This window comes from Lithobates pipiens, unplaced genomic scaffold (assembly GCF_037356315.1).
Source record: "Lithobates pipiens isolate NorthernLeopardFrog02 unplaced genomic scaffold, aLitPip1_a1.2 Scaffold_25, whole genome shotgun sequence".
In the NCBI taxonomy this organism is placed as follows: domain Eukaryota; kingdom Metazoa; phylum Chordata; class Amphibia; order Anura; family Ranidae; genus Lithobates; species Lithobates pipiens.
This window is the reverse complement of record NW_027507787.1, coordinates 169,251,517-169,539,874: the sequence shown is the minus strand read 5'-3', so window position 1 is coordinate 169,539,874 and position 288,358 is coordinate 169,251,517. Positions and strand designations below refer to the sequence as shown.

The following is a 288,358-nucleotide window of genomic DNA, read 5'->3' as shown; positions in this document are numbered from 1 at the left end:
AACCAGTTAAAGAGGAAGAGTAGTGCCCCATCATTGGTCCCAGTGGGAGGAATAGTGTCCCATCATTGGTGTCAGTGGGAGGAATAGTGCCCAACCCATCATTGGAGCACAAGTGTGTCAGGAGGAAGGTGTCACTGAAGCTGCTGCAGGTGATCTGTGTGAGAGGGGAGTGGTGGCGAAATCTCTCCCAACCCTCGTGGCCCCTTTCTGGGGAAGCCATGGAGGCCACCGGGGCCTCTCCTGCTGGAAGCTTGCAGCCATCTCCTGGGCCATCAGGTGACATGCCTGCCCCTGTACAAGCCATGGCTTGTAATCTCTCTCCCCCTGGTGAGGATGAGGGCTCAGAGGCCATTCGGGAGTGAGTGGTGGCCAGGATTAAGGTCCTGAATAGGGAGAAAGACAAGCTGTACAAGCTCAGAGCAGAGCTGAAGCGTTTGCGAAGGCATCGTGAGGGCTTCCACAGCAGGAACCTTGGATCGATGGATTCAGCGATGAAACTGGCTAAAGTCCGGGTGGAACATCAGGAGACCATTGTAGCCATAATGGAAGAAAGAGATGTGACCTTCAAGGAAAATTTTTACAATGATGAAAGGTTTGGAAGGATGGCAAAAGTGGAGGCGGAGGAGGAGACCCCCAGTTCTGACCCCCTGCCCCCTCAGGGAGAGGTAAGCAGCCCCATGCCTTCCCAGGACTCAGAGGAGGCATGCTGAGGGCCATCCAGGCAATGGAGTCTCCTATGTGGGGGGATCAGTTGGCGTTTGGTGGTGAGGACATAAAATATGTTGTGCCTGATAACGTCAAGCCCCAAGCAGGGGATACAACTATTTTTGTGCCATCTAACACCATGAGCAATGTTGAAAGTGTGCCCAGTGACAGTCAAGTTGCTAATGTTATGTGTAGAAATGCTGTACCTGCTAATGCTTTAGGACAGCAAGAGTTGCATTTAAAAAAATGACATTCCTGGAAAGGAACTACAAGTCTCAGCCCAGCCTGTTAACCCTCCTTTAGCTGAGTCTAAAGCTGTTTGCTCCACAGCTGCTGAAGACTCTACAGCGCAGCTTCAGGAGACAGCTGGTATTGCAGCAGAAACTGTGACTATTACTGATGGGAAATTGAATGTGTGTGTGACTGATAGCAATTGTGCAAGTGTGATGGACAATCATCCCAGCTCAGTCCAAGCAATTAATAATGTACAGACTACTGTGACATCAGTTTGGGGCCTTGGTCCTGATAAGCCTATGTTTGCTCAGGTGGTACGTTGTGCTCCTGGTAACTCCACTTCCAAGCTGGTCTTCCCACTACAAACTACCACTTTGAGCACCCCAAGATCTGGTCTTGAGTCTCTGGCTTCTGCTGGGGTCTGAGAAAAAATGTAGTAATTCTTAAATTGGAAGGTGGTGCAATCCCTCCAGCATGGCGTGCGGTGGTGGATATGATTTTGGAGATGGGGTTTTGGGGCGAGTGACCTCTATGCCCTAATACATGTAGCTGGGACAAGGGAATATATTATTAGCTTCACCAGGCCAGAGTGTCTTGACCTGTTCTGGGAGCAATATGAGGCTTGGTGCAGGTCAAGACCTGAATGGGAAGGTCTAGTCCCAGTTGCAGTTTCGGAGAGGTTAACAGTGAAAAAGATCACAATTATTCTCACTAATGAGAGCGCCCCTGCTCTAGAGGTCTGGTTAAAAAATTATGGTGAGGTTTTGACTAAGCCCAATAAAATTCTTGATGAGCGTAACAGCTGGACTGGGGGTTGGTCAGTAAGGGTCAAGGATGGTAATGTTGTCCATCACCTGCCCTCCTCAGCTTTTATAGGGAGGGATAGGATGACTATTTTCTACCCTGGTCAGTCGAAGCTATGTCACCACTGTAGAGAAAAGGGGCTCCTCCCGTTCAGACTTGATATGTTCATTGTGTCGAGGTCAGGGTCATATGGCCAAGGACTGCACCCAGATGCAACCTGTGCCTGCGCCTTGGCCACCCCTACAGCAGATGTCCTGAAGCCTGGCACAATATGGAGAAGGAGGTAATAGATGACTTGTCAAGGGTGGACAGGTTGGAGGCCCCTGGTATACAATCCTCCTCTGCAGTGACCAACTCCCCTGGTCCTGTTCAGGATCCCTCTCCAGTTCCTGTGGCCACACCTCCTGTGTCTGTAAGTATTCCTTCTGTATCTGTCTCTGTGCCCCCCCAGCCTACTGTACCCTCTCCTCTTGTGTCAGAACCTTCCAAGTCTGTGCCCCCCAAGTCAGTTACCCCCAGGAGTCTACCCCTCCTAAGTCTGACTTAAAGAAAGCCCCACCCTCCAGGAATGCTAGAGAGTATCAAAAGGGGTGCTGCTTCTTCCTCTGTAAAGAAGCCTTCTCTGAAAACTTCAAAGAAAAGAGCAAGAGATGAGGGCATCTCTGAAGCTGACCTTCGGTACCTGGAGGAGAGAAGGAAGGTTGGGAGGCGGAAGAAGCAGGCTGTGAGGACAGAACTGGGTCAGGAAGCTACAGTGCCTGTCTCCAACCGGCATAGGTCCTCTAAGTGGGATATTTCCTCGTCTGGGGCTTCTTCAGAGCAAAGTTATGATTCTGAAATGGAGTTTGAGGCGGTCTCAAGAAAGAAAGAGGCTTCTGATGTTGAGCAGCAGAGGGGAACTAAGAAGCAATCCACCCAATAACCCAAATCGTAGTTCCCCTTCCATTAAAAGTGGTGACAAAAATATGTTGACAGCATTAAGTCAGTAAGAGCTTGTTCTATGGCCTTCTTTTTGTTCAGCCAATTAGATGCTAAAATTTTATTGACAGATATTCATATAGCCAAGAGAGAGTGAAGGTATGGTCCATCTTACTGGTCTCTTGTGGCCGAGCCTTACGGCTGTGTGGAGGTGTTGTTTAAAACATAGCAACTGTTCGGTGGGTTATTGAGGTGGAGATTGGGAGATGTATGGTCTTAGCCCTTGTACAAACGGTCGGAGATTCCGACAACCAAATGCGTTGGATTTTGTCCGACGGATCTTGTCCGAAACTGTTGCATACACACGGTCGGACAAAGTTGTCGGAAAATCCGATCTTTCAGAACGTGATGACGTAATTTCGTTACGATGTGACTACGTTCAGGCTAGTAGCCAATAGCTTTGATGTAGGAATTTGATCTGAGCATGCGTGGCACTTTGTCCGATCGGAATTCTCTACACATGATCGGAGAATGTCCAATCGGAGCATTTTGTCGGAAAATATTTCCGGCAAGTTGGAAAATTTGGTCCGACGGATATTCCGACGGAAACAGTCCGATGCATACCACACACAGTCGGAATATCTGACAAAACACTCCGATCGGACACATTCTGTCGGAATCTCCGATCGTGTGTACAAGGGCTAAGACTGAGATGCCATTACAGTTCATGTGCGTGTTATGGCAGGCGTCCCAATACATTTGGTATTGTAGTGTATGTGGCAGTATGGAATGAGACCGTCCCCTGTGCTGCCACATATATGCGTATTGTTGGCGGGAAGTGGTTAAAGTATATGTAAAACCAGCCACTACAATATATAAGCTTTATCATATTAACCACTTCCCGACGTGTACGTCGACAGAATGGCACGGGCAGGCATATTGGCGTACATGTACGTCCCTGCCTTCCCGCGGGTCGGGGGCCCGATCGGGCCCCCGCCCGGTGCCCGCGGCGGTCGGTATTCGTTCGGGAGCGATCCCGGACGAGGGGACGGCCATTCATTCATGGCCACCCCCTCGCGATCGCTCCCGACGAATGAAAATGCTCCGTGACATAACTTCCTCTCCTGTAATGTAAACACAGGAGAGGAAGTGATGTAATCTCTCCCCCGTGTCGGTATTTTTCGTTCCGACACCGAGGAGAGAGGATCGGTGAGTTGCACCAACACGACACTACACAGTAGAACATGCCAGGCACACTCACACCCCCCCGATCACCCCCCCAATTACCCCTGCCCCCCAGTCACAGTGACACCAATGTCATTTTTTATTTTTTTTGCATTGGTGTCATTTGTGACTGTAATAACTGTTAGGGCAGTTAGGGTTAGCCCCCTTTAGTTCTAATGTACCCCCCTAACCCCCCCAATAAAGGTTTAACCCCGTGATCACCCCCCGTCGTCAGTGTCACTAAGGCTGGGTTCACATTGCAGCGGTTTATGAGAACGAATGTGATTCGCACCGCACTGCAGTGCAAATCACATCCGATCTCTGTGCGATTCGAGTTCAGCCATTCACCGCACCCACACTCCCAGCAGTTCGCATAGGGCAGTGTGAACTGCCGCCGGGAGGCATGCGATGCGGGAACCCGCCGCGGATTCGTGGCGTTCCCGCATCACTCCAGTGTGAACCCAGCCTAATAAGCGATCGTTTTTCTGATCGCTGTATTAGTGTCACAGGTGACGCTAGTTAGGCAGGTAGGTATTTAGGTTCGCCGCAGCTTTTTATAGCGCCAGGGACCCCCATATACTACCGCATAAAGCCCCCTGATTGCCCCCTAGTTAACCCTTTCACCAGTGATCACCATATAACTGTTACAGGTGACGCTGGTTGGTTAGTTATTTTTTTTATAGTTTCAGGGCACCCGCCATTTATTACCTAATAAAGGTTTAACCCCCTGATCACCCGACGGGTGTCATTTGTGACTGTAATAACTGTTAGGGCAGTTAGGGTTAGCCCCCTTTAGTTCTAAGGTACCCTCCTAACCCCCCCAATAAAGGTTTAACCCCGTGATCACCCCCTGTCGCCAGTGTCACTAAGGCTGGGTTCACATTGCAGCGGTTTATGAGAACGGATGTGATTCGCACCGCACTGCAGTGCAAATCACATCCGATCTCTGTGCGATTTGAGTTCAGCCATACAGATAGTATGGCTGAATTTGTGTCGCACCCGCCGCAAACTCGCACGGGACCCTTTTTTTGGTCCGCAGCAGAATCGGATCGCATGGGTGTTCACACCATGCGATCCGAGTTTGCAGATCGCACTGCGATATGCGAACTGATCTGGGGGTGTCATTAACATTTCACTGACCCTCCCAGCAGTTCGCATAGGGCAGTGTGAACTGCCGCCGGGAGGCATGCGATGCGGGAACCCGCCGCGCATTCGTGGCGTTCCCACATCGCTCTAGTGTGAACCCAGCCTAATAAGCGATCATTTTTCTGATCGCTGTATTAGTGTCACAGGTGACGCTAGTTAGGCAGGTAGGTATTTAGGTTCGCCGCAGCTTTTTATAGCGCCAGGGACCCCCATATACTACCGCATAAAGCCCCCTGATTGCCCCCTAGTTAACCCTTTCACCAGTGATCACCATATAACTGTTACAGGTGACGCTGGTTGGTTAGTTATTTTTTTATAGTTTCAGGGCACCCGCCATTTATTACCTAGTCTCACTAGTGTACCCCTAAATTTAGGGGTGTCTACTTTCCAAAATGGGGTCATTTGGGGGGGGGTTTGTGCCATCTTGGCATTTTATGGCCTTCAAAACTGTAACGCCCTTAGAAAGCCTGAAGGCGGTGCTTGGTTTTCGGGGCCCCGTACGCGGCTAGGCTCCCAAAAAGTCCCACATATGTGGTATCCCCGTACTCAGGAGAAGCAGCAGAATTTATTTTGGGGTGTCATTTCACATATGCCCATGGCATGCGTGAGCAATATATCATTTAGTGACAACTTTGTGAAAAAAAAAAAAAAAAAAAAAAGTTTGTAATTTTCCCGCAACTTGTGGCAAAATATAAAATATTCCATGGACTCAACATGCCTCTCAGCACATAGCTTGGGGTGTCTACTTTCTAAAATGGGGTCATTTGTGGGGGTTTTGTGCCATCTTGGCATTTTATGGCCTTCAAAACTGTAATAGGTAGTGAGGAGTGAAGTCAAATATTTACGCCCTTAGAAAACCTGAAGGCGGTTCTTGGTTTTCGGGGGCCCCGTACGCGGCTAGGCTCCCAAAAAATCCCACACATGTGGTATCCCCGTACTCAGGAGAAGCAGCAGAATTTATTTTGGGGTGTCATTTCACATATGCCCATAGCATGTGTGAGCAATATATCATTTAGTGACAACTTTGTGAAAAAAAAAAAAATAATAATTAAAGTTTGTAATTTTTCCGCAACTTGTGGCAAAATATAAAATATTCCATGGACTCAACATGCCTCTCAGCAAATAGCTTGGGGTGTCTACTTTCTAAAATGGGGTCATTTGTGGGGGTTTTGTGCCATCTTGGCATTTTATGGCCTTCAAAACTGTAATAGGTAGTGAGAAGTGAAATCAAAAATTTACGCCCTTAGAAAGCCTGAAGGCGGTGCTTGGTTTTCGGGGCCCCGTACGCAGCTAGGCTCCCAGGGGGTCTACTTTCCAAAATGGGGTCATTTGAGGGGGTTTTGTACTGCCCTGCCATTTTAGCACCTCAAGAAATGAGATTAACCCTTTCACCAGTGATCACCATATAACTGTTACAGGTGACGCTGGTTGGTTAGTTATTTTTTTATAGTTTCAGGGCACCCGCCATTTATTACCTAGTCTCACTAGTGTACCCCTAAATTTAGGGGTGTCTACTTTCCAAAATGGGGTCATTTGGGGGGGGTTTGTGCCATCTTGGCATTTTATGGCCTTCAAAACTGTAACGCCCTTAGAAAGCCTGAAGGCGGTGCTTGGATTTCGGGGCCCCGTACGCGGCTAGGCTCCCAAAAAGTCCCACATATGTGGTATCCCCGTACTCAGGAGAAGCAGCAGAATTTATTTTGGGGTGTCATTTCACATATGCCCATGGCATGCGTGAGCAATATATCATTTAGTGACAACTTTGTGAAAAAAAAAAAAAAAAAAAAAAAGTTTGTAATTTTCCCGCAACTTGTGGCAAAATATAAAATATTCCATGGACTCAACATGCCTCTCAGCACATAGCTTGGGGTGTCTACTTTCTAAAATGGGGTCATTTGTGGGGGTTTTGTGCCATCTTGGCATTTTATGGCCTTCAAAACTGTAATAGGTAGTGAGGAGTGAAGTCAAATATTTACGCCCTTAGAAAACCTGAAGGCGGTTCTTGGTTTTCGGGGGCCCCGTACGTGGCTAGGCTCCCAAAAAATCCCACACATGTGGTATCCCCGTACTCAGGAGAAGCAGCAGAATTTATTTTGGGGTGTCATTTCACATATGCCCATAGCATGTGTGAGCAATATATCATTTAGTGACAACTTTGTGAAAAAAAAAAAAAAAAAAATTAAAGTTTGTAATTTTTCCACAACTTGTGGCAAAATATAAAATATTTCATGGACTCAACATGCCTCTCAGCAAATAGCTTGGGGTGTCTACTTTCTAAAATGGGGTCATTTGTGGGGGTTTTGTGCCATCTTGGCATTTTATGGCCTTCAAAACTGTAATAGGTAGTGAGAAGTGAAATCAAAAATTTACGCCCTTAGAAAGCCTGAAGGCGGTGCTTGGTTTTCGGGGCCCCGTACGCAGCTAGGCTCCCAGGGGGTCTACTTTCCAAAATGGGGTCATTTGGGGGGGTTTTGTACTGCCCTGCCATTTTAGCACCTCAAGAAATGAGATAGGCAGTCGTAAACTAAAAGCTGCGTAAATTCCAGAAAACGTACCTTAGTTTGTAGATGTGACAACTTTTGCGCAAACCAATAAATATACAATTATTGACTTTTTTTTTACCAAAGACATGTGGCTGAATACATTTTGGCCTAAATGTATGACTAAAATTGAGTTTATTGGATTTTTCTAATAACAAAAAGTAGAAAATATCATTTTTTTTCAAAAGTTTATATCGCAAAAAATAAAAATCGCAGAGGCAATCAAATACCATCAAAAGAAAGCTCTATTTGTGGGAAGAAAAGGACGCAAATTTTGTTTGGGTACAACATTGCATGACCGCGCAATTACCAGTTAAAGCAGCGCAGTGCCAAATTGTAAAAAGACCTCTGGTCATTTACCAGCAAAATGGTCCGGTCTGAAAGTGGTTAAGGTTGTTTCAGAATTATTTTCTGGAGTTTTAAATCTGCAGCTTTTTTACTAAAATAGTACCTGATAATCCTGCAACAAAAGCCCTTGTTGAGGCACGTCTTGTGATAGGGTGACAACACTGTGTCCCTATCTCCCAAATGTGCTCCTGCGTCGTCACCCGGTCAGTGGAAATTTACAAGTTGCTGTTTCAACAAACATTAACCAGGCATGTTCCACAAATGCCCTAAGAAATGCCACACAGCCATCAGAAGTGTCAGCAAAGAGGCTGCAGGAGATCAACAGCAGCAAGTTATATAACAAAGTATGGAAAATAAGGAATACCAGCTTTTTTAATAATTTAAAAAAGTGCCAGTTGGTGATGATCCATAGTGCTTTACCAAAGTAAATATATCAATTAGGGTTTAAATCTACTTTATTGCCATTGCAGGCCGCGGTGAGTTTTTATCAGATGACAGACAATTGTTTTTCCTGTAACAATAGAAGTGAAGTGTGCAAAATATTATTGGTCACCCAATTATAATAGAATGGAGGGATGGTGAGGAGGGCAGGAGCAGAAGGATATATATTGGACCGCAGGGAGTGACATTAGCAGATCCGGCCAGGAAGATAGACGGAAGGAGAGCGAAGGACGTGGTGGAGAATAATGGGAAAGTCAATGAGAGTGAGGGTGTCCGGTCTGCTGGAGCACTACCTACCTGCTCTGTGCCTCTTCTACCTGTCTGCACTCCCCAGATTGTTATCCACCCAGCCAACAATGTAAGTGAATACCGGCCCGATTCCACTTCTAGGATATGTAGGAGAGATATGCTTTATGAGTTAAATGGAGTACGGGGATCAACTTTCTTGATATGGGGGGCTTCAAGTGTGGCCCCTGACATCACCAAAGGGCTGCACATAAAATTCTGTGAATATTCGGTGTCAAACTGTTGTATACACACGATCGGACGAAGTTGTCTGAAAATCCGACGTGATGACGTTATTTCGTTACGACGGGACTACGTTCAGGCTAGTAGCCAATAGCTTTGATGTAGGAATTTGATCTGAGCATGCGTGGCACTTTGTCCGATCGGAATTCTCTACACATGATCGGAGTATGTCCGATCGGAGCAGTTTGTTGGAAAATATTTCCAGCAAGATGGAAAATTTGGTCCGATGGATATTCCGACGGAAACAGTCCGATGCATACCACACACAGTCGGAATATCCGACAAAACACTCCGATCGGACACATTCCGTTGGAATCTCCGATCGTGTGTACAAGGGCTAAGACTGAGATGCCATTACAGTTCATGTGCGTGTTATGGCAGGCGTCCCAATACATTTGGTATTATAGTGTATGTGGCAGTATGGAATGAGACCGTCCCCTGTGCTGCTACATATATGCGTATTGTTGGCGGGAAGTGGTTAAAGTATATGTAAAACCAGTCACTACAATATATAAGCTTTATCATATTAATGTAGTTTCAGAATTATTTTCTGGAGTTTTAAATCTGCAGCTTTTTACTAAAATAGTACCTGATAATCCTGCAACAAAAGCCCTTGTTGAGGCACGTCTTGTGATAGGGTGACAACACTGTGTCCCTATCTCCCAAATGTGCTCCTGCGTCGTCACCCGGTCAGTGGAAATTTACAAGTTGCTGTTTCAACAAACATTAACCAGGCATGTTCCACAAATGCCCTAAGAAATGCCACACAGCCATCACAAGTGTCTGCAAAGAGGCTGCAGGAGATCATCAGCAGCAAGTTATATAACAAAGTATGGAAAATAAGGAATACCAGCTTTTTTAATAATTTAAAAAAGTGTCAGTTGGTGATGATCCATAGTGCTTTACCAAAGTAAATATATCAATTAGGGTTTAAATCTATTTTATTGCCACTGCAGGCAGCGGTGAGTTTTGATCAGATGACAGACAATTGTTTTTCCTGTAACAATAGAAGTGAAGTGTGCAAAATATTATTGGTCACCCAATTATAATAGAATGGAGGGATGGTGAGGAGGGCAGGGGCAGAAGGATATATATTGGACCGCAGGGAGTGACATTAGCAGATCCGGCCAGGAAGATAGACAGAAGGAGAGCGAAGGACGTGGTGGAGAATAATGGGAAAGTCAATGAGAGTGAGGGTGTCCGGTCTGCTGGAGCACTACCTACCTGCTCTGTGCCTCTTCTACCTGTCTGCACTCCCCAGATTGTCATCCACACAGCCAACAATGTAAGTGAATACCGGCCCGATTCCACTTCTAGGATATGTAGGAGAGATATGCTTTATGAGTTAAATGAAGTATGGGGATCAACTTTCTTGATATGGGGGGCTTCAAGTGTGGCCCCTGACATCACCAAAGGGCTGCACATAAAATTCTGTGAATATTTGGTGTCAAACTGTTGTATACACACGGTCGGACGAAGTTGTCTGAAAATCCGACGTGATGACGTTATTTCGTTACGATGGGACTACGTTCAGGCTAGTAGCCAATAGCTTTGGTGTAGGAATTTGATCTGAACATGCGTGGCACTTTGTCCGATCGGAATTCTCTATACATGATCGGAGTATGTCCGATCGGAGCAGTTTGTTGGAAAATATTTCCAGCAAGTTGGAAAATTTGGTCCGACGGATATTCAGACGGAAACAGTCCGATGCATACCACACACAGGCGGATTATCCGACAAAACGGTCCGATAGGAAACATTCTGACGGAATCTCCGACCGTGTGTACAAGGGCTTAGATGTCCTTGTGGAAGGGCAAGACCTGCGCCTAATTAATGTTTATGGGCCGCACACAAAGTGAGACAGGAAATGCCTTTTTACAAGGATCAAGCCATTTCTTTTTACATCCCAGCAAGTGGTCTTTGGAGGTGACTTTGATACAGTAACTAGGCCCAAGGACAGGAAGGACTTCAAGGACAGGCTGGGATATGATAGCTTTTTTAAAAATAGTATGGTTAGGGATGCTGGTCTTGGGGATGTGCACATTAAGCACCTCCCGGATGACACTTTTCAGAGTAGGCTAAATATTTTTTTTTAAAAGACCTCTGCTTTCTCGCCCCCAGTGGTGCAGGCAGTAGAGTTCTTTGAACACTGTATTCTATCTGTGGTCCCGAATGCTTCAGACGCCCCCCAGAGGGGCAAGGGAATCCAGAGATTGAATTTGACTCTACTCAAGGAAGCACATGTTATCCAATCCTTTGAGGAATTCTTTCAGGCACAGGTGACCATCCTGGACTTTTTTGTAGCAGTAAGTCTTAATTCAGGTGTCATTCATTGTCAGGTCTGCACTCGGCATAAAATCCTACCTTGTTGAGGTATTGGTGTAACATTTTGCATGAGGTGGGGAAGATTCCGGAGCTTGAGAGAGACAAGTGGGGTCAGGGGGCTTGGTTGAAGGCGTGAAGAAAAAAAAATGCGTGGGGGTCCCCCTAAATTATATACCAGGGCCTTCAGGTCTGGTATGGATATCAAGCGGGAACCCCGCTTCAAAATTTAAAAATAAAATGGTGTGGGGTCCCCCCAAAAATCCATACCAGACGCTTATCCGAGCATGCAACCGAGCAGGCCGCAGGAAAAGAGGGGGACGAGAGAGCACCCTCCCTCTTGAACCATACCAGGCCACATGCCCTCAATATTGGGAGGGTACTTTGGGGTAGAGGCCAATAAGGGGGCCCCTAGATCCCTCCCATGTGAATTGGTTATGGGGTACCCCTACCATTTCACAAAAAACTATCAAAAGGGTTAAAAAACACAAGGGATGGAAGTCACCTGGACCGGATGGCTTGACCGCTGAGTTTTACAAAGCCTTTAAATCTATTCTGGCCCCCCATTTGGTAGAAGTTTTTAACAGTTGCCTTGCTGAGGGGGTGCTTTCCCCTTCCATGAGGCACTCAACTGTGATTCTTCTTTCAAAAGGTAAATATCCTTCAATAATTGAGAATTGGTGCCCCATCAGCCTTCTCAATGTCAATAGAAATTGAGAAAAATTGCTGGAAAATATAGTCTTTGCTTTCTCACCATCAGCACTGTTCTCACCATCAGCACTGTTCGATCCAGGGTAGGAACACCTTCACAGCGGTTTTAGCTGTCTGGAAAGCCTTGGAGAGGTGCAGGGATGCAGGCTGGGGAAAGTCTTTGCTGACATTGGATCAGGCAAAGGCTTTTGATCGTGTTAACCATGAGTACATGTGGTTGCTCCTTAGTAAGTATGGTCTGCCGGGGGGTTTTGTCGATTGGTTGAAAGTCTTGTATAAGGGGGCCAAAAGCTTTCCTCTTGTTAATGGCTGGGTTGGGCAGTTCTTTGAGGTTGGCTTTGGAGTGCCTTTGGAGGTTGTCCCCTGAGTCCCCTGCTCTATGTGTTTGCAATCGACCCCTTCATCAGGAGGCTAGAGAGCGGCATGTTGTGTGAGGTACCAGTGGGGCTCCCGGATGAGCCTCCATTGAGGGTTGTTGCCTATGTGGACGATGTGTCAGTGATTGTCACTGGGACCGATGAAGCAGAGGAGGTGGTTTCTCTGACATCACTTTACTCTGAAGCATCAGGCTCCAAGATCAATCAGGAAAAGAGTGACATTTTATGGATGGAAAAGGAAGGTGAGGGGTTTGATCTCCTGGACACCTTTCCAATGCCCCAGGAAAAAATTAAGATACTAGGCATTGAATTTGGACCAGGCGATTATGGCCTAAAAAAACTGGGAAGGCAGACTGGAAATTGCCAATACTAAGGTGGTCAGCTGGAAGAGATGGAAGTTATCTCTGAGGGAAATGGTTCATCTGATTAAGACTTACCTGATTCCGATCTTCTTGTATGTCAGCTTTGTCTGCATCTTGCCAGTGTCTCTCTATGCTAGGGTCAGTAGTGTGTTCTTCCAGATGCTGTAGGGGATAGGGATGAGCCGAACACCCCCCGGTTCGGTTAGCACCAGAACTTTCGAACGGACCCCCAAATTCGTACGAACTTTAGAACCCCATTGAAGTCTATGGGACTCGAACGTTCGAAATTAAAAGTGCTAATTTTAACGGCTAGCTAATATACAAGATACTGTCCTAAAAAGGGTTTGGGGACCTGGCTCCTGCCCCAGGGGACATGGGTCAATGCCTAAAATGTTTTTAAAAATGGCCGTTTTGGCGGGAGCACTGATTTTAATGACGATTAAAGTGAAAAAAAAAGGGAAATATTTCTTTAAATATCGTGCCTCGGGGGTGTCTGTGGTATGCCTGTGAAGTGCCACGTGTTTCCCGTGTTTAGAACAGTCCCTGCACAAAATGACATTAAACGGAAATAACATCATTTAAAACTGCTTGCGGTTTTAATGTTATATCTGGTTCCTGCAATATGGTTGAAAATCATTGAGAAAAATGGCATGGGTAGCCCTCCCTGCCCATTACCAGCCCCTTTGGGTCTTGTACGCATATTAAGGGGAACCCCATACCCATATTAAAAAAAGGAAATGCGTGTGGCCCCCAGGCCCTATATACTCAGAACAGCAGTATACAGGCGGTGCAAACAAGACAGGGACTGTGTAGGTTTGTTGTGTTAAGTTGAATCTGTTTGTAATTTTCAACTGGTACATTTTTAAAGTGTAGCTCCAGTCAAAAAAACGATTTTTAAGCTTTTTGGAAAACATAGAGAAGGGTTATCACCCCTGTATAATTTGTTTTGTCGTCCATCTTTTTTCATCTCACTTGCTGTTGTCTCCTTCCGTTTGCAAGTAGGAGATGTTTGTAAGTTGGATGTTTGAAAGTACATGACACAGGAGATGGTCAGGGACTGCAGACATGATAAAAGAGATGGATAGAGATTGAAGACATGATACCAGAGATGGTCAGAGACGGCAGACATGATACTATAGATGCAGCTGGATGCAGCATTGTCCCCCTGCTGGCTCTAACACTGAGAACAGAGCAATCAAACATCGCTGATTGCTCGGCTCTCAGAGCTTCCTGAGCAGAGAGCTGGTGACTGTCAGTCAGCACCTCTCTGCTCTACTGCGCTCACTGGACCATATGATTGCAAGCCTAAATTGGCTTGGTGACTTCAGCCAACAGCAAGCATCTATGGGCAGAGGGCAGAACAAACTCCACTCCTGTGATCCACCAATGAGCTTTGGCTGTCTCCTCTGGGGGCATGTTGGACCTCTGTAGAGAGACTACTGCTTCCACACAGCAAGCAAGGGTTCTTCTCTGCAGCATGATGAAAGGGGATGGACTTTTCTTCTCTGGATGTGGATGTTTTCTCATGCCGCGTACACACGACTGGACTTTCCGGCAGACTAGGTCCGACGGTCTTCCCGACTGATTTTTGGCGGAGTTCTGTCAGACTTTCCGAATGAACGGACTTGGCCACACATGAACGGACTAAGTCCGTTAGTTTTGAATGTGATGACATAAACGGGACTAAACAAGAAAGTTCAATAGCCAGTAGCCAATAGCTTCCCTTGCGTCGTATTTGGTTCATCGGACCAGCAATTGAGTCCGTCGTATAGATTTGAAACATGTTTTATTTCTAGGTCCGGCGGATTTCTTTTTAGAAAAAAGATCGGGCTAGCCCACACATGATCGCATTGTCCGACGGACTAATCCCTTTGGACCTAGTCTGCCGGAAAGTCCGGTCGTGTGTATGCGGCATAAGAAAAACTGTAGACCTTTTTTTTTTTGCAACTATTTTGCTGTTATAGAGCTCATTTGGGTTATAAGGAATTGTTTTATATATGTCACAAGTCCAGCTTGCTTTGATGTGTTTTTCATATTAGCCTATTTATAAAAATAGCCTATTTATAAAAATGTAAGATTAATGATCTGGATTCCTGCCTAAGCCCAGCTGTAACAGGTGATCTTCAAGGTGGAAGAACATGGATAGTGATGAAACGGCTCATCGTACGGTTACGATTCTGCGGAACAAAATCTTTACAAACATTACAACCACAACCCCTGGTGAACGTACAGATAACACTTACGTAAAACACTGTACTTCATTTATGTTGTCAATAGATAACTGTTTCGACATGGCCCTCATTAGATAATTAGAAAACTTTAATAACTACTACTTTTTATTAATTTACAGTTATAATAGTAATAGTTTGGGAGTGATTGAAACTGGAGTGAACAGAATATATATATATATTTTGGGGGGGGGGGAATCATCGATCCTTCAATTTATTTTCCTGCTCTACTGTGAATTTCCTGAAATACAGTCCAAAATGAAACCAACTACAGTATCTTGAAGAAGTATTCTTACATTTTGTCATGGTACGAAAAACATAAATATATTTTGTTTGGATTTTATATTATAGATCAACACAAAGTGGCACATAATTGTGAAGTGGAACTTTGGTTTTCAAAGTTTTTTTACAAATATCTGAAAAGTGTGGTATGCATTTGTATTCAGCCCCCTTTACTCTGATATTCTTAACTAAAATCTAGTGGAACCAATGGCATTCAGAAGTCACGTAATTAGTAAATTGAGTCCACCTGTGTGTAATTTATTCTCAGTATAAATACAATTTTTCTGTGAGGCCGGGTTCACACTATACTACACAACAGTAGTACGACTTTCATCCTACTTTGCTCTGCGACATCAGTCCTACATTGGTCTTACATTGGTCCTACATCCATCCAACTTTCATGAACAGGATACTACTTTGATCCAACTTTTCAGATAGTATGACTTGTCCTCTGACCAATCAAAACTAACACAAAATGGGAGGGGTTACAGCAGGGGGCAGGAAATAACACAATGTCGGATGCCAAAGTCGGATGGTTAGGACAAGGATCCGACTTTGATCCTGCTTCAATGATAGTCAATGGGCTGAAGTAAGATCGAAGTCGGAACAAAGTAGTACAGGGAGCATTTTCAAACTCGGACTGACTTGTGTCAGACCAGTTAAGATGGCTCCCATAGGGAAACATTGATTTTCACACGTCATGCGACATGAGCTCCCAATGTCGGGGCATTTGTCATACCAGTGTGAACCCCTCAGAGGTTTGTTAGAGAACCTTGGTGAACGAACTGCATCATGAAGACCAAGGAACACACCAGACAGGTCAGACAGGTCAGGGATAAAGTTGTGGAGAAGTTTAAAGCAGGGTTAGGTTATAAAAAAGTATGTCAAGCTTTGAACATCATCCAAAAATGGAAAGAGAATGGCACAACTGAAAACCTACCAAGACATGGCCATCCACCTAAATTGACAGGCCGGGCAAGGAGAGCATTAATCAGAGAAGCAGCCAAGAGGCCCATGGTAATTCTGGAGGAGCTACAGAGAGCCACAGCTCGGGTGGGAGAATCTGTCCACAAGACGACTATTAGTTCTGCACTCCACAAATCTGGCCTTTGTGGAAGAGTGGCAAGAAGAAAGCCATTGTTGCAAGAAAGGCCTAAAATGTCCAGTTTGCAGTCTGCGAGAAGCCATGTGGGGGACACAGCAAACATGTGGAGGAAGGTGCTCTGGTCAGATGAGACCAAAATTGAACTTTTTGGCCTAAAAGGGAAGAGCTATGTGTGGCGGAAAACGAACACTGCACATCACCCGTGAAACATGGTGGTGGCAGCATCATGTTGTGGGGATGCTTTTCTTCAGCAAGGACAAAGAAGTTGGTCAGAGTTGATGGGAAGATGGATGGAGCCAAATACAGGGCAATCTTAGAATAAAACTTTTTAGCGCTTGTACACACGGTCGGAGATTCCGACAACCAAATCCGTTGGATTTTGTCCATCGGATTTTGTCCGTCGGATTTTGTCCAACGGATTTTGTCCGAAACTGTTGCATACACACGGTCGGACAAAGTTGTTGGAAAATCCGATCGTTCAGAACGTGATGACGTTATTCATCGGAATTCTCTACACATGATTGGAGTATGTCCGATCGAAGCATTTTGTCAGAAAATGTTACCAGCAAGTTGGAAAACTTGGTCCGTCGGAAACTCAGATGGAAACAGTTCGATGGAGACCACACACAGTCGGAATATCCGACAAAACGGTCCGATCGGACACATTCCGTCAGAATCTCCTACCGTGTGTACAAGGGCTTAGACTGCAAAAGACTTGAGACTGGGGCGGAGGTGCACCTTCCAGGAGGACAATGACCCTAAACATACAACCAGAGCTACAATGGAATGGTTTATATTCATGGGTTAGAATGAAACAGTCCAAGCCCAGACCTAAATCCAATGGAGAATCTGTGGCAAGACTTGAAAATTGCTGTTCAATCCTGTTCAATCCTACTTTTGGATGTCTGTGCAATGATCATTTTTATTTCTCCATACACACAAGTGGTTGCTGGAGCTGATCGTGTATGTTTAAGTGATTTGATCATTGAGAGAGGAATAGGCTTAACTGCTAGCTGAGTGGATCAATTGGTGCAGAGGGATTGCTGTGGAAGCTGTGATGACTGAGCCCCGTGCTGGGTCCTTCCTCTCCGCAGATAAGGAAGTTTCTTTCAGCAGCATGTGCAGTAGCTGGTCCTATGATGTGGGCTCACACTGGTGTTGCTGATCTCACTGTCTTCCTGCATGTTCCCCCCCAGTCAAATGCAACCACACTGTGCCCACCACATGTAACCCCACTGTGCCCACCAAATGCAGCCACACTGTGCCCACCAAATGTAACCTCGCTGTGCCCACCAAATGTAACCTCGCTGTGCCCACCAAATGTAACCTCACTGTGCCCACCAAATGCAGCCACATTATGCCCACCAAATGTAACCTCACTGTGCCCACCAAATGCAGCCACACTGTGCCCACCAAATGTAACCTCGCTGTGCCCACCAATTGCAGCCACACTGTGCCCACCAAATGCAGCCACACTGTGTCCACCAAATGTAACCTCGCTGTGCCCACCAAATGTAACCTCACTGTGCCCACCAAATGCAGCCACACTGTGCCCCACTGTGCCCACCAAATGTAACCTCACTGTGCCCACCAAATGCAGCCACACTGTGCCCACCAATTGCAACCACACTGTGCCCACCAAATGTAACCTCACTGTGCCCACCAAATGCAGCCACACTGTGCCCACCAAATGCAACCTCACTGTGCCCACCAAATGCAGCCACACTGTGCCCACCAAATGTAACCTCACTGTGCCCACCAATTGCAGCCTCACTGTGCCCACCAATTGCAGCCTCACTGTGCCCACCAAATGCAGCCACACTGTGTCCACCAAATGTAACCTCACTGTGCCCACCAAATGAAACCTCACTGTGCCCACCAAATGCAGCCACACTGTGCCCACCAAATGTAACCTCACTATGCCCACCAAATGCAGCCACACTGTGCCCACCAAATGTAACCTCACTGTGCCCACCAAATGTAACCTCACTGTGCCCACCAAATGCAGCCACACTGTCCCCACCAAATGTAACCTCACTGTGCCCACCAAATGCAGCCACACTGTGCCCACCAAATGTAACCTCGCTGTGCTCACCAAATGCAGCCACACTGTGCCCACCGAATGTAACCTCACTGTGCCCACCAAATGTAACCTCACTGTGCCCACCAAATGCAGCCACACTGTGCCCACCAAATGTAACCTCACTGTGCCCACCAAATGCAGCCACACTGTGCCCACCAAATGTAACCTCACTGTGCCCACCAAATGTAACCTCACTGTGCCCACCAAATGCAGACACACTGTGCCCACCAAATGCAGCTTTATTGTGCCCATCAAATGCAGCCACACTGTGCCCACCAAATGCAGCCACACTGTGCCCACCAAATGCAACCTCCCTGTGCCCACCAAATGCAGCCACACTGTGCCCACCAAATGTAACCTCACTATGCCCACCAAATGCAGCCACACTGTGCCCACCAAATGTAACCTCACTGTGCCCACCAAATGTAACCTCACTGTGCCCACCAAATGCAGCCACACTGTGCCCACCAAATGTAACCTCACTGTGCCCACCAAATGCAGCCACACTGTGCCCACCAAATGTAACCTCACTGTGCTCACCAAATGCAGCCACACTGTGCCCATCAAATGTAACCTCACTGTGCCCACCAAATGTAACCTCACTGTGCCCACCAAATGCAGCCACACTGTGCCCACCAAATGCAGCCACACTGTGCCCACCAAATGTAACCTCACTGTGCCCACAAAATGTAACCTCACTGTGCCCACCAAATGCAGACACACTGTGCCCACCAAATGCAGCTTCATTGTGCCCACCAAATGCAGCCACACTGTGCCCACCAAATGCAGCCACACTGTGCCCACCAAATGCCACCTCCCTGTGCCCACCAAATGCAGCCACACTGTGCCCACCAAATGTAACCTCACTGTGCCCACCAAATGCAGCCACACTGTGTCCACCAAATGTAACCTCACTGTGCCCACCAAATGTAACCTCGCTGTGCCCACCAAATGCAGCCTCACTGTGCCCACCAATTGCAGCCTCACTGTGCCCACCAAATGCAGCCTCACTGTGCCCACCAAATGCAGCCACACTGTGCCCACCAAATGTAACCTCACTGTGCCCACCAAATGCAGCCACACTGTGCCCACCAAATGCAACCTCCCTGTGCCCACCAAATGCAGCCACGCTGTGCCCACCAAATGCAGCCTCACTGTGCCCACCAAATGTAGCCACACTGTGTCCACCAAATGTAACCTCACTGTTCCCACCAAATGTAACCTCACTGTGCCCACCAAATGAAGCCACACTGTGCCCACCAAATGTAACCTCACTGTGCCCACCAACTGCAGCCTCACTGTGCCCACTAAATGCAGCCTCACTGTGCCCACCAAATGCAGCCACACTGTGTCCACCAAATGTAACCTCACTGTGCCCACCAAATGTAACCTTACTGTGCCCACCAAATGCAGCCACACTGTGCCTACCAAATGCAGCCACACTGTGCCCACCAAATGTAACCTCACTGTGCCCACCAAATGCAGCCACACTGTGCCCACCAACTGTAACCTCACTGTGCCCACCAAATGTAACCTCACTGTGCCCACCAAATGCAGACACACTGTGCCCACCAAATGCAGCCTTATTGTGCCCACCAAATGCAGCCACACTGTGCCCACCAAATGCAGCCACACTGTGCCCACCAAATGCAACCTCCCTGTGCCCACCAAATGCAGCCACACTGTGCCCACCAAATGTAACCTCACTGTGCCCACCAAATGCAGCCACACTGTGCCCACCAAATGTAACCTCACTGTGCCCACCAAATGTAACCTCACTGTGCCCACCAAATGTAACCTCACTGTGCCCACCAAATGCAGCCACACTTTGCCCACCAAATGTAACCTCACTGTGCCCACCAAATGCAGCCTCACTGTGCCCATCAAATGAAGCCTCACTGTGCCCATCAAATGTAACCTCACTGTGCCCACCAAATGTAACCTCACTGTGCCCACCAAATGCAACTGCACTGTGCCCACCAATGTAACCTCAATGTGCCCACCAAATGTAACCTCACTGTGCCCACCAAATGCAACTGCACTGTGCCCACCAATGTAAGCCTATGGCTCTAATCAGGTGCAGGGAAATGTGGAGTAGGATCTCTCTCTCGCTGTGCAGGGAAATGTGGAGCGGTTTCTCTGTGTGGCATAGCTTTACTCACAAAGTGACCCTGCTGGCCAAGATGTGTTTGTTCCACTGCTCGCCTCTATCGTCTGCAGTGGTTGCTAGGATTGCCTGGCATCTAGCAACCAGTGATGCGATGATGAGATGAGACCGAGACCTTCAATGGGTAATGTAGACCAAAAGAAAGTGGCCTTTTATTGGAGTTCCATTCCGGTGTACTTTCTTTTTGTCTACATTACCCATTGAAGGTCTCTGTCTCATCTGCACTGTGCTATACGCCACCTGCCCTCTTCCTTTTCACCTTCGTATGGGCTTTGAACACTTGCAAATTGAATCCTGCATATGAGGTCACCTACTGCCTTTTGCTTTTGTTTTTATTAAACAATATTTCTGGGATACCATTACCCCGCCACAAGTCTTGTGAGTACTATTTGTAATTTTCCTTTTCAATGCCTTATCCTTGTTATTGTACCTGTCTGATTACTCCCTGAATTTAACATCTTATCCCCTGTTATTTAATAGATTTCCATGTAAATGTTGTACCTACACACCCCTCAAGAAGGATATGCTTTATTAAGCTCCGAAACGCGTAGGGTGACTATACCTACATGGACCACACTATAAAGTCAAGTGGTGCACATTGCTATTAACAATGTTTGTATACTTGTACCCAGAGCTATAACTTTTTATGTATATTGTACATTATTGCTTTGATTGTTTTGTATAATAAAATATTTTTGTACTTTTTTCTAATTGAGTTGTACGTGCCTTTAAAATCCACCCCTTCTTATTTTTATAAACAATTTTTCTGGATGTGGCACAACCAATTTACGCAGCCCTGCTGTACCCCCTATCTGGTTAGAACCATAGAGTTTTGGCTGACTCAGATACAGGCCCACATTGAAGAGTGAACTGCAAACGAGCAGATTCTCTCCAGTTTCCCCATGCTCCTTCGAGGCATCACTTATATCGCAGATGCATTCGTGGAATTAGTATGGATGGCAGCCAGCTCCTCTGGCTTATCCAACTCTGCAAGAAGAGCCCTGTGGCTAAAGACATGGCAAGGGGACAGCACGTCTAAAGCCAAACTTTGCGGGATCCCATTTACAGGAGACTTGCTGTTTGGACCAGGGCTGGAGAAAGTGCTGGATTGCATGGCGGACAAGAAAAACGCATTTCTGCTGAAGCATAAACCAGCCTGGGGATGGCCACAGCAAAATAAAAAGAGGCAAAGGGGGGACACACGATCCCACGTTAGAGCACCCAAGGCCGAAAACCAAAAAAGACCTTGGGTACAGAGAGGAGCAATTTTTCGTCCTCCTGAACAAGCCCGCAACAAGCAATTTCAAACCAGTCACAGTGGGGGGAAGACTGGGGGGCTTCCTCTCGCAATGGAAAAATATATCCTCCAATCAGTTCATATTGAGAACGATAGGAAACGGGTATCACTTAAGCCCCGTACACACGAGCGGACTTTTCAACATCCAAAGTCCGACGGACTGAGTCCGTCAGACTATTCGATCGTGTGTGGACTGCAACGGACTTTTGACTCGCCAAAGTCCGAAGGACTTTAGAATATGGAACATGCTTCAAATTTTTCCGAAGGAACTCCGCCGGACCCGGTCCCTTCGAAAAATTCGCTCGTGTGTATGCTATTCCGACGGACTAAAACCGACGCTAGGGCAGCTATTGGCTACTGGCAATGAACTTCCATATTCGAATCCAGTCGTACGTCATCACGTTCGAATCCGTCGGAGTTTAGTGTGATTGTGTGTGGCCAAGTCCGCTCAGCTGAAAAGTCCGTCAGAACTCCAACGGAACTCCTTCGGAAGTCTGTCAGACATAAGTCCTCTCGTGTGTACGGGGCTTTAGAGTTCTTAAGATCACCCCAAACATCATCATCATCACCAAACTACCAAAAAACTAAAAAGGCCATGGGATTAATGGAAGCCATAAAAGAACTCAGAAAACAGAAAGTCATTACCAAAGTACCAATAGAGAAAAGAGGTCAGGGCTTCTCCCACATAATTGGGGTACAGAAATCCTCGGTAAAGGTCAGCACAATAGTCAACCTCTAAATCTATCTATAATCTACAAAAGTTTCAGGATGCACTCCATATATTTACTCAGTAAAGGGCTATATTATTTTCCTGGATCTAAAGGATACATACTTACACATCCCAATAGCTCAGAATTACCAAAAATTTCTAAGATTAGCAATAAGAACAAAGAAGGAAACAATGCACCTTCAATTTCAAACTCTACCCTTCGGCCTTTCCTCTTCACCCTGAATTTTTACAAACATTTTGATGGAGGGGGCGCATGCGCGGCGCGGTGAGGAGAGGACGCATGGAGTGAGAGCTCCGTGAGCCGGTGAGACTACGATCACTCCCCTGGGGGACTTCAGACCGCAAATCCGATCCTCTTCAGCCCGAACCCCTAGGGGACTCTGAGGTGCATGCCGACACACAAAGCCCGCCGTGGGAAAGCTACACAGAAGTCCCTAACAACTTACCTCCTCCGAGCGAGAGAGCAGAGCGGGATGTCGCAAAATGGCGCCCAACCTCAGCACGCTCAGGCAACTACACCAGGCCCGAGTACCCCTCCGAAGGGCCCAGCAAACAACAATGAGTATGCTGTTCACCTCACCAAAGCAGAACTGGATGCCAGCCTTTCTGCTATGTACGAGAAACTTGCCAATAAGTTTCAGGTGGAACTTCACAAGTCCACTAACACGCTGACCCAGGAACTTGCAGTGCTGGGGGGAGAACAGACTTATTGGAGGCTAAACATGACGAACTCCAGCTAGCATACTCAGACTTGCGGAGGGATTATGACTCCATCACAGACACAGTTACTCAGTTACAATCCAATCTCAAAGATTTGGACAATCGTAACAGACGCAATAACCTGAGGGTGAGAGGGATCCCGGAGCAAACCACAGATTTGCTTCCAGCCATTAAGAGACTATTTATGTCCCTATTACCGGATTCCCATGAGAGTGCGTTTGCATGTGATAGGATACACAGAGCGTTGCGGCCCAAACCCCTGGATGACAAACCACCCAGAGACATTGTGCTGTGTCTTAAGGACTTTCTTATTAAAGAAGAGATCCTGCGAGCATCCTGCAATACACCTAACATACAGCTCGATGGAGTAAGAGTTCAAATCTATCCAGACCTATCCCTAGCAACCTTGGAAAAGCGTAGGAACTTGAAGGAAGTCACCTCCGCTCTACAAGCGGCGAGAATTAGATATCGTTGGGGATTCCCCTTTAAGCTGCAGGTCCCACATAACAGGACGACCTACACGGTTACCACGCTACAAAACGGCAAAGAATTGCTTATCAAGCTGGGGCTTTTGGCGCCCGAAAATCCGCCGAGACTGCCCTCCACTCCTCGCCCCTCGCCTATTTGGGCCACCCCATCTCCTCAGAGGGATCGCAGGCGCCATTGCCAGGAGCTCCGTGAGCTGCAGCTGTGATCGACCGTTCGGATCAAGACAGGTGGCGAGTATTCTAAACCCAGGATCTCAGTTGACTTTCCCCACTATACAGAAAAGTTTTTTATTATTTCTACAATGTTGGTGATATAAGTGCTATGGCCGGTCTCACTGTGCCCGCTTAAGTGACCCCCTGCTCTACTTTAACTGCGACTGGGCACACCAGTTCATAACATTTTCAGGGCTCGGATTTAAGACTTTAGGCCCTGAGATCTAGGTCTGCCTGGTTATTTTTGTGGCAGAGCCCAAGTTATAGAGCATTGGACTTTAAAGTCCGTTTGACTGATGACTTTTTATTTTTCCATCGGGGGAACCAACATGTTGGGTTTTGGTTTTAGTATACCCCCGAAGCCATATTATCTCATTACTTTTTTTGTTCTTTCATTATTAGGTTTACCTATCTGTTCACATTTCTCATTACTTTTTTTGTTCTTTCATTATTAGGTTTACCTATCTGTTCACATCTACCACAAGTATGTTTTTGGTTTTATTTTTTTTGGGTGCCCTACTGCTCTGGTAAGTTTTGCTCTATATGCCTAGCAGACCCTGTACCACATACGAGGAGAACAGAGTGCATAGTTAGTGGTAGGAGTTGGACCCCCTGGGTTCTATCTCCACATAGGAGCTTGATCCAGACACAGTTCTATCCCTATTGGCACAGCTGCTTTACCCCCAAGCTACCTTTGGACACCATATGAATATGGGGCTTAGAATTGTGTCACATAATGTAGAAGGTTTTAATACCCCCCATAAGCGGAGGAAGGCATTTAGAACATATAGACACATGGGGGGGATATCTTGTTCCTCCAAGAAACTCATTTCTCGGAATCTAACCACCCGAGATATTTTGACCGCCAATATAAGCAGCATTACTTTACCACATTTAGCTCCAAATCCAGAGGGGTTGCTATTTTCATTAAAAACTCAGTGTTATTGGATGTGAGGCATATGTATAAAGACCCCTCTAGTAGGTTTCTCATCCTACAGGGATTACTGAATGGCAAGGAGATTACATTGGCTAATGTTTATGCACCGAATGCCTCACAAGCTTCCTTTTTTGCTTCTTTCTTCCAGGTTCTGGACAGGTACCTTTCTCCCCACTTATTGATTTGTGGTGATTTCAACCTTGTGGCACATTCCAGACTTGACAGAAGCTGAGTTGTGAGTAATGCTAATGCCTTTCCGAAGACCCTTGTCCACTTGCTCAGCTCCCATCAACTGATTGATACCTGGCGGGCCCATAATGTGGGAGCCAGAGACTATACGTTTTACTCCCACCCCCATGACAGCTACTCCAGGCTCGATTATATATTTAGTACCCCAGTGTTATTAGCGAACTCTACAGCAGCCAATATCCACCCATGTTCATGGTCGGACCACCAGGTGGTGATGTTCACAGTCTCGCATAGAGGTATCTCACCGGTCAATGCCTCTTGGCGTCTTAATGATTCCCTTCTCTCTGACCCAGACCTAGTTGATAAGATCAATGACCACATTGACGACTACTTTAAATTAAACAACACAGAAGACATTTCCCCCACCACGCTGTGGGCCGCCCACAAAGTGGTTATCCGGGGACATTTGATATCTTTAGCGGCAGCACGGAAAAGACAGAGACTTCAGGACATTTCCAGAATCTCTAATGAACTGGCGAAACTTTATCATGCTCATGGCCAATCACACTCCCCAGATACATATACACTGTTATTGACAAAACGGGCCGAACTAGACACAATTCTCTCTGAGCAAGCGGAGAAGGCATTGAGATGGTCGAAGGCCAAATTTTTGTTGCACAGCAACTCGGCTTCAGCGATGTTTGCTAGAAAGTTGAACTCTACTATACAACCACCACATACCTATAAACTTAGAAATAACAGGGGAGAATTGGTTACCCATCCCACAGAAGTCTTAGGACTATTTTCCAAATTTTATTGTGATCTGTTGGCAGCCCCATCCTCCCTGCCTGGTCCCTCTGCAAAGGAATGGCTAGATAGCTTGCCCCTTCCCTCGCTCACAGTAGAACAAACTAATTCATTAAATGCCCCTTGCAGTTCTGAAGAACTTAAGGTAATTATTGCCTCACTGAGCCAGAGCTCCTGGACCGAACGGATTCACTTCCATGTATTACAAAAAATTTTCATCCCAGCTAATTCCCTATTTAGTGAAAATGTTTAACTATGTGTTAGAAGGTCATACTTTCCCTGAAGACATGTTACTTGCGAACATGTCTCTGATACCCAAACCGAATAAGGACCACTCCCTCCCTCAAAATTATAGACCGATTTCGGTAATTAATAATGATTTGAAACTCTTCAGCCGCCTGCTAGCAAATAGACTCTCCAATATTATCCCCACCCTGATATCTCCCGATCAAACGGGCTTTATTCCCTCTCGGCAAATTACAGATAACATTCGCTTGGCCTCCAATATTATTCAAGATGCCAATTTATACACCAAAAAAGTTCTACTGTTAAGCCTAGATATACATAAGGCTTTTGATAGTGTTACTTGGCCCTATTTAGAATCCGTCCTGTCCAAATTTGGGTTTGGGGGAGCATTTGTGTTTGGCTTCAGGGCTCTGTACCATCACCCCCGCACCCGTATTAAACTTTCGGGGTGTTCCTCAGAATATTTCCCGCTGGGTAGGGGGACCGGGCAGGGATGCCCTCTTTCTCCCCTGCTTTTTGCCCTGGCGGTCGAACCGTTGGCCAGGGCGATTTGTCTGAACCCCAAAATCAAGGGATATATGAAGGGAGAACGGGTCTATAAGTTAAGTATGTACGCTGATGATGTGCTTTTATTGTTATCTGACCCGGTTGTCTCATTGCCAAACCTGATCCCGCTGCTGAACACTTTCCACAGTTTGTCAGGCCTTGGGGTTAATCTCGCAAAGTGTGCTGGACTTCCAATTAATATTCCAGAACATACCCTAAGGGGTATTCAATCAAGCTTTGAATTCACGCTATGTATGGACACGCTACCCTATCTAGGCATTAAGTTGGCTACGTCCCTCCCAAAACTATACTTTGTAAATTACCCCAAGGTCTTTGCGTATGTTAAGCAATTATTGCATTCTTGGGATAGATATCATATATCATTTATGGGTAGAATACAGGCTATCAAAATGTCTATTCTTCCTAAACTCTTGTTCTAATTTAGATCTTTGCCTATATATGTCTCTCGGCATACGATAGACGGTATCCAGAAAGAGATTAATAAGTTTGTCTGGCGGAACAAAAAACCTAGACTGCATAAAAAGCTTCTCTGTAGACCAGCTGACCTAGGGGGCCTGGGGCTCCCACATCTGTGGTTATACTATGTCTCAGCCAGGTTGGTGCAGATGGCTCAGTGGCACTATCCCCCGGATACAGTTCCGTGGCTTCAATTCGAGAGATCCTCGGTGAAGCCATATTACCTCTCGGGTCTTTTATGGATAGAGGGGGTCCGCCCCAAACACTTAGCCACATTAAATGGGTTGGTGGCACAATCCCTTCAACTATGGTTTCTATATAAAAAAACAATATGCCCTGAGTCCACCCTGCTCTAGCCTGGCCTCATTCCTAGGTGATCCCAGGTTCCCAGCAGCGTTCCTATCGCCCGATAGCTTCGAGAGCTGGTCACTAAAGAACCTAACTACCCTTGAGGCTTTCTCCCATGAGCCCCCTTTTAGCTCATTTGCACATTTGCAAGAACAGTTCGGTCTACCTAGGGGGGATTTTTATAAATACTTGCAGGTCCGTCATTTTTACGCCTCTCATTATCAGGTAAAGGGGCTGCCTTCACTTAATGCTTTTGAAAGAGTTTGTCGATCCTCCTCTAGGGACAAAGGTACTATCTCTATGTTGTATCAATCTCTCAATGAATTGAAGCTTCCTGCTAAGTCTCAAGCCATGCTAGGTTGGGAAAAGGAGGTTGGTATTGAACTAACCCCAGAGGTGTGGATAGATATGATAACCAATATGAGAAAATGCACTAAATCTCTGGCAGTCAGAGAAACAGTAGTAAAATTACACACAAGGTGGTATTATACCCTCTCGAGGTTACACAAGTTTAATCCTCTGGTCCCGGGGGGTTGCTTCCGCGGGTGTCCGGAGGTCGGCACCCTCCTCCACACTTTTTGGAGCTGTAGGGTTCTCCAGCCCATATGGCAAAAGGTAGTCGATAAATTGTTCCAGTCCACAGGAACGCAGGTAGGGATCACTTACCAGATGGGCCTCTTATATGCAGACATCCCGAAACTGGCCCCTCCGGCCCAGAAACTAGCCCACACACTTGTTAGCGCAGTTCATTGGACAATAGCTTTGCACTGGAGATCACCATCGGTCCCTTGGGAACAGGTTCTTAGACGCATGGAAGCGATCAAACTTATGGAACGCTTACATCACACATTGATGGATTCCATGCCCATCTTTGACAAAAAGTGGGCCTCGTGGTCGTCTTTTTAATTAGTAGGCCTTATGGTCTTAGGCAGTAGAATGGCACCCGGTCCACTGGTAGGAGAGATAAAACTTACCTGATTGCGCTCGCTTGTGGTTGTGTTTATGTTTTTTTTCTTTTCCTTTTAAAATGTTTTCCCTCCCCTGCTTTTCTTCTCTTTTTCTTTTCTTTCATGGAGTACATTTCAACGATACACTATTCTATATTGTACTGTTGGGTTTAGCACTCTAGTCAGAGTACGTATTGTATGTACATTGATTTTTACTTATATGCTATTCTCAATGTGGATTACTGTACACGTTGCATCTTTTCATGTACTTGTCTTTATTCCTTTAACCACTTAACGACCGCTGCATGCCATTGTACGCCATCACAATGGCATGTACAGGCACAAGCACGTACATGTACGTGCTTGCCTTCCATCGATCGGACCCCCTCCCGCTGGATGCGGCGGTCCGTTTCGCTTCAGGAGCGATCCGGGATGAGGGGATGGCCGTTGGTTTCTGGCCATCCCCTCTCGATCGCTCCTGGCGAATGAGAAGCTTCCTCCCACTGTGTATTGTATACACAGGCAGGGAGGAAGTGATGTCATTCTCCTCGGGGCGGTCTTTTTGACCGGACTACAAGGAGAAGACTAAAAGTAAGTGTGTACCAACTCTACACTGACATGTAGGCACACATAGGCACACAAACCCCCCCCCCCCCCCCCAGTCACAGTGTCACTGATTGCAGTGATCATTTATTTACATTCAGTGTCAGTTGTAAAAGTAAAAAGTGTCAGGGCAGTTAGTGTTAGGTCCAGGGTAGCCCCCTACCACCCCCCAATAAAGGTTTAACCCCCTGGTTGCCCTTAGAGTTAACCCTTTCACCCCCTTTTGCCAGTGTCACTAAGCGATCGTTTTTCTGATCGCTGCATTAGTGTCACTGGTGCCGCTAAGTAGCTAGTTATTTTATTAGGTTCACCGCTAGGTTTTTATAGCGCTAGGTACCCCTATATCCTACCCAATAATGGTTTTAACCCCCTGATTGCCCCTAATTAACCCTTTCACCCCCTTTTGCCAGTGTCACTAAGCGATAATTTTTCTGATCGCTGCATTAGTGTCACTAGTGTTGCTAGGTAGCTAGTTATTTTTTTAGGTTCACCGTCAGGTTTTTATAGCGCTAGGTACCCCGATATACTACCCAATAATGGTTTTAACCCCCTGATTGCCCCTAATTAACCCTTTCACCCCCTTTTGCCAGTGTCACTAAGCGATAATTTTTCTGATCGCTGCATTAGTGTCACTAGTGTTGCTAGGTAGCTAGTTATTTTTTTAGGTTCACCGCCAGGTTTTTATAGCGCTAGGTACCCCCATATACTACCCAATAATGGTTTTAACCCCCTGATTGCCCCTAGTTAACCCTTTCACCAGCGATCACCGTATAAGTGTCACTGGTGACGCTGGTTAGCCAGTTAGTTATTTAGGTTCCCCGTCAGGTTTTTATATAGCGCCAGGGACCCCCATATACTACCTAATAAAACTTTTAACCCCCTGATTGCCCCTAGTTAACCCTTTCACCAGTGATCACCGTATAAGTGTTACGGGTTACTCTGGTTAGTTAGTTTGCTTTTTATAGCATCAGGGCACCCACCATTTATTACCCAATAAAGGTTTAACCCCCTGATCACCCGGCGGGTGATATCAATTAGGTTTTAGGGTCAGGGTCTGCCTCGTCCCATGCAGCGCTAGGTTAGTGCCAGTACCGCTAACACCCACGCGCAAAGCATACACCTCCCGTAGTGGTATAGAATCTGAACAGATCAATATCTGATCTGATCAGATCTATACTATCGTCCCCAGCAGTTTTTAGGTTCCAAAAAAACGCATTGTTAGCGGGATCAGCCCAGATACCTGCTAGCACCTGCGTTTTTCCGCTCCGCCCAGCCCACCCAAATGCAGTATCGATCGATCACTGTCACTTACAAAACACTAAACACATAACTACAGCGATCGCAGAGTCAGGCCTGATCCCTGCGATCGCTAACAGTTTTTTTTTGGTAGCGTTTTATGTTTAAATCCGGAAGGCAGTGCTTGGTTTTCGGGGTCCCGTACATGGCTAGGCTTCCAAAAAGTCCCCCACATGTGGTATCCTCGTACTCAGGAGAAGCAGCAGAATTTATTTTGGGGTGTAATTTGACTTATGCCCATAGCATGTGTGAGCAATATATCATTTAGTTACAACTTTGTGCAAAAAAAAAATTGTAATATTCCTGCAACTTGTGGCAAAATATAAAATATTTCATGAACTCAACATGCCTCTCAGTAAATAGCTTGGGGTGTCTACTTTCCAAAATGGGTCATTTGGGGGGGTTTTGTGCTATTTTGGCATTTTATGGCCTTCGAAACTGTGATAGGTAGTGAGGAGTGAAATCAAAAATTTGCACCCTTAGAAACCCTGAAGGCAGTGATTGGTTTTCGGGGTGCCGTACGCAGCTAGACTCCCAAAAAGTCCCACATATGTGGTATCCCCGTACTCAGAAGAAGCAGCAGTATATGTTTTGGGGTACAATTCCACATATAACTATGGCATGTGTGAGCAATATATCATTTAGTGACAACTTTTTGAAAACTTTTTTTTTTGTGTCATTTTTCAATCACTTGGGACAAAAAAAAACAAATATTCAATGGGCTCAACATGCCCCTCAGTAATTTCCTTGGGGTGTCTACTTTCCAAAATGGGGTCATTTGGGGGGGTTTTGTGTTATTTTGGCATTTTATGGCCTTCGAAACTGTGATAGGTAGTGAGGAGTGAAATCAAAAATTTGCAACCTTTAGAAATCCTGAAGGCAGTGATTGGATTTCGGGGTGCCGTATGCGGCTAGACTCCCAAAAAGTCCCACATATGTGGTATCCCAGTACTCAGGAGAAGCAGCAGAATATATTTTGGGGTGCAATTCCACATATAACTATGGCATGTGTGAGCAATATATCATTTAGTGACAACTTTTTGTAAACTTTTTTTTTGTTGTCATTATTCAATCACTTGGGACAAAAAAAAAAAAAAAATTCAATGGGCTCAATATGCCCCTCAGCAATTTCCTTGGGGTGTCTACTTTCCAAAATGGGGTCATTTGTGGGGGGTTTGTATTGCCCTGCCATTTTAGCACCTCAAGAAATGAGATAGGCAGTCATAAATTAAAAGCTGTGTAAATTCCAGAAAATGTACTCTAGTTTGTAGACGCTATAACTTTTGCGCAAACCAATAAATATATGCTTATTGACATTTTTTTTACTAAAGACATGTGGCTTAATAAATTTTGCCCTAAATGTATGACTAAAATTGAGTTTATTTGATTTTTCGTATAACAAAAAGTAGAAAATATATTTTTTTCTCAAAATTTTCGGTCTTTTTCCATTTATATCGCAAAAAATAAAAATCGCAGAGGCAATCAAATACCATCAAAAGAAAGCTCTATTTGTGGGAAGAAAAGGACGCAAATTTTGTTTGGGTACAACATTGCATGACCGCGCAATTACCAGTTAAAGCAGTGCAGTGCGAAATTGTAAAAAGACCTCTGGTCCTTAGGCTGAAAATTGGTCCGGGGCTAAAGTGGTTAATAAAAACGTTTGTAAACAAAATAAATAAATAAATTGATGGAAGCCCTGGCCACACTTCAAGTCAACGGCATATGCATCATGGCCTATCTAGACGATCTTCTTCTCTTTGCAAACTCTCCCGTGAAATTACTAAAGAACCTGAAGTACACACAGGCATTCCTAGAAAATCTAGGTTGGTTGGTGAACATAGAAAAATCCAAACCCCACTCATCAAATAATATACTTGGGGTAAGTACTAGACTCAGCTCAACAAAAGGTGATTCTGCCTAGGGAGAAAATATAAAAAATTCAAGAGGCGATGAAAGCGTTGGAGGCCAATCAACCATGCTCAATAAGACGAATAATGTCAACATTAGGATTACTAACCTCGGCAATCCTGGCAACACAATGGGCGGGTTTACATTTTTGGCCCCTACAGATGTTCTTCTTAAAAGTATGGGATCACAAACAAGACTCCTTAAACACACAGGTTCTGATACCAACACGAGTAAAAAGATCCCTGTGGTGGTGGAAGAGATCAGCAAATTTAAACAGAGGACGGATGTGGGTCCTACCAACCTACCCGAATAATAACAGATGCAAGCAGTGGGTGGGGAGCACATCTAGACTCCCGGGTAATACAGGGAACTTGGAAAAAAGAAGAGATGACAAGATCATCCAATTAGAAGGAGTTGAAGGCAGTACTTTTAGCACCTCGATCCTTCCAGAAAGAACTGAGCGGTCATCACTTACAGGTCCGGTCCAACAATTCATAAATAATCACCTACTTCAACAAGCAGGGGGAAAAAGGAGCGGAACCCTGTGGACCTTAGCAGAGAAAATCCTAAACTGGGAAGAGGAAAACGTTCATAGTTCATAGTTAGTTAGGTTGAATAAAGACACCAGTCCATCAAGTTCAACCTGAGTGTCTACAATTGTCCCTATCCCTGTTCATTGCACACTCACATCGGTCCCTACCCTTAAGGAGCCCACAATCGAAGGTCCCCATTCATATACTATGGCCAATTTTTTTGACGTACTCTCCTTGTCTGCAGTACACTTAAATGGGGAACTAAACAAAGTGGCAGATTTTCTCAGCAGAAAGAAATTGAAAGAAATTGAAAGAAGGCGACAGTATGAAATCAGAAAGTGTTCAAATGGATCACACAAAAATGGGATAACATCCCAGGTGGACTTATTTGCCTCAAAAGAAAGCAGAAGGTTTCAGACTTTCTTCTCCCTGAAAAGGGAAGATGGAGTGCTTGGGGTAGACGTGCTAGCACAGAAGTGGGCTTTCAACAAATGCTATGCCTTTCCCCACCATTGCTTCTACCAGCAGTGCTAAGGAAATTCCGTACAGAGAACACGTCACTGATTCTCATCGCACCACATTGGCCCAGGAGGCCGTGGTTCTCTATGCTCAAAGAACTTGCTGTAGAACCCCCTTGGCTACTACCAATCCAGGAGGATCTCCTCTCCCAAGGCCCAGTATGTTGTCCCTAAGTGGAAAGGGAAATCTGGTTGCTTGGTTTCTGAGGAGCAGCTGCTGAAAGTGAAAGGATTCTCGAAACCGCTTAATTGCTACACTGCTGAAAAGCAGGAAAATGGAGACTCACACCATTTACCAGAGGGTTTGGAAATGTTTTAACAAATGGTGTACAGAGAACTCCTTTAAAACACAAAGTTTAGTGGCGATCTTAGCGTTCCTGCAGAATGGAGCAGATAAAGGTCTAAGCCTCGGCACATTAAAACTTCAGCTTTCAGTGGTGTCTGTATATCAGTAAAGAAAACTAGCGTCCAATCCATTGATACAAGATCTGGCCTTCCCAAAATGGGACCTGTCATTAGTGCTACAAACTATGACAGCAGACCCCTTTGAACCATAGGAAAATTGCAGTTTGAAGATGCTGACACTTAAAGCATTCTTCTTAATAGCAGTTACTAAAGCCAGAAGGGTCTGTGAGATAGAGGCCCTATCAATCAGACTCCCCTTTTTTCTGATTTTCCCGGATCGCATAGTTTTTAAGATGGATCCAGTTTTTTTTGCCTGAAGTGGCCTCAAAATTTCACAGAGGCCAAGATATTGTTTTACTTTCATTTATTACAAATCCTTCAGGGGAACAAGAAATTAAGCTCCATATGTTAGACGTCAGGAGATGCTCTCCTACATTATTTAGTTGAAACAAAATCCCTTAGACAGATTCCTTATTTATTTTAATTTCAGGGGCCAGGAAAACGCACCATAGCCAGGTGGCTAAGAGAGGCTATTGGCCAGGCTTATATGTTAGGAGGCATGCAGATCCTAGAGGGTATCAGGGCACACTCCACAAGATCAGTGGCAGCGCCGCAGGCAGAGAGAGCTGGAGTAAAGCCGGAACAGATTTGTAAAGTGGCAACATGGTCCAGCTTTGCCACTTTTATAAGACACTATAGGGGGGACCTTTGGTCTGCTAAGGATCAGACCTTTGAACGCAAGGTCTTACAAGCCATAATTCTGCCCTAAGGGTAAGTTCTAGATTATCCTCTCAGGTGGCTGTCCTGAAAGACGATTAGGGGAAAAAAAAAGTTACTTACTGGTAACGTTCTTTCCTGGAGTCTTTCAGGACAGCACAGGTACCCACCCAAATGTATAATATACTTAAGATTTCATTACAAGAAATTTGATATTGTTTGACTATGTGTATCATATGTTCCTGTGTCTCCCTAGCGGTGGAGGTGCTCTTTAAAAAACTGAGGAGCCAGCAGGGGAGGAGGGAATTTAAAGATGGCTGGCTTGGTGTGTCTTACCTACAGAGGGGAGGAGCCAAGGTCTCTCAGGTGGCTGTCCTGAAAGACTTTCGGGAAAGAACGTTACCAGTAAGTATCTTTGTGTTTGTTATCATAGAGAAGATTTGACCTGAAATCTAAAAGTAGCTGGTGGGTGATTTAACTTTGCCCGATCTATGGAACACTGAAATATCCTAATTCAGATGGATTCTTTACTCTGTAACGTCATCTTTGATTGTATTCTTTGTGCAACTGTACTATATATTCACTGTCATTTTTAAGTATAATTGAATGCCTCATTATATCATACTGTTTCTAAAAACGTAATTTCCTCACTTCTTCCTCATCCTTTTTTTTTTTTTGTCACGTCTGAACAACTTTTCAATCAGTGTTTTTTTGCCCTCACTTTCCTCATTAAGCTTTACTTTTTTTTTATATATATATTTATATATTATTATTATTATTATTATTATTATATATTTTAGTATTCCATGACATATAAAACAGATACACAACATCCCTACATCTCTATATTCCTGCATATGGACATGACATAAGGTTGTACTTCAAAAAATTATCCTAATTAAAGCGGACATTCACTTAAAAGAGAAAATACCACTAATCCGCCTCTCCCCTGCCCCCAACATATTTTTGTGGGAGGGGAGAGGCGGATTAGTGGTAATCCATTTTTTTTTTTTTAAATGTATGCATTTTTTGATCATTTTCTTTTTTTTTTTCATTTGGGAGTGGGTACTTATAATAATGCGATAATTACATAAGTTTGGTCCGTCTCAACCTCCTGAGACATGTCACATGCCCCAGAAGACCAATTTGTACACCAAGCGCACCTCCAGGTTGCCATATTGAATTGAATTTTACGCTGGTTGGCTTGCTTCCGGGGGGCGTGGCTTAGCGAATGGCGGCGTGACCTAAACGGTGATTCTTCCCCTCCAGTGTCCCGCTCGAGAAGCCGATGGCAGCCGGTTTGTGAACCCTTGTTCCGTTGAAGTTGTGGCCACCGCTGTGTTCCCGCTGTGCTCCCGCTGTGTTCCCGCTGGACGGTCCCGCTGTGTTCCCGCTGGACAGTCCCACTGTGTTCCCGCTGGACGGTCCCGCTGTGTTCCCGCTGTGCTCCCACTGTGTTCCCGCTGTGTACCCGCTGTGCTCCCGCTGTGTACCCGCTGTGCTCCCGCTGTGTTCCCGCTGGACGGTCCCGCTGTGTTCCCGCTGTGTTCCTGCTGTGCTCCGGCTGTGTTCCCGCTGGACGGTCCCGCTGTGAGTCTATGTTGTTGGCATCTGTGCTGCACTGTGCCGTGTTGTGCTGTCTTCCTGCTGGGAATTGATCCATGAATTGATCCATTTGGAGCAGAAGTCGGTTCGGCGGTGAGGCGGAGGGGGGAGTAGAGGAGACGAGGGAGACGGAGGAGCAGCTGTGAGAGAGAGTGGAGGCAGAGGTGGACATAAGTGTTAATACAAGAAGCTAGCCCTGGGAGCAACAGGACTAGTAGTGCAGCTACTGTGTCACCTCTCTGCCTAGATCCATCCATCCCTCCCCACTCATCCTGCCCACTGTAAAGACCGGAGCCCTGGGAGAATTCTGAGAATTCTGAGAAGTCAAGTAGACGGACAGAATCTACAGGTTTTTTGTAAAGGATACATGAAAGTACATGGTGAGGTGAGCCTATGTTAAATTGTCGGAGAAGTGTTGAATCCACACTATTTTATATACTGAATTAAGACTGAGTGAAGCCTATGGTTAGCCTCTGTTAAAGAAACAGTTGGAGAGTGAGAGTGTTTTTTTTTTCTTCTTTCTTTCACTCTCCTTATTATTGATTTCTAAAATCTGGAATTTGCCTCCTCATTTGGGATGCACAGTATTAGGAAAAGGAGAGAGGAAAAAACTGTGCAAAAGGAGTCAGTCCAACAGGAGATTAAAGGCTTCTTTCCACACACACGAGCAGCTACAGCCCGGGCGTCCACTTTAGAGACTAGGGAGACAGTTGGTATTGAGATCCCAATGGCAGCACCTCGGATGAGTCTCCCACTATCTCCGGACGCAGCGATGGATATAAATCAGGCGCAGGCAGGGCCTGAATCTGGGCTAGAGGTGGGATGTCGGGAAATACTGGAGGAACCTATAGGTGATATGGATTTAAGATCAGTAATGCAAGCCCTTCCAACTCACCAAGAAATAGAGGCCCTGAGAACAATCATGCAGGCTCTCCTGCGCCAAGAAATGGAGGCCCTGGTGTCCCGACTGGAGGAGGGACACAGAAAAGAGATGCAGTCAATACGGTTAGAGGTACATGCTTTAACAAAAGGATAAATGTGGAAACATCAGCTTTCAATAGTATAGAGGAGAGGGTCTCCAAATTAGAAAGAGAGCAGATAGCTCAGACATCCAGTGTACAATTAAAATTTGAAGCAGCAGAAGATCGAAGTAGGAGAAACAATCTTAGATTTATCCTGGAAAGTATTGAGGAAGAGCATCTACACAGGACTGTGGTTTCTATATGTCATAACCTGGGGGTTAATATGGCCCCAGGAGAAATTGAATTTGACAGACTCCACAGAGCTCCAGGTCCACGCGCAACAGATTTGTCCAGACCGAGGGATGTAATTGGGTGTTTACACAGATATGCTCATAGGGAGATAATCAGTCGGAAAGCATGGGATGTAGGCCCGATAGTTTATGAAGGTGCCAAGATCAGTATTTTACCGGACTTATCGAAAGCTACTTTACAGCGGAGGGCTCAATTGCGGCCAATTCTGGAGAAAATAAAGTCTTCGGGGGGTACCTATCAATGGGGGTATCCAATTTCCCTGACGGTTAAAAGGGGATCAGCATCTTTTGTGATCTCATCTCCACAGGATCTACCGGCTTTATTTTCTTTTTTGTAATCCGATTGGTGTGAGGTGCAAGATTGGCTTCAAACTATAAAGAAAAGACGTTTAAAAGAGGGGGCTTTAAAAACTGGTGGCGAAAAAGTTTTGATGGGTAGTAAAGAAGCAACTGTACAGCAAATAGCTGATGCAGACTCCTTACCCTAGATCAACGTGTTATAAGAGAATAAGGGTCACGTATATATACTGGGTGATACCTCTTCTAATGTTAAGGGCCAGGGTTCAGTATGGACCCTGGATAATTTAATTTACTTTGCATAATATATATATAGGATGATATAAAATAATATGTACATGATTGATATGTTATCCTCCCCCTTCCTCTATTATTAGATAGACACAAATATTAGTTAACAAAATAAATTTTGGGTGTTTTCGAATCACTTAATAAAATATGGAGATTTGATATTATGGATTTAGGGTTCACATGGACTTGGTTCGTTATAGGATTGGGGGGTAATGAGGCGGGGGGGTGGGGATTTAGGAGGGTAGGTGGGTGGATGGAGGGTTGATACAAAGGTTGTAATTATCACCACTGTTTTAGGGTTCATATGGACCTGGTCTGCTATAGGACTTGGGGGTAAAATGGTAGGGGTATGAGGGGAGGGGTGGGGATTTAGGAGGGCAGGTGGGTGGAAGGGGGGGTGAAATAAAGATTGTAACTATAATATACACCATAAAGTATACACTAAAAATATACACTTATTTTGGGTTAAGGTTTTTTTTTTTTGGGTTGGGGAGAGGAAAGGGGGTTTAGTCCCTATATAGTAGGGTATGATTCGAGGTCTGGCTCGGGGGACTATAGATGGACCTGAATTGGAATACATGGTAAGGGTATGGGAGAATTATATATATTGTGTGTTGTATAATATTGAATAGAGGGAGAGGGAACTGATGAGGAAAAATTAGGATTAAATTATTGTAGTTGCTGGAATGGATGTGAATATAAAGGGAATTTCTGGAGGGGGAGTAGCGTTGTATGTGCTCTGTATTTGCTAGCTACCCGCTCATACCTTACACCTACGGGAAACTGAGAACCCATAGGTAGGTGTGGGGGAAAATATTCCCCATAGGGGGTCCTCTTCCTCATTTGGTGTGGTTTTTCTTTTCTTTTTTTTTTCTTTTTCTTCTTCCTTTCCCTTTAGCCCAGACAAGATGGAGGGATTACGTGTAACATCACTTAATACCAGAGGACTTAACGTTCCTGAAAAAAGTAAAATGTTATTAAATGATTTAAAACGCTCCAAAACTGATATTGGCATGGTACAAGAAACACATCTGAAGGAGGGAAAATTTCCCTACCTCCAAAATAGAAATTTTTCAAACGTCTATCATGCCATAAATCAAGAGGCTAAAACCAAGGGAGTGGCTATTTTAATTTCTAATCGAATATCTTGGTCCCTGTTGGATAAATGTCAAATACCAAGGGGAAGATATCTATTCCTTAAGGGGCTTATAGGAAATGTTAAAGTAACTCTTGCTACAGTTTACGCCTCAAACACACATCAAGATGGATTCTTGAATAAAGCCCTATCAAAATTAATGGAATTTAAGGAAGGGATTCTCATTATTCGGGGGGACTTTAATGTCCCTCTAGATCCCAAATTAGATACTTTGAATGGGACATCGTCTGTTTCTGAAAAAATTAGGAAACATATCCTTCGCAAATTAAACGAATTTCAATTGGTTGACGTATGGAGGGCTTTCCATGCAGATGAAAGGGATTATACATTCTTTTCAAATCCCCACCAACGGTATTCACGCATCGATTTCTTTTTACTATCTCAGCGAACACTATCATTAGTACAGGACATACGTATACGAAATATAACATGGTCTGACCATGCTCCAGTTATGATTAATATCTTTCTGAAGGAAGCTACACATAAGACGGACTGGAACTGGAAATTGAATGAAAGCCTTTTACAACGTCCTGAAATTCGAGAAGAGATGGTTAAAGAAATCGATTTGTATTTTAAAATTTATGATAATGGAGAGACTGAAATATTCACAAAGATACTTGCATCTCGCCTACAGCTGTTTATGACGCAGCTGGTTCATTTGGACCAAGTGGGGTTTGTCCCCACACATGAAGCTAGGGATAGCACAATTAAGGTCTTGAATTTAAGTCAATATGTAAATCATAGGAAGTTGCCGAGTATCTTTGTCAATACAGATGCAGAAAAGGCCTTCGATAGGGTCAATTGGCCCTTTATGCTAGGAGTCTTAAAACAAATGGGCCTTGGGTATCGAATGTTGGACTGGATAGCAGGAATATACTCAAAGCCACAAGCATTGGTGAAGGTTAATGGGATAAACTCTGAAATCTTCCCAATATCTAATGGGATGCGTCAGGGATGTCCCCTGTCGCCTCTTTTATTTGCGTTGTCACTAGAACCTTTGTTAAATAGAATTAGACATAACCCCAATATTAAAGGTATTTCCTTAGCGGATCAGGAATATAAACTTTCAGCATATGCAGATGATTTATTATTTTCACTTTCTAGCCCACAAATATCATTACCCAATTTATTTGGGGAAATTGAGCGTTACGGAGCTCTGTCTAGTTTTAAAATAAACTACAGTAAGTCAGAGGCGATGGGGATATCACTGGAGGGTTCCATTCAAAAAAATCTAGAGGACAACTTCAAGTTTAAATGGACAGCTACAGCGTTGAACTATCTAGGGATACAGATTCCATCTAATTTAATAGATGCATATGCATTGAATTTCCCACCCTTATTAAGGGAAATCAGTACATAGTTGAATGAATGGAGTAAATCTTCACACTCCTGGTTTGGAAGAAGTAATATCTTGAAAATGAACATAGTCCCTAAGTTTCTTTATCTGTTTCAGGCGCTACCAATCCGGATTCCACTGGCCTTTTTTAGTAAAATTCTGACAATTTTTACAAAGTTTATATGGGCAAGTAAGCGTCCTAGGATTAATAGAAAGCTACTAACTATGCCTAAAGAGGCGGGTGGAATTGCAGCACTGGATTTATACAAATACTACCAGGCTACTCAGCTTGGTAGAATCGTGGACTGGTGCCGTCATACAGACAGTAAAAGGTGGGTCGCTATGGAACAACAAGTAAGCCCCATTTCTTTAGATAGAGCCATGTGGTGCGGCACGGCTATACCTCCCATATTAAGAGCTCATCCTTTAATAGGACCCACGCTCAAGATGGGAGCTAGAGCCGTGCGGATCCCCAGAATCTCAACAGAAAAATCTCCTTTATTTCCCATTCTAGGGAATCCACAATTCCTGCCCGGCTTGGAACCAGGAATATTTAGAAATTTAAGAGAGAAGGGATGTTTTCAGGCATTACATTTCTTGAGATCTAAAAAATCGCCATCAATAGAAATGTTAATGCAATCAGGAGGACAATATAAACTACCCCTTTGGCAGGCGTTACAGGTTAAACATTTCTTGGACACTTTGGGAACGACTGAGGATTTTGATCGGCCACTTACTAAGTTTGAAAAGTACTGCGAGAAGGAGTCCCTCTCCCATATTATTTCTAAAATATATGAATTATTAATTTCTCCTTTGGAGGATAATGACATAGTGAGTTTGGATAAATGGGAGAGAGATCTCGGGCAAACCTTTACCTTGACCCAACGTCAGAAAATAATACATTTGACTTTGAAATCATCTAGATGTGTCAAGATACAGGAATTCAATTATAAAGTATTAATGCGTTGGTATTATACTCCATCACGAATGCATACTTTCTTTCCAGAGTCATCGGATAGATGTTGGAGGTGCGGTAAGGAGAGAGGCACTATTATCCATATTTTTTGGTATTGCCCAGTGATTAGACAGTTTTGGGAAGAGGTTCGGAAAATCTCTCAATTGTTTACTGAATATTATCTTGAGGAAGATCCGGCCTTTTTTCTACTACAATGTACACATATCCCACTAGAGAGATATAAGAATTCAATGTTATGGCATCTGGTGAATGCAGCTAAAAGCTGCATCACCATTTGTTAGAAGGAAACGGGGGCACCTCAAATTTCGCAATGGTTAAACAAAGTAAGGAAAATTGGGATCATGGAGAATTTGATCCCTATGCCTCCTGAGGAAAGGGAAGCTATAGTGCAAATCTGGGCCCGGTGGGAATTTTTTTTACAGTCAGAGGAGGGGAAGAGGTTGATTGGAGAGGAAACTGAGGATTAGATGAACTGGTTGAGTGATGTAAACCTTACCCTCTGTTGGGTGAGGCCGGTTTCCTCCCCTTTTCTCTCTCTTCCCTACCCTCTCTCTGTTCCCTCCCTCCCCCCCCCCCCTTTTTTTTTTTTTTTTTTTTTTTTTTGAGTAGGAAGAGGACCGCTACGGGGAATGGATATTGTATTGATATTGTTTTGTTTATAAAAATGGCAGGAATATATTATGTTGTATTTTTTTTTTTTATTGATGATGTTTAATGGAACATTTGGTTACCAGAAAGTGTTTCTTATATGTAATTATTATTAACAACCTATGTTTTGTATTTTTGCAAAGAAATAAAGAATAAAAAAAAAAAGAATTTTACAGAAAATTACAGAGATGCATATTTGAAAAGAATCGTCATTTTTTAATAAACATTCAATTATAATATGACTTGTATAGCAATTAAATATACTGTATTATTACTATTTTTTTATTTATTTTTTGAAATGATTTTATTATGAAAGTGGAGTTACCCTTTAGGTCTTTTCAATTTAGCATTGCAACTGTACTTTATGAGCGTCCCTGTCCCTGAGCACCTTACTTTTACATTTCACTGAAGTAAAATGTACACTATATTGCCGAAAGTATTGGGACGCCCGCCTTTACACGCACATGAACTTTGATGCCATCCCAGTCTTAGTCCGTAGGGTCCAATATTGAGTTGGCCCACCCTTTGCAGCTATAAGAGCTTCAACTCTTCTGGAAAGGCTGTCCACAAGGTTTAGGAGCCTGTCTATGGGAATGTTTGACTATTCCTCCAGAATCAATTCTAATTTATCCCAAAGGTGTTCTATAGGATTGATGTCAGGCCTCTGAGCAGGCCAGTCAATTTCCTCCACCCCAAACTTGCTCGTCCATGTGTTTATGGACCTTGCTTTGTGCACTGGTGCGCAGTCATGTTGGAAGAGGAAGGGGCCATCCCCAAATTGTTCCCACAAAGCTGGGAGCATGAAATTGTCCAAAATGTCTTGGTATGCTGACGCCTTAAGAGTTCCCTTCACTGGGACTTAGGGGTCAAGCCCAACCCCTGGAAAACAACCCCACACCATAATCCCTCCTCCACCAAATGCTTTGGGCCAGTGCACAAAGCAAGGTCTATAAAGACACGGATGAGCGCATTTGGGGTGGAGGAACTTGACTGGCCTGCATGGAGTCCTAACTCCAACCCCAATGAATACTTTTGGGATGAATCAGAGTGGAGACTGCGAGCCAGGCCTTCTCATCCAACATCAGTGCCTGACCTCACAAATTCGCTTCTGAAAGAATGGTCAAACATTCCCATAGACACACCCCTAAACCTTGTGGACAGCCTTCCCAGAAGAGTTAAAGCTGTTATAGCTGCAGCGGGGGGGACCAACCCAATATTGAACCCTACGGACTAAGACTGGGATGGCATTAAAATCCATGTACATGTAAAGGCAGGTGTCTCAATACTTTTGGTAATATAGTGCATATTGGGTATGCAACTGAGAGTATATTTCTTCCTAGCGTCCTGCTTTAATACCAGATCTAAACAATAACAAGAAAGCTGCAGACATCTGAATATTTGACAGATTATATAATTTGCTCTTATTTGTACATTCATGTCTTTCAGTAACCACATGGTCCTTCTCCCGGCCCATTTGCACTACCCATCCATAGAAACGGCTTGCCTCGTGCTAGATGGTGCTGTTGGCAATCCCAGATATTCTATAACTGTGACCTTGGAGACTTCAGGAGAATCTGTCGTCTTATATCCTAAAGTTGGGTGTTCCCAGCTGCCCATTTCTTGCTGCACATTTAAGGTGAGTGCGTTGTTTCATTGTGGGGGTGGGGGGTGTCCAAACTATAGCCCGTGGGCCACATCTGGCCCCCAGTTAGGGTCAGTGGCATATCTTCAATGTACACTGATTGAGCATTAAGGTCAGCAGAGGCTGCCTATGGTCTCCACTTCTCATAGGCACTGTATTGTAAGGGAGGACTGTGATGGGGACCCTGATTTAAAGGGTGACTCTGTTCAGATTCAAGTACGAGACGGTCTGGCAAAACTACCATTTGTAATGGACATAGCACATTTGTTGCGCTGAAATTTTTTAAATAGTTTAATGCAGCGCATTCTCTTCTTCTTTAGAATGCTACGTAGAAGAATGAAGTTGGTTTGCTGCTCATATTCAGAGAGTTCTCAGAAACTTCTTTCTTTATTATTTCTGGTGATCTCATGAATACTCTTTTTTGTTTTTTAAAGCCAGATCTCCATAATAATGTTTGGATTTTTTTTTTTTTTTTGCCACCTCAGTGATTCCTTTTGGGAGACTTTTACGTTCATCTTAGTCTCAACCCGATTCAACATCATCGTAGCAAAAATATATCTCTTGAGTGTGGTATTTTCTCACTTTTTTTTTTTTGCCCCTTGGGCAGCAGAATAAATATTTAACTGGATTTTTTTTTAATTTTTTATCAAGAACTCTTTTTTTTTTTAATATTTTTAAATTATTTACTAGTCATCTCCATAATTTTTTTTTTGGTGTGTCAAGTTTACACAGCAACAGTATTATCTTGTATTTTTAAAGCTCAAGGAGGTTGGTTGGTATCCCTTGTTAATTTGACATTGTATTTTTGAAATGTACCTGTCTACTCACAAATTGTCCTATTTTCAGAAAAAAAAAATCTCCATTTATTCTGGCTGATAACAAAATAAAGAAGGCAATGCTGGAGAAACTTCTGGAATTTGTGAAGCCTTTCTACCCCAGGGCAGACATCAACTATTTGGAAAATAAAATTGGTAGCTTGAGAAGTCCATATAATGGGGAGCACAAACTGGTCCAGGACTCCCAGAGATCATGACCAGCAGCAGATGACATATATGTCCCCAGGCTGTGGTACTACAACAGCCTGCATCTTCTGTCAGACCAGACTGAACCCAGGCCATCACTTTGTCTTCCCTGCAGCCTTCCCTCTATGCTTCCCTGCAGCCTTCCTTGCAGCCTTCCTCGGAGGATGTGGCTCTGGAGGTGGACTTGTGGCAGGAAGAAGAGGAGGATGGGCGAGCACACATAAGTGCATGTTATCACTTATTTGGCCACTCAACCCTTTCTGAATGGCCTAAAAAAAAAATGTCTCATACCAGAGGCGTTGGCCCTTCTCCATTTGCTGCAATTTAGCGGCTACATAGCAGCCATAGGCCTATTCAGTGTGGGGGGGGGGGGGGCTTTTCAGCACGTCCTTAATGAGGCCCAGTGCTGCCTCCTCATGTTACTCCACTTCCTGGCCATTTTTGTTGTAAGGCACCTGGGACTGGGTGAGGCTGCAGGGCTCCGCCACCTCCTGGCTGCCACTTACCCCCGCCTCCTCCTGTCTGCCACATTCCAGAGCCTCGTCCTGGCTGAGGTCTTCCTGTGTCTGAAAAAGGGATATCATTTTATTTTTTGGTTCATCAATCACACCCAAATTTCAGCTCATGACTGTTGCAAATTGAATGTTGATAAATAGAAAAGACTATCATTCTGACCCCAGCATATTTCATTCTTGTCACACTCATTTTTGGCCCCCACTGTCTATTGATATATCAAACACTTTTTGTTAAGTCATTAATTTATTATCAATAATAACATCTAGTTAACAACAATCATTTTCGGACAATAAATATTGTAAAAAATACTATACCTGGCGCTTGGGCACCTCAAATTCTTCCAGGATGGAAAGCCCAGGTTGGTACTCGGAAGCCTCAGATGGGGTTGAGGGAAGGGTGGATGGAAGTGTAGAAAGGGATTCCCTGGCTTCCATCTGATCTTCCAGAAATCTCATCCTGTTGTAGTACCACAGACTGGATACATACACATCCTCTGCTACTGCTCCTGATCTCATGGAAGCCTTGACCTTATTATGCTCCTTCCTATATGTGCTTCTCAAGCTACCACTTTTCCTCTCCACAAACTCGATGTCTGTGTCAGGGACCTGTGTCTTCACAAATTGCAGCATTTTCTCTAGCGATGCCTTCCTAGCTGGTTTATTTCGATATATATGGGGTTTTTAACCTCCCACAAATTTTGCATATCCCTGTATTTATCTATGGAGTGGCCTATGAATTCAGGGTCTTTGAATTGTTTTGTATTTGCTGCAAGACAAAACACAAGACAAAAACACGAATATCAGGCTAAACTCTTCTAATCTTATCCCAATATATGCCTCAATCTATAATCAGTATAGGCCACTGACGTACCAAAATTAAGATGTTACCTTTGTTCAAACGTTCGTCCTCCTTCCTCAGCACACCAAACGTATGTATGACACACGCCTGTTAACTTTATATACACTGAGCATGCGTGAAACTCGGTGCCCGCCCCTGACGTTCTTTCTGGAATATTCCCGGGACCATCTCTTTCGTTGCAGTGGGAGAGGAACATGGGGGAGACATAGCAGTTTTATTACTACTAGTAGTAACGAGGAGGAGGAAAGCCCGGAGACTGAAACGTCCCAATCAAGGAGGAGGTTTAAGGCCTCCAATATGTCCTTTGGTGAGATGGTGAAGATGGTCGACATTTTGAAGAGGGTCGACTATGATGGGAAGCATGGACCGTACCTAAACCCCAATATAAGAAAGGCCAAAATCATGACAAAAGTTGTAAAGAGTCTGCGCCGGAATTTTGGGATACGACGATCCAAGGAGCAATTGAGGAAACTCTGCTGGTCAGACCTCAAATTAAGGGAGCAGGATCAGTACAGAAGGATCAAGAAGGTCTAAAAAGTAAGTACTTGTCGTGTGTTCCTATTATGATTATTAACTTGCATGCTGTTCCATGTGCTTTTCTTTACTGTTGTACAGTTTAAAATGGCTACTTTTCATGTTCGTGGGCACAGTAATCGTTCGTAGGAAACATTGTTCATTTGCCAACTAAATACAATGTTTTTAGCAGATACAGGGTTATCTACATTTGGTCATGCTAATTTGTATTAAAAGAAGTTTAGGACATTGTTGTCTAGAAACTAGAATGAATTTCAAACTTGATTCAATGTAATGTAAGGAGAGGACAGTCATCAGCTGTTTACACATCTGGACTCAGGAGCACTAGTGTGGGATACCATAGCACATTTTTTAGGGTGACCCACACAAGTGCTCCAGTGGATACTTGGGGTGTCTCCATGTATGAAAATTGTCCAAAAAAGTATTCCAGCTTGGTTAAGAGAATTAATCATGTCTTCAACTTGGAACTCTACCCAAACAGACAATTGTACCCCACTTCCAAGCAATGCTTCACATTCATATTTCTGTCCACAAATATCTGTGTGCTAATTATAACTCTTGTTCCATTCCCACAGGGGAGAAAAGACTTGGGACGTCAGAGGACAACAGGAACCCCCCACCTCCACAAGAAGGGGAACAGACGACACCACAATCTGAGGATGTGGAGTAAGGAGAGGTGGAAGAAGTGACAAAAAATGTCCCCACAACAGGTCAGTATCTGACACCACAGATTCAGGTAATAGATGTATGCCTGCATATTTATAATACATGGTGTGTATTTTTATTTTAGGTGATATGCAGGTTGTGGAAGAACAATCTACTAATTTCACCAGTGACAGTGCACAACGGCTTATCCACGGCATAATGGTGTGTAGTCGGAATTTAGAAAAAAACAAGGAGATTGAACAAAGACTGAAGAACATGATTGATGTACTAGGGAGAATCTAAATCCAAAAGAGATTACACTTTTTTTTATTTTTTATAGAAAATGTATCTAAAGTTTTAATACAGTTTAAAAGCCAAATTTGGAAGATGCACACAGTGTGTCAACATGTGCTATCTGCCATCAGGGGATTTCAATGTACCTGTTTGTGGGTGCAACCCCTTCCTCCCAACACTAGTAGGTGAGAGGAAGTGTTTGCACCCCCAAAACACGTCCATTGATCCTCCATGATGGGAGATAGCACAAGTTGACATTAGGTATGGGATCAGAAAAAGAAATCCCCATTTTGACTCACAATTTGTGTGCATCTTCTAAATTTGGCTTTTACAGGGGTGACTTCACCTCATTTTATGAAGGCAAGATCAAGACCTTTTTCCACACTATAATGTCTGATATTGCCTTCATTTTTGCAATGTTGTACTTTGTAAGTTCCAGAGTTGTGTATGCCTGTTTCTTTACTTTTTAAAAAATTTCAAGGTAAAACTTTTACAAATAAAAATTGTTTTTTTTTTACCACCGAATGTTTTAGAACGCACATGTTAAAGTGGTTGTAAACCCTTACAAACCACTTTGACCTACAGGTAAGCCTAGATTAAGGCTTATCTGTAGGTCCAAGAAATATCTCCTAAACCTACACCGTTTAGGAGATATTTGCCAAAAAGACAGGCACCGCTGTCTACGGCACATGCACCGTAGACAGAGGCACGCAGGCGCACTGAGCGCGCTGCTGTTAACGGCGATATGCCACGAGTGGCGGCTCCCGTGCGCATGCGCGGGAGTGACGTCATCGTGGCTCTGTCGAATGAGCAGCGAGACCCACCAAGAAGATGGAGGCTCCGTACACAAGGGGACAGCGATGATGTCGCTGGCTCCTGTGTCAGGTAAGTGTCACATAATGGACTACTATGCGAAGCATAGTAGTCCATTATGCTTTACCTTTGCAGGGAATCAAAGAGGAGGTAAACCCATCAGGGTTTACGTCCTCTTTAATGTGCACGGAGTAAAAGGATTTCTACTCAACAATGTGTGGCTTCTTCTTTCAAGGCTCAATAAACATTTTTGTATTAAGTTTGTGTTTACAGTGACAATTAGTGTTATTTAACTAAATGGAAAAAACACTTGGCACTACAAGTGCACTAAGAGAACCTAGGAGACAGATAAAAGAAACACAAGCAGTAAATCCAAATCAAGATTTTATCATATCAATTTTTTGTTTATTTCAAAAATATTTAAACATTTTGCTGGCATAGCAATGCCTCCCCTACCCGAAGAATATTCCACATATTTTTCAAGCACTTCACGGGCGCTTTGGGGGGGCAAGCCAGGACTGACAGCTTCTAGGACCATCAGTGTTGGTTCACGAAGTCCAGCCTCAGGCCCAAATGGCAAGTGGAGTGTCACACAGCTGCAGCGGAATAGAGTGCTTTGACACAAAGGCAGCATCAATGAACAGGCCTGCAGCCCCAGAGTCGATTAAAGCCTGTATCTCCACGGATGACTCAGCCCACGAAAGGGTGACCGAAACCAGGGGCTTATCCTTCTGAATAACTAGGGATGGAACCACGCCATCTAAGGTCTGTCCGTGACAGGACCTCAAGGTTTGGGCTTTCCCTGGATGGGTAGGACAAGACTTCAAAAAGTCACCTGCCTGGCCACAATAAAGGCATAATCTCTCCCTCCTCCTAAAGGCTTTCTCATCCGCAGAGAGATGCGTGAAACCGACTGCAAAGCTCGGAGACTACAGGAGGGTTCTGCAAACGCTCCTTAATGCCGCGTACACACGACCAGACTTTCCGGCAGACTAGGTCTGACGGGATCAGTTCGTCAGACAATCCAATCGTGTGTGGGCTAATCCGATTGTTTTTTGTTATAAAAATCCAATGGACCTAGAAATAGAACATGTTTCAAATCTGTCTGACGAACTCAATTCCTATTGGGAAAACTGTTAGCCTGTATGCTGGTCTGACGCAAATACGATGCAAGGGAAGCTATTGGCTACTGGCTATTGAACTTCCTTTTTTAGTCGCGTCTTACGTCATCACGTTCAAAATGAACGGACTTTCGAACAGATAGAACTGATAGAAGTCACAAGACTGCTATATACTGCTGATGAGAAAAGACCCTTGTGGATAATATTGAGCCTTAAGATCTATGTGGAAGCTATTTGAGGTGCAAAATACCAGCCGTGGGGGCCAGTACTTACCTGCCAGGAATAAGGTTACAACCCCTGGATTTTGCCGTTTGCTTGCTCTGCTGTTTACCTTACAGCAGTAAGGTAAGGGGCCACTCTACCTGGTGTGCCGTGAACACTGGAGATATAAGAGTTAAAGACACGGTTTTTGGCACCTTATTCTGAGAAGCACTGAATAAGCCACTGGTCACTTTATTCATCTCAGCTCACATAAAGACTTTATCATTTTGTTTTACTTTGAGAAGCACTGAAAAAAGCCACTGGTGACTTTATTCATCTAAGCTCACATAAAGACTTTATCATCTTGTTTTCTTTACTTAAGCATGCACTGTGTGTTGCATGTTTTATTATAAGAAGAATTTTATGAGTTTATTATTTTGGAGATATCTACTTGAATATTTAAAGCACATGACACTTTATTATTTGGTTATCTGTGTTACTTAAATACTGGACACTCTATTTTATTATTTTTTGATTATTCACGATTTAATCTGCTGGAGGCACTTTATATATTTGGATTAGTTTTATATACACTGTGTGTAATAAATAATTGTCTAGTTTAGGGCGATTCTACCACACTACCTAACAGGAGGAGACATCACTTAATAGGAGGAGACATCACTCTTGGTAGTGTGTTACTTAGCAATATTGGTAATATATATTTAAGCACAAGGCACCTTATTTTAGTTTAGTTTAGTATAGTCTAGTTTAACCTTTTCAGGTAGCGCAACACCCTTTATTTGATTTTTAAGAGGACTTTCGAACAGACTTAGTCCGTTCATTTGGAAGTCTGACGAAACGCAGCTGAAAAGTCAGTCGGGAAAGACCTAGTCTGCTGGAAAGTCCGGTCGTGTGTACACGGCATAAAAGAGAGTCTTTCTCTGAGTCTGGAGTCAATGAGGATGGCAAACGTGATCAACTTCTCCAGCTCAGTGGCTTTATTTCAGGCTGCTATATCATCTTTGATGGTATCCGAGAGACCATGAGAAAAAGCAGCCACGAGGGCCTCATTGTTCCACACAACACTCTGCATTGGACTGGATCACCCCCAAATTGCTGGGGAAGAGGAACCAGACATACCTCTTATATAGGTTATACTTAAGGCAGGTGCCTGCACAGAGACTGGATCAGCAGCAGGGTCAGCCTGCAACATAGGTTGTACCGGCGAGGCCACAGTGGAAGATTCCAGGTGGGAGACTCAGGAGCGTTTGTAACACCATGGCAAACTCACACTTAAGAATATAAAAAATTGCATGCATATCCATCAAAACTGCAAGTCATTTTTTGCAAAAGGGGCAAAATCAAATGTTCTCCGGATATATTGACTGTGAATAGAATGTTATAAGATATTGGATTATGACCATTAAATGAGGTTGAGGAGCATACTTATTTCTTATGATACTCATCACCATCTTGTAGCCATAATGTTGTTTTTTCCCCATTCATGCAGTATTTTTTAATGAATAATTAACGGTTCAATGAAGGGTGGAAATATAAGGTCAATAAGGAGCCTTGATGCATTTCGCACACAGGTTGCCTAAATGTAGGGGTCAATAAGAAAACTTGATGCATTTCACACACAGGATGCCCAATCGTAGGTATAAATAAGGAGCCTTGATACATTTTGCACACAGGATGCCCAATGGTATGGGGTCAAAAAGGAACCTTGACGCATTTCATACACAGGATGCCCAGTCATAGAAGTCAGTAAGGAACCTTGCAGCATTTCACACACAGGATGCCTAATCAAAGGGGTCAATAAGGAGCCTTGACACATTTCCAACACAGGATACCTAATTGTGACAACACTGAAGAAATTACACTTTGCTACAATGTAAAGTAGTGAGTGCACAGCTTGTATAACAGTGTAAATTTGCTGTCCCTTCAAAATAACTCAACACACAGCCATTAATGTCTAAACCGCTGGCAACAAAAGTGAGTACACCCCTAAGTCAAAATGTCCAAATTGGGCCCAGTGTGTCAATATTTTGTGTGGTCACCAGTGGCAGCGTGTGCACTGTGGGCACACAGGCACCGCCCCCCCCATCCATGAGCCCAGCCCCATTCAGGACGCCGGAGGCATGCATTCCTATGGTAGGGGTGGGAGGGGGTAGTAAATTTTGAAGCACCTGATTAGCGCCTGAGGCTCTAATAGGCTTCAAAATAGGGTGGACTTGGAGCACAGAGAGTGGGCATTTGATGGGCACAGGTGGCTGCATTTGATGGACAAGTGGCTGCATTTTATGGGCACATTGGCTGCGTTTGATGGGCACAATTGACTGTATTTGATGGGCACAGGTGGCTGCATTTGATGGGCAAGTGGCTGCATTTGATGGGCACAAGTAGCGGCATTTGATTGGCACAAGTAGCGGCATTTGATGGGCACAAGTGGCTGCATTTGATGGGCACAAGTGGCTGCATTTGATGGGGAAGTGGCTGCATTTGATGGGCACAGGTGGCTGCATTTGATGGGCAAGTGGCTGCATTTGATGGGCACAAGTAGCGGCATTTGATGGGCACAAGTAGCGGCATTTGAATGGCACAGGTGCCTGCATTTGATGGGCATAGGTGGTTGCATATGATGGGCACAAGTGGCTGAATTTGATGGGCACAATGGCTGAAGTTGTTGGGCACAGTGGCTGTGTTTGATGGGCACAAGTGGCTGCATTTGATGGGCAAGTAGCTGCATATGATAGGCACAAGTAGCTGCATTTGATGGACAAGTGGCTGCATTTGATGGGCACAAGTGGCTACATTTAATGGGCAAGTGACTGCATATGATGGGCACAGTGGCTGCATTTAATGAGCGCAAGTGGTCACATATGATGGGCAAGTGGCCGCATATGATGGGCACAGGTGGCCGCATTTGATGGGCACAAGTGGCTGCGCTTGGGCACAAGTGACAGCGTTTGATGTGCACAATGGCTGCATTTGATGGCCACACTGAGGCTGCAATTGATGGGGCGGGGGATTTCAGTATTTTTCAGTTTGTTTGTGCCCCCTCAATAATTTTCTAGCACTGCCTTAACCCTCTTGGGCATGGAGTTCACCAAGCTGCCACTGGAGCCCTGTTCCACTCCTCCATGACAACATGGAATTGGTAAATGTTAGAGACTTTGCCCTCCTCCATCTTCCATTTGAGGATGCCTCACAGATGTTCAATAGGGTTTAGGTCTGGAGACATGTTTGGCCAGTCCATCACCTTTACCCTCAGCCTCTTTAGCAAAGCAGTGGTCGTTTTGGAGGTGTGTTTGGGGTCATTATCATGTTGGAATACTGCCCCGCATTCCAGTCTCCAAAGGAAGGGGATCATGCTCTGTTTCAGTATGTCACAGTACATGTTGGCATTCAGGGTTCCCTCAATGAACTGTAGCTTCCCAGTGCCAGCAGCACTCATGCAGCCCAAAACCATGACACTCCCACCACAATGCTTTACTGCAGGCAAGGTGCACTTGTCTTTGTACTCCTCACCTGCTTTCCACCACACACGCGTGACACCATCTGAACCAAATAACTTTATCTTGGTCTCATCAGACCACAGGACATGGTTCCAGTAATCCATATCCTAATGCCGCGTACACAGGACCGGTTTTCCCGTTAGAATAAACTTTGAAGGTTTTTCCAACGGAGTTCTGCTGAAACTGCCGTGCGTACACACGATCACACAAAAGTCTGATTGTCAAGAACGCAGTGACATACAGCATGTACGACGGGGTCAGAAAAAGGAAGTTCAATAGCCAGTAGCCAATAGCTTCTGTCTCGTACTTGCTTCAGAGCATGCGTCGTTTTTGGTCTGTTGGAACAGCATACAGATGAGCGGTTTTCCGATAGGAATTGGTTCCGCCGGAAATATTTAAAACATGTTCTATTTCTAGGTCCGTCAGAATTTTCATTAAAAAAAGTCAGATGAGGCATACACATGATCAGAATATACGATGAAAAACTTCCGTCTGACTTTTTCTGTCCGACATTCCGCTCCTGTGTACGCAGCATTAGTCTGCTTGTCTTCAGCAAACTGTTTGCAGGCTTTCTTGTGCATCATCTTTAGAAGAAGCTTCCTTCTGGGACAACAGCCATGCAGACCAATTTGATGCAATGTGCGGCATATGGTCTGAGCACTGACAGGCTGACTCCCCATCCCTTCAACCTCTGCAGCAATGCTGGCAGCACTCACATGTCTATTTCCCAAAGACAACCTCTGGATATGATGCTGAGCACGTGTACTCAACTTCTTTGGTCGAACAAACTGAAAAATTCTGAAAAATACTGAAATAACATCAATTACAGCCACTGTGCCATCAAATGCAGCCACTGTGCCCATCATATGCAGCCATTGTGCCCATCATATGCAGCCACCTGTGCCCAGCAAATTCAGCCACTGTGCCCATCATATGCAGCCACCTGTTCCCATCATATGCAGCCATCTGTTCCCATCATATGCAGCCACTGTGCCCATCATATGCAGCCACTGTGGCCATCAAATGCAACCGACTGTGCCCATCATATGCAGCCACTTGTTTGCCTGTCCGCCCGCTCTCTGCCCGGCACTTACCCCATCGTGGTGGTGTGTCAGGCAGCGGATGATGGTGTCGAACTGTGGGATGGGTAGCGTGGGTCAGGTGATAGCTCCTTTGTACTCCCGGGGTCTCTTATTCCTGTTCTGCTAGGCGGCCAATTCACCTCTGCCTCCAGCCAATCAAGTGACCGGTATTAGATTTGTGCTTCCTGATTGGCGGAAAGACGGTTCAGTGTTAGAAAAGCAAATATTAATTTGTTTTGCTAACACACCTATGGCTCTAATCAGGTGCTGGAGATGCTACACTAGTCAGACACTGGTCGGTGCAGGAACACCCAGTGGTCATTATATTGCTACTTGCTCCCTGTTCAGACCTGTGGATTTTGTGTCTCTCAGATGTCATGTGACCAAATGCCACAAAGGAAACAGATATTGAAAGATATAAAAAGGTGTGTCACAAAAATGCAAGCCCTTTAAGAACGTCCACCTTTCACCATGCCCACCAATCCTTGTGGTACCATAATGCACTTTCCTTAGTCCACATAAATCTGACCCTGCCATGAAAAGATCACTGTGTTGTAGCTGCTCCCCAGGCCAAAAATTCTCAGTCCTCACCTGGGAGGAGGCCACATGCTCCCCATACCAGTAAATGTAGGGCATTTCTTAGGGCTCCAACAGAGGAACAGAGCAGCATGGTGGCATTACAAAGGTAGTATCATTGGGTGGGAGGGTGCCCTAAGATGTCCTAATGGCAAAAGTGACATATTCTGTCTAAGAAAGGTCCATCAAATACCTGGGCAATTTCATTAAGAGCATATGGGGTAATGTATTCCCCCGCCCATAGGGTCCAAGTATATGTCTTGAGGGTTCACTGAGATCGATTGTAGATGCAAAAAATGAGACTTTCTATAACCGAGTTTAATGGGGTCTTGCATATGTCTGAATAGGTCTAGCTTTCATATAACAAATTAAGTATATAACACATATGTAAACCATTAAATGGGTAGTTATGGAAACTTTTACTTAAAGTCTTTCTTTCCTCCTACCCAGGTTCCACCTCCCAGCCAGGACACCTCCGAAGTGGCAACAGTCAAAGTTGTGGCGAAGGGAGACATCTCTTTTACAGAAACAAAACATGTCTTCATCCAGGCAATATCAGATGGAATTGTGGTCCAAACAGACAAACCTCAATACAAGCCTAGAGACATGGGTGAGGTTTGGAATGGGATTGGGGGATAGTAGACAAGACAGAACAAGATATAAGCTGTCAAGGCTTACATTTTTTTCCCCAGATGGCGTTGTTGTCTTAATTTTCAATATTTATTATTTAATAAATCCATGAAGGGACCAATGATAAGCAAAATGGAAGACTGTAAAACAGCCAATCAGACCTGAATCAAATGGGTTTAGGGTTGCAGGGATTCAAAAGGTTTTTTCTTTTTAATTAATTTATTTTTGTCTTTTGGGTAAACTTAAAAATGTCACGTGTTTTTTTTTTTAACCTGACTATGTAACTACACTAAGTGGCTAAAGGCTTTTGGACACTTGACCATTAAACGTATCTGTTCTAACAGCCAGCTCCATGAAGACATGGTTTGATGAGTTTGGTTAGAAGGAACTTGAGGGGCCTGCACAGAGCCCTGACTTCAAACCTACAGAACAGCTTTGTGATTAGCTGAAAGGTCAATTATAGACATGATAATGTACACAAAGCAATTACCATATTTATCGGCGTATAACACGCGCCGGCGTATAACACGCGCCGGCGTATAACACGCACCCCAAGTTTAGGAGGGAAATTTAAGGAAAAAAAATTACATTTAAATGCCCATCAATGCAGCTTTATCAGTGTAATTTGCAGCCTTGTCATGCAGCCTGTCCATCATTGCAGCCTTGTCATGCAGCCTGTCCATCATTGCAGCCTTGTAATGCAGCCTTGTACATCATTGTCCCATTGTCAGTGTTCATTTCAGATTTTAAAAATGGCGCCGCCGAGATGTCCTGTGTATTTCAGAGGTGCCCGGTAGTTCTCGGCTGCCTTCGGCCCTTCTCGCGGTTTTTGTCCACCTTCGGCCGTTCTCTGCGGCTTTCCGCCTCCTTCAGCCGTTCTCAGCGGCTTTTGTCCTTCGTTCTCGTCAGCTTTCAGCCGCTCTCGGACTTTCTCGCGGTTTTCGGCCGCCGAGAAGGGCCGAAGGTGGCCGAAATCTGGCGAGAATGGCCGAAGGTGGCCGAAAGCCGCCGAGAACGGCCGAAGGAGGCCGAAAGCTGCAAGAATTGCCGAAGGCGGCTGAAAGCCGCCCAGAGCTCAAAAATCACGGAGGATCGGCGTATAACACGCACCCACAATTTCCCCCTGATTTTAAGCGGAAAAAAGTGCGTGTTATGCGCCGATAAATACGGTATAGTGAAAACGACTATGGTACACAAAGCCAACTCCATAAATACATGGTTTAATGACGTTTGGTGTGAGGGAACTGGAAAGGCCTTCACAGAAGCCCTGACTATATTGAGCAAGATAATGTACACAAAGCCAGCTCCATAAACACATGGTTCAACCAATTTGGTGTGGGATGATCTGAAATTTTTCTATTCCAACATTAGTACCTGATCCCACAACTGTTTTTTTTGGCAGAATGGTTGCAAATTCCTATAGACACCCTCCAAAATCATGTGGAAATCTTTTTCTAGATGAGCTTAGGCTTTAAAATCTAAGCTCTGTTTTTATTTGAGTCATTACTTCTGTCACATTTTTTAATTGCTGCCCATAACCCCATTATACAGATTCCACCTCACCTTCAGTCCTTATTTATTCTGGTGACCGCTGACACAAGTGAGTGAGAATCATACTTTAAGTGTTATAAACAGAACAGTTATGGGAACACTTGTTCCAGAGAAAAGACGGGATTGCCTTAATTTTCAAGAGATTTCTTTTTACTTCCTGTTGTGTTTATGAAGAGTAAGTAAAGGGAAATCTCTCCAATGTCCTCCCAAGGAGATTCCCTTTCACTTCCTGTCCCAGAGGGCTAAAAAAACGACTTTGCCTTCCCTTTTATTTTTATATTTTGTGTTTTTATTTTATTCCTATTTTATATCTTATTGTATTATACTTGATCATACTCTAAAATAATCTAAATTACTCAGTTGGAATGGGTCTTTGACAAGGAATCTAGAATTGTTAAAATGTTAAACTGTAAAATAGTCCAACTGTTCATCCATGCTTAACTATAACTATTACGTTAAGAGTACAAAATTATTATCAAATGAACCGCACATACTGTATTTACCATTCTTCCAATATAAGCGTTATTTGACACATTCTGTGTGATAACCTCTTGTTTGTACAAATTATCCAGAAAATAAAAATTATGGGAACCCCCCCCCCCCCCCCCCCAAAGAAAAACCCAGTTTTGGCTTTTGTATGTACATAAATGCTGAAGTCTCTTTGGGTACTTTGGGTCCATGAATATCACTGCTCTTTACCTTTCATTACCAATATATGTCATAAAATATTAGAACAAACATATTGTACACAGGCATGTAATCTTATCTTTTTGTCTTTTTTTGCAGTTAGCTTTCGCATTGTGACGTTAGATGAGAACTTTCTGTGCAAAAAGCCGATGGTAATGTATTTATATTTAAAAGCACACAGCAGTCTTTAACATTTAAGCCCTGAAATCCATACAGTGAGCACAGCCTAGCTGCTCAGTACTTCAGTTTCTCATCTAGACTGCGCCATAGGGTACCAGCCCACGCCACTTCTTATTTGGATAGCCCAACTCCAGTCAAAATGCATCCATTTGTTTTGAACATGGCAGGAAAGGGCTAGAATGTCAGGTTTTGCTATCTATGTCCTTACTGGGGCAATTATCTCTCACTTCCTGTTGGAACAGGGGAAAAAAAACAATGAGGACACAAATAAGAACTAAAAACACATGTTTAGTAGAAGTGTAGAGTAGTAGAGAGGAAGGGTTAAAACAAGGGTTAGCAACCCTTTCTTTACTAAGGGGTCTATTCATAAAACATTAATTGCACAAATGTCAGAAGCATCTCTGCATCGGGGCAATGTCTCACTGCCTGTAATTAGCGCAGCACCGCGCCGACTTCCTGGCGGGCTCTGCACGTGGAGCATGCAAACACGCCTGAGCTCATCCTTACTCCTCATCCTTTTTTGATGACCAGCTTTGTTTGATTTTTAAACTAGTGATTACCGCTTGATTTTGTTGTGCGACAACTGCGGCAGAATCACGAATAATGGCACCCAAATATGCATGTGTTTTGCCACGATTTGAAATTACGTGCAGAATCACAGCATTTCTGCCCACATTTCCAAATCGCCTAATGTGTACAGGGCCTTAACTAATAACCTGTACGATAGGCTTTTAAAGTGTCCACAATTTTTAACTATTTCAGGGGCACATGCAATTTTCAGTCTTGACATGTTTGCTATTTGTTTTCTCAACACAACCCCAACTTTTATGTGCCACCAAAAATTGGGTATTATATTGTATTTCTGTGCACTAAAATTCATTATAGTGTATTTTTTTCACTGAACATTCATGTTTGATAGACAGTTGCACAAAGATTGTGACCACCACCATTTTATTCTCCAGGGCCTATGCTTTCACAAAATATATGATATTTGGGATTTCCTAGCAAAAATTTTTTGTTTTTAACACGTGTGTGAAAATGTAAAAACTGCCCTGACATGAAGTGGTTAGGGTTAGACCCTTTTTACACTGGGGCCTCTTGTTTTAGTGGCGATTTAATGCTGTTTAAGCGGCGTTTTTTGGTCACTAGCGGGGTGCTTTTAACCCAAAATAAGGGGTTAAAAGCACCTGTGTTGTGGCGATTCCGAAGCAGGGCAGGGTGTTTTGGGAGTGCTAAATACATCGCTCCTACACCACAAAAATTCTGCTTTCAGAACTTTTTCTAACATCTTACAAGTGCACCGCTCCAGTGTGAAAAGACACAATGAAATTTATGGGAAATTTATGGGAGACAGTTTTCAGGCACCATTTAGAGGCTATTTCTAGTGCTAAAATGCCTGAAAACTGCCTCAGTGTGAAAGGGGTCTTAGCCCTTGTACACACGGTCGGACATTCCGACAACCAAATCCGCTGATTTTTTCAGACGGTTTTTGTCCGAAACTGTTGCATACACACAGTCGGACAAAGTTGTCAGAAAATCCGATTGTACTTAACGTTATGACGTTATTTCGTTAGGACGGGACTACGTTCAGGCTGGTAGCCAATAGCTTTGGTCTAGGAATTTGATCTGAGCATGCATGGCACTTTGTCCGATTGGAATTCTCTACACATGATCGAACAAAGTCCGATCAGATCATATTGTCAGAAAATTTTATAGCCCAGCTGGAAAACTTGCTCCGTCGGATACTCCGATGGAAACAGTCCGATGGAGCCCACACATTGTCGGATTATCCGACAACACGGTCCTATCGGACATTGTCCATCAGAATGTCCGACCGTGTGTACAAGGGCTTAGGGTAAGTCCATGTTAAATGCATTGGATGCAGGTACTATGTACATTCTAATTAGAGATTAGCAAATCAGCCTGAGTGTTGATTCATTCCAGACCAGGCAGATTCATGGACACCTGGGTAATGGACAATCCTGCCAGGTCTGAGAACAGATTTGATGTGACTTGGAAATGTGTTTGAAAACCTTCTTCATTCACTTCTGCAGAAAATGTTCTTTTCCACCCCCAGGAGCGTGGGCACAGTGGTCTCTTTTACAGATACAGTGAATAAGCCAATATGAAATCTCCATGTGAGAGACCTACACATTATATGTTCTCTTAGATATAATTCTGATTTATTATATACAGTTGATTGCACAGCGGTATTCCTGCGCTGTACTCCGCGTTCTTTACATAAGAGTTGAGATATGTAATTTGACTGATTGTTTCCTCTAATTTAATGTTCTCTTTTCTTGCAGTATTCCATAGTGGAGCTGACGGTAAGTGCTGGTTCTTGGGCTCTGGTAATTTTTTAAAAGTGACCTGAACAGACGTTAGACACAATGGAATTAGATCAGAATTTCATATTTAACCACTTGCCTTTTGGGCACTTTTACTCCCTTCCTGCCCAGGCCAATTTTCAGCTTTCAGCGCTGTCACACTTTGAATGACAATTGTGCGGTCTTGCAACACTGTTCCTATATGAAATTTATATAATTTTTTTCACACAAATACAGCTTTCGTTTGGTGGTATTTAATCACTGCTGGGTTTTTTATCTTTTGCTAAATAAACAAAAAAACCTGCAAACAAGTAATTTTTATCCTTCACTGATGTGTGCTGATGAGGCGGCACTGATGGGCACTGATAGGCGGCACTGATGGGTGGCATGGATGAGGCTGTACCGATGAGCACAGATGAGGCTGCTTTGATAAGTGGCACTGATGGGCTCTGATGGGTGGCACTGATAGGCAGCACTGATGGGCACTATTAGACACTGATGGGCAGCACTGATAAGTGACACTGATGATGAGGCACTGATTGGCATCTCTGATGGGCACTGATTGGCAGCTGTAGGCACTGATTGGCAGCTCCAGGCACTGATTGGCAGCTCTGATGGGGACTGGTGGGCACTGATTAGCAGCACTGGTGGGCACTGTTGGGACCAATGTACCTTTAACAGAAGCCAATTATCGTCTTTCTTCTTCTCCCCTCACGCTGTCAGCGTGAGGAAAGGAAAGCCGATAACCAGCTTCTGTTTACATCTTGGGATCAGCTGTCATTGGCTGACAGCTGATCACGTAGTAAAGGGCTGCTGTGATTGGCCCTTTACCCTGATCTGTGGTCAGCTGAGTCCGAAGGGGGCACACGGGCAGCCCGATCACGGGAGGACAAGCATTGTAAGCCCAAGTTGTAGTTGTCTTTATGCTATAGTGAGGGCAGGAAGCAGTTAAAGTGGTTGTTTTCGTATCCCTTAAAGTTGGCATGTCACCATGTACAACACCAGTTCCAAAAATAAACAAAAAAACTGGGACTTTTTGTAAAATCTATATAAAAATAGAATGCATAATTTGCAAATCTCATAAATGTTATTCACAATAGAAAATAGAAAACATATCAAATGTTTAAACTGAGAAAATGTATTATTTAAAAACGAATGTAGCACCAACCCCTGAAGGTGCTGGTTATTTTTGGGCTTACCGTTACCTTCCGTTTTCCTTGTTGCACGTCTAGGGGATGTCCCGTGGTAGATGGCCCAGTAACTTGAGACTGACAATAAATCCACTTGATTGGATTTTATTTACAAAACTCAAACCATTGAAGTCTTACAACTTGGGATCAGAGGGTTGGAAAAGGAAGTTCAGGTACTCTTAGGCCGCGTACACACGCGCGGACTGTTCGCCCAACTTTGTCCGCTGAACAGTGTTTGGGCGGACAGTCCGCTCGTGTGTGGGCTTTCAGCGGACAGTTTCAGCGGACAGTTTGACGAACAAGGTTTTACGGAATTTCCGAAAAACTGTCCGCTGAAACCTTGTTTCAGCGAACAGTCCGCCCGTGTGTAGGCTTGTTCGTCAAACTAAGTTCCGCGCATGCTCAGAAAGGATTTACACGCCGAAAGTTATAATGCAGTGTATAGGACGTCGTATTTTTCGTCCCGTCGTACGTGCCGTTCACGTCATCGCGCACGGTTTCAGCAAACTGTTCGTTCGTCGTGTGTGGCCATGTCCGTCCATGCTAATTTTGAGCGGACTGTTTGCCGAAACTGTTGGACGGACAAAGTTGGGCGTACAGTCCGCGCGTGTGTACGCGGCCTCAATGTCAAAGTCCAATAATCGTTAAAGAACTTGCTCACTTTGACTGCATCCAGAGAATAGCCATTCACAGCGGGATGATCACTCAGGTTGGACAGTCCTTCCCTCACAAGGCCTAGCAGCCAACAAGGTGCTTACTCAGGAACAAAGTCTTTGTCACAGACGTTGTTGCAGAACATGTAGGGAAACTAAGCATTAGAACACTTGTAGGCTATTTGGATCTTTCAGCCTGCTTGGCGATATCCACAAGACCGGATTCTCTCGGTTACTTCAGCCCTTCCAGGCTCTTGTTAAGAAAACCAACCCGTACTTGGTGTTCTTCTAAAGAGTCCTCCACTGGAATGCTTGAAGTACACTGGGTCTCTCCCGAACCGGAGACGGCACCCAACCACCTCAAAATCCTCCTTTAGTTTCCTTGCCTCGGGCTAACCAGCCCCGAGACATTAAAGTCGGGTGGATCCGCACCCCAGGCCATAGCCTTCCTGGGGGCTGGTCAGGAGGACCAGGGCCATGTAATCAGCACATCATACTGGACCGGAACCCGAACCACGTGACGTCTGCATCTTAAATACCCTCTCCCAGAGGGCACAGCGGGAGGGCCACACTGACCTGGCTCCAAAAGAGAGTAACTTAAGCACCTAACCAGACCATATTTCCACGCCTGCCACAAGAGACAGTGCCCCCTGTGGCCAGGCTGAACATATCACAGTCCAGTCAGACTGATGCAGAGGTCCAATTTAGACAAATATACCCAAACCAAACTGCAGTTTAGGTAAAGTTTAACTTTGAAAAATGCATAGCACGTGCTCTTCAGGAGCCGCCGCTACACTAAAAAAAGAAAAGGTTTTGAATCTGATGGCCGAGGCTTGGGTTCATCCTCAGTCAGCAGTCAGTGCCGGGCCAGTGAGCTGTGGATGAGAGATTCCTCACCCCAAACGTATATAAAGGAGCAGGGATGATTGTGCTACAGGTTCTAATAAGGAGTACCCTACCATGCCAGCCCTTTCTGCCCATCATTCATAGAAGCCAGTACTACAGCTTCTATAAATTAGAAGTGATCTATAAATGGAAGGAGCAAATCAATCCACATCCACCCATCCTCCATTCATAGATTGATTCAGTGACCTGTCTGCAGGTGAGTGGATCCAGTATGGATCACTAAACATCAGTATGGATAGTGTTGTGTTATGCAGAGTATTGAAAAAATGCGCTGGAAGATTTTTGTTTGCAGCAATAGCTTTGCTTTTATGGAGGATTAGCAATGTATGTCTTAACAGCATGCGGAACATGAAACAGGAACTAACCCCAAACAATTGCACTGAATTTAGATATACGGTACATCCTGTCATATCATAGAATACACATTATAACACTATACTATAATACTACAGTGCCACCTGCTGCATAGATAAGTATAATGCATACAGTATATAGTTCACAGTACTTTACGTCACATGCTGTTGCTCTTCCAACACCCCTTCTCAACAGCACATGCTTTGTCACATTACAGTCAGCTTCTTCTGGATATAACTATGACGTTCCTTCAACAAAGGCTTGATGAGTGCATAAGCAGTCATTTCCCGCTGACAATGCAATGTTGAATGTTAATAACACCTTGCTTCTCAGAAGGTGATACTTGACTTTAATGTGTTTGGTCCTAAGAGTGACCCTTTCTGATTGTGTACGCTTTATACATCCCTTATTGTCTTCAAAAATGGGAATTGGTTTTGACATGCCTATCCCAATGGAAAGGAAAAGTGAGATTGCGCTATGGATAAATTATGAAGTAAGCCAAAATGCAATGGGTAAGAGCTGCCTCTACCTTGTATTTCCAACCAAATAGGGTGGACTAGGCTGTGTAAAAGAAAAGGAAAGCAGACTTGGCGCTATACCCTCAAAACATAAATACATTTTTTTTTTCAATATGTGAATAATGATGTGCTCCTCATTTGTGCCGTAATATATACCCTTCCTACTGAATTTGGGAATGAACTGTTGGGTAATAATTGTAGTTAAATATCTCAGAGTTTTAAACCCCCTGGAGTGTTTCTAGGTCTCTCCCAACAAACTGGTAAGAAAATATTTAAATTTGAAAAACATCTTCAGATTATGATTAAATCTTGTGCAATATTTGCTAAAATAGGTAGTGATAACTAATATATCAAAAAATATTTATATGAAAAACTTGTGAGTGATAGTGGTACCGATAAACCTGGTGGGGAAATGCAATTATGCAAAATAAGCAAAGTGGTAAAAAAAACAGAAAAAAGTATATTTACAACCAATATATGACGTGCATATGCTTAATATATGGTAAAAAGTCTATAATATTTACAACCAATACACGTGCATATAATATTAATTATCAATTACCACTATCACTCACAAGTTTTTCATAAAATTATTTTTTGATATATTAGTTATCACCACCTATTTTAGCAAATATTGCACAAGATTTAATCATAATCTGAAGATGTTTTTCAAATTTAAATATTTTCTTACCAGTTCGTTGGGAGAGACCTAGAAACACTCCAGGGAGTTTAACACTCTGAGATATTTAATTACAATTATTACCCAACAGTTCACTCCCAAATTCAGTAGGAAGGGTATATATTACGGTACAAATGAGGAGCACATCATTGTTCACATATTGAAAAAAAAAAAATATTTATGTTTTGAGGGTATAGCGTCAAGTCTAATTTCCTTTTCTTTTACACATGTCTATCCCAATATCCACAAAAAAATGATGACACGCGTATGCTGCTGCAATGTACTCTGCTTCAGTTGAAGATAGAGTGACAGTTGCTTGATTTTGACTAGAAGAACTTATGGTTCCTTCCCCAAACTGGAAGATGAATCCACTTGTGGATTTGTGGTCTGTATAGTCCCCGACCCAATCAGCATCCACATATCCGAGCAGTTTTGAATTGGATGTTGCTGGTAACCGTAACTTCATCTGAATTGTTCCTTTGAGGTACTGCATCGCTCATTTTACTGCATTCCAGTCACGCTGACAGGGAGCTGAAACATTCCTGCATAGTATGCCCACTGCTGTGGTTATGTCTGGTCTTGTCACAGTGGCAACATATAGCAGCTTACCGATTGCTCTACGATACATATCATTGTTGGGTAGCAAGTTTTCTGCTTTATTGCTCTTTATATGGCCTGGTTACATAATAGTTTATACTTCCTTTGCATCTTGTATATGGAATTGTTCCAAGATTTCAGAGATTTTCTGAGATTGTTTGAGAAGATAACTTCCATCTTCTCTCTCTATTTGGATTCACAGATACCCTGTTTCCCCTAAAATAAGACCTAGCATGAGTGTCGGTGATGGCTGCAATATAAGCCCTACCCCCCAAATAAACCCCACCCTCTTTCCCCAAAAATAAGCCCTACCCTGAGAATAAGACATAGAAGGACTTTAACTAGGGCTTATTTGGGGGGTAGGGCTTATATTGCAGCCATCGTTGACAATCACGCTAGGTCTTATTTTAGGGGAAACAGGGTAGTAACTAATGTTCGCTAGTTCTTTGATTTCAAAATTACTTTCAGCTTGTAAACTCTCTGATTGTAATCCTAGTCCTGGGTTTGTAGTATCCTCTCCTATGCCTGGGTGCCTGGTGCCCATACTCGTGGTGTGCAGCGTATTGAAATAATGCACTGGAAGCTTCTTGTTTGCAGCAATATCTTTGCTTTTATGGAGAATTGGCAATGCATGTCTTTACAGCATGAGAAACATGAAACAGGAACTAACCACAAACAAGTGCACTGAACTTAGATAGACTGTACATCCTGTCATATCATAGAATACACATTATAACACTATACTACTATAGCACCACCTGCTGCATAGATAAGTGTAATGCATACACTATATAGTTCACAGTACTTTACATTACATCATGTACCTGTTAGAAGAGTCTGACACGATAACGAAGGCCTCTCTTACACCTCTGACTTGGGGCCCCTATTAGAACAGACAGGAGGCGCAGGAGTACAGAGTAACACGAGTGCCTGTTGGTCTTGCTAGCAGTAGGGCTTGATAGACTCTCTTGATCAACGGGGGAAGACTGTCAGTAGACCACAGCAGAGCAGGAGTGCCAAATGGACACCAGTAAGCAGGAGACAAGAGCAGGCTGACACTAGTAACAGCAGATTTCAGGAGACAGGTACAGGCTGGAAGCAGGCAGGTGGTGAAAAGGTGCCAGAGGAATATAGGCAGAGGCTCGCAGTAAGCATTCCAGCAGTGATGGGAACAGAGACAAAGCCAGACGAACCGGGTCATACACAGGCAGACAAATCTGGTGCAGATGTGTAGGCAGGAGTGAAGTCAGTATACAGACTGAGTCGGTAACAGATCTGTGGAGCAGCAGCAAGAGGCACAGGTAGAAGCAAGGTCAGATGCAAGCCGGGGTCTGTGCAGGTGGAGTTCAGAAGTAGTCAAGACAAACCAGGTCGGTAACGGTAGCCAGGTTCAAAGTAACTGGTTGCATGTATGCACAGGAACGCAGTAGACAAGACAGCACTGAAGCATAGCGCAGAGTTTAAATAGCCTGATAGGCATCAATGCGAGTAACAGATGCAGGTGTGTGAGCAACAGATGAGTGCACATTTCCTACGTGCACGTAAAGGACATAAATTAGCCAGTGCCTATGCACAGGATGCTGTCCTTCCTGACAGATAGACTATAAAGTGAGGATTGGAGATTTTGGGCATTGAGAGCTTGCTCTAATTTCCAATTACAGTTTCTGGTTAACAACGCTTTAAGTTAATTTTGTCACTTTGTCCCACAAGTTCTACTAGTCAAGCATGGTGATGTAATTGGATGTTTCTTGGCTTTCTTACCTTTATTGTTCAGGATCCCCAAAATAACCGAATCGCTCAATGGCTTCAAGTCACCACCAGAATGTGCATCGCAGACCTAAGCTTCAACCTGACATCTGACCCTATTATGGGCACCTACACCATCCGTGTGGAGAATACCCCAGTACAGACCTTCATTGTTGATGAGAAGGGTGAGTGTCTGTGCTTCAAACTGCCTGCAACTAAATGAATAATTCATTACTTCTAACTGAGTAGTAGTGATTATGTAGGAAGTTAAAGTACACCTCAAACAAAACTGAAATGTAAAGCTTTGAGGTGCATACATAAGACATAGACTTTCAATTAAGGGAATATGATGGGGAAGGGGGATGGGGGTGGTATATTGGACATGGGTGGCATAGCCTTTCCACTACCAAGTGGACACAGGGGTACATAGCCTTTCCATTGAGTGGATATGGGGGGCTTACACTTTCCATCAAATAAATACAGGGGCATAACATTTCAATTGATAAGATATGTGGATATAGCCTTTCTGTGAAGTGGATAGGGTAGGCATAACCTTTCAATTAGGTAGATATGAAGGGCATAGCCTTTATACTGAATGCATATTTAGTGCATATCGTAACATACAGTGGGTGGTATAGAATAAACAAAGTAAAAAGTCCTGCGCAAATGGTGCCACTAAAAAATAAATGTATAAAGAAATATAAATGTATAAAAAAAAAATATATATATATATAATATATAAAGTCAATAAATCAAGGTGAACACACCGATGTGTGAAAACAGTGAAAAATAGGAGAAAAGGCGGGACCAGCTGTTCCAAAATAAATAAATCCAGGCTCTCAGAACTCTCACCTCAAAGATGGAATAATCAGGCAAAGTAACATAACCCCAGAGGATTCTCCTTAATATTTCTCTATGTAATAACCAAGGAATTATAGATGAAGCCTGTAGTATATCCTTCTGCCACTAGAGGGCCATTTCCAATATTTGAATACAACACTGCAGCTTGTAATTCCGTGGTATAGAGCTTGAAAAAAACACAGAGGAGAGGGGAGAGGGAGAAAGAGAGGGGACTCCAATAGTGTAGTAGTTGAATGAATGGACAAATTTATTAAAGCATAAAAAATGGACTCTCACATAAGCAAAAAAAAGGGTAACACAGAGCAGATAAAAATGAAGACCTGGCGTTTTCAGCCAGTCTTACGCTGTTTCCGGTTGTCCTACGGCCACTCCCTTGGGTAGATTGAGTGGGTGGTATAGCCTTTCCATTGAGTGGATACAGGGGGGCATAGCTTTTCCATTGAGTTTATATGGGGCACATAGCATTTCTATTGAGCTGATACGGGAAGGCATAGCCTTTCCATTGAGAGTATATGGGTGGTATAGAAAAAAAGAAAAAAGAAAAAAGCATGCTGTATTGGAAATAACAAAAAATAGTAGCTAGCACAACAAAGGATCAATCTGTATGTGGGTGAACAAAATATATGTGGTATAGTGCGGTGCTGGAATGGTGATTATGAAAGAAAACCTCCACTACACAGACCTATGCTGATAGCAGAAAAGTCACTTAAGTGCATAAACCATGAAATAAGTGATAATGAATAAACACAATATAAAACTTATATAAAGTGAACACTGATACATTTACACAAAACAAAAGTGTATAGTCCATATAAGTGATTCCAATGAATGAAATGACTTTCCAAAGTGAATCGTTTTAAACCAATTTTGACTGTAGGTAATCTGCCACCAGTAGAAAAAAAGGCTTACCAGACACGTTGAACCCAAATAGGCATACGCCTAATGAGTCAACAGAGCTTGTGGTGTATCACACCTAAGGGAGACGTATGTCAGCATACACGGCTTCCAATATAGGCTTATGAAGTGGAGGTCCATCACAATGTTAACGCCAATGGATTGCAACCAAGGGTATAGTGATCAAAGATCCAAAAAATATTTTCTCCAAATGATACGTTTATAAAGAGAAGAGAAAATAGGCCACATATCGTGATTCCATTAAAACAAAAAACATTTATTAAGTAAAAATAGACACTCACATTTGAGAAGGTTTGAGAAGGATATCTGATTAGTTAAAAACGCGTTGTCAGGGCTCTGCTGATGCCACTGTGTAATTTTATTTTATCCAAACGCTTTTTAAACCTTCTCAAAGTTTTATACTGTGTTTACTCATTATCACTTATTTCATGGTTTATGCACTTAAGTGACATTTCTGCTATCAGAATAGGTCTGTGTAGCGGAGGTTTTCTTTCATAATCACCATTCCAGTGCTGCACTATACCACATATATTTTATTCACCCATATATGGGTGGTATAGCCTCTCTGTTGAGTAGATACGGGGGCATAGCTTTTCCATTGAGTGGATATGGGAAACATAGCTTTTCTATTGAGTAGATACAGGAGGCATAGCTTTTATATATATAGGTGGTATAGCCTTTCTGTTGAGTAAATAAGGGGCATAGTCTTTTCATTGAGTGGATACATGGGTGTTGCCTAATAGGTGCATACAAGGGGGACAAAGCCTTTCCATTGTGTAGATATGGGTAACATAGCCTTTTTATTAAGTAAATACTGGGGCATAGACTTTAGATAGATATTTCAGTCAGAATCTTTTTTAAAAAAAAAAGTCAGATGAAGCCCACACACGATCGGAATATCTGATGAAATCATTCCGTCTGACCTTTTCTACCGAAAAGTTCGGTCATGTGTACGCGGCATTAGAGTTTATCTGGGTGGGCTACATCACTGCCCCCCACATATGATAGTGTTCAGGCCTGGTAATCAGCTGATCAGCTGATGAGGCCTGAACATTGTTACACAAAGGAGGTAATATGCTCCCCCTATCTGGAAACCCAACTCCTCTCTGATGAGGTGGTGATAAAGTGGGCCTGCCAGAAGACACAGTCGGTTTGCCGTGAATCCTCTCCAGTCCCTTTTGTTTTGTAACCAGGTGATTCTGGAAAACACCCACTGGGGATGATGGAACAACCATCTTGTTTCCTTTAGGAAACATATAGACGATAGCCTAATGTAACAAATGGCAAAACTTCCAAAAAGTTTCTCAAAGCCACCCATTGAAATCAAACCTGCCTTAGAGGTTTGAATGGAATTGGTGATGCAGGTAATTGGGGGAAAAAAATTACAGAGCAGAGGTTTACGGCGTACACTCTTAGTGCCCACCTACTTACCCTATAGAACGTTATGTGATTATTCTACCTAGGATTCAGAATTAGTCACTTGCTGAATTACTTTGTTCCTATATCGCCCTTTAAGCGGTTGCTGACTATCAGCCATAACCCAGGTACCATTTTTTGCAGCCGACAGTAGGCTTTCTCATAAAAGCGATCCAAGCAGCTCATGAGACGTCCCCTCTCACTGTTCGCTGGTGTTTCTTGGGCTAAGCCTTCTACCGGTTCACCCAAGAAACGATCTGATGGTGCGACGGGTTCTGCTCCAATAGGTGATCAAAGAGTAGATATTCTATGTCCTTGGAGGTCTGAATGGACGTCATGACGTCACTTCAGATCCAGGCTTGAAGTACATTTTTTTTTTTCAAAGCAAAAGATCCAATTTTTTTTTGCTTTTGCTTTTAAAGGTAAAGAAGAGATTTGATCCCAGATCTCTCCATAAAGAGGGCCTGTGATCAGTGGTGGCTGGTGCTTAATATTTTGGGGGGAGGGCATGGCAACCCACAGGAGATAGATGGGGAAGGCGTCCTAAGACTCTCTGGCCAGTCGGATTTTAAAGACCCGCTTCCTGATTGTCCCGGGAGGAGAATTAGGAAGACAATAGCGAATGCTAATTTTCATGCATATGCATACGCATATGTAAATGGTGCTCGCACCACATGTGAGGTACCGCTGCGAGTGTTAGAGAGAGAACAATAATTCTAGCATTAGACCTCCCCTGTAGCTCTAAAAAGGTAACCTGTAAAGGCGTTTAAAACATCGCCTATGGAGATTTTTAAGTACCGTAGTTTGTCGCCATTTCACAAGCGCGTGCAATTTTAACATGCTAGGTATCTATTTACTCAGTGTAACATCATCTTTCACATTTTACCAAGCAATTGGGATATATATTGTGTTTTTTTTTTTTTTAATTCATTAATTGCATTTGAAAAAATTGCTGTGCAAATACTGTTGACATAAAAAAAATTGCAATGATTGCCATTTCATTTTCTAGGGTCTCTGCTAAAAAAATGGATAATGTTTGCGGGGTCTAAGAAATTTTCTATCAAAATATAATGATTTAAACTTCTAAACAAAAAGTGCCAAAAAAGCCTGTTTGGCAAGTGTTACTGTAAACCCGGAACATTAGATGAAGTTGAAGATCATAGCAATCACACATATTAGACACATTACTGGGATTATTCACAATGGTTTTGCTGAGACAGCCACACAGATTATAAATAAGCCCTAATGTCTGAATAGGCCCTTACTGAGGTTCTCTGAGCATGTTACATTAGATTTATCAGCAACCCAAAAGCTGTCAATGCTCTGCAGGAATTTGGGGAACTCTGCTGGTCAGAGAGTGAAGATTCTAGCCGTTAAAATGCTCACCAGGCTGAACTTCAATAGCTGAATAGCCAGAGCCCATTATGAGTATTGCCTTACCGCTAATAAGTTTGTCTTTCTTTCAGTTCTTCCCCGTTTTGATGTTACGATAGAAGCTCCTTCCAAAATATATATTTCAGATAACAATTTTCCAGTTAAAGTGTGCGCCAGGTGAGTTTGACTGATGGGAGCCTTTGCTGTGGATAGACCTGAATTGTAAAAGATAAGATTATACACACAGCTGAATGACTTAGGAGAGCAGCATCACCTCCTCCTTTTGTTCTAGAGAGATTCTTTTGTTTATTAACTGTCTATACATAGTGACCGAGCAGGACAGTCATCATTCTAATGCTGCATACACACGATCGGACTATCCAGCGGACAAGCCGGACTTTGCAGCGGAGGTCCGCCGGACTTTCCGAATGAGTGGGCTTGCCCATACATACCCACACACGACCGGACTTTGCTGGTGGACTAGGTCCGGCGGACAATCTGCCGGACTATGGCGGGGGTCCACCGGACTTTTGAAATGAACGAACTTGCCCACACAAGGAGTAAAGTCCGTTCATTTTGAACGTGGCTCCAGGTAGACAGAACTAGCGAAGGAAGTCAATGTCGCCGCCTCCATCGGGGAGATTGACACCTCGCTAGCCCCGTCACCTGGTATGGATTTAAAGGGGAACCCCTAAAGTACATACCAGACTCTTATCCAAGCACGCAGCCCGGCTGGTCAGGAAAGGGGGTGGGGACAAGCGAGGCCCCCCCAAGCTGTGCCCTCAACATGGGGGGGTGCTTTGGGGAAGGGGCAGCCCCCCCACCCCAAAGAGCCTCTTCCTGACAACCCTAGCCGTTGGTTGTCGGGGTCTGCGGGCGGGGGACTTATCGGAATCCGGGAGCCCCCTTTAATAAGGGAGCCCCCAGATCCCAGCCCCCCACCCTATGTGAATGAGTATGGGGTACGATAAACCCCTACCCATTAACCTGGGGGAAAAAGTGTAAATAAAAAACACACAACACAGGTTTTTAGTAAAAGAGCTGTAAGAAGAAAGCGGAGGCCCGGCAAGAAGAAGCAAAGAGCGGAACAAGACCCCCGAAGTCGGAAGAAGACTCCTGAAGTCGGAAGAAGACCCCCAGACGACGGCGGCGATGAAGGAGAAAGCCGGGCTCCTCCGCTAGTAAAAGAGCTAGTAAAAGAGCAGAAGATAGCGGAGGAGCCTGGTGAGAAGACCCCCGAAGACGGAAGAAGACCCCCCTGGAGCTGACTAATAAAGTACTTTAACCACTTTCAGACCGGACCAATTTGCTGGTCAAAGACCAGACCACTTTTTGTGATTCGGCACTGCGTCTCTTTAACTAACAATTGCGCGGTCGTGCGACGTGGCTCCCAAACAAAATTGACGTTCTTTTTTTCCCACAAATAGAGCTTTCTTTTGGTGGTATTTGATCACCCCTGCGGTTTTTATTTTTTGCGCTATAAACAAAAATAGAGCGACAATTTTGAAAAAAACGCATTATTTTTTACCTTTTGTTATAATAAATATCCCCCAAAAATATATAAAAAAACATTTTTTTCCCTCAGTTTAGGCCGATACGTATTCTTCTACATATTTTTGGTAAAAAAAATCGCAATAAGCGATTATTGATTGGTTTGCGCAAAAGTTATAGCGTTTACAAAATAGGGATAGTTTTATAGCATTTTTATTAATAATTTTTTATTATTTTTTTTTTTTACTAGTAATGGCGGCGATCAGTTATTTTTATTGTGACTGCGACATTGTGGGGGACCCATCGGACATTTTTGACACATTTTTGGGACCATTGTCATTTATACAGTAATCACTGCTATATAAATGCAGTGATTCCTGTGTAAATGACACTGGCAGTGAAGGGGTTAACCAGTGGATGGCAGTGTAGGGGTTAAGTGTTCCTAGGGGTGTGTTACTAACTGTGGGGGGGTTGGGCTTTCATTCAGTGAACACTGATCTCTGCTCCAATCACATGGAGCAGAGATCAGCGTCACTAGTTGCTAAGCAGAATGGAGAAATGCTGTTTACTCTGCATTTCCTCCATTCGGCCGCTCCGTGAGACGATCGCGGGGATGCCCGCGGCGATCGAGTCCGCGGGTCCCACGACCGGACTCGCGGGGTCCCGACCAGCGCGGGAGCGCGCCGCCGGCGGCGCGCTCCCGATGGCAGGGCGGCATTGAATATTGGACGTACCTGTACGCCAATATGCCTGCCCGTGCCATTCTGTCGACGTACATCGTCGTGCGCTGGTCGGGAAGTGGTTAAAAACCTGTGTTGTGTGTTTTTTATTTACACTTTTTCCCCCAGGTGAATGGGTAGGGGTCCATCGTACCCCATACTCATTCACATAGGGTGAGGGGCCGGGATCTGGGGGCCCCCTTACCCAAAGCACCCCCCATGTTGAGGGCACGCGGCCTGGTACGGCTCGGGGGGGGGCGCTTGCTTGTCCCCACCCCCTTTCCTGACTGGCCGGGCTGCGTGCTCGGATAGGGGTCTGGTGTGGACTTTGGGGGGACCCCCACGCTGTTTTTTCAGCGTAGGGGTTCCCCTTTAAATCCATACGAGGCGACGGGACTGGCGAGGTGTCAGTCTCACCGATGGAGGCGGCGACATTAACTTCCTTCGCTAGTCCCGTCTACCTGGAGCCACGTTAAAAATGAACGGACTTTTCTCCATGTGTGGGCAAGTCCATTAATTTCAAAAGTCCCGCGGACTAGCGCACAGACGGGTGGATGTCGGGCGGACAATTTTGAGTCAAGACTTCTTTCTAAGTCCGCCGGACTTTTGGGAACAAAAAGTCTGCCAGAGCCCACACACGGGCGAATTGTCCGCTGGATAGTCTGATCGTATGTACGTGGCATTAGAGGATGTAGCCATACATCTTTCAGCTCTAGGTGGAAACTGATTGCTTATACAGTCATCATGACTGTTGTGTTGGAAAAAAAAAACATCACCTCCCCAGAATAGTACAGAGACAATATGGTGACGCTGCATTGCTCTGGTGGTGATATTTAAAAAAAAATGTAAAATTGTTTTTTTTTTTTTTACATACTGTCACCAGAGCAATAGCATTGTACTGTGATGGCGGTGATCATGTACAATGGCTGGCTGCTCTGATATCACTGTATGTAAGTGCCGCCAGCCATTGTCTGTGATCACACCAGTGCTGCCAGTGTCCCCATGTTGCCACACCACTCACCAGCGGTTGATTTACTAAAGGCAAATAGACTGTGCACTTTACAAGGTGCAGTTGCAATCTACAAGAGCAGTTGCTCCAGAACTTAGTAAATGAGCAGAAGCTCTGCTGACTTCCATCATTCAATTACTGTATGTGCAAGCAAAAATGCTGTTTTTTTAATTTCCCTTGGACGTGATTGGGTATTCTTTGCAAAGTGAAGCTTTACCTCATGCCCTGGAGTAACTTTGCAAAGTGCACAGTCTGTTTAGCTTTAGTAAATCAAACCAAACATGTCAATATGAGGTTGATTTACTAAAGGCAAACAGACTGTGCACTTTGGAAAGTGCAGTTGCTCCAGAGCTTAGTAAATGAGTTAAAGTTTAAATTTGCAAAAAGTACCCATTCAAGTGCAAGGAAAAAAAAATGCATTTTACTTGATTGATGATTCGATGATGGAAGTCTGCAGAGCTTTTGCTAATTTTCTAAGCTCTGGAACAACTGCTCTTGCAGAGTGCAAAGTGCACCTTTTATTTGCCTTTAGTAAATCAACCCCTGTAAGTCACCATTGGGGCTTGTTCACACGTGCGATTTTCTCTGAATAGCCACCCATGTTCGGTTTCCTCTTCAAAGAGCTGTAGCACCCTTGTTACCAAAGCACAAAGCAGGGCTACAGGTACATTTAGTTATGCTGGGTGGTAGCCAGCCTGGCTAATTTTTAGTGTTTAGTGGTCACATGGCTTCTCTCCTAATCCTGTTTAGCTGTGGTTTCTCCCTTTTGTCAGTAGGTGGGGCTGTTGCCTTTGACATCAGAGTGATGAGCTACAGTGAGTTGAGGTTGAATAAACCATAATAACCATGAATAAACATACTTTTCTCAGCCAATTAGATTTGCTGCTATGAATGCTGGGAGAAGCTTTCAGGTGATCTTCTCCACCCAGGGCTGCGGTCTCGGTGGATGTGTGTTAAACAGCCCCCTGCTGCTAGGCCTGAAGCTTATCCAGGTGTTATGCTGGCTGCTAGGGCTATCTAGGTGTTCAAGGTTCACAGAGAAAAGCCTGATCAATATCCGGAAACAATTCTGAGAGGGATGGCGTTCTAAGGGAAGTGCCAGAGGTTGCTCTTCATGGACTGGGATCCATGAGGTGTCTGGGAGAGCTTCAAGGGGGACTCATCCAAAAGAAGTTAATATGATGCAGAGCGTTAAGTTCAGTTACTATAGGAGCCTAGCCTACAAAGTACAGATGTGGTGGTTCAGCTTAAAGTCTAATTTCCTGTACTGCTGTCTGCCTTATCTCACCTTTTGTCTAAGGAGTCTGCCTGTCTGATTGTTACTATTTATTACTAAGTGTGTTCTATGCCCTATCCCTTCTCTCCCATATTTTTCCTCTTGTGAGAAATAAACTTCTCTTTGTTCAAGCATAAAAGTGTCTGGATTCCAATTTCTATCTTGTTCATCACCCACCATGCCTAGTAACCTGCACCCTGATGAAGTATGTTGGTCCTCCCCGCCTCTGGGGGTGACCATCAGGGTCCCGGAAAGTTGGGGTAGACGCTACAGAGCAGTTGACAGGCATTGAGGAGGTATTGTATCACCTCCTAACCACCTCCTTTAATCCCTTGGTTGCAACACAAACACCCACATTTACTTGAACAGGTCATGATTATCGGGAGTACAGAGTATAATTGCTGCCACTGTTGCAAAGCATTGCAGCTGTGGCATGTGTACCCCCCCCCCCCCCCCCCAGCCACTGCCTCTGCAGCTTAAAGGGGGCAGCGAGGGGCAGTAAAACCTTCGCTCAGCCATGCGGTTTTACCGTTACCCCAACGTCACTCATGAAGCAGCCAGTCGCTGTTTTCTCAGATCACTATGGCACCAGTCACAATGTAAGCCTAGTGTAGCTAGAGTCAGTGTTCCTGATTGCCACCACACCAGACCAGTGCATCAAGCAACAGTTTTCTTATCACCGCCACACCAGTCCCAGTGTCACTAGACCAGTGTTTGCCAACAACGGTGTTCCTTATCACCGCCACATCAGTTGCAGTGTCACCAGACCAGTGTAAGCTAGCACCTGATTCTCACACCAGTCGCAGTCTCACAAGACAGGTTTGAGTCTGCAACAGTGTTCCTAATTGCGGCTACACTAGTCCCACTGTCACTAGACCAGTGCAGCCATCAACAGTCTGATCATTGCCACACCAGTTCAGTTCGGTGTTGTCTCTGCCTTCCGCCTGTACTGACCCTAACCCCTGTTTATTGACCATGTTTCGGCCTGCTGCCTGGACCAATTCTTTGCCTGTTTGCTGACCATATCTCTGCCTGCTGTCTCAAGTGACCCATCTGTAGCTCTGACTGACTATGTTCCTGAGAGACCCCAGTCCCTGCGATCCCCTGTGGACAGGTGCACTTCTGGAACCACAAGAACTCTTTTTTGTTTATCCTTTCTTCATCTAGTACTACTTGGTCAGCTAACATGGCATTCCTGGGGGCAGCCGCATACCTTTAGGCTAGGCTTACTTGGCTTATAGGAATAGGTACTGCTATAGGTGACGCTACACTAAGCTATATTCTCTTGCCGCTCGTATAGAGGTGACCATTACAATACATTGGTTTTGATACAATTTGTTGATTTATGTGATACACAAGATACGATGTCCAATACACAATCAGTCCAGACAGTAAAATTCTCACACAAGTGGCATCAACATAATCCGCAAGAGGAGCAGAATGAATGTGCTTTGGGTTATAATTCTAAGTATGCCCATGCTTTGTGTGAAAACTATAATATAAAATTGACCACTTTCTGTAAGAAAAAAAATCATTTAAATTTCTTTCTGCATTTTCCAAAAATATGTGGTAAAAAAATAAGTCTTCAAAAGACTCACCATGTCTAAAAAAAAAAAAAAAAAAAAATATTGATACCTTGGAGTGTTTACTCTCCAAAATATGATCTTTTTGTGGGTGTTTCTGCTGTCCTGGTGCTCCAAAAGAGTGATAGGTAGTCAGAAAATTGGATGTGTAATTTATGCCCCTAGAAAGCCTGAAGGCGCTCCTTGGATTTTGGGCCTCTCTATGCGGCTAGACTGTGAAAGTCTCAAATGTGGTGTGGCCATACTCGAGAGGAGTAGTAGAATGTGTTTTGGGGTGTAACTCTAAGTTCGCCTATGCTGTGTGTTAGAAATATCTTATTAGTTGACAACTTTTAATTTTCTTTCCTACGTTTTCCATAAACTTGTGTCAAAATTGATTTTTTTTAAAGGACTCATAATGCATTTCACAAAATACCTTGGGGTGTTTGCTTTTTAAAACGTGGTCATCTTGTGGGTGTTTCCACTGTCCTGGTGCTCCGAGGCATCAAGAAATGTGATAGGTAGTCAGGAAAATAGATGTGTAACTTATGCCCCTTGAAAGTCCAAAGGTCCTCCTTGAATTCTGGGCCCCTCTATGCATCTAGGTTTGAAAAAGTTTCACAGATATGGTATCCCCTTGGCAGGTGTAGAAAGTGTTCTGGGGTGTAACTGTCATTGCAGGACACCAGTTCTAGACATAAGTATCCTGCTTTGGAGAGTCTTTTGTCCCTGTGTATTGTGTTCTTCTGCAAAACTTTTTTTTGTGCTCCTGTAGTCATCTATAGTTCTTTGTTTCCGTAACGGTAGCAGACCTCCTGAACTTTTTCTTGATTGTAGTATATATTCTAAAGAGACTGGGAAGGCTTGTACCCCAAATGGACAGCATCCCTTGAGGAAGCTTAGGATGTGGGCGAAACATGTTGGGAACTCCATCTAAAGTGCTGTATCCATAAAAATTGTGTTCTATGTATTTGCCATAATTGTTTTTTAAACAATTTTTTATTTGTGCTTAAAAGAAAATATTTTTATATTACTCTTTGAGATCACTGTACCTTGCGTGCGCATTACAAATTCCACAAATCTCCTTGTATATACTGTATGCCTATACCCTGTGTGAGAAATAACTCAAAATGACAAGTTTGTGCAAAAACTAATGCAGCCACCATATCCAAGGACAGTAAGCTGCAATATATTACATATTTTTTTCTTAATCTTCTTTAGATAAACTTTAAACCTGCAAAGGCAGCCTGCAGGAGTGCAGACAGTGCTGGGCTTCGAAAGCCCTATATTCTTTCCAAATTGAGTGTCATGGAGGTAATCTGAAATAAAAATGTATTCATAAAAATACATGGTAAAGGAATAATGAATTTAAATAATAATATAAACCCTCACTTTATAAATGTGTAAACGTAATTAAACTTAATACACACCCCTTTCACATGCGTTTTTCAGGCGCTTTAGCGTTAAAAAAAATTGCCTGTAAAGCGCTTGAAAGAAGTTGCAACTGCAATCCCAATGTAAAAGCCCGAGTGCTTTCACACTGAGATCCCTTTCACACTGGAGCGTTTTTCAGGTGCTTTAGCTTTAAAAAAAGCGCCTGTAAAACGCCTGAAAGAAGCTGCAACTGCAATCCCAATGTAAAAGCCTGAGTGCTTTCACACTGAGGCGCTGCGCTGGCAGGGCGTCAAAAAAAGTCCTGCAAGTAGCTTCTTTGCAGCGTTTTTGGAGCGATGAATACAACGCTCCTAAAGCTCCCCTTCCCATTGAAATCAATGGGAAGTGCCTGAAAAGCGCCTGAAAAGCGCCTGAAAAGCGCTATTGGCAGCAGCATTTTGTGGGCGCTTTTAACCCTTTATTTGGCCACTAGCAGGGGTTAAAAGCGCCCCAATAACGCTAAAAAAACACTGGTAAAGTGCTGCTAGTTTAAGCGGCGCTTTACGAGCGTTTTTCGGGCTCTGACATTGTGAAAGGGCCCTTAAAGCACTTGGGCTTTCACATTGGGACTGCAGATGAGGCTTCTTTCAAGCGCTTTACATGCGCTTTTTTAACGCTAAAGCGCCTGAAAAACGCCCCAGTGTGAAAGGGGTCTTATTATACGTTCCCTTTAAAGCAGAGAAGTAGTCGGTTATAAAGTAATTTCTACCATCATCAGTGGCAGACAGATAGGAAAGCTTCTGTGCAACAAACTGCTACTTATCTCCTCCGATAATAGATTACCATTGAGATAACATGTAGAAAATAGTTGTTATCTGGCCAGTCAGGTGGCTCTGGTGGAGTCTTAGTTGTTTTTTAATGTGACTTAAATTACAACACAATTGTGATCCAACACACATCACACAATACAAACCACAATCTAACGTTGTATGTTGGCACATCAATCACAAGGCCATTACAATGAATACATCAAATATAATAAATATTAATGATAAAAATGCATATAATAAAAATAAAATGTACATATACAATAAAATAATACCATAAAATATAATACATTTACAGAGTTCGGGGTCACGCCGTGTCCTAACAACACGGCGTGGCCACCACGCTGCACACGAGAGCGGCCGTTCTGGAACGTCGTCCCAAAATGAGAGCCGCACCGCCCCACTGTGATTTGACGGTGGGTGGGTGGCAACTAGTTAACCACTTGCTGACCAGCCACTGTATATATATGGAGGCAGGTCGGCTCGACTGCGCAAACCGGCGGTCTGTGACACTGCGACTGGGACCGACTGCAAGCTGCGGGAGCTAGCCCACGGTTCCCATGGACTTGATGTCCGCGTTGAACCGCGATCGCGGTACACAGAGGCAGAATGGGGATCTTCCTATGTAAATAAGGCAGATCTCAGTTCTGACATGAGACAACATGGAGATCTGTTGTTCCAAGTGATCGGGAACAGTGATATCTGTGATTTTCCAGTAAGCCCATCCCCTACACAGTTAGAACAAACCCCCCTTGATCACCCCTTAGTGTTAACTCCTTCTCTGCCAGTGTCATTTATACATTGCATTTTTTTTTAGCACGGATCAATGTAATAATGTCACTGGTCCCCCAAAAGTGTCACAGTTCCGCTGAAAATCACAAATCGCCGCCATTACCAGTAAAAACATTAAAAAAATTTAAAAGTCCCTAAATCTATCCCATAGTTTTTAGACGCAAAAACTTTTGCGCAAACCAATCAATATACGGTTATTGTGATTTTTCTTTTTTTTTTTTTTTTACCAAGAATATGTAGCAGAATAAATATTGGCCTAAAACTGATGAATATTTCTTTTTTTTTATATTTGTTTTGGATATTTTATAGCAGAAAGCAAAAAATAGTTTTTTTTTTTTAAATTGGCTGTATTTTTTTAAAAATTGCAGAGGTGATCAAATAGCATCAAAAGAAAGCTCTATTTGTGGGGGGAAAAAAAGGACATCAATTTTGTTTGGGAACAACGTTGCACGACCATGCAATTTTCTGTTAAAGCGACGCAGTGCCATATCACAAAAAAATGGCCTGGTCATTAAGGGGGGACATCTTCTGGTCCTTAAGTGGTTAAGGGGGTAAATCCTTCCGATGCTAAAGTGGTTAAATATAGTGCCTGGGGGTCCCAGTCTGCCTGTAAAGTGGTGTATCTGTAGCAGGTTTACCCACTTAAGCACCGGACTATTTTGCAGGCCAAACACCAGAGCACTTTTTGCGATTTGGCACTGCGTCGTTTTAACTGACAATTGCCCGGTCATGCGACGTGGCTCCCAAACAAAATCAATGTCCTCTTTTTCCCACAAATAGAGCTTTCTTTTGGTGGCATTTGATCACCCCTGCAGTTTTTATTTTTTGCACTATAAACAAAAAAAGAGCAACAATTTTGAAAATTATTATTAGTATTCGTTTTTACATTTTGCTATAATAAATATCCCCAAAAATATATAAAAAAAATTTTTTTCCCTCAGTTTAGGCCGATACGTATTCTTCTACATGTTTTTGGTAAAAAAAAAATCGCAATAAGTGATTATTTATTGGTTTGTGCAAAAGTTATAGCCTTTACAAAATAGGGGATAGTTTTATTAAAATGTTTTATTTTTACTAGTAATGGTGGCGATAAGCTATTTTTTATGACTGCAACTTTATGGCAGACACATCGGACATTTTTGACACATTTTTGGGACCATTGTCATTTATACAGCAATCAGTGCTAAACAAATGCACTGATTCCTATGTAAATGACACTGGCAGTGAAGGGGTTAACCACTAGGTGGCAGTGTAGCGGTTAAGTGAGCCTTGGGGAGTGGTTGTAACTGTTGGGGGGCGTGGCTGTGTACGTGACTGATCTCTGCTCCAATCACAGAGATCAGTGACACTGTCACTAGGCAGAATGGGGAGATGCTTGTTTACATTAGCATCTCCCTGTTCTTCCTCCCCGTGAGACGATTGCGGGTATCCCTACGGCGACCGCAATCGGACTCACGGAGGTCCCGACCGGCGTGCACATGCACCTCCAGCGGCACGCACGTGATGGCACGGTGGCAAATTTAAAGGGACGTACCTGTATGCCAATTTGCCTGTCCGTGCCATTCTGCCGACGTATATTGGCGTGCGCTGGTTGGCAAGTGTTTAAAACATGCTGCATCAAAAATTACATTTCTAAAAAAAAAAAAATTGTCAAATCACAATTAAATTTACTCGCAGTTACAATTGCTGGCACCCGGCTATTTAAAAAAAAAAAATAATTATGGCTGGGAAGTGGTTTCATTATCTTGACTGGGCATCATATGACATCCAGCAGAATAAGCCATGATCGTATGCCCGTGGGGACACGCAGCATGGCGATCGGTGGTGTGATGTGTCAGTCTGATCGTATCTCCGATCGAGGTAAAGAGCCTCTGACAGAGGCTCTTTACCACGTAATCAGCTGTGACCAATCACAGCTTATCACAGTGTAAACAGAAAAAGCCATGCATCGCATTTTCCTCTACTCGCACTGACAGACGCGAGTAGAGGAGAGCTGATCGGCTGCTCTCCTGAGAGGGAGGGTCTGCACTGATTAATTATCAATGCAGCCCCCCAGAGGATGGCCTCCAGTGTCAACTATTAGTGCCCATCAGTGCCACCTATCAGTGGTGCATGTAAGTGGAACTTCATCAGTGCCAATCAGTACTGCCTCATCAGTGCCAATCAGTACTGCCTCATCAGTGAAGAAGAAAACATACCTTTTTACAAAGTTTTGTAACAGAAACAAAGAAAAACTATTGTAGGTAAAAAAATACAAATTTTGCTTTGGTACAGTGTTGCACGACCGTTCTGGGCAGGAAGGTGTATAAGTGCCCTGTATTTAAGTGGTTAAAACCATCTATTCTTTCGACCGATCCAAATTCTAATCGAAAAGTTGGAAAATTCGAAAATTAATAAATTAAACAAATTTGAATAAAATTACATTTAACAAAAACAAAACAAAACAAATTCCATAACAAAACGAAATTAGTAACATAACAAACCTATTTAGTTGCGATTGCAGTTTGTAGTGTCGTGGTTGACGATTCCCCTATATATACATATCCATGTATTCATTCACCTAGCTTGTCCCTATTCGCAGGGAACAGGCAACTTCTTGTTCTGGGTCACGCAGCATCTAGTCGGTGCCTCACAATTTCCTCTGTGTTTTATCACAAATGTGGAAGTGCTAATGTGATGAAAACACATCTTTCTTTTGTTGCTCTACCTGCTTGTGTCTGTCTAATTACTGTTTAGCTCTCACCTGCAGAGCACTAGACTAGAAACCCAGGAATTTTAGTATTTAAAGTTTCTTCACAGGAAATGTCAGTTCTCAGACTACAGACAGAAGTCATGCATTAACAAGTGCAGCCCCATGCTGCATTTCTCATGTTTGAACACAAAAAGAAACTTGTGACATCAAAATGTGAAGATTAAAGCTCCGTTCACACATATGCAAATTGGATGTGGGGCAACAAATGGCACCATGAAACTACATGATCCATACCTCCCTAACCTTTAATGATGATCCATTCCTAATTTTTAAAACGGGAACAAGGGACACCTATTAGCAAAATTAGGTAGGCATAGGACACACTCTTTGCCACACTTCCTTAACCACTACAGATCCGCGCTATTGCCAAATGACGGCATCAGCGCGGACCTACATTTCCGGGACGACGTCTATTGACGTCGTCCCGGATACGAGCGGCCTGCGCGCCCCCTGAGGGGCGCGCGCGGCGCGCTCTGTGATCGGCGAGTCCGTGAGACTCGCCTGATCACCGATCCGTGCAAGGGGTCGATCCCGACCCCTTATCACGTGATCAGCTGTCAGCCAATGACAGCTGATCATGTGATAGAACGGAGCCGGTAATCGGCTATGATTCCTCCTCGCGCTGACAGCGCGAGGAGAGAAAAAAAAAGCCGATCACCGGCGGCCGTGATCGGGACATCAGTCCCGATCACGGCCAGCAATACAGCTGACCACCTGCCCCCTGCCAGTGCCCACCTGCCCACCGCCGTGCCATCCTGAATAAAAGTAAGTGCCCCCCATCAGTGCCCCCCATCAGTGCCCATAGTGCCCACAGTGCCACCTACAGTGCCACCCACAATGCCACCCACAGTGCCATCCAGCAGTGCCACCAACAGTGCCACCCACAGTGCCCACAATCTGCCTCAAAGGTGCTGCGACCCAGTGCCGCCCATCAGTGCCCAGCAGTGCCGCCCATCAGTGCCCAGCAGTGCCGCCCATCAGTGCCCAGCAGTGCCACCTATCAGAGCCACCTATCAGTGCCACCTATCAGTGCCCATCAGTCCCATCTATCAGTGGTACCTATCAGTGCCCATCCGTGCCACCCATCCGTGCCACTTATCCGTGCCACCCATCCATGCCATCTTATCTGTGCCCATCTTTGCCCATCAGTGCCGCCTTATCTGTGCCCATCGGTGCCGCCTTATCTGTGCCTATTAGTGCCGCCTTAACTATGCCTATCAGTGCCCACCAGTGCAGCCCATCAGTGCCCACCAATGCAGCCCATCAGTGCCCACCAATGCAGCCCATCAGTGCCCACCAATGCAGCCATCAGTGCCGCCTAATCAGCGCACTTCAATGAAGGAGAAAAATGACCCGTTTGCAAAATTTTATAACAAACTATTAAAACATGATTTAATTTTTTTTATTTTTTTGCATCTTTTTTTGTTTGTTTAGCAAAAAATAAAACTCCGAGCTGTAACTAAATACCACCAAAAGAAAGCTCTATTTGTGGGAAAAAAATGATAAAAATTTCATTTGGGTACAGTGTTGTATGCCCGCGCAATTGTCATTCAAAGTGCATCAGCGCTGAAAGCTGAAAATTGGTCTGGGACTGAGGGGGGTTTAAGTGCCCAGTAAGCAAGTGGTTAAAGGAGAAAGATACAAAAAAATGATTAGTTAAACCCACAAGTCCTTTTTTTTACCACTATTATTCCTTTATATTGGCTTTTGAAATTTACAAATGCAGAAATTTAGAAATTAGATGAAAGGTTTAGCACTGGGAGACACTTTTTGAAAGATATATAGTGCATTTTATATACAACTATATAGATCAGACCAAAATGAGGGACAAATGAGAAGGAAAGAGGGACAGAGGGACTTTGTTCCCAATCAGTGACATTCCCTCGAAATCAGTGACAGTTGGGAGCATGATCCATGGACATCTTATGCAGGTGAAAAGCACAGGGTGCAGGTAGGAAGATGTGTAATGCCTTTTAGTCCACAACGATATCACCTACTATTACAAACATTTCTATACCTGCTTATTCGTGCAATTTTCTTCCAATCATAAAACCATGCAGATACAGGAGCATCACTAAGACCTGCCTTGCATTAATGCAGTGACAACAGCTTAGCTCATTTCTGGTATAGTTGTCACAGGGACAAGTCAGAAAAAATCTCCCCCTCAGTGAAATCATAGACAAAAAAAACATTACTGCATTGGATGAAAGCACTGTATTGTTTGTGTATAATAGACTTTTCTGTCCATTACCTTTTACAGATTTACTTATGGGAAAGGAGTCATTGGAAATATCAAAGTAGAACTTTGTCGTATGGGTTCCATCTGTATCTCGGCGAGTGGAGAGGTAAGCTCGATATTAAAGGGGCTTTCCCTTTTCCTGTAGACATTTTTCATAGCATATTACATATTATTATATATACTATATTGTCAAAAGTATTGGGACCCCTGCCTTTAGACACACATGAACTTTAATGGCATCCTAGTCTTGGTCCGTAGGGTTCAATATTGAGTTGGTCCACCCTTTGCAGCTATAACAGCTTCATCTCTTCTGGGAAAGCTGTCCACAAGGTTTAGGAGTGTGTCTATGGGAATGTTTGACCATTCTTCCAGAAGTGCATTTGTGAAGTCAAAAATGCTGGATGAGAAGGCCTGGCTTGCAATCTCCTCTCCAATTCATCCAAAAGGTGTTCTATCGGGTTGAGGTCAGGATTTTGTGCAGGCCAGTCAGGTACCTCCATCCCAAACTCGCTCATCCATGTCTTTATGGACTTTGCTTTGTGCCTTGCTTTGTGCACTGGTGCGCAGTCATGTTGGAACAGGAAGGGGCCATCCCCAAACTGTTTCAACAAAGTTGGGAGCATGATATTGTCCACAATGTCTTGGTATGGTGATGCCTTAAGAGTTCCCTTTACTGGAACTAAGGGGCCAAGCCCAACCCCTGAAAAACCCCCATTCCCCAAATGATTTGAACCAGTGCACAAAGCAAGGTCCATAAAGACATGGATGAGCACATGAGTCCTGACTAGGGATGAGCCGAACACTAGACATGTGCGTTTCGTTTCTGAAAATTCGTACATTTGGAAGCATCCGAAATATGAATTTCTATGCTTCCGAATTGTATACGAGATAAGAAATTTTGTTGACAAATTTCAGATCCAAATTCCATTACAACTGAAACGTGACTGGTGTTTTGTTGACCAATCAGAGGTATTCTTCTGCTGCTGAGTGAGGGTTGGGAAAATTACCCTTTTTAATATGGAAGTGGGAGACTGGAACTGGTAGTCAATGGGAGATTCAGAATCGGACAAAATAAGAACGTTCATCAATATTGTTTTATTATTGTCATAATAATTACGATTATTCGTTTTGATGAAGTTAAAAACCAAGGAAGTCAGCACAGCACAGGGATGTTGGGAGCCCCTCATAATGAGCACAGCAGGGGTACAGCCCCAGGAGGAAGTCAGCACAGCACAGGGATGGTGGGAGCCCCTCATAATGAGCATAATGAGTCGACGACTGCCATATTGAGAAAGGTATTTTTTGCTTTTTAAATTCATCATAACGAACGATCGTAATTGTTATGAAAAGTTAACGTACCTATCGAAAATTCTAATTAATGGCTAATATGAAGTGGAACGGAACAAAACAAAACTAATTTATTGATGTCGTACATGTCTACTGAACACTCCCCGGTTCGGTTTGCCGCAGAACATGCGAACAGACCAAAAAATCGTGCAAACACGCGAACCCCGTTAAAGTCTATGGGACTCGAACGTGAAAAATCAAAAGTGCTAATTTTAAAAGCTAATATGCAAGTTATTGTTATAAAAAGTGTTTGAGGACCTGGGTCCTGCCCCAGGGGACATGAATCAATGCAAAAAAAGTTTTAAAAATGAACCTTTTGGGGGATTTTTTATAATAATATAATGATGATATAATGATTTTAATAATGCTTAAAGTGAAACAATAAAAGTGAAATATTCCTTTAAATATCGTGCCTGGGGGGGTGTCTATTGTATGCCTGTAAAGTGGCACATTTTTCTCGTGTTTAGAACAGTCCCTGCACAAAATTACATTTCTAAAGGAATAAAAGTAATTTAAAACTGCTTGTGGCTGTAATATAATGCTGAGGACTGAAGAATTGTCTGAAGGCATCGGTCAGCTGGTCACCTTCTCAACCGCTCTTTCTGTGACTGCACGAAGCCTCAGCAACACGTTGTCGAGCACCAGGAAATTGTAACCTCCCAGGCTCTGGAAACGCATTGCACAAACCTTTCTGCAAGGCCTCCAGAAGATGTTTTATCCTCTGCTCCCTTTGCGAAGGCTGGATAAGTTCTGCAACCTTACCCTTGTAACGTGGATCAAGAATGGTTGCCAGCCAGTACTGTTCCCTCTCCTTGATACCACTAATCCTATGGGCCTTTCGTAGGCTTTGCAGGATCAGGGAGGCCATGCAGCGTAGGTTTGCAGAGGTATTCAATCCTGAGTCCTCTGGGTCACTAAAGATCACTTGATCCTCAACCACCTCCTCACAGCTACATACAACTCCATGGGTTTCTGGGGACTGAAAACTATCCTTTGAAGACTGCTGCTGATGCTTAGTGTAATCCTCCACCTCCATGCTGACACAATCCTCCTCCTCCTCTTCTTCTTCCTGTGTGATGGGCGGGCCTGCAGGAATACTAGTATCTGGATAAAGGGGGCCTTGAGAGGTAAAGAAGTCCTCTTCTTCCTCCCGCTGTCTTGCCTCAAGTGCCCTGTCCATTATTCCACGAAGCGTGTGCTCCAACAGGAAGACAAGAGGGACAGTATCACTGATGCATGCACTCTCACTGCTCACCATCCTTGTGGCCTCCTCAAATAGTGACAGGACAGTTCATGCATCCTTGTTCAGTAACCACTTGCGTGGCATAAAAAAACAAGCTCCCTTGACCCTGTCCTGGTGCTATACTCACACAAGTACTCATTGATGGCCCACTGCTGCATATGCAGCTGCTGCAGCATTGCCAATGTTGAGTTCCACCTGGTGGGCATGTCACAAATTAGGCGGTTCTTGGGCAGGTAGCATTCTCTTTGAATGTCAGCCAGCCAAACACTGGCATCATATGACCAGCAGAAATTACCACAGACTTTCCTGGCCTGCCTCAGGAGATCCTGTAAGCCCAGGTACCTGCTCAAGAACCGCTGTACCACCAAATTCAGGACGTGAGCCAAACAGGCAACATGGATCAAGTGTCCCTGCCGGAGGGCGGAGAGGAGGTTGGTGACATTGTCGCATACAATCATTCCTGGCTGAAGCTGGCGTGGTGTCAACCACCTCTGAGCCTGCCTCTGGAGAGCTGACAGAATCTCTTCCCCAGTGTGGCTCCTGTCCCCTAAGCAGACCAACTCAAGCACCGCATGGCATCTTTTCTTTCAAAGTATTTTATTTTTAATGAAATACAAACACTGGAAGATTGAATTGAAATTACAATGCATACACTTGTTCTTACGATACAGCATTAGACATATGCGGAGTGTGTTTATGAGGTGTATAAAGATATAGGCTAGAGTCCCTAACAGGACCCGCTAAGAAAACCTTGTGGGGCTCCTGTTTATGGATGATCCACTGAGGGGAGCAAGAGGACATCCCGGGCACCCCTGTGTGAGATCATGCTGTGCCCAGAAACTATCTCCCAAACTCCTCCCCAGAAGGGCCTGGATAGAGATATCCGGCTCCAAGGCTGCTGGGAATTCAAATTTGGCGCAGAGGCCCATAGTCTATTCTAGATGGGGGGTTATTAAAGAGTCTGCTCAGAGACGCTTGTAACAGAAGAGCCCCCCATGTGAGGAGAAGATGTCAAGTGTATGATGAGGGAGAAGAGGAATAGCAGAAAGCTTGCGAAGAAAGAGAGAGAAAAAGCAAGAGAAAAAGAAAAGAAGGGGGGAAGTGAAGCAGGGCAAAGAGGAAGGCAGCCACACAGCGGGGTGGGAGTGATATTACTAGTTTGTTAGACTTGTATCCCAGCTATAAGAGATATGCCCATATATTTGGCACAGGGTTCCCAGATTGCTTCAAACTCCTTGGTTTTGTCTAAGAGGATGCTTGTGAGTTTTTCTTGGGACATAATCCATGAGATTTTTCTTTTGGTGCCAGGTGTGTTTACCTTTAGTTGTTTCCAGGCCTTAGCTATTGTCAGCTTCGCACCTAGTAAGATGAAGTGTATACGTTTGTGTGTGGCTTTAGACGTCTTGGGAAGAGTAGCGTTCAGAAGAGCAACTTCTGGGATTTTTGGAATTTGGTGATTTGTAACCCTTTGGATCAATGCAAACACCCTAGTCCAGTAAGACCTTATTCTGGGGCATTCCCACCATGTGTGAACCATAGGACCTGTAAGTTGGCACCCTCTGAAGCAAAGAGGGCTGGTTGAAGGGTATATGTAGGCCAACTTAGCCGGTGTGAGGTACCATCTGGTCATCACCTTTAAATTGCATTCAATCAGGGATATATTTTGTATCCCTTTAAATGCTCTAGAAAAGGATGTCTGCCATTGCTTCAATGACCAGTTTATTTGCAAGTCATTCTCCCAAGACATCATATACGGGGTTTTGACGGGCGTTTGGGCCATCGACTGATAGACAATGGAGATTCCACCCCTCTGTTCTGTGGACTGTCCACACCAACTTTCATAAGGTGTGAAACTAGGGGGAACCGGTTTAGATTTCCAGATTTTATGAAGGAAGTGTTTTATTTGCTGGTATCTGAAATGTTCAGAGGGTGGAATTTCTAGCTGTTGCCTGCAGAATTTCAAGGTGATCGGTCCTGTAGCAGTGAAAAAGTGTCCGATCCGGTACAGTCCCTTACACAACCACCATTTAAAAGCTTTAATGTCTAGGCCTTGGGTAAAGTTTGGGTTATTAAAAATAAAGGAAAGGGGTTGGTATTCTGAGAACAAGGAGGGATTTGTTCTCATCTTGTCCCATAGAGAAAGACATTGGGAGAGAATGGGAGAGAGAATTGGGGGTCTTACCCTGGGTGAGATCCCTAAGAGGAAATCAAGTGTGTACAAGGGGGCCGCCTGTCTTTCTATCTGAATCCAGTCTGGCTTTTCGGTTTTGGGTTGCACAGTTGATAGTTGGGAGATTCTGGCAGCCTGGTAATACCAAAGCAGTCTGGGCAGGCACAGACCTCCCCTAGTCCTGAGTCTATATAGGGTATTTTGTGGCAGTCTGTGGCCTGATCCACCCCAAATAAATTTGTTTGCTTTTTGTTGCAAGGATTTCAGATGGTCATTTCTTATTTTAATCGAGAAGGCTCTGAAGAGGTACAGCAGCCTGGGAAGGAGATTCATCTTTATGGCATGTATTCTCCCAAGCCAGGAGAGTTCCCCCTTGGCCCAGTTTTTCATGTCGGACTCAAGCTTCCTGTATGCCGGAATAAAATTAGTAGAATATAATTGTTCAATTTTTGCTGTGAGGGAGATCCCCAAGTATTCTATAGAAGAGTTGCTCCATTTAAACTCAAAGGCGCTTTGTAGTGAAGAGACTAATTCTGGCTTCAGGGATATATTGAGGGCGTGGGATTTGGCATAGTTAACCTTAAGATCGCTGAGAAGTCAGCTAGTAGTTTGCATAGATTGGGGAGGGAAGTGATCGGGGATGTGATAAATATTAACATGTCGTCGGTGAATAGGCCGCATTTATGTGATTGTGGTCCACAGGAAACTCCTTGAATATTGGGATTAGAGCATATTGCAATTGCTAGAGTTTCAATGGCGATGCTGGTAGAGAGTGGGAATGGCCTTCCGTGAAAACAAATGGCGTTTGGGAACCTGCCACTGAGGTACCGCACATTCCACAAATTCAGGAAAGGGGGCAGAGTCTATCAGCTGAAAAGGCAGCAGTTGCAGTGCTAGCAATTTGGCCAAACTAGCATTCAGACGCTGAGCATGTGGATGGCTGGGACTGAATTTCTTTTGCGGGTTAGCAACTGGGGTAGGGAAATTTGTCTGCTAAAATCCAATGTTGGTGTACCACTAGCAGATTGGCCGCAAGTACTGGGGACACCTATTTCTATATCTTCATTCCTCTCAGTGCAGGTATCTCAGCGGACTGGAGGTATAGTGGGGTTGGAGATCCCAGCTGATGAGTAACAAGGAGAGGTCCGCCTTGTTCTTTGATGTGGTTTTTTTAAGTGCTGTTGCCAACGGACTGCATGGGAGGTCATCATATGTCTGGTCAAGCATGTGGTACCCAAGCAGCCGCTGTTTTGGCCATGCTTGATATGCTTCAGACATATGTTGCAAAAAGCAATGGTGCGATCTGCTGCACACGCGTCAAAAAAGGCCCATTCCAAAGAACTTTTCAAAATATGTGGGGAGTCAGCAGCGCCCTGCACCTGCTTAGCTTTGTGGTGTGATGCAATAGGGTGGCTGCCTTTAAGCTGCCCCCTGGAGGGCATCCTGCCTCGTTAGAGATGTGCCTCCTCCTCCTCCTGTTTTCTATCAGGCACCAAAGTAGAGTCAGTGACCTCATCATCCCCTCCCTCCTCGTCACTGGAGCAAACTTTGACAGTATGCTGCAGCTGGGGGAATATGACTGCCAGTTTCTTGACCCTCTTGGGCACCTCCTCTATCTAGGCTCACGTTACTCCCTTCCTCAACCTGGATACCATCACCAGAGCCTTCAAATCACTGCACATCCTCCTGCAGCATGTACCCGACACTGTGATCGAATAGTTCGGGGGACTCCGATGGTGGTGGGGATAGGGAAGGAGTGACTGTTGACATGGAGCCGATGGAATAAGCCACTTTGGCAGCTGCATTGGCAGACAAACTATTCTGAGCCTGGGTGACAGAGGATGAGGAGGATGAGGAGGGCTTTGTTATCCATTCCACCAACTCTTCTGCATGTTGTGGCTCAATAACACGGCCAGCTGCAGAAAAAAAGTACAAGCGTGCCCCACGGCCACGTGCTGAGGATGCACCGTGTCCACGACCAGCACTGTTGACTGTAGACACAGAGCCTGCTTGCCCTCTTTTAGCGGCCTGTGAGCGTCTGCCTCTCCTTGGGGGCCTTCTGGACATGCTGTAAATTTGTTTAGCAAAACCACACTACACTGTATTGTGTACTGTTTACACCACCAGGAAAGTAGTAGCAATTGCACTAGGGGTGCACGGTACTGTGTGCACCAACAAAAGTGTAATAACAGCTATGGGTACACCACCAGGAAAGCAGTAGCAACTGCACTAGGGGTGCACGGTATACCAGACTAAACATTTTTTTTATATTCCTGTCGGAAATCTCGTGAGCTCATAACTTCCTGTGCTGCAGTCTTGTCAGTCACATTTTTTTCCAGCTATTGCTGAGGACTACAGAACCCCACCACTGTGTTGATAGAGAAAATAGAAGCGTGTTTGTAGTCTTGGTGACAATGCTGCTTCTTCATGTATACAGTGCAGTGAGTGAACGTTGTCACCCCAGGACAGGAAGAGCAGTACTGACAGGATCAGCAGGAGAGAATAAAGAGGGAAAAAATAAAATGAAAGCAGCCGCCGTATCTAAAGGCTGGTGGGCTGATATGCTGCAATAGATCACATTTTTTGTTCTTGGGTTTAGCTACACTTTAAAGCCCAATTCTGGGCCCCTCCCTGCAGTGGGTGCCCCCCCCCCATGCTGCAAGGGTTAAATGCTTGTTATTCCTGCCCCAATAAGAAGGCATAATTCCCTCATTGTGGGCTCCAGCAGGCTCCCTCCTGGGTCACTGCAGGTAGTGCGTTCCTGTGTGATTCCTGTGAAACTCATTCGTTTGAATGAACTCGCACTAGATCGCACCAAAAATATTGCAAAAAATGCACTGCAACTGAATCACATGGTGTTGCGGTACCATGTGATCCAGTGCAGGCAATTTGGGTGTGGGGGGGGGGGGGGAGGTTGTTAGGATTGCATTGACACCTGCAGCAAATCACAAACAAATGGGCTGAAACCACCAAAAATATTGCAAAAATGCACTGCAACCAGATCGTGTGGTATTGCGGTATCATGTGATCTGGTGCAGACAAATGCACTGCACTTGGGGGGTTGTTAGCATTGTATTGACACCTGCAGAAGATAGAGGGAATATGCATGGAAGGTGGGTTACCCGCACTTTGTTTCCGTATAAACGAGCCATATAGAAATAAAAAAATGCCCCACTACCTGTCCTACCCACCCCCATCCCTAAACACTTACCTGGCTCCTGTCACCGCTTTAGCATGGTCTCGGCTCCAGCATCGCTCCTGGTCTTACAGGAGACATTGGCCATAGGTTCCCCCTGCTGTCAGTCAAACTCTTTCTGTAAGTTCAGTGTTTATTTTTTTCTATCTATCCAGACAGACATCTCCGGCTGCTTCACCACCACGGTCAACACCAAAGATGCGGTAGACCCTTCTAATGGCGGTTACACTATTGCAATGTATGCAGTCTTTACAGAACAAGACACAGGTAGGAAGATGGCGTCACATGAGGCACAGGATCGGGGGTCTAAGGTCGATTGTTTTCATTTTTCCTGGCTGATTGAGCACAGAAAACCAGGAGAAAGATCTGTTATAATAATTGGAAATGTCAAGATAAAATAATAATATATTAAAAATACATCAAGAATTATATGATTATGATTGTTAATATTAATAATAATAATAATAACATATTAAAAATACATTCTGATTATTATTATCATTATTATTACTTTGTTGTGAATATTAATAATAATAATAATAATAATAATATATAAAAAAATTATGTTATTGTAAAAATAATAATAATAAAAAAATATATCCACTTCTGGATTGCCCACTGTATATATACATCATTAATTTGACATTATATACCATGGTTATGGCAGCAGCTATAAAAATGTACAACAAAGTGTAAAATCTTATCTTAGTGCAAAATTCACCACTCTGTCAGTAGCGTTGTGATAAACGTAATCAACATCAAGTGTACATACAGTTCATGAAAAAATGTATATAAATTAAAGTGGTTTTCCTAAGTCGTTGACCATTTGGTTACTTTACCATTGGAGGCATTTCTTTCTTTTATATAGGACACTTTGAAAAAAATCCAATTGAAATCTATGCGTTGGGCATCGTGCATGTAGATTAGGGGCTGGGCACATGGATTTGGGATGGTGGCGCCCCTGTGCCACTATAAGATGGGCCGCCACTGCTTTGATATATCCACCCCCACGGAGGAACTCCGGGAGATTTGCTCAAGCCGTCAACCGATTCAATGTTCTTTTGAGCTTAAAGGGGAGGGCCACCCTGAAAAACAAAAAAATGTTAAAAATTACAAAAAATCTAAAAAAAAAAAAATGAAAAAAAATTTTTTTTTTACTTACCAGAAATGCCTGTTGCTAGGCACTTTCTCCTAATCTTCCTCTTCCTCCTCCGCGGAGATCTTCTGTCTTCGTCGCGGCGTCTTCTGGGTAATGAGTCGCGCTGTGTTCTGGGAACTGTGTGTTCCAGAACACAGCGCGTCCCATTCAGAAAGCGCTGCGGGACTCGCGCATGCGCAGTAGCTGCGGGACTCGCGCATGCGCAGTAGGAAACGGGCAGCGAAGCCATAAGGCTCCGCTGCCTGTTTCCCTTACAAGGGATGGCGGCGCCGGGACCCGAGAGCCGAGGGACGGGTCGGCCTCGGGCGGCCGACATCGCGGGCGCCCTGGACAGGTGAGTGTGTTTATTAAGTCAGCAGCTGCAGTGTTTGTAGCTGCTGACTTTTTTTTTTTTTTTATAACCGGCCCTCCACTTTAACCATGAGAATGGAAGGCATATGTTTCTGGTGAGTTCCCGTCTATTGGGAGAGGAATCACATTTGTGCACAGAAGGTATTTTCTTTGGAAAGAACACAAAGTGGAATATTGATCAATACTGTGGACTTTTTTCAGCACATTGCACTGGGTAGAATAATTTTTTATTGTTTTCTTTTAAAAACATTTGTTTTGTTTTACTTTGGACTGTATGATTTCATTTATTTTATTTTTTTCATGAACTGTGTGTACACTTGATGTTGATTACTTTTATCACAACGCTACTGACAGTGTGGTGAATTTTGCACTGAGATAAGATTTTACACTTTGTTGTATATTTTTATTCAGCAGATTATGTCAATATTTTTGTGATGGTTTTGCATATGAAAAGAACTAACAGTCGTAAGCTTTTCTTATGTTTTCTCCATTTCGCATGATGGGTTTGATTTAAAATGTTCTCTTTGTATCCTGTGTTTTAGGTGCCCAGGCTACTGCAAATAAGGATGTCCCCGTTGCATTGTTTTCAGAGACTATCACATTCAAAGAGATTGGCACATATTATAGAACAGGATATCCCTTCTTGGTGAAGGTGAGTTGGACATTTACTGATTACAGATTGCTTTGTTTGTATTTGGATTGCAGTAGTCATGTGATGTGTTTCTAATCTGTTAGAGTAGGTCAGGTTCCTATCTGGTTGACCAGGTCATGTTACCAATTTTCTATCTGGTTGAGCAAGTCATGTGCTGTGTTTCTCATTTCACAGAGTAGAATATGTGATATGTTTATTATCTGGCAGAGCACAATTGTGACACGTTTCCTATCCAGCAAAGCAGGTCATGAGATGTGTTTCCCGGGGGGTTGGTAGCACAAGTCATGTGATGTGTTTCTTGTCTGGTAAAGCAGGTCATATGATGGGCTTCCTATCCAATAGAGCAGATCATATGATGTGTTTCCTATCTAGTAGAACAGGTCATGTGATGTGTTCCCTATCCAGTAGAACAGGTCATATACATAATTACATAGTAGGCGAGGTTGAAAAAAGACACAAGCCCATCAAGTCCAACCTATGTGTGTGATTTCATGTCAGAATTACATTGTATATTCCTGTATGTTGTGATCGTTCGGGTGCTTATTTAATCGTTTTTTGAAATGATTGATGCTCCCGCTGAAACCACTGCCCGTGGAAAATAATTCCATATCCTAACCGCTCTTACAGTAATGAACCCTCTTCGCAGTTTAAGTTAAACCGCTTTTCTTCTAATTTTGGTTAATGGCTGCGTGTCTTGTTAAATTCCCTTTCGTGGAAAAGCTTTATCTCTATTGTGGGGTCACCAGTACGGTATCTGTACATTGAAATCATATCCACTCTCAAGCGTCTCTTCTCTAGACTAAATAAGTTCATTGCCCCTAACCTTTCCTCATAACTAAGGTCTTGCAGTCCCTTTATTAGTTTTGTTGTCCTTCTCTGGACTCTCTCCAGTTCCAGCAAATCCTTCCTGAGGACTGGTGAATTTTTTTTATCTCTAGAGTTGATCCCCTTTTTAATGCATGCCAATATTCTGTTTGCTTTGCATGCAGCGGCTTGGCATTGCATGCCATTGCTGAGCCTATCCTCTACCAGGACCCCCAGGTCCTTTTCCATCCTAGATTTCCCCAGAGGATCTCCCCCTAGTGAGTAGATTGCATTCATATTTTTGCAACCCAAATGCATTATTTTATATTTTTTTTCTACATTAAACCTCATTTGTCACATAGTTGCCCACCCCAGTAATTTGTTCAGATCTTCTTTCAAAGTTTCCACATCCTGCGGAGAAGTTATTGCCCTGCTTAGCTTAGTATCATCTGCAAATACAGAGATTGAACTGTTTACCCCATCCTCCAGGTCGTTTATGAATAAATTAAATAGGATTGGTCCCAGGACAGAACCCCGGGGGATCCAACTTTCCACCCCAAACCATTCCAAGTACTCCCCATTTTGTCACTACCCTCTGAACTCGCCCCTGTAGCCAGTTTTCAATCCATATACTCGCTCTACGGTCCATGCCAACAGACCATACTTTGTACAGTAAACATTTATGAGGAACTGTATCAAATGCCTTTGCAAAATCCAGATATACCACGTCTATAGGCCTTCCCTGTCACGTGTCCCAGATGACTGACAGGAGGGAGTGGGCAGAGCTGAGCCCTTCCTGCACCGAGGGGAAGTGATGTCAGGTGCCCGGGCACTGAAGGAGGCAGACTATGAGGGACCCCCTAGCAATAGGCATTTAGAGGTGAGTTAATTTTTTTTTTCCAAATGTTTTTTTTTATTTATTTTTTATGAATTTTAAGCATTTTTTTTTTTTTTTATGGTGTGTTGAACACCACTTTAAGAACCCTCGGGTGCCAGCCATCTGGTTCCGGCGACTTATTAATATTACGTTTTTTCAAGTCTATTTCTAATTCTGTCCACTGTTAGCCATGAGGGTGCTTCCTGTAACATGTCATGAGGATAAACATTGCCATTTTGGCTACTGAACCCCCCCCCCAATTCCCTCGTGAAGAGTGAGGAGGTGAAGAATAAATTCAATACCTTTGCCATCTCTCCATCCTTAGTAACCAGATTCCCTTCATCATTCTTTTTGGGACAAATATGATCTGACCTCCCTTTCTTACTATTTATGTACTTAAAGAATTTAGTGGGATCTTTCTTACTCTCCTCCACAATGTGCCTTTCGTGTTCTATCTTAGCCGCCCTGATTGCACCCTTACATTTCTTGTTGCATTGTTTGTAAAGTTGGAATGCTGATGATGAATCCTCAGCCTTTTATTTTTTGAAGGCATTTTCCCTTGCTTTTATATGCATTTTCATGTTGGAGTTAAGCCACCCAGGACTTCTATTATCTCTTTTAAATGTATTTTCTATTGGGATACACTGGCTAATGCCCTTATTTAATATGCTCTTAAAGCATACCCATTTTTCCTCCGTGTTCTTTGTTCCTAAGATTTTATCCCAATTATTATCTTCTAGCAAGGATCGTAGTTTAGGGAAGTTGGCTCTGTTGAAATTCAGTGTCTTTGTATTCCCCTTATGTTTCGTATTTGTGTGATTTATACTAAAACGAATTGACCTGCGATCACTGTTTCCTAAATTGCCCTGTATTTCCACATCTGTGATCAGGTCTGTAGTGTTAGTAATCAGTAGGTCTAGTAACGCTTTGTTTCTAGTTGGTGCATTTACCATCTGATCCATGAACTTGGCTGAACTGGCAAGTCTTAGATGAATGTGCTGTTCCTTCCACCCAGTCTGCCTGGATAATTAAAATCCCCCATTATGACTCTTCCCATTATTCCCGCTAATCCAAATTGTGATAGGAGGTCCGCCTTCTCCTTCTGGTTAAGGAACCTATAGAATACTCCCAATATTACTTCCCCCTTAGTTTTCTCCCTTTGTATCTCTACCCATAAGGATTCCACCACCTCCCTTGCTCCCTTTCTTACTATTTATGTACTTAAAGAATTTAGTGGGATCTTTCTTACTCTCCTCCACAATGTGCCTTCCGTGTTCTATCTTAGCCTCCTTGATTGCACCCTTACATTTCTTGTTGCATTCTTTGTAAAGTTGGAATGCTGATGATGATTCCTCAGCCTTTTATTTTTTGAAGGCATTTTCCTTTGCTTTTATATGCATTTTCATGTTGGAGTTAAGCAACCCAGGACTTTTATTATCTCTTTTAAATGTATTTTCTATTGGGATACACTGGCTAATGCCCTTATTTAATATGCTCTTAAAGCATACCCATTTTTCCTCCGTGTTCTTTGTTCCTAAGATTTTATCCCAATTATTATCTTCTAGCAAGGATCGTAGTTTAGGGAAGTTGGCTCTGTTGAAATTCAGTGTCTTTGTATTCCCCTTATGTTTCGTATTTGTGTGATTTATACTAAAACGAATTGACCTGCGATCACTGTTTCCTAAATTGCCCTGTATTTCCACATCCGTGATCAGGTCTGTAGTGTTAGTAATCAGTAGGTCTAGTAACGCTTTGTTTCTAGTTGGCGCATTTACCATCTGATCCATGAACTTGGCTGAACTAGCGAGTCTTAGATGAATGCGCTGTTCCTTCCACCCAGTCTGCCTGGATAATTAAAATCCCCCATTATGACACTTCCCATTATTCCCGCTAATCCAAATTGTGATAGGAGGTCTGCCTTCTCCTTCTGGTTAAGGAACCTATAGCATACTCCCAATATTACTTCCCCCTTAGTTTTCTCCCTTTGTATCTCTACCCATAAGGATTCCACCACCTCCCTTGCTCCCTTAGTGATGTCATCTCTCACATTCACTTGTACATCATTTTTGATTTACAGGCATACCCCTCCCCCTTTTGTACCCTCTCTATCCCTGCAATATAGGGAATACCCTTGAATGGTTGCCAGCCAATCATGAGAGCTGTCGAACCAAGTCTCTGTAATTCCTACAAAATCGAAATCCTCCTCGTACAACAGTAGCTCTAGTTCACCCATCTTGTCCACCAGACTCCTGGCATTTATGAACATGCCACGTAGCTTAGACTGGTCGCATACTATCTCCTTATTGGGTGCTCTGGAGTTGCAAATAGGCCTTGTTACTATACTTACCTTGGGTTTAGGTGTTTTAGTCAACCTTCCACTAATGTGCCAAATACTACTCTCTGGAATATGTTCTGCACTGACCATCTCTACCTCTGGACCCTCCCCCCTGTTGCCTAGTTTAAAAGCCCCTCTAACTTTTTGGCCATCTTCACTCCCAGCAGATCAGTACCTTCCCCGTCTAGGTACAGTCTGTCCATTCTTTAGAGCTGGTAACCGAATGAGAAGTCACCCCAGTTCTCATGGAAGCCTAACCTCTCCTTTCTACACCAGCTCCTCAGCCACTTGTTTACTTCCCTAATCTCCCTCTGCCTTTCTGGTGTGACTTGAGGTACCAGTAGTATTTCTCAGAATTGTACCTTGGAGGTCCTTTTCCTGGATTTAGCTCCTAAGCACCTGAGATCGTTTTTTAAGACAATCCATCTTCCTCTGACTTTGACATTGGTGCCAATGTGCACCATGACAGCCGGATCTTCCCCAGCCCCTCCCAGTAATCTGTCCACCAGATCCATGATGTGCGGAATTTGAGCCCCCGATAGACAACATACAGTACGGCGCTTCAGGTCTTTGTGACAGATTGCCCTCTCTGTCCTTCTAAGAATTGAGTCCCCTACCACCAGAATCTGTCTATCCTTTCCCTTGGCTTTACTCCCACCCTCACTGGAGGAGTCATTCCTCTGGCAGCTAGGGGAGTCACTCAGCTCCAGCAGTGCTGGTCCCTGACTGGTTTCACCAATGTCAGTCAATGGGGCGTACTTATTGGGATGTTCCATCCCAGGACCGGCCTCCCTGACCCTTTCCTCTCTATCCTTCCTGACTGTCAACCATCTACTCTGCTTTGGTGCCTGCCCCTCTTTATCTCCACCCGCCTCTGTGCTGGCCCCTGCCAGCACCTGCCTGATACAAAGTACTTTTCACGTGAACTCGCAACACACGTGCACTCGCAACTCACGTGCACTCACAGCACTCTTGCACTCACAGTCCACGTGCACTCACAGCACTCGTGCACTCACAGTCCACGTGCATTCATATAATGTGTTTCCTGTGCAGTAGAACAGGTCATGGGATGTGTTTCCTATCCAGTAGAGCAGGTCATGTGATGTGTTTCCGAGCCAGTAGAGCAGGCCATGTGATGTGTTTCCTATCCAGTAGAACATATCATATGATGTATTTCCTATCCAGTAGTGCAAGTCATGTGATGTGTTTCCTTTGGGGTAGCACCTTGGGGAAGCTTTTCCTATCTGGTAGAGTAGGTCAGAGTAGGTCATGTTCCTATTTGGTTGACCAGAACATGTGACCGATTTTCTGTCTGGTAGAGGAAGTCAGGTTCCTATTTGGTTGTTCAGGTCATGTGAAGGATTTTCTATCTGGTAGAGCAAGTCATGTGTTTCCTATCTGGCAGAGTAGGGCATATGATGTGTTTCCTATCTGATAAAACAGGTCATGTGATATGTCATATTTGGTAAAGCAGGTCATGTGATATTTCCTATGTGTTAGAGCAGAGCATGGGATGTGTTTTTTATATGGTAGAGTAGATCAGGTTTCCTATCTGGTTGAGCAAGTCATGTGATAGATTTTATATCAGGTAGAGCAGGTTATGTGGTGTGTTTCCTACTCGTGGAGTAGGTCACATGTTACGTGTCCTATGTGGTGGATGAGGTAATGTCATGATTGTAAAATCTGGTATAAAATATTATGTTATAGGTGTCCTACCTGGTAGTGAAGGCCATATAATATATGAAGCAAGGTCCCAGGCCTCCTTTTATCTAATGAGAACCTCCGGGGCCAGGGATAGCTGACATCCTTCTGTATGTAGTGGGTTGTGAGGCATGGCGGGTGCAAAGTAGTTAAAGTTATTGGGCGCCAGACACTTCTTGGATGCAAAAGAAAGTTTATTTCTCTTAACAAACCTTTTTTTTGGGGGGAGAGAGGTTTAGGGCCAGGACACCCTTAGGTAGTTGCAAGATTAAATGGCAGACTCCGAGACTTCAATAGGAGGACAGCCATGCAGGGAAAGGCATCCAGCAAGACTCCATATCTACATGTGCAGGAATGCTGTCTCTATCTCCTATGGTAACAGTCCTTAACAGTTCCTAACACAAAGCTTAATGCCACATACACACGACCAGTTTTTCTGTCAGAATAAGCTCTGACGTTTTTTCTGACAGAGTTTCGCTGAAACGGTCTTGCCTACACACGATCACACCAAAGTCTGATTGTCTAGAACGCGGTGACGTACAACACGTACGACGGGACTAGAAAAAGGAAGTTCAATAGCCAGTAGCCTATAGCTGCCCATGCATTGTTTTTGGTCCAACGGAACAACATACAGACGAACGGTTTTCCCGATTTAAAACATATTCTATTTCTAGGTCCATCAGAATTTTTGAAAAAAAAAGTCAGATGAGGCCCACACACGATCGGAATATCCAATGAAAAGATTCCGTCTGACTTTTTCTGCCAGAAAATCCGACCATGTGTACATGGCATTACAGTTCCTTCACTTTCACTACAATCATTCCTTGCAGTTCTTCAGCACACTGAGCTCCCGGTGATAATAATGGGGGATTTTAACTACCCAGAAATTGACTGGAGTAATGGCACTGCTGGCACAGTAAAGGGCAAAAATATATAAACCTATTACAGGATAATTTTACGGTCTAGTTTATTGAGGCCCCAACTAGGAATGATGCTCTGTTGGACCTGGTTATCTCAAACCATGCAGAGCATATTACTAATGTTCAGATAAAGGAACACCTGGGTAGCAGTGACCATAACATGATTTCATTTTATGTTAGCTGTAAGCAAAAATCACGTACGGGAAAGATATAAACACTTAATTTCAAGAGAACAAATTTTCCAGGGGTGAGGGCTGCTCTCCAGGACTTAGACTGGGAGAGAATATTGGCATCAATGGGCACAGAACAGAAATGGGTATTCTTCAAAAAGACTGTTTGGGACCTCACTGCAAAGTATATTCCCATGGGCAATAAGTTTAAAAGGCTAAAAATAAAACCTATGCGGCTCACGGCCAAAGTTAAAAAAGCTATAAACTATAAGAAAAGAGCTTTTAAAAAATATAAAAATGAAGGAACACTAGTGTAATTTAAATGTTACAAAGAATATAACAGAATATGTAAAAAGGAAATCAAAGATGCAAAAATTCAAAACGAACAACAGATTGCAATAGATAGTATGACAAACCCCAAAAATTCTTCAAATATATTAATAGTAAAAAGGTCAAGTCTGAGCATGTAGGCCCTTTACAAAATAATCTACAGTGGGTAACTGGGGACAAAGAGAAGGCTAATTTATTAAATACTTTCATCAGCTCTGTGTATACAAAGGAGCATGGGGGAGCTAATGTCCATAATGGGGGTGGTAGTGACACACCCCCAAATTCACAATGGCTTAAAAGCGATATGGTCCAGAAATATTTGGACAGAATAAAGGTGGATAAAGCACCTGAGCCTGATGGCATCCACCCACGGATCCTAAAAGAATTGAGCTCTGTAATTTCAAAGCCATTGCATCTAATTTTTAGGGACTCATTAATGACAGGAATAGTACCACTGGATTGGCACAGGGCGAATGTGGTGCCTGTATTTAAAAAGGGAACAAAGTCTTTACCAAGTAACTGTAGACCTGTTAGTTTAACTTCTATAGTTGGGAAGAAACTGGAGAGATTAATAAAAGACCACATAGACGAGTTTTTGCAGGAAAAAAATATGTTAAGCAACAGACAGCATGGATTCATGAAAGACAGAAGTTGTCAGACAAACAGATTTAATTTTATGAGGAGGTAAGTAAAACCTTGGACAGAGGGGTGGCGGTGGATGGGGTATACTTGGATTTTGCAAAAGCGTTCGATACAGTTCCCCACACACGGCTCATGTGTAAGGTAAAGTCTACAGGTTTGGAAATATCAGTTTGTAAATGAATAGAAAACTGGCTAAAAGACAGAATTCAGAGATTAGTGGTTGATTCTTACTCTGAATGGTCTAAGGTTATCAGTGGTGTACCCCAAGGTTCAGTGCTGGAACCCTTACTTTTTAATATCTTTATAAATGATATTGGGTCTGGGATCAAAAGTAACATTTCCATTTTTGCAGATGACACCAAGCTATGCAGTGGAATAACTTCCTTACAGGAGGTCTCCAATTTACAAGCCGACCTCAATTCTCTGTCTAATTGGGCGACTATGTGGCAAATGAGGTTTAATGTTGATAAATGTAAAGTTATGCACATGGGGCCTAAGAATATGCATACATCATACATACTAGGGGGAGTACAACTGGGGAATCCATAGCGGAGAAGTATCTGGGGGTTTTGGTAGATCATAAGCTCAATAATAGCATGTAATGCCAAGCTGCGGTTTCCAAATCGAGCAAAATCCTTTCTTGTATTAAGAGAGGTATGTACTCCAGAGAGAGAGAGATAATTTTGCCCCTGTTCAAATCATTAGTAAGACCTCATCTGGAATATGCAGTTCAGTTTTGGGCACCAGTTCTCAAAAAGGATATCGGGGAACTGGAGAAAGTGCAGAGAAGGGCAACCAAACTGATTAGAGGCATGGAGGAGCTCAGCTATGAGGAAAGATTAGAGGAACTGAATTTATTCACTCTTGAGAAGAGGAGTTTAAGGGAGGATATGATCAACATGTACAAATATATAAGGGGTCCATATAGTGAACTTGGTGTTGACTTATTCACTTTACAGTCAAAAAAGAGGACACGGGGGCACTCTTTACGTCTAGAGGAAAAGAGATTTCATCTCCAAATACGGAAAGGATTCTTCATATTAAGAGCTGTGAAAATGTGGAATAGACTCCCTGCAGAGGTGGTTCTGGCCAGCTCAGTAGATTACTTTAAGAAAGGCCTGTATTATTTCCTAAATGTACATAATATAACTGGGTACTAACATTTATAGGTAAAGTTGATCCAGGGAAAATCCGATTGCCTCTCTGGGATCAGGAAGGAATTTTTTCCCCCGCTTTAGCAAATTGGATCATGCTCTGCCTTCCTCTGGATCAACTGTGGGTATAGAATTGGGTATATGGAATTGTATGATATTATTATTATTATTATTTTTTTTTTGTGGTTGAACTGGATGGACTTGTGTCTTTTTTCAACCTGACTAACTATGTATGTAACTATGCACGACACACATCCACCCAGACAGCCATCCAGGTGGCACAGAACCTAAACCACCTGACTCCACCCAAATATATAGGCTCTCCCACTAGGCAAAGAGATCCAAGAAAACCCCTGCCCATTGGCTGAGATACCCCATATACCCATAACCTGACCTTGTGTTGCCCTTCTCATATCTAGTATCACCAAGCACCCGGCCACCTAGTGGTAGAAGAGAAAAGTGCAACAAGGCCAAACCTAGGAAGAAATCAATAGATCTCTAGCAATCGACCAGCATAACTACTCCTGGCTAGTAAATATTTTAGAAGCAACCCTACCTAAACTCCCGGGTGCTACATATACTGTATATCTCTCCTAGTAGAGCAGATCATGAAATGGATTCCCTATGTAGTAATAAGGGTAATGCAAAATGTGTTATATCTGGTGGAGCAGGTCATGTGATGTGTATGTAGATCTGGTGGAGCAGGTCATGTGATGTGTGTGTAGATCTGGTAGAGCAGGTCATGTAACCAATATCATGTCTATCATAGCTGGCAGTTACGGACCAGAATGGCTCGCCAGTGCCAACTAGAGTAATCCAACTGGAAGTCACAGATGGAAACACAATGTTTATAGATGGAATCACAGACCAAAAAGGAGAAGTGACATTCAACCTGCAAACATCATCATGGGCTGGCCAAGTCTTTATAAGGGTAAGTTGTCATCATACATATACTCTTAGTATTCAATTTTATAGATGAAATGTGATCATCATCATTTTTTTAGCCTCCGTGCGCCTCAGATATTTCTCACACTTGGACTCCAGGTAGATATAAAAGACACACATCAATGCAGCTCTGTAAACACTAATACCACGTACACACGATCAGACATTCTGACAACAAATTCCTGAGATTTATTTCCGATGGATGTTAGCTCTAACTTGTCTTGCATACACATGGTCTCACAAATGTTATCGAAAATTCAAACAAAAAAATGTCCGATGGAGCCTACACACAGTCGTAATTTCCTACAACAAGCTACTATCGAACATTTGTTGTCGGAAGTTCCGATTGTGTGTACATGGCATAACACATTCTTAAACATATTTTACTTACAAGCAGCACAAAGAGCCAATTGGTGGTGTTGTAGTGCAAGGAGCTTGCTGATGAGAGGAGAGATCAAAATGACAGGGTTGAGGAGGGACAGAGCTATGTGATTTTCAGAACTGGATGGACAGAAATACAAATCCTTATAAATTTATATATACTGTAAGCTTTCTTGAATGTATTTTAATTCTGGACAATATACACAGACTATATATGTCCTGCAAAAAGACAGCTTTGATCCCACCACCGGTTTATTGAGCACGGTTGGGTTGGAAACTTCTTACTCTAAAAACTATAAAGCCTCATGGACACAGGATGTCAAAAATGTCACCTTTGTAGATGTTTGACCTTTTTTTAGCCTCAACTCCTCTCTAGGAGGAAAAAAAGTCCCGTGTGCATGAGGCCTATTTGTTTTGTTTAGTTTCGATTTAATATTTACTTTTCGTTTACTTCGTTTTCGAAATTCATTTTGTTTATTCAAATTCGAATCGATTCAAATTTTCTGCAAATTCTATGTGAATTCCATTCCAAATTCATTCAAATCTTATTCCATTTGAAATCAAATTCATTCTATTTGAAATTCAAATTTTGGAATATGGTTATATTCTTTCTATTCCATTCTATTCTATTGTTTTTTCTATTTTATTCTATTTTCTGTTCTATTCTTTTATTTTATATTCTATTCTTATCTATTCTATTCAAATTAATTCTATTCTATTTTTTTTTATTTTCTATTCTACTCAAATTCTAATTTATTCTATCCTATTTTTATTCTATTCTATTATTTTCTATCCGATTTGAATTTGAATTTATTCTATTCAAAATTCAAATTTCGGCAGAAGGTTTTAGTCTATTTTATTCTATTCTTTTCTTTTCTATTCACTTTCAAATATATTCGATTTGAAAATCAAATTTCAGAAGATGGTTAGATTCTTCCTATTTTATTCTATTTTTTATTCTATTAGATTCAATTCCTTTATTTTGTATTAGGTTTAGGTTTTGTTCTGTTTTACTCTATTCTTTCATTTTCTATTCTATCCTTTTATTTTCATTTCTTTTCTATTTTATTATATTCTTTCCTACTCTATCCCTTTAATTTTCTATTTTATTCTGTTCTTTTCTATTATATTCCTTTATTTTCTATGCTATTTTATTATTATTTATTGAATTTGATTTGAAAACAATTGGAATTAGAAAACGATTCAAATTTCGTCCAAAATGTTGTTTCTTTATTTTGGATTCATTTAAATTCTTTGCTATTGTAATTTCAAAATACAGATACATCCAAATTTCCAAATAAGGAAAAATTGGTCTGAATTTCAATATGGAAAGAAATGAACCGCATTAGGCTCATGTATGGAGCACTCGTGCTGTTTTTTCTTATACTGACTATTACAATTCTATTTTATTTTTAGCCATTTTTAGGGGGAAAGAATAACGGAATGACGGACAATGGCTATCAAACGGTTTTGCCTTTTTACACCACAGCTAAGTCCTTCTTACATCTGCAGCCAATCAATGAAGTTATCAAATGTGGCAATAGAGAGACGATCCAGGCTCAGTATGTCATAAACCCCCAAGACCTGGAAACGGGCACCAGAAGCGTGAACTTCTATTATATAGTAAGACTTTCCACTCGTGTCTTTTCTTTCTGCTGGATTCTATCACAGGCCTCTATGGGTAGCTTAGGCTTGGTTTACACCTATGCAGTTTGCTTTTGATCCATTTCTGCAGAGCTTTTTATGGTACATTTTTTCACACACATTTTTCATGCTTTTTTGATGCGTTTTGCATCTTTTCTGCTTTTTTTTTTTTTTGCCAATTTGTTGTTGGACAGAGGACCGCCCACTGTATATATACGTAATTATTTTGACATTCCACACTGGGGTTATGGCAGCATCTTTTTATACAGTGGGCGAACCTCTTTCAGTTAAAAGTGGTCCTGGCGGCGGTTTCGCCATAGAATCTGTTTTATGGGTGGTGGGAGAGGTCCCCCTACCGCCGCTTCCCGGTTGTTTTTCCCGTTTACAGGAGACCTCCATAGCAGAAAAAAATTATCTGATCTTCTGGACTGAAAGGCAGGAAGTCGAGTGAGGTCAAGATGGCTCCCATTCGGCTCTATGTCCTTGGAGGACTGGAGCGACCTCAAACATCACCTCCACCCTCTGGCCTTAAAGGGCCCATTATTATTTTTTTTAATTTTAGCTCTTAAGTGTGAATGTGTGATTGTGAGTTTTTTTTGATCCCAGACCTTACAATAAAGAGGTTCTGTCCTGCTTATTTCTATTACAAGGGATCTTTACATTCCTTATAATAGAAATAACAGTGATCAAAAATTTTTTTTTTTAAGGGACAGTCTAAAAATAAAAAGTTAAATAAATTAGGGCTGGGAAAATTAAAGATTAATTCCTTGATGAATCATACATTTTTTTGATCGATCAAAATTCTTTTGATTGGTAATCACCTCTCCGCCGGCTTCTGGGTCTTCAGGGAGTTCCGTCTGAGATCCGGTGACGCCAGGGACATCGACGTTACCGGACTCCTCTCCCCCTCCCCAAGTGCCTCCGTCTGCTAACTAAGGGAAGGGGGGAGGAGTCCGGTGATGTCACCGGACAGCCTGGACAGTGATGGTAAATATGGATGTGGCTAACTGGGATCATTCAGTGAGCTAAGTGTAGGCAAATTTGATAACCTCAGTTTTTAACATTGTTGTAAAAAAACAAAAACAAAAAAACAAGATGTAAACACTCTGGTATGTCTGCGTGACTGGCTAAAGTGATGCCTAAATATTTTCTACTCCACTGGCCACAGTCCGCCCCCCTAAAGCCTGAAGGGAAGTAAACTGGCCCTTTTGCTTAGAAGGTTTGGAGACCCCTGCTATAGGACCTCTGCTTTCAGAAAAATATATCATGTTTGGTGGCTTAAAATTATTTTAAAACGCGTGTAGAAAAATGCTAAAAACAGGTCTGGCAATGAAAGGGACAAAGATAGTGACGTGTGCTTTTACCTGATTTTTTTTTCTTTTTTATTATATTTTTTAGGTTGTTGGCAAAGGAGGGATTATGGTAAACGGAACTGAAATAATTAAATTGAATGACTTCTGTAAGTACAATCACTGGACCTAATACAACCCAAACTTGGGTCAACCATGTGGGGATTTCATGAGCTCCGTTATGTGCCCGACACAGATCTGTTGTGTGTAGCGTAAAACAATTGTACCATTGGCCTTGGGCTCCTTTTTAGTTCATGGGGGCCAACTCAATATTGAGCTCTACGGACTAAGACTGGGATCCCATTAACCACATAAGGACTGTCCCAGGTACATATACTGCAGCAGGGCGACCTTTAGCGCAAAATCATGTACCTGTACAGGATTGTTTTCTTTGGCTCTGGGGAGCACACGTGCGCTGCTGGAGCCCCGGTGCCGCTGTGTTTGGACACAGCATGAGCCAAACGGCTTTTTTTCTCCCGTAATGTCAAAGTCCCGCTAAAAACCACTGATTGTCGGCATTACTAGTAAAAGAAATAAAAAAAATTTAAAAAGTCAAATGTATCCCATAGTTTGTAGACGCTATAACTTTTGTGAAGCCAATTAGTATACACTTATTGGGATTTTTTTTTCTAACCAAAAATATGTAGCAGAATACATATTGGCCTAAATTGAGAGACATTTGTTTTTTTTCTACATTTGTTTTTATTGGATATTTTTTTGGTTTATTGCGCAAAAAATTAAAACCACAGAGGTGCTCAAATACCACCAAAAGAAAGCTTTATTTGTGGGGGGAAAAAAAAGGACATACATTTTATTTGGGTACAGCGTTGCACGACTGCACAATTATCAGTTAATGCAACGCAGTGCCATATCACAAAAAATGGCCTGGTTATGAAGGGGGTGAAACCTTCATGAGTGGTTAAAGTTTACGTGCGTGTAAATACAGGCCTGCCAATACTTTTGACAATATAGAAAATAGTATTAGGAGCAGCTGCAGTATGCTAACTTGCCACTAGATGGCAGTGTTGTCCAGAATTACAGACAGCAAATGATTTTTGTCAAGAGACCTGCAAAGGGAAAAAAAAGCATCACTGAGAGTGAATATTAAAGAGGAAGTAAACCCTTCCAAACAACTTGGACCTATAGGTAAGCCTAGATTAAGGCTGGTTATGAAGGGGGTGAAACCTTCATGAGTGGTTAAAGTTTACGTGCATGTAAATACAGGCCTGCCAATACTTTTGACAATATAGAAAATAGTATTAGGAGCAGCTGCAGTATGCTAACTTGCCACTAGATGGCAGTGTTGTCCAGAATTACAGACAGCAAATGATTTTTGTCAAGAGACCTGCAAAGGGAAAAAAAAGCATCACTGAGAGTGAATATTAAAGAGGAAGTAAACCCTTCCAAACAACTTGGACCTATAGGTAAGCCTAGATTAAGGCTTACCTGTAGGTCCAAGCAATATCTCCTAAACCTATATGGTTTAGGAGATATTTGCCCGAAAATGGGCACCGCTGTCTACGGCGCATGCACCGTAGACAGCGGCGCGCATGCGCACTAAATGCGGCAAATCCAAGAATGGATTTGCCAAATTTGTCGACTCCCGTGCGCATGCGCGGGAGTGACGTCATCGCGGCTTCGCCGTATGACAGCGGCGGAGCTGCGAGGCGCGACTCCCGTGCGCATGCCATCAGGGTTTACTTCCTCTTTAAGCCTCATACACACTATCAGTTTTTCTGCTGAGTTTTTCCTTCAGACTTACCATAACTATGTAGTAGAAGGGCCTGCCTGATTGCATACAAACTGAAACTCCTAAGGTTTGACCTCATATTATATGGTTTTGGTAAATCTGAAGGAAAAACTCAGCAGAAAAACTGGTAGTGTGTATGGGGCTTTAGAATTGCTTTAGGCCGAGTTCACATCTAAAACGGATGCGGCTCACAGCAGGGGTCCAGTGCGTCCCTGTTCTCTGTTTCAGGATCAAATCAGGGCCAAATTTTTGCCTGAATTCGGCCCTGAAACGGAGCCAAAGACGCAAAGGACTCCTGTGCAGTTTGCTCTGCAGCCGCCCCGGAGATGTGTGAACCGGCTTCATAGAGAGCCAGTCACAGTCTCCTGTCATTCGAATTGGATGCAGAGAAATCCACATCCAATTTGCAGTTTAGTGTGAACCCAGGCTTAAAGAGGAAGTTTACCCTGAACAAAATAAAAAATAAAAAGAAACCCTGCAAGGCAAAGGCATAATGATCTAGTATGCATAGCATACTAGCTCATTATGAATAATTTACCTGAGATCGAAGCCCCCGAATCGGTCCTCGTTCTTTGTCTCCACTGCTGCCATGTATCCCGGAGTGACTTCCAGGTCTCACAGCTCCTTGACGGCATGTTAACATTCACTTGCGGCCCGCCCAGTGTGCCTGCGCTGTTGTCTACAGTGGATCAACAATCACCATTCAAAGGTTTCTTTATTGTAGAGAGACACATCACAGAAAAAAGTGCAACGTTTCGGAGCTGTGCAGGACCCCTTCATCGGGCCTGTGATCACAAGCCTGATGAAGGGGTCCTGCGTGGATTCAAAACTTTCCACTTTTCTCTGAGATGTGATCTCTCTACAATAAAAAAACCTTTGAATGGTGATTGTTGATCAATTGTGTGCTGGTGAGTATGTACGCTTCCAACACCAGCAGATGACATGGCTCCCAAAATCATCATCGCCTCCACGCCACGCCGAATTGATGCAGCAATTCATGCAAAAGCAGCCCCAACCAAGTATTGAGTGCATACTATACTGTACATGGACTTACTTTTCAGTAAGCCAACATTACTGTATTAAAAATCCTTTTTTTTTATTGGTCTTATGTAATATGCAAATTTTCTGACATACTGAAATTTGGGTTTTCACTAGCTGTAAGCTACAATCCTCAAAATTAAAAGAAAGACATGCTTGGAATATGTGTGTAACGTATTTATAAAAAAATATGAGTTTCACTTTTTAAATTAAATTACAGAAATAAATTAACTTTTTGATATTCTAATTTTATGAGACGAACCTGTATGTGCGACTTAAAGTTGCAGCGACTTCAAAGAAGTTAATGCATTACTTTGGTCCAACTTTCATGCAACTTGAGGGCCATAGACTTCAATGTTAACCCTCAAAAGTTTCATGAAAGTTGTACCTGAATATTATACAATGCAACAGTTGTCCATTATCAATCGACAAAGTGAATGGAGCTTGGTTTAATACTGCTTAATACAAATATTTGATTACTATAGTTTTAGTAACTACATTTTTTTTCTTTCTGATGAGTAGAAATAGAAGTCATTCCTTGGATCTTTTCATTTTCTAATAGCTCTGAACAGCATTTGCAAAATCGGGATTTCCTTCACACACAAGTTTGGGCCGAACCCCAAAATGATCGGTTTCCTTTTACTGAATAATCAAATGGTGGTTGCAGATAGAATCTTTTTCAACCTGGAAATGTGTTTTCCCAACATGGTAAGGCATGATTCCTATATGCATTGCATCTAACGAAAGAACTGTCTGTGTTTACCCCATCGACCAATGGCATTTCCATTTGCTGTAAAGTTTTTAGGATAGTGTGCAAGGTTTGGGTTCAATCAGTGCCGTATTAAACTCCCAGGCTGTCCCCGTACACCGCTTCAGCCAGCGTCATCGCTCCTGGAGTTACTTCCAGGTATCAAGGGCTTTGGCGCTGTGTTTGGCCGGAGCTGCAATGGCATCACTCCCACGCATGCACGCGGGAGCCGCCAGTAACGACACACTAATTGAAGCAACGGCACGAGTGTGCCGTTGCTTCAGTGCGCATGTGCCGATGACATCGGAACATACAGGCATAGGGGATATCTCCTAAACTGTGCAGGTTTGGGAGATATCCAAGGTAGCTAAAGGTAAACATCATTATAGGCTTACTTTTAGTAAAAAGTGGATTGTAAGGGTTAACAACCACTTTAACAGGCCTTACTCCTAAAGAGGTTGTAAATCTCTGGGAAAAAAAAAAAACTTGCAAGACAAAGGCATAATGTGCTAGTATGCATGGCATACTGGCTCATTATGAAATACTTACCTTAGAACGATGCCCTGCAGTGCCGACATCTTTCACCGGAGTTACTTATGGGTTTGCGGGCTCCTGTGCTGTGATTAGCCGCGATATATTAGGAGATATTCAGTATATGCACTGCTGCCGATTTCATCAATGCATGCGCACTGAAGAAATGGCCCAGCTCTTGCCGTTTCTTCAGTGCCCATGCCATGACTAGTGGCACCCGCGCGCATGTGTTGGAATGACGTCATCGCAGCTCTGGGTAAAATCACAGCGCAGGAGCCCGCAAATCCAGAAGTAACTCCAGTGAAAGATGTTGGCACTGCAGGGCATCATTCTAAGGTAAGTTTTTCACAATGAGCTAGTATGCGATGCATACTAGCTCATTATGCCCTTGTCTTGTAGGTTTTTTTTTTCCCCGGAGGTTTACAACCTCTTTAGGAGCAAGGCCCATTAAAGTGGTTGTTAACCCTTATAATCCACTTTTTACTACAGGTAAGCCTATAATAAAGCTTACCTGTAGCTACCCCGGATATCTTCTAAACCTGCAAAGTTTAGGAGATATCCCCTGTATCTGCATGTGCCGACATCATCGGCACATGCGCACTGAAGCAACGGCACATCCATGCCGTGGCTTCAGTTAGTGTGTCGCTACCGACGGCTCCTGCGCGCATTCGCGGAAGTGACGTAATTGCGCTCTGGCCAATCACAGCGCCAGAGCCTGCGATACCCAGAAGTAACTCCGGGAGCGATGTAGCCGTTTAATTAGTGCGGTTTTCGTGCGAAAACTATTGTAAGAGCAAGACTACACATGGTCAGAAACAAAAGAATACATACAAAACAATTTAACACATTACATCACTTCTGAAGTTGAATTCTGTCATACAAGAATTTTTGTATGGTGAGTAACCTCTTCACTTTCGATATAAGACTAGCATGCAACAAAAACTGGATGAACAGTCGTCCGAAAAATGTGATCCGAGTACAAGGCTTTAGGCCCCTTTCACACATGCGGACAGTATGTTCGTATTTCATCCATTCGTTTGCGGATGAAATACGGACATACATGCATCCCTATGGGATAGCGGTGTCTGCGGATGAACATCAGCAGACACCCGCTATTGTCCGCCTCCGCAACTGTCCGATTCTGCAGACGGAGGAAAATCCTATTTTTCTATCCGTCTGCAGAGCGGATCGGATGAACACGGACAGACAGTCCGTGCTCATCCGATCCCCATAGAGGAGAGCGGAGAGCTGACAGGGCGGTCCCTGCACAGTGTGTGGAAACCACCCTCTCTGCCGCCGGCTCAGTGTGGACAACGGAGCGATCCTCGCTGAGCAAGCGGATCATCACGGGGCGGATCATTACTGATCCGCCCCGGGTGAAAGGGGCCTTAGACTTTTTCCTTTTAGATTTACCAAAACCATATAATATGAGGTCAAACCTAAACACTTCAATTTGTGTGCAGTCAGGTAGGCCCTTGCACTACATAGTTGAAGGTAAATCTAAAGGAAATCTAACAACAAAAGTTGTATAGTGTGTATCCAGCTTTATTCAGACATGCAACCTAATATTCCAACCAGACCCTAAAGCCTTGTAAACATTGTTCAATTGTTGGACAACCAAGCGTCTGATTTTTGTGAAAAGGGCGTGTGCCAGGATCTTGTCTTGCATACTAACGGTACACAATTGTCGTGCCACAAACACGAATGTAGTGACGTACTACGAGGAATTTCAGCTCCTGAGCACCACCCTTTGGGCCTCTTCTGCTAATTTCATATTTGGTGAGCATTGATTCCTAGCATGCGTGATTGTACTTTTGACTTTTGTGTGACGGATGACAGATTAGTAAATTTTTGTCAAACGACAGCTCTTAGTACACAAATCCAACATTTGTTGTTGGAAAATTGGACAACAATTGTCAAAAGGAGCGTACTAACGGTAATATTTTTGGACAACAGTCCAGTGACCTTCCAACAATCGTACCGTGTATACGAGGCTTTAGACCCCATACACACTATACAACTTTTGTTGTCTGATTTCCTTTAGATTTACCAAAATCATGTAGTGCGAGGGCCTGCCTGATTGCATACAAATTGAGACTCTTAAGCCCCGTACACACGAGAGCACTTATGTCCGACAGACTTCCAAAGGAGTTCCGCCGGAGTTCCGACGGAGTTCTGGCGGAGTTCTGGCGGACTTTTCGACCGAATGGACTTGGACACACACCATCACACCAAACTCCGACGGAGTCGAACGTGATGACGTACGACTGGATTCGAATAAGGAAGTTCATAGCCAGTAGCCAATAGCTGCCCTAGCGTCGGTTTTAGTCCGTCGGAGTAGCATACACACGAGCGGATTTTTCGAAGGGGACCGGGTCCGGCGGAGTTCCGTCGGGAAAATTTGAAGCATGTTCCATATTCTAAAGTCCGTCAGACTTTGGTGAATCAAAAGTCCGTTGCAGCCCACACACGATCGAATAGTCTGACGGACTCGGTCTGACGGACTTTGGATGTTGAAAAGTCCGCTCGTGTGTACGCGGCTTTAAGGTTTAACCTCATATTATATGGTTTTGGTAAATCTGAAGGAAAAAATCTACAGAAAATTGTATAGTGTGTATCCAGCTTTGTCTAGGCGTGCAATCTAAAGCTTCGTACACACTATATGAAAATCAGATCAGGGAAATTACTCTGCGGATTTTCTGCAGCCAAATTCACTTTTTCGTCAAATAAAAGCTGGATGTGCAGGCTATAAAGTTTTTGACGGATGTGAACTCAACGTCTGATTTTCAGATGGTCAGTACAGCAATGGTCACACAAAAGTCAAAAGTGCAAACGCGCATGATCGGAATCAAGGAACGACTGGGAAGCGTTCGGTCTTGTAAACTAGCATTCGTAATCTAGAATTAACATTGACATTAACATTAACATTAACACAAAATGCAGAACACATTCTTATCTTCTTTAAAGGCATAATAATGAAGCTGCTGTGCTGGTCATACTGATGTTTTTGTGCCAAACGTATTTTAAAAGGCATTTGTTTTGTAGTGATAGAAAAAGTATTAATATTATGGTTGTTTGTTTTTTGTTTGTTTTTTTGGGGGAAGTTAACACAACACCAAGATGAAAGATACAACTATGTTGGTGTCCCTTGTCAATTTTCCATTTTTTTGTTTTTAATGTAACTGCCTACTCCCAAACTGTCATTTGAAGAAAAACACATAGCCAAGTATTATTCTACAAAAAATGTTTTATTGTGTAGAAAAACAAAAAAACAGAAATTAAATTAGAGACGCTATCTGCCATCCAAATAAAAATAACTTGACAAGGAAAAGTGCACATCAACGCTCACCAAACTTCATCACTACGTTTGTGTTTGTTGAATGACAATTTGCGGATAGTTAGTATGCTAGACAAAATCCTGCACAGGAGATTTTGCCAATCGCTCGGCCGTACAACAATCGGACCGCGTGTACGAGGCTTAACATTCCAACCAGATCTTTATCCAGATATGCACCGTAATATTCTAATTAGGCCCTTATCCAGGAATACAACCTAATATTCTAGCCAGACTAGGGTGACCAGACATACCCGATTTCCGGGGACAGTCCCCGGATTGAGGACACTGTCCCCGGGCCAAGTCTGTCCCCAGGTTTGTCCCCGGATTGGATTTGAACAGGGGTTGGGGCAATTTTAAAGACAGGCAGTGCAGAATAAAAAATAAATAAATCTGAATTACACACCCCTGCTCCACCGCTCCTACTAGCTTGGGAAGGTGTATTTTTTTCCATTATCTGTGCCCCTCTCTGACGATCAGGGCCGTCTTTAAGGCAGGGCAAAAGAGGCAGTTGCCCTGGGTCTTGTCATTGTTGTGGGGCCCAAAGCAGCTGCCTCATACTTGCCAACTATGCCAGTTTAAATTCCCTTGTCCTTTGAAGTTGTAGTCCTGTGCTGTGTCCTGATATCTCAGTGTGAAGTGCTGCTACTAACGCTGCTCAGCTCTGCCCTATTGTTGTGTACAGATGACTCACCTGCAGACCCTGTGTTTACATGTAAATAACCTTCATTCATATGTAAATATCGGCAGCATTCATATGTAAATAGCTGAGGCCAGTGGCATTGATATGTAAAGAAAGGTGACATTCATATGTATATCATTCCCCCCTGCAGTGAGGAGATGATGTGCTGTTACCTCTAGCAACCAATCAGTGAGCAGTATTACGGTACAATAATCTCTAGCAACCAATTAACAAGCAGAAATCATGTGCTGTAACCTCTAGCAACTAATCAGTGAGCCGTAATGTGTGCTGTAACCTCTAGCAACCAGTCAGTAAGCAGTAATGATATGCTGTAACCTCTGGCAACCAATCGCAATCGCTGCCTGATCTGATACAGTAAAATGATTTTAAGTCTAGCTGCTAATTATTGTATGTCTCAGAGAAGGTGGAGAGCGAAATTGTATGGGGGAGGGGGGCCCCAAGAAAATTTTTGCCCCGGGTCCAATCAATATTAAAGACGGCCCTGCTGATGATCATGTGCTGGTTGGAGTGGAGGGAATATTTCTTCAGTTTCGGTTGCATGCCCATTCAGCTCCGCTCGCCTGCTCTTCCGCCTTGGCTCAAGTTCCGGCCAGCCGCCTGCCTGCTTATCTTCTTGCCTTCCCTGGCGGAGTGATCTTCCTCCCCACCCAGTAGTAGCCGGGGCCCAGAAAGTACGACTTGACAGGCTGAGGCTGGTGGCGGTGGACAGAGAGCCACTGATTGCTGCCATTACTAGTAAAAAGAAAAAAAATGTCCCGGATTTCATTTAAAAAGTCTGGTCACCTTAAACCAGACCCTTATCCAGGCATGGAACCTAATATTTTAACCAGATCCTTATTTGGAAATGCAACCTAATATTCCAACCAGACTCTTATCCAGGCATGCAACCTAATATTCTAACCAGACCCTTATCCAGGCATGCAACCTAGAATTCAAACCAGACCCTTATCCAGGCATGCAACCTAGAATTCAAACCAGACACTTATCCAGGTATACAACTTAATATTCTAACCAGATCCTTATTTAGACATGCAACCTAATATTCCAACCAGACTCTCATCCAGGCATGCAACCTAATATTCTAACCAGACCCTTATCCAGGCATGCAACCTAATATTCTAACCAGACCCTTATCCAGGCATGCAACCTAGAATTCCAACCAGATCCTTATCCAGGTATGCCACCTAATATTCCAACCAGATCCTTTTTCCAGGCGTGCAACCTAATATTTAAATGAGACTCCTATCCAAGCTTGCAGCCTGGGTGGCCAGAAAAGGGGATACAGCAAGCGGGCATTTTCCCTACATCCAATGCCCCACAAGAATGTAGGAGTTTGTTGGGAGAGGACTTTTTATAATAAGGGGGCTCCCAGATATCCCCCTTCCCATGAGTACAGAGGTGCATTAGTATCCCATACCCATTCCCACAAAAAATAAATCCACTGCAAATCATGTTGTCCAGTGATGTAGAACCATTGGACCCACTGAAGGAAAAAAATTCCCTGCCATCTACCATCACCAAGAAAGATTCTGCAGCACCAACATGCAAACAACAGTCCCTGGGATTCCTGATTGATATTATTGACAGATATGGTCTTGACCATATTTGGTCAAGGATGGTGCCTGGGATCCCTGGCTCGCTGCTTTTACAATATAGCAGCCGATGATTCGGGTGGGCAAACTGTCCAAATATTGCGAGTGTGTCGTCGATTTTTTGAACCGCAAACAGGCTAGGTATGGGTCAAGCTCATGAGTGACACGATCCCGAATCATATCCCTAGTTAGCATCACTTGTTTATGAAACATCTTGTTTCTGTTTTTGTTCATAGCGTTAATAATCTATTGCTCCCCTTGCAGGCAACGTTGAAGTTTTCAAGCTCGGAGTCCATCCCAAAAGGTAAAGTCAACCTCCGTATTGTATCCTCTGCCAAGTCTTTGTGTGCACTACGTGCCGTAGATAAAAGCGTCCAGATCGGTTTTGAAGATAAGGAATTAACCAATGAAATGGTAAGGAAAAATATCACTTTGGGGTTTAGAAAAGGACTTATACAGAGGGCAGTAACTGTATGTATACTATATAGGAAATACTGAGTTAATAGCCTATAAGAAAAGCTGCTAGAACTGCAATTGACATACTATATATAAAAGCAAAATAGTAAACAAATGCTATGCTGAGAGTGATACAAAAATCAAGTATCAAAGTGCTATTGTGTACCAAATAAAGTGCTAATAATGCAAATCAATTGAAAAAAACAAATCTAAAAATGTATAATAATAAAAAATATCAATGATCAACGTTGGGAGAAATCAATGTACAGTGCCTTGCGAAAGTATTCGGCCCCTTTGAACTTTTCAACCTTTTGCCACATTTCAGGCTTCAAACATAAAGATATAACATTTTAATTTTTTGTGAAGAATCACCAACAAGTGGGACACAATTGTGAAGTGGAACGAAATCTATTGGATATTTTAAACTTTTTTAGCAAATAAAAAACTGAAAAGTGGTGCGTGCAAAATTATTCGGCCCCTTTACTTTCAGTGCAGCAAACTCACTCCAGAAGTTCAGCGAGGATCTCTGAATGATCCAATGTTGTCCTAAATGACTGATGGTGATAAATAGAATCCACCTGTGTGTAATCAAGTCTCTGTATAAATGTACCTGCTCTGTGATAGTCTCAGGGTTCTGTTGAAAGCGCAGAGAGCATCATGAAGACCAAGGAACACACCAGGCAGGTCCGTAATACTGTTGTGGAGAAGTTTAAAGCCGGATTTGGATACAAAAAGATTTCCCAAGCTTTAAACATCCCAAGGAGCACTGTGCAAGTGATCATTTTGAAATGGAAGGAGTATCAGACCACTGCAAATCTACCAAGACCTGGCGATCCCTCTAAACTTTCAGCTCAGACAAGGAGAAGACTGATCAGAGATGCAGCCAAGAGGCCCATAATCACTCTGGATGAACTGCAGAGAACTACAGCTGAGGTGGGAAGAGTCTGTCCATAGGACAACAATCAGTCGTACACTGCACAAATCTGGCCTTTATGGAAGAGTGGCAAGAAGAAAGCCATTTCTCAAAGATATCCATAAAAAGTCTTGTCTAAAGTTTGCCACAAGCCACCTGGGAGACACACCAAACATGTGGAAGAAGGTGCTCTGGTCAGATAAAACCAAAATCGAACTTTTTTGTCCACAATGCAAAACGATATGTTTGGCGTAAAAGCAACACAGCTCATCACCCTCAACACACCATCCCCACTGTCAAACATGGTGGTGGCAGCATCATGGTTTGGGCCTGCTTTTCTTAAGCAGGGACAGGGAAGATGGTTAAAATTGAGGGGAAGATGGATGCAGCCAAATACAGGACCATTCTGGATGAAAACCTGTTGGAGTCTGCAAAAGACCTGAAACTGGGACGGAGATTTATCTTCCAACAAGACAATGATCCCAAACATACAGCAAAATCTACAAAGGAATGGTTCACAAATAAACGTATCCAGGTGTTAGAATGGCCAAGTCAAAGAATTTCAGTCTCTCGATGTGCAAAACTGATAGAGACATACCCCAAGCGACTTGCAGCTGTAATCGCAGCAAAAGGTGGCTCTACAAAGTATTAACGCAAGGGGGCTGAATAATTTTGCACGCCCCACTTTTCATTTTTTTATTAGTTAAAAAAATTTCAAAAATACAATAGATTTTGTTCCACTTCACAATTGTGTCCCACTTGTTGGTGATTCTTCACAAAAAATAAAAATGTTATATCTTTATGTTTGAAGCCTGAAATGTGGCAAAAGGTTGAAAAGTTCAAAGGGGCCGAATACTTTTGCAAGGCACTGTATATGAAACAATAAAATGACAAGGTGCACCATACAATGCAATAAAGTGCCAATGTGCAAAGCAAAATAAATAATAATAAAGTCCAAACAATGGATGGATGTGAGTGCTATCCGGGTCACCATGATAATTATGTGGATTAATATGGATAATCACCAAGAGCGTCTATGTGTTCCCTGGATTAAATCAAAGTGCAGAGATCCACCACCAGAAAAATTGAACACACTTACCAAAAAAACGTGGATTTGAATACCATACGGTACTGAATCACATGAGATGGTAGATCACTGACGGTATATATCATCTGTACAGTAGCAAAGAGCAACATCAGATCTTTAAAAGGGGCTCAATAGGAAGGGACACTAAATCCAATCTTCCATTTCGTGAGTACATGTGAAGACACATCAAGAATCCCCACATAGTGTAAAACCGTAATATAAAAATGTATTGATATGCTTAGAACCCCTGGCAGAGATCCCACCCTGTCATCAATGGGGTCCCCATGCAGCAAAGGGAATATAAAATATCCTTATTTGCGGACGATGCCCTCCTCACCCTGACAAAACCTCATATTTCCCTCCCTTCCTTCCATGCCCTACTCTCTCAATTTAGTTCCCTATCGGGCTATAAGGTCAACACTGCAAAAACAGAAGCCCTCCCCCTCCATATACCCTTGGATGAACTCCTGAAACTGAAAAGTACATTCTCCTACCGATGGTGCACATCATCCCTCAAATACCTTGGGGTTCAGCTAACAACATCTTACTCTTCCCTCTATTCAACCAATTATCTCCCACTGTTCAGGTCTATCAATAATATGTTATCCTGATGGACTTCCCTCCCATTGTCATGGATAGGCAGAATTAATGTGCTAAAAATGTCAATCATGCCAAAATTGTTATATTATTTTGAAACTCTACCAGTCCCCATCCCAATGACACTGATAAAGATACGTAAGCCGTGGTTCCTTAAAGTCATTTGGAATGGCAGGGCCCATAGAGTGGCCAGTTCAGTTATTTTTCCCCCCAAGGATCAAGGGGTCATGGGAGCTCCAGACGTCTACAAATATTATCTGGCCTCTCATCTGCGAACGGTGGTGTCTTGGTCCTGTCTCAGACCTCCAAAGTGGTGTCTTGGTCCTGTCTCAGACCTCCAAATCGCTGGACAGAGATATAGATGGGCTCCCTCTTTCCGACTCATCCATGCTTCTTAGTGTGGTCCCTTGGGACAATGGTGGACCCCACCATTGGCTTCTGGGCCTTTGCCTGGGTCCCATGTTGTTCACACTCAGGCTGTGGTGTTCCTGCCTTTCCAAATTCGCATTATCGTCCCCCTGCCCCCCCCCCCCCTTTCTAATGTGCTCTTCAAACCCTTAATTCCTGACAGTCTCTCGCATGTTTGTATGTTTCCCTGGGCAAGAGAGGGACTGTTCCAACTCTGCCATTTCGTTCACCCGGTCACGTGTAAAATCAAAACCTTTCCGGCCCTTAAATCCAAAAGCCAAATACCAGAACACTTGAGGTATTCGTACCTCCAGATAACCCATTATTTTTCGACACTCTGCCCCTCTCTCTCCCTCACCAAAGTGACGCCCTTTGAGCTGCTCTGCTCCCAAGGCCCCTACCAAGCACAGCTCATTTCTAGTATATACCACATACTCCAGGAGAAGTCATCTCTCGCTGCTCATTCCCATTCCTATATGTACAAATGGTCGCAGATCACACAACAACAAATAACAATCCAACTTGGTCCTCGACCTCTAAAATTTCAAGATGCGTGGCACAGAGAGAGACAGCATATAAAGTTTTAATGTTCTGGTACAGGACACCTTATTCATCGACATGACTCCTCTCTCTCTCCCATGTGCTGGAGATATGGGAAAACTAAAGGATCACATTATCATATCTTCTGGCAATGTGCTTTGATCATTCCTTTCTGGTCCATGGTAACACAAATACTCCAACAGATTTTCGCCACCTCCATCCCATTGGATCCTATCCACCTTCTCCTAGGCCTTCCCATCCCGGAGTTGGGAAAGGCAGCAAACAAACTAGCCTCATATGTTCTGCTTGCAGCTAAAAGAGCTACACCCTCTAACTGGTTATCTACTCAGCCCCCAACCCAAGGTCAGCTGATACAAAGCATCAAGGACATAAGTAGAATGGAACATATGATGGCTATGGTGGAGGATAGGATTGACCGGTTTGGCGAGATTCGGGCCCCCTGGGATGCCTCAGCCTATGAGCTACCTCCTTCAACCTCAATGCCCCTCGCCACCCGGTCATCAACTTACCCCTAGTATTCCCTGGGATTCCTAGTCCCCAATGTTCCCTACTTTGTTGGTAGTCCATGCTCTCTTACTGGCCTGGCAGATATTCAAAGCACACCCTCTCTCTTGAGAAAAACAAGGCGCTTTGGGGTGGGGGGCACAGGGCCCCCCTTCCCCAAAGCACCCCCCCATGTTGAGGGCACCCGGCCTGGTACAGCTCAGGAGGGGGTGGGGCGCTCGCTCATCCCCACCCCCTTTCCTGACCGGATGGGCTGCGTGCTCGGATAAGGGTCTGATATGGACTGGGGGGGGGACCCCATGCCATTTTTTTGGCGTAGGGCTTCCCCTTTAAGTCCGTACCAGGTGACGGGGCTAGCGAGGTGTCAATCTCGCCGATGGAGGCGGTGACATTGACTTCCTTCGCTAGTCTTGTCTACCTGGAGCCGCGTTCAAAACTTTCTTCAGTGTGTGGGCAAGTCCCTTCATTTCAAAAGTCCGGCCATAGTCCGGCAGTTTGTCCGCCGCACCTAGTCCGCCGGAAAAGTCCGGTCGTTTGTGGGCAGGTCCGCTCGTTCGGAAAGTCCGGCGGACCTCCGCTTCAAAGTCCGGAGGTTTGTCTGCCAGACTAAGTCCACCGGATAGTCCGATTGTGTGTACGCGACATTACACAAACCACAAGAATAAAGCACTGTTCAATTAATCCAACACAGATATGATCACAAGAGATAAGAAAGTAGCACACAATGGCCTTGATGGGAACTTGGACTGACGTAATTTTGTCAAATATGACGTCATCTGAGTTAGGAAATAGAAAAGATGTTCAATGATAATTCACGTGGGAATAAGTTAAAAACTAAAACTACCATAAATCTGTGAGTAATGATGATGTACATGCTGCAGTGATGGCCACCCAGTAGGAAATCTCTCCTTAAAAAAATTGGAGCTATTGTTGTATTGATATAAAACAAAATTGAAGAACAAAATATATACAAAATTTTACAGTGGGCAGTAACTGTATGTACTTGCAGAGATGCACCTTGGTACTTGTTGCACTGATGTCCATTCATGCATGAATGACAGCCCCCTTTAAAATTAGCACAGTACCAGTTTGCCTGTGAAGGTTCTTATTTATGTAGGTCATGCTAGAGCTAGTAGTAATTAGTCAAATTCATCTGGTCTTGTTCTGTAATGTTGAAGTTGTTTCGTAGCTCAAAGTTTCTCGACCAGGGTGCAGAGAATTTTGAACACAGTTTCTGACACCTGTGACGGCTTCAGAACATGTAGAAAGCCCCCAGTCTAGGTCATCCTCCCTCTCTCCCTGGGAGTTCTCCATGATGTCCATAATCTGGGGAGGGACATATGGAAAGTTCAGACCCTACTCCAGGGCTACCCTCCTCTGCAATTCATGCTGGAAATGGGAGAATCTTGGCAGCTCCCTGGGATTTCCCCTTCCCTGAAGAACATAGGCGTCCTGGGCCCTCATGACCCACTGACGGTAGGTAGGTGCTCTGATCTGGGTGGTGGAAGGCCTGTTCAAAAAGGGCTGCCTGTTACTAATCAGGGTTCCTGCGGCTATCAGATCTCACTGCTGGCTCTGGCCCATCTCCACTTTCAAGGACTTGGGAATCCCTGGTCCCCCACTACATTTTAGAACTGTCAACTGTCCCTCCGCCAACCTTTCTAAAGACCCAAACTCGTCCTGCACTCTGGAGGAACCCCAATCAATGACCCTGTCCTCGCCTTCCCTGTCCAGCTCACTTGAAGGCGCACCTTCCCTTGGCAAAGGTTCCCTGCAGACTGGGATGGTAAGGGACTTCACAGGTTGCAGCAGTCTCTTCTCTGCTGATGTCCTCTTCCTTCACAGAGGAGTTGCCAGGCCACAACTCTTCTCTGCTTTTAGGGGGTGAATCTAGGCTCTCTCCGGCCTCTCGGTACCTCTGCGGCTGCAGACTACAAAGTCCTGATAGCAGGATACGGTGTAGTATTGCAGCTCCTGCTGGATGGGCCCCAGTCGGGTAAGTGGCTCCCCACAATGGCTGCACCGGGCCCAGGCAGCAGCCACCGTGGTCGGAACCCGATACTCTAGATGGAGCAGGCACAGTCGCTCCGCTCCATCGATCACCCCAAGGGCGAATCTCCATGAGGCTCCAGTTGGACACCGGTGTCCACTCCTGCATATCAGGCAACCACGTGAAGGTGGGTAGTAGCTGGCTACCTTCCACCATCTTCCTCTGCCTCATGGTGTCTGCTGCTAGCAAAGAAACTTTTGTCTCCCCCAGGGCATGGGGGAGACAGCTTGATTCCAGATGAGCTAACTCCTCTGGAACTAATAGGCAGACTCCTCAACAGGCACACTGCTGTAACCCCTTGTTAGACTAACTGAAGTTTGCAGGCATGCTAATGCTAGCAGGACTTGTCCAGGCATGTTGCCCAGCGCCAACTGTGCCCGAGCAACTGAAGACAGATGACTGTTGACTTTCTGCGTGGTTGCCGGTGGCAACAATAAAGATTTTAGCCAATGTCCTACTGAAGGGCACCATTTCAGCACAGTTCTGCCTGCAGACACCGGACGGTTTACCCCGATCACCCCGGGCAAGAGTAGGCACTTCCAGGCACAATTTACTGAATGTTGCAGGAGTTTGGAGCAAAATTTCAAGATGCCAAGCATTTGCAGAGTGATGGGCATATTAGAAATCCAGTGAGAAATGTCCAGGGTGTGCAGAACGCTGGACATATTTGTAATCCATGGGCGCGATCGCCTGCCGTGGAGGCTACGGGTGACAGCACATAGTGAAAAGTTACTGAATTGCAGGATTTAGTATAAATGTCTGCCCCAGCACAGGTTGAGGCCCCTGGGTAGCAATAATTCCCACTGTTTTCTATGGGCAACGGCACTTATCACAGTTCTGAATAGGAGGCAGAGTACACAAGCCCTTCCCCAGGGTTCAATTACTCAATACTGGTAGAACAAACACAGTTCCTCAGCTCGCTTCCTCAGTTACTAGGGGTAATGGCTGGCAGGTCACATGTGAACAAGCCCCCAAATGTAGCGGTACCCCAGTAGGGGATGCTGAAAGTTGTGGTCCATCTGTCACCCCGCCCAGCCTGGCATTCACTTCCCAATTATCTTGGAGACAATGAACAGTCCATGTATTTGTTTTTGTATTTTTTGAGGGATTTGAACTTGCATAGGGATGGGAATATATGGGATGCCCAGTAGAATTTCAGAACAGTCAGTTTGGGACAGAACTATGTACACTTTTTGTACAAGACACTTTTCCAAACTCCTCCTTCACAACACTTGCTTCCAGGTACAGCTAGCTGCACATGGTTAGGCCCAACTCTGACCCAGCCAGGCCTTATACATTTCCATTTGTAGGCAGGGACCGCGGGTCCTTTTTGGTGTAGCAAAAATAGAATAGAAAGTCTTTAGTGCTAGCTGTCCTATAGTGAATTACTGCTCCCAGTAATTCCTCTTCAGGCCCTGCCAGTCCTCCTGGCTGCAGCTGACTCGACTTTGCGAGACATCACAGTCCGTTTTCAGCAGAGAGCAGTCTGAAGTCCACTCTCTGCTGACATCACTGGAATCAGTCTGTGTCATCACGTCAATAAAGTCTGGATCAGACAGGTGCCTGGACTAATACCTGTCTCAGCCTCTCAGCGAGCCGCTGAGAGCCTGAGACAGCCCCTCCCTGCCCCTCCACAGCTTAGTGCTCCAATGAGCGTGGAGGAGCAGAGAGGAGAGCTGCTGACTGACAGCCAGTAGCTCTCCGCTCGCGGATCTGTGAGAACTGAGCCATCAGCGGTTTTCGATGGCTCAGTTCTTAGTACAGAGGCGGTGGGGGACAGACGCAGCATCTGACCAATGCTGCATCCACCTAGGTAACTATAAAACGGGGAAAAAAATAGCATACTTCTCTTTTAATTAGCACTACTGACATCGCTCCGACTTTTGAAAACGTTTCTGTACTACATGCTATCCGACTTCTATCTGACTTCTCTTCTATTCTATACTTCTAGCAAAGTAGTATTAAAGTCGACAGGAAGACGCCCGGAAAAATTGCACCACAATTTGCCAAACTTTCAGGTCGCAGCAGTGTGAACCGCAAGCCTCAGTGTGCAATAGAAACTAGCATAATTCTGCACCTGATTAACAGAGGGAGTATGGCAGTTTTCCCATATAGGGAATTGCCACAGATCCTCGCCAGGTGCAACCTTGTCGGTTTACATCCCTCTCGCTGCCTGTGTAGTGAACGCATTACATAAGCAGAGACTGCACTGGATTAACATCTCTCCTTCTCTCTCTACTCTGCATGCGGGGAGGAGGGGGGGGGGTTTGGCGGGGGGGTGGACAGGCAGTGAGAGAGCTGCTCTCTTTTCTTTGTGCTGTATGCCGTGCCTGCCACAGCCATTGAACAGAGAACGGATTGCTCCTAAAGAAAATGGCTTGCACCCCTTTTATTAGATAGATAGGAGCAGCATCTGCTCCATGTTCCAAATTGTGCAAGCAACTCTTTGTTAATTTCCCCAATTGTTTTTTTTTTTATCAGTGCCTGCTTACACTGCTGGTTTACATTACATTGCAGTCTATTGGAAAAACAAGTCCTAAGAGGCTCAATTCACAAAGCTAAGACACCTGGATAATCATACTAAAAAAAAAAAAAAAAAAAAAAAAGGACAGTTATTTTCAATGGGATTTGAAAATTAGTCAAATGGTTAAGTTAAAGCTCCTCTTCTATCCTTTTTTAAAAACTTTGTGCATTAGGCCTAAAGACTGGTATTTTATAACTGCTCAAGTCCAGTATAATGACCACTACCGAGAAGAAACTCTTGCACATGTACCCTGCAAAAGAGACAGCACATTTTATAACCCAATTTCTTTTCAGGTCTTCGGTTTGTTTCCGAACTCAGTCAGAGGAGGATATCCTGAGAGTGTTAATGAGGACCAGGACTCTGGTTGTTGGTGGTATCGACCCAAGTCTCTTAACCTTGTGGATGTATTCGACTTATTTCAGGTGTGCCAAAAATAATTAAAAAACCCAGAGATCTGCAGGAAATCAGACGTTAAAGTTTGATTGTCAATATGTGTATAGTTTGTATAAAGCGCAAAGCGCGCTATATAAATCCTGTATAATAATATCGTTTGCAAATAATTGTTACATACCGTAATGCTGAACTCAGGGCCAAACACATAAAGAGGAACATCAGTCACTGTAATGCAGACTCCACCCCCATGTTTGAAAATCTGACAATGTGTGGACGAACTGAAGGGCTTTGCAAGGACTTTGGAGCCTGGCAGAGAGCTGCGGTGCTGTCCTGAGGTTCCCCCTGCTTGTGCGGGACAACCTGTGATCCATGACCCCTATAACTGTAGTGTCTTTGGCACATCTGCGCACACACAGGGGGTTCATCTGCACATGTGCAAAGGTCTCAACCGAGTCTCAAAGTGTGGGCAGAGCCCTTTGGCACATCTGTGCACATGTGGAATCTGTGTTGTGAGGCACCAGGAGTGCAAAGTCATTCTCACCTAGGCAAGAAATATGGAAGCACAAAAATATCAAAAACTCCTAAAAATAAATTCTAATTGTGGGAGGAGGGGGTGAAAATAACTTGTTTGGTCCACTTTAACATCAACCTACCCTAAACCTCAACCTTAACCTTTAAGTGTATCTAAACACAGAGACAAACATTTTATATATTGTAGCTCACCAAGCCTTAGATGTGGTGGACACATTTGTTTTCATTGGATGAAAACATCAGCAAATACCTGTTGCTCCTGCTAGAAATTAAATGTCCTTTTCACTTCCTGTGAGATTAAAGTGGTTGTAAAGCCTCAAGGTTTTCCACCTTAATGCAGTCTATGCATTAAGGTGAAAAACCTTCTGTGCTGCAACTCCCCCCAGACCCCCCCCCTTTTTATTACCTGAGCCCATCCGATCCAGTGATGTGCATAAGTGCAGCGGCTCCAGCTGCTGTCAATCAAATCCAGTGACATAGGAGCGGAGTCCTGCTGTCTGTGTCAATGGACTCAGAAGAGAGCCCGCATGGGTCCCCCATAGAAAGGGGCTTTCCGTGGGGGCACCCAATGAAGAGGAGGGGCCTGGAGCGCTAGTGGGGCACCCCAGAAGATGAAGATCAGGGCTGTTCTGTGCAAAATGATCCCAATAAAATACCTTTACTTTTTGGTTGTAACATGACAAAATGTGGAAAATGTCAAGGGGTATGAATTTTTTTTTCAAGGCACTGTAGATTCTGGAGCTCAAGTTACGTTAACCACTTGCCGCTCGCCATATAGCACAATGACGTCGGCAAAGTGGTTTCAATAACCTAACTGGACATCATATGATGTCCTCAGGATATTAACCCGGGGGCGCGCATCTCGGCGATCGATGGTGTAGTGTGTCAGTCTGACACACCGCAACTCTGATCTCAGTAAAGAGTCTCCGACGTAGACTCTTTACCACGTGATCAGCCGTGTCCAATCACGGCTGATCACATTGTAAATAGGAAGAGCCGGTGATCGTCTTTTCCTCACTCGTGTCTGTCAGACGCAAGTAGAGGAGAGCCGATCGGCTACACCTCTGACAGGGGGGGTCTGTGCTGATTGATTATCGGCGCAGCCCCCCATAGGATGCCCACACTGGACCACCAGGGATGCCACCAGACCACCAGGGTTGCCCAGCACCAGGTATGCCACCCTAGACCACCAGGGATGCCAGTCAGTGCACACAATGGATGCCAATCAGTGGCCACAATGGGCATCACTGATTGGCATGCATTATTGTTTGGCATTGATTGCCATCCATCAGTACAATACTTTACACTACAATGCCACCTATCAGTGCCCATCCGTGCCGCCTATCAGTGCCCATCCGTGCCGCCTATCAGTGCCCATTCGTGCTGCCTATCCGTGCTCATCCGTGCCACCTATCCATGCTCATCCGTTCCGCCTATCCATACCCATCTGTGCCACCTATCCATGCCCATCTGTGCTGCCTGTCCATGCAAATCTGTGCCACCTATCCGTGCCTATTTGTGCCATCTATCAGTGCCCATCAGTGCCGCATATCAGTGCCCATCAATGCCAACTCATCATTGCCACTTCATTGGTGCCACCTCATCGGTGCCCATCAGTGTCGCCTTATCAGTGCCCGTAAGTGCAGCCACATCAGTGCCCATCAGTGAAGGAGAAAACTTACTTATTTACAAAGTTTTGTAATTGAAACAAAAAAAAACATTATTTTTTCAAAATTTTCAGTCTTTTTCTATTTGTTTAGCAGAAAATAAAAATCCCAGAGGCGATAAAATACCACCAAAAGAAAGCTCTATTTGTGGGAACAAAATGATAAAAAAAATTGTTTGGGTACAGTGTTGTATGATCGCGCAATTATCATTCAAAATGCGACAGCACTGAAAGCTGAAAATTGGCCTGGGCAGGAAGGTGTATAAGTGCCCTGTATTGAAGTGGTTAAAGTGAACCTCCCCTTGAGGGCACACACTCTCACTAACACTGGTACCGGGTAAAAATGTTTGCATCTAATTACAGCACACCAAAAAAAATCTTCACCAAATACTTTTGATTCGATTTGACTTTTTTATATTTGTGGACTTTTTAATTAATCCTGATCATTTTGTAGTTCCTTCTCACATGCTTGTCTTTGTACCCTCAACAGGATGTTGGTTTGAAGGTCCTGACAAATTTGCAAATCAAGAAGCCTCTTCCAACTTGCCATCCACCACCTGATTTAGAATTTGGACCGTTTTTCTCAGGTGTTTTTTCAGGTGTGTCGTAAAGATTGTTATATTGTGTGTTGAGATTGTTTTAAAAGGCAATGTTTTGTAGCAGTGCCAAGAATAGGTCAGTTGTACCCAACAGAGATGGACAACACAGACTATGAAGATATAAAAACAGCTGCTTGTGCCATAAGAGATTTTTCACACTGCATCACATAGTTACATAGTAGGTGAGGTTGAAAAAAGACACAAGTCCATCAAGTCCAACCTATGTGTATGATTTTATGTCAGTATTACATTTTATATATCTGTATGTTGCGATCGTTCAGGTGCTTATCTAATAGTTTTTTGAAACTATCAATGCTCCCCTTTGAGACTACCACTTGTAGTCTTGTAGTTTACATCCTTGCAGCTCTTACAGTAAAGAACCCTCTATATAGTTTAAGGTTAAACCTCTTTTCTTCTAATTTCAATGAGTGGCCACGTGTCTTGTTAACCACTTGCTTACTGGGCACTTAAACCCCCCTCAGTCCCAGACCAATTTTCAGCTTTCAGCGCTGATGCACTTTGAATGACAATTGCGCGGGCATACAATACTGTACCCAAATTAAATTTTTATAATTTTTTTCCCGCAAATAGAGCTTTCTTTTGGTGGTATTTAATTACAGCTCAGAGTTTTATTTTTTGCTAAACAAACAAAAAAAGATTAAAAAAAAAAAATCATGTTTTAATAGTTTGTTATAAAATTTAGCAAACGGGTCATTTTTCTCCTTCATTGAAGTGCGCTGATTAGGCGGCACTGATAGGCTGCACTGGTGGGCACTGATGGGCTGCATTGGTGGGCACTGATAGGCTGCACTGGTGGGCACTGATAGGCATAGTTAAGGCGGCACTAATAGGCACAGATAAGGCGGCACCGATGGGCACAGATAAGGCGGCACTGATGGGCAAAGATGGGCACAGATAAGATGGCACGGATGGGTGGCAAGGATGGGTGGCACGGATGGGTGGCACGGATGGGCACTGATAGGTACCACTGATAGATGGGACTGATGGGCACTGATAGGTGGCTCTGATAGGTGGCACTGCTGGGCACTGATGGGCGGCACTGCTGGGCACTGATGGGCGGCACTGCTGGGCACTGATGGGCGGCACTGGGGTGCAGCACCTTTGAGGCAGATTGTGGGCACTGCTGGGTGGCACTGTGGGTGGCACTGCTGGGTGGCACTGTGGGCAGTGCTGGGTGGCACTGTGGGCACTGCTGGGTGGCACTATGGGCACTGCTGGGTGGCACTGACGGGGGGCACTTACTTTTAATAAGTGGGGCACTGCAGGGGGCAGGTGGGCACTGGCAGGGGGCAGGTGGTCGCTAGCAGGGCTGGCCGTGATCAGCTTTTTTTTTTTTCTCCTCGCGCTGTCAGCGCGAGGAGGAATAATAGCCGATTACCGGCTCTGTTATATCACATGATCAGCTGTCATTGGCTGACAGCTGATCACGTGATAAGGGGTCGGGATCGACCCCTTGCACGGATCGGTGATCAGGCGAGTCTCATGGACTCGCCGATCACAGAGCGCGCCGCGCGCGCCCCTCAGGGGGCGCGCAGGCCGCTCGTACACGGGACTACGTCAATAGACGTAGTCCCGGAAAAGGAGATCCGCGCTGTAGCCATCAATTGACTATAGCGCGGATCTCAAGTGGGTAAACTCCCTTTGGCGAAAAAGTTTTATCCCTATTGTGGGGTCATCAATATGGTAATTATAAATTTAAATCATATCCCCTCTCGAGCATCTCTTCTCCAGAGAGAATAAGTCCAGTGCTCGCAACCTTTCCTCATAACTAATATCCTCCAGACCCTTTATTAGTTTTGTTGCCCTTCTTTGTACTCACTCCATTTCCAGTACATCCTTCCTGAGGACTGGTGCCCAGAACTGGACAGCATACTCCAGGTGCAGCCGGACCAGAGTCTTGTAGAGTGGGAGAATTATATTATCTCTGGAGTTGATTCCCTTTTTAATGCATGCCAATATTCTGCAGCTAACCATTGAATGCCATTGATGAGCCTATCATCTACTAGAACCCTCAGGTCCTTTTCCATCCTAGATTCCCCCAGAGGTTCTCCCACCAGTGTATAGATTACATTCATATTTTTGCCACCCAAATGCATTATTTTACATTTTTCTACATTAAACCTCATTTGCCATGTAGTTGCCCACTCTATTAATTTGTTCAGATCTTTTTGCAAGGATTCCACATACTGCGGAGAAGTTATTGCCCTCCTTAGCTTAGTAGTGTCCGCAAATACAAAGATTGAACTGTTTACCCCATCCTCCAGGTCTTTATGAACAAAATAAATAGAATTGGTCCCAGCACAGAACCCCAGAGGACCCCACTACCCACCTCTGAACATTCCGAGTAATCCCCATTTACCACCACCCTTGTAGCCAGTTTTTAATCCATGTACTCACCATATGGTCCATGCCAACGGACCTTATTTTGTACAGTAAACTTTTATGGGGAACTGTGTCAAATGCTTTTGCAAAATCCAGTTACACCACATCTATGGGCCTTCCTTTATCTAGATGGTAGCTCACCTCCTCATAGAAGGTTAATAGATTGGTTTGGCAAGAACGATGCTTCATGAATCCATGCTGATTACTGTGCTATTGATACCGTTATTGTTACTAAAATCTTGTATATAGTCCCTTATCATTCCCTACAAGAGCTTACATTAGGGGTGCTGAAATTAATCGTTGCATCAATGCATCACGATTCGGGTGTCCCTGATGTGGCATCGATGAATGAGGACCGGAAAATCAATTGACATCACCCCACTTGCCCCGCCCTTCCCGGGAAACCACTCCGAGCGTATTTTTAAAACAACTTCCTTTTAATAAATGCCATGTTACAATGGCCCCGCTGTATGTGCCTTTTAAAAATATATATCACCTCATACCGAATTTCACAGTAGTACAACAATACATCCCGATCATGTGACTGCCGGCCTCTCCTCTCACATTTTCACATCTCACGTCAGCGGGGAATTCTCAGCCCTGCCCGCTGACTATAGCTATCATATCAGAAGAGAGGCGGGCAGGGCTGAGAATTCCCCGCTGACATCAAGACTCAGAGAGACGTGAAACGTGAGAGGAGAGCGGAGAGAGAAGAGGCAGGACGGGCCGGGAGTCACATGATCAGGATTGTATTGTTGTACTACTGTGAAATTCGGTATGAAGTGATATATTTTTTTAAAAGGCACATACAGGGGGGCCATTGTAACATGGCATTTATTAAAAGGAAGTACAACAGTAAGTAGAGTAAATGTGTTTGTACTCTTACACCTCAAGCTCCATGCTGACAGGTCCCTGGGCTTCCTGTTGCATGTTCCACTGTTAACTCCTAGTGTGCTGCAAGGTGCCATCAAGAATGCCAAGGAACTGTCAGCACCAGTGACTGGCAGCCCGTGCATTGTGGGGGGGATAGTGAAGTGATGGCTGCATTTAACGGGCACAGGTGGCTGTGTTTGATGAGCACAAGTGGCTGCATTTGACAGGCACAGTGGCTGCATTTAACGGGCACAGGTGGCTGCATTTAACAGGCACAGGTGGCTGCATTTAACAGGCACAGGTGGCTGCGTTTAACAGGCACAGGTGGCTGCGTTTAACAGGCACAGGTGGCTGCGTTTAACAGGCACAGCTGGCTGTGTTTGACAGGCACAGTGGCTGCATTTAACGGGCAAAGGTAGCTGCGTTTGATGGGCACAGGTGGCTGTATTTGACGGGCACAGATGGCTGCGTTTGACGGGCACAGGTGGCTGCGTTTGATGGGCACAGTGGCAGCGTTTGATGGGGGAGGTTCAGTATTTTGTTTGCACCCCCCCAAAAATTTTGAGCACCAGCTGCAACTGGTCAGCACAGAACAGGGGACTTCACAGGGCTGTTTGTCAGCTGTGGATTGTAATCCCTCCTGACTAGGGATGAGCCTAACACCCCCCGGTTCGGTTCACACCAGAACTTTCGAACGGACCAAAAATTCGTACGAACTTTAGAACCCCATTGAAGTCTATAGGACTCGAACGTTCAAAATAAAAAGTGCTAATTTTAATGGCTAATATGCAAGATATTGTCCTAAAAAGCGCTTGGGGACCTGGCTCCTGCCCCAGGGGACATGGGTCAATGCCTAAAATGTTTTGAAAAACTGCAGTTTTTTCGGGAGCACTGATTTTAATGACGATTAAAGTGAAAAAAAAAGTGAAATATTCCTTTAAATATCGTGCTTGGGGGGTGTCTATAGTATGCCTGTGAAGTGCCATGTGTTTCCCATGTTTAGAACAGTCCCTGCACAAAATGACATTTAACGGAAAAAAAGTCATTTAAAATTGCTTGCGGTTTTAATGTAATATCTGGTTCCGGTAATATGGATGAAAATCATTGAGAAAAATGGCATGGGTAGCCCCCCCTGCCCATTACCAGCCCCTTTGGGTCTTGTATGGATATTAAGGGGAACCCCGTACCCATATTAAAAAAAGGAAAGACGTGGGGCATCCAGGCCCTATATACTCAGAACAGCAGTATACAGGACAGACAGGGACTGTGTAGGTTTGTTGTCTTAAGTAGAATCTGTTTGTAATTTTGAACTGGTACATTTTTAAAGTGTAGCTCCAGTCAAAAAAATCTATTTTTAAGCTTTTTGGAAAACATAGGGAAGGGTTATCATCCCTGTATAATTTGTTTTGCTGTCCGTCTTTTTTCATCTCACTTCCTGTTGTCTCCTTCCGTTTGCAAGTAGGAGACGTTTGTAAGTTGGATGTTTGACAGTAGGAGCCTGCCCTATATGCTCTGCAGAAATGGCAGAACAAGGTGTTGGTGTTGCCACAACATTGTAAGCCCTCAAAGTGACTCTTGGTAGGCGCTGGAGCTCCCTGCTGTGAACGATTATATCAAGAATTGTAACTACATGCCATTGTTGAACAGTGGTAGAAAAATTGGGCCTTTGGTGGTTGTGGTGCTGGTCCTGGTGCCACAACACTATAAGTCCTCACAGTTACTCTCGGTGGGCACAGGAACGGGCCCTGCTGTGAAATATTATATCAAAAATTTTAATTAAACACCCCTGTTAAACAGGGGCAGAAAAGTTGGGCCTTAGGCACTGGTGCCACGACACTGCAACCTCTCCCATATACTCTAGTTGTGGTGCAGGAATGAGCCCTGCTGCAAAGCATTGCATCAAAAATTGTAATTAAACGCCCCTGTTAAACAGGGGCAGAAAAATTGGGCCTTAGGCACTGGTGCTGGTGCCACGGCACTGCAACCTCTCCCATATACTCTAGTTGTGTTGCAGGAATGAGCCATGCTGCAAAGCATTGCATCAAAAATTGTAATTAAAGGCCCCTGTTAAACAGGGGGCTGAAAAATTGGGCTTTAGGCACTGGTGCTGGTGCCACGACACTGCAACCTCTCCCATATACTCTAGTTGTGGTGCAGGAATGAGCCATGCTGCAAAGCATTGCTTCAAAAATTGTAATTAAACGCCCCTGTTAAACAGGGGCAGAAAAATTGGGCTGGTGGCATCACCCAGAACCAAAAATGTTCTTCCAACATATCAGCGGAGGAGGAAGAGGATAGACAATCAACATAACAGGACAGTCACTCAGCATCAGCATAGGCAGTCTTGAAGGGATGTGATATTTAAAAAAAAAAATATTCGGTTACATCAGCTTCAGGTGCTTGGTAGCTGTGGGTGATCCAAGACTGATTCATCTTTATGAAGGTCAGTTGATCACCCGAGTCGGTTGACAGGCGCACCCTGTGATCGGTAACAAAGCCACCAGCAGCACTGAATGTGCGTTCCGAAAAAACGCTGGATCCAGTCCAGTAGCTCAATTGCATACTGTGCAAGCTCTGGCCAGTGATCCATCCTCAAGACCCAGTAAGCCAGAGGATTTTTGGTGGGAAAGGTGTCCAAGTCTGACCTTGCCCCTAGGTATTCCTGCACCATGTAAATGAGACGCTGGCGATGGTTGCTGGAACTGATCATACCTTGGGGCTGCGGACTAAAAAATTGTTTGAACGCATTGGTCAGATGGCCACCTTCTCCACCGCTCCTTCTGACCGATGCCTCACCAACACGTTGTCCAGGACCAGGAGTTTGTATCCTCCCAGTCTCTGGGAACGTGTTGCATAGACCTTTCTGCAAGGCCTCCCGGAGATGTCTCATCCTCTGCTCCCTCTGCAACGGCAAGATAACATCGGCAACCTTACCCTTGTACCGTGGATCAAGCAGAGTGGCGAGCCATTAATGGTCCCTCTCCTTGATCCGAAGAATACGAGGATCCTTTCGCAGGCTTTGCAGGATCAAGGAGGCCATGCAGCGGGTCCGGAGTCCTCTGGGTCACTAAGGACGACATGATCCGCAGCTACCTCCTCCCAGCCACGTACAAGTCCACGGGTTTCTTGGGACTGTAAATCATACCTACAACACTGCTGCTGCTGCTGATGCTGAGTGCCAGCCTCCACCTCCATGTTGACACAATCATCCTCCTCCTCCTCCTCCTCCTCCTCCTCCTCGTCCTCGTCCTGTGTGATGGGTGGGACAGCAGGAACACTGTCTGGATAAAGGGGGCCTTGAGAGGCAAGGAAGTCCTCCTCTTCCTGCCTCTGTTCTGCCTCAAGTGCCCTGTCCATTATTCCACGCAGCGTATGCTTCAACAGGTGGACAAGAGGTACAGTGTCACTGATGCATGCACTGTCACTGCTCACCATCCTTGTGGCCTCCTCAAATGGTGACAGGACAGTGCATGCATCCCTGATCATGCCCCACTGGTGTGGTGAGAAAAAACCGAGCTCCCCTGACCCTGTCCTGGTGCCGTAGTCGCAGAGGTACTGTCAGGGAACTCACCGTACGTATGCCTGTCCCCGTATAGCAGCAGTTCCCCTTCGTTCCAGGCGCCATGCGCGGTGTCCCCGTGAGAGGCGTACGAGTTCCGGGACGAACGGACGTATGCTAATCCGAACACGTGGACGTACGCCAATCCGAACACGCGGAGGCACCCGCGCAAACTGAACGTATGTACGTATTCACGCACGGACGGCCACCTCCACCAATCCTGGCTCACTTCCCTCTATATAAACAGGATCCTGGCCTGACACCAGTGCTGGATCGTCTTCAGCTACTCCTGAAAGATCTGATCATTGCTCCTGTGACCTTGTTCCTGTGATCCTTGTTCCTGTGACCTTGCTCCTGTGATCCTTGTTCCTGTGACCTTGTTCCTGATACCCATTCCTTGGATACCCCTTGTTACGATCTCCTGGACTACCTCTGACCTCGGCTTCGACTTTCGACTTTGGCTTGATTCCTGATTCTGCACCTCATTTGCTAGCACGTTACCAGACCCTTGCTCGTCCTTGACTACGCACCTGCCTCTTGTTCTTGTACCGCATTGCCCGCCAGTTGCCGGCCTTGCCTGTTACAGATACGCAGTGCTTCCTGCACACCTGCTGAACTTCCGCTGCCTACCTCTGTGACCAGTCTACACCTCTTCTACCGGGAGGACCCAGCTTCTCCAAGGTCTTCAACTTCCACCTGCAGGCACCTGCACCCTTTCGTTGTCCTCACGCTCCCTGTTCCCATCTCCAGGGGCGTGGAGACCGGAACCGTGCGAGAGGCCACCCTCAGCAGTCTGACTCCGCTGTAAGGTACGTGACAGTACGATCCAGCCAAAACATGGAGTCAGACAGGGGGGCCTCACCTTTGGAAGCTTTGTGCCAACAGATCTCTGCCCTTACCCAAGCAGTTCAGGGCCTGCAAGATGGTTACCATCAACTTGAGCAGAGAGTGGAGTCATTAACACCAAACACTACTGCTTCCCAAGGGGCTACAGCATCCCGGTCCACCAGTCCGGCAACTTCAGCATCTATGCCTGCAATAGTGGTGCCATCCCCTGAGCCTCGAGTCCCTACTCCAGAGCGGTTTTTCGGAGATCGCAGCAAATTTCGTGCCTTTCGTAATGCATGCCAATTATACTTTCTGCTACAGCCTCGCACCTTCTCCTTGGAAAGCACAAAAGTGGGGTTCATCGTCTCCTTGCTTCAGGGGGAACCTCAGACCTGGGCCCATCGCCTATTGGAACAGGCCAGCCCTCTACTTGACACAATGGACTCTTTTCTGAACGAGATGGCTAAATTATATGACGATCCTCAGCGTGCCACAACTGCTGAGGCCAGTCTCCATGCTCTGCAACAGGGTCGCAGACCTGTAGAGGATTATGTGACGGAGTTTAGGCGGTGGAGTTCTGATACTCAATGGAACGACGCCGCCCTACGTTACCAATTCCGCATTGGACTGTCCGAACCATTAAAAGACGAGTTGGCCCGTATCGGAGTTCCCAGTTCTTTAGAGGACCTCATACAGGTATCAATCCAAATCGACCGCCGTCTCAGGGAACGGAGATCTGAAAGAATTGGCCAGATTCGCCCCACCTGGATGTTACCCAAGGTTCCGAATCATCCTCCCATTTCCACACCTGCTCCCATCTCCGAAGCTCCAGAGCCAATGCAATTAGGATTACTTCGCTCACCATTGTCTTCAGAGGAAAAGCTACGCTGACGCCAGAACAATCTTTGCCTTTATTGTGGGGAAGCTGGTCATTATGCGAATACATGTCCAAATAAGATTCGTAAGTTCAAGAACTCATCTCTTGTATCCAATGCATTACCTCTGACAAGATCAATTCATATTGCTGTTCCCCTTTCCTTACAGCTTCCAGAAGGAACACTCCAGGTTCAAGCTATAATTGACTCTGGCGCCTGTAGCTGCTTCATTGACCATGCTCTCGTTCTGCAACACAACATTCCATTGACACTCAAGCAACGCCAACTTTCCATACGGTTAGCAGATGGATCCAACATCAGATCAGGTCCCATTACCCATGAGACTCAACCATTGTTCGCCAACATCCTATCCGATCACCAAGAACTACTCCGCCTGGATTTCATTTCTTCACCACTATTTCCAATCATTTTGGGAATGCCCTGGTTACAAGCTCATAATCCCCAAATAAACTGGATAACCGGTGAGGTAGTGTTTCGGTCCACTTACTGCCTCCAAAATTGTATCAAAATCTCAAACCACCTGGTCCCGGTCATTGCCTGTTCAGGCCCTACATCTGAGCTCCAGAGACTGGTCCCAACCACATACCATAATTTCCTAGACGTGTTTGACAAACGAAAGGCGGACACGCTCCCTCCTCATCGGGTCTACGATTGCCCAATCGAGTTATTGCCTGGAGCCGAAATCCCGTTCGGGAGGATATTTCCCCTATCGGAACCTGAACTTCTGGTCCTCAAAGAATACATCGATGAGAACCTCAAGAAAGGATTTATCCGACATTCCTCTTCTCCAGCCGGTGCTGGAATATTCTTCGTTGAAAAGAAGGACCATTCGCTCCGCCCATGTGTCGATTACAGGGATTTGAATAAAGTGACGATTAAGAATCGCTATCCCCTTCCATTGATTCCAGAATTATTCCAGAGACTTCGATCAGCCAAAATATTTACAAAGCTGGATTTACGAGGGGCCTATAACCTAATCAGAATCCGTAAGGGGGATGAATGGAAAACGGCTTTTCGGACACGTTTTGGCCACTTTGAGTATCTGGTCATGCCATTCGGACTCTGCAACGCACCAGCTACTTTTCAACATTTTGTTAATGATATTTTCAGGGACTTTTTGGATTTGTTTGTAATTGTTTATTTGGATGACATTTTGGTATTTTCAAACTCTCTAGAAACCCATCGTGACCATGTAAAACAAGTTCTTCTGAGACTAAGGCAAAATGGGCTCTACGCCAAAGCCGAGAAGTGCGAGTTTGAACGTCAGACCATTCACTTCCTTGGTCTGGTGATATCAACAGAGGGAATAGAGATGGATCCTCAAAAGGTTTCAGCCATTTTATCCTGGCCACCTCCAACTGACAAAAAAGGGGTACAGCGCTTCATTGGATTCTCCAATTTTTACAGGAAGTTTATCAAAAACTTTTCCAGTGTTATTGCCCCCATCACGCAACTCACCAGCAAACAAAACCGTTTTCAATGGTCCATCGAGGCTCAAGCTGCGTTCGATAAACTAAAAGGACTATTCACATCGGCCCCAATACTCAAACACCCTGACCCTGCTCTACCTTACACTCTGGAAGTGGACGCTTCAGAGAATGCTGTAGGCGCCATTCTGTCCCAACGCCAAGGGCTTAAATTATTAATGCATCCTGTAGCGTTCTTTTCCAAAAAACTAAATACGTCGGAAAGGAACTACGATGTGGGAGATCGGGAACTTCTGGCAATCAAATTGGCTTTAGAAGAATGGCGGTATCTTCTGGAGGGGGCAACACATCCAATATTGATCTTTACAGATCATAAAAATTTGGAATACCTCAGAACAGCCAAGCTTCTCAGGCCCCGGCAAGCAAGATGGGCTCTTTTCTTCTCCCGTTTTAATTTTCATATAACCTACAGACCAGGATCCAAGAACAGTAAACCTGACGCATTATCCCGTATGTTCTCTGAAACTGAAGCCTCATCCCCTCCAGACACTATTTTGCAAGCTGGGAACTTTTTATTAACGCAAACCAGTTTTCTATCACAGGTTCGGCAGTCATCTCGAGGTGCATCAGTCCCTCCAGATATTAACCTCCAAGAAAAAGATGGTCTCCTCTGGCGAGGGAGTAAACTATTCATCCCTCAAAACCTTCGCACCTCCGTTCTACAGGCTTGTCATGACTATCCCCTGGCAGGTCACTTTGGGGGTCACAAGACTATAAATTTAGTTCAAAGACATTTCTGGTGGCCAAACCTTGCAAAAGATTGCAGAAACTATGTTAGCTCTTGTTCAACCTGTCTCCGGAATAAAAATAGCAAAAATAAAGCCTGGGGATTGTTGAGGCCATTACCTATCCCTGAAAGACCATGGGATAAGATCGCAATGGACTTTATTGTTGAGCTTCCTCCCTCTGAAGGATTCTCCTCTATCTTCGTGGTGGTGGATCGCTTTTCCAAAATGGCACACTTCATCCCCATGAAGGGAACTCCATCTGCAACCGAGACAGCCAGAGTATTCATTAGAGAAATTGTTAGACTCCATGGAATTCCCGGTGATATTGTCTCTGATCGTGGAGTCCAGTTTACGTCAAAATTTTGGAAGTCATTGTGTGAAGCTCTGGGTATCAAATAAAATTTCTCTTCAGCCTACCATCCCCAAACAAACGGGCAGACCGAACGCACTAATCAAACGTTGGAACAATATTTACGTTGTTTTACTGCTTTTTCTCAGGAGGATTGGGCCTCATTACTACCCTTGGCAGAATTTGCATTCAATAACTCTACTCACTCTGCCACAAACCAGTCACCATTCTATTCTAACTATGGTTTTCATCCCTCCTTCCTGCCAACATCCCTACTGGATTCTCCTGTACCAGCCGTCCAGGATAGGCTGAATTTCTTTGTTACCAACAATCAGGTACTTAAAGAAACCCTCTTCAAGGCACAGGAGGACGATAAAAAATTTTTGGACAGGAAGAGAAGGGGAGAATTGGATTTAAAAGTCGGTGATCGTGTATGGCTTTCAACCGCAAACCTGAAACTGGCGTGTCCCTCTAAAAAATTGGGACCCAGATATTTGGGACCTTTTCCAATTAAGAAGAAAATTAATTCAGTAGCCTATGAACTTGAACTTCCCGGCTCATTCAAAATCCATCCTGTATTCCATACTTCTCTACTTAAACCTGATGTACCTAATTCCTTTCCAGATCGGGAGTTAGGCTCTCCAGAAGCTATATTGATAGATGGGGAGGAGGAATTCAAGATCGAAGCCATTCTGGACTACAGGAAGCGTCAAGGACAAAACCAATACTTGATTAAGTGAAAAGGCTTTGGTCCTGAAGAAAATTCCTGGGAACCCGAAGCAAATCTTCATGCCCAGAGGCTTATACGGGCTTTTCATCACTCTCAAAGGTCGGTTCAAAGGGGCACCCGGAGGCTGCCCTTAAGGGGGGGCACTGTCAGGGAACTCACCGTACGTATGCCCGTCCCCGTATAGCAGCAGTTCCCCTTCGTTCCAGGCGCCATGTGCGGTGTCCCCGTCAGAGGCGTACGAGTTCCGGGACGAACGGACGTATGCTAATCCGAACACGTGGACGTACGCCAATCCGAACACGCGGAGGCACCCACGCAAACTGAACGTATGTACGTATTCACGCACGGACGGCCACCTCCACCAATCCTGGCTCACTTCCCTCTATATAAACAGGATCCTGGCCTGACACCAGTGCTGGATCGTCTTCAGCTACTCCTGAAAGATCTGATCATTGCTCCTGTGACCTTGTTCCTGTGATCCTTGTTCCTGTGACCTTGCTCCTGTGATCCTTGTTCCTGTGACCTTGTTCCTGATACCCATTCCTTGGATACCCCTTGTTACGATCTCCTGGACTACCTCTGACCTCGGCTTGGACTTTCGACTTTGGCTTGATTCCTGATTCTGCACCTCATTTGCTAGCACATTACCAGACCCTTGCTCGTCCTTGACTACGCACCTGCCTCTTGTTCTTGTCCCGCATTGCCCGCCAGTTGCCGACCTTGCCTGTTACAGATACGTAGTGCTTCCTGCACACCTGCTGAACTTCCGCTGCCTACCTCCGTGACCAGTCTACACCTCTTCTACCGTGAGGACCCAGCGTCTCCAAGGTCTTCAACTTCCACCTGCCGGCACCTGCACCCTTTCGTTGTCCTCACGCTCCCTGTTCCCAGCTCCAGGGGCGTGGAGACCGGAACCGTGCGAGAGGCCACCCTCAGCAGTCTGACTCCGCTGTAAGGTACGTGACAGGTACTCATTGATGGCCCTCTGCTGCATGTGCAGCCACTGCAGCATGGCCAACGTTGAGTTCCACCTGGTGGGCATGTCACATATAAGGCGGTTCTTGGGCAGGTTCAACTCCTTTTGGAGCTCAGCCAGCCGAGCACAGGCATTAAATGATGAATGAAATGCACACAGACTTTCCTGGCCTGCTTCAGGACATCCTGTAAGCCCGGGTACCTGCCCAAGAACCGCTGCACCACCAGGTTAAGGACCTGAGCCACACAGGGCACATGGGTCAGTTGTCCCTGTCGGAAGGGCGGAGAGGAGGTTTGTGCCATTGTCGCAAACCACCAATCCTAGCTTAAGCTGGCTTGGCGTCAACCACTTCTCGGCCTGCCCCTGCAGAGCTGACAAAATATGTGCCTCAGTGTGTCTCCTGTCCCCCAAACAAACCAGCGCAAGCACGGCACGGCATTGTTTGCATTAAGAATAGAATGCATTAAGGTGAAAAAACATTTACCTTTACAACCCCTTTAAAGCAACGCAGTGCCAAATTGTAAAAAGTGCTCTGGTCAGGAAGGGGGTAAAATGTTCCGGGGCTGAAGTGGTTAAAGGAGCAGGATTCAATTTTTTTTTTGTTGGGATAACAAACGCTTTTATAAATCCCCTCCCCTAAGTTATTTTTCTTGTATGCACCTCCCCCTTCTAGCTCCTCTTTGTTCTACAGGCCTTTTTATACCCTGATTGGGTTTGGGAAAACCCCAGTTGTAATTGCTCTGACCCGGAGGTGGTCCAGCATATTGACCCACTCCATTTTGATTATTATTCAATCTGTTGGAATTATTTTGGTACGTCTCTGGTTGTTTTCTAAAGTTAGCATTGGGCCACCATTAGGAGGAGCATCCCTATCCTGTATAGGGTAAAAACGATTTTGAACAGGAACATTATATTCCTGATCCATGTTCATTCCCCCTCCATAATATGGTGCAGGGTAGTAATTACCACCCTGTCCCTGTATATTCCTCCCTTCTCCATCAAAGGGCATGACAACCTGGTTGCTACCACGTCCCTGCATGGGGGGTCCAGGTCTAAATTGATTTCTTTGGGCTATTACAAGAGTTACCATTGCCTTGTACTCTGTATGGGGATTTTTAACCCTTTCATGACTAAGCCTATTTTTGACATTTGGTGTTTACAAGTTAAAATCCATATTTTTTGCAAGAAAATTACTTGGAACCCCCAAACATTATATATATATATATATATATATATATATATATATATATATATATATATATATATATATATATATATATTTTAGCAGAGACTCTAGATAATAAACGGCGATTGTTGCAATATTTTATGTCACACAGTATTTGCGCAGCGGTGTTTTAAAACACAACTTTTTGGGAAAAGGGACACTTTCATGAATTAAAAAAAAACGAAACAATAAAATTAGCCCAATTTTTTTGCATAATGTGAAAGATAATGTTACGCCGAGTAAATAGATACCAAACATTTCACACTTTATAACTGCACTCACTCTTGGGATGAGACAAACTACAGTACCTAAAAATCTCAATAGGCGACACTTTAAAAAAAAAATTCCGGTTACCAGGTTAGAGTTACAGAGGAAGTCTAGTGCTAGAATTATTGCTCTCACTCTGACGATCGCGGCGATACCTCACATGTGTGATTTGAACACCGTTTACATATGCAGAGCGCGACTTCCGTATGCGTTTTCTTTGCTGTGCGAGCTCGCGGCGACGGGGGGGCGCTTTCAATTTTTAAAACCTTTTTCTTATTTATTTTATAATTAATAAATTGTTTAAAAAAAAAAAAAAATTTGATCACTTTTATTGCTGTCACAAGGAATATAAACATCCAGTAATAGGTGGTGACTAGGGATGAGCCGAACACCCCCCTGTTCGGTTCGCACCAGAACCTGCGAACAGACCTAAACTTCGTGTGAACTTTAGAACCCTATTAAAGTCTATGGGACTCGAACGTTCACAATCTAAAGTGCTAATTTTAAAGGGTAATATGCAGGTTACTGTCCTAAAAAGGTTTCCGTTACATCAGAGGGGGCGGGGTCACCCACACGTCACTGGGGAACCCCTGGCTCCCTTCACCAGCGTCAGAGGGGGCGGGGTCAGGTGACGGGTGGCCCCGCCCTCCTAATATAAGAAACGTCAGCGCTGGGCTCTCTGCAGTGTCTCCGCAGTGGAGACAGAAGAAGGATGTATGGACAGCGCTGGACTGAGAGATCCCCCGTCGCTGGATATGATCATCCATCGCTGGACCCCGGAGATCCGTCGCTGGATAGCAAGAGTGGATTAGCAACGCTGGAATCTTTTTTTTATTTTTTTTATTTTTAATAAAGGAATTTTTCAAAAGTGTGTTTGTCTTATTTAACCATTTTGACACTTTCTTTGTGAAATGGTAGGGGTACTTTTGTACCCCCTTACCATTTCAAACAGGGGGGGGCCGGGATCTGGGGGTCCCCTTGTTAAAGGGGGCTTCCAGATTCTGATAAGCCCCCCGCCCGCAGACCCTCACAACCAACGGCCAGGGTTGTGAGGATGAGGCCCTTGTCTTCATCAACATGGGGACAAGGTGCTTTGAGGGGGTCACAGACCCCCAAAGCATCCTCCCAATGTTGAGGGTATGTGGCCTGGTACGGTTCAGGAGGGAGGGGGGGCCGCTCTCTCGTCCCCCCCTCTTTTCCTGCGGCCTGCCAGGTTGCGTGCTCGGATAAAGGGTCTGATATGGATTTTTAGGGGGACCCCCACGTCAATTTTTTTTTAATTTGATGCGGGGTTCCCCTTAATATCCATATCAGACCTGAAGGGTCTGGTTATGGATATTTAGGGGGACCCCCACGTCAATTTTTTTTTTAAATTTGACACGGGGTTCCCCTTAATATCCATGTCAGACCTGAAGGGCCTGGTAATTGAATTTAGGGGAACCCCCACGCTTTTTTTTTTTTTTTATCAATGAATGAATGAATTGTCGGCTAATGCAGAGAACACTCATTGAGTGTTCTCTGTATTACGGGACCCGACAATAGCCGCAAGTGATTTTAAAAGACTTTTTTTCCTGCACAAATGACACTTTGTGCAGGGACAGTTCTAAGCAGCAGAAACATGCGCCCCTTCACAGGCATACTATAGATACCCCCCAGCTACGAAATTTAAAGGAATATTACACTTTTATTGTTTCACTTTAATCATTATTAAAATCACTGCTCCTGAAAAAACGCCCGTTTTTAAAACTTTTTTTTGCATTGATCCATGTCCCCTGGGGCAGGACCCGGGTCCCCAAACACTTTTTAGGACAGTAACCTGCATATTACCCTTTAAAATGAGCACTTTAGATTTCTCCCATAGACTTGTATAGGATGTTCCGGCTTTTCGAATTTGCTGCGAACAGCCCAAATTGTTCACTGTTCGCTGAACAGGCGAACAGGCAATGTTCGAGTAGAACATGAGTTCGACTCGAACTCGAAGCTCATCCCTAGTGGTGACAGGTACTCTTTATGGTCTAAAAGACCCCCCGATCCCTTCTTTACACTTCAAAGTATACCAATTGCCGTTTTCGGTGATTCTGAATACTGCATATATTTTTAAATACGGCGCCATTGGCAGCCGAGTAAACGGGAAGTCATAGGGACACATTTTTCTTTCTTCCCTGATAATGCCTGTCCTTTTAAGTTCAGCCAGTTGTTCTCTTAAGTCCTCCAGATCCCCCGGTGGGATTCTCCCGACTCTGTCCCAAAAGGGCTTGTCTTCTTCCAACCTAATTTTATGTTCAGAACTCTTTGCAAGTCCCACATCAAACTCACTCTTCGAGAAGACTGACCTCTATCTCAGGAATTGGGCTTTAGCTCTCTCCATCCATGCCGGAGTAAGAGGTATGTTTTTCAGGCAGAATTCTTCCAGGGGAATCTCTCCTGCTAAATCACATGCAGAGATGGGGACGGCTGGGCTGGCCGGTCCTAACAGTGTCCTGGCTGGTACCCTCACTGGCACAGCTGCTGTGTTGTGGACGCTGACTGAGATCATGCCTCTGTTCCTCTTTAATGCTCTAGGTGGCAGTACTTTGGGAATAAGTTCCAGTCCTCTATGTTCTTCCTGACTTGGAGTCTCGAGGACAATGAATGGGCCCGGATTTTCCCAGCTCAACTTGATGGAGGCCCTCAGACAGAGTACTTCACCTGGCTGGACCAGTCTCTCTTTCTTATCCAGAAGCTAGATCTTTCCCACTCCCTCTTTAGGGGCCTTCTCTTCTTGTTTAAGATCTCGATACACCTGGGCAAGCATAGGGTGTATTTTTGTGGGAGGGGTTCTTCCCTGCAGTACAAGTGGTGTAAGTAGTCTCCTCACAAAGTCAGTGTTTTTCCCGATAATGAGAGAGCTCTTGTCAGCCCTTGGAGGACGAGGGCACACCACGACCAAGGTGTCAAAGGTCTCAGCCTCTCCTGCTGTACTTGGGTCAAAAGTGAGTCTGACCGGCAGGTAGCCATCATATGGGAATTTCTGAGTACCTAACACCAATATCTCTAGTTCTTCTAGTCTCTGTAATGGCAAGTGCTGGAGATGTTTTTCGTAGAAGTCCCTGTAGAGCAAGGTTATCTGAGCTTCAGTGTCCAACAGGGCTCTTGTGTATATCCCCTCTACCTGAATAGGGACAATTGGGGAAGTTCCCACTAGCTTGGGAGGAGGTCCATGAGAGGTGGTACTTCTTGCCTGTTTGTTGGCTTGCACTTTCACCCTTGGCTTACGGGGGGCCCTCTTTCTTTCGCTTTAGCTCAGCCGAGGTCAGAGGGGTCAGGCATGTATGGGTGGGTTTGGAGTTAACTGTTGTGACAGGGCGCCCAGCTGACTACTTCACTGGGGCCCTTTGAAGTTTTCCGCCGGCATCTGGGCAGATTGTTTCTTCAGGACTTTGGCAACTTCGACTGCTATATCTGCTAGATTTCCCTTATTTGGGCACTGTGCGATAAAATGCCCTATCTCTCCACACTGATAGCATTTTGAAGCTGGGAGGGGGTCCATGTTCCTTCTTCCAACCGTAGAGGTGGGTACAGCGTGTTTCGCTTCCGAGAGTGACTTCTGTATATCAGCTTGGGTTTTCATCACCTTGTCAATTTCCTGCTGGAGCCCACAGAAGGTTTTTTGTAACACAGCCTGTGATTGTGCCAATTGAACTATGGCTTGTTCCAAGGTAACCCTTGGGGTGGACTGTGCAATAGGACTCCTGAGGTGTTCCTTCCACTCATATTCCTCATCACTTTATTCCACCTGTACTAACTGTGCAGCAAACTTCTCTTTCTTCGCTACGACCCCTGTGGCGAGCCAAGCCTCTGTCATGTACCTGGTGGTATTGAGCCCGAATTGCCCGAGAGGCCTCCCTTACGACTCCCACTACTGGTTTCCTGGTAAGGTAACAGGGAACACAGGAGTAAGGAGGGGTACAGGTGCCTGGCAGGATCAACTGATGGGAAGGGATGAATAGGCGGGGTCAGCTCTGGAGCGACTAGGCAGACGGCGTCAATACAGCAGACTGGATCACAACAGCAGGTGGAATCAGCTAGCAAACTGGATTGCTTAAACGGGTAACTTCAGCAGATGGAATCAGTACAATAAAGCAGGTAACTACAGCAAATGGATCAGTTCAGTAAAGCAGGTAACCACAGCAAATGGATCAGTTCAGTAAAGCTGGTAACCACAGCAGATGGATCAGTTCAGTAAACTGGATAAGCTTTAGCAGGTAACTACAGCAGATGGATCAGTTCAGTAAAGCTGGTAACCACAGCAGATGGATCAGTTCAGTAAACTGGATAAGCTTTAGCAGGTAACTACAGCAGATGGATCAGTTCAGTAAAGCAGGTAACCACAGCAGATGGATCAGTTCAGTAAAGCAGATAACCACAGCAGATGGATCAGTCCAGTAAACTAGATAAGCTTGGCAGGTAACTTACAGCAGATGAAAACAGTTCAGTAAACAGGATCACCTTAGCAGATGGATCAGCTCAGCAAACTGGATCAGGCAGCAGATGGGATTGTCAAACAGGCCGGGTCAGGTATCAGACTGGAAGCGAGGCACAAGGGAACAGGCAGGAGAGTAGTCACAACAAGGTCGGGTGCAGGCAGATAGCAGGTAGGTCACAGGCAGGCTGGGTCAAATCAAAAATACTACGGATCAGATTCACAGGTATACAACGCTGTAGAGCAGGCAGCGGAGACTGTCAGTAATAGACAGGTTTAAATAGCCTGTTTGGCGCTAACATGGGCGCGTGCACGCGGCAGCGCACGTGCCCTGCACGAATGCACGCGGGCGCGCACTCGCGTTGACGCCCGCGGCCACAAGCCAGAAGGCCTGGGGTACAGATTCTTCATAGAACTTCGATGACAGCCTCTTTATCCTTCTCCTCTAAGATAGCTTCTTCTTCTCTCACCAGCCAAATCAATTCTGGGTAAGAAGGGGCTTCTTCAGTGCCTTTCAGGAGCAGTCGAAGAGCAATGGGGTGATTTGGCCTAGCTCCTTGTCAAGCCCGGTCCAGCCTGGTTTTGTCCGCCCCCTTAGGATCGATGCCCTTCTTCAAAATTATCTGGTGCAGGATGTGGTCTATGCAAACAATGTACGCCAATAGCTTTTCTCCTTTCATCTGATAGGTATGCTCAAACTGATACATCAGATCAGATAGTTTCTCCACTCTTCCATAATCGGCATAGAGGGCTTTGATGTAATCCTCGGCTTCACAATCTGGTTTTTCTCTTCTAAAGTTTTTGATAACATCGGCTGCTAGGCTCAACAGGCTTTCACTAATTCTCTGCCTTCCCACAAGCTTTGGCACATTCCAGTCTTCTAGAGCTTGCATGGCCTGATCTCTCCAGCTCTCAAATTCTTCCTCCCCTTCAGGTCTTGGTATCCGACCTGAGAAGGTCGGTAACTTCCAATATCTCTCATTGGTGGATGTCTGGTGGCTATGTACTAGACTATCCACTAGGCGGCTCAAGTCTAGGTAGAATGATGTCGGTGGCACCCCCATCAATGCGCTCTCTCTGGTGACCTGGCACCAGGGGTTTATGCTTTCCCCCATCAAGCTTCTTGCCAGGAGACTCTCTGGTTGTGTACCCAGTGGTTTCTCTTCTTCTTGTACTGACTCTTGTAGCGGAATCACCTGACCATCGAGATCCTCTGTTAGGCTCGCCAATCCCTTCCTGAACTCTACAGGAGTGTACTCTTTCCATTCTAGGAGGACATAAGTAGATTCCTCCTGCACTGGGGAGTGACAGTAATCCCGGACGAGCCCCTACATGATGCACTTACCCCTGAAGGAGCTGCTGCTCTATCTACTTCTAGCTATTTTTAGCAGCGTTTTACCGCCGGATTTGCGGCGCATTTCGGCCGCTAGTGGGCGCTTTTACCCCCGCTAGCGGCTGAGAAAGAGTTAAAACCGCCGGCAATACGCCGCAATAGTGGTATTACAGCGCTGCCCCATTGATTTCAATGGGGGGGGGGCAGCGGTGGAGGAGCGGTAAACACACCGCTCCAAAGAAGCTGCTGGCAGGAGTTTTTCCTGACGTCCTGCCAGCACACCGCTGTAGTGTGAAAGCCCTCGGGCTTTCACACTACAAACAATGGTGCAGCTTTTTTAGGGCGGATTGCAGGCGCTATTTCTAACGCTATAGCGCCTGCAAAACACCCTGGTGTGAAAGGGGCTTTATAGATAAAAGGTCCATTTTATATACATTTAAATAGATCAGGCCAAAATGAGGGACAAATGAGGAGGAATGAGGGACAGAGGGACATTGCTCCAAATCAGGGACAGTCCCTCGAAAGGGAGGGTTGGGAGCTATGCCTAAAGGTAGTAGCCTACAGCCTACAACCTAGGATTTTTTTTTTTTTTTCCATTCAAAATTTTATTGAACAAACTTGAAAATACAGATCGTTAAGGTACAATCTTATAGACAAAAAGAGTATAGAGATGGATATACAAGCATGTCATACAAATGCCAGAAAAGGAGTCAAAACATAAAAATACTCTAGCAATAATAACCAGGTGCTGTAAGCGATCTAAAGCAAGATTGACATGAAAGCTCTTTATAACAGACCTTAGATAGTGTTTGTAAATATAGTGCACCAGGGACTATCTGCTTTCGTGCTCCTATAATCGTACGTATAAGTCACCCCATTCTCGACACAAAGCCTTATGTATAAACATATCACACAACAATCAGCAATGCACGGTTCGAGAATTAGGACGTGTAAGTGTCCATTCGGGTGACCCGCTAACGTCATGTATATCTTTGGGGTCGTAAGTATTATAGATGTTATTAGATAACCAGACCAGCTGGTTTCTGTAATTGTACCTACTAGAGGGGGATATGAGAATAGGATTAGGAAGGGGGAGGGGAAAGGGAGGAAAAAAAAAAAAAAAGGGGGAAATTTTTGAAAAACAGTGTTTATGGGGATTCTGTTGCACTTGAGATTCGAATTTGTAAGGGGGTTTTCCCTGAGGGGATAGGGTTGTTGTGGAGAGAGGAGGCAGATGGTAGAAAGGAAGGGGAGGATGAAACCGGGCCCGTCCGGTGGGGGCACAAGCCGCCAATCTAACACCGGACTTTGACCAGTCTCCTCCACCCCCCCCACGGAACCAAAAGGTGCAAATTTCAAAGGAGGGAGGGGATGAGTTCGTTCAGGTGGTATGCGATGGCATAATGCATTTGTACTCTGGGGTTGTCTTAAAGTGGTACCAGCAGGCCCAACGTGTATTATGTTTGGTGATAGTTTCCTGAGCAATGGCTATGAGTTCTTCCATTTCAGCGATTCTATTAATCCTTATAAACCATTCCTTAACTGAAGGAGTCTCAGGTGTGCCCCAATGGACAGGGATACACAGCTTTGCCGCATTCAGTAGGTGCATTGTTAAAGACTTGAAATAAGTGCGTCTAGATAAGGTGGTATGATGGAGTAATAGCTGAGCTGGGGAAAAATCCAGAGAGTACGAAGTAATTTTTGATGATAATTTGTGAACCTCCTGCCAAAATTTTTGGAGTGTGGGGCACGACCACCATATGTGGATGTGGGAGCCCGGGTGTGATTTGCACCGCCAACAAAGGTTTGAGGTATTCGGAGCATATTTATTGATGAGGGTTGGGACTCTATACCAGCGGTTAAGAATTTTGTAGCCATTCTCTTGTGTGGACACGTTTATGGAGCCCTTGAGAGTGTATTCAAATATTCGTTCCCATTGGTCTTCTGTGATGGAAATTGCAAGCTCCTTCTCCCAATAGTGAAAGTTTTTGTGCTTCCTGGGGTGTTTACTAAAAAGAGTCTGATAGATGTAGGATACCAAGTGTCTTTGTGGAGCGGACTCCGAGCATAGTGTTTCGAATGGAGTCAGAGTTCTGGTCCAATGTTGGCTGTGTTGGGGGCTAGATAGGAAGTGTTTAATTTGTAAGTAAGGCCATAAGGGAAATTGCTTGTCCTTCATTTGTGAGGCCAGCCTATGCCGAGACAAAAGGGATTGTCCCTGAAAGAAATGTTTAACTCTCACGTGATTGTGTGGCCACCCAGAGGCCAAAAACTGCGGGGATATTCCCGGAGGGAAGTCCGGGTTACATCTGATTGGTGTCATAGGGCCCGGTACAGTGGCTAAATGTGAGTTGGAGCAAGCTTTGTGAAAGCAACGGAGCGTGGGGCCTATAAGAATGTGCGAGAAAGCCGTGCGCGGGATGCGATTGGCTGGTAGCCATGGAGTTGTTGCAAGGGGCATTTCCGCTATTAGATCTTCTAGGTCTACCCATTGTTTAGTCGATGCATGGATGTTCCAATCCACCACTCTAGTGAGCAAGCAGGCCCTGTAGTAATTTAGCAGGTCGGGAAGACCTATGCCCCCTTTAGACACAGGTGTTGCCAGAAGGTCAAATTTTATGCGGGGGCGTTTATTACGCCAGAGGAATTTGGAGCATAGGGTTTTCAGCGTAGTAAAAAAGGCTGGTGGAATATGGATTGGAACGGCCTGCATGACGTAAAGAATTCTAGGTAAGATATTCATTTTAAGAACTGCAGCCCTGCCGAACCAGGAAAATGAAGGATTGTCCCAGTTAAGTAAGTCTTTCTTTATTGTAAGCAACAATGGCAAAAAATTCAAAGAGTACAAGTCCGTCAATTGTGTCGGGAGTTGGATTCCAAGATATGATATGGATTTGGCATTCCAAGAGAAGGGGAAGTTGGCTTGGCATAGGGCTACCGTCTCCGCTGGTAGGGAAACATTTAGGGCATGCGATTTATCGAAATTTATTTTAAGATTGGAAATAGCTTGGAATTCCCTAAAGTCCTGCAAGAGATTAGGGAGAGAGATATGGGGTTCCGAAAGAGAAAGTAGAATGTCGTCTGCGAAGGCAGAGACCTTGAATTCCCCCTTCGGAGTCATAATACCTTTAATGTCAGGGTTGCTACGGAGGCGGTTGAGGAACGGCTCTAGTGTGAGTACATATATGATTGGTGATAGAGGGCATCCCTGACGTGTCCCATTCCGGACCGGGAAGGCATTCGACAGGTGGCCGTTGGCTTTCACTTGAGCTGTGGGATGCGTGTAGAGTGTAAGAATCATTTTGAGCATCTTGTCCCCAAGACCTATTGATCTAAGGGTCTCAGACATGTAATCCCAGGCCACTCTGTCGAATGCCTTCTCCGCGTCCAAGGATAGGAAGAAGCCCTTCTGCTCAGAAGACTTTAAGTAAGAATGGAGGTTAATAACTTTAATGGTGTTATCTCTGGCTTCCCGGCCAGGAATGAAGCCTACCTGATCAGGGGAGATGAGATGTGGGACCAGCGGGAGAAGGCGATTGGATAAGATTTTTGCTAGAATTTTTGTGTCCACATTAAGTAGTGAAATTGGGCGGTAATTCGTAACTAAAGTGTGGTCTTTCCCATCTTTCGGAAGCACCGTTATATGTGCCTCCAGAAGACGATGAGGAGGGGTATCTCCTCGTGTAATGGAATTTAGAGTAGTTAAGAGAGGGCCGCTGAGATTGTTTAGGAAGGTTTTGAAGTATAGGGTCGTGAAACCGTCTGGGCCTGGGCTTTTGCCATTTTTCATTTGTTTTAGAGCTTGGATGAGTTCCTCTCCGGAAATTGGCTTTTCCAAAGAAGTGACAGTTTCTTGGGACAACGGTTTGGGTGCGTACTGGGACAGAAAGTCCCTAATAGCGGAAGTCTTGTGTTCCTGAGAGGTCTGTTGGGAGTTCTGATGATCTAAGTCATATAAGGTACGGTAGTATCGTTCGAAGCAGGCTGTTATGTCTTTAGTACTGGTAGCTAGAGACCCATCAGAGTTCCTAATCTTTCGAATCGTTTGTGAGGCTCTCTTCCCCTGTAATGCTCTGGCTAAGAGCGTCCCATTTTTATTGCCATGTTCATAAAATAACTTGCGGGAAAGTGTCAGTTTTTTTCTGATTTTCAAATTCAATTCGTCAAGCAGGAGTGACCGCGCGTGTGTGAGATCTTGGAGAGTCAGAGTGGCTTGTGTTTTTTTATGTGCTGTCTCCAGCGCTTTAATTTGTGCTAGTAACTCTCGGATGCGAGCTTGTTGTAAACGTTTACGTTTGGCTGAGAGCATTAGGAATTCCCCCCTTATTGAGCATTTGTGAGCCTCCCACTGTGTGATGGGGTGTGTATCTGGTGTGTTATTTATGCGGAAGAATGAATCTAAATATGATTGTACGTGATCTATGTTGGCCTGGTCTGTCAGTAGTGAAGGATCTAGACGCCATATTTTGGACCTGTCCAGCGATATCGGAAGAGAAAGTGAAATGGAGATGGGGTGGTGGTCTGAGATGAGCATAGGTTCTATGGTGGCTCTGGTCAGGAGGTGTAGATCCTGTTGTGAGATGAACAGATAATCGATTCTGGAGTACCTCTGGTGAGGAGGCGAGAAAAATGTGTAATCCCTTCCATCAGGGTTAAGAGTACGCCAAGAGTCGTGTAAGAGTAAGCTATGTATTTGTAGTTGAATCTGATGTAAGGCTCTATACGGGATCGATGAGGTCCCTGTGGAGGAGTCGAGTACGGGGTTAAGGGGTGCATTGAAGTCACCACCTAGAATAATAATTCCTGATTGAAAAGAAGAGATAATAGAAGCCAATTTGCGGAAGAAAGGGACATGTTTCACATTAGGCGCATATACATTGGCCAGGGTGACCGGCCTGTTATGAACATGCCCCTTGACTAAGAGGTATCGACCTTCCGGGTCTGATACGTAGTCTGTAATCTCTAAAGGGCAATTTTTCGCTACTAAAATGGATACACCTTTCGACTTAGCTAGGGGATTCGTTGCGTGGAAGACTGTAGGGTACTGATAATTTTCTAGTTTTGGAATGTTATTAGATCTGAAGTGCGTTTCTTGTAATAGAATAACGTCCGCTTGGTTACTTTTCATCATTGTGAGAACCTGTGATCTTTTTTCCGGCGTGTTTAGCCCCTTTGCATTAAGGGAGATTATTTTAAGCGTGAGAGGGTTTGGTGTGTTGATGGCAGACATGACGTTGAATGCAGTCAAATGTAAGTAGAAAGGATTAATATGTACCGTGAACAAGCTGCAACTTGAGTCGTGTTTGGACTACACGTGAGGGAGGGAGAGGAGGGGGGGGGGCACGTATGAATGGATATGCAGAAAAAGGAAAAAGGAATAAGTGTGTGCTAAAAGGGGAGAGGGAAGGAGCAAGCAAGGTAAGAGCAACAAAAAAAAAAAAAAAAAAAAAAAAAAATTGAAGGGGAAGGGAGGGGAGAAACTCCCAAGGACAAGGGATTCGGGACTAGGGGAAATCTAAACCGGTGGAAGAAATAGACCTGCTATTCTTTCCAAAACAGTCTTTGGTTACCGGAATAAGGCAGCAGCTATACCAAGTCTGCTGTTTGGGGGGCAGCAGGGGTCAGTCGTGTCAAGCCACCGCCCGTCTCAGAGGACTAGGGTGCATAAGTCGGAGGAGGGTCTACGTAAGATGTATGGGTGGGTGGAGAGAGAGTCGTCCAATGTAGCAGTGATACACACTAATAAAATGGCAGGGCATGTCAAGGTCAATATCGAGAGGAGGGATCATTTTATCGAGACAAACAATTAGCAAAAACATAAACATAAACATAGGCTGGTGACCAGAAATTGCAACCTTAACCAAAGATAAAGGCACCGGGAGAGGAGAGGCACATACATGTAGTTGAAACAAATTAGATTATGGTTCTACACATGGGAAGTGGATATACAACCTAGGATTTATGAATGTTCAGCCTCTGTCCTCTACTGTACTCTAAAATGTAAAATTTACAGGTAAGCCAGATTAATTTTATTTCCATCCTGGTAAATTCATTTGACGATTATTGTTCTTGTTTCCCAGAAAATGCAGCAACACCTGAACCTGCCGGAAAGCAAGAGATTCGCAAATATTTTCCTGAAACTTGGCTCTGGAGTCTGGTGAAGATCAAGTGAGTGGACAGGCACAGATTGGCATGAGGAGACCCATCAACAGACACAAACACTGGATTTTCCATGGCAACATTCTTACACTTTAATATTCAAAATCAAATCTTTTCTTTATAGTTTTGGATAGAGTGCATACAGACAGGTTTTTATTGCATTGTGACTAATCCATCCAGCAACACACCCTTTTCTTTCCTTTGTTGGGAGTGCACAGCTAACATTGATACTGTCAAAAACCCCTCTACCAGTCAACCTCAGGATTTTAGTGAGGTCATTTTGCAATGGCAATTTACAAATATGCAGAGTAAACCATAGTACCTCATTTCAGTGTGTTATGGTTTACTTTGCATTAGAGATGCACCAATGTAATTTTTTTTTTTAAATGAGTATGGGTACAGATACTTATTTTAGTACTCGCCTATACCAATTACCGATACCTACTGCAACTGTTTTGTTTAGAGCCGATTCACACAGGGGCGACTCAGATCCGACTTTAGGTCGCCCCTAGTCGCCTCAGGTCGGACAACATTTAAAAATCAATGTAAGTGAATGAGAGCCGTCTTAAAGCGGAGGTCCACCCTAAAGTGGTCCTCCGCTCATCGGAACCCCCCCCCTCCGGCGCCACAATTGGAACCTTTCAGGGGGGAGGGGGGTGCAGATACCTGTACAGTACAGGTATCTGTACCCACTTCCGGGATAGCTCTCTGCGGAAAGGGGCGTATATTACGCCCCTTTCCGCAAGTGCCCGCCCCTTCCCGCAAGTGCCCCGCTGCCTGCTGGGAAAACACACAGATCCCAGAGGCAGCGGGGACCGTCCTTATTGCGCAGCGCGGCTCGCGCATGCGCAGTAGGGAACCGGGAAATGAAGCCGAAAGGCTCCATTTCCTGATTCCCATACCCAAGATGGCGGCGGCAGCACCCGAGATACGATCTACAGATCGGCTTTGGGTGCCGACATCGCGGGCGCGCTGGACAGGTAAGTGTCACTATTTTAAAAGTCAGCAGCTGCAGTATTTGTAGCTGCTGGCTTTTAAAAAAAAAAAAAAACGCGGAGTCCCGGTGGACTCCTGCTTTAATGCACGCTACTGAAGTCGCTCCGACTTCAGAAAAGGTTCCTGTACTACTTCAATCCGACTTGCAGGCGACTGGTACCCATTGATTTCAATGGAGGTCGCCTCCAAGTCGGATCTCCGTCTATACGGAGGCGACTCTGACAGAATTATCAGCTCTCAAGAGGGAACTCCACGCCAAATGTATTAAAAAAATTTGGCGTGGGTTCCCCCTCCTAGAGCATACCAGGCCCTTAGGTCTGGTATGGATTCTAAGGGGAACGCCCTACGCCGAAAAAACGGCGTGGGAGCCCCCCCCCGGATCCATACCAGACCCTTATCCGAGCACGCTACCCGGCCGGCCAGGAAAGGGGGTGGGGACGAGCGAGCGCCCCCCCCCCTCCTGAGCCGTACCAGGCCGCGTGCCCTCAACATGGGGGGTGCCTTGGGGAAGGGGGGGCCGTGCGGCCACCCCCACCCCAAAACACCTTGTTCCCATGTTGATGAGGACAACGACCTCTTCCCGACAACCCTGGCCGTTGGTTGTCGGGGTCTGCAGGTGGGGGCTTATCGGAATCCGGGAGCCCCCTTTATAAAGGGGCCCCCAGATCTCAGCCCCCACCCTGTGTGAATGAATATGGGGTAGAATGTACCCCTACCCATTCACCTGTGAAAAAAAATGTATTAAAAAAATTTGGCGTGGGTTCCCCCTCCTAGAGCATACCAGGCCCTTAGGTCTGGTATGGATTCTAAGGGGAACGCCCTACGCCGAAAAAACGGCGTGGGAGCCCCCCCTGGATCCATACCAGACCCTTATCCGAGCACGCTACCTGGACGGCCAGGAAAGGGGGTGGGGACGAGCGAGCGCCCCCCCTCCTGAGCCGTACCAGGCCGCGTGCCCTCAACATGGGGGGTGCCTTGGGGAAGGGGGGGCCGTGTGGCCACCCCCACCCCAAAACACCTTGTTCCCATGTTGATGAGGACAACGACCTCTTCCCGACAACCCTGGCCGTTGGTTGTCGGGGTCTGCGGGTGGGGGCTTATCGGAATCCGGGAGCCCCCTTTATAAAGGGGCCCCCAGATCTCAGCCCCCACCCTGTGTGAATGAGTATGGGGTAGAATGTACCCCTACCCATTCACCTGTGAAAAAAAATTTACAAAAAAAAAACACAACACACAAGGGTTAAAATAGTTTATTGCACAACTCCGTGGGTCTTCCATATTCGGGGGTCTTCTCACCGGACTCCTCTGCTATCTTCTGCTAGCTCTTTTACTAGCGAAGGAGCCCGAGTTTCTTCTTTGCCGCCACCCGGGGGTCTTCTTCCGACTTCGGGGGTCTTGTCCCCCTCTTCGGTTCTTCTTGCCGGGCCATCGCGCCTTCTTCTAGCTCTTTTACAGGCAGTGGCCCGGTCTTCTGTCGCCGCTGTCGCCGTCTTCTGTTCTTCTCTTTTCTTCTCTTCAGATGTTGCCTCGTTGCTGCCTCCGCTCCCAATGGCAGGGACGCGGCACGCGGTGACTTATATAGGGACATCACCGGATGATGTCCCCGCCCATTATGATGTCACAGTCCCAGCATCCTCCGCTCACTCGTCCCCACCCTCTTTCCTGGCCGGCTGGGTAGCGTGCTCGGATAAGGGTCTGGTATGGATCTGGGAAGGACCCCCACGCCGTTTTTTCGGCATAGGGGGGTTCCCCCTAGAATCCATACCAGACCTAAGGGCCTGATATGCTCTCGGAGGGGAAACCCATGCCATTTTTTTTTTTATTTGGCGTGGAGTTCCCCCTTCAGAGCTCACTCTCTGGTCACGGCAAAAGTCGCCTGGCCTGGGGCGACTTAAAGTCGTGTTGTAAGTCGCCCCAAGCCGTGCCCAAGTCGTGTTCAAGTCGTGTCCAAGTTGCCTCCAAAAGTCGTGTTGAAAGTCGTGTCGCCCCTGTGTGAACCGGCTCTTACTCTTCAGCTGTCAGCAGTTGTACAACTAAAAGTAATTAACAAATTAAATACATGTTTACATTTTTTTAAATTTTGTATTTTCACCAAAAGAAAGCTCTATTTGTGGGAAAAAAGGACATAGATTGTATTTGGGTACAGGGTCGTGCAACTGTCAGTTAAAGTAATGCAGTGCCATATCACAAAAAATAGCCTGGTCATGAAGGGGGGTAAACTTTCCGGAGCTGAAGTGGTTAACAAATCGATAATTGCTGTGTTTTTTTTTTTTAACATTTCAGCTGTCAGTGGAGGAATCCCATTTATAGCACAAAGAACCAAGCCTGAAAGTATTGGTTTCAGGAATCGGTGCCTTTGCACGAGTACCGATACTGGTGCAAATGCTTTGTATCGGTACCATTGTCCTTATTAAGGAAAGTTTTTCTGCACAGTATTTATGATTAAGTAATTTTTAACAATAGGAGAGAAAGAAAGCCACCACTCCAGACTGATCCATCGAGATAATAACTTTGCTTCCAGATAGGGAGTCCCAGGTGCTGGCTAATGCACGCACAGGTGAGGTAGGATGAAGAGAAAATCTGGACTGCTGCACTCCGAAAATAATCAGTTTTTCTTGTGCCTTTTATTGTAAAGTAAAAATCACATAACACGAACCACAGCAGAGGTGATACAGAACCAAATCCTGACGCGTTTCACACTGGAATCAGTGCTTACTCATAGCTTTTTTACTTTACAATAAAAGGCACAAGAAAAACAGATTATTTGCGACTGTCCAGAGTTTCTCTTCATCCTACCTCATTTTTAACAATGATATTTGTAGGATACAGTTTCAATCTATTATGACCACAGTCTAAAAATATGAAATGTATTCACCAGACATGTAATCATACAAAATAGTTATATACATTGGTTGACATAAGCAAAGGTTGCATAAAATATTAAATACCGATTGTGTCACATAAAATCTTGAATATCAGCTGAAATACCCGTTACATTGGAGTGTAGTACCTTAGATGTGATACAACAGTGATAAACTTCCCCCGTAGAATCAATAACCTTGTAAAATGACAATTAGACAGAACGTCTATATTTCACAAATTCAACCCTTACTATACTGCAGATAAGTGGTTAACAGCGTGAAATAAAATTAGAAGTTTGTTATGTCATAAAATGGAAACTATGCAAAATGAAAAACATATTGAAAATATAATCTTTAGAGAAAAATCTACAAGACGGTTATTGATTCGGGAGAAAAATTATCAATGGTAAAATACTCAATACGTCAATTTTAATGAATTGCCTACTGGGCACTTAAACCCCTCTCCTGCTCAGACCAATTTTCAGATTTCAGTGCTCTCACACTTTGAATGACAATTAGTCATGAAATACTGTACCCAAATTAATTTTTTGTCATTTTTTCATACAAATAGAGTTTTCTTTTGGTGATATTTGATCACCTCTGGGTTTTTTATTTTTTGCGCTATAAATGAAAAAAGACCGAAACTTTTGAAAAAAAATAACATATTTTTCTGTGATAAAATTTTGCAAATTATAAATTTTTCTTCATACATTTTGGCCACAATTTATACTGCTACATATCTTTGGTAAAAATAACCCAACTTAGTGAATATTATTTGGTCTGTGTGAAAGTTAGAGAGTCTACAAGTTGTGGTGCAAATCATAAAAAATTGATCACATCTGATGTACTGGTGGCTCTCATTTCTTGCGACCCGAACAAGCCAGGAAAGTACGATTAACCCCCAAATGAGCCCTTTTTTTGAAAGTAGACATTCCAAGGTATTTAGTAAGATGCATGGTGAGATTTTTGATGTCATTTTTTCCCACAATTCTTTGCAAAATGAAGATTTTTTTTTCCACAAAATTGTCATTGTAATAGGTTATTTCTCTCACATGGCATGTGTATACCACAAATGATACCCCAAAATACATTCGGCTACTCCTCCCAAGTATGGCGATACCACATGTCAGGGACTTTTTCACAGCCTAGCCACATAGAGAGGCCCAACATGCAGGGAACACCATCAGGTGTTCTAGGAGCATAAATGACACATCTAACTTGTTGACTATCTATTACACTTTTGAAGGCCCTGGAGCACCCGGACAATGGCAATGCCCACAAAATGACACAATTTTGAAAAGCTAACACCCCAACATATAATCTATGAGTCTTTTGAATGGTTAATTTTTTCCAGAAATTTTTGGAAAATGTGGAAAAAAAATTAAATGCATTTTAAAAATACATTCTGCTACTTCTCCTGAGTATGGCGATATACCACATGTGTGAGACTTTTACACAGCCTGGCCACATACAGAGGCCCAACATGCAAGGAAAACTGTCAGGTGTTCTAGTGACACATAGCATGCACATACCAAGAATTACACCCCAAAATACATTCTGCTGAGCAAAGGGTAAACAAAAGATTACCTGTGGTTTTAGTAGCGCAGTTGTTCAAAGGAGGATGGCACTGGTCCAGGCAGCAGGCAGGGACTTTATCAGAAAAAGCAAACACAATTGTTCAGGCAACAGGCAGGAATACTGTCCATAGTCAGTACAGGCAGCAGGCAGGGATACTGTCCATATACAGTCCAGGGTCAGTGCAGGCAGAGATTGTCAGCAGTGCCAAAATATTGGTCGTAGTAGTAGGCAGGAACATGGTCCATGCGGTGTGGTCAGTTCATGCGACAGGCAGAGGCATGATGGCATAGGTCCTACACGTAGCAGGCAGAAGTAGGGCATCATTCAGGACAGAATGGGGACAGGGGTAGAGGCTTCTCCCATCTAAATCTCTTTGAAGCCTCTGAGTCTCCAGACCCTAATCTAGGAATGAGAAAACAAAAAAAATTGTTTTCTTCATCCAGAAAAACAATTCTGAAGCCCCTCACATATGTGAGAACCCTGTGCTATGAATCTCTCTAGTCCAGTGGCAAGGTACAAGATCAGTCCAAGAGGCAGGCAAAAATCATGGTCAAACAGTCGAGGGTCAGTTCCAGAGGTATGTACAGAATCAGTAGGCAGAACGTCAGGACCTGGACTTGAACCTGGCAATGAATCTTCTCACTGAGCTATCTGAGATGCTGAACAGTGCCAGTGCCTAACACTGGTTAGTACTTAGACTCCGCACCTCAGATGAGCCTGTGTCATCTGCCAGGGTGACTGCCTGTGTACCTATCCTGCTGGTTAGTGGTAGTCCTGCAACTGCTATAGCAATTGGTCTTCGAGCCTGTCCCCTGATCGCACAGAAGCATGATCGAATAATAAGCCAGGGTCAGTTCCAGATCAGGCAGAGGTATGAACAGAATCGGTAGGCAGAAGTGTGGTCAAATAACAAGCCAGGGTCAGTTCCAGATCAGGCAGAGGTATGAACAGAATCGGTAGGCAGAAGTGTGGTCGAATAACAAGCCAGGGTCAGTTCCAGATCAGGCAGAGGTATGAACAGAATCGGTAGGCAGAAGCGTAGTCGAATAACAAGCCAGGGTCAGTTAGAGAGCAAGTAGAGGCATAGGGTTGGGAAGGTTAATGGCAGTAAGTGAGAGTTATATTTTACCATACTTGACTAATAAGTTAGTCAAGTATGGTAACGGCGGAAACATTCAACAGAGGCCTGGTTGGGAAGGACATTGGGGACAATGATAAGTGGTGTCTCTTCTAACTCCTGCTCTAGAGCACACCCGGCATTTTTTCAGACGTTTTTGGCCTGTTGGTCTGGGAGGGATTTTATCAGGAAAGTGGCATTCGGAGAGTCTGCTAATCACATCGGATCAAATGTTTTCTGGTGGGCCATTCGGGAATATAAGGGCAGTGGTGATTTCCCCCTGGTAGTAAAGGAAGGATTTGGGGCTTTCAGTGGAGTTGCGCTAGATAACGTAGCTGTTGTATATGACCAAATTAAACAAATACATTGAAACTTTTTTATACCACTGGTATGTTCGTCTTGTGGCAAGGTAGGGTTCATGCATTTGGTTGTTGAAGCTGACACCCCCCATGAACATATTGTATTCGTGGATACAGGTTGGTTTTTGGATTGGGTCATTCCTCCTGGTGATCTCAATGAATGTATTGTTGTGGCTCGAAGAAAGCATGTAGACATCCCGTCTGTCCCTCCACTTCACAGCCAGAATTTCCTCATTCCATAAACTCGCCATCTACTCTCTTCTTAGCTTCTTGTTGACGAGGCTTTGAGGAAAGCCCTTCCGATTCATCCTTATGGTGCCCTATGCTTTAGTGTTCTTTCTGTTAAGGTAGCGGAACAGAGGCAAACTTGTATAAAAGTTATCTATGTACAAATGGTAACATTTCTCCAGGAGTGGGTTTGAGTTTACAAATCACTTTCCCACTTGATCCAATTAGGGGGGTGCAGCTGGGTGTCCTTCCCTTTGTATACCATGAAGGCATATGTATACCCTGTAGCTCAGTCACACAATTTATACAGCTATACCCCATAACAGGCCCCTTTGGTGGGAATAAATTGTTTTATGCCCAGCCTGCCAGAAAATTTGATAAGGGACTCATCCACACATGTGTTGGTCTGGGGTAAACAACTGGGGGGAAGATTTCAGAAAAATAATTTAGTAGTGGCCGAATTTTATAAAGCTTGCCAAAATTTGGGTCGTTTCGGGGAGGGCATTGGGTATTGTCATTATAGTGTAGGAATCTCATAATCATGAGAGATCTGGTTCTGGGCATTACTGAGGAAAAGATGGGCATGTGTTAGATGGGGAGGGTTGCCGAATATGAATTATTTTTTTGGTTAGTCCCATACAGAATGTGAGGCCCAAAAATATTTTAAACTCCTCCACTGTTGGGGCTCTCCACTCGTAGGGACGGGCATAATGGGAGGTTGTGTTACTTGCTATGAATTGTTATGCATACAGGTTGCACTGGGCCACAATTGATGCTAGCATGTCCTCAGTAAAAATTGAATGGAAAAAATCAATTGGAGAAAAATTTTCTGTGTCCACCTGGACTCCTGGCTGGGCAGTGAAAGGGGGAATATTAGCTCCTCCACTGTTGGGGCTCTCCACTCGTAGGGACGGGCATAATGGGAGGTTGTGTTACTTGCTATGAATTGTTATGCATACAGGTTGCACTGGGCAACAATTGATGCTAGCATGTCCTCAGTAAAAATTGAATGGAAAAAATCAATTGGAGAAAAATTTTCTGTGTCCACCTGGACTCCTGGCTGGGCAGTGAAAGGGGGAATATTAGCTTCTCCTGAATTAGGAGGAAGCCACAAGGGGTTCTCAAGGGAATAGGGAAGGCTGGCATGGGACCTAACCCTTTGGGACTGAGGTGACACCCCACTGGTACGTGGCCTTTGCTGAGGTACTGCGGTGCTGGTGGATGGCACTGCCTACTCACCGCCTTGGTCTGGCGGGCAGACTCTCATCCTCCTCTGAGGCTGTCAGCATTCCACTGCTTAGGACAGACTCGTAGTCGACATCAGACTCAGAATTTTAATATGAGGAGGAATCCAAAGCGGAGAGGTCCCCGTTGTTCTCGTCTGCCTCATTATGCATTATGTATGTCTCCTCTGGTGAAAATAATCTTCTAGACATCGTTAAAGGATGATCTAAAAAATATATATATAGGGATAGCATTTCAAATTGAGCAAAATTATAACTCCATGCATATAGAGGTATAGTTACCAATGGGTGGATGAGGACATGAGGATGTGTCGCACAAACCGGCATTGCAGGATTATAGCTGTCCAGTGATCCTATTGCTGCCACATGTTCCCCGCGCACCCTCTGGATGGGTGCATAGTCCACTGAGCTTGCAGGGGGCCACGTTTTGGGACCCAGAGAGGAGGATGGGGGGCAATAAACCACCTGCAGATGGACATGCAAAAACTTTTTGTAAGTCATTAAATAATGTTGGAGGGAGTATATAGAAGTGCTTGGCAGCTGTAGGCTTATTGTTACCTGGTCATTGATGGATTCATATTATAGAAGAATTAAGTTAGTTATACATAACATGGCGTAGTTTATTCGTTAGTTATATTGATTATAAGAGGAATTAGCTGACAGTGAAAGGAAGGGATGGGGTGTGGTGATGTGATAGGTGAAGTGAAAGTGCATGATGTGGGGTAGACTAATGATGGGGCAAAAGAGGTGTGAAAGTGAAAATAAGAAAGCTGCTGAAAAGAAAACTAAAACAACAAAATATTAAAAGTGTAAAAGTGACAAGTGTGGGCAACTAGATGAGTGTGGAGGGCCTAAATTAGTTGGGAGGGGGGGGGGGGGGGGGAGGAAAGAATGCATGCATGTATGTGTGTGTAAAGAGAAAAAGGGGGTATTGGTTAAGAAATTTAATAATTGACTTTTTAGTGAGTTTCAGGTATTATCACCTTCAACCACTAGGCATGTCTGAGAGCAGAAAAATTTGTTCTGAACGATCTCTTAGATAAAATGTTCAATTTTCATCATGTGTATTTGTTTGTATTTTGGTAAGAAGAATATATATCTTTAAGTATTTAAGTATAATATATGCTCAGTATAATATTGATTAAAGAGGTGTTGCCATTTAAAAAAAAAAATTAAAGTCAGCAGCTACAAATACCGCAGCTGCTGACTTTTAATAATCGGACACTTACCTGTTCCAGGGTCCAGCGATGCAGGGGGATTGAAGCCCTGCTCGTCTCCCCCTCCGTTCGGCGGCGCCGGCATTGTAACTGTGGGTGCCCGGTCGTGGCTTCACAGCTGGGCACCCACTGCGCATGTGCGAGCGACACCACGCACCGTGATTGGACGCGCAATCATCTGGGACCTGTCACATGTCCCAGATGATTGACAAGAGGGAGCGGGCAGAGCTGAGCCTTTCCTGCTCCGAGGGGAAGTGATGTCACAAGCCCAGGCACTGAAGGAGGCAGACTACAAGGGACCCCCTAGCGACAGCCATTTAGAGGTGAGTAAAAAAAAAAATAATTATTGTTTCCAAATAAATGTTAATTTTTTTTTTAGGAACATTCATGACATTTTTTTGGGGTGTGCAAATCCACTTTAAAGTGGTTGTAAACCCTTACAACCAACTTTGACCTACAGGTAAGCCTAGATTAAGGCTTACCTGTAGGTCCAAGAAATATCTCCTAAACCCACACGGTTTAGGAGATATTTGCCGAAAGACAGGCACTGCTGTCTACGGTGCATGCGCCGCAGACAGCGGTGCGCAGGCGGACTGAGCGCGCCGCGGTCAGCGGCGATATGCCGCAAAAGTGGCGGCTCCCGTGCGCATGCGTGGGAGTGCCGTCATCGCGGCTTCGCCAAATGACAGCGGTGGAGCAGCGAGACCCACCGAGAAGATGGATGCGCCGGACTACAGGGCACAGCGGTGACTTCGCTGACTCCTGTGTCAGGTAAGTGACACATAATGGACTACTATGCGATGCATAGTAGTCCATTATGCTTTATCTTTGCGGGTAATGAAAGAGGAAGTAAACTCATCAGGGTTTACTTCCTCTTTAATCACTATTACATAAAATGGCTTTATATATAAATGTATATCTTATAAAGACTGGTCTATCTAGGAAAGACACATGTTATATATATTAATCAATATCACAAAAAAAAATGATTATCTATATGGATAAATGTATAATTTTGGTATATCCATTGAATATTTGTTTATCTAAAGACACATGCTATGTGTACATTTATACAGTTCTAATCACGATTCATATGTCTTTCATAATACTGATTGGCATCTTAACCATCTTAAAGCGGAGGTCCACCCTAAAATGGACCTCCGCTCATCGGAATCCCCCCCCCCTCCGGCGCCACAATCGGCACCTTTCAGGGGGGAGGGGGGTGCAGTTACCTGGATAATCCAGGTAACTGCACCCACTTCCGGGCTAGCTCTCTGCGGAAAGGGGCGTACGTTACGCCCCTTTCCGCAAGCGCCCGCCCCCTTCAGCAAGTGCCCCGCTGCCTGCTGGGAAACACACAGCTCCCAGAGGCAGCGGGGACCGTCCGGATTGCGCCGCGCGGCTCGCGCATGCGCAGTAGGGAACCGGGAAATGAAGCCGAAAGGCTCCATTTCCTGATTCCCATACCCAAGATGGCGGCGGCACGAGCGAGCGATCGGCTTCGGGTGCCGACATCGCGGGCGCGCTGGACAGGTAAGTGTCACTATTTAAAAGTCAGCAGCTGCAGTATTTGTAGCTGCTGGCTTTTAAAAAAAAAAAAAAAACGCGGAGTCCCGGTGGACTCCCGCTTTAACTACATGCCGACCGGGTCATAGCCAAAATACGGCTACAGCGCAGTCAGCTAATTCTGGCAGGGCGTCCATGGATGTCCTCCCAGAATCCTGGGGTGCCCACCCGGGAGCATCACGGTTCACGGTAAACGGGCGCTGATAGTGGCTGTTTACCACGTGATTGCTACGTCAAATGACGCCGGTTCCTCCCGATCGGTACAGTGAGAGGGGGGAGAGATTGCAGCAGCGCTGTGGGCTGGATGTGTAGTGCCCACAGCGCTGCTCAGTGACAATAACCTGCAGTACTCTGCCAATACTCTGCAGCACTGTGCAATACTGCAATACTCTGCCAATACTTTGCCAATATGCGCCAATACTCTGCAATACATTTTAAAAGAAACAGAATTTTTTTTTTTTTACCAAATTTTTTGTCTTTTTTGATTAATAGCGCAAAAAATAAAAAACCCAGCGGTGATTAAATACCACCAAAAAAAAAACTCTATTTGTGTGAAAAGAGGACAAAGATTTGGGTACAGTGTTACATGACAGTAATTGTCATTCAAAGTATGAGAGCACCGAAAGCTGAAAATTGGTCTGGTTAGGAAGAGGGTTTAAGTGCCCAGTGGTCAAGTGGTTAAACAATTCTAGTTATAATTTGTCCTATATCATAACCTTATATTTTTACCTTATAACAGATGTATTTTAAACATAATACTGACTGCACACATTTCAAATCTCTTCCTAAAATGTTTTTGAAATTAACTTTGAACAGACTCAATGAATATTTAGAGAGGTTTGGTTGTATACACATCTCCTAAAATCTAGCACAATAAGTTTTACAGGACAATGGTGTTTTTATGTGTGACCAGACTAGACATATATTCGCGTAGCTTTCCTTATCTATTTGACAAGGACAGGTAAATGTTTTTTCTGGTTTCTGTTTCTTCTTCAGTATTTTTTTATTGAAGTTTACATAAGAAAAGACATAGAATGTCAAGAAAAAGAAAGAGAAAAATGTAAACATGGGATAAAATGAATAACAATAGAATCAGACATTCGTAGATATAATCACTTTTGAGAAAATGAAAATAGGATATTCAGCAATCATTGTACAAAAAAAAAATATTAGTATAACTAGAAAAACATTCCTGAATTATACCTTTTTAAAAAAAAATATATAAATAAAACATGTCTCCCAACCAGCCAACCACCCCAAATGGGTTCAAACTGTGAATGGGCGGGGGCATTTTATTAAAAAGTCAAATAGAGTTTATCAAAAAGAAAAGTACATTGTATAAGGTAGGAAGGGAACATGTAACAAACCCTATGATTCTCAATTGCCCTGCATCTGGTTTCTGTTTCAACACAAGTCTTATATTTTTCAATGGTTGATGCATTAAAACTTGGAAAGCATATGAAGCAGACATCTCAAGTCTCCCGGAAGGTGCAGGAGACTCCCGCACTTCTGCGGCAGCTCCCACACACCCGCAAGCGCCTCCCAATCTCCCAGGAATGATCGGTGTGGCGGGGATCAGCTGTGATCACAGATCTCCTTTGTATAGATTTTTAACTATCAGATGCTTTTTCTTCTCTCCCTCCTGCGGCTGTCAGCTAAAAAGCTATACGGGGAGATCGGTGATCACAGCTGTCCTTCCAGCGGCACCGATCATTCCCAGCTGCTCTGTGTGCTCCTCCTGGGCCACCTCCATGTCCTTCTCTGCCCCTGTTCTCTTCCGGACCCCTCCATGTCCTTCTCTGCCCCCATTCTCTTTCGGACCCCTCCATGTCCTTCTCTGCCCCCCGTTCTCCTCTGGCCCCCTCCATGTCCTTCTCCATCTCTGTTGTCCTCCGGCCCCCTCCATGTCCTTGTCTGCCCTGAGTTCTCCTCCGTCCCCCTCCATGTCCTTCTCCACCTCCGTTGTCCTCCGGCCCCCTCCATGTCCTTGTCTGCCCCGCGTTCTCCTCCGGCCCCCTCCATGTCCTTCTCTGCCCCCAATCTCCTCCGGCCCCTTCCATGTCCTTCTCCACCTCCGTTCTCCTCTGGACCCCTCCATGTTCTTCTCCGCCCCGTTCTCCTCCAGCCCCCTCCATGTCCTTCTCCACCTCTGTTCTCCTCTGGCCCCCTCCATGTCCTTCTCCACCCCTGTTCACCTCCGGCCCCCTCCATGTCCTTCTCTGCCTCCCCCTCCCGTTCTCCTCCGGCCCCCTCCATGTCCTTCTCCAGCCCCGTTCTCCTCCGGCTCCCTCCATGTCCTTTTCTGCCCCTGTTCTCCTCCGTACCCCTCCATGTCCCTCTCTGCCCCCGTTCTCCTCCAGCCCCCTCCATGTCCTTCTCTGCCCCCGTTCTCAAGCCCCCTCCATGTCCTTCTCTGCCCCCATTCTCCTCCGGCCCCCTTTATGTCCTTCTCCACCCCCCCGCTCTGCTCCGGCCCCCTTCACCCCCCGCAGCTGGTTCCCCTCCTCTCCTCTCCTGCCGGATGCGGGGGGGAACTAGTTAATGAACACAGCGAGCAAGATCACTCCTGTGTCCTGTGATAAATGAGCAGAGTAAACTGTGTTTACTCTGCTCAGTTTATGAATGGACAGGAGCCTCTGTCTCCTGTTCATTCCTTTTTAGTGCCGAGAAAGGGACGGGGAATGTGTGTCCTCAGTCCCTTTGTCTCAAAGGGGTCTGTTTAGACCTCTGACATCTCACCAAAGCCCCCCAAAAAACGAAAAAGTGTAAAAAAATAAAATAAAATAAAAACTACTGACACCAATCTCACCTGCCCTTCCAAACACTGTCCACTGCCCCAACCCCCTCCCCCCAAAAAGCATTGTGAACAAAAAAAAATTAAAAAAAAAATTAAATTGTAAAAATAATCATTAAAAAAAAAAAAAAAATACTGACAACATCCACATATCACCCATCCCCACCAAAATATTGAAAAAGTGATTTAAACAATATTTTGCCATACTTTGCATATTTCTACATGGCTCTTGCAAAATGACTTCATTAACCCTGAGGATGTCTAGGGGAGTGCTGGCTCTGCCTTCTATTAGGTTTTTATTGCTGTCGGTGTCACAATTAGGCAGATTCACCCTTTTTATTAGCCCTGGTAACCAATGTCACTGGGACTGAACGTAATGAGGAAATCTCCAAATGGGAACACTACAAGGATTGAACAAAAGTATGGAAACACTACATGATTTTCAGGCGTTAAAGTGATGACACATTTTGCGTTGAAAGCAATGTAACATTTTTGTTTCTTCCGCTATGTGATGAGACATCTAACAGGTGGGAAGCCTCCGTGCATGCGCTGCTAGTAACACGGAGTCATGGCACAGCTTACTGAGCTTCAAAGAGGGCAAATTGTTGGTGTCGCTTAGCTGGTGCCTCTGTGACTGAAGTTGCCAATTTATTTACGATATTGTAAGATACAGGTTTAAATGAATTACGGCATACACAGCTTCCGGGAAAAGGTTGTCCGATAAGCATAAGCACGGTTGGCATGGCCAACTGACAGAGACAAAAAGGACATTGTGCAGGATTGTGACCTGGATTTTTGCATGAAGAGTGCTATCAGATTCCATTATCCACCATCATATTTGCAAGTTCAGTGTGTTTTGAACGCGATGTGGGGAAACGCGCACAGAACGCGGGTTTCCCACACCACATTCTGCTGTGCACTGGCCCTAAGTCCTGATTCACACCTAATGCAGTTTGCAATGCATTTTTAGATTTACAGAAAAGCACTACAGTCTATTTAGCTATGGAGTTTACACCAGTTTTTTTTTTTTTTTGGAAAGGTGCAAGGACTTTTTTATGGGCAGCATGGTGCATTTTTGGCTCCATAGACTTCATTAGAATTGCATAAAAAAATGCCTTTTTGGTTGTGACAGAGCAAGGCTCTGTCCCTATAAAATTGGAGGAAAAAGGGATCTCCAACCCTGTGTCCAGGTCTGGATGATAACGAGCAGGGTGTGTGCCCAGCTGCAGACAGGCCATATAATGAAAGGATGTTGGGAGTAGAGTGTGAGGGATGGTGGAGTGGAGTAGCTTGAAGCTGTGTGCATGGCCAAAGAGCCCAAAGCTGTGTGCGTTGAAGGGTTGAAGCTGTGTGCATGGCCAAAGAGCCCAAAGCTGTGTGCGTTGAAGGGTTGAAGCTGTGTGCGTCCAAGGAGTCCAAAGCTGTGTGTTAAAGGGCTTGAAGCTGTGTGCGTCCAAGGAGCCTAAGACTGTGTGCGTCCAAGCAGTTTGGTGGACGGAGCAAGTACCTATAGCAGCACTACTGCTGAAGAGTAGCCAGGTGGGCTAGCATTTTCATTTGGATTTTTTGTGTATTTAATGCAAGCTTGGACCCCTACGTGGGATTTCTGGATGGACTAATATTTTGTTTTCTTATAATAAACGTGGGCTACCAGGCCCTTAACCATAAACGCCTGCCTGATGTGAACTAAAAAATGCATCTACCAATTGAGCTAAACACCCCAATGTTACATGGTGCATTTTTTGTTGTGTTTTCCTGCATGACAACAGACACACTTTCCTAGCAATAGTAACAAATCCAAAAAAATGCATCAACCTCTTCCCCTCCGGAAGGTTTACCTCCTTCATGACCAGGCCATTTTTTGCGATATGACACTGCGTTATTTTAACTGAAAATGTATGTCCTTTTTTTACGCACAAATGGAGCTTTTTTTTTGTGGTACAGAAAAACCTTGGTTTGAAAGTAACTTGGTTTGAGAGCATTTTACATGACCAGCAACATTTTTAAATAAATTTTGACTTGAGCACTCGACACAAGTTTTTAGCTCTTGTTATCTCATGTCGGAAGTGACCTGTGCTGATAACAGAGGAACAAAGCACCAGAGAGAAACAACACTTAGAGCTTTGGAGAGAGATAAGTAAACACCACAGATATATGTGCTTCGCTCAAATGCCATGAATGGGGCTTACATTCACTTTAAAAAAAACATCAAAAACATGCACGAGAAAACGTAGAATGTGTCTTAAAACAGGTCTCAAAAATGCGTCTCAAAACTGCACATGCATAGAAGTGAATCCATAGAAAAGGGAAGAAAAGACAAGAGAGAGGACCAGAGTATAGGCAGTGTCGCACCCTTAGCTAGAAAAAAATGCTAACTAGCAGTCAAGAGTCATGAATAAGTAATAATTTCAATCTGGGGGTTTTACACTTTTTGTGGGACTTTGTCCTGGACAGTTTGTTTTACTGATCGAAAAGGGACCACTGGAGATTTCCATGCCTTTGCAATCAGAATTTTAGCTGCAAGGGAAAAAAAAAAAAAAAATGTAAAGACTGAATGTGGTTAGAGGCATTAAAGCAGTATTAAACTCACAACAAAACATGTAATGTATTGCAGCTTAACAATTCTTAGATGTGGTGGCTGCATTTGTTTTCTTTTTTAGACTCGTTTCCCTCTGTTTTCACCTGATGATCTGGCCAGTAACACATCTCTTGTATTAGAGCGCCCCCTACTGTGGATGAAGAAGCACAAGGGGCAAATTTGGACGGCAGCATTGTCAGTCTGAGGGGGAGGGGAGTGTTAGGACTAGCAGATTTAGACTCACTAACAAATTGAAGTCAAACTCCATTTAACAATTTATGATCGGTTACAGTATACATTTTTTTTTTTTTCCGTTTGGGATAAAGGTTTTACATAAATAAATAATATTGACCATTTTAAGCACCCCTGTCAGTGTTCAATGGTTTGTCTAATCCCTGTAAACTTATGCATCTGGAAGAGAGTTTGTTCTTTTGAAAAACAGACGTACTGGCTAGATCACCAGGTGAAATTGAAGAAAGAAAGCTAGAAAAAGAAAACAAATGCAGCCATCACATCTAAGAATTGGTAAGCTGCAGTATAGGAAATGTTTGCTTTGGGTTTAATACTGCTTTACATAGAATGAGATGGAGAAGTTTGGGAACGCAAATACCGGAAACCTTGAAACTAAGACTCAGTCCTTTATTCCAACATTGTTGGATTCTGGGGCATTCTCACCATATGTGCCATACTCCATATTTTTCCTGATCCACTCTCATCCCATGTTATTCTGTTTGTCTTTCATAGTCAATTTGGCTTCACAACCATCTCAGTAACCGCCCCCGACACCATCACTACATTTAACGCCAAGACCTTCTGCCTAGGGGACAATGGCTTTGGTCTCTCAGCACAAGTATCCTTGACTGTCTTCAAGCCGTTCTTTGTGGACCTCACCTTACCCTATTCCATCATCCGGGGGGAGACGGTGACATTGAAATCCCTGGTCTTCAATTATCTGAAACAATGCTTGAAGGTAACTAAATAAGAACATGAAAGCCAAATCCCATCCTTTTTCTTCAGTCTTGCTTATTTTGATTGCAGTGCACACTGTGAGCTTCTTACAATGTGCATTAGAATCTGAAGCATGTCAGATAGAGCCGCCTCATTTCCTGGCTGGAGAACATTCGGGATCAGTACTTCCACTTAGCAGCATGGGGTCGTTGGTTTGATTCCCAACCATGACACTACCTGAATGAAGTGTGCATGTTCCCCCTGTGCCAGTGTGGGTTTCCTCCAGGTACTCTGGTTTCCTCCCACACTCCAAAGACAAGCTGGTAGCTTAATTGGCTCCTGTGTAAATTGGCCCTAGTATGAATGTGAGTTAGGAACCTTAGATTGTAAGCTCCTTGAGGACAGGGACTGATGTGAATGTACAATATATATGTAAAGCGCTGTGTAAACTGATGGCACTATATAACTAACCTTTTAATAAATAAATCTATCACTTTCCTTTATAGCAGGGGTCTCCAAACTGTCTAAACAATGGGCCAATTTACTGTCCTTCAGACTTTAGAGGGGCCGGACTGTGGCCAGTGGGTAATAGGAAATGTCCTGGTGTCAGTAAGAATGCCCCATCATTGGTGTCAGTGGGAGGAATAGTGCCCTACTGTTGGTGTCAATAGAAGGAATTATGCCCCATTGTTAATGCCAGTGGGAAGAATAGTGCCCCAAGGGCCAGATAAAGGCAAACAAAGGGCAGCATCTGGCCCCCGGGCCACAGTTTGGAGACCACTGCTATATACAGTGCCTTGTGAAAGTATTCGGCCCCCTTGAACTTTTCAACCTTTTGCCACATTTCAGGCTTCAAACATAAAGATATACATTTTTATTTTTTGGGAAGAATCACCAACAAGAGGGACACAATTGTGAAGTGGAACGAAATCTATTGGATTTTTGAAACTTTTTTTGACAAATGAAAAGTGGGGCATGCAAAATTATTCGGCCCCCTTGCGTTAATACTTTGTAGAGCCACCTTTTGCTGCGATTACAGCTGCAAGTCGCTTGGGGTATGTCTCTATCAGTTTTGCACATCGAGAGACTGAAATTCTTGCCCATTCTTCCTTGCAAAACAGCTTGAGCTCAGTGAGGTGGGATGGAGAGCGTTTATGAACAGCAGTTTTCAGCTCTTTCCACAGATTCTCGATTGGATTCAGGTCTGGGCTTTGACTTGGCCATTCTAACACCTGGATATGTTTATTTGTGAACCATTCCTTTGTAGATTTTGCTGTATGTTTGGGATTATTGTCTTGTTGGAAGATAAATCTCCGTCCCAGTTTCAGGTCTTTTGCAGACTCCGACAGGTTTTCATCCAGAATGGTCCTGTATTTGGCTGCATCCATCTTCCCCTCAATTTTAACCATCTTCCCTGTCCCTGCTGAAGAAAAGCAGGCCCAAACCATGATGCTGCCACCACCATGTTTGACAGTGGGGATGGTGTGTTGAGGGTGATGAGCTGTTTTGCTTTTACGCCAAACATATCGTTTTGCATTGTGGACAAAAAAGTTAGATTTTTGGTTTCATCTGACCAGAGCACCTTCTTCCACATGTTTGGTGTGTCTCCCAGGTGGCTTGTGGCAAACTTTAGACGAGACTTTTTATGGATATCTTTGAGAAATGGCTTTCTTCTTGCCACTCTTCCATAAAGGCCAGATTTGTGCAGTGTACGACTGATTGTTGTCCTATGGACAGACTCTCCCACCTCAGCTGTAGTTCTCTGCAGTTCATCCAGAGTGATCATGGGCCTCTTGGCTGCATCTCTGATCAGTCTTCTCCTTTTCTGAGCTAAAAGTTTAGAGGGACAGCCAAGTCTTGGTAGATTTGCAGTGGACTGATACTCCTTGCATTTCAAAATGATCGCTTGCACAGTGCTCCTTGGGATGTTTATAGCTTGGGAAATCTTTTTGTATCCAAATCCGGCTTTAAACTTCTCCACAACAGTATTACGGACTTGCCTGGTGTGTTCCTTGGTCTTCATGATGCTCTCTGCGCTTTCAACAGAACCCTGAGACTATCACAGAGCAGGTGCATTTATACAGAGACTTGATTACACACAGGTGGATTCTATTTATCACCATCAGTCATTTAGGACAACATTGGATCATTCAGAGATCCTCGCTGAACTTCTGGAGTGAGATTACTGCACTGAAAGTAAAGGGGCCGAATAATTTTGCACGCACCACTTTTCAGTTTTTTATTTGTTAAAAAAGTTTAAAATATCCAATAGATTTCGTTCCACTTCACAATTGTGTCCCACTTGTTGGTGATTCTTCACAAAAAATGTAAATGTTATATCTTTATGTTTGAAGCCTGAAATGTGGCAAAAGGTTGAAAAGTTCAAGGGGGCCGAATGCATTCGCAAGGCACTATAGACTTGCTGTTCTTGGCCCGACTCTTTCTTTTATTGGATTTCAGTTATTTTAATCATGGAGGCTCAGCATCCCAAGCGTTACCTAGGGCGGTCTTCTTGGAAATGCATTCTGCCTAAAACCCCCCACTCCTCCAGACTGGCACCCACCCATCAAGGTATTTTGGAATTTGCATAACTCCTCCCAAGAGCCAATCCACTGCTTGCGCCAGGCCAGAGAGCTCTTGATGGGAGTACTGAGGCAGGGTGCTGTGAGGTTATCAGGAAGTTATGTGCAGCACCCTGGTGGGACCTCACACCATCCTGCTTTGCATAGAGTCCCACTGATGACATCCTTGAGTCTAACGTAAGGTATGCAATGAAAATGCAAAAATTGCATTAGCTTGTTGATAAAAATTTGGGAGGAATCAGATATGACAAAATTTAGGTAGAATACATTTCGAATAAAAAAAAAAAAAAAAAAAAAAGCTGATTAAAAGAATGAAATGTTGTTTTTAGAGGGGCGTTAAAATTATCAAAATTAATCAAATAAGCCTTTAAAATTATACTAGGTACAAGTGAAGGGCAATAAAATATAAAAAAAAAATGTATCTAAAGCCAAAACAGTTTTATTTCTCTAGTTTTTGGATATAAAAGGTTAGAACCCCTGTCAGCGTTGTCCTGGATTCAGATAGTTATCTACCCAGAGGATCCAGTTATGTCCTGTCCTGATTTGGTACTCAGGTGCCGCATCCTGTGTCCCATGCCGTCATCTTGGTCCTCCTCATTCATCAGATTCTGGCTGCCTTATCCAGGTTCAGGCAACAGCTCTCTGACGATTACAGGTCCGCCCACTGACCTCTGTTTTTCCCTTCTCATGCAGCCAGTGCTCAGGGCAAAGATGGCAAATTGTGCCCCCTACCCCCCCTCATTATGTGTGAGCTTATGAGGAGGAGGGGGAGAGAGAGCACAGCCCACACCTCCTCCTGGCTCTCTACTCCTCTCTTTACTGTTTCCAGCACTGGGCTGACAGTAGTAGTGATGCTGCTGTCACTACTCCTGTCAGCCTTATAGTAGAAGGAACTTGCGGCGCCCTCATCCCTACAATACTGTGCCCAGGGCAGCTACCCCTTCTACCCACCCCCGGCCCTGCATGCAGCCTCCTGGGATATGTGATGGGAACTTCCAGGAGGCTGAAGCAGTAGGGACACGTCATTCTCACCTAGGCAAGAATGGCCTGAGTAGGCAGGGCCAGGCCTAAAATGGGAAAATAAATAAAGAGACAAAAATTGCCAATTCACATTGGGTAGGGTAGAAGCCATGTAAAAAGCCTTAAAGTGATGCTAAACACACACTGTTTACTTTACATTGTCCCTTCTATATCTGTATGTGGATGATGGCACTGCAACTATTTTAATTAAAATTAAACGACCTTTTTCCTAATCGATATACAGCTGTCACATGACTCAGCTCTCTTCCAGCCTGTCTGCAGGGAAACATATGTAGGAGGAGCTTCTATTCCTCGGCTGTTGGTCACATGTCCAATGAAAACAAACAACAAAAAATCAGCCTCTGGCATAATTAATATCAATAAACCTTTTTAAATTGTCATACAAATTTATATTTGAAATCAAATCTTTATTATTTTTTGGCAGTAACATGGTGTGGGCAGATAGAGTTTTGCCAGTCACGGGCTGTGTCACACCCCTCCAACCTGTGTCTTAAAATAAGACAGAGGTGAAGCCTCCATCAATCTACATGTAATATCCCACATACCATTGTGTTTAGCTAGTTAGTGTTCTATTGTAGTCTATTGTCACATGGGCTGCTTAGATGTGATAGGGAGGAAATGCTCAGCAGAGAAGCTCACGGAAAACTGAGCATGTGCAGAACTTCCAACACTGCTCTGCAAAATCTCCATCTGCATTGGGGACATGGAGAGAATGGGGGAGGTAGAGAACAGGAGGATCAACCACTGATTTTGCAGAATAAAGAAAAGGAATCTCATAGTGACTGAGTGAGTATGAACAGCATGTAATATACCATTTAATGATAGTTTTTTTTTTTTTATGATGTGGGTTTAGTGACACTTTAAATGATATGGAGGGATGATGGTGGGGGGATGGGGGGGGGGGGGCAGATGGGTGAATGAAGGTTCTCTTTAAAGTGGAACAATGCTTCATCTGGGCACCACAAAGGAAAAATGCTATTTAATTCATTTTGAATATTCGAAGTAAACTCCCATCCATCCATGTCTCCATGCTTTATTTTGCCGAGAAATCACTTTGAAAAACGTCCCCTAAGCATTTCTGGCCATGGCCATCTAGAGTAAGAGCAGATGATTCAAATAGCATTCACTTCCTGGAATCTGCCCTAAGCTCAAGCCTGCAAGCAGGAGGGTGTGCTTAGCTGAGAAAACCCCTCCTCCCCTTCAGAAGACTCAGAGATTAATGGCATAATTTGCCTAGACAGGAAACCAGGAAGTAACTGAAGAAACATAAAAAAAAATGTTTAAAAAAATAAATATGACATAAGTTCCCATCAATTTACTAATGTTAGCAGGATAAGGATTCAAAATAGTCAAAGTTGATCAAGAGAGAGAAGTTTTGGCCACAAGATGTCCTCAGTGTTCCAGGTTTAAGGACACTTAACCTGGAAGACTAAGGAAAAACTGATGCCGTGTACACACGACCAGATTTTCTGGCAGAAAAGGTCAGACTGAATCATTCTATCGGATATTCCGATCGTGTGTGGGATAATCCGATCGTTTTTCGCTCTAAAATTCCGATGGACCTAGAAATAGAACATGCTTTAAATCTTTGCGACAGAATCTATTTCTATCGAGAAAACCGTTAGTCTGTATGCTGGTCCAACGGACCAAATACGACGCAAGGGCAGCTATAGGCTATTGAACTTCCTTTTCTAGTCCCCTCGTACGTCATTGTGTTCGAAACTAACGGACTTTGGTCCAATCGTGTGTGGGCAAGTCCGGTCGGAACTCCGTCTGAGTTTATTCTGACGGAAAGTCCGGTCGTGTGTACGGAGTGTGGGATGACTGCCTACCATTGGAAGAAGACAAATAGGAGTCAGTGCAGCACATGTCCAGTCAGAAAACTTCAGAAGAAGGTTAAAAAAATAAAATTAAAAAAAAGCATGATCCTAAGGGGGATAATGCCTCAGATCCCAAGGAGGGCAGGGAGGCTTTGGAGAGGAGAGCAAAAAGTCTGGATTTGGGGTTTTAACTCCGATTTTTGTCTTCAGGTCCAGGTATCGCTGGTCAGTTATTCAAATTTCACCATAGAAGCCTGCAATGACTGTGTGTATACCAAATGCATCTGTGCAGATCAATCCGACACCTTCAACTGGAATATCACTGCTGAAGCAATAGGTAATAATCAATAAGGTGAATAAAAAAAATAAAAAATTATACTGCGCCAGCACAAATATTAAGCTGCTGACACTGCAATAGAACTGATTGCATAAGTAAATGTGATATAAAGTGCAGCGCTGAGATATGTACACAAATGAAAGTGTAATAATGGGAAAAATGTAAAAATAACTGACACCGATAATAAGTGTAAATCATACAAACATGATACTGATAAATCAACAAATCATAACGCCCATATAAAAATACACGTGCTAAATCATAAAGAATTCCAAAAAAGGAGACTGAAGTAAAAAAAAAACAGTTCAATATGGGTTCAAACTTCTACTTCCGGGGAGAAGTTCGATGTGCTCGTGAAGAGGCCCAACAAGAGTGGAAATTGACATCGAATGTGCAGCCACCATCAAACACAATGATCGGGTACACTTACCAGATCCAATGGGCTACTAGCACGCAGCCAAATGTACAGAGAACCAAAGAAGATAGGACCCCACAGGGACCGGCAGAGCACAGATGGAATGCAGCTACTCCAACACACGATCGGACTTTCCGAATGAGCGGGCTTGTCCACCACACGCCCACACACGACCGGACTTTTCCGGTGGACTTTTGAAATGAACGGACTTGCCCACACACAGAGAAAAGTCCATTCATTTTGAACGTGACTCCAGGTAGACGGGACTAGCGAAGGAAGTGAATGTCGCCTCCTCCATCGGCGAGATTTACACCTCGCTAGCCCCGTCGCCTGGTATGGATTTAAAGGGTAACCCCTATGCTGAAAAAATTGTGTGCGAGTCCCCCCAAAGTCCATAGCAGCCCCTTATCCGAGCACGCAGCCCGGCCTGTCAGGAAAGGGGGTGGGGACAAGCAAGCGGCCCCCCCCCTCCTGAACCATACCAGGCCATGTGCCCTCAACATGGGGGGGTGCTTTGGGGACGGGGACCCTGCGGGCCCCCCCACCCCAAAACACCTTGTCCCCATGTTGATGAGGACAAGGACCTCTTCCCAACAACCCTGGCCGTTGGTTGTCGGGGTCTGTGGGTGGGGGGCTTATCAAAATCCGGGAGCCCCCTTTAATAAGGGGGCCTCCAGATTCTGGCCCCCTACCCTATGTGAATGAGTATGGGGTATGATGTACCCCTACCCATTCACCTAGGGAAAAAATTGTACATAAAAAAACACAACATAGGTTTTTAAAGTACTTTATTATACAGCTCCTCCTCCTCCTTAAAGGGGAAGCCCTACACTGAAAAAATGGCGTGGGGGTCCCCCCCTAGGTCCATATCAGACCCTTATCCGAGCACGCAACCCGGTCGGTCAGGAAAGGGGGTGGGGATGAGCGAGCGCCCGCCCCCCTCCTGAGCAGTACCAGGCAGTGTGCCCTCAACATGGGGGGGTGCTTTGGGGAAGGGGGGGCCCTGCGGCCCCCCCACCCCAAAGCATCTTATCCCCATGTTGATGAGGACAAGGGCCTCTTTCCGACAACCCTGGCCATTGGTTGTTGGGGTCTGCGGGTGGGGGCCCCCGGATACCGGCCCCCCACCCTATGTGAATGAGTATGGGGTACAATGTACCCATACCCATTCACCTGTGAAAAAAATGTAAATAAAACACAACATACAAGGGTTAAAAATCATTTATTGCACAGCTCCGGGCGTCTTCTTCCATCTTGGGGGGTCTTCTCGCCGGACTCCTCCACTATCTTCTGCTCTTTTACTAGTGGAGGAGCCCAGCTTTCTTCTTCGTCGTTGCCCGGGGGTCTTGCCCCCCTCTTCGGTTCTTCTTGCCGGGCCTCCGCGCCTTCTTCCAGCTCTTTTACAAGTGGTGGCCCGGTCTTCTATCGCCGCTGCCACCTTCTTCTTGTTCTTCTTGAGATGTTGACTCATCGCTGTCTCTGGCCGCAATGACAGGGACGCGGCGTGCGGCGAATTATATAGGGACATCGCTGGGTGATGTCCCCGCCCATTATGATGTCACAGTCCCATACGTGTCCCCGTAATTCGGTCGTGTGTACGCGGCATTAGTGTCACATTGGGCTGATTGTCCCCTCACTTCCTGCTCCTGAGATGCAACAGGAAGTGATAGGAAATGTTTACACCTTGCTGAAACAGGTGTCCCCCATTGAAAGATTTCCCCTCATATCTTGTGCTGGTGACAACCCTAAAATTTTGGATTTCCTATTACTTTTTATCTCAGTAACAGTGGTCATCAGGACAAATAGAGGGGGTGATGGGCACACAGACACCACTGAAAACCTGGCAAGTTTCTTTGGTGTAAGAGCTGTAAAAATGTGTCTGCTTCTCTCAGAGTTAGCAGGTTGCCTGAAAAAAAGTCATTTGTTGCGTTTTAAATATCTCCGAAACTACACATCAGAAAAATGATAGCGTTGCTGTGTCCTGTGACTTGTCAGGAATGTATACATACAGACTACGGATAGGTCCACCTTATTGATTGTGATATAAAGTGCAGCGCTCAAATATGTACACAAATTAAATTGCAATAATGGTAAAAAAATATAAAAATAACCGACACCAATAATAAGTGTAAATCATACAAAAATGATACTGATAAAAAGTGAACATCAATAAATCATAACGTCCATATAAAAATACACGTGATGAATCATAATGCCTTGTACACGCGGTCGGACATTCCGACCACAAAATCCGTCAGATTTTTTCTGACGGATTTTGGCGAAACTTGTCTTGCATACACACGGTTGTGCAAAATCCGATCGTTCAGAACGCGGTGCCATACAAAATGTATGACGGGACTACGGAGAGGCCAGTAGCCAATAGCTTTCATCTCCAATTTTTTTTCTGAGCATACGTGGCACTTTGTGCCTTGGAATTCTCTACACACGATCGGAAAAGGTCCGATCGGATTTTGTTGTCGGAAAATTTTAGATCCAGCTCTCAAACTTTTTCTGTCAGAAATTCCGACACAAAAAGTCTGATAGAGCCCACACATGATCGGATTTTCCAACATCATAATCCGACCAGACTTTTTCCATCGGAATTTCCGACCATGTGTATGAGGCATAAGAAATTCAAAGAAAGGAAAAAGGTGACTGAAGTGAAAAAAAAGTTCAATATGGATTTAAATTCTACTTCTGGGGAGAAGTTCGATGTGCTTGTAAAGAGGACCACAAAGAGTGGAAATTCACATTAAAATGTGCAGCCACCATCAAACACAATGATCGGGTCCACTTACCAGATCCAATGGGCTACTAGCAAGAAGCCAAATGCGCAGAGAACCTGAGAAGATAGGACTCCACAGGGACCGGCACACACGCCATACAGCACAGATGGAATGCAGCCACTCCAACTCAGTGTCCAAAAAAATCCAAGGTTCAACCAGGCATATATGAATTGAGGAGGGGAAAATGCCAACATAGAATACAGTCCTTAAATGATTTTATTGAATAAGTAATATACTTACATTACTATAGATGGATACAGGCACTGTATAGAAGTGATCACAAAAGGAAGATAATGAGGAGCGCGGTAACATGCAGCCAACACAATACATCTCAACATTTCGTCTACTTATGCCACGTACACACGACCAGACTCTTAGCCCTTGTACACACGGTCGGAGAATCCGTCGGAATATGTCCTGTCGGACCGTGTTGTCGGATAATCCGACTGTGTGTGGTATGCATCGGACTGTTTCCGTCGGACCCAATTTTCCAACTTGTTGGAAATATTTTCCGACAAACTGGTCCGATCGGACATACTCCGATCATGTGTAGAGAATTCCGATCAGACAAAGTGCCACGCATGCTCAGATCAAATTCCGAGACCAAAGCTATTGGCTACTAGTCTGAACGTAGTCCCGTCGTAACGAAGTAACGTCATCACGTTATGTACAATCGGATTTTCCGACAACTTGGTCCGACCGTGTGTATGCAACAGTTTCGGACACAATCCGTCGGACAAAATCCAATGGATTTGGTTGGCAGAATGTCCGACCGTGTGTACAGGGGCTTAGATGGATTAGGTCAGACGGAACGAATCTGATAGACAATTCGATCGTGTGTGGGCTTTATCGGACCTTTGCTGTCTAAAAACCAGACGGACTTTAGTTTTAAAACATGTTTCAAATCTTTCCGACGGACTTGAGTCTCCTTGAAAAATCCATTCGTCTGTATGCTAGTCCGACAGATGAAAACTGACGCTAGGGCAGCTATTGGCTACTGGCTATGAACTTCCTTATTCTAGTCCGGTCGTACGTCATCATGTTCAAATCCATCAGACTTTGGTGTGATTGTGTGTGTGTCCAAGTCCGTTCATTCGGAAAGTCCATCGGAACGCTGCCGAAAGTCCGTTGGGAAGACCGTCGGACCTAGTCCGTCAAAGTCCGGTCTTGTGTACACGGTATAAGACATCATCCGGGGTATGTTGGCATTTTTCCCTCCTTAATTCATATACGCCTGGTAGAACCTTGGATTTTTTGGATGCTGAGTTGTGCCGCGTACACATGATCAGACTATCTGGTGGACTTGGTCGCCCGTGTGTGGGACTCTACCCATTCACCTGGGGAAAAAAGCGTACATAAAAAAAAAAAAAAAAACACAACACAGGTTTTTAAAGTACTTTATTAGACAGCTCCAGGGGTCTTCTTCTGTCTTCATGGGGTCTTCTCGCCGGGCTCCTCCGCTATATTCTGCTCTTTTACTAGCGGAGGAGCCTGGCTTTCTCCTTCGTCACCGCCCTCCGGGGTCTTGTCCTGCTCTTCGGTTCTTCTTGCTGGGCCTCCGCTATCTTCTTCTGGCTCTTTAACTAGCATGGCCCGGTCCCTCCTCCCTCCTCCCTCCTTCTTCCTCCCTCCCTCCCTCCTCCTCTTCTTCCTCCTCCCTCCTCCTTCCTCTTCCCTTTCCGATTGTTGACACAACGCTCTCTCCAGTCGTAATGGCAGGGACGCATTTTGCGGCGACTTATATAGGCATAAGGGGTGGGGTCACTGGGTGATGTCACCTATAGAAGTACTATATATATGTCACCGCACAATGCGTCCCTGCCATTATGGCCGGAGGAGGATGAATGTTGAGGGCACATGGCCTGGTATGGCTCAGGAAGGGGGGGGGGGGGCGCTCGCTCATCCCCCACCCCCTTTCCTGACTGACCGGGTTGCGTGCTTGGATAAGGGTCTGATATGGAACTAGGGGGGGACCCCCACGCCGTTTTTTCAGTGTAGGGCTTCCCCTTTAAGTCCATACCAGGTGACGGGGCCAGCGACATGTCAATAGATTGACTTCCTTCGCTAGTCCCGGCTACCTGGAGCCGTGCTCAAAAGGAACGGACTTTCCTCCGTGTGAAGGCAAGTCCGTTCATTTCAAAAGTACGACGGATAGTCCGGCGGACTATACGGCGGATAGTCAGTCCCGTGTGTTGTCAGGTTCGGACAGTCCGGCGGACTTTACGGCGGTTTGTCCGCCAGACTAAGTCCGCCGGATAGTCTGATCTGTGTGTACGCGGCATAAAATGGAAAATTCAATACTCACTTGTCATTTTCCTTTTCTGGTGTCTATTACAGAAAGGTAAGTATTCAATTTTCTGTTTTCCTGGTGCCTTAATGCCAGCATAAATAGGCACCAGGAAAAGGGGTTTTAACCCTTCCTTACCATATCCAAAACTGGAAAAAAATTCAAGTAAACATGCAGTTTAACCCCTTCCCAACCAGCCACCGTGATGGCTCTCCTGCGCGAGCCACCGTAGCTGTACGTCGGCTAGGCGCGACTACTGCCGGGCACCCATGATCGCTTGTGACAGAGCGGGAACCGGGATCTGTGTGTGTAAACACACAAATCCAGGTTCTGTCAGGGGAGAGGAGACAGATCGTGTTTTCCTACTAAGTAGGAACAACGATCTGTCTCCTCCTAGTCAGCCACACCCCCACCACAGTTAGAACAAACTTAACCCCTTGATTGCCCCCTAGTGTTAACCCCTTCCCTGCCAGTGACATTTATACAGTAATCAGTGGCTATTTTTTTAGCTCTGATCGCTGTATAAATGTCAGTGGTCCCAAAAAAGTGTCAAAAGTGTTTGACTTGCCAGTTGCAATGTCTCAGTCCCAATAAAAATCCCAGATCACAGCCATTACTAGTAAAAAATAATAATAATAATGCCATAAATCTATGCCCTATTTTGTAGACGCTATAACTTTGGGGAAAACCAATCAATATATGCTTATTGTGATTGATCTACATATTTTTGGTAAAAAAAATAATAAAAGAATACATATCGGCCTAAACCAGGCATGTCCAAAGTCCGGCCCGCGGTCCGGTTTTGAACGGCCCGCCTGCTCTTTCTCAATTTATTGTGCCATGGGAGCAGGGCTGTCAGATCAGCCGATCCCCGGCACTGTGAGAAGCTCCGTGAGCTTTAAAAGTGAAAGTAAAGTGCAGAGGATTGTGCTGTGCTCTCTGCTTCCCCCTACAGTGCAGTACCCGGCTGAATGAGGAAGCTGCAAAGGTACTGTACTACAAGCTAGATTTGTGTTAAAAAGGCCTTTATTCATATGTATGTATGTGTATGCATGTGTCTGTATTTGTGTGCATGTATGTCTGTATGTGTGTGAGTGCACATGTGTCTGTGTGTGTGCACATGTGTCTGTGTGCGCACATGTGTCTGTATGTGTGTGTGTGTGCGCGTGTGCGCACATGTGTCTGTGTGCGTTTTTTTTTTTTTTTTTTTTTTTTTTTTTTATTGCACTGCACCAAAAGCACCCTACATTTTCCAATGTGTGGGGTACCATTAAGAATTAACGGTGCCCCCTAAAGTGCAGAGCATTCGTCTGTGTGTTGGGAACGAGTGCGACAAAGGCAAGAGAATTCTTGTTGGGCTGTGTATTAGTGCTCAGATGGACACACTTAGACCGAATTTTCAATGGTTCAAAGAATGTCAGGCAAAATGGTCGGCCCCCAGGCATGTTCACTTCATCAAATCCGGCCCACTTTGAAAAAAGTTTGGACACCCCTGGCCTAAACTGATGAAGACATTTGTTTTGTTTTTTTGGGATATTTATTATAGCAAAAGTACAAAATATTATGTTTATTTATAGCGCAAAAAATAAAAACCGCAGAAGTGATCAAATACCACCAAAAGAAAGCTCTATTTGTGGGGGGAAAAAAGGACATCAATTTTGTTTGGGTACAACATCGCATGACCGCACAATTGTCAGTTAAAACAACGTAGTGCCATATCACAAAAAATGGCCTGGTCAGGAAGAGGATAAATTCTTCCGTGGCTAAAGTGGTTAAAACAGGAACAAATCATTTTAGGAAGCTTCTATTATATGTTGTAAACTATAAACTATTATAAACTGGTTGGTCTGTGTGTTTGTTTGTCCAGGTTTTGTGCCGATCACTGTGAGAGCCGAAGCCATCTCAAGCACTGAACCCTGCAAAGACAATCCAGTATATATGCCCCCTAGTGGACGTGTGGACACGGTGCAGAAACAACTGCTTGTCAAGGCAAGTCTTTTCTTTGTGTGTATGTTGAGCACCCTTTCAAGCACGACTCTCCTTCATTTCATTTCAAATTTAATTGACATCTCTATTTATTTATTTTTAACCAGCTGTAAAATATTTGACCTTTTCCAATATATATTCTTTACCATAAAGAACTATTTTCAGAGCCAATTCTTTCCATGGTCACAGATATAATGACTATTGTGAAGGGTTGGAGCTGCTTTGTGTCTTTTCCTTTCTTATCTCTCAGAGCAAAAAAAAAATCCTCTCTGCCATAGAACCATACCCAATTACACAGCTTTGCTCAAGATATGGCCCTCCTGCACATGGGCAATTCGGGTCATGGACAGTGTAGTCCATCTCCACTCCCCATCAGAATCGGGAAAAATTTATCAGATGCACTCCACTCAGCTCCTCTTGCCATATTTATTAGGCTCTGTTTCACCACCCCTGACTTGCTTCTTTTGAGCAATGTCATATAGCAATGTCTCCACCTGGGAACCAACCTTCTGTCTCGCAATTTCACCACTCCTGGCTTGCTCACAAGAAGCAAGCCAGGGCTGGTGAAAGGCATTGAGGAAGGTTGGTTCCTAGATGGAGACATTCGTGTATGACATTGCTCACAAGAAGCAAGCCAAGGGTGGTGAAACGCATTGAGGAAGGTTTGTTCCCACATTTCTGTATTTTTTCCATTAAGTACATACCTTGTGTTGAAAGGTGTCCCCTGGCAGAATGAAGAGATAATTATTTTCACTTCTTCAACCACTTGACCTCCGGAAGATTTACCCCCTTCCTGACCAGACGATATGGCATTTTTGCGATACGGCACTGTGTTAATTTACCTGACAATTGTGCTACACTGTCTTTATGTCTAGCTTCGACAGGTCAAATATTGTACTTTACCGTAATCTTGCATCTCTCTTACACTGATCTCCTATTGTCTTGTTTGCAGGCGGAAGGCATCACAAAGAAAATTCCTCAGAACATGTTCCTCTGTTTGAAAGGTGAAAAAAAAAAAGAAAAAGCCAAGGTCATGTGTATTGGGTCAAATTAGCATTTTCATGGAAAAAACAGGGCATTTTTTTTTCAACAGGAACTCAGGGAACACAATTCCGGCACCTCTAGCACTGATGCTGGCTGCTGGGGATCATTTTTTGCTGGTGGGGGATCTGTTTTTGCTGGGGGGGGGGTCTTATGTAGCTAGGGGGCTGATCATTGGTGGGAGAGATCTACTGTTGTGGGAGGGGTCTATTGTTGCTGGCTGCCAGGAGATCTACTGTATTGTTACTGGTGGGGTTTATTGTTGCTGGGGAGATTTATTGTTGCTTGTGGGGATCTTATGTTGCTGAAGGGGTCAATTGTTGCTGAGAGAAATCCACTGTTGAGGGAAGTGTATGAGGGAAGTGTCTGTTGATACTGGCTGCTGGGAGATCTGATATATATTGTTACATAGGGGGGTCTATTGTTGTTGGGGAGGTTAATCTGGTTAATCTCATGTTGGTGGGGGGGGGGTGATCTTTTGTTGCTAGAGGGGATTTATTTTTGCTGGGGGGACCTATTATTGCTGGTTAATCTATTGTTGTTGGGGGGGGGGGGGGGATCTATTGTTGCTGGCTGCACAGAATGGTGCTTGGAAGTGGGTAGAGGATGGAGACAAGGGGGGACTTGGAAGTGGGAAGTAACTGTGCCTACTCTCTGAGAAAAAAGAGCTGTAAAGTGCAGGATGAAAGAGGTGGAAGGGAGGAGGAGGCACTCATCTGACTCTTTAGCTGTGTGTGTAATCTGAACTTCAGCTATGCAGCTCTACAACCAACTATTTTGTTAGGGCAGGGGTCTCAAACTGGTGGCCCTCCAGCTGTTGCAAAACTACAAATCCCATCATGCCTCTGCCTGTGGGAGTCATGCTTGCAACTGTCAGCCTTGCAATGCCTCATGGGACTCGTAGTTTCGCAACAGCTGGAGGGCCACCAGTTTGAGACCCCTGTGTTAGGGTATATTCACACCAGATGTACTGGGGTACGTTTGAGTGCATTCCCAACTCATGGCAGCCAATAAATTATGGTTCCCTATGAGTGCAGTTCACACTAGAGCATTGCATTGCATTTGCCCAGTGCTGAAAAAAAAAATACAAAAAGGCACTACTTTTTTTCAGTTTAACGCGTGCAAACGCACAAAACAAAAAACAGTTACATAGTTAGACTGATTGAAAAAGTCCATCTAGTTCAACCATAGAAGGGGAAAAAATACAACCCTATACCCACAGTTGAGCCAGAAGAAGGCGAAAGACCCCAGAAAAGCATGACCCAGTTTGCTCCAGCAGGGGAAAAAAAATTCCTTCCTGATCTCCCGAGAGGCAATCGGATTTTCCCTGGATAAACTTTACCTATAAATGTCAGTACCCAGTTATATTATGTACATTTAGGAAAGAAGCCAGGCTTTTTTTAAAGCAATTCACTGAGCTGGCCAGAACCACCTCTGGAGGGAGTCTATTCCACATGTTCAAAGCTCTTATTGTGAAGAAACCTTCCCGTATTTGGAAATTAAATGGATATTAAGGGGAACCCCGTACCCATATTAAAAAAAGGAAAGGCATGGGGCCCCCAGGCCCTATATACTCAGAACAGCAGTATACAGGAATTGTAATTACATGCACCTGTTTAACAGGTGCTGAAAAATTGGTCCTTAAGCACTGGTGCTGGTGCCACGACACTGCAACCTCTCCCATATATTCTATTTGGAGTGCAGGAATGAGCCCTGCTGCAAAGCATTGCATCACAAATTGTAATTACACACCCCTGTTAAACAGGGGTTGAAAAATTGGGCCTTAGCCACTGGTGGCATCACCCAGAACCAAAAATGTTCTTCCAAGCTATCAGCAGGAGAAAGAGGATAGTCAGTGAACATAACAGGACAGTCACTCAGCATAGACAGTCTTGAAGGGAGGTGATATTCCAAAAAAAATTATTCGGTTACATCAGCTTCAGGTGCTTGGTAACTGGTGGTGATCCAAGTCTGATTTATCTTTATGAAGGTCAGTCGATCAACCGAGTTGGTGGACAGGCGCACCCTGTGATCGGTTACAAAGCTTCCAGCAGCACTGAACGCTGGATGCAGGACAGGCCAGTAGCTCAATTGCATACTGTGCAAGCTCTGGCCAGTGATCCATCCTCAAGACCCAGTAAGCCAGAGGATTTTCGGTGGGAAAGGTGTCCAAGTCTGACCTTGCCCCTAGGTATTCCTGCACCATGTAAATCAGACGCTGGCGATGGTTGCTGGAACTGATCATACCTTCTGGCTGCGGACTAAAAAATTGTCTGAACGCATCAGGCAGACTGCCACCTTCTCCACCGCTCCTTCTGTGACTGACCGAAGCCTCATCAACACGTTATCCAGGACCAGGAGTTTGTAACCTCCCAGTCTCTGGGAATGCGTTGCACAGACCTTTCTGCAAGGCCTCCCGGAGATGTCTCATCCTCTGCTCCCTCTGTGATGGCAAGATAAGGTCTGCAACCTTACCCTTGTACCGTGGATCAAGGAGAGTGGCCAGCCAGTAATGGTCCCTCTCCCTGATCCGAAGAATACGAGGATCCTTCCGCAGGCTTTGCAGGATCAGGGAGGCCATGCAGTGTAGATTAGCTGAGGCATTCAGTCTGGAGTCCTCTGGGTCACTAAGGACAACATGATCCGCAGCCACCTCCTTCCAGCCACGTACAAGTCCACGGGTTTCTTGAGACTGTAAATCATCCCTAAAAGACTGCTGCTGATGCTGAGTGCCAGGCTCCACATCCATGCTGACACAATCCTCCTCCTCTTCCTGTGTGATGGGTGGGACAGCAGGAAAATTGTCTGGATAAAGGGGGCCTTGAGAGGCAAGGAAGTTGTCACGTACCTTTTAGTAGCGAGCCCGGATTGCGTAAAGAGGCCTCCCTTTACAACTCCCACTACCGGTTTCCTGCTAATGTAACAGGGAACACAGGAGTAAGGAGGGGTACAGGTGCCTGGCAGGATCAACAGATGAGAAGGATGGATAGGTGAGGTTCAGTTTTGCAGACTGGTGCACAACAGTAGGGGGAAACGTCCAGTGGAACAGATAATCACAGCGGATGGATCAGCAGGTAATTTATAGCAAATGTCACAGTTCAGCAAAGCAGGAAACTTATAGCAGGTAACACAGTTCAATGAAGCAGGTAACTTGCAGCAGATGGAAGTAGGGCAGAGAAGCAAGCAACTTGTAGAAGATGAATCCGTTCAATAAGACAGGTGACTTGCAGCAGATGAACAGTGCAATATAAGCAGGTTACTTGCAGCAGATGACACAGTTCAATATAAGCAGGTACTTGCAGCAGGTGAATAGTTCAATAAGACAGGTAACTTGCAGCAGATGATACAGTTCAATATAAGCAGGTTCACCTTAGCAGATGGATTGTCAAAGCAAGCCGGGTCAGATATCAGACTGGAAGTGAAGTACAAGGGAACAGGCAGGAGAATCGTCACAACAAGCCAGGGTCGGGTGCAGGCGGATAGCAGATGGGTCACAGGCAGGCCGGGTCAATCAGGAACGAATGCTACGGATCAGGTCTCACAGGTATAACGCTGTAGAGCAGACAGCAGAGACCATTAGCAAGAGGTGAGTTTAAATAGGCCGTTTGGCGCCAACATGGACGCGCGCACATGACCGTGCCCGCGCACGAACGCACGATCGCGCGCACCCCTCGATCGTAAACCAGAAGACCTGGGGGTCAGTTTCTTCATGCGATTTTCATGGCATTGCCCCCTCCTAAGGGGCAGCCTCCGGATGTCCTTTCGGGCAAATTTTTCCAGATGGGCCCTTTTAAAGGATTGAATCAGATTTTTTGCATGAATGTTGTCCTCGGGTTCCCAGGAGTTCTCTTTGGGACCATATCCTTTCCATTTGATTAAGAACTGGTTCTGGTTTCCTTTTCTTCTGAAATTTAAGATGGCTTCTATTTCAAATTCTTCTTCACCATCAACCAAGATCGGATCAGGAGGAGTGGTATTTCGGTTAGGAAATGGATTGGGAGTGAAAGGTTTCAATAAGGACACATGGAATACCGGATGGACCTTTAGTGAGTCTGGAAGTTCTAGTTCGAAAGCAACTTCGTTAATCTTCCTTTTGACTGAAAAAGGTCCTAAAAATTTGGGACCTAGTTTCCTTGAAGGGCACGCCATCTTCAAGTTTACTGTGGATAGCCACACCAAATCACCGGGTACCAGTACTAACTCTCCTCGTCTCTTCTTGTCAAAGGTTGTCTTGTTGTGCTCTTGAGTTCTAGCCATTGTTTCTTGCAGAAGTTTGTTGGTTGAGAAAAAGTTCATCTTTTCCTGGACTGCTGGCACTGAGCATTCAGAAAGGGAGTTGGGTAGGAATGAAGGGTGGAAGCCGTAATTGGCGAAAAAGGGCGTCTGTTTGGTGGCAGAATGGAGAGAATTATTATACTCGAACTCAGCTACTGGAAGCAGGGAGATCCAATCATTTTGTGCAAAACAGGAAAAACAGCGTAAATATTGTTCGAGAATTTGGTTCGTCCTCTCAGTCTGCCCATTGGACTAAGGATGATAGGCGGATGAGAAAGATAGTTCAATATTCAAAGCCTTGCAGAGGGACTTCCAGAAATCGGGAGGTGAACTGTACCCCTCGATCCGAAACTATATTGGCTGGTACCCCATGGAGCCTAATTATTTCCTTGATGAACACTTGTGCAGTTTCAGATCCTGAGGGGGTACCTTTTAATGGGAATAAAATGTGCCATCTTTGACAGACGATCAACCGGAGGCAATTCAACAATGAAGTCTAGAGACAGCATTTTCCATGGCCTGTCCGGAACAGACAACGGTTTAAGGAGGCCCCAGGCCTTAGTCTTACAGTTCTTACTTCTAATGCATGTAGTGCAGGTGTTCACATATTTCTTCCCGTAACTGAGGCCACCAAAAAGTACGCTGTACCAAATCAATGGTTCTAGTGATACCAAAATGTCCGGCGAGTGCGTGGTCGTGACACAGCTCTAGGATAGATACCTGCAGAGTTTCGGGGATGTAGATCTTGTCTTTATACCACAGTAACCCACCTCTGGTTTGTAGTTCTGGTTCTGAAAAAGGTCTTTGTCCCATGGAAGCTTGTCTAAGTCGGGAGAGAAGATCTTCCTGAAGCAGAAGGAAATTCCCAGGAGCGAGAATGGTATCTGGAGGAGAAATTTGTTGGGACTTATGGAACATCCAAGACAAGGCATCTGGTTTTATGTTCTTAGACCCTGGGCGATAAGTTACATGAAAAGAGAACCGGGAGAAGAAGAGTGCCCACCTGGCTTGTCTTGGTTTTAGTCTTTTTGCAGATCTTAAGTACTCCAGGTTCTTGTGATCGGTAAATATTAAAATTGGATGAGAAGCTCCTTCTAACAAATAGCGCCATTCTTCTAATGCAGATTTAATCGCTAATAGCTCCCGGTCTCCAACATCGTAATTCTTCTTGGCTGCTGATAGTTTGTGTGAAAAGAAAGCCACAGGATGGAGCAGGGCCTTAGTTCCTTGTCTTTGGGATAATATAGCCCCTACGGCGATTTCGGATGCATCCACTTCTAAAACGAACGGCAGGGAGGAATCTGGATGTCTTAAAATAGGAGCGGAGGTGAAAAGTCCCTTGAGAGTCTCGAATGCTTCTTGAGCTTCAGAGGTCCAATGAAAACAGGTTCCTTGTCTAGTTAGTTGTGTGATGGGTGCGACAATAGCCGAGAAACCCTTAATAAATTTGCAATAGAAGTTGGCGAATCCAATAAAACGTTGGATTCCTTTCCTGTCTACAGGAGTTGGCCAGTCCAAAATCACAGCGATCTTCTGGGGGTCCATTTTTATACCTTTACTAGAAATAATCAGCCCCAAGAATGGCATACTTTCCTGTTCGAACAAACACTTATCTGCTTTTGCATATAGTCCGTGTTAGCGGAGCAGACCCAACACGCTTTTGACGTGCTTGCGATGGGTTTCAAGGGAGGAAGAAAAAATTAAAATATCATCTAAGTAAACAACAGCGAATAAGTCCAGAAAGTCCCGGAGCACATCATTGATAAAGTATTGGAAAGTGGTGGGGGCATTACACAAACCGAAGAGCATTACCAAATACTCAGTGTCCAAATCGGGTACGGAAAGCGGTCTTCCCCTCATCTCCGGCCTTGATACGGATCAAGTTGTAAGCCCCGCGGAGATCGAGTTTAGTGAAAACAATAGCAGTTCCCAGTCTTTGGAACAACTCTGGGAATAAAGGAAGAGGGTACCGATTCTTTATAGTGATGTTGTTTAATTCGCAATAGTCTACATAGGGTCGGAGAGTGTGGTCCTTCTTCTCAACAAAAAAAATACCCGCACCTGCTGGGGACGTAGACGGGCGAATGAACCCCTTCTTCAAATTTTCTTCGAGGTATTCTTTGAGTTTCTTCTGCTCTACCTCTGTTAAGGGGAAAACCCTTCCAAACTGAATTTTGGCTCCAGGAAGTAACTTAATGGGGCAGTCATAAGCTCGGTGGGGCGGGAGCACCTCTGCCTTTTGTTTACTGAGCACGTCTAGGAATTCATGGTAAACTTTGGGAATGGCCTGACGTAATTCGGTCTCTGGTCTCAGGAAACCGGAGGAACCACAGAACTTCTGGCAATAAGGTGAAGAAAAAGTAATTTTTCCTGTGGCCCAATTTATGGTTGGATTGTGGGCCTGTAGCCAGGGCATCCCAAGTATTACAGGAAAAAGTGGAGAAGTGATAATGTCCATACGGAGAAGTTCTCGATGCGAATCAGAGATAACAGTAGATAGAGGTGCAGTTTCTTGAATTACCGGACCAGATTTAATAGTGGAGCCATCGGCCAAATGGATAGAGTCCACGGGTCTTAGGTAGGAGAGGAATCTGATGTTGGACAGCAAAGGATGAATCCATAAAACAGCTGCATGCCCCGGAATCGATAATGGCGGACGTCTGTAAAGTCTTTCCTGGGAACTGAAAGGAGACAGAAATGATAAGGTGAGATGAGAACTTTATTAAAGAGTCTGGGAGACCAGGAGGCATAGATGGACACTTACGGAGCTTAATAGGACAATTCCTGACGTAATGTCCAGATTCCCCGCAATAGAGACATAGATTATTATTCCGCCAATGTTGGCGTTCTTTGGGAGTAAGAGATGGTCGCAAGACCCCAAGTTGCATAGGCTCAGGTGTGTCAGACGTGGCCCCGGGCGGCAGGTGCTGGATGTAAATGGCTTGGGGCCTTTGGAAGCATCCAGGTTGGGCGAGAGAAACCTGTGGCCCTCTCGGCTCGCCTCTTTCTGACGACGATTGATCTGTATCGCCAAGTCAATTAGTGCGTTTAAGGTCTGTGGAACACCGACTCTAGCAAGCTCATCTTTCAAGGAATCAGAGTCCCATGCGGAACTGATGACGAAGGGCAGCATCATTCCAGTTTGTATCCGCGCCCCATCGCCTGAACTGGGCCACATAATCTTCTACCGCCCTTCGTCCCTGCTGGAGGGTCCGCAAGGCGGTTTCTGCAGTCGCTGAAAGTTGGGGATCTTCGTATAATTGAGCCATTGCATCAAAAAAGGTAGTAAGATTGGCCAACGCTGCGTCTTTCTGTTCTAACAGGCGGTGGGCCCAGGTCTGGGGGTCTCCAGAGAGTAAAGATACCACAAAACCCACCTTGGTAGCCTCCAGAGAAAAGGTCTGTGGTTGGAGGGCGAAATACAATTCGCAGGAGTTGTGGAAGGCCCTGAAGCCACTGCAATTCCCAGAAAATCGCTCAGGTGTTGGAACTTTAGGTTCTGGTGGTAACATCACAACTGTAGGGTGCTGGTCCAGCTTCAGCTGAAGAAACTGATGGTTGAGGGGCCCCCAAGGATCCAGAGGGGTTGGAAAGGGCGATCACCCGTTCTTCCAGCCGGGTGTAGCCTTGCTGGAGGCCCTTAACTGCCTCAGAAAGTCCTGCCAGGTGTTGACAAAGTTCTTCCATGGCAGAGGCTCCCTGCTCGGGCTCAGACATTGGCTGTCTGCTACTGTCACGTACCTTTTAGTAGCGAGTCCGGATTGCGGAAAGAGGCCTCCCTTTACAACTCCCACTACCGGTTTCCTGCTAATGTAACAGGGAACACAGGAGTAAGGAGGGGTACAGGTGCCTGGCAGGATCAACAGATGAGAAGGATGGATAGGTGAGGTTCAGTTTTGCAGACTGGTGCACAACAGTGGGGGAAACGTCCCGTGGAACAGGTAATCACAGTGGATAGATCAGCAGGTAATTTATAGCAAATTTCACAGTTCAGCAAAGCAGGAAACTTATAGCAGGTAACACAGTTCAATGAAGCAGGTAACTTGCGGCAGATGAAAGTAGGGCAGAGAAGCAGGCAACTTGTAGCAGATGAATCAGTTCTATAAGACAGGTGACTTGCAGCAGATGAACAGTGCAATATAAGCAGGTTACTTGCAGCAGATGAACTGTAAGGAACTGGCAGCAGATGAAACAGTCTATATAAGCAGGTACTTGCAGCAGATGACACAGTTCAATATAAGCAGGTACTTGCAGCAGGTGAATAGTTCAATAAGACAGGTAACTTGCAGCAGATGAACAGTGCAATATAAGCAGGTACTTGCAGCAGATGATACAGTTCAATATAAGCAGGTTCACCTTAGCAGATGGATTGTCAAAGCAAGCCGGGTCAGATATAAGACTGGAAGCGAAGTACAAGGGAACAGGCAGGAGAATCGTCACAACAAGCCAGGGTCGAGTGCAGGCGGATAGCAGATGGGTCACAGGCAGGCCAGGTCAATCAGGAACGAATTCTACGGATCAGGTCTCACAGGTATTAAGCTGTAGAGCAGACAGCAGAGACCATTAGCAAGAGGCAAGTTTAAATAGGCCGTTAGGCGTCAACATGGATGCGCGCACGTGACCGCGCACATGCACGTGCCCGCGCACCCGCGATCGTAAACCGGAAGACCTGGGGGTCAGTTTCTTCATGCGATTTTCATGACAGAACTCCTCCTCTTCCGGTCTCCCTTCTGCCTCAAGTGCCCTGTCCATTATTCCACACAGCATATGCTCCAACAGGTGGACAAGAGGTACAGTGTCACTGATGCATGCACTGTCACTGCTCACCATCCTCGTGGCCTCCTCAAATGGTTACAGGACAGTGTATGCATCCCTGATCATTCCCCACTGGATTGGTGAAAAAAAACCAAGCTCCCCTGACCCTGTCCTAGTGCCATAGTCGCACAGGTACTCATTGATGGCCCTCTGCTGCATGTGCAGCTGCTGCAGCTGCTGCAGCATGGCCAACGTTGAGTTCCACCTGGTGGGCATGTCACATATAAGGCAGTTCTTGGGCAGGTTCAACTCCTTTTGGAGCTCAGCCAGCCGAGCACTGGCATTATATGATCTGCGGAAATGCACACAGACTTTCCTGGCCTGCCTCAGGAAATCCTGTAAGCCGGGTACCTGCCCAAGAATCGCTGTACCACCAGGTTAAGGACGTGAGCCACACAGGGCACATGGGTCAGTTGTCCCTGTCGGAGGGCGGAGAGGAGGTTGGTGTCATTGTCGTAAACCACCATTCCCAGCTTAAGCTGACATGGCGTCAACCACCTCTTGGCCTGCCCCTGCAGAGCTGACAAAATATCTGCCCCAGTGTGGCTCCTGTCCCCCAAACAAACCAGCGCAAGCACGGCATGGCATCTTTTTGCCTGCGTACTTGCGTAGCCCCTTGAATGCCTACGGAGCACCGCTGGTTCAGAGGACAAAGCACTGGAGGAGGCCATGGAGGAAGAAGAAGAGGAGGGGTTGGAGGAGAGAGGCGTGTCATAACCAGTAGTAGCATAGTAATAGTAATATGTACCTTACCGCTGATCGCCCTGTCCAGCGAGGCATGGACATTGCCTTCCACATGCCAGTAGATATCCGGAATCGCCTTCTGTGAGAAAAAGTGGCATTTGGGAACCTGCCACTGAGGAACCGCACATTGCACAAACTCACGGAAGGGGGCTGAGTCTACCAACTGAAAAGCTAGCATTCAACCGCTGGGAATGTGGATGGCTGGGAGTGAACTTCTTTCGACGGTCCAGCAGCTGGGAAATTTGCCTGCTACAATCGGACGTCGGTGTACTGCTAGCAGAGTCTCCGCAAGTACTTGGCTGTGACACACCTAATTCTACACCTTCATTCCTCTCAGTGTAGGTTTCAGAGAGGACTGAAGGTCTAGTGGGGTTGGAGATCCCAGCTGATGAGGAGCAAGGAGAGGTCCGCTTTGTTCTTTGGTGTGGGTCTTTAAGGTACGCTTGCCAACGAGCTGCATGGCAGGTCAACATATGTCTGGTCAAGCATGTGGTGCCCAAGCGGCTGATGTTTTGGCCACGTGAGATACGCTTGAGACAAATGTTGCAAATAGCAGCGTGTGATCTGATGCTCTCATCTCAAAAAAGGCCCACACCAAAGAACTTTTGGAATAACGTGCAGAGGCAGGTTTGATTCAGTCGGTGTGCTGCCCTTAAGCTGGCCCCCGGAGGGCATCCTGCCTCGTTGGAGATGTGCCTCCTCCTCCCTCCTATCAGGCACCCACATGGAGCCAGTGACTTCATCATCCCCTCCCTCTTCATCAGTGAGTAAACCTGGCAGTATGCTGCAGCTGATGGAACATGACTGACAGATTGCTGTCCTTCTTGAGCATTCCCTCTCTCTGCGCTCACGCTATTGCCTTCCTCTAGCTGGGTATCATAATCGGAGCCTTCAAAACGCTGGGCATCCTCCTGGAGCATATACCCAACACTGTGCTCAAACAGTGTGGGGGACTCCTTAGGAGGACATGATGGGTCTAGGGAAGGAGTCAGTGATGACATTGAGACGAGGGAAGAGGACGCGTTGGCAGCTGCTTTGCCAGTACCCTGAGCCTGGGTGAGGGAGAATGAGGAGGGCTTGGTCATCCACTCTACCAAGTCTTTGGCATGATGCGGCTCAACATGTCCAGCTGCCGAAAATAAGGACAAGCGTGTCCCATGGCCACATGCTGATGAGGATGCACCGCGTCCACGACAAGCACTGTTGTCTCTAGACACAGAGCCTGCTTGCCCTCTTTTATTGGCTCGTGACTGTCTGCCTCTCCTTGTTGGCGTTCCAGACATAGTAATGGCCTGCAGGGAGATGGGAAAACCAGCAATTGGGTAGCTTTAGGTGCACACTGAGCAGATAACACAGTACACCAACTGTAATTACTGCAGCTGCCTGCCTGTGTTACAGAAACAGAACAACACCAGAAATAAGGGGTAGCTTCAGGTGTATACTATGCAGGAGGCACACACCACCCACTTTAACTGCTGCAGATGACTGTATTACAGAAACAGAACAACACCAGCAATAAGGGGTAACTTCAGGTGTATACTGTGCAGGAGAACACCAAGCTCAACCCTACCAAAGAATTACAAAATATGCAATGCATCACAAATAGGGATGAGCCGAACACCCCCCGGTTCGGATCGCACCAGAACTTTCGAACGGACCCCAAATTCGAACGAACTTTAGAACCCCATTTACGTCTATGGGACTCGAACGTTCGAAATTAAAAATGCTAATTTTAACGGCTAATATGCAAGATACTGTCCTAAAAAGGGTTTGGGGACCTGGCTCTTGCCCCAGGGGACATGGGTCAATGCCTAAAATGTTTTTAAAAATGTCAGTTTTGGCAGGAGCACTGATTTTAATGATGATTAAAGTGAAAAAAAAGTGAAATATTCCTTTAAATATGGTGCCTGGGGGGTGTCTGTAGTATGCCTGTGAAGTGCCACGTGTTTCCCGTGTTTAGAACAGTCCCTGCACAAAATGACATTAAACAGAAATATCATTGAAAACTGCTTGCGGTTTTAATGTTATATCTGGTTCCTGCAATATGGTTGAAAACCATTGAGAAAAATGGCATGGATAGCCCTCCCTGCCCATTACCAGCCCCTTTGGGTCTTGTACGCATATCAAGGGGAACCCTGTACCCATATTAAAAAAAGGAAATGCGTGTGGCCCCCAGGCCCTATATACTCAGAACAGCAGTATACAGGCGGTGCAAACAAGACAGGGACTGTGTAGGTTTGTTGTGTTAAGTTGAATCTGTTTGTAATTTTCAACTGGTACATTTTTAAAGTGTAGCTCCAGTCAAAAAAACTATTTTTAAGCTTTTTGGAAAACATAGGGAAGGGTTATCACCCCTTATATAATTTGTTTTGTCGTCCATCTTTTTTAGTCTCACTTGCTGTTGTCTCCTTCCGTTTGCAAGTAGGAGATGTTTGTAAGTTGGATGTTTGAAAGTAGGGGCCTGCCCTATATGCTCTGCAGAAATGGCGGAACAAGGTGTTGGTTTTGCCACAACATTGTAAGCCCTCAAAGTGACTCTTGGTGGGCGCTGGAGCGCCCTGCTGTGAACGATTATATCAAGAATTGTAATTACATGCCATTGTTGAACAGTGGTAGAAAAATTGACCTTTGGTTGTGGTGCTGGTGCCACAACACTATAAGTCCTCACAGTTACTCTGGGTGGGCACAGGAACGGGCCCTCCTGTGAAATATTATATCAAGAATTGTAATTAAACGCCCCTGTTAAACAGGGGCAGAAAAATTGGGCCTTAGGCACTGGTGCTGGTGCCACCACACTGCAACCTCTCCCATATACTCTAGTTTTATTGCAGGAATTAGCCCTGCTGCAAAGCATTGCATCAAAAATTGTACTTAAACGCCCCTGTTAAACAGGGGCAGAAAAATTGGGCTAATGGCATCACCCAGAACCAGAAATGTTCTTACAACATATCAGCGGAGGAAGAGGATAGACAATCAACATAACAGGACAGTCACTCAGCATCAGCATAGGCAGTCTTGAAGGGATGTGATATTTCAAAAAAAATTATTCGGTTACATCAGCTTCAGGTGCTTGGTAGCTGTGGGTGATCCAAGACTGATTCATCTTGATGAAGGTCAGTCGATCAACTGATTCGCTGGACAGGTGCACCCTGTGATCGATAACAAAGCCACCAGCAGCACTGAAGGTTCCTTTCCGAAAGAACGCTGGATGCAGGACAGGCCAGTAGCTCAATTGCATACTGTGCAAGCTCTGGCCAGTGATCCATCCTCAAGACCCAGTAAGCCAGAGGATTTTCGGTGGGAAAGGTGTCCAAGTCTGACCTTGCCCCTAGGTATTCCTGCACCATGTAAATCAGACGCTGGCGATGGTTGCTGGAACCGATCATACCTTGGGGCTGCGGACTAAAAAATTGTCTAAAAGCATCAGTCAGACGGCCACCTTCTCCACCGCTCCTTCTGACCGATGCCTCAGCAACGCGTTGTCCAGGACCAGGAGTTTGTAACCTCCTAGTCTCTGGGAACGCGTTGCACAGACCTTTCTGCAAGGCCTCCCGGAGATGTCTCATCCTCTGCTCCCTCTGCGATGGCAAGATAAGGTAGGCAACCTTACCCTTGTACCGTGGATCAAGGAGAGTGGCCAGCCAGTAATGGTCCCTCTCCTTGATCCGAAGAATACGAGGATTCTTCTGCAGGCTTTGCAGGATCAGGGAGGCCATGCAGCGTAGGTTAGCTGAGGCATTCGGTCCGGAGTCCTCTGGGTCACTAAGGGAAACAAGATCCGCAGCTACCTCCTCCCAGCCACGTACAAGTCCACGTGTTTCTTGGGACTGTAAATCATCCCTACAAGACTGCTGCTGATGCTGAGTGCCAGCCTCCACCTCCATGCTGACACAATCATCCTCCTCCTCCTCTTCCTCCTCCTCATCCCCTTCCTGTGTGATGGGTGGCACAGCAGGAACACTGTCTGGATAAAGGGGGCCTTGAGAGGCAAGGAAGTTCTCCTCTTCCTGCCTCTGTTCTGCCTCAAGTGCCCTGTCCATTATTCCACGCAGCGTATGCTCCAAGTGGTGGACAAGAGGTACAGTGTCACTGATGCATGCACTGTCACTGCTCACCATCCTTGTGGCCTCCTCAAACGGTGACAGGACAGTGCATGCATCCCTGATCATGCCCCACTGGCGTGGTGAGAAAAAACCGAGCTCCCTGACCCTGTCCTGGTTCCTTAGTCACACAGGTACTCATTGATGGCCCTCTGCTGCGTGTGCAGCCGCTGCAGCATGGCCAACGTTGAGTTCCACCTGGTGGGCATGTCACATATAAGGCGGTTCTTGGGCAGGTTCAACTCCTTTTGGAGCTCAGCCAGCCGAGCACAGGCATTAAATGATCGGCGGAAATGCACACAGACTTTCCTGGCCTGCTTCAGTACATAATGTAAGCCGGGGTACCTGCCCAAGAACCGCTGCACCACCAGGTTAAGGACGTGAGCTACACAGGGCACATGGGTTAGTTGTCCCTGTCGGAGGGCGGAGAGGAGGTTGGTGCCATTGTCACAAACCACCATTCCTGGCTTAAGCTGGCGTGGCGTCAACCACCTCTGCAGAGCTGACAAAACATCCGCCCCAGTGTGGCTCCTGTCCCCCAAACAAACCAGCGCAAGCACGGCATGGCATCGTTTTGCCTGCGTACTTGCGTAGCCCCTGGAACACCTACGGAGCACCGCTGGTTCTGAGAACAGAGCACCGGAAGAGGCCATGGAGGAAGAAGAAGAGGAGGGGGTGGAGGAGAGAGGTGTGTCACAACCAATAGTAGCATTTTGGAGGCGTGGTGGCGGAACAACCTCCAACACTACTGCACCTTGTCCTGCATCATTCCCAGCTGCCAGAAGAGTGACCCAATGGGCCCGTGAAAGACAGGTAACGTCCCTGTCCATGCCTGCTGGACCATGAGTCGGTAATATGCACCTTACCGCTGACCGCCCTGTCCAGTGAGGCAAGGACATTGCCTTCCACATGCCGGTAGAGAGCCGGAATCGCCTTCCGTGAGAAAAAGTGGCGTTTGGGGACCTGCCACTGAGGAACCGCACATTGTACAAACTCACGGAAGGGGGCCGAGTCTACCAACTGAAAAGGCAGCAGTTGAAGTGCTAGCAATTTAGCCAAGCTAGCATTCAACCGCTGGGCATGTGGATGGCTGGGAGTGAACTTCTTTCGCCGGTCCAGCAGCTGGGGCAGGGACATTTGCCTGCTATAATCGGACGTGGGTGTACCGCTAGCAGAGTTCCCATAAGCACTTGGCTGTGACACACCTAATTCTACACCTTCATTCCTCTCAGAGCAGGTTTCAGAGAGGACTGAAGGTCTAGTGGGGTTGGAGATGCTAGCTGATGAGGAGCAAGGAGAGGTCCGCTTTGTTCTTTGGTGTGGGTCTTTGAGGTACGCTTGCCAACGAGCTGCATGGCAGGTCAACATATGTCTGGTCAAGCATGTGGTGCCCAAGCGGCTGATGTTTTGGCCACGCGAGATACGCTTGAGACATATGTTGCAAATAGCAGCGGTGCGATCTGATGCACTCGTCTCAAAAAAGGCCCACACCAAAGAACTTTTAGAATAACGCGCAGAGGCAGCGCCCTGCACAGGCGGAGCTCTGCGGTGTGATTCAGTGGGTGTGCTGCCCCTAAGCTGGCCCCCGAAGGGCATCCTGCCTCGTTGGACATGTGCCTCCTCCTCCTCCTCTCTCCTACCAGGCACCCACGTGGAGTCAGTGCCCTCATCATCCCCTCCCTCTTCATCGCTGTAGCAAACCTGGCAGTATGCTGCAGCTTGTGGAACATGTGGACTGCCAGATTGCTGACCTTCTTGAGCATCCCCTCTCTCTGCGCTCACGCTACTGCCTTCCTCTAGCTGAGTGTCATCATCAGAGCCCACAAAACACTGGGCATCCTCCTGGAGCATGTACCCAACACTGTGCTCAAAGAGTTCAGGAGACTCCTCAGGAGGACGTGGTGGGTCTAGGGAAGGAGTCACTGATGATGACATTGAGAGGAGGGAAGACGATGCGTTGGCAGCTGCTTTGCTAGTACCCTGAGACTGGGTGAGAGAGGATGAAGAGGGCTTGGTCATCCACTCTACCAAGTCGTTGGCATGTTGCGGTTCAACATGTCCAGCTGCCGAAAAGAAGGACAAGCGTGTCCCATGGCCACGTGCTGATGACAATGCACCGCGTCCACGACCAGCACTGTTGTCTCTAGACACAGAGCCTGCTTGCCCTCTTTTATCGGCTCGCGCCTGTCTGCCTCTCCTTGCTGGCCTTCCAGACATGGTAATGGCCTGAAGGGAGTTGGGTAAAACAGCAGTGTAATGGAGTCACACAACACCCACTAAGCCCTGCAGATGGCTCTATTAGAGAACAGCAATAAACGGTAGATACAGGTGTATATTGTGCTGGAGTCACACAACACCCACTAACTCCTGCAGATGCCTTGACATTTGTAAGGACTTAAGCCCCCCTAGATGCGTATCCGTAACCTCCCACCCATGACAGACACCCGCCTCCAAAACCTGATCCCCACCTTTAATAAACCACGGACAAGGTATGGAGTAAGGCTCGGTTCACACAGGGGGCGATGCAAGGCGACACGACTTGCCGCGCCGCGACCTCAGTGGCGACTTGCAAATGACTTCTGTATAGAAGTCAATGCAAGTCGCCCGAGGTCGCCCAAAAGTAGTACAGGAACCTTTTTTCTAAGTCGGAGCGAACCGAGTCGCTCCTCTTAGAACGGTTCCGTAGTACAGAACGGGGGCGACTTGTCAGGTCGCGGCACGGCAAGTCGTGTCGCCTCGCGTCGCCCCCTGTGTGAACCGAGCCTAAATGGCCAACTGGCCTTAATTTATTAACAAAAATAGATATAGTTTAATAAAATACCATAAATAACTTTCAAAAATGTAAACATTCCCAGCCTTTAAACGGGTCATGGGTACCAGCATAACAACACACTGGTCACTGCGAACGAATTCCCACTTTTGACCTCTTGACCTCCAGACGGTATCCCCTGTCTCGGAGGCTATACCCAAACCTTCGCAGTGACCTACCCCTTTTAACCCTTCCAGGTTAACAACTCTTAACCCGAAAGTACATTAACCACCCCCATCCCATGGATGGGTACAACAGTCTTTTCTACCTGGAAAAACCTCCCCTTTCCTACCCAAAAATCCCCAAGCGCCGCCACAGCCTGAAAGGGGTAAAACCTTACCCTTGCAGGCACCTCCACACACGCAGCCCTCGCTGGATACCCTCCTGGAGACCCAATGCCCACAGATCCGTCCCCACCTCATTTAAATGCACACCATCACTCCTCAAATAACGCCAGGTGTCCATTTCCAGCTCCCTGTGCCTAACGGCAAGGCCCCCGTTTCTAATGAAGAATCTGCTGACCTCCTTGTTCACCTTCACCCTTGCCCGATCCACCTTCTTATCGGACAAAGCCCACCGCCATGACATCCTGCCCACCATGTCGGACCAGACCAGCACCATGTTAGGATATGCAGATTTCAAACGCAAGAAATCGCATTTGATGTCCCTGATGAGATCTCTCATGGACCTGACCCCCATGTCATTTCCCCCCACATGCAAGAGCAACACATCTGGAGGCCTGTCTAGGCGAGAAAACCTGTGAACTTCGCCCAGGACTCTGTTCCATCTCATGCCAGGGACACCGATCCAGCGAACCTGTGCTTCCTGCCTGGGTATGCAAAGTTGTCTGCCGTTCGGCCGAATGTCGGCTCTCTTCGCACCCCAAAAAACATAGGAATGGCCCAGGATCCACACCAGGCCCACACCATAACCTGTAGATAAAAATTGGATTAACATACCACAACCACACGACAAACACCCCACCTCCCCCCAAAAAAAAGGTGTACCACTACCTGCATTACGCCACCCATTGCGGACGGACATACAACTTAAACCTGTCTGAATCCCACCGCCCGATTCTCCTCACAGCCTCGTCACTCAAACCCGCCCTGAATGCCTCCGTAGCCGCCCCAATCCTAAAGGAGTGAGAGGAAAAATTCCTCGGGTCGAAACCCGCCTCCGCCACGCATTTTTTAAAAACAGCGATAAACTGAAATTTGGAAAGATAAGAGCCATCCGAGTGCAACAAAAAAGGGCCTGCGCCCTGAGGTCGCATGTGCCAAAACCTTTCCACCGCCCCGACCGGACAGATATCGGAGTCTCCTATCCTTAACACCTCCACCCGCAGCCCCCGACCCATCTGATCAGTCTTTGACCGCCGTACCCGGATACCAACCGAGTCACGGTCGATCTCAACGTCGTCCCTGGCCAACCCCCCAGCCACCCGTTTCGACGGGCTGACCAGCTCACTGATCCGAAACGCCCCAAAGAAGGCCAGAGTGAATGCCACCCGGAACAGCGCCAGTTCGTAATCCGAACTGCAAACCTTCCCCACCGCCCGGCACAAACCGCGAAGGAGGTCAAAAGAGACCGGACGCCTCCCGTCCCTCTGCTTGTGCGCCCGACGGTATCCCTTAATGGCCTGTCTCACCCAGAATTCCTTGGTATGATCCCGCTGCCCTTGCCATTTAAACAGAAACGCTAGCCCAGCCAGTTTGCGGTCAATTGAAGCTGCCGAAACCCCTTTTTCCATAGCCCCACTAAGAAAATAGAACACCGCCTGAGCCATGCCCGCAGCGCCCGGGGCCATGCCGATCGCTTCCAGGCAAGCCGACCAGTCCTGCCAAACCCTCGAGTAGGTGCCCCACGTAGCCTTACTCACAGATTGCCTGATCCAATGAGCCGCTATTCCAGCGCTATGGCCCACAGGCCCTCGGTGCCAGTCCCCGAAATCTGTCCCACTGAAAACGAGGCAGAGCGTCAGCAACCGTGTTGTCCACCCCCGGTAAATGAACAGCATACAGGAAAGAATTAACCTGCAAACACCGTAGCACTAGATGCCGCAACAGCTTGACAACTGGCCCAGAGGCCGCCGTCAGCCGATTAACCACCTGCACCACACCCAGGTTGTCGCAGTTAAACCTCACCTTCATGTTACGGAATGACTCCCCCCAAATCTCAACAGCCACCACAATGGGAAACAGCTCCAAAAGAACCAGGTTCTTCAGCAGTCCAGCCTCCGCCCACTCCGATGGCCAGCGAGCCGCACACCATTGACCCTTGAAAAAGGCCCCGAACCCCGTGGACCCCGCCGCATCCGTGAAGAGTTCCAGATCACAGTTACTGATGGGCCCAGACATCCAAAGGGCCCGACCGTTAAAGGACTCCAAGAACCCCTGCCACACCCTCAGGTCCTCCTGGAGGTCCCGACTGAGCGTCACAAAATGGGTCGGGACACAAATGCCCGCCGTAGCGGCCGCCAGCCGGTGGCAAAACACACGCCCCATCGGCATGATCCGGCAGGCGAAGTTCAGCTTCCCTAGCAACGATTGCAACCGACGTAGTTGCAACTTCCGCAATCCTACCGTCCCGCGTATTTCCACCTGAAGCCCCGTTAGCTTGTCCAGCGGCAACCTGCACTCCATCTTCTCAGAATCGATTACGATCCCTAAGAACGTGATACAATCCGTAGGGAGTTGGGTAAAACAGCAGTTGGGTAGTGTATATTGTGCTGGAGGCACAAAAAACCCACTAACTCCTGCAGATGCCTTTTTTATAGAACACCAGAGATAAAGGGGTATATACAGATGTATACTGTGCTGTGCTGGAGGCACACACAACTTCCAATAACTCCTGCAGATGGCAAGTGGGCTCAAATAGAGAAGAGCTATGTAGGTGGATATAGCGGTGTGTACTGGGTACAGAGCACGCAGACAGCACGCACAAGCTCCTAACACTACTGACTGCAAGCTCTATTATAAAAGATAGATCACTAGCTATATAGGTGAGGTGAATATAGCGGTGTATACTGCGGTCAGGGCACACAGACAACAACCACTACACAACAGCAAGATCGAAAATCGGCCGAAAACGATCGGTGTGTACTGTGTTGAAGGTACACAGAACACCCACTAACTTCTTCAGACGCCAACACACTACACTAGGCCGCCGCGCTGGCGGCCTTATATAGTGTGGGGCGTGTACTACACAGCCTGAGATATGATTGGCCACAGGCATCCTGCCTGTGGCCAATCATGGCTCTCCTCGCTGCTGGCGCTGTGATTGGCCAAGCATGCGGGGTCACAGTGCATGCTTGGCCAATCATGGCCGCAGTGCATTGTGGGCCGTGAGCGCCACATGAATTTGGCGCGAACGGCCCATAACGTTAGGAATTCGCCGAACGGGCGAACAGCCGATGTTCGAGTCGAACGTATGTTCCACTCGAACACGAAGCTCATCCCTAATCACAAAGCAATGTGCATGCGTTAACCGATGTGTTTTGGTGTGAATGAGTCCTTAAAGCATATCTTCTCCCCCCACAGGATTTGGTCATTTTTGTAAATTCTGGGATCTGTGAATAGAGAGACTCCAGTCCCTTCTGCCACCATTGCAGATCTCAATAGAGCACAAGTATGATGACATTACCACACTTGTAATGCATCAATGGTTTCTCCAGCTGCGTAACTGAAGGTCCATACCTGTGGCTGTAGGAATAGTCTGCAGGAGCCAGAGCATTTTACCTGGAATCCACTTTTCATGGTTGCAGTGCTTTGCGGATTCCAAGGCAAAAAGTGAATGTACTTTTTTTTTAGCATCTTTATGCTACTGACGTCCAATGTGTATAATTGATTGTTTCTTTATTTCTAGGTTCCAATAAAACTGTGGATAGAAGTTTTGTGCTGGAGCTGCCGAAAAAGTTTGTGAAGGACTCTGAGAGCGCATACATTTCTGTGACGGGTGGGTCTATGAAAAATACATAAACTGTCATTCATGACCTCCTTCTGAAAATGCCGGGTGCCTGGCTACCATGTGACGTCAATACATCCTGAACCCCACAGACCTGTATCAAGGAGTGGTGCCTTTACTCTGACTTGTTGAATGCTTGTTCTGAGTTGGGATGAACTGCCCTGGATTCGGTTCAAGCAGGGTTAGGTAAACTTCAAAGAGGTTGGGTTTCTGAACCACAGAATGCACCACCTGGAACCATACCAGGCCATGTTGATGGGGACAAGGGCCTCTTCCCCACAACCTAGGCTGGTGGTAGTGGGGGTCTGCAAGTGGGGTGGCTTATTGGAGTCTGGAAGATCCCTTGCCAACCACCTAACTAGGAATGTACATCATGATTTTGACATTAAATACCATTGTTATGGCAGCAGCTAGATGCCATAACCCCGGTATTGTTTTATTCCTTTGGCGGCCGGCTTTCAGATAAAAGTGGTCCCAGCAGCGGATTCACCGTGTGATCACTCTTATAGGCAGCGGGAAATGTGCCCCCCTCCTGCCGTTTTCTGGTCGTTTCAGAGCTTACCAGAGCTGTCGGTAAACCAGGAACCAATCCGGATTGGCCAATGGCTAGGTAGGAACTCCAGTGAGGACAAGATAGCCCCCACTCGTCTCTATGCCCTTGGAGGACCAGAGTGATGCCTGACGTCACTTCCTGTTCTCAGGCAGACAGAAAGTATTTTTTTTCAAAGGCAAAATTTATTTTTATTCTTTTGCTTTGAAAGGTAAATGAGAAATGTTGTGTCTTTTTGACCCCAGATCGCTCAATAAAGAGGAACTGTCATGCATATTTATATTACAAGGGATGTTTACATTCCTTGTAATAGGAGTAAAAATGATGAAAAAATAAATAAATAATTAAAGGGACATTGTAAAAATAAAAAGTAAAATAAGAAAAAAATAATAATTTTAAAGCGCCCCATTCCTCTGAGCTCGCACGCAGAAGCGAAACCATACATAAGTTGCTCCCGCATATATAATAATTTTAGCACTAGATCTCCTCTGTAACTCTAAACAGGTAACCTGTAACAAAAAATTTTAAGCAACCCCTATGGAGATTTTTATTACTGTAGTTTGTCGCTATTCCACCAGCGTGCACAATTTTACAGTGTGACATGTTCAGTATCAATTTACTCAGTGTAGTGTCATCTTTCACATTCTACAAAAAAAAAATTTATGGATTACAAAAATCAAAACATTAAAGTGTATTTTTTTCCAATTTTTTTCTTGCTGTTTGAAATGCCGCTGCACAAATATGGTGCGATATAATATATTGCAAACACAATTTTATTCTGGAGCGTCTCTGCTAAAATTATATCGTGAATGAGTAAAGGGTACATAGTGAATGAGTATAGGGTACATAGTCTTGATATAATAGAGAGGGATTAGAACCCCTTTCAGGTTTTTATAGCTGCCTGTTTACCTCATTAGGGGGATTCACCCTCTCTATTTGTCCTGGTGACTGGTGTTGTCACCAACAGTGGAAGCAAAAGAAAATCTCAAATTTTGGGTTGTCACCAGAACAGGAATAGAGGGGAAATCTTCCAATAGGAACATTAGTTCTGGTGATAAAAAGAGATTCCCTCATTTTGGAGGGATCTCCTCTCATTTCCTGTTTTGGCTAAGCGACAGGAAGTGAAGGGAAATCTCCTCAATTGGTCACAGATGGCAATAAAAATGAACAAGAGTTATAACCCTCCCTTAAGTGTGGTACACACTGTAATAAAATCAGGCAAACGTTCATCCGATTTTTCTCGTTGTTTCAAAGAAAGTCGGAACCAAGAAGGAAATAATGTATGAATATTCTCATATGACAAAGGCTCTTTTTTTGTTTATTGTTTCTGATCAGGCGCAGTCTTTCATTTCTGATTTTTCTCATATGAAAATATATTTCCTAATGAAGCACCATCTAGTGGCCATAATGCAGTATTTTCCTGATTGAGGTATTTCAGGAATATTAAGGAAAATTGTTGCCCATACTTACCGTAATTTTCCTTTCCTGTATCCTCCCCATGTCAGTCTACTACGGGTCAGCTCCGCCCCCTCCAGGACCACCTTTTTTCTAGCCCATAAAGGGCTAGTGTTCAAAAAATACCCGCCTTGCGACGGTTAAACTGGGTGGGAATCCTCCGGCTGACATGGGGAGGATCCAGGAAAGGAAAATTACTGTAAGTATGGGCAACAATTTTCCTTATTCCTGGACCTCCCCGTGTCAGCCTACTATGGGATGTAGCAAGCTTTCCAAAAGGGGAGGGAAGACAAAAAATAAGCCAAACCCTCAATGCCACTCAAATGCCATAATAACCATAGAGCCAAATGTCTCCTCAGGTGGGCAAGCCAATTAAGCCTGTAATGCCTAACAAAAGGTGTTGGGCATGCTCCAGTTTGCTGCTCTGCAAACTACCTCAGGGGGCGACCTTTGCGGATGCTGCCCAGGATGCTGCCATACCCTTCATCGAATGTGCTTTGATCTCTGAAGGAGGAGGAAGGCACAGAGTTTTGTATGCAATATGGTCTTTGACAAATCTGTAAGAAAAAAAACTCTGGATGTTGCCTGTATACCCTTTTAGGCCCCATTAGGAAAAAAAAAACTACAGCTGATCTGCTTTTAGACCATTTCAGGTAGGCTGAAACCGCAGAGCCCAGGTCTAACCTACTCCACTCATCATCAGCTGTATCAGTCGGAAAGGCTGGGAGAATGACCTCCCAGTTCATATGAAATCATATGGCAACCTTAGGTAGTAAGCTTGGAATCGGCCTAAGGACTATCATGTCTGGGAGCACCAAACAATACGGTTCTTTAGATGAGAAGACGCACAACTCGGAGACCCTTCTGGCCGAGGCAACAACTAGTAAAAAACAAAAAACTGTTAAAAGAAATAATGAACAAGAGAAAGCTTGATCAAATGGAGCAACCAGCAATGTTCCCAAGACTAGTGTTAAGCCCCCTTTTTGAAAAAACACATTTCAATGGAGGTCTGATTTCTATGGCTGCCCCTAAAATTCAGATCACCAACGGATGTAGAGAATATCCTGTACATGACATAGCCAACAAAGTGGGAATTTGACCCTTCAGGGAATTCTAAGCTAACCCTTAGAGACCACTCTGCAGAAACTCCAAAATGTTAGACACTGAAGGAGATCCAAGGTCCCAACCCCTTTCTGTAGTATTCCAGATCTGGTGATAGGTTACATTTGTGGACCTCTTACGAGCCTGTAAGAATGACTCCACTACACCACCTGAGAGACCCAAGCCAGTTAAAGCCTCCCTCTCACTTTCAAGTTTACTTCATCCTCCTGCAGTTCGGGTGTCAGACCCCACTCCGCAGAAGGAGATTTTGACAAGGAGGCAGTGGGATTGGCGAGCCCAACTTTATCCTCCAAGCCAGAGGAAACCACGGCTCCCTGAGCCAGTAAGGTAAGGCTACTATTGCTGTGATCCTTCTTGCTGAATCTTCAGCAGGATTTTGAGAGCCAATGGAAGCAGCAGGAACACATAAACCAAGGGGAAGTTCCAAGACCTGGACAGAGCACCCTGACCCAACCGCCTGTGGACGCCAGGTCCGGGAGAAGAAGCAAGGCAGTTGACAATTCTCCTCCAATGCCATAAGATCTATTGATTCAGGCCCCATTCGTTGTGATCCTCAAAGCCGGGACTCAAGTAATCTGCTAAAACCATTCCCAGGCCCTGGGAGATAAGATGCTGTAAGAGCCGAGATTCTTCTCTGCGCATAGGAAGATTGACATGTCACCTGAAGGAGAGGGCGACTTCTTGTGCCCCCTTGAGACACATAAGCCACCGTAATTGTTGCCCAAGAATCTAGGCAGCTCGACCTTGCAATAGGTTGGAACGCTAAGACCCCATTCACACCTGAGCGTTTTGTAGCCCTACGCCTGAAGCTACAAAACGCTGGAGGGGAAAAAATACATTATTCTCAATGGAGATGGTTCACATCTCCACTCCAAGTCGCCTGAAGCCCTATGCCTGAAGCTCAAACAAGTTCCGGACCCTTTTTTGTCACGCGAATCGGGCTGATTTGGGCGTTTTTATTCCCATAGAAACTAATGGAAACGCTCGATTCGAGCGTTTAGCGCGACAACGAGCGTTTCTATGGGCGTTTTGACGCTGTATCTGCAATGCTTAACATTGGTGACCTTTTGCCCTGCACAAATTCGCGACAAAACGCGGCAAAAAAACGCCGCGAATCGCGTTAAAAACCGCCGCAAAAAAACGCTCGACAAAGCTACGCTCAGGTGTGAATGCAAGTTAAGAGAGTGCGTCTGACAGCATCCAATCCTAGGAAATTCGCAAAAGTTCCATTGGCCTTAAACCTGCTGTCCCAGGCAGTGTGCCCTGCAGCCTGCCAGACTGGCATTGGTCGTCGCCACTATTGAATCTGAGGCCTTCAACGGAACTCCGTGGGAAAGATTGCAAGCTACTGACCGCCAAACCAGGGACCAGATTATCTGAATTGGCAGATAGAATTTCTGGTAGAAGGAGTGATGATCCCACTGAAGAAGAAAGTTGCATTGAAACCTCCTTCTGCGCCACCTGACCAATGGGACTACTGGAACTGTGGCTGATAGAACCCCCAGATACTGCATGCATTTTTTCACCATCATCAAAGACTTTGCTATCACTGCTTTTGTCTAAGACTGGATCTCCTGGACCTTCCTCTGAGGAAGAGAAACACCACCCTGATCCATGTTGAATTGTACTCCTAAATACTCCAACATTTGGGTCGGATGCATCTGGCTCTTCTGATAGTTAAACAACCAAGCAAAATGAGCTAGCTAGAGCAGGTGAAATTCACATGAAGTAGAAGGACCTCATTTGATGGACCCAGAAGTAGCATGTCAACTAGATAATGGAATATTTGCACTCACTTGACCCTGAAAGTCGCGACGACAGCAGACAGTAGCTTTGAGAACATTCTGAGCCATGCAGAGACTGAACAGGAGACATTAAAAGTGAAAATGAGAGCCTTCCACGGAAAACCTGAGAAAGCGATGCTGAGATACGTCTATGGAAACAAGAAGATACCCATCTGCCAAATCGATGAAAACCATCCAGTCTCCTAAGTCCACAACGGAAATGATCATTTCCCCCATCTCCATTTTGAATGGTGGAACCTTCATGAAAGAATTCAGAACTTTGAGGCCAAAAAAACTGGTCCGAAGCCCCCTGAAGCCTTTGGGACCAAAAACAGAGGGGAACATACTCTTTGACCGAATTCGTGCCTTGGAACTGGAAGGATGGCCCTTGCTGCCAACAGCTCCCCTATATATTCTCTCAAACATCTGTAAGAATCCCAGTTTCTATGAACAAGGTCTGATGGGGCCTTGTTCTGAACTCGAGACAATAATTCAATCCAGGCATCCTGTAATTTGACTACCCAAACCCCCTCCGAATTAGGCTAGTCTTGCTCCTACTTGAGAGGGTTAAGTGGAGACACCTTCAGAAGGACTTATTTGAAGCCTTAGAAGCTTCGTTGGCCCTGGGCTTGGAAGGTTTCTGGAAGGTTGAACCGCCTCCCTTCCATGAAAAACTGTCTGTAAGTACTGGCCTCGCTGGACCCTACATTGGATCTCTTGTTAAACCGAAAGGGCTGCTGTTGTCTTTTTCTCTTCTGCAGGATTAGGCTAGATCTGCCGCCAGAAAGCCGCTGAGTTGCTGATTCTAAGTCTTCCTGAAGAGTATCTTCCTGTTGAATGGAATCGAACATAGACTGCTTGGAATCCTTGTCGGCCGACCAATGCTTCGACCATAAGGCTCTGCAGCTGTGATGGAATGAGCAATTATCTTTGCTATGAATGAATGAATAATTTGTATAGCGCACAACGCGAACTGAATCGCCTCAATCGCTGGTCAACAGCCACAAACTCTACAGCAGTCCTGAAAACTGCAAAAGAAAAGAACTGCCACTTCCCAGACTTTCATCTGAACATCCATCCACCAGCTCCGCTACCCACAGCCCAAGGCTGGACTCAGACTCATGCATTTTTCCCGCATTCCGCAGAACCGCACCACCGAATATGCCCCATAGGAGACCATGGTAAATGAACGGTAGCGCAAAACCGCAAAAAGCACTAAAAACACACAGGTGCGCATCCAACCCAAGTGCTGCTGCCACAGAAGTGAGCACTACCGCCAGCCTGTAGGCTGTTTCGGCCAAACTATACAACCTATTTAGGTCTGCGTTTATTCTGCGATCCATAGGATCCCTAAAGGAGACCGAATCCTCCAGCGGAAGCGTAATGTGGCAGGCGAATCTAGGTAATGAAGCATCCACCTTAGGCATAGTGTCCCAAGGGTTACAGCTTCAATATTCTATTATGCACATTGAGCTTCTCAGGCCCCGCCCAGTCACTTTAAATTTCAGAAATGAATGGGAAGGAAGGTAAAGATTTCTTTAAATATGGGTAGTATCTCTGCAGTTTCTTTAAGGCCTCCACCAAGGGGGGAACCAGTGCAAAAATCATATGTGATTCCAAGACCATCTCAGCCTCAGATGGATCTGAATCGCTATCAACGTCAAAGTTAAAACGCACTGAAAATACATGATCTGAATCTGCAAATGCTGAAGATACAGCAGGATGAGCAGGATTCCTTGAAACACTGCTCAACTCTTCCTTGACTGCGTGCTTAATGTAGGATTTAACCTGGCGTGCATTCACAGCATTGTCCTGAGCTGCCTCCTTGAAGCAAGATGCATGCCCGCTTTCCTCTGATGACCTCAACTGAGCAAGCCCAACAGGATCCTTCTTCTGCCTGGGCCGGCGATGAAGACCTATCTGAAGAAGGGGATCTTCTTTGTCTGCGCCCAGATTTCCTCTTACTAGAGGCTTTCTGATGTCTTGACCTCTCCTGGCTCAGGTCCGAGCGGCTAAAGTGAGGTAAGAGTGAGGAAGATCTGGAATGCTGTGACAACGGGCATCTATCCAGCTTCATGCGACCCTGCGACTTGTCATGTCTAGCCTTTTTAATTCTTTGAGGCTGGAATGCTAATTAGGAACCTCTTTGCGGGCCTTTAGCTCACACTGGGCCCTTCTCTCTGTAAAACAGAGGATGTGCTCTCTTTTAAATAAATAAAATAAGCTGCTCCATCTGAATCTTCAGTGCTAAGGCAGCTAGGCAGGCAGGCAAAACTCCCCAGATCTATAAAGGCACAGGATACTAAAAACACTGACAGACAAGTAACACAGCAGTAAGAAATGAGAGTCCTGGAAATCAGGCTTACCAGAGCAGAGTAGCAGATTGATCAGCTGGAGACTGAGATTAGCCCTAGAGTACAGAGCCTGCTGCAATTCAGCAGTGAGCATTCTGGTGTTTGCTAGGCAATCCAATAGGAAGCTACCTCTGACCTCAACTGAGCTTCCTGAAAGGAAGACATGTGGAGGTGGTGAACTACAAGACCCAGCGAGCCAAATCACTGCCTGAACACACAAAACATGGAAGGAGAGAGTGCCAGCACGTGCCTAATGAAGGTATATACAGTCATTTATACTGCCAGTGACCTTTGCCAGTAATACACAGTCATTTATACTGCACCTTTTTATCCCAGCACCAAGGGAACCCACACTCCTCAGGAGATTTACTGCCTTTATGGGGGGGGTCTTCTGATTCGGGAGAGGCTGAACCCGAACAGGATGGATGATGGATGGAGAAAATAAATAAATAAAAACAAAATAAATAAACTTTAAAAGGCGTCCAGAGCGAGGACGAAAAAAGAACACTGGTGTGGGCAGACAGCCGCCCTTTATGGGCTAGAAAAAAGGTGGTCCTGGAGGGGTCAGAGCCGACCCGTAGTAGGCTGGGGAGGTCCAGGAAATAGCATTATGGCCACAAAAGTATACAATATGCTTCATGGCTGTCTCTGGGTTCAGTACTTTGAGCCACTGACCTGGAACAAGCATACAGAAATAAGTGCAGTCATAACTCCTGGTCTGTAAAGATGTTCCAGGTAAGTGACTTAATAAAATACTGAAGCCAATGGATCATCATGACAGTCAGAAGTGGTAGCTACAGAAGGACAGTGCAGCTGTTATATTTTCCTGCTGCAGGCTTTCTTTTTAAGTACTGGGCTAATTTAGGAACCTACAGTTGTGCTCATAAGTTTACATATCCTGGCAGAATTCATGATTTTTTGGCCATTTCTTGGCCATTTTTCAGATGAAAAATATATGAAGGATAACACAAAACCTTTTCTTTTCCTCGTTGTTAGTGTTTGGCTGAACCAATGTATTACCAATCCGCTGTGTTTACTCTTTTTAAATCATAATGGAAACAAAAACTACCCAAATGACCCTGATCAAAAGTTTACATACCCTAGTTCTTCATACCGTGTATTGCCCCCTTTAATATCAATGACAGTTTGAAGTCTTTTGTGGTATTTGTGGATGAGGCTCTTTATCTTCTCAGATGGTAAAGCTGCCCATTCCTCTTGGCAAAAAGCCTCCAGTTCCTGTAAATTCTTGGGCTGTCTTGCATGAACTGCACATTTGAGATCTCCACAGAGTGGCTCAATGATATTGAGGTCAGGAGACTGAGATGACCACTCCAGAACCTTCACTTTATTCTGCTGTAGCCAATGACAGGTCGACTTGGCCTTGTGTTTTGGATCATTGTCATGTTGGAATATTAAAGTACGTCCCATGTGCAGCTTCCTGGCTGATGAATGCAAATGTTCTTCCAGTATTTTTATGATAGCATACTGCATTCATCTTGCCATCAATTTTGACCAAAATTCCTGTGCCATTGTAGCTCACACATCCCCAAAACATCAGCGATCCACCTCCGTGTTTCACAGTAGGAATGGTGTACCTTTCATCATAGGCCTTGATGACTCCTCTCCAAATGTAGCTTTTATGGTTGTGGCCAAAAAGCTAAATTATGGTCTCATCATTCCAAATGTCTTTGTGGGAGAACATTTGAGGCTTGTCTCTGTGCTGTTTGACATATTGTAAGCGGGATACTTTGCGGCATTTGCATAGTAATAGCTTTCTTCTGGTGACTCGACCATGCAGACCATCTTTCTTCAAGTGCCTCCTTATTGTACATCTTGAAAGAGCCACACCACATGTTTTCAGAGAGTCCTGTATTTCACCTGAATTTCTTTTTGGGTTTTTCTTTGCATCCCAAACAATTTTCCTGGCAGTAGTGGCTGAAATTTTAGTTGGTCTACCTGACCGTGGTTTGGTTTCAACAGAACCCCTCATTTGAACACTGCTGATTGACATTCTCAATTCCTTAGATATCTTTGTATATCCCTTTTCCTGTTTTATACAGTTCAACTATCTTTTTCCGCAGATCCTTTGACAATTCTTTTGCTTTCCCCATGACTCAGAATCCAGAAATGTCAGCGCAGCACTGGATGAAAGATGCAAGGGTCTGTCAGGAGTCCAGAAACTCATTGACCTTTTATACACACACACACTAATTACAAGAAAACAGATCACAGGTGAGGATGGTTACCTTTTTAATAGCCATTTCAAACACCTTTGTGTCAACTTGTGTACATGTTATCAGGCCAAAATCACCAGGGTATGTAAACTTTTGATCAGGGTAATTTGGATAGTTTATGATTTAAAAAGAGCAAACACAGTTGATTAATAATAAATGGCTCCAGCCAAACACTAACCACGAGTGAAAGAAATGTTTTTGTGTTATCAATCATATTCTCTGAAAAATGGCCAAGAAATCATAAATTCTGCAAGGGTATGTAAACTTATGAGCACAACTTTACATGCTTGTTTCCGGTCCCCTTCTGTATGTAACATCATTATATTATTTCTGCCTATTAGGGTGACTCCATGGAAATGCAGGGTCTCCCTGGAGCCCCCTGATGTCCATGCCCCCAGGCCAGGTCCTACTTCTTCTATTCATGCTTAGGTGCCATTACTAGGGCAAGCATGTGTAGTGTGGCAGGTGTTCCTTCTTGCCGTATTTCAAACGGCAATTATTTTTGGAAAAAATACACTTTAATTTACAAAAATCAAAACAGTAATGCACATTGTGACCATGGCTCTTATTGCTCTTGGGGCGCATGTGCTGCGTTAAAACTGAGCAAGTATTCATGGGACATCACAAACATTTGCACAGTTTGCACTTCCGGACTGGGTTTGGGTTAATTGCAGAAGAGAGGGAGATTTTTTCAAAAAACAACCTTTTGTGCTTTTGTGAAAAATATGGGGGGGGGGGGGGGGCACATTTGTTTAACAGTAAGGGGTCTATTTGTAAAATTATTCGCTGTACAAATGTCACAGCATTTAACATGAATAAGCCCCATAATGAGTCTAATATGCATATTTACTATGACCGTCAGCTCCATCTAGTGGCTATATGCTGTTCTTCCATATTAAGTTATTTTAGCAAAATACTACATTATGGCCACTAGATGGTGATGAGGAAGTAAACATATTGGACACATCAGGGGCATTATTAATGAACAGCAATGTGAATTCTGTGATACTTTGTTTTAGAAATAGACCCCTTAAAGTGGTAATAAGCCTAAAACCAAAAACGCTTACCAATCATTAGATGTGGACATAGCTCCCAACTGTCCCTGATTTTGAGGGACTGTCCCTGATTTGGAGCGATGTCCCTCTTTCTTCCTCATTTGTCCCTCATTTTGGTCTGATCTATATAGTTGTGTACAAAATGCACTTTTTATCTATCAAACGTGTTTTCCAGCGCTAAACCTTTCATCTGATTTCTAAATTGCTGCATTTGTAAATTCCAAAAGCCAATATAAAGGAATAGTAGTGGTAAAAAAAAGCACTTGTGTGTTTAACCAATCTTGTTTTTTTGTACAATTCTCCTTTAAGGGGGCATGGCGAGGGGCGTGTCCTATGCCTGCATACTTTTGCTGATAGGTGTCCCTCATTCCCATCTCAAAATTTGGGAGGTATGGATGTGGAGGTTGCATTAGTTTACTTTTATTTGGCTTTCCCCCCTCTGATTTCACCTGTTGAACTGGCCAGTAACACACCTCCTGTATTAGAGTGGTCCTGCTCTGGATGAAGGAGCACAGGGGTAACCTTTGGACAGCAGCATTGCCAGCCTGGTGGGAGGGGAGTGTTAAATGTATTAGAAGATTTATATATACTAACGAATTGAAGCCAATCTCCAGCTCACACTTTATAATCCATTACAGCAAGCAATTTTTTTCCCTTTTGGGGTAAACATTTTATGTGAATAAATAAAATCTTATCATTGTAAGCACCCCTGTCTGTGGTAAAATATAACTGAAACAAAAACCTTTTTGTTTTGTTTTGGATAGAGTGGAGAGGGATTAGAACCCCTGTTCGTTTTTATTGCTGTCTGTGTCCCCATTAGGGAGATTCACCTTCTCTGTTTGTACTGTTTAGCATTATTATTGAAAGTATAAGAAAATCCAAAATTTTGGGTTGTCCCCAGAAAATGAATAGAGGGAAAATCTTCCACTGGGGACACTAGTTCTGGTGACCTGGGAGCCCCAAGGAATTTTCTTAATTTGCAGGGATTTCTTTTCACTTTCTGTTTGGCTATGGGACAGGAAGTGAAGGGAAATCTCTGCAATGGGACACAGATGGCAAAAAAAAAAAAAAAAAAAAAAAACTGACAGGGGTATTAACCCTTCCTTACTGTATCCAAAATTGAAAAAAAAGTGTTGCATATAGTTCTATTTTAAAGTGGTTTATCTCATCCATGTAAACTGATACATTCTGCTGGAGAGCTTGTGCTTTTGAAAAACCGACTTTCGTGCTGGATCACCAGATGAAAATAGGGTATAGCCTCCCTGTCCCATTGATTTCAATGGTTAGAAGCAGTTTAGCAGGGGTGAATACACCGATCCTTCACCGCTCCAAATATGCGGCTAGCAGGACTTTTTTCACTGTCCTGCTAGCGCACCGCTCCAGTGTGAAAGCCCTCTGGCTTTCACACTGGAGTGAAAGGGGCCAGTTTTTTCAGGCGCTATTTTTAGCGCTGTAACGCCTGAAAACCGCCCCAGTGTGGAAGGGGCCTTACGGTATCGCTGGACTGGCTGCAAGATACTGGTACAGTAAGAAAGTTCCTACCTCTATCCTTCTGTTTGCAACTAAGCTCCTGTGAGCATCTAAAGTTTTACAACCAAGTCTGTGGCAGAGACTTTGCTAAGCTAAAATTACTTGTTGTCTGCTAGTATCCATAAACAAGGATTTATCCGACAGTTAAAGAATCCAGGTGTGAGTGGCTATTCCCTGAATTATGTAAAGAGAGACTTTTATTAAGGTCAGCAGTTCCAAAGTACCTGAGCTATACTTCATCCTTATGTAGCGGATGACATTTTGGACAAAATGTCATACGCATGTAAATGTATTTTTTGCCTCAGAACAATAAAGGTTCTGAGGGTTGATTATGTAGGTAGGCCTCAACACCAGTCTGGTCAGGCTGTGTTTAGAAGTTCTGCGGTTCTAACCCTTTTTCGGCCGCTAGCGGGGGTTAAAACCACCCCGCAGACCGCCACTAAAATGACGGTAAAGCGCCGCTAAAAATAGCGGCGTTTTACCGCCGACGGCCGCACCGCCCCAGTGTGAAAGGGGCCTAAGAAATTCAAAGGATTCAATTAGTGTCCATAACAGCTCAGCTTCCAGGCTCTTAGCGAGCAGCCAGCCTCGTGCATGGCCCTCTTACTGAAGAGTCCTCCCCTGGTTGCATGAGGAGTTGCTTGGCCTCCCCAAAACCTGAGACGGCACCGGAACACCTTAGAATCCTCCTTCCAGTTACTGCGCCTCGAAATAGCCAGTTCCGAGGCTCGGAAACGGATGGTTCCGCACCCCAGGCCATAAGGGCCTCTGGGGACTGGTCAGGAGGACCAGGACCATGGAGTCAGAACATACTTCTGGACCGGAACCCAGAACCACATGACTTCAGTACCTTAAGTACCCTTTCCCGGAATACACAGCGGAAAAAAAAGAGCACACTGATTGGCTCCGAGAGAGAGATCAGTACCCAATGCGTTCTAATGCCTCTCACAGGTGCAAACCCCACCTATGACCAGGCAGAACATTAGTACAGCCAAGCAAACTGATGCCAAAACACAATTTTACACAATTAACCCCAAGACTCAACTACAGTCTTGGGAAAAAACTAAATTTACAGAGATATCGCGCACTCATCAGGAGTACCGGCGCTACACTAAGAAAAAAAATGAATGCAGCCATCACATCTAAGAATTGATGAGCTGCAATATAATAAATGTTTGCTTTTGGGTTTAAAAGCGTTTTAAAGAACTAGAGGCAAAATATCAATTAATATCCTGAGGGTTTACTTTTGCTTTAATATACTGTATAAAAAAAGCTATAAGCAGGGTATAAAGCTGGTCAAAAAAATATTTGTTTTATTTCCTGTGCACTGACCAAAGTGTGAAAATGAACGCATACAAAGTAGTAAATAGGCTTCCAAAGAACTTCCAGATCACCACCCAGTGGATCCTCATAGTTATTATACCAAAAACAGTTAAAGTGATTGTAAACGATCACTTTGTAAAACAATCCATTCAGTTTAACCATTTCAGCTCCGGAAGGTTTACCCCCCCTTCTTAACCAGGTCATTTTTTGTGATACGGCACTGCGTTACTTTAACTGACAATTGCACGGTCATGTCACGCTGTAACCAAATAAAATGTATGTCCTTTTTTTCCCACAAATAGAGCTTTCTTTTGGTCGTATTTGATCACCTCTGCGGTTTTTATTTTTTGTAATATATAAAAAAAAAGGCAGACGATTCTGAAAAAATTATATTTTTTACTTTCTGCTATAAAACACATCCAATAAAAAAATGTGAAAAATCAAATTTGTTCATCAATTTAGGCCAATATGTATTCTGCTACATATTTTTGGTAAAAAAAAATCCCATAAATGTATATTGATTGGTTTGCGAAAAAGTTATAGCAAAAGTTGTAGGGTCTATAAACTATGGGATTCATTTATGGACTTTTTTTTTACTAGTAATGACGGCGATCAGTGATTTTTAGCGGGACTGTGACATTGCAGTGGACAAATCGGGCACCTAACTTTTTGGGAACCAGTGACACCAATACCGTGATCAGTGCTAAAAATAATATGCACGGTCACTGTATACCTGTACTCTGTCAGGCCTTAGCAACTGCCATTTACAGGCAGGGACCTCAGGCCCCTGTAGTGTAGCAACAAAAATAGGAAAGTCTCTAGTGCTAGCTGACCTTGATGGACTACTACTGCTGGTCAGTCCTCTTCAGGCCCTGCCAGCCCTCTCGGCTGCAGCTGCTGGCCGACTTCACTGCTCATGACATTGCAGTCTCTCCTGCTGGCTCTACATCCATCTCAGACTGCACACTCCCAGTTCGCTCCGGCATGCCTCCCCAGCTCTCCCAATTGTGCCTGTCACTCATCAGCCCTCCTAGCTGCTCTCCAGTGGCTCCCTCCTGGAGACTTGCCCAGCAACACTAGCTCCTGCTGTCTTTCTTGGTTCCTCTTTGTGCCTCCTGTCCAGATCCTCCTTTGTTACTCAAGTATGCTCCGACTTGCACCCAAACCTCTCAGGCCCAAGGTCACCCCCCCCAAAGGCCCCGGCAACCTAGTGCTCCATCTCCAGATTCTTCCAACCAAAAACTCCTTCCCCCAGCTAGACTGACCCTGGGTATATCAAGGAGGCCTGGTCCCTGCCAATCCTAGTTGGGGATTGGTCAGGGCTCCCTGAGACACCCCAGACAGCTCCACCTCTCTTCCCCTCCTTCCTTCTAGAATCCTCTAGAAGCAGAAGGGAGGTAACCAAAAGATGATGCTATCTGTGAGTCACCAGCCTACTCTGAGCCACTCCAAGCCCACACAGATCAAAACAAACAGGATTGAATTTATTGGCACTAGAAAAATCCTACTTCTAGCACCTACCTAAAGTAGAGGGTGTTACATAAGTGATCACATTCTCTCTGTTCTCAGCTGCATAAGAGCTAGGGTAAGAGAAGCGGTAGCACACTGAGCTTCCCAGTGAATGGCTGTGCAGTGGGGGGCATGTCAGGAGAAGTCTGATCATTGGAGGAGAGTTCCCAGCATAACTAGAAAAACTGACCATGGTGTTTTTCTGCTTAGTGTGGTCAGTTTTTAATAGGAAAGTAGCGGGAACACAGAGGATTTTACATAAAAGAAGCAATACAAAGAGAACAGGATACTTTTTCATAAAAGTAAATGGTACAGCAGGCTCATATCAGAAATATGAAATGTTGGGGTAACAAACGCTTTCATTTTTTAAAGACCAATCGAACGTTGATTGACGTTAGTTCCTGTTGGAATTTGTTTCCATCCACTGACAGTTATGGTACTCACTATGGTCGTGCTAAGAGGAATACTTATGTAGACAATGCTGTATTCAACAAACCAATCAGGTCTCAGTTTACAGAAGTCATATCAGTTGAGATTATTATTTTTTGGTCATATTGGGTTGCTGAACTTCCTATATTAGTATTGCACTTTGTAGCACTTAATTGTATATACCCACCACCGTATAATTAAAATAAAGACGTCCTTTATGCAATTTTTCTCAGGTGACATTCTGGGCACAATGCTGCAGAACCTCAACAGTCTGATTGCAATGCCATATGGCTGCGGAGAGCAGAACATGCTGACCATGGCCCCTATCGTATACGTGTTGGATTATCTTTCAGCCACAGGGCAGCTGAGCTCTTCACTGAAGACCACTGCCCTTTCCTACCTACAGAACGGTAAGATATACAAATGACAAGGGGGGGGGGGGGAGGCTCCAGAAGGGAAAAAGATTTAATCGCCATATACAGAAAGCTGGTTCCAGCCAACTGCAGATTGCTTTCAAAAACAAAAAAAAACATTTGATGTCTTTATAAATGCTTAGAATATAATTGACTGTTAATATTTATAGGTAATAACACTGCAGAAGGTCAATCCAGGGATTATCTGATTACCTTACGGGAGGAGTCTTCTAATTTTTCAGGGCCTCATCTTATAGTTTATAAATGTTTGCAGCCATCAAAGTCTCCCCTTACATCAGACCCCCCTTAACAGGTTCCCAATTTTCATCAGAGTTCCCATCAGACTTCCCCTATATATCAGTGTCCCCATCAGACTCCTCTTTTATATCAGGGTCCCCATCAGACTCCTCTTTTATATCAGGGTCCCCATCAGACTCCTCTTTTATATCAGGGTCCCCATCAGACTCCTCTTTTATATCAGGGTCCCCATCAGACTTCTCTCTTATATCAGGATCCCCACTTATATCAGAGTGTCCCTTTATATCAGGGTCCTCATCAGACTCCTCCCTTATATTAGGGTCCCTATCAGAAATCCCTTACATCAGGATCGCCACTTATATCAGAGTTCCCATCAGAGTGCCCTTTTATATCAGGGTCCCCATCAGACTCCTCTTTTATATCAGGGTCCCCATCAGACTTCTCTCTTATATCAGGGTCCCCATCAGACTCCTCTCTTATATCAGGATCCCCACTTATATCAGAGTGTCCCTTTATATCAGGGTCCTCATCAGACTCCTCCCTTATATTAGGGTCCCTATCAGAAATCCCTTACATCAGGATCGCCACTTATATCAGAGTTCCCATCAGAGTGCCCTTTTATATCAGGGTCCCAATCAGACTTCCCGTTTATATCAGGGTACCCATCAGAGTCCTCTCATACATTAGGGTCCCCATCAGAGCCTCCCCACCTACTTCACGGCCCCCATCCGATCACCCCTTACATCAGGGTCCCCACTTATATTAGAGTGCCCCTTTATATTAGGGTCCCCATCAGACTCCTCTCTTATATCAGGGTTCCTATCAGAGTCCCCATTTACATCAGAGTCCTCATCAGAGCCTTCCCCCTTACATCAAAGTTCCCATTAGAAAAAAAAAATGGGTCTGGAAATCAAACTAAACAATGAAAAAGAACAGACAATCATCTGCTCACCCTGATAATGGGGGGGGGGGGGGGGGGGGGGGGTGTTCAGTCACTAACCATGCAATGAAAAAGGGGAACTTACATCAAAAGGAGAATAGGTGTAGGAAAGATACCACATATAAAACCACAGAGATCTAGCGTCTGAAAAAATGACTAATGAATTTTATCAAAATAGAAATGTATTGTATGTATAAATACACAGTAATTGACTACACAAAGTATAAAATCAATAACCTCCACCATTAACTATCCAATGACAACGTTGTCAATGTCCAGACAAATACAGACAAATGAACAGGCTGACAAACAGATAGGGGAACGTCTTCACTGCATGTACATAAATATATGGGCCATAGAAATGCTATATAAATGTAAGCAAAGTGGCAACATCAGACGTGGAACCAGGTAATCCTTTTTTTCTGAAAAAAATGGCAGCAAAAAATAATATAACTCATAGTCATTCAAAATCGTTTGATTGAAAATTGTAGATAAAGTGGACTGGATGAAGCTGTTAAGGGTAAACGGCAAAAGGGTTTTGTCGTATTGAACAAAAATATATATGTTGCAGTCCATAGGACACAGGAAAATAGCCTGCACAGCGATCGTTAATAACAGAGACCATACAGTCTACATAACAGAAGTATAGCGGGTAGGTATATAATATGATCTACCTTACCCGAGATGTAAACAGTGATATGCTGCAGGTAATTTGCTGCAGTCTGCTGTGTTTAGTAGTCTATTCTACTTACGACGGAAAAGCAATGGTGTTCACATAAAGGTGGATATCAAACAGCTGAGTGAGGAAACTCTTGTATCAATCAGTATCTCTATGCCACAGTATTCACTTTTGTCCGGACTTGTGAATTCATACATCCAAGATGGATAAAGGATGAATGATGAGATGGCTGTTTAGAGTGTCAGCTGGATAGAATTTACTAGGAAAGCCGTGTCCCGCATTATATGCCAATAGACAGCCGTGCCATGGATACTGAGTGTTGATGCACAATGCTCTGAGTGACAGACATTTGGAGGGGTAGTGACGTAAACTAGTTTCACGGGTAAACTCCCGCTTCTTCAGGACAGCTCAGCAGTCAGGATCATCAACAAACCGGGCTTGTTACCAAAGAAAATGGACCACTGAGTTACAGATGGTCAAACAAGCGTGATATATCAACAGCACCACAGAACCACTTCAATTGGATAATAGATGGCTGGATCTTGTAGTCTCACCAAGTAGAAATTCATAGGTACATGTATGAAATACAAAAAGACAACTCCTCATGGTGTAGTATTTAAAATCAGGGTGAATTTATTTAATAAAAAACAGCCACGGTACTCGCATTTCATTAGATAAAAGCAGGCATGTCAGAAGCTACAATCTGTCATGGATATCAATTGTTTCTAACCACAAAGATGACCGTGGTCAGCACGTTACAGCGTCATGACGTCAGAGCTCCACCCTATGCGGCGTTTCGTTCAATAGGAACGTCGTCAGAGGCCTGATTGATATCCATGACAGATTGTAACTTTTGACATGAGACTACAAGCTCCAGCCATCTATGATCCAGTTGAAGTGGTTCTGTGGTGCTGTGGATATATCAGTCTTGTTTGCCAACCTGTAACTCAGTGGTCCATTTTCTTTGGTAAGAGGATAATTTCATGCTCACCTTATTGTGTCTCTGTCTACACCATGGGTGATTCCAGCTGTTTCCCTGAACAAGGACTCTGTTTTAACAGTATGGACTCTTAATTTATAATTTTATGTTTTTAGCTCTGCATACATTCATCCTTTATGCTTTTTATTGTTACTGTACAATTTATGCCAGCTGCTTTATTAACGTTAGCGCAGTGATTAATCTTGAATTCACAGATAGAATCTTTTATCGGGTTTGATGTGGCCCACAGGCCATAGTTTGGAGACCCCTGCCTTAGGAGTCAGGCTATAACAGTGTTTGGCATGCAGTTCTAACGTATTGCCACTAGATGCCCTCATCTGTCTTTAGTTCCTTTATTGGCATAGTTTTGCAGTTTATTTTTTATTTTTTTTTGTTCTATCTTGGTAGGGACAGGCATGGCACCAGTGTGTTCTCTGCCACAGATTCCAGGCACCATCTTGGGAGAGCCTGTTTCTAACTGGACACAAAGATGTCACTTCCTTCGGCGCAAGAAGGGAGATTGTTAGGTTGCCCGTCTTCTCCTTGTGGCCTAGGCTCTTGGAGATGGCTCAGTGGAGGTCCTCGCCGGCGGATAACCAATGACTCATACAGACACAATTGGTATGCTGAAATGGTTACAACTCTTTAATACTGGACTCGCTGTTTTATACTATTTTTACAAAACTCTGCCCCAATTTTGGGGGCCAATCAAAATGATACACATAAATGTTCATTAGCATATTATTCGTTAATGTCTTGTGACCTCAATCTTAACCTCTGTATTTCAAAGCTATTACAGTTCAATAATTCCTTACTTTCTGTTACCGTCTGCTGACCATGATGTGCCAGCCACAACTTCCTAAAAACCAAATCTAGCCTTTTCATACCCAGTAACAGTGTACAGAGATGAAAACCACAAACAGATGCTTCCTAAGATGAAGACATTTAACAGAAATAGATAGACATGGCAATGAGATAATTCAGTTATTAAGCAATACTGTCATGAGATAGATTTCCTGAAATGTATCAAGAAAGTCTCTTTCAATCACTAAGCAGATAAGCAATCCTGAACTTATATCTTCAGGGTGAAATCAATAATCAGAATCAACAATCAATAATGCAATGTATTATGGAATCTCCTTACAGAGATCACCTCTCCCACTCCCTCTAGGCAATCATCTGGGACACGTGACAGATCCAAGATGATTGCCCGGCCAGTCAGGGTGCAACTGTGGACTGTTTAACTGCACGGCTCACGCATGTGCAGTTAAACAGTCCACAGTTAAAAATGCCAGCGCCGCTGAGCGGAGGGGGAGACGATCCCCTACATCCCCCTACAGGTAAGTGTCCGATTATTAAAAGTCAGGAGCTGCAGTATTTGTAGCTGCTGACTTTTAACTTTGTTTGTTTTTTTAAGCGGAACTCCGCTTTAAGAATGATATACATAAGTGCCTTGTTGTATAGAAATACATTTTTTAGGAAAAATACTGCATTGTTTTTGATTATTCTGCATAGAAACGCTTAAAGGAGTTGTGTTACTTGTTATCTTAAAGAGGAAAAAAATTATCTCCTCTGGATGATCTATGTACATATCAGGGATTTTAACAATCTTTGCAGCAGATTGCGACCTTTTGTTGCTCTGAAGAAATAGCTATTTTTTTCACCATGTCCTGATTCTGATCTGGAAGGTCTGGTTCATTATAATCACCTTGTACACTCTCAGTGTATTCATGAGTAAAGCTGCAGTGTTTGCATCCCTTTAGAAGTATTTATCCTTTGGGGAGTATCTCACAAAAACAGAAATTCCCATTGCAGATGGTTCCTAAAGTTTTATGTGTATATTAGTGCAGACCTCCGGGAAAAAAAAAATCAGTAAGCCAATCACACAAGCAGGAAATAACACTTCTGGGGGCATTGCTGACACCAACGATGTACTGAATGCCTCCAGGTTGCCATATTGCATTGAATGTTACAGAAAATGACAGCAGCTGCAGAGTGAAATGCAAAGCCTTCTGTGCTTACAAAGGAAAGCTTTGCTCTCAGCAGCTCCTGGAACAGATCCCTGAACACACGGCGGGGACAAATCTCAGGACTCTGAGTGAGAGAACAATCTCCATGCAAGGCAAAGCAGAGCCGCCTTTACAAGGGAGGTACTAGAGCCGGGCTAAGTAGGCGAGCGCCATATAATGAAACTGGGATCAGACAGAGAATGTCTTACTTTTTTTTCCTGCCCCAAAGACAAAGGAAGTTCTCTGTGCTTGACACCACTTGGCTATCACAGACATGTTCAAGAGTTAGAGAATTATAAAGCATATCCCCAATACTCATCTGTCCTAGAAATAATCCATGACAGCAGGAGAGGTTGTAGCTCTTGCAACAATCACATTTCTTGCAAATGAGCATCTAAATTATAGAGGGTCCTAGTGCAGCTGCACAGTTTCTTCAAATGGGATGTTATGAGCTTTTTAATTCCCACTTTGCAACAGTGGGCTCTAAATGTACACAGTAGGTATGGAAACTGGAAAGAAAAAGGGTCTACAAATTCAGATTAGCCATTGTTTTTCTAGTAAGGGATAGAAAGGGATGAAAGGGGGGGCGTGGCTTGACGCTGATCCGAGATGGCCGCTTGATCCCTGAGCTCCCGTCCACGAGACCCTGCTACGTTAGCAAAGGCAAGTGACAATCGACCCTTTACCCCCAAACTGAGCCTCCTGTCACCCCAGCATGTCGGCGGCTAGACCCCGCTCTCCTTCGGAGCATGAAGCTCCTTCGCACAGACAAATCCCGGAGATCTTCCGGTCGCGGCCTACGAGCAGCTCCCGAGCCGCGGCCTCGAGTGAGTCACGTTCGCACAGCAGGAGCCCGCTGCGCACCAGGCCCGATGCAAGCTCCCGAGATCAGCCTGCGATAAGCATAGAAGACCTGCGCAGTGTAGCAGCCGACATCAAACATACCCTATCCGCAGCGATATCTGACTTGAGGGCTGACATCCACTCCATGTCTCTAAGGGTGGACGAAATGGAAGCCGTGCAGACCCGCCATGATGCCTCCCTCTGCCAGGTGCGACGGCTTACTGAATCCCACGCTATACACTTGAGGGACATCAATAGGCACCTGGAAGACCTCGACAACAGAGGGAGACGCCGAAACCTGAGGGTGAGAGGCATACCTGAGTCCTTAGACCCCAATCTGCTGTCCCAAAGAGTCACCCATATTTTTAATGACCTCTTGGAAAGGCCTCCAGATACCCCAGTGGCATTTGAGCGTATTCACAGAGCCCTGCGCCCCAGAGGTCGTGATACCGATCCCCCGAGGGATGTGGTATGCTGCATGGTTGACTTTCCTTTAAAGGAGGACATTTTACGTAAAGCAAGAGAAAGGAACCAGATTAACCACAGAGGAGTTAGCATCAAAATTTTCCAGGATCTCTCTAACATAACCCTGCAGCGCAGACGGGAACTCCGACCACTGCTGGAAGTACTGAGAAACAGAGCCATTCCGTACCGTTGGAAATACCCGTTTTGCCTCTCTGTCTCTCACCAGGGCCGTGTAGAAAATCTGAGAGTCCCGGAGGATCTGGACCACTTCTGTACCGCACTTGACCTTCCCTCCGTTGACCTCCCCGACTGGTACAGCGACTTCAGACTGCCTACTCTCCGCAGGGTGACCTCTATGGAGGGGGTGGACGAAGCTGGCAACTATGCCATAGGGAGACGCCGCAGACCTGAACACCGACCTCCTCCCCCTCACTCACCCCAGAGGGATGCCTCACCGCCAAGAAACGGCAGCCCCACGGCTTCACCTGCCCACCGCAGACCCCGCCGCAGTTGAGGGAGCTCTGACACCCTCCTCCGTTTGTTGAACGATACCTTCGGTTCGTAATGCTGGACTCAGCCGTCATTCAAGCCTGCAATCATAACCCATTTGACTTCTACACCCATGGAGCACTTTGCCCCCCTACCGAGAACTTTCACTTGGCGACCACTTTCTGGATGCTTCCACCTGTCCGCGGATCCCCACTTCCAGCTCAAGAACTACCCACTCCACCCATCCATGCAGAGACAAAACTTGTCCCCTTCATTGGGCAGTCCCCGATTTGAGCCTGGATGCCCCCGATTTGTTCTTCAGCTTATGTGTTGCTGCCTGGAATACCTTGCACTGTCCCTGTCTTTTCTCCCTGATGTTTCTGCTTCGCGGCCGTTAAGACTTCCGCTATACTACTGCGATGCCTCCTGCTCACAACAGCCTCAAAGTGCCTCACGAGACTATCGTAAGCCTTTCCCTCATCAGGCTTTGGCTTACCACCATGTTGTGCCCACCTCTGCTCACCTCAGACGGTCGTAGCCGTGGAACTCTCTTCTCCTTTTATGGTATAGCTAACAATCATTTTCTTACTTCTTTCTTCTTCCTCTCCTTTTCTTCTTCTCCCTATTTCCCTCTTTCAATACTTCTCTTCTTTATTAGTCCCTAAACTGGGATTTGTCTGCATGATGATGATATGAATCGTACTAAGTGGGAACTCCCACCGAGTCGGGAGTGAGGTACTGTGTAGATTTAGATCTTTAACCCCATTGTCCTGTAACTATTACATTGTCGCTCAGTCTCCTGATCGTTATCCTTCCAACAATATGACCGGCTTCATGAGGCTTCTCCTCTGTGCCTGGGGATCTTACGCAGTGCCCAGGTCCACCAGTATGGGGTCCATGTGCAAAAACTGGTAGTGACCTTCGGCAATTGTTGGACATTACCTAATATGATATATACCCCCCGAAGAGTTGTTCACCATCCATAAGATTTAGCCAAGCCCTCACTCCCGACTCTTTACACTCAGCCTTCCCTCTTAAAGGTCTCGGATGTTTATTACACATGACACGGGTGTAGTTGTTACAGCAGTTGTCTTTACATGACCCTCCATATTTGCCTGGTGTCTGTCCTACTTGTCCATGCATTATGTTATGTTATGTTGTTCTGATCCTCTGTTTATGATAGTTGTTATGTTATCGATTATTTACTAGAAGCTAGGTCTGCGCACCTTTTTTGTTCCCCGCTCTAGTTCTCCCCCCCGAAACACAACTCAGCAAGTCTAATCCATCTCTCCCTTTTAACTGTTAATTAATGGCCAATTCCCCAGCACATCCCACAAGAGCCCCTAACCCTACCTCATCGGATTTTCTTGAACTATTGCTCCCATCTACCACCACCTCCTAACTTCTCACTGACCCCAGGCCTTATCACTTGCCCCTGACCCTCAGGTTTCGCTGACCAGACATGGCATATTCACACTCAATAGTCCTATCTCTTCCTCATAAGATCCCCCTGTGGGGTCACTCTATTGTTGATCTCTAGTCCCCAACTCATCTTCACCTTAACCAATTGCCGACCTTCTGCTCCCCTAGGTCTCTCCGTGACGGAGATCTCCCACCTCTCGTGTGACCTCGTCCGCCACCCCCAAGCAACGGACGCTGGTAGTCAGAGTTGACCCAGCCGGTGCTGCTCTCGGAGTTCCGAGGGGTTGACAGGTTCAACCCTTCCACCGGCCCCACACCCCCCGTACCCCACCCAAGTTCACTCTCTCCCTGCCACCCCCCTTCCTTCTTCTGATCCCCCCTCTCTCCCCTCCCCTCCTCCTTCCTTTCCCCCCCCCCCCTTTTTTTTTTTTCTCTATCTTTCTCTCTTCTTTCTCTCTCTCTCTCCCCCTCCCCTAGGACTCCCCTCCCGGAAGCTCTCTAGCTAAACTTACCTCGCTCAAAATGGTACCACCACTACAGAACAAGACTAAAAATATGTCTCTGAAGCCTGTCTCCTTTAATGCCAAAGGCCTAAACATTCCAGAGAAGCGCCACCAGACGCTATCGTTAATGCAAAAACTAAAGGCAGATGTGGTCCTCCTTCAAGAGACCCATTTCAGTGCTAAATCTACCCCCAGACTATCCAACCGTGCCTTCCCTGTAGAATTTCACGCGACATGCCCCTCTGCGAAGTGTAAAGGTGTTTCCATACTTCTCTCCAAGAACTTTGACCTTCAACTTTCGGGTACCCTAGCAGATGACGATGGGAGGTTCCTTTTCATCAAAGGCACTTTTAAAAATAGGATGTTCACCTTCGCTAATATATATAGCCCCAACTCCTCTCAAGTACCTTTCTTTCGGAAAGTAGTGCACAAACTACAATCTTTCACGGAAGGAATGCTGATCCTCGGTGGCGATTTTAACGCCCCCTTGGATCCTTTAATGGACACCTCCTCGGGGTCCTCCAGCCTGACATTCCGTGCCCTCAAGCAAATCAAGAAAAGTCTCCAGGAACTATTACTCCACGACACGTGGCGATCACTGTATCCCAAAGACAAGGATTTCACCTTTTTCTCTATCCCGCATAATAGGTATTCCCGCATTGACTACCTCATGGCTTCCCAACAGAACTTACACCATTTGACCAAAGCCTCAATTGAACCTATGACGATCTCGGATCATCACCCCATCACAGCCCTTTTCACTTTCCCTGAAAAGCTTGACCGGTCCAGCATCTGGAGGTTAGATGCTAGCATTCTCACAGACGAACTCAGAGCAAACGAAATTCGTGACTGTTTAACCAATTATTTCATAGAAAATGATACACCTGGGATCTCCCCCCTTACCCAATGGGAGGCACATAAATGTGTCATAAGAGGGAAATTTATCTCCCTAGCTGCTGCCCTCAAGAAAGAAAGAGCTGCCACCCTAACGGGACTGTTTTCGAAGCTTAGGTCCCTTGAAACCCAGCACAAGAGAACTCTTGCGTTGGACACGCATACTGAATTAACGAACGTCCGCACCCAGATCCAAGATATCTTGGGATACCAGACAAAAAAGAAATTCGCCCTATCCCAGAAGCTCTTCTACGAGCATGGGAACAAGTCAGGCCATCTTCTGGCCCAAGCCCTGAAAACTAAAACAGCTAAGCGAACGATCCATCGTATACACTCCCCCACGGGTTCGATCCTTGAAACCAACACAGATATAGCTTTGGAATTCGAACGGTATTATACCTCCCTCTACAACCTCAACCTCTCCAACCCACAAACTCCAGACCCTCACAAACGACTTGGCGATATCCAGACGTATCTCTCTAAGCTCCCTCTTAAGACTATCCCCCTGGACACCCTCCAAGCTCTGGAAGCCCCTATCTCTTCGGCAGAATGGTCACAAGCCGTAAAGCAACTGAAACCTGGTAAGAGCCCTGGCCCTGATGGGCTGACCTCAGCATATTATAAATTATTTGTAGAGACACTTCAAACGCCCTTCCTGAAGGCCTTCAATTCCACTCACACCTCGAAATCTCTCCCCGGCGGCATTCTAGAAGCCCACATTACAGTTATACCCAAACCAGATAAGGACCTCACACTCACTAGTAGCTATAGGCCGATCTCCCTTCTCAATGTAGACGTGAAAATATTTGCAAAAATCCTCGCCAATAGATTTCTCCCTCTTCTCCCGGCCCTTATATCCCCCGATCAGGTAGGTTTCGTCCCCGGACGAGAGGCAAGGGATAACACCCTAAAATCCATCAATATCCACCATTTGATCACGCAAACTAAACAGCTTTCTTCCTATCCCTGGACGCGGAGAAGGCGTTTGACAGAGTGGCCTGGGACTATATGGAAGCAGTTCTCACCTCCCTGGGACTCGGCCCTCACATAACCAATATGATTATGTCCCTCTACTCCACACCGACAGCACGGGTCAGGGTCAACGGCACTCTGTCAAACGCCTTCTCCATCCGAAATGGAACGAGGCAGGGATGCCCCCTTTCCCCGATCCTATTTATCCTTACGCTAGAACCTCTCCTCCAGACCCTCAACTTGAATAGTGACATCAAAGGCGTCCACACTCCACTGAAAGAGTTTAAATACGCGGCCTTCGCCGATGACATTTTAATGTATCTCACGAAACCCATCACCACCATTCCAATCGTCCTCTCAGAGTTTAGTAAGTTTAAGGCGGTATCTAATCTTAAGATAAACTTCTCTAAGTCGTATGCTCTTAATATTTCCCTTCCAGAAACACTCCAGACACAATGCGAATCGAATTTCCAGATACGCTGGAAACCCGATTCTATCACTTACTTAGGCACCCAAATCCCACGGAAGTTATCAGACCTATATGTGACAAATCACCTCCCCATCCTACATAAATTGACGACGGATCTCGAGAGATGGAACAAACAGATTCTATCTTGGTTTGGCAGGATCGCAGTTCTCAAGATGAACGTTTTACCCCGCTTATTATATATCCTCCAAACCTTACCCATACAGGTCCCCCAATCTTTCTTCACATCCTATAATAACATTTGCTCTAGATTTGTATGGGGACACCGGAAACCCAGAATCTCAATTAAGACTCTTTCTCGCCCGAAACATCTGGGAGGCTTGGGCTTCCCAGATATACTTAACTACTACAGAGCGGTCCACCTGACCAGGATTGTAGACTGGAATGTCCAGGACCCCTATAAAGAATGGGTTCCGTTGGAAGCATCTTTTTCATCTATACCACTCGCCTCTTTACCCTGGATACGACCTGCCCACATCCCTGCCTCTGTCACCCTCCACCCCCTGTTACACCCCACTCTGAAATGCTTTCAGCAAATTTGCTCTCGTACGAAAATCTCCTCGATCCCCGGGCCCCTATCTCCGATCAAGTGTAATCCAGACTTCCCTCCCGGTCTGTCTCCCGACTATCTGTCGGAACACTGGCCACAAGACAGTTTACGCGCCTACCATCTGTACAACAGAGGTAAACTCATCTCCACCCCTATCCTTGCCAGCACCGTAGATAGACCACCCATTCCACCTTGGACTTACCTTTTAATTGCATTTTTTCTGCAATCCTTAAACAGGGACTCCCAGTGCTCCAGACCTCTATCTCCTTTTGAAAAGCTTTGTATCCAAACAACCCCCCAAAGACATGTCATAGCCCTCACCCACAACATGCTATGGGATGGGGAACAACCCGGATCCACCTTGGCTTGCAAACGCTGGGAGGAAGATCTTTCCCTGTCCATAACTGACGAACAATGGAGCACCATCTTCCAGACTATCCACAGAGGCTCCTCCAATGTTAGCACTCAAGAAAATAATTACAAGATCCAATCGAGGTGGTACCGCACCCCCTCTCTTTTACATAAATTCACCCCTAACACCACCGACATCTGCTGGAGATGCCTCCTGGAAAAGGGTACACCACTGCATATTTGGTGGTCCTGTATTCTCCTTCAGGACTACTGGAGAGAAGTATGTAGAATCACTTCCCAAATTACCACCTACAACATTGAACCCTCCCCGTCCCAATGCCTTCTCCACCTTTCACCTTTATCTAAACGAGCCTACCATGGCTCCCTGGCGATGCATATGCTCAATGCGGCCAAACAGTGTATCCCGATCCACTGGGGGTCGCCCAGAGTCCCCTCCATTAAAGAATGGTTTACCAGAATCAACAAAACAGCCGAAATGGAAGAGTTGATCCATATTTCCAAGGACACCCCCTCGAAATTTAGCACGAAATGGGCCTGTTGGAAACACTTTCAGACCACCACAACCTACGCAGAAGTATACAAATAAAGACATCAGGTCCATAGTTTTACGACCTTGACCTTACAGGGCCTAATCTACCTTTCTATCATTGATCTTTTTGGTACAGACTCTGAGAGAAGGATAAAAATCTAAGCTACATATCCATTACTCTACTTCGGGAGGGGGTCATAGGGAAGGGGGATCCCCCCCCCTTCACTTGATTCCCTTTTTGCCTTCCTCCTCCCACCCCCCCCCTTTTTTTTTTTTTTTTTTTTTTTTGTCTCTCTCTCTCTCTGTCTCTATATCTCACTTTCCCCCACCCTCCTCTCTCCTTCCCCCCTGCTCCATCCCCCCATCCCAGTCCGCTACCAGACCACCCCAAAGCAGACGTTCACACATGCGATCTCTCGTGAATACCACACGCCTCCAACTACATGTAACCTTCCCCATTCTAGGTAGACCCCTCTAGGGGTCTCCCTAGCGATGTCCCATAACACGCACTGGCCCCTTGTCCCCGCGAAGATTGACCCACCACACACATTACTATTGGCCCCTTGACCCTCCCTCTCATTGGCCCTCCTGTAAACATTGGGGCAATTCATCATAGAGTAATAAGATTTGGGCCACGCCTGATGGTTTGCAATCCGCCTGTACACCGGACATGCACCTAACTGGCTTCTTTTTACACGCAGATCTGGTCCTGTACATTTCGTGATGTTCCCGTGTTATGAATATTCTATCACTCTGTAACTATGCCGATTTTGTATTCTACCTGTTGTTGGAAATACTTGTTCGTCTGTATTTTTGAACTTTTTTCAAAATAAAATATGTTTAAAAAAAAAAAAAAAAAAGAAAGGGATGAAAGGAATGATCAGAGGAGGACATGGTAAAGTATCAGGGATCCCAATCCATTATGGTGTCCCCTGAGAGGTGATGCGGGGATCCCCCAAGGTGCAGAGTCTAAGGGGTAGTTGGTCTTCACCAGAGCTCCTGATGGTGGAGATGGGCCGAGAACCCTAGTGGTCCTGGTTTCTTTTGCTGCAAACTGGCACCAAGTCATAGCCCTCAGGATCACCCCACTGGGGGGGGGTTGGAATTGAAAAGCTATGGTGCGGATATTGTTCACAGGGCTTCAGACAAGAGAGTGGCCAGGCAGAGTGCTTGGCAAGTAGTCATGTCCCTGGCAGGTGAGATAGTAGTCAGGTTCCAGGCAGAGGAGAGAGTAGTCGGGTCCCAGGCAGACGAGAAGGTAGTCAGGTCAAATGGTAGGTAAGTATTATAGTGCTCTGGTTCTTAGGTGGCTAATGATAGGACAGAGCACCAGCCACTTCAAAGGTTCTAAAAGTTCTACATTACAGTGTTTTTAAAAATTTAACCTGACATGTCTTCTTTATCACCAGGATATCAAAAAGAGCTCAACTATAAACACTCAGACGGATCATACAGCGCCTTTGGAGAACAAGATGGTGAAGGCAGCACATGGTGAGGTTAATACTAATTCTAGAGTCACTCTCCATGTCAATATTATCATTATTTTAATACAGGATTTATATAGCAACAATTTGCACAGTGCTTCACAAAATGAAGAGAGAACGTACACGAATAATAATAATCAACGCAAGAGGGATCAGTTGGTCCTACTTGTTAGAGCTTTCAATGCAATAGTGGCTGGTGCTCAAAATTTTGGGGTGCGGCACAAACTAACATCACCAACCCCTCCTGTGCTGGCAGAAGACATGGACGGCAGCGATCACTTGGCATCCCTCCCTGGAGGAGACAGACAGTGGATGCCTTATCTTATAGAGGCAGGGGAAGGAAGAGCCGAGTCCACTCAGACCAATTCTGCCAGGGAGCACACAGAGACATTCTCCTCCCGGCCGCACAGGAACAGGAAGTATGTCCTGAGACACGATTGTCTAGGCATATGGGCAATAGGGGCTTCCTGATTGGCCGGGAGGAGAATGAGGATATTCATTTGCTATTGTCACACAAGTGGGTATGCTTTGGGCGCCCCCCGAGCCCACCCTTTTGAAGCCTATTGGAGCCTCTGGCTCTAATCACGTGCTTCAAAAAAAAAAAACCCCATTGGAATCTATGCATCCGGCATCCTGCATGTAGATTAGTGGGACGGACGCATTGATGGGGGGGAATCGGCCATAATGGATGGGCTCCTACTGTTACAATCTAAAACAAAGGGTCAATTGATACAAAAGGTAATAGATTAGGTGATGGACAAGGTAAAAGTACAATTTATTAGTTAGAGACAGAATAGGCATCTCTCTGAAGAGATGGGTATTTAGGGATCTCCTAAAGGTGAACAGAGTAGAAGATAGTCGGACAGATTGGGGTAGGGAGTTTCAGAGGATGGGAGATGCTCTGGGGATGTCCTGGAGGTGAGCATGGGAGGCAGCAACAAGGGAGTTAGAGAGAAGGATAAAGAGAAGGTTTTGGGAGGAGTGTAAAGGATGGTTTGTGTAATATTTTGAGACTAGGTTAGTGATGTAGCTTGGTGCAGAGTTATGGATGGCTTTGTATGCTGTTGTTAGTATTTTGAATTCTATGCGGAATTCTTTCAGAAGACGTGGAGGAATTGGCAGAGAAGAGAAGTGAACACTGAACAGTTGGTAAGGTTAATAAGCCTGGCACCAGCATTCCTAGTGGACTGAAGAGGGGTTAGCCTATAGGGAGGTAGACCTATGAGAATGGGATTGCAAAAGTCAAGGCGAGCAATAACAAGGGAGTGAATGAGCAGCTGGGTGGTTTAATTGGTTAAAGCGGAGCTCCACCCTCTCCCCCCCCTCCCTCAGTGCAATCTTCTGGGACATGTCACAGGTCTCAGAAGATTGCCTGGCCAATAACAGCACGCAGCTCGGCTTGCGCATGTGCAGTTCACGCTGGCTGTGAAGCCACAGCCGGGCGCCCACAGTCAGAATGTCGGCGGAGAGGAGCAGGGCTTTGTTTGCCCGCATCACTGGACCGTGGGACAGGTGAGTGTCCGATTATTAAAAGTCAGCAGCTACACTTTGTGTTAGGTTGTTGTGTGGGTGGAACTCTGATTTAAGAAGTGGCAGATTTTGGAAATGTTACGAAGGGTAAGCTGGCAAGATTTGGACAGCAATTGGATGAAGAATATTCATTGCATGTCTAGAGTAGCTGTAAACTGATATAAAGCAAGCAGGTACATACAGTCCAATGAGCGCACCAAACAAATGACCAAAAATCCATGGTTTTTAATGTTAAAATTGATTCAACCATGGCACTACCTGCACATTTTCTTTCGGTGCCTGCGTGGGTTTCCTCCGGGTGCTCCGGTTTCCTACCACACTCCAAAGACATGCAGGTAGGTTAATTGGTTTTGGTCTAACTTGATCCTACTATGTGTAAAGTATATATAAATGTGAGGTAGGGACCCTAGATTGTAAGCCTTGAGAGCAGGGTTGATGTGAATGTATACTTTTGTGTTTGCCTCCTATTTATCATGAGTTGAACTTAAAGGTCTACGACTTTTTCTATGTACACAAAAGGTCTATTTCTCTCAAATATTGTTCACAAATCTGTCTAAATCTGTGTTAGTGAGCACTTCTCCTTTGCCGAGATAATCCATCCACCTCACAGGTGTGGTATATCAAGATGCCGATTAGACAGAATGATTATTGCACAGGTGTGCCTTAGGCTGGCCACAATAAAAGGCCACTCTAAAATGTGCAGTTTTATCACACAGCACAATGCCACAGATGTTGCAAGTTTTGAAGGATTTTGTAATTGGCATGCTGACTGCAGGAATGTCCACCAGAGCTGTTTCCCTTGAATTAAATGTTCATTTCTCTACCATAAGCTGTCTCCAAAGGCGTTTCAGAGAATTTGGCAGTACATCAAACTGGCCTCACAACCGCAGCCCACATGTAACCACACCAGCCCAGGACCGCCACATTCAGCATCTTCACCTCCAAGATCGTCTGAGACCAGCCACCTGGACAGCTGCTGCAACAATCAGTTTGCATAACCAAAGAATTTCTGTACACACTGTCAGAAAGCTCATCTGCATGCTTGTCATCCTCAATGGGTCTCAACCTTATTGCAGTTCGTCGTCATAACTGTCTGGAGTGGAAAAATGCTCAGATTTGATGGCGTCTGGCACTTTGGAGGGGTGTTCTCTTCACGAATAAATCCCATTTTTCACTGTACAGGGCAGATAGCAGACAGTGTGTATGGCATTGTGTGGGTGAATGGTTTTCTGATGTCAACGTTGTGGACCGAGTGGCCCATGGTGGCGGTGGGGTTATGGTATGGGCAGGCGTATGCTATGGATAACGAACACAGGTGCATTTTATTGATGGCATTTTCAATGCACAGAGATACTGTGATGAGATCCTAAAGCCCATTGTTGTACCATTCATCCACGACCAACACCTCATGTTGCAGAATGATAATGCACGGCCCCATGGTGCAAGGATCTGTACACAATTCCTGGAAGCTGAAACATCCCAGTTCGGACATGTCTCCCATTGAGCATGTTTGGGATGCTTTGGATCGGCGTATATGACAGCGTGTTCCAGTTCCTTCCAATATCCAGCAACTTCGTACAGCCATTGAAGAGGAATGGACCAAAATTCCACAGGCCACGATCAACAACTTGATCAACTCTATGCTTAGGAGATGTGCTGCATTGCATGAGGCAATACGGTAAAACTGCATGGAGTGGCCTTTTATTGTGGCCAGCCTAAGGCCGCGTACACACGGGCGGACTGACTGACGGACTTGGTCCGCTGAAACGTGTTTCAGCGGACAGTCCGCTCGTGTGTGGGCTTCAGCGGACTTTTTCAGCGGACAGTCTGGCGGACTAAGTCTTTCGGAATTTCCGTAATATTGTCCGTCCAAACTTGGTTTCAGCGGAGAGTCCGCTCGTGAGTAGGCAAGTTGGACGGACTAAGTATGGCGCATGCTCAGAAAGGATTTACACGGCCGAAGGTTGCATTGCAGTGTATTGGACGTCATATTTCTAGTCCCGTCGTACGTGCTGTACACGTCATCGCGCAAGCTTTCAGCGGACTGTCTGTTCATCGTGTGTGGTCAAGTCCGTTCATTCAAAAGTAGGACGGACTGTCTGTCGGATTGTCTGACGGACTTAGTTGGCCAGACAGTCCGCCCGTGTGTACGCGGCCTAAGGCACAGCTGTAAAATAATTCTGCTCATGAAAATAGGGGCAACATACAAAAGTGTTGCGTTTTTTATATATATATATATATATATATATATATATATATATATATATATATATATATATATATATATATATATATATATATGCCGTATTTATTGGAGTATAACATGCACCCCAAGTTTAGGAGGGAATTTTAAGGAAAAAACCTTTTAGGAGGGAAATTTAAGGAAAAAAACATTTAAATGCCCATCAATGCAGCCTTATCAGTGTCCATCTGAAGCCTCGTCAGTGTCATTTGCAGGTTTGTCATACAGCCTGTCCATCATTGCAGCCTTGTCATGCAGCCTGTCCATCATTGCAGCCTTGTCATGCAGCCTGTCCATCATTGCAGCCTTGTCATGCAGCCTGTCCATCATTGCAGCCTTGTCATGCAGCCTGTCCATCATTGCAGCCTTGTCATGCAGCCTGTCCATCATTGCAGCCTTGTCATTGCAGCCTTGTCATTACAGCCTGTCCGTCATGCAGCCTTGTCATGCAGCTTGTCCGTCATGCAGTTTGTCCGTCATTGCAGCCTTGTGCATCGTTGTTCCCTCAACGAAAAATGGCGCCCGGAAGTTCTCGGCGGCTTTCGGCCGCACTCGGAGGCTTTTGGCCACCTCAGCTTTAGCCGTATTCGGCGGCTTTCGCCCGCCTCGGCGGTACTCGGCGCCTTTCGCCCGCCTCGGTGGTACTCGGCGGCTTTCGGCCGCTCTCGGCCTTTCTCGGCGGTTTTCGGCCGCCGAGAAGGGGCAAAGGCGTCCGAAAGCCGCGAGAAGGGCCGTAGGTTGCCGAGTACGGCAGAGGAGGCCGAAAGCCGCTGAGTACGGCCGAAAGGGGCGAGAGGGCCAAGGCCGGCTAAAAGCCGCCCAGAGCCCAAAAATTGCGCGGAAATCGCGGGGGATCGGCGTATAACACGCACCCGCATTTTTCCCCTGATTTTAAGGGGAAAAAAGTGCGTGTTGTATGCCGATAAATACGGTAAATATATATATATATATATATATATATATATATATATATATATATATATATATATATATATATATGTATTTATATATGCGCGCGCGTGTATGTGTATATATATATAATATACACACACACAGTATCTCACAAAAGTGAGTACACCTCTCACATTTTGTAAATATTTTATTATCTCTTTTCATGTGACAACACTAAAATTATACTTTGCTACAATGTAAAGTAGTGAGTGTACAGCTTGTATAACAATGTAAATTTTCTGTCCCCTCAAAATAACTCAACACACAGCCATAAATGTTTAAACCGCTGGCAACAAAAGTGAGTACACCCCTAAGTGAAAATGTCCAAGTGTCAATATTTTATGTTGCCACCATTATTTTCAAGCACTGCCTTAACCCTCTTGGACATGGAGTTCAACAGAGCTTCAGATTGCCACTGGAGTTCTCTTCCACTCCTCCATGATAACATCAAGGAACTGGTGGATGTTAGAGAGCTTACGCTCCTCCACTTTCCATTTGAGGAGACCTCACAGATGCTCAACAGGGTTGCTTGGCCAGTCCATCACCTTTACCCTCAGCTTCTTTTTCAAGGCAGTGGGTCGTTATCATGTTGGAATACTGCCCTGCGGCCCAGTCTTCAAAAGGAGGGGATCATGCTCTGCTTCAGTATGTCACAGTACATGTTGGCAATCATGGTTCTCTCAAGGCATTGTAGCTCCCCAGTGCTGGCAGCACTCATGCAGCCCCAGACCATGACCTCCCACCACCATGCTTGACTGTAGGCAAGACACACTTGTCTTTGTCCTCCCTACCTGGTTGCCGCCACACATGCTTGACACCATCTGAACCAAATACATTTGTCTTGGTCTCATCAGATCACAGGACATGGTTCCAGTCATCCATGTCCTTAGTCTGCGTGTCTTTAGCAAACTGTTTGTGGGCTTTCTTGTGCATCATCTTTAGAAGAGGCTTCCTTCTGGGACTACAGCTATGCAGACCAATTTGATGCAGCGTGCGGCATATGGTCTGAGCACTGACAGGCTTACCCTCCACCCCTTCAACCTCTGCAGCAATGCTGGCAGCATTCATACATCTATTTCCCAAAGACAACCTCTGGATATGATGCTGAGCACTCAATTTTTTTGGTCGACCACGGCAAGGCCTGTTCCGATTGGAACCTGTCCTGTTAAACTGCTATATGGTCTTGGCCACCGTGCTGCAGCTCAGTTTCAGGGTCTTGGCAATCTTCTCATAGCCTAGGCCATCTTTATGTAGAGCAACAATTCTTTTTTTTCAGATCCTCAGAGAATTTATTGCCATGAGGTTCCATGCTGAACTTCAAGTGACCAGTATGAGAGAGTGATTGATTGCAAAAATTTAACACACCTGCTCCCCGTTCACACTTGAGACCTTGTAACTAACACTAACAAATCACATGACACTGGGAGGGAAAATGGCTAATTGGGCCCACTTTGGACATTTTCGCTTAGGGGTGTACTCACTTTTGCTGCCAGTGGTTTAAACATTAGTGGCTGTGTGTTAAGTTATTTTGAGGGGACAGCAAATTTACACTGTTATGCAAGCTGTACACTCACTACTTTACATTGTAGCAAAATGTAGTTTCTTCAGTGTTGTCACATGAAAAGATAATAAAATATTTACAAAAATGTGAGGGGTGTGTGTATATATGCATATATATATATATATATATATATATATATATATATATATATAAATATACCGTATTTATCAGCGTATAACACGCACTTTTTTTCCCCTTAAAAGCAGGGGAAAATCGTGGGTGCGTGTTATAAGCCGATCCCCCGCAGTTCTGAGCCTCGGGTGGCTTTCCGAGAGTGGCCAAAGGTGGCCGGAAGCCGCGGCCGAGAAGAGACGAAGGCGGCCGAAAGCTGCCGAGAACGGCCGAAAGCTGCCGAGTAGAGGCAAAGGCGGCCGAAAGCCACCGAGAACGGCCGAAAGCTGCCGAGAAGTTTTTTTCCTTAAAATTCCCTCCTAAACTTGGGGTGCGTGTTATACTCCGGCGCGTGTTATACACCGATAAATACAGTATATATATATATATAATATCTATATAATATAGCAAGGAGATGTAGGCAGGCCTAGCTGGTGGCTAGGCATGTTTGTATTCTGGGCTGGGGATTGGCTCAGGACAGGGCTGGGTGACTCACAGGTAGCATCAATGAGACCAGCCTGGGGTATTCTAAGGAGCCTTGACCAATCCCCAACTTTGATTAGCAGGGGGCAGACCTCCATAAATACCCAGGGTCAGCCCACCTGGGGGGAGTTGTTGGGTGGAAGATCTGGAGTGAGAGAGTATGGAGGCTGTCAAGGCCCACGGGGAGCGTGCCAGTCTGGGGGGGGGGGTGACCTTGGGCCTGGGCTCGGATGCAGCTAGGAGGAGAAGAGATACTGGAGGAGAGGCACATGAGAGAGCAAAGAGACAGAGGGAGAGAATACCGCTAAGAGACTCCAGAGAGGACAACTGGTCATAGCCAGGAGGGCTGGTGAGCGAATCACTGTCGGAGATCTAGGGAGGCATGTCCGAGAGAACTGGGAGTTGCAGTTTGAGATGGGCGCAGAACCAGAAAAGTGGACAGTGGGAACATCAGTGGAAAGAGGCAACTGTAGTAAGGAAGGCTGCCAAGACCTAAAGAGGGTTTACTAGGTTCAGTAACCGAGTTGAGGACATTTAGCACCGGAACTATTTCTACATTATATGGGCCTGGGGTTCCTGCCCGCAAAAGGCAATTCACTGAGGCCTGGCTGAGTTAGTGTCAGGCCCAACCATGTGGTGCTAGCTGGTCTGGAAATCTGCAGGAGTAACGGTCTCCAGCAAGGGAAGTGCTGGAGGAGTATGGTAAAGAGGTCTTAAGCAAGAGTTGTGCTGGAGAAAAGACTGGAGTGTACATACAGGAATGTAAATAGAAGTCCCAAGCAAGTTACACTGAATCTTTCAGGGCATCCCATAATTTCCTATTCCCATCCAAGTTAAATCCCCTCAATAGAAAAAAAAAAAAAAAAAAAAAAAGCTTATGGACTGTTCTATGTCTGAATAGTGCCTTTTCCCACCTTAATGTGACCCACAAACTGTACAATTCAATTGAAAAATAAACTGAAATCTTTTGGGAGGGGAAATAAAATAATGTGGTTGCATAAGTGTGCACACCCTCTTATATCTGGGGCTGTAGCTGTGTTCAGAATTAAGCAATCACATTTAAACTCATGTTAAATAGTAGTAAGTACACACCTGCCATCATTTAAAGTGCCTCCGATTGACCCCAAATAAAGTTCAGCTGTTCTAGTAGGTCTTTCCTGACATTTTCTTAGTCCCATCCTACAGCAAAAGCCATGGTCTGCAGAGAGCTTCTAAAGCATCAGAAGATAAATGGTATTAGTCAGTAGAAGGGTACAAAAAAATTCAAAGGCATTAGATATATATCATGGAACACAGTGAAGACAGTGATCATCAAGTGGAGAAAATATGGCACAACAGTGACCTTACCAAGAACTGGACATCCCTCCAAAATTAGTTAGCCTGCTAGGTTGAACAAAAAACAAAAACAAATAGTGTGTGCCAGGCTTTTCAGTCCATGAAGAACATAAGACATCATTGAAGTCCCTGAGAAACCAAAGAGACTATTGGAGTCCCCGAGGAACACACCAGAGATGATTCAGCCCAGTGGTTTGGAATGCATTGACCTGTATTCAGCTTGTACTGTACATACTGTGTAATAAGCTCCCCATATGACCGCTGGAAGTTGTGTTTCTTCAGGCTTACAGCATTCGTGATGAAGTGCTTCTATCAGGCTAAAAATTACGTATTCATCGATGACCAGATTCTCAGTCAGGCCGTGTCATGGCTGATTAATGACCAGAGGCCAGATGGATGTTTTAACAACAGAGGTAGACTGATTCACACTCTCATGAAGGTAAGGTAGGAAAACTCCTTGACTCTGGTTGACGGAGTTTAACTAGTAAGCAAATTGGAGTTTTTTGTTTTTGTATTGAATTCTGTGAATTGCCCTGCCCATGTGTGCCATGCTATATAGTAACATTGATTTGAACGAGTACCATTTTTATGTGCATGTTGGATTTGATATAGTTATACTGGACTATTTCAACTGCCTCCGTGCAATGCTGGCTTCTGTAGTGTCCCTATTCCAACTTAAAAAATGCTTAAAAGTATTGAGTATTTTGAATGCTTACTTGCAGCATTTTTACTTTCCATAAATGATTTTTCATTCACTTGTAATGTGCCTTGAAATTGTTAGTCCACTGTTTCAGAAAAAAATGAAAAAGTGAAATAACACCCTTCATCCTCACCTAGGGACATAGGGACACAGAGATGGACCAAAGTGGTTTAGATTGGTCAACAGCAGCACGTGAACTGATCTGATCCATCCCAGCTTCTTCATCACTTCCCTTGGCAGACTTGGAATCATATACATCTGCAAATGCCTCTAGATTAAAGGGGTTGTAAACCCTCAGCGTTTTTCACCTGCACACAATTTTCCTAGTTAAGCTCACTTGTTTCCGAATCTAGCCCAGCGTGCTCAATGGACATTTTTTTTTTGAGCGTACCATTAGATCGGTGGCCTTGTGTATATTCCCTTTGTTATCTGGCTGCGGCTGTGGGCAGGGATTTTGCGGATATCCGCGTCATTTCCTATCCCCGCTGCACTGTCTCCTGGGATCTCGTGTCATTCATCCCAGGAGTCAGTGCGGAGAGCTGCCGCGAAATCTCGCGGGATTTCAACTGACGTGACGCTTTACATCACAACGGGGGCGGGAACTTCCTAAGACGCCACCCGTTGTGATGGCAACAAAGACGTTTACGTCGCTCGGCGCAGTTACCACTGAGCATGCGCGGGAACCAGCAAGGAATGCTGGTACATCCACTGTAAGGGAACAAGGAAGTGATTGCTTGTGGGCTTCAAATGCCCACAAGCAAGATGAAAACTGCAGTGCATTATTTTTATGAATGACGATTTGACAGAAAAACGGACCTGGATACCGGAAAGGAACACTAAAATTGAGTCTCACTTTAGAAAGATAGTAATTTTAAACTGTTCAAAAAAAAATTGTGTGTGTAGATCCGCTTTAATGCATTCTGTGCATTAAGGTGAAAACCCTTCTTTACTGCAGCAGCCCCCCGAGCCCCCCTTATACTTACCTGAGCCCCGTAATCCCCGCTACGGGAATGAGCAAACCAGCTCCGGCCGGTGTCTCGTGTCCTGATTGGATAGATTGATAGCAACACAGCCATTGGCTCCTGCTGCTGTCAATCAAATCCAATGATGTGGGTGCTGGGGGGGTCGGAGCCGAGTCCTGCTGTCTGTGTCAACAGATGCAGCAGCGGGACACGGGAGCGCGCCCAAACGGGTGTCCCATAGGAGAGCGCTTCTCTGACAGGACACTCGAGAAGAGGAGGGACCCTAGAAGAGGGGTCACTCTGTGTATAAGCAACTGCACAGCGGAGGCAAGTATGACATGTCTGTTAAAAAAAAAAAAACAACTGAATCTTTACAACCCCTTTGTCTTATGCATTCAGTGTAGCACCAGATTCTGCTCTGCTCTATTGGTGGCACCAGATAAAGCTCTGAATCAGGGCCAGATCTACCCTACCTGTTCTGGTGGTGCATTAAAAAAAAGCAGGGGGCATACATCACATGACAGTGTAACTTGTGTGACAGAGATGCAGGGTACCGGTATCCCTTGTATACTTGACAAGCTTCTTTACCACATGTCATGACCCAGAAGTAATGTCTGACAGGTGGCGTGTAGGTGATACAGCAGTGAACAGGGAATACCAGTGTAGCACTTACCCCCGAAGGAGTGGCTGAATTTCATTCGGGCCTGCACTCTGCTAATGAACCTCCCCTCTGAATTGACTCAGTCCACTTGACACAGCTGTGGTGCAACACAATACAGTACAATATAATGTAATGCAGTATACCTGTATTGTAACCTCAGGATTCACTGGCTCCACCTGCTGGGAGAAAACAACACTCCACACATCTGGATACTTAACCAGATATATTTTACCGTAAATATATTTCAAAGGTGATTACAGTAATTGTGCTGTCACCTCAACATAGGACGACAGTACAATGAATTTCAACATAAACAATTACAAACAATAGGTATATATATATATATATATATATATATATATATATATATATATATATATACCTGGGAGCTCCCCCTACTTTTAAAGCTATGCGTGAGATCTCACTTGAAGTGCTTAGTCTTTGATCTTCTTGTCTTCGCTAGCTAAAGTAACTCTTTGTAATCCACAGATTAAAGTAAGTTAAGTTGAGGTAAAGGTGCTCCTGGTGTGCTTCAGCAGCTATGTTACAACACTTATAAATGTCAGAGTAGATAGGCTTCAACCTGCTCAGTGTCAGTTACTCGGCTCCTCCTTTGTGGAACTATAAATCCCAGGTGAGGCCTGTATATGCGTCTATCTGCATGCAAAAGTTAACAAACTGTGGGTTGTGACCCGTTCACCAACTGGATGGGAACTCCATGTAGTAGCTTCGGTCCAGTGACTGTAGCTTGCTCTTCTGTCAACTGGCTCTGTCACTCCTTTCCGCTATGCTGGGTGAACCCGATCCTCCGATGCTCAAACGAGTGTCTCTGGATTTCCCCAATCTGGTCACTGTGTTTCCTGCACCGTCAGTTCACTCACATAAGCTGTTGAGGTTGCGATCTGTGATGGCTGTAGGCCCCTTTTAACGGGAGGCTTCTGCACAGATCCTCATAGGCTGGCCAGGCGATCCCAAGAGACCTAAAATGGCCACTCGGGTTCCTTTTATGTCCTACCCAGCATGCACTGCTAGAGAAAGTGTTCATGGGTAGGTCATCAAGCCTCCTGGGTAAAAAGGTACAACCTTCTAAACAAAACAACAGTCACTTCCTGTATTGTGTTCAACACATAAGAAAAAACAAAGTTATCACAGTCCACTTCCTGCATTTGACCGCTAGATGGTGCCAAATACTAAGCCATAGAATTGTCCATAGGCTTACATTGTAGAACATTTACATCACATTAATAGTCGAAAATGTGTCAGCGCTACACCAGTATGTATTGGCTGTCATTAGGTTGGGATGATTAAATAGAACCTGTGCTCCCTTAGATCAGTTTTTTCTATCAGAACCACCGATACTAGGAACACAAGACCAACAACAATAGCGACCATATGTTCGTTGTCATGCTATTTACATTATGTCGTATATGCTTTATTTCAACCGGACACATTTCTTTGTACTTATGTTTATTGCAGTGGCTGCGACCTCAATTATGCTTTTGGATGTTATGCCTTTTATATTCAAAATAAAAACTTCATTATAAAAAAATAAAAATAAAAATCTGGGTCCCCGTTTACCCCAGGCGTCCCCATCAAAATGTCCCCTTACATCAACTGTCCCCATCTGAGTGCCCCCGTCAGAGTGATCCCTTACATTAACTGTCTAAATCGGAGTGCCTCTTACATCACTTGTGCCCCTTAGAGTTATGTCTTACATCATTTGCCCCTTACATCATCTACCCTCATCAGAGTGCCCCCCTTACATCATCTGTCCCCATTAGACTGGCTCCTGAATCAGTATATGTATTCTCAGAGACTTGGGGTGGGGGGTGCAGCATAAATCGAGGGGAGGGGGGGAAGGGTGCAGACCATCCCAGCAACCCCCTAGATCTGGGCCTGAACTTAATAGCTAACATAGTTACATAGTTAATCAGGTTGAAAAAAAGACACAAGTCCATGTAGTTCAACCAGTTGAAAAAAATAATAAATAGAAAACCTCCATGTTCAGATTCCTATAACTACAGTTGATCATAAAGTAGGAAAGTACAACGCTTGGTCCAAGTTGCTCCAGTGGGGGAAAAATAAATAAATTCCTGATCCCCCAGAAGGAATTTGGATATTCCCTGGATCAACAGTGCCTGATGTTATTACCTATAAATGTTAATTTTTTTAGTTATATTTTGTAAATTTTGGACTGTATTTGTACTTTTATATTTAACTCTGGCAATGCTATGTTCTCAGGGTGGAGTGAATGATGACCTGTCACTCTGTGCTTTCATTACATCTGCGCTACTAGAATATGGAAAACCCAAAGATGTAAGTATCTTGGAACATACAGTAGAAAAGATGTAAAATCGAATGTCTTTAATTTAATCTTTTCAAAAACTGACCAAGGGGAATTTTTTTGCTTAAGTGCTGTCTATTTTCATTCAGCAGAGTTGGTATCATCTGCTTGATGAGGTCTATGGCCCACTGTGTGTCCAGTTTTTGGGGAAAATGCATAAACTGAACCTGTGCTGTACTCATACAGGACAAAGCAACATGCCAAATTACTTGCCTCCCTGCCCTGCTTCACATACATTATATGCGTAAAAGGTTGTGGACACCCCACCATAACACCCATATGAGTTAGACCAGTGGTCATCAACCCTGTCCTCAGGGCCCACTAACAGGCCAGGTTTGCAAGATAACTTAAATACATCACAGGTGATCTCATTTGCTGCTCAGTGATTGTAGTATTCTAGTCTGCATCTCCCCAAGGTAATACATAAAACCTGGCCTGTTAGTGGGCCCTGAGGACAGGGTTGATGATCACTGAGTTATACCGCGCACACACGATTGGAATTCCGAACAGAAAAAGACCAATGAGAGCTTTTCATCATAAAATGCGACCATGTGTATGCTCCATCGGAATTTAGCTGTCCGAATTTCCACCAGCCAAAAATTGATAGGATGTTCTCGATTTTCCCAATGGAAAAACTTTCTATCGGTAATTCCTATCGTGTGTATGCAATTCCGACACGCCAAAAATCACGCATGCTCAGATTCAACTACGAGACAAAAGCTATTGGCTACTGGCTATTGAACCTCCTTTTTCTAGTCACGTCGTACGTGTTGTACGTCACCGCGTTATAAATGATCGGAATTTGATGTGACCGTGTGTAGGCAAGACAGCTTCAGCCAAATTCCGTCAGAATTCCGTTGGGAAAACCATCAGAGCTTTTTCCGATGAGAATTCCGATCGTGTGTATGCGGCATTAGACAGTCCATTCCAAAACCATGACTATTAATATGGAGTCCCCATCCCCACTTTGCTGGTATAGCAGCCTCCACTCTTCTGAGCAGGCTTTGTAAGAGCACCTGGCTCGCATTTAGCATTCTAATTCATCCCCAAGGTGTTCAGTAGGGTTGAGTCAGGGCTCTATACTGGGCACCTAAGTTTCACAAAATCAAACTGGTCAGACCATGTCTTCAGGGAGCTAGCTTTGTTTACAGGTACACAGTCATGCTGGAACAGAAAAGAATCTTCCCCAAAGTGTTGCCACAAGGTTGGAAGAGCACAATTGTCTACAATGTCTTTGTATACTGTAGTATTAACAGTACCCTTTACTGGAAACACCCAAATTCAATGCTTCAAATGTGGGATCCACATTATTTTGGCCATATAGTGTATGTGATGGAACGCCTGGCACCCAGCATGGGTGCTTCCACCAAACAGTGCCTCCTGCTCTCCAAACCCTTCTAGCATACTGAAAGCTAATACCTGCCCTTTTACCCCTGCACTAAATAACTAACATCGTACACAGACAAGATGTTGAAGTAAAACCAAAGGAATGACTGTTTATTATACAGAAATACATGTTTTTATACACTTCAAAAGTAGGTCAGTCACCACATGAACAATATAAACAAATATTACCCAAAACATCACCCAATGGTTAGATAATGAGGCAAAGTTCATACAAGGCTAATCCCATCATGTAGGACCCTCCAATAGTTAGCCAAATTTGCCAACAGACAGAAACAATAGGTGAGGCAATTAACTCCATTAACAATGGGAATTCACACTTAATGTCATGTACACACGACCGGACTTTTCGACGGACTAGGTCCGACAGTCTTCCCAACAGACTTTCGGCGGAGTTATGGTGGACTTCCTGAATGAACGGACTTGGACACACACAATCACACCAAAGTCTGACGGATTTGAATGTGATGACATACGACCGAACTAGAATAAGGAAGTTCATAGCCAGTAGCCAATAGCTGCCCTAGTGTCAGCTTTTGTCCATCAGACTAGCATACACACGAACGGATTTCTCGATCCGGTGGGAAAATTTAAAACATGTTCTATTTCTAAAGTCCGACGGATTTTTGGTAAGCAAAGGTCACCGGTAACACACCTCCATCCCTGTAATATGCAACAAAAAAAGAGAAATTCGCCCTGGGACTTTAGATGAGGTGAGCACCACTAAGCCAATAAAAGTAACAAGAGTAAGTACAGTATATGTTTTTATTCATTAAAAGTATTACAAGCATTATTGCCATCAAAGAAAACCACTTAGTACAAGGTACATAAAACTGGATTGAATAAAATAGGTAGTAGTAGTACAATTGTGTATGAACAATCACATAATATAACATACAAACATCAGGAGTACCCGACATGTTTCGCGAGTCCCAGCTCGCTCTTCAGGGGTAGATGTGTATGAATTGTACCTAAGGTGAAAGGATACAGTTTGGTATATGGTACATGTCAGATAATCTGGAGTAATATGTAAAATACAAGAGTAGTAACATGGACAGTTCTATATATAATATATAAGACTAGAGCCATGAATGACATGGACAAAGGACCAAGGGTCAAGTCCTGGGGAAAAAAGTGTGGGAACTCCCACCCAAGATCCACTCCCCCCACCAAAAAAAATAAATAAAAAATGATACGCTCATATGCACGAATGCTTCAAAAGTGGTATTTTTCATCAAATTTTTGTATTGTGTGTATGAAGCTTAACTGTTAGTACATAAAAAAACAATCCTCAATAAACATAAATATGGTAATTCTCTGAATAATCAGCATTCATTCAATTGTGCTTCCATGCAAATGTGAACATCATGTTCTGATCTTTATTGGGGAATGTTATTTTGTATATAGAGTGTTTATGTGGTGAGTTTTTACACTTTTCATTGAACAGAGTTTGGATAACACAGGGTTAAACAGAAAGGTCATTAATGAACTGCACATTATCTGGACAGAATGCTTGGGGAGATAGTGATGTGTTCCTGCTTAGGAGATGTAAGTCAGCTTGGGGAGCAGCAAACTCTGCAGGGCTTCAACACACACTCACTGCTATTCCAACCCTTCACATATTTCCACATAAACTTCCCTCCTGGCATTAAACTTTGCCAGGTATTGTGCTCAGCTTACCACCCCAAACTGATGTTCCTCCCTCAGCTCACCTCTCTCCCTACATGTCCTGTGAGCAGAATAGCTGTGCTCCTCCTCTGGGTTCTCTCATCATATGGCACTGAAGATAGAGTAGGGAGGGATTCAGCAGGACACACAGAGCAAGTATGCAGGAGACTGGGGGAGGGGATGAGGAGAGAGAGAATCAGGAGGGGCCGGAGGGGAGGAGCGCATCACGAGAGGTCTGACTAAATACAATCTCTTAGCAGCAGGGACCTGATCAACCCGTCAGCCTGCTGTGATTGACAGGTAGATTGAAGCGGAAGCTGTCATGGGGTCCCCTACTGGCAATGACTGAATGGTCAGGTGTGCGGCACTTACTATTGCGATCTGTGTTGGCGGCTGCTGGTGTAGCACCTGCCATACAGCTTGCATACTTCAAAGTCTTGCAGGACACGGCTGCTAATGGGAACGGAGTTCCTGTTGTGGAAAAAGTACAGGAACTCCGCTCCCATGCGTTCCTGCAGGACTTGAGCCCTGCAAAGGACTATAGGGAGATGTGGAGAAACACCAGAGAATGGCATGAGTGGAAATAAAGAAGGTGAGCAAAAAGACATGAAAAAGAAATGAAGTGCAAATATGGGAGAAAGTCAATGTGATCAAAGACAAGCTACAGGTGAGCACTTGAGGAAAACCCAATGAGTATACCTGAGTGAGATAGATGTATAATTGCATCAGTGGTGGATTCCAATAAGGGGCCTCCACAAGCATGAGTGTTTAGTGAAAGAAAAGCTGCAAATGAATCCATGGAGTGCTAGACCTCCAAGTTATATCCAGGAAGGGCTCAAGAGGCTCCGCCCCCAATGTCATGTGTGGATGGCAGGAAGGTGCACAAGCACTCCTATAGGCCATCCAGATGGTTCAATGCGTGCAGCCGTAACAACGTCCCAAAAACGCAGACATTGAGTGGCTGGCGCATGCACATGGCGTCGATGTGTAGGTGGCCCCACCCGCACAAAGGAGCAGATGGGGGCAGCAGGGGACAAGAAATCCCCCTTTATACTCATCGCAGCTCCCAAAGCAGAAACAAAGCTGCCAACAGCAAGAAGCAACACATCAAATGGGTAGGGATATGAGCCTTAGATTGAATGGTGTGTTAACCAGTACATTATAATGACGTAGAATGCAAGTATAGTGCATGTATTGGCAGAGGTGACAGCAGACCAGTTTTGGGCTGTGTGGGTGTCTTCCACCCGAATTCAATATAGCTGCAATGACATCACTCCCACGCATGCGCGTGGGAGCCGCCATTCATGGCACAGGGCTCTTAAGTAACAGCATGGGTGGCCATTCCTTCAGAGCACATGCGCCAGTGATGTCACTGGCTGAATGTACACTAAATATCTCCTAAACGCTGCACATTTAGGGGATATTTACACTACCTATAGGTAAGCCTTATTATAGGCTTACCTATGAGTAAGAGCAAAAGATGGAAGTTTACTTCCACTTTAAAACCTTCTGCAACATACTGATCATGCTAAAGCAGTGGTTCTCAACCCTGTCCTCAAGTACCCCCAGCAGGCCATGTTTGCGGTTTTTCCTTTATCTTGCACAGGTGCTTTAAATTGGAGTCAATAGCTTGGTATTTTGGACAGCCATTTTATCTAAGAGAAATTCCCAAAACATGTTGGGGGTACTTGAGGACAGGGTTGAGCTAAAGGGCCATGAACTGGAGGAATCATCATTTTTAATAGGGGTTCCCCAAGACTTATTTTAACAGTTCTTCAAAGGTAAAAGGTTTGAGAGAGGCTGTGCTAACCCTTCCCAACCTTATATTGAATAGTAATTAGATCACTCTAGTGCCACATCCATGTGGATAGAAGGGTGTATACATGAAAAATGGTCAGACTTTGGAGGCACCATGGGACAATTCAAATATAAAATGTATATTTCTTTTATAGGAAAACAATAAAGAAAACATGTGAAATCATGTGTGACTAAAATCATTCATGGTAAATATACCAATTGCATAAGCAGTATACAAAAGTACATAGTGCATCTCATTGGTCTCATTAGCTATTGTACAAGTACGTCTTCATGAGTCAACGTATTTCACTTGTCTGCTTTCTTAGGATTTGCAAAGAGACAAAGTTCACTATGTAAGTAGAGAGGACAGCCTACAATTTACATAAATTAACACAGTAAATATACATATCAATCACTCTCTTTATAAATGTGCATCAATAAGTAGCATACACTCTATTACCAAAAGTATTGGGACACCTGCCTTTACACGCACATGAACTTTAATGGCATCCCAGTTTTAGTCTGTAGGGTTCAATATTTATTTGGCCCACCCTTTGCAGCTATAACAGCTTCAATGCCTCGGGGAAGGCTGTCCACAAGGTTTAGAAGTGTGTCTATGGGAATGTTTTACCATTCTTTCAGAAGTACATTTGTGAGGTCAGGCATTGATGTCAATGAGAAGACCTGGCTCACAGTCTCCACTCTAATTCATCCCAAAGGTGTTTTATTGGGTTGAGGTCCAGCCCCTGTGCAGGCCAGTCAAGTTCTTCCACCCCAAACTCGCTCATCTATGTCTTTATGAACCTTGCTTTGTGCACTGGTCCAAATCATTTGGTGGAGGGGGGATTATTGTGTGGGGTTGTTCTTAAGGGGTTGGGCTTGGCCCCTTAGTTCCAGTGAAGGAAACACTTGAAGGTGTCAGCATACGATGACATTTTGAACACATTTTATGCTCCCAACTTTGTGGGAACAGTTTGGGGATGGCCCCTTCCTGTTCCAACATGACTGCACAGAGCAAGGTCCATAAAGGCATGGATGAGTGAGTTTCGGGTGAAGGAACTTGACTGGCCTGCACAGAGCCCTGACCTCAACTCGATAGAACACTTTTGAGATGAATTTGAGCGGAGACGGCGAGCCAGCTCTTCTCGTCCACATCAGTGCCTGACCTCATAAATGCGCTTCTGGAAGAATGGTCAAACATTCCCATAGACACACTCCTAAACCTTGTGGACAGCCTTTCCAGAAGTGTTGAAGCTGTTATAGCTGCAAAGGGTGGACCAACTCAATATTGAACCCTCTAGACTAAGACTGGGATGCCATTAAAGTTCATGTGTGTGTAAAGGCAGGCCTTCCAATAATTTTGACAACATAGTGTATGTTCTCACCTTGCCTGTTTGAGCGAGCACGTGCCTCTAAAGTCCAACCATTTTTTATGCATCTGTCCAACCTTATAATGTTTAAAATTGTTTGGGCTGGAGTTGTTTAAAAGAAAATACTTAAAGAGATAACTGGATGTTGATTCTTCTGTTTGGAAACCAGGATACCACGTTGGGCCCTGCTCTCTCCTGCCTCAAAGACAACATCAGTGGCACTTCCAACACATACACCCTGGCTCTAATGGCATACACATTCACCCTGGCCAATGACGTGACCACACGGCAGACGCTTCTGAACAGGCTCTACCTGCTTGGTCAGTCTACAGGTAATGTGCTAGAAGGGGTAAGATTACATCTCACGTATGTTTGTTATTTGTCACGCCAGGGCTGTATGGCACTCTGGGGCTAGTGCCTAGGGGCAGATCCAGACCTCGATATGTACAAATGCTAAAGCAGGCCATACATGGGTCAAATTCCAAAATGATTTTCTTACGAAAATCCTAACTAAGAATTTTCCTTCAAATGTCACACCATTAATGGCTGCAACAGTGACTGATCTTTGTGCGGCCATCGAATTTGGGTGATTGGGCAAAATTTTTGGAAAAACAAACAAATTTCTAATCAATGATGGGAGAATCGTACGAAAAATATAATTGAAAAATAAATGCACATGAGCTGTGACCTGGAGAGAAAACCTGGAGAGAAAAGAAGATTCCGGCGACGAAAACTCTTTTCTGTAGCAACATGAGGTGAAATTGAAGGCTTGGTTGGTCGAGTTTCGAAATCAATGGTGGCGCCATCAGATCACAAAACGCACTAAAATTCCAATTTCGAAAGAAAATTTGTTTGAAATTGGCTGGCTTTAGAGTATTCAAAGGTCTCTTTATAGCTCAGGAAACATAAATCCGTCTCTTGCCTGGTCATAATTTCCCCTATTGCAAGACCAGGTGCAAGTTGCTAACATCCCATGATAATGTAGACAGGGCCAAAACCCCCATAGGACTTGGGACTTTAAAGGGCAACTATTACAACAAAATTATAGAATTAAAAAATATGAATTTATTGTAACGAGACTAAAATAGTAAAGTTTAACCACATGCTTACGGGGCACTTAAACCCCCCCTCCTGCCCAGACCAATTTTCAGTTTTCAGCACTGATGAACTTTGAATGACAATTGCACGGTCATACAACATACGTACCCAAATTAAAGTTCTATCATTTTTTTCACACAAATAGAGCTTTCTTTTGGTGCAAAAACAATCAAGCGATGGTGTTGCGCTCCAATGTGAACTGTGATAATATAAATACCCACTTACAACGTGGATACGGATATGGGACAAAAAAAGTCACTTCCGGTGACGTTTTTACCATCCGAGCTTGCTGCTCGTTTGTATAATATGCACTGTTGCTAGTTTTAAATGTGAGTACCCTATTTTTTGCTTTATGTTGAATAAACTTACTTTCAGTGTTAAACATACTACACCAGAGAGCCTCTCCTATGTTTCTCTACTTTACCTGCTTGACACACTGAGAGCAAACCACTCTGCTGAGTACCTGTCCCTGGAAACAAGCTGTGACCCTTTATGTGATCTACTACTAAGAAGAAAGGAAAGAGGCTCCTTCCCCTCTGCCCCAGAGTGGCCCACTGGCTTTAATATATGCTGCTTACCTTGCAGCTGTAAGGTAATAAGTTAGTACACCTGCGGGTGACATTTCTTACCGAAGATTCACCTATAGTCACTGTGTCACCCTACTGATGCTACCCAACATCCTGCACCTTGCACTTTAATACTAAGGTAATTTTTCTTCTTTGTTGATATGAGCTGATGAGGCAGCACTGGTGAGCACTGATAGGCTGCACTGGTGGGCACTGATGGGCATTGATAGGCACAGTTAAGGCGGCACAGATAGGCACAGATAAGGCTGCACTGATGGGGACAGATAAGGCGGCACTGATGGCCACTGATAAGATAGCACTGATGGGCATTGATAGGTACCACTGATAGGTGGCACTGATGGGCACTGGTAGGTGACACTGATGGGCAGCACTGTTGATGAGGCAATGATTGTTGGCACTGATGGGTGGCACTTTGGGCACTGATGGGTGGGCACTGTGGGCACTGATGGGTGGGCCTGTTGTCTCGATGTCCTTCTCACAGCCGCCGGTGACAGGATTTTTCTTTCTCCTCACGCTGTCAGCGCAAGGAGAAAAAATAGCCTATTACTGGCTTTGTTTACATCACAGGATCAGCTGTCATTGGCTGACAGCTGATCACGTGGTAAGGGGTCAGGACCGTCCCTTTACTCCGATCTGTGATACAGTGAGTCTCATAGACTCGTTGATCAGAGCGCGCTGCGTGCGCCCTGCAGGGGGCGCACAGGCCGCTCGGGTGCGGGAGGACATCAATAGAAGTACTCCCAGCAAAGTATCTGAAGCAGTTAAAAGATTTCAACAATGAATAGAACACAAAATTATACAAAAGTAGAAAAGACACAGCTTTATTCTACAACCAACATATTCATCGATGCAAAAGTTATAGATTTGTTTGCTGTCTAGATGCTACAATTAAGGCTGTTGCCAAAACGCATCAGCTGTTTTGCTTTTCACTTTTTGTAACCAACTATTAAAATCGCTATATGGACTACAGAGTTGCTGGCTCAATTATTTTACCTTCTGCTGTAGTGTGAAAGGACACACTGACCCTGAGCACCTGAAAGAAGATCTTGCAAACTGGATTATAATTATGTGATTACATGTTTGTGGAGTAATAGTTGCTCTTTAAGGTCCCAAATCCTGTGGGGGTTTCTGTCTTGTCTTCTCTTGTCTGGTGGTCTGTACAGTTGAAAAGTAGTTCTCATTAAACAGACCCCATGCGACCGCCAAAGAACAGAAAGACATCACTGTTTAACTGTGCCTAGGGCAATGAGTTCTTGAAACCACGACCCTGTACCACAGTGGTTGTAAAGTCTAATTTTTTTCCTATAAAAAAAACAAACATGTTCTACTTACTTGCTCTGTTGCAGTGGATTTACACAGAGCAGTGCAGATCCTCCTCTTCTTGGGTTCCTCTTCTTCTGTAATCCTGGCCCCTCCCTCCTGTTCAGTGCCCCCACAGCAAGCGGCTTGCTATGTGGGGCACCCGAGTCACAGCTCCCTGTGTCCATTCAGACATGGAGCCCCGACCTGGCCTCTCCCCTTCCTCCTCTGATTGAGTAGCTGACTTTGACAGCAGTGGCAGCCAGTGGCGACGCTGCTGTGTCTCAGCCAATCCGGAGGGAGAATCTCGGACAGCTGAGACCCTCGTGGACATCGCTGGACAGAGAGGGACCTCAGGTAAGTATTAGGGGGACTAAGATAAAAAACCTTCTGCCTTTACAACCACTTTAAGGTTATTCACCTTAATGCATTCCATGCATTAAGGTGAAAAACCTTCTGTGCTGCTTTTTCTTACCTGAGCCCATGGATGTGCATGAGCGACCCCAGCTGCTGTCTCTCTCCTCATTGGACAGATAAATAGCAGCAGGAGCCTTTGCATTCAATCAAATTCTGTGACATGGGAGCGGGGGCAGAGTCCCGCTGTCTGTGTCAATGGGACTTGGGAGCGAGCACACATGGGTGCCCCCCATGGAAAGCGGCTTTCCATGGGGCACCCGATGAAAAGAAGGGGCTTGGAGCGCCAGCGGGCAACCCCAGAAGAAGATGATCAGGGCTGCCCTGTGCAAAATCATTGAGGTAAGGTAAGTATAACATGTTTGTTATTTTAATACAAAAAAATAAAAAGCTTTACAACCCGTTTAAATATTTTTGTGCCATGAATCATATTTTTATGATTGAGAGTTTAACCTCTTGAGTCCCAAGTTCTGTTTTAAAGCAGACCCTGAACTCAACAGCTGTGACAGGTCATGGCAGCAATCTATGTGGATTCATTGGCCATCAATGACTGTCAGCCCAGGTTCACACTGACTACAGGAATGATTTCATGCCCGCATGTCAGTCCTGATTTCGGGGGCGATTTCAGAGACATCTGAATGGGTTTCTGCACAGATGTCAATGGAAATTCCACACCGAAATCATCACCAAAAGTAGTACAGAACTACTTTTGGAAATCGGTGTGGTGCCGCAAATGCAGCTTTGCACCAATTAGGGTGGTGCAATTGCTGCCGATTTGGCATACGATTTGATATGTCACTAATGTGAACCAGGGCTAATGGTCCAGCAATAAGGAGCCCAGGAGATTTGTAAAAATACAAAGACGAATAATTAAAGCCTAAACAGAAGCGTGGAATAAAAAAAAAAAAACGACTTGTCCAAGGGCCTAAATTGGTGTCCCGATTTACTTGTCCCTCATGACAATCTACTTGTCCTGATAAGTAAATATGAAGGGTTAATTTTTTTTATTAAGCAGAGGTTCTTTTTGGAATGTCCTGGGCTTTTAACAAAGATGGCTTAAACTTTTAATGTTTTTAACATTGCAATGTTTATCTCCTCCTCACCTCCCTGCCTGTCTCCAGCACCACATCCAGGGACTGGCAGGGAGGGGAGAGACCTTGCAGTGTAAAGGGGAGTATTGAGCTCTCTTACCGCTTAGTAGAAGCACTATCGTTCACACCTCATTCACAACTGGGCATTTGGGATGATAACAGAATCGCTGAGATTCTGCCCAGGATCTCAAAACGCACTACAATCACAAAATGCAGGATCGGGTGTCATTATTTTCAGTGGTACCTAAAACGCAAATCTGTTTTACCACTAAAAAGGAGCATGAGCTTCTTTTGGGCGACAAGCTTTATGTAATGCGATTCACCGTGATTGTCACACTATTAATCGCAGCAAAACTGCACCATGTTTTAGGTGCTATTGAATAACAGTAATTCTTCTGCAATCCCAAAACACCTAGGTGTGGATGGAGCCTAAGCACTGTTTCACACATATTCAATTCTGGATGCATTTTTAAATGCAGAGATTCACATAACAGGCTAGATATTATGTGTTTCTATTGAGGTGGTTTGCACAGATGCGCTCCTCACGCATTGCGTTTTAAGTGCGATTACGAAAAGGGTTCTGTACGAGTTTGTCTCAACCTTATTTTATTAAAGTTTTCAACTATATAGAACATAAATTAATTTACAGTGTGCAAAGAAGGTGCATTTGTAATAAACATCTGCAAATATATTCACTTTACAATGTACACCTGCTGTAAACCAAGGATGTACTTTCCCTAATTATAAAAAATGAACTATATCAGCATTTAGTGTAGTTCAAGTGTTAGACCCCTTTCACACGGGGGCAGCAGCTGGGTTTGTGGTAAAGCGCTGCGGTTTTAGCAGAATTTTACCGCTGTTTAAGCGGCGCTTTTCGGCCGCTAGCGGGACAATTTTAACCCCAAAGAAAGGGTTAAAAACTCCTTTGTTGCATCGCTTTTCAGATGCTTAGCAAGTGCTGCCTATTCATTCCAATTGGCAGGAAAATTTGGGAGCGCTAAATACAGCGCTACCAACCCTCCCCGAAGATGCTGCTTGCAGGACTTTTTGGAACGTCTCGCAAGCGCACCGCCCCAGTGTGAAAAGATATACTTGAATGAATGAAAGGTGGTTTTCAGGCGCTTAGCAGAGGCTATTTTCAGAGCTAAAGCGCCTGAAAACTGCCCCAGGGTGAAAGGGGTCTTGTAGTTAAAGTTGAAATAGTTCAAATTTTCCATACTCATATTGCAGGGCACATCTATGTGTGAGTTATTCACATTACACACACTAAGAAAAAGGACAAGAAAAAGAGAAAGAAACGGGAATGAATATATATATATATATATATATAGAGAGAGAGAGAGAGAGAGAGATATTATAATCGATTATAAGGGAAGTGTTAGAGAGATTAGATTCTTATTTTATAATCATTTAATGAAAGCTTGCATGAGATTGCTTATAAGTAGTAGAATTTCATATTAACCAATATATATTTTATGTTATATCGTAGATATAGAAAGTCTTGAACTTTAGATGACCTCTCTACTTTATGCTGATATTTTTACTGTGTGAAAGTTCATTAGGATAGATTCAAGATATACAGGATTGTCTTGAGTCCTTGAAATGCATATAAATCACAGAGATAAGAAAAGTTCATCACAGGTGGTTTAGAAATAATTATGTGGAATATGGTGAAAGCTTTATGTACAGTACATTAATTAAGTTTGACAGGGTCAAACAAAGGTCTGCTTGAGCCCTCATTAAAACTGTTAAAACACATTGAATGTAAAGTAAATAGTAAATATATATATATATATATATATATATATATATATTTTATTATGTAGATAATACAGTACTTTTTTGTGAAACCCATATATGTATACATGCACATAGAATTGTGTAGTGAGAAACAATAAGACATAACACATTTGGTGGGGTTATTGAGCTCATTCTCCCAAAGTCATAAATCTGTTATCCTTGAAGTTTTATCAGGACAAGGAGGATTTGATTATTTGATTTAAACAGCTGGGTGCCATACTGTCTCTACACAGGTGTTTTTAGTTGGACAAAACCAGTTATAAATCACTTTAAAGAGCATATAGGAATTCTGATAATGAATACGTTTGGTTGTAGAACAGGTGTCAGATTTATGGTTAGTTACATTGACGTAGATCTTAGCAATCAATCATATCTAGGAGAGTTGGCTAAGATAAGGCTTGTGAAAGGGTATATAAATGCAAGTTTTACAATTGTTAGACAGACAAGTCAGATAGGAGCTCATAAGGCTGAACCAGGGCCGTTTTTAACGCAGGGCAAAAGGGGCAGCTGCCCTAGGCCCTGTCATTGTTGTGGGGCCCAAACAGCTGCCTCATACTTGCCAATAGGGATGAGCCGAACACCCCCCGGTTCGGTTCGCACCAGAACTTTCGAACGGACCCCAAATTCGAACGAACGTTAGAACCCCATTGAAGTCTATGGGACTCGAACGTTCGAAATTAAAAGTGCTAATTTTAACGGCTAATATGCAAGATACTGTCCTAAAAAGGGTTTGGGGACCTGGCTCCTGCCCCAGGGGACATGGGTCAATGCCTAAAATGTTTTTAAAAATGGCCGTTTTGGCGGGAGCACTGATTTTAATGACGATTAAAGTGAAAAAAAAAGTGAAATATTCATTTAAATATGGTGCCTGGGGGGTGTCTGTAGTATGCCTGTGAAGTGCCACGTGTTTCCCGTGTTTAGAACAGTCCCTGCACAAAATGACATTAAACGGAAATAACACCATTTAAAACTGCTTGCGGTTTTAATGTTATATCTGGTTCCTGCAATATGGTTGACAATCATTGAGAAAAATGGCATGGGTAGCCCTCCCTGCCCATTACCAGCCTATTTGGGTCTTGTACGCATATTAAGGGGAACCCCGTACCCATATTAAAAAAAGGAAATGCGTGTGGCCCCCAGGCCCTATATACTCAGAACAGCAGTATACAGGTGGTGCAAACAAGACAGGGACTGTGTAGGTTTGTTGTGTTAAGTTGAATCTGTTTGTAATTTTCAACTGGTACATTTTTAAAGTGTAGCTCCAGTCAAAAAAACTATTTTAAAGCTTTTTGGAAAACATAGGGAAGGGTTATCATTTTGTCGTCCATCTTTTTTCATCTCACTTGCTGTTGTCTCCTTCCGTTTGCAAGTAGGAGATGTTTGTAAATTGGATGTTTGAAAGTAGGGGCCTGCCCTATATGCTCTGCAGAAATGGCGGAACAAGGTGTTGGTTTTGCCACAACATTGTAAGCCCTCAAAGTGACTCTTGGTGGGCGCTGGAGCGCCCTGCTGTGAACGATTATATCAAGAATTGTAATTACATGCCATTGTTGAACAGTGGTAGAAAAATTGACCTTTGGTGGTTGTGGTGCTGGTGCCACAACACTATAAGTCCTCACCGTTACTCTGGGTGGGCACAGGAAGGGGCCCTCCTGTGAAATATTATATCAAGAATTGTAATTACATGTCCCTGTTAAACAGGGGCAGAAAAATTTGGCCTTAGGCACTGCTGCTGGTGCCACCACACTGCAACCTCTTCCATATACTCTAGTTTTATTGCAGGAATTAGCCCTGCTGCAAAGCATTGCATCAAAAATTGTAATTAAACGCCCCTGTTAAACAGGGGCAGAAAAATTGGGCCTTAGGCACTGGTGCTGGTGCCACCACACTGCAACCTCTCCCATATACTCTTGTTTGATTGCAGGAATTAGCCCTGCTGCAAAGCATTGCATCAAAAATTGTAATTAAACGCCCCTGTTAAACAGGGGAAGAAAAATTGGGCCTTAGGCACTGGTGCTGGTGCCACCACACTGCAACCTCTCCCATATACTCTTGTTTGATTGCAGGAATTAGCCCTGCTGCAAAGCATTGCATCAAAAATTGTACTTAAACGCCCCTGTTAAACAGGGGCAGAAAAATTGGGCTGATGGCATCAACCAGAACCAGAAATGTTCTTCCAACATATCAGCGGAGGAGGAAGAGGATAGACAATCAACATAACAGGACAGTCACTCAGCATCAGCATAGGCAGTCTTGAAGGGATGTGGTATTTCAAAACAAATTATTCGGTTACATCAGCTTCAGGTGCTTGGTAGCTGTGGGTGATCCAAGACTGATTCATCTTGATGAAGGTCAGTCGATCAACTGATTCGGTGGACAAGCGCACCCTGTGATCGGTAACTAAGCCACCAGCAGCACTGAAGGTGCGTTCCGAAAGAACGCTGGATGCAGGACAGGCCAGTAGCTCAATTGCATACTGTGCAAGCTCTGGCCAGTGATCCATCCTCAAGACCCAGTAAGCCAGAGGATTTTCGGTGGGAAAGGTGTCCAAGTCTGACCTTGCCCCTAGGTATTCCTGCACCATGTAAATCAGACGCTGGCGATGGGTGCTGGAACCGATCATACCTTGGGGCTGCGGACTAAAAAATTGTCTGAAAGCATCAGTCAAACGGCCACCTTCTCCACCGCTCCTTCTGACCGATGCCTCAGCAACACGTTGTCCAGGACCAGGAGTTTGTAACCTCCCAGTCTCTGGGAACGCGTTGCACAGACCTTTCTGCAAGGCCTCCCGGAGATGTCTCATCCTCTGCTCCCTCTGCGATGGCAAGATAAGGTCGGCAACCTTACCCTTGTACCGTGGATCAAGGAGAGTGGCCAGCCAGTAATGGTCCCTCTCCTTGATCCGAAGAATACGAGGATCCTTCCGCAGGCTTTGCAGGATCAGGGAGGCCATGCAGCGTAGGTTAGCTGAGGCATTCGGTCCGGAGTCCTCTGGGTCACTAAGGACAACATGATCCGCAGCTACCTCCTCCCAGCCACGTACAAGTCCACGTGTTTCTTGGGACTGTAAATCATCCCTACAGGACTGCTGCTGCTGCTGCTGCTGATGCTGAGTGCCAGCCTCCACCCCCATGCTGACACAATCATCCTCCTCCTCCTCTTCCTCCTCCTCATCCTCTTCCTGTGTGATGGGTGGCACAGCAGGAACACTGTCTGGATAAAGGGGGCCTTGAGAGGCAAGGAAGTCCTCCTCTTTCTGCTTCTGTTCTGCCTCAAGTGCCCTGTCCATTATTCCACGCAGCGTATGCTCCAAGAGGTGGACAAGAGGTACAGTGTCACTGATGCATGCACTGTCACTGCTCACCATCCTTGTGGCCTCCTCAAACGGTGACAGGACAGTGCATGCATCCCTGATCATGCCCCACTGGCGTGGTGAGAAAAAACCAAGCTCCCCTGATCCTGTCCTGGTGCCGTAGTCGCACAGGTACTCATTGATGGCCCTCTGCTACGTGTGCAGCCGCTGCAGCATGGCCAATGTTGAGTTCCATCTGGTGGGCATGTCACATATAAGGCGGTTCTTGGGCAGGTTCAACTCCTTTTGGAGCTCAGCCAGCCGAGCACAGGCATTAAATGATCGGCGAAAATGCACACAGACTTTCCTGGCCTGCTTCAGGACATCCTGTAAGCCGGGGTACCTGCCCAAGAACCGCTGCACCACCAGGTTAAGGACGTGAGCTACACAGGGCACATGGGTCAGTTGTCCCTGTCGGAGGGCGGAGAGGAGGTTGGTGCCATTGTCGCAAACCACCATTCCTGGCTTAAACCACCTCTCGGCCTGCCCCTGCAGAGCTGACAAAACATCCGCCCCAGTGTGGCTATTGTCCCCCAAACAAACCAGCGCAAGCACGGCATGGCATTGTTTTGCCTGCGTACTTGCGTAGCCCCTGGAACGCCTACGGAGCACCGCTGGTTCTGAGGACAGAGCACTGGAAGAGGCCATGGAGGAAGAAGAAGAGGAGGGGGTGGAGGAGAGAGGTGTGTCACAACCAATAGTAGCATTTTGGAGGCGTGGTGGCGGAACAACCTCCAACACTACTGCACCTTGTCCTGCATCCTTCCCAGCTGCCAGAAGAGTGACCCAATGGGCCGTGAAAGACAGGTAACGTCCCTGTCCATGCCTGCTGGACCATGAGTCAGCGGTAATATGCACCTTACCGCTGACCGCCCTGTCCAGCGAGGCAAGGACATTGCCTTCCACATGCCGGTAGAGAGCCGGAATCGCCTTCCGTGAGAAAAAGTGGCGTTTGGGGACCTGCCACTGAGGAACCGCACATTGTACAAACTCACGGAAGGGGGCCGAGTCTACCAACTGAAAAGGCAGCAGTTGAAGTGCTAGCAATTTAGCCAAGCTAGCATTCAACCGCTGGGCATGTGGATGGCTGGGAGTGAACTTCTTCCGCCGGTCCAGCAGCTGGGGCAGGGACATTTGTCTGCTATAATCGGACGTGGGTGTACCGCTAGCAGAGTTCCCGGAAGCACTTGGCTGTGACACACCTAATTCTACACCTTCATTCCTCTCAGAGCAGGTTTCAGAGAGGACTGAAGGTCTAGTGGGGTTGGAGATGCCAGCTGATGAGGAGCAAGGAGAGGTCCGCTTTGTTCTTTGGTGTGGGTCTTTGAGGTACGCTTGCCAACGAGCTGCATGGCAGGTCAACATATGTCTGGTCAAGCATGTGGTGCCCAAGCGGCTGATGTTTTGGCCACGTGAGATACGCTTGAGACATATGTTGCAAATAGCAGCGGTGCGATCTGATGCACTCGTCTCAAAAAAGGCCCACACCAAAGAACTTTTAGAATAACGCGCAGAGGCAGCGCTCTGCACAGGCGGAGCTCTGCGGTGTGATTCAGTCGGTGTGCTGCCCCTAAGCTGGCCCCCGGGGGGCATCCTGCCTCGTTGAACATGTGCCTCCTCCTTCTCCTCCTCCTCCTCCTCCCTCCTTCCAGGCACCCACGTGGAGTCAGTGCCCTCATCATCCCCTCCCTCTTCATCGCTGTAGCAAACCTGGCAGTATGCTGCAGCTTGTGGAACATGACTGCCAGATTGCTGTCCTTCTTGAGCATCCCCTCTGTCTGCGCTCACGCTACTGCCTTCCTCTAGCTGAGTGTCATCATCAGAGCCCACCAAACACTGGGCATCCTCCTGGAGCATGTACCCAACACTGTGCTCAAAGAGTTCAGGAGACTCCTCAGGAGGACGTGGTGGGTCTAGGGAAGGAGTCACTGATGATGACATTGAGAGGAGGGAAGACGATGCGTTGGCAGCTGCTTTGCTACTACCCTGAGACTGGGTGAGAGAGGATGAGGAGGATGAAGAGGGCTTGGTCATCCACTCTACCAAGTCGCTGGCATGTTGCGGTTCAACATGTCCAGCTGCCGAAAAGAAGGACAAGCATGTCCCATGGCCACGTGCTGATGACAATGCACCGCGTCCACGACCAGCACTGTTGTCTCTAGACACAGAGCCTGCTTGCCCTCTTTTATCGGCTCGCGCCTGTCTGCCTCTCCTTGCTGGCCTTCCAGACATGGTAATGGCCTGAAGGGAGTTGGGTAAAACAGCAGTTGGGTAGTGTATATTGTGCTGGAGGCACACAACACCCACTAACTCCTGCAGATGCCTTTATTATAGAACACCAGAGATAAAGGGGTATATAAAGATGTATACTGTGCTGTGCTGGAGGCACACACAACTTCCAATAACTCCTTCAGATGGCAAGTGGGCTCAAATAGAGAACAGCTATGTAGGTGGATATAGCGGTATGTACTGGGTACAGAGCACGCAGACAGCACGCACTATCTCCTAACACTACTGGGTACAGAGCACGCAGACAGCACGCACTATCTCCTAACACTACTGACTGCAAGCTCTATTATAAAAGATAGATCACTAGCTATATAGGTGAGGTGAATATAGCGGTGTATACTGCGGTCAGGGCACGCAGACAATAACCACTACACAACAGCAAGATAGAAAATCGTCCGAAAACGATCGGTGTGTACTGTGTTGAAGGTACACAGAACACCCACTGCTTCAGACGCCAACACACTACACGAGGCCGCCGCGATGGCGGCCTTATATAGTGTGGGGCGTGCACTACACAGCCTGAGCTATGATTGGCCACAGGCATCCTGCCTGTGGCCAATCATGGCTCTCCTCGCTGCTGTCGCTGCGATTGGCCAAGCATGCGGGGTCACAGTGCATGCTTGGCCAATCATGAGCCAGCAATGCACTGCGCCATTGCAGTGCATTGTGGGCCGTGATCGCCACGCGAATTTGACGCGAACGGACCAAAATGTTCAGATTTCGCCGAACGAACCAACAGCCAATGTTCGAGTCGAACGTACATTCGACTCGAACACGAAGCTCATCCCTACTTGCCAACTATCCTGATTTAAATTCCCTTGTCCCTTGAGGTTTAGTCCTGTGTTGTGTCCCAATATCTCAGTGTGAAGTGCTGCTACTAATGCTGCTCAGCTCTGCCCTATTGTGTACAGATGACTCACCTGCAGACCCTGTGTTTACATGTAAATAACCGGCATGGGGAAATAGTGGCGGCATTCATATGTAAATATCAGCGGTTGGCGACATTGATATGTATATCATGCCCCCCTGAGGTCATATCCACAGTAATCTCTAGCAACCAATCAACAAGCAGAAATCATGTGCTGTAACCTCTAGCAACTAATTATTGAGCCGCGCTGTAACCTCTAGCAACCAGTCAGTGAGCGATAATGATATATTAACCTCTGGCAACCAATCACAATAGCTGCCTGATCTGATTCAGTAAACTGATTTTGAGTCTAACCGCTAATTATTGTATGTCTCAGAGCAAGTGGAGAGCGAAACTGCATGGGGGGGGGGCCCAAGAAAAGTTTTGCCCAGGGTCCAATCAATATTAAAGACGGCCCTGGGCTGAACTCTATGTATGCTGCCCTATTGCACGAGTCATAGAGGTCAGAACCAGTGAGCAATTATCTGTTCAGATAGGTGTCTATCAGGCTGACTGTTTGTCTATGCAGCCCTATTGCACGGGTGACAGGCAGTCAAAACCAATAGGCAAATATATGTCCTTTTGTTATAACTTGTCTCCTCGTATGAGTCAAATAAAGAAAACTTCTTATCTTGATCCAGAGTGTGGTCTCAGGTGAATTTTGCTCACAGGAAGTAACAAAAAAAGGGGAGGGGGCAGAGTATAAACCAGGATAGGAGAGCAGGGAGTATCAGGCACACTCTAGCATGGCTAAGTGGAAATGGTGGTAGGATTTTTTTTAGCCCAGGTTTGAAATTTCCGATGAATGTCGAAACTTGGACGAAGCATGAAGCAGTTCAAGTGAGGGAGAACACTCTAATTTTGTTGCCCATTCCCAGAGGGAGGGTGTAGATGTTGATTTCTAATGAGAAATGACTGCTCTAGCTGCAGTAAGAAAGTGTCTGAGCACATCCTTTTTTGCTGACTTTAGAAATCCAGGAATCATGGTCAGGAGAGCACTCCGGGTGATGCATGGATAGTTGTGTCCATACGTTTGCAGTATAAGTCAAAAATATGTTTTCAAAACATCCTCACAGGGGGACAATCCAACCAGATGTGGACCATGTTTCCCTTGGAGGCATGGAATTGTCAACAGGTGTCAGCTATATTATGATTAAATTGATGGAGTAAAGAAGGACACCTATACCATCTGGTTACCAACGTATACCCTTTTTCTTGGGTTTTCGTGGCTAGTGACAGTGTAAGTGTCAGGAGAGCCCATTATAAGGGGCCCCCAGTATCTATAATGGCATTTTACTGATACCATTGTATATAGAGAATGTAACAGGATAAGATGTAATGCACAAAGGTAAACAGACATGCCCCAAATGCCCAGACAGACAGAAACAGAACTGAGAATTATGGCAGAGAGATCTCACTGTTTGAGCAACCAAGGCATTAGAAACCAGGGGCTGACTTGCCAGCCTCCAACTATCCCTTTTGGGTATGCTGATTCTTGCCACTGTTTTTTTTTTTTACCTGTCACTTACTCAAGCCTTCTGTTCTCCAGGAAGTGACTTGCATTGGCCATACTCTTCAAGCTCTTCAGGGGACTCTGTCCTAGTATCAGCCAGTGTAGAACTGACCGCTTACGTCTTGCTGGCATTGGTCTCTGGCCCTCAGCTAAGCACAGAAGAGCTAACGACTTCTTCCCGCATTGTCAGCTGGCTGTCCAAACAACAAAATCCTTATGGAGGATTTGCATCCACACAGGTGAGGAAACTGCTACTTTGTAGACATTTTTCAATTTGATTAAATTGCTTATCTTTACCCATTCCATGATTCTTCACTTTGAGGTATTACAATGCCCTACAGCTGTCATGACCTAAAATATGCCCCACCCTAACCCAGTTTCTGGACAAGGACATATAGATTTAAATTTCAACCCTCCCTGATCACTTATCTGCATGCTTTCCCCCTAAGCTTAAATTCCCCTTCCTCCAAATACAAATTCACACCCTGCTGAAATCCCCCCTTCCAGCACAAATCTTTGACTCCCCATCCCCCAAATCCCCCCCCCCCCAGCTCAAATGCCCCTTCTCCCCCAAAAATGCACTCCTCCCAGCACAAATCATCTACCCCTAAAATGTTCCCTCCTATTATACATCTTCTACCCCCCCACTCCAAATCCTTACCAGTAGGGATGAGCTCAGTGTTCGAGTTGAATGCATGTTCAACTCGAACACCGGCTGTTCACCTGTTCGGCGAATCCAGAACTTTGTGGGCCGTTCGCACCATATTCGTGTGGCGCTCACGGCCCACAGTGCACTGTGCCATCGCAGTGCATTGCTGGCTCATGATTGGCCAAGCATGCACTGTGACCCCGCATGCTTGGCCAATCACAGCGCCGGCAGTGAGGAGAGCCATAATTGGCCACAGGCAGGATGCCTGTGGCCAATTATAGCTCAGGGGGGTTTAGTACACGCCCCACACTATATAAGGTCACCAGCATGACGGCCTTGTATAGTGTGTTGGCATGCCGGGAAAGAGCAGGATAGGCAGGGACAGTGACATTTTGCTTGTGAACCTAGCACTGTTACAGTGGGTGTTGTGTGCCTCCTGCACAGTATACACCTGAAGCTAGCCCTTATTGCTGGTGTTGTTCTGTTTCTGTAACACAGGCATCTGCAGCATTTACAGTGGATGTAGTGTGCCTCCTGCACAGTATACACCTCAAGCTACCCCTTATTGCTGGTGTTGTTCTGTTTCTGTAACACAGGCATCTGCAGCATTTACAGTGGGTGTAGTGTGCCTCCTGCACAGTATACACCTGAAGCTACCCCTTATTTCTGGTGTTGTTCTGTTTCTGTAACACAGGCATCTGCAGCAGTTAGAGTGGGTGTAGTGTGCCTCCTGCAAAGTATACACCTGAAGCTACCCCTTATTGCTGGTGTTGTTCTGTTTCTGTAACACAGGCATCTGCAGCAGTTAGAGTGGGTGTAGTGTGCCACCTGCACAGCGTACACCTGAAGCTACCCCCAATTGCTGGTGTTGTTCTGTTTCTATACCACAGGCAACTGGAGCAGTTACAGTCGGTGTATTGGGCCTCCTGCACAGTATACACCTGAAGCTACCCCTTATTGCTGGTGTTGTTCTGTTTCTGTAACACAGGCATCTGCAGCATTTACAGTGGGTGTAGTGTGCCTCCTGCACAGTATACACCTGAAGCTACCCCTTATTTCTGGTGTTGTTCTGTTTCTGTAATACAGGCATCTTCAGCAGTTAGAGTGGGTGTTGTGTGCCTCCTGCACTTTATACACCTGAAGCTACCCCTTATTGTTGGTGTTGTTCTGTTTCTGTAACCCAGTCATCTGCAGCAGTTAGAGTGGGTGTTGTATGCCTCCTGCACAGTATGCACCTGAAGCTACCCCTTATTGCTGGTGTTGCTCTGTTTCTGTAACACGGGCATCTGCAGCATTTACAGTGGGTGTAGTGTGCCTCCTGCACAGTATATACCTGAGCCTACCCCTTATTGCTGGTGTTGTTCTGTTTCTGTAACACAGGCATCTGCAGCATCTACAGTGGGTGTAGTGTGCCTCCTGCACAGTATACACCTGAAGCTACCCCTTATTGCTGGTGTTGTTCTGTTTCTGTAACACAGGCATCTGCAGCATTTACAGTGGGTGTAGTGTGCCTCCTGCACAGTATACACCTGAAGCTACCCCTTATTTCTGGTGTTGTTCTGTTTCTGTAATACAGGCATCTTCAGCAGTTAGAGTGGGTGTTGTGTGCCTCCTGCACTTTATACACCTGAAGCTACCCCTTATTGTTGGTGTTGTTCTGTTTCTGTAACCCAGTCATCTGCAGCAGTTAGAGTGGGTGTTGTATGCCTCCTGCACAGTATGCACCTGAAGCTACCCCTTATTGCTGGTGTTGCTCTGTTTCTGTAACACGGGCATCTGCAGCATTTACAGTGGGTGTAGTGTGCCTCCTGCACAGTATACACCTGAGCCTACCCCTTATTGCTGGTGTTGTTCTGTTTCTGTAACACAGGCATCTGCAGCATCTACAGTGGGTGTAGTGTGCCTCCTGCACAGTATACACCTGAAGCTACCCCTTATTGCTGGTGTTGTTCTGTTTCTGTAACACAGGCATCTGCAGCATTTACAGTGGGTGTAGTGTGCCTCCTGCACAGTATACACCTGAAGCTACCCCTTATTGCTGGTGTTGTTCTGTTTCTGTAACACAGGCATCTGCAGAATCTACAGTGGGTGTAGTGTGCCTCCTGCACAGTATACACCTGAAGCTAGCCCTTATTGCTGGTGTTGTTCTGTTTCTGTAACACAGGCATCTGCAGCATTTACAGTGGATGTAGTGTGCCTCCTGCACAGTATACACCTCAAGCTACCCCTTATTGCTGGTGTTGTTCTGTTTCTGTAACACAGGCATCTGCAGCATTTACAGTGGGTGTAGTGTGCCTCCTGCACAGTATACACCTGAAGCTACCCCTTATTTCTGGTGTTGTTCTGTTTCTGTAACACAGGCATCTGCAGCAGTTAGAGTGGGTGTAGTGTGCCTCCTGCAAAGTATACACCTGAAGCTACCCCTTATTGCTGGTGTTGTTCTGTTTCTGTAACACAGGCATCTGCAGCAGTTAGAGTGGGTGTAGTGTGCCACCTGCACAGCGTACACCTGAAGCTACCCCCAATTGCTGGTGTTGTTCTGTTTCTATACCACAGGCAACTGGAGCAGTTACAGTCGGTGTATTGGGCCTCCTGCACAGTATACACCTGAAGCTACCCCTTATTGCTGGTGTTGTTCTGTTTCTGTAACACAGGCATCTGCAGCATTTACAGTGGGTGTAGTGTGCCTCCTGCACAGTATACACCTGAAGCTACCCCTTATTTCTGGTGTTGTTCTGTTTCTGTAATACAGGCATCTTCAGCAGTTAGAGTGGGTGTTGTGTGCCTCCTGCACTTTATACACCTGAAGCTACCCCTTATTGTTGGTGTTGTTCTGTTTCTGTAACCCAGTCATCTGCAGCAGTTAGAGTGGGTGTTGTATGCCTCCTGCACAGTATGCACCTGAAGCTACCCCTTATTGCTGGTGTTGCTCTGTTTCTGTAACACGGGCATCTGCAGCATTTACAGTGGGTGTAGTGTGCCTCCTGCACAGTATATACCTGAGCCTACCCCTTATTGCTGGTGTTGTTCTGTTTCTGTAACACAGGCATCTGCAGCATCTACAGTGGGTGTAGTGTGCCTCCTGCACAGTATACACCTGAAGCTACCCCTTATTGCTGGTGTTGTTCTGTTTCTGTAACACAGGCATCTGCAGCATTTACAGTGGGTGTAGTGTGCCTCCTGCACAGTATACACCTGAAGCTACCCCTTATTTCTGGTGTTGTTCTGTTTCTGTAATACAGGCATCTTCAGCAGTTAGAGTGGGTGTTGTGTGCCTCCTGCACTTTATACACCTGAAGCTACCCCTTATTGTTGGTGTTGTTCTGTTTCTGTAACCCAGTCATCTGCAGCAGTTAGAGTGGGTGTTGTATGCCTCCTGCACAGTATGCACCTGAAGCTACCCCTTATTGCTGGTGTTGCTCTGTTTCTGTAACACGGGCATCTGCAGCATTTACAGTGGGTGTAGTGTGCCTCCTGCACAGTATACACCTGAGCCTACCCCTTATTGCTGGTGTTGTTCTGTTTCTGTAACACAGGCATCTGCAGCATCTACAGTGGGTGTAGTGTGCCTCCTGCACAGTATACACCTGAAGCTACCCCTTATTGCTGGTGTTGTTCTGTTTCTGTAACACAGGCATCTGCAGCATTTACAGTGGGTGTAGTGTGCCTCCTGCACAGTATACACCTGAAGCTACCCCTTATTGCTGGTGTTGTTCTGTTTCTGTAACACAGGCATCTGCAGAATCTACAGTGGGTGTAGTGTGCCTCCTGCACAGTATACACCTGAAGCTACCCCTTATTGCTGGTGTTGTTCTGTTTCTGTAACACAGGCATCTGCAGCATTTACAGTGGGTGTAGTGTGCCTCCTGCACAGTATACATCTGAAGCTACCCCTTATTGCTGGTGTTGTTCTGTTTCTGTAACACAGGCATCTGCAGCATCTACAGTGGGTGTAGTGTGCCTCCTGCACAGTATAAACCTGAAGCTACCCCTTATTGTTGGTGTTGTTCTGTTTCTGTAACACAGGCATCTGAAGCAGTTAGAGTGGGTGTAGTGTGCCTCCTGCAAAGTATACACCTGAAGCTACCCCTTATTGCTGGTGTTGTTCTGTTTCCGTAACACAGGCATCTGCAGCAGTTAGAGTGGGTGTAGTGTGCCACCTGCACAGCGTACACCTGAAGCTACCCCCAATTGCTGGTGTTGTTCTGTTTCTATACCACAGGCAACTGGAGCAGTTACAGTCGGTGTATTGGGCCTCCTGCACAGTATACACCTGAAGCTACCCCCAATTGCTGGTGTTCTCATCTCCCTGCAGACCATTAGTATGTCTGGAAGGCCAACAAGGAGAGGCAGACAGTCACGAGCCAATAAAAGAGGGCAAGCAGGCTCTGTGTTTAGAGGCAACAGTGCTGGTCATGGACGCAGTGCATCGTCATCAGCACGTGGCCATGGGACACGCTTGTCCTTATTTTCAGTAGCTGGACGTGTTGAAATGCAACATGCCAAAGACTTGATAGAGTGAATGACCAAGCCCTCCTCATCCTCTCTCACCCAGGCTCAGGGTACTGGCAAAGCAGCTGCCAACACGTCCTCTTCCCTCGTCTCAATGGCATCAGTCACTCCTTCCCTAGACCCACCATGTCCTCCTGAGGAGTCCCCCGAACTGTTTGAGCACAGTGTTGGGTACATGCTTCAGGAGGATGCCCAGCGTTTTGAAGGCTCTGATGATGATACCCAGCTAGAGAAAGGCAGTAGCGTAAGCCCAGAGAGAGGGGATGCTCAAGAAGGACAGCAAACTGGCAGTCATGTTCCATCAGCTGCAGCATACTGCCAGGTTTGCTCCAGTGATGAAGAGGGAGGGGATGATGAGGTCACTGACTCAATGTGGGTGCCTGATAGGAGAGAGGAGGAGGAGGAGGAAGTACATCTCCAACGAGGCAGTATGCCCTCCGGGGGCCAGCTTAGGGGCAGCACACCGACTGAATCACACCGCAGAGCTCCGCCTGTGCAGGGCACTGTCTCTGCACGTTATTACCAAATTTCTTTGGTGTGGGCCTTTTTTGAGACGAGTGCATCAGATTGCACCGCTGCTATTTGCTTCAAGCATATCTCATGTTGCCAAAACATCAGCCGCTTGGGCACCACATGCTTGACCAGACATATGTTGACCTACCATGCAGCTCATTGGCAAGCGTACCTTAAAGACCCACACCCAAGAACAAAGCAGACCTCTCCTTGCTCCTCATCAGGTGGGATCTACCACCCCACTATACCTTCAGTCCTCTCTGAAACCTGCACTGAGAGGAATGAAGGTGTAGAATTGGGTGTGTCACAGCCAAGTACTTGCGGGCACTCCGCTAGCAGTACACCAACGTCCGATTGTAGCAGGCAAATTTCCCTGCCCCAGCTGCTGGACCATCAAAAGAAGTTCACTCCCAGCCATCCACATGCCCAGCAATTGAATGCTAGCTAGGCTAAATTGCTAGCACTTCAACTGCTGCCTTTTCAGTTGGTAGACTCGGTCCCCTTCTGTGAGTTCGTGCAATGTGCGGCTCCTCAGTGGCAGGTTCCCAAATGCCACTTTTTCTCACGGAAAGGCAATTCCAGCTCTCTACCGGCATGTGGAAGGCAATGTTCATGCCTCGCTGGACAGGGCGGTCAGCGATAAGGTGCATATTACTGTTGACTCATGGTTCAGCAGGCATGGACAGGGACCTATCTTTCACAGCGCATTGGGTCACTCTTCTGGCAGCTGGAAAGGATGCAGGACAATGTGCAGTAGTGTTGGAGGTTGTTCCACCACCACGCCTCCAAAATTCTACTACTGATTTTGGCACACCTCTCTCCTCCACCCCCTCCTCTTCTTCTTCCTCCATGGCCTCTTCCTGTGCTTTGTCCTCAGAACCAGCGGAGCTCCGTAGGCGTTCAAGGGGCTACACAAGTACGCAGGCAAAAAGATGCCATGTCATGCTTGCGCTGGTGTGTTTGGGGGACAGGAGCCACACTGGGGCAGATATTTTGTCAGCTCTGCAGGGGCAGGCCAAGAGGTGGTTGACGCCACGCCAGCTTAAGCCAGGAATGGTGGTTTGCGACAATGGCACCAACCTCCTCTCCGCCCTCCGACAGGGACAACTGACCCATGTGCCTTGTGTGGCTCACGTCCTTAACCTGGTGGTGCAGCGGTTCTTGGGCAGGTACCCAGGCTTACAGGATGTCCCGAGGCAGGCCAGGAAAGTCTGTGTGCATTTCCGCCGATCATATAATGCCAGTGCTTGGCTGGCTGAGCTCCAAAAGGAGTTGAACTTGCCCAAGAACTGCCTTATATGTTACATGCCCACCAGGTGGAACTCAACGTTGCCAATGCTGCAGTGGCTGCACACGCAGCAGAGGGCCATCAATGAGCATCTGTGCGACTACGGCACCAGGACAGGGTCAGGGGAGCTCGTTTTTTTTTCACAATGCCGGTGGGGCATGATCAGGGATGCATGCACTGTCCTGTCACCATTTGAGGAGGCCACGAGGATGGTGAGTAGTGACAGTGCATGCATCAGTGACACTGTACCTCTTGTCCACCTGTTGGAGCATACGCTGCATGGAATAATGGACAGGGCCCTTGAGGCAGAATAGAGGCAGGAAGAGGAGGACTTCCTTGCCTCTCAAGGCGCCCTTTATTCAGACAGTGTTCCTGCTGTCCCACCCATCACACAGGAAGAGGACGAGGAGGAGGATTGTGTCAGCATGGAGGTGGAGCCTGGCACTCAGCACCAGCAGCACCAGTCTTTTAGGGATGATTTACAGTCCCAAGAAACCCGTGGCATTGTACGTGGCTGGGATGAGGTGGCTGCGAATCATGTCGTCCTTAGTGACCCAGAGGACTCCGGATCGAATGCCTCAGCTAACCTACGCTGCATGGCCTCCCTGATCCTGCAAAGTCTGCAGAAGGATCCTCGTATTCTTCGGATCAAGGAGAGGGATCATTACTGGCTGGCAACTCTCCTTGATCCACGGTACAAGGGTAAGGTTGCCGACCTTATCTTGCCATCGCAGAGGGAGCAGAGGATGAGACATCTCCGGTAGGCCTTGCCGAAAGGTCTGTGCAAAGCGTTCCCAGAGACTGGGAGGTTCCAAACTCCTGGTCCTGGACAACGTGTTGCTGAGGCTTCGGTCAGTCACAGAAGGAGCGGTGGAGAAGGTGGCCGTCTGACCGATACGTTCAGACAGTTTTTTAGTCTGCAGCCCCAAGGTATGATCGGTTCCAGCAACCATCGCCAGCGTCTGCTTTACATGGTGCAGGAATACCTAGGGGCAAGATCAGACTTGGACACCTTTCCCACCAAAAATCCTCTGGCTTACTGGGTCTTGAGGATGGATCACTGGTCAGAGCTTGCACAGTATGCAGTTGAGCTACTGGCCTGTCCTGCATCCAGCGTTCTTTTGGAAAACACATTCAGTGCTGCTGGACGCTATGTAAACGATCACAGGGTGAATCTGTCCAACGACTCGGTTGATCGACTGACCTTCATAAAGATGAATCAAGCACCTGAAGCTGATGTAACCGAATAATTTTTTTCGAAATGTCACATCCCTTCAAGACTGCCTATGCTGATGCTGAGTGACTGACCTGTTATGTTGACTGACTATCCTCTTCCTCCTCAATGATCCTGCTGATAGCTTGGAAGAACATTTTTGGTTCTGGGTGCCACCACCAGTGGCTAAGGCCCAATTTTTCAGCCCCTGTTTAACAGGGGCATGTAATTACAATTTTTGATGCAATGCTTTGCAGCAGGGCTCATTCCTGCACTCCAACTAGAGTATCTAGGAGAGGTTGCAGTGTTGTTGCACCAGTGCCTAAGGCCCAATTTTTCAGCCCCTGTTTAACAGGGGCATGTAATTACAATTTTTGATGCAATGCTTTGCAGCAGGGCTCATTCCTGCTCTCCAACTAGAGTTTCTGTGAGGTGTTTCAGTGTTGTGGCACCAGTGCCTAAGGCCCAATTTTTCAGCCCCTGTTTAACAGGAGCATGTAATTACAATTCTTGATATAATATTTCACAGCAGGGCCCATTCCTGCGCCCACTGAGAGTAACTGTGAAGACTTACAGTGTTGTGGCACCAGCACCACCACCACCACAACCACCAAAGGCACCACCACCACAACCACCAAAGGCTCAATTTTTCTACCACTGTTCAACAATGTCATGTAATTACAATTCTTGATATAATAGTTCACAGCAGGGCGCTCCAGCGTCCACCAAGAGTCACTTTGAGGGCTTACAGTGTTAACTTGTGGCAACACCAACACCTTGGGGCCAAATTTCTGCAGAGCATATAGGGCAGGCCCCTACTTTCAAACATCCTACTTACAAACGTCTCCTACTTGCAAACGGAAGGAGACAACAGGAAGAGAGATGAAAAAAGATGGACTGCCAAAAAAATTATACAGGGGTGATAACCCTTCCCTATGTTTTCAAAAAAGCTTAAAAATAGATTTTTTGACTGGAGCTACACTTTAAAAATGTACCAGTTCAAAATTACAAACAGATTCTACTTAAAACAACAAACCTACACAGTTCCTGTTTTGTTTGCAACGCCTGTATAGTGCTGTTCTGAGTATATGGGGCCTGGGGGCCCCACGCCTTTCCTTTTTTAAATTTGGGTATGGGGTTCCCCTTAATATCCGTACAAGACCCAAAGGGGCTGGTAAGGGGCAGGGGGGCTACCCATGCCATTTTTCTTAATGATTTTCATCCATATTGCCAGAACCAGACATTACATTAAAACCGCATGCAGTTTTAAATGACTTTTTTTTCCGTTAAATGTCATTTTATGCAGGGACTGTTCTAAACACGGGAAACACATGCCACTTCACAGGGATACTATAGACACCCACCAGGCACGATATTTAAAGGAATATTTCACTTTTTTCCACTTTAATCGTCAATAAAATCAGTGCTCCCGAAAAAACCGCCCGTTTTAAAAAAAATATTTTGCATTGATTCATGTCCACTGGGGCAGGAGCCGGGTCCCCAAACCCTTTTTAGGACAATATCTTGCATATTAGCCTTTAAAATGAGCACTTTTGATTTTGAACGTTCGAGTCCCATAGACTTTAATGGGGTTCTAAAGTTCGTACGAATTTTCGGTCCGTTTGGCTCATCCCTACTTACCAGTACAATTCCCCCCAATCCCCCTTAGCACCCCCCCCCCCCCAAAGTTATCCCTGGCCACCCTCCAAATTCTGCCTTCTAACACAAATTACCTCTACCCCAATTATTTCAACCATCCACCGCCTCCAAAGGCACTTGGACCCCTACCAGATGCTACGACAACTCACACTCATAAGGACATATTTGTGAATATGTAAGACAGCACCCACTCATCAACTGTAAAGACACAAAACATGAAAATTAAAATGAGAGAAAATAGCAGTATGAAAAGAAAGGGAGAAAAAAAACTGCCACTAAGGCCAAAGGATCAGGGGGGTGAAGAAGCTCATTGCTCATCTGTCATTGTCCAGCTCCAACTGACTTTGAGGCTCATGAGTCCACCCCCATTACCACTCCACTGCATCCCTATCCTTACTTTTTCCAATCAGGTAAGATCTGATAACATGTCGGCCTTCCTTCTATGCTACAGTTCCAGCTCCAGGCCTATTCTTTCTCAGGTTTCTGTAATTTTACAATTGTTAGTATACACACAGCACCCCAAAAGGGACAAAAATAGCTGCTAATGATTGTAGTACATTGACCTTAATTTCACTGTTATGCATATTGTAGTTCACAGCTACACCAAAGCGAAATACGCAAAATAACACTTTATTAAACCCAGAAGACTGAGGTCCATAATGCTCTGCACTTACAGTATATTCTCTGGGTCTGTGTCATCTGGGTTGAAGGTAATAGCAGACATCTGGAAGTAGGGCTTTTACTTTCAGATGTCTTCTCTAGCACTTCCTTTGATTCGCAAATACTAATAGTTTCATAGCTAATGTGCACCTTAAACCTCCCTTCATTGGCTTCTCACTATGATGGGGGACTTCTTTTTAGGCAATAGAGAGTTTTCCACATTTAGGCATTCCACTAATATATTGGTATTTGCTTATTTGCCTAGGGCTTGGGGCTTCTCAGCTACAGGAGGTCACATCTGTATGGGTGTGTTTTACTTCTGGTAACAGTTTTTGAAGATCACTGTATTGACAGATTTTAGTTAACTCCATACTTTAATTTATTACAAAGCTACGTGAGCTATATTATGGTTGGTTTGATCTTTACTATTCTCTGCTCACAGGATACAGTTGTGGCCATCCAAGCTCTTGCTAAATACACCAAACTCACATTCAACCCCAACTCAAACCTGCTGGTGACGGTCTCTGGAAATAGCCACTCTCTGAAGCAGTTCCAGGTGGACAAGACCAACCGTCTACTCCTTCAGAAACAACCTCTGCCTAACATTCCTGGGAATTACAAACTGACCATTAATGGAAATGGTTGCATTTTCACTCAGGTGTCTCTCCTCAACTTTCTATGTTTTTCTCTAAGATACTAAGCACAAACAAACATTCCACATGGGGTTCCTGTTCCCCAACAGGTAGCCTTGGTTCAAAAACATCATGTACAAATGCCTCCAGTAACTGAATGGCATAAGTCTCTGCAGTGCTGTCAATAAAAGTAACTGCTGCTCTTTAGTGTTACAGGAACCTGAAGAACAACATATTCAACACTAATGTACATGTAAGGAGGATGCTATTAATCTCCGGTAAAGTGGATGTAAACCCTCACATATACCCAGTGAAGTGAAGAGCCTCACATGATACACAGGGATGGAATAAATCTCCCTACATAAGTTTTACATGTACATCTGCTGTCTTCATATATTCACTAGAAAGTGCACATAGTGTTAGAGATTTTCTCTTCCTGTTCAGCACTGGTAGTGGATTCTTGGCATACAACCAAAACAGCTGATTGGAGGAAAGGCACATACCCCCTCTCCTCATAGGCAAAGGAAGAAAGAAATATGCAGAACTGTGCCGTGACAAGACAAGCTCTCTGCTAATCTATTTATAGCAACCTCCCCCAACACAAATTTCAGGCTGGTTCTATCTTGGTTGACGGAGAACTTGTCAGATGTTATCATGCTGATAACAGAGCAACGAAACAGCAGAGACACACGGTACTCAGTACCTTGGAGAGATAAGAAAACACCACAGATATATGTGCTTTAATCAAATTTCATGAATCAGGTTTACATCCACTTTAAGGAGTACCCCATGTGGCCTGCTGTCCTTGTGACTGGTGGATTTCCCTCAATCAGGTAACAATATATCAGTGTGCATGTCATGGTATGCTGTAGTACCTTGGAGACCTAGAGGGTGGAAGTTCCTATCCCTGGTCTCTCACATGTTGCTAATGGATGATGGTTCTAGCCCAGTTTTGGGTTCCTCCTGCAAAGAAGAGTATGGTACCATTGGCTGTGCTCTTCCCAGGGGTCAAAAGCATCTTGAGATTAGGTCAGAGGTCTCCAAACTTTCTAAACAAAGGGCCAGTTTATTATCCTTCAGACTGTAGAGGGGCAAGACTGGGGACAGCAAGAGTAGAAAATGTCCTGACACCTGTAACAATGCCCCATCATTGGTGTCAGTGGGAGGAATAGTTCCCCCATTATTGGTGTCAGTTGGAGGAATAGTGCCCCGTCATTTGGGTCAGTGAAATGTATAGTGTTCCATCATTGGTGTCAGCGGGAGGAATAATGCCCCATCGTTAAGTGGTTCTAATGGCTCAAGGTTTTTTACCTTCATGCATTCTATGCATGAAGGTAAAAAAACCTTCTCTGTGCAGCAGACCCCCCCCCCCCCCCCAATACTTATCGCAATCCAGAGATGTGCACGAGAGCCTCGGCTCTTCTGGGATTCTCTCTCCTCATTGGCTGAGATCACAGCCAGTGAGCCATTGAAGAGAAAGTGGGGGTGGGGCCAAGCCAAGGCTCTGTGTGTGAATGTAAACGCAGACAAGTGGCTCGGGAGTGGGCCTGCTTGGGTGCCTCCATTGCAAGCTGCTTGCTTTGGGGGCACTCAGCAGGAGGGAGGGTCCAGGAGCGTCGGTGGTGGACCCTAGAAGAGGAGGATTGGGGCTGCTCTGTGCAAAACCATTGCACATAGCAGGTATGTATGACATGTCTGTTATTAAAAAATAAATATCTGTGGGAAGAATAGTGCCCAAAGGGCGAGATAAAAGCAAGCAAAGGACACAGCTTGGAGACCAGTGGTTTAGGTGAAAAATCATTGGTCATCCTTGTGGAGTTAGCAGCTTGAGAGAAAATGTTCCTGTGGAAATAAGCTGGAGAGGCACCAGTAAATGTGTGGTTGGTTATCTGAAGACCCAGTAAGGTCATGCTCATTGTGGAGGAAAGCATCTAAAGTCAGCGGCACCAGAAAGGGAGTGTGGCCCAGAATTTAATGAACCCATTCAAAGAACTACATTACGACGTGCTTACAGAGACACAGATCATTTCTGGTCTGTCATAATTTGCACACTTGATAAAGATTTCCTTCTGTTGTAAGGCCATCCAACTGTCAATCACAGGTAACAAGAGGTTGATCCCTATAACATACACATAGCATAAATCTGAAGTCACACTATGCTTATATTATGATTAGGGATGAGTTTGGGCGTGTTTGGAACCCAGTCCTGAACCCATGCCCACCAGGAAGCTGTCACCTGTACTGGGCTAATCATCTATGGCCAAGATATTACCCTTTTGCACTGTCCAGTTTTAGTAAATCTGCCCCCTAGTCTCCTATACGTACCATATGCTGACAGCGGGAATCTCTCAAATTTTCCTTTGACTTTCAGCATGCCATGGCTGGTTATGGAAAGAAAAACACCCTAGTCTAATAGTAGGTTTACCAATACTTTACTGGCCTGCTCTGCTAATGAATGGCATGCTAAAGTAATTAAATAGAAATAAATTATCAGAGATTTCTGATCCAGAGAAGATCCAATTGCCTTAGGGAATCAGGAAAGAATTGCATTATATAAAACTTACCTGAAAATGAAGCATTCCATCGGTGCAGTGTCATCACTGGAGGCCGCTTCCATCTTCACCCGTCTTCCTTCTAGGTCTGCGGACTCTGGCTGTGTGACTGCCCGGAGCCGCGATCACTCTTCCGGTGTGACATCATCGGCGCGGGGAGCCACTGTTTACGGCACAGGATTCTGAAGGAACAACCCAGGTGGCTGTTCCTTCAGAGTGCATGCGTCGATTAAGTCATCGAATGCATATATATAGTAAATATCTCCTAAACGGTGCATGTTTAGGAGGTATTTACAGTACCTATTGGTAAGCCTTTTTATAGGCTTACCTATAGGCACAATTCATGTATGGGAGTTTACTCCCAATTTAAGGGTTTATTTTTAATTCTTCTAGATTGACTGTGGGTATAGGGTTATATATATATAGGGTATTATCTGATGAGCACCTTGAAAATTCAGTGAGAATTTTTACTACATCCATCTAACCAGATATTGATGCGTTAGTTTATTAAATTAAGCACTTGTTTTATGTTTCCATCTTATACTTTTATAATAAAACACAATACAAAAAAATTAAGTTTTATTGCTCAGATATACATTATCTGTCTTGCGATCAGGCCAACTTTTTTTGCGTACAGTGGGGAGTAATTTTTATCAGAGGTACTCTTCAACTGTGAGAGACTGAATCTAAAACAAAAATCCAGACAATCTCATTGTATGATTTTTAATAATTAATTTGCATTTTACTGCATGACATAAGTATTTGATCACTCACAGACCTGTTATTTTTTCTTTAAGAAGCCCTCCTGTTCTCCACTCATTACATGTATTAACTGCACCTGTTTGAACTCGTTACCTGTATAAAAAAAAAACTGTCCACACACTCAGTCAAACAGACTCCAACCTCTCCACAATGGCCAAGACCAGAGAGCTGTGTAAGGACATCAGGGATACAATTGTAGACCTGCACAAGGCTGGGATGGGCTACAGGACAATAGGCAAGCAGCTTGGTGAGAAGGCAACAACTGTTGGTGCAATTATTATAAAATGGAAGAAGTTCAATATGACGGTCAATCTCCCTCGGTCTGGAGCTCCATGCAAGATCTCACTTCGTGGGGCATCAATGATCATGGAGAAGGTGAGGGATCAGCCCAGAACTACACGACAGGACCTGGTCAATGACCTGAAGAGAGCTGGGACCACAGTCTCAAAGAAAACCATCAGTAACATACTTCACGTCAAGGATTAAAATCCTGCAGTGCACGCAAGGTCTCCCTGCTCAAGTCAGTGCCTGTCTATGCCTGTCTGAAGTTTGCCAATGACCATCTGGATGATCAAGAGTAGGAATGGGAAAAGGTGGTCTGATGAGAAAAAAATTGAGCTTTTTTGTCTAAATTCCACTCGCTGTGTTTGGAGGAAGAAGAAGGATGAGTACAACCCCAAGAACACCATCCCAACTATGAAGCATGAAGGTGGAAGCAGTTGCTCCAGAGCTTCGTGTAGCGCCGTACTTCTAACGAGTATGCGCTATGTATTTAAATTCAGTTTTTGCAAAACTATAGTGAGTTTTGGGGTTAATTGTGCTAAATTGTACTTTGGCATCAGTTTGGCGGGGCTGTATAGAAGTTCTGCCTGATCATAGGTGGGGTTGTACACCTGTGGGAGGCTTTAGAACGCAGTCTGGTTGGACGCATTGGGTACCAATCTTCATCTCGGAGCCAATCAGTGGGCGCGCTTGTCTCACTGCATAATCCAGGAGAGGGTACTTAAGGTGCCGAAGTCATGTGGCTCTGGGTTCCAGACCAGAAGTTGTTGCTGACTGCGTGGTCCTGGTCCTCCTGACCAGCCCCAGGGGGCCTCATGGCCTGGGGTGCGGATCCATCTGTTTCTGAGCCTCAGAACTGGCTAGTTCAAGGCGCAGTAACTGGAAGGAGGATTCTAAGGTGTTCCGGTGCCGTCTCGGGTTTGGAGAGGCTCAGC

General features: G+C 45.1%; 1 protein-coding gene across 1 annotated transcript; it reads left to right on the top strand.

Annotated features, from left to right (window-relative positions):
• Positions 1–85,147: 85,147 nt before the first annotated feature.
• On the top strand, positions 85,148–284,099 carry LOC143929793 (alpha-2-macroglobulin-like protein 1). Its single transcript, XM_077453770.1, has 24 exons — positions 85,148–85,191; positions 85,501–85,585; positions 93,591–93,702; positions 95,488–95,597; positions 105,300–105,461; positions 107,273–107,479; positions 108,899–108,959; positions 112,200–112,345; positions 118,810–118,959; positions 127,939–128,067; positions 130,726–130,834; positions 157,031–157,118; positions 174,392–174,617; positions 180,249–180,375; positions 187,731–187,852; positions 188,802–188,853; positions 209,501–209,590; positions 225,178–225,354; positions 239,158–239,239; positions 247,728–247,884; positions 252,010–252,084; positions 258,521–258,683; positions 272,738–272,940; positions 283,638–284,099. Exons 1-24 carry the CDS (start codon positions 85,148–85,150, stop codon positions 283,893–283,895), a joined length of 3,135 nt encoding a protein of 1,044 aa, XP_077309896.1. The 3' UTR covers positions 283,896–284,099.
• The last annotated feature ends 4,259 nt before the right edge of the window (positions 284,100–288,358 follow it).

Coding starts and splice junctions, on each gene's coding strand:
- LOC143929793 (XM_077453770.1), top strand. CDS start 85,148: ATGATCCATGGACATCTTATGCAGGTGAAAAGCACAGGGTGCAG. Junction 128,068..130,725: donor ATGTATTCGACTTATTTCAG/GTGTGCCAAAAA, acceptor TACCCTCAACAG/GATGTTGGTTTGAAGGTCCT. Junction 252,085..258,520: donor AATATGGAAAACCCAAAGAT/GTAAGTATCTTG, acceptor TTTGGAAACCAG/GATACCACGTTGGGCCCTGC.